Here is a 278,968-nt window from a genome sequence, read left to right as displayed (position 1 = left end):
AACAGGTTTCAAAGTAGGGTTTTGAGCCTTTGTCGGGATTTTCAAAGTAGGGATCAAGCAAGGGGTAGTTAGGGTTTCAAAAATGCCTGAATTTCCACTATTTTTATTTTTGAAATCACAACGTTGTTGAAATACAAATTACAGTTTCTCTTCTGTCTCCTTTCAGAGCAGTTGACCTCATGCCGCATCGAATTTTGATTGACACTTCACACATTGAAACTACGGTGGCTGAGGAGGTTTCAAATTATCATGGAAGCCATTTAGCCTGTTTTGTCATTCAGCCTGCCGTGGTTAATTGGGATGGAAGGATTTGTTTACTCGTGGTGCCCTCGGAGATCGGTTCACTTTTGGCTCCCTGGACGTACCTGTGATGTCCTTTCAAATGTCACCCGGCACATTTTATCATGTTGATCTTTTTATAGTCAGTAGGAAAAGGAGGCGAAGTGGGTCCGTGTACCCAAAAAGCCCCTCGACCTTTCCAATGCTTTTCCATAGAGCGGCCCATAACGTCACTCTTAATTAATGCATGGCTCGATAAAAGGCCAGTTTAAGTATCGAAACTTGAAATTCATGACCACTGAGATAGGCCACATGAAAAGGACTTCTGTGCAAGTGGGAAAAACTTTCTTTTTCTGTACAACCGTTACATCAACTTTTAACCAACCGGGATTTTAATGGCACATACACACCGGAGACTACTAACATCACTAATACTACACAGTAAATTCTGTAGAGTGAATTTGACTATTTAGAGTGGGACCAAATCGACTCAGTTTTAGAGTAATATTTACACTTGGAATAATGTAAAATATAGAATTAAGAAAAAATAAAAGTCACTCAAGGGTTGAGGAATGAACTCACAACCTTCAGCTTGGGAGACAGTCAATCTGCTCCTTGAGCCACGCAGCTCCTGCTGTGTGCTAGTATATTATTCATGTCAGCTGGAAACTTTGTAACTCCAAGACCAATTGTAGGAGGGGCATAGCTCAGGTGGTCGTGTGTCAGTCACCCAAGCTGAATGTCGTGAGTTTGTTCCTCAACCCTTGAGTGACTTTTATTTTTTTCCAATTCTTTATTTTACTCTCTTCCAAATGTAAATATTATTCTAAAATTTAGTCTATTTGGTCCCACTCTAAAGAGAGTCAAATTTACACTACAGAATTTACTGTGTAGTTAATTTTAGTTAGTTTTGTAAACATAAAATATGGTTTAAGTTCATTTGTTTTTTTAAAAAGCATTTTTGATTTGATTTTATTTCGTTCATGATATTGTTTTTTATTTTAGTTTTTGTTTTTTCGTTAGTTTTCGTTTACTAAAATAACCTTGCTCCAGAGCCCGCATAATGCTAGATGCTCTCTTTCATGCTTTTACGTCAAGCGGCAGGTTTACGAACAACTTTAGGTGCCCCCCAACCCCCCCCACCATATCCGTGCCTTTCTGTAATTCATGGACCCTTCGCCCATGACGCTTATTAAGCTCGAAGGTACATTAAGCGGTGAGACATTTAGTGCCTTTGCCCTCGTTCGTCATCGTCGCCGCCGAGTGTCGCTGTCACGCTTTTAGCAACACAATTTAGCACTTTTGCCACTTTGCGCACACGCTCACAATTTGTCACACAAATCTCGGCGCAGTTCATCACGGGAGGCGCGTTTTTAAACCTGCGTCTGCGTTAAGGGCTTTAATGAGAGTTCACAGGCACATCCGTCAATAAGATGCATGAGCATACGCATACACACACGTAAATGTACACTCATGCCATTGAGTCAACTCAGCTCAATTCAGTTGCTGAAATTGCGGCAAAAAAAAAAAAAAGAAAAAAAAAAGTATGCCATTCCCATTTTAGTTCCTGTAAATATGCTCAGAAGATGAACTAGTCTAAAATCTAACAGTTTGTAGCTGTCATTTTCCAGATGGTTTCGAACGCTGGGCTCCAGGTCAGGACGCTCTCTTGGAGGACTTCCTGTCTGGAAAGTGAAATCGGGGAGGATCGAAAGAGGAATAATAAATCTGGTGACGATGTCATACGTGTGTGGGGAGTGTGATCAGCATTTGGAATTGCGGGATGATTTGCAAGTGTGTTGTGCTTTAAGAGCGTTTTGGAAGAGTTGCTGCCATGATTGGTGGATCTGTTTTTTTTGGGCAGGTGTAGCAAGTGGGCCGGGACACAGACAACAGCTGTGGTGGGAGCGACGGAGGCAGTGGACAGGGATGGAGCAGGGATGAGGAGGGAGGCTTCGCGTGATTGGCTGCCATATTTTGCAGATCTTTCATAAGTCTGTCGACATCCCTGTACTACTAGCAACTACTTCTACTACCAATACACGACTATTACTACTACAAAAACAACTGCTCTCTCAACCAAAAATTCAACGACCACTACAACAGTACAGTACACAACTATTAATACTGTCAACATAGCAAAACTTTAACTGTCGTGTAACAATTCCATTTGAACGTTCTTCCCCAACTGTAATCCAAGTATAAAAATAAAGGGACCCACTGTTCTGTTGGTATTAAAATAAAGCTAAAAGAATAGAGCACGCTAACAAGCCCCTTTTGGAGGTTGGGCTCATAAACAGACTCCCGTTGAGAAGGTCTAAATAGAAGGGGAAAAAGCTAATAAACATTTATGGCGCGCTCGTAAATCGCCTGCAGTGACAATCAAGTTTTGTTATTCCCGCAATGTCATTTCAATGCCCTCTGCTGGAGACGCCATTATTCAATTGACAGCCCCACTGCACACCCACATGACCCCCCCTCCACCATAATGACATCATCACCACTGGCCATTAATAACATTCGGTGAAGCTTCAACGGGAGTGACAATGTTATTTGCAATTTTTTTGACCACTACTTTTGCGTCGCATGTTACAATGTGGAGCGAAGCATGCTGGGATGGTTGTGTGGTCTTGGGGGCAGTGATGGAGTGTGTTGTGTTTGAGAAGCTAATCAGCGTCACGGGCGATAGAAGGAGCCATCCGTCTCACGCCGCCTCAATAACCAAAATGGAGTAAATAACAAAGTTTGGCCACGTAGCCTTTTGTGGCTAATGGCCGTCATTAACCCACATGTGACTAAATAGGAGAAACCACATTCCTTTGCCTTTTCATTGGATTGATGTTACTGTTAAGAGGAAAATATGATGAAGTACAAGTACTTTGTTACTGTATTTGATTATTTATTTGAATGGTGTATTTTTACTTTTGCTCTCAACATATTAATTAAAAAAGATTTCTACGTTACTCGTATATTGCATATTTTCATAATTATACATTTTATGCTTGCAACTTGTTTTGGTGTTCTAAATACATTTCGAATGTGCCTAAACAGTGAGTTTAAAGGGGATGGGAACCTAAAAAAAAAATCTTATGTTCTATACAGCCCCACTAGTCTAAATACGGTATATTAATATTTTGCTTAATAATGTGTTAGTGGAATATGAGCTAAGCAGCAAAATCCATCTCCATCTTAGGGGGCCGCCATTTTGCCACTTGTTGTCGGCTGAAGATGACATCACAGTTACTCAGGACTCAGGCAACAACCAATCACAGCTCACCTGTTTTCTGAAGCTGAGCTGTGATTGGTTGTTACCTGAGACCTTAGCAATTGTGATGTCATTTACACTCGCCAGCAAGTGGCCACCTTTTAAAAAATTGATGGATTTTGCTGCAAAACATATCCCACAAATGTAATATTAATCAGAATGTCATGTTTAGACTAGTGAGGTCACATAAAACATATTATTGTTACAAAATGTTGAAGGTTGACTTCCCCTTTAAGTGTGTTTAATTAAGTTAAAGGTGATTGGATTGCATGAGAGAGGTACAAGTATTTTTTGTGGTCTCTATATTTTTCACCTATTTACTATGGATGTAATGATAATGGCAAGTACTAGTACTGGTACTAGTACGAGTGCACCTAATTATGTTGGTTGTGAAAATCTGGGAAATGGACACACATATTCTTAAGTCAAAACAACATTGAGAAAATAAAATGTTTTAGCCTTTCAATCATATCCCACAGATGTTTGGGTATTAATAACAATATTTGTAATCATGGGACAATGTTAACGGCATTGGGTTGGACAAACAGTCGAGCGAGTGACCGTCCAGAGCGGGCGAGCTATCAGGCCGCCCCTGGGGTCCTCGGAGGTGAGGGCCATCTGTTTGGGCCGCTCTTTAGCGGCGAGGACGTGTGGCCGTTTTCTGCTTAATTAGGTCCGGTAAACAGGAGGCCATCAGAAAGCAGCTGCTAACATCGCTATTAAAACGAAAGCACACATACACACACACACAGCGGGTCGTGAAAACAGAAGATAAAATAATAACGACACTGGGGGTGCGGTAAAGGTGATGACTCAAGCAAGGTTACGTTGGGGAAACCCGTATGACGAGATTCAAAGATGGCGCAGTTCCAAGGAAAAATACAAATATATTTAATTTGCGGGTCCAATGGCACAAAATTACATGAAAAGTTCAAAAAAAAATTTTTTTTAATTCATTAGCCAAGTTATACAAAAAGGTCAAAACATGTTTTCAGATTACGAAAAATTTTTGAACAGCAGTAGCAGATGACTTTTAGGTTGGCACAAGACGCAAACGCGTTTACCTCAAGTTATTCTTGGAACCAACAACAACAAACAATTATCTTAAGTACAGTAGCAAAGTATTTGTACTTGATTACTTCCCACCACTGGCTTTTCATACAGCAAAGTTGTAAACTTGCGGGGGGGAAATAAAGTGGATGGCGCTGGACCTTTGCCAAATTTCCACCGGGCATTAGCGAGCAGCCAACTGGCGCAGGCCTCATTAAAGAGCACAGAAACCTATAACCATTAAAAGCCCATTAGGCAGCATGTAATTTTGTGGAACTAAATGGCGGAGAGTAATCAAAAGCACATGAAGCCCAGCTGGGCGACTGGGCAAACTGTTTGGATTAGCGGGGAATCCATCATTGGCAATGGCAGCTTTTCGGGCGGTCAATTTTCCCCCGTGCGCTTGCTACTCTTTTTTTCGTCACTTGGTTTTGTTTTGTTTTTTTGTTTTTAACTGGGTCGACGCAACTGTTGGTAATCTGCTTGTATACGATTAGAAATAGCAGGGAAGTGGGAGGAATAACGATGCAATGGGCTGATTGGAATAACTGTCACGGTTGCAATTTGAGGTAGCTGACAGTCGAAGAAGAGCGAATTGAATCGTACTGCTACATAATTGGAGCGAATCGTATCATATCACATTGAATCCTATGATATTGAATCGTAATTGGAGAAAAACGCATCACATCATAATTTGAGTACGTCCAGTCGCATCGGAATTTGAGTGAGTTGAACCGTATCGTAATTGGAGTAAACAATATCATCGCATCACATCATAACTAGAATGAATCACATCAGGGAGTGAATTGTATCATTATTGGAGTCAATCTGTATCACATTGGAACTGGAGAGTATCATATCACATTGTATCTTACTAGAAGACGTGTGTTTGAATGAACCAATATCGTATTGCATGATAACTTTACACATATTGTAATTTTAGATTGGATCATATCATTCGGTGTTTTGAGTATGGTATGCTTCCATTGTAAGTTTCAAATTCCGATTTAGCACCTATGTAAGACCCTGATGACTATTACATCTACACACAAAAGTGTGAAAACACAAAAAGTAAAACAAGACGTTCAAGTTATGAAATTGAAATCATGCGAAGTGAGAGAGAGAGAGAGAGAGAGAGAGAGAGAGAGAGAGAGAGAGAGAGAGAGAGAGAGAGAGAGAGAGAGAGAGAGAGAGAGAGAGAGAGAGAGAGAGAGAGAGAGAGAGAGAGAGAGAAGTTGGGGGGGTGATGAGTAAAGCAGATGACCTCATCCATTTGGGATGGAGCGCGAGTGGGAGCAAAGGGAAATGGAGGGTTTCTTCTTTCAGCACCTCATTTTGCTGGCGCTCCACATGTGTCTATTTAGGCAGCAGCAGCACGTTAAGAAAACCTCAGGCCGTCACACGCAGGCCATTCCTCAAAAACCAGGCCGGATCGACACCACAAAGGGGGAGAGGAAGGGAATCCCAGATCCTGACAGGATGCAAATCGTGTTCTTTTCCCTTGCGCTGGAGACGGCTTTTAACTCCAATCTGTGTTCGGAACAATTTGTCCAAATGCTAATTTATTTTTACTAATGACAGATCTCGCAAATTCTGATTCAATTTTATTGATTTTGTTTATTTAACGACGACGTTTGACACGCGGCCCAAGAGTTTAAAGTGCTGTTAACGCCAGCCGTGTATTGTCACAAAACCATTTGCTATTCGTTAGCATGTTTACTATGTTTTGAATTGTCTCTAGTGGTATGATTCTCACTTGGGGTGCGAGAGGTCCTCGCTTCAAATCCCGGACGAGCCACCAAAACATGTTAAGCACCCATCTTAACATAAAAATGGAAAACCTCTCGGTCCCCAAGAGTGATATAAGCCAATAAACAAACCGTCAGAGCAACAATTTATTAGAACAAAAAAGTGGCCAAAGAAAACCAGCTAAATAAAAGGGTTAGCAAAAACGGGTTCAAAAACAAAAGGCAGCTAATGGCACACAAACTAAGGACTAACCCTAAAACTAATACAAAAAAAACCAAACAAGTAACTGCAAACTATGGCATCACAAAGAAGTAAGGTACACGAGCACGGCGCTATCTTAACAAAGGTGACGAGTTGCCAAGGGTCAGTGTCGTTTGATAACGACAATACTGTTCACAAACACAATACGGCCACAGCCATAGCAGTTAGCTTTAAGCTAGCAAAATGTAGCACCCGCAATAAAAGCGGATTCCGTATCTTAGTACCTCAATTCATGGATGCTGTCACTCATACACAGCTGATAAATTTTTAAATGCTTAGCCCATTTGGACTCAATTACGAGTAAAAAACAGCAGCAACTACCAACGCACAGTTCTCGGGTGTCTTAATAACGTCAGTGAAATTCTCTCGTCAAAATATCCCACGGATAAAGAATTACAGTGCACTTTAAAGCCACTTTCAACACGTTTGAAGTCACTTGGTTTTGAGGAGGAGATGCCGTATTGTACAAATAAGTCAGTCCTTACCCCGCCCCCTCTACATCAGGGCCAACAGCAATCCAAACGTTTCAAAAGTTAGTTTCAAGTACCTCGGTGAGACCTCAGACCTCACGGGCGTTTAAGTTTACCTGTCAGACATCTACTGGAATCTTCCATCATGCTGATATTTGTCATCAAGCTGGCTAGCTAGCAGCCAGCGGTCAATGCTAGCTACTCCTCTGCTAACGTGCCGGCATCTTAGGGCATGACAAACACCAAGAGTATCTGTTTTTTTTTTCTTATTTCTTTTCAGTAAATAAGTTCTACAGAAAAAAAATGCTAATGCTGAATTGTGAATGGTCATGGGTCCACCATACTCTTATGTTGTAACGTCAAACCAGTAGATTCTGACATGATTGTTCCACAGCATTGTAGAAAGTAGCCTATGCCTTACTTGGCAGTAAATTTATGTGGCGGCCATGTTCATTTGAACTCAAACTGAGGCAGAACACCAAATGGAGTCCTGTTTCCTCGCATTAACATTTGGTTTCATGAAAACGATCTTGTTTTTCCCTTTTGGAACACAGCCAGTTGTTCTTTCAATTACGACCTAAGCTAAGTGACTTGACGGGAAAGTGACATTGCTGCGCGGGGCAGGACCAACATGGCACTACTATACTTTCACTTGACAGTATTTATTTTTTAAATTCTTTCAAATGACCCCTCCCTCTACAAGCCTTTTGAGTTGGTATTTTACTTTCAAGCTAAAAATAAAACAATAAACAGGCTATTGAGCTCACATTAACACACAACTGGCTTTGAGTGATTATGTGCCGTCAAGAAGCATTTTTGTTGCTGTGCGCCTTATAAATCGCTGCCTTGTTCAAATAAACACTGAAAACGAGCTGAGGGTTTGAGAAATGACATGCAGATGATGTGGGCAGACACACACCCTCGGCTTATATATGTGTATGAGAATTGTGAAAGTATCGCTGGGGGAAGAAAATGCCCAATAACATAACAGGTTATGCCCTGCATTGCTGTACATACAACAGAGATGGCTCAAATTTGCCAGTCAGTTGTTGCTAGGCAGATTTCATGGGGCTCAATGGCAACTGCCCCATAGGCCAGTTAAGAAAAAAAAAAAAATAGACGTTACATATCAATCATACCTACTGTGCTTCTTCCACAGCCCGGATACTACCTTCAACAGCATGAAAAAAATAAATAAATCTTCAAAATGTATCGCTTCTACATACATCCTTAACATCAATTGCTACTCTCCTATGACCCAATGCATTGGCATTACTTTGTGGCATTTTAGAGCGTTACAGAGTTAGTTAAGTATTTACAAAAAAAAAAAAAACTGCTTCCAAAGATGACTTGAAATAATCAGATTCCTGGCGAACAAAGTGAAGAATGTTGACGTGAAGCTCACCACTTCCTGCTTTATTAAAACAAACTTTATTTACACCTCACATGTTTACAATGTAGGCTTATTATAAATAATGAGCTCCCAGGTGGCCTTTAGCGCGCAACTGAGCCACTCGGTTTCCCTCCTTGAAAATGTCCGCAGGAGCGTGTCGTGTAGTTTGTGCGTTTGTATGCGGGTGAGAGCGTGTGGTAGCGTTCGTGCCCGAGGGAGGCAGCGAGCACGCATGTGTAAGCAATGCACATATTTACATGTGTGTGGAAGGTGCCCAGCTGTGTGTGTGCGTGTGGCCAATTTTTGTGTTTACGTTTGTTAGCGCGCCGCAAGAGAGGCTTCAATTCCTGCATCAACATCAATATAATCACCCCAGTGTGTATGTGTGTATTAGTGTCTTTTCATACATATCCTGTATATACTAACTATATATACAGTACACACATATATGTATATATAGGTGATGGTGTAATTTGTGGAATGTTAAGTCTGTTAAGATAAACAGAAGTCTGTCTTCACTATGACACTCATTCACTGTACTGAGGTCCTACAAGGTACTTGAAAACCTAATCATGGTTTGCAACTATATCCCAGCTGTCTTTTTTTCACTTCAATCATTTATTTCATTTATTTGTAAAAGAAAAAAAGACAATATAAAACAATATTCTTTATTGTTGAGTGAAAAGGAGCAGAAAGGAGACAATTTTTATCGTATCTGCCCCGTTTCACACCAGAGTTCATTTACAAGGTAAAGTAATTAAAAAAAACAACAAACATCCATCCATTCATCCATTTTCTTAATCTTTCAAGATTTAATGCGCTCATCGTCTTCTTTTTCTAAAATGTTAATTATTTGCATAATTTAAAATTGGGAAAAAAAATGACCCCAATAGTTTAATATAAACAAATATTCTGAATGTCATACGTAAACCTTTATTAAATGCTTTACTTTAATGCATGTAGTTGTGTTTATTGCTCAAACACAACCAGTGCTACCTTTAATGTAACCATCCGCTGTCTGCTAAAGGATCATCTACTGTCAAAATTAAATACATGATTAATGCGATATTTTTTTGTGATTCATGTATTAGTTAACGCTTTAACTTTCACAGCACTAATGTAAACACAAATTGTAACTATTTTAAAACCCAATTTGTCACTAGAAACCCTAAAGCCCTAACGTGAAACATTAATTTTCACTTTAAACCTTAATCCAGACCTGAAATCCAAAATCAAAAACCTAATCCAGGTTTAAAATTCTAATTTGGCACATCAACATAATCTGTCTTGAAATCATATCACAGGGCACAGGCTAGAATCAGCCATAATTTGATATCCTAATTTTCACTTTAAACCTTAATCAAGACTAGAAACCCAAACTCAAAAACCTAACCCAGGTTTGAAATCCTAACCAGGCTTGATCTGATTTCAGCCTTCTGTGACTGTCAAAGCATTTGTCACTAAAGCATTAGTAATATTCTCTCTCTCTCTCTCTCTCTCTCTCTCTCTCTCTCTCTCTCTCTCTCTCTCTCTCTCTCTCTCTCTCTCTCTCTCTCTCTCTCTCTCTCTCTCTCTCTCTCTCTCTCTCTCTCTCTCTCTCTCTCGTTTTACAAACAACACACAGGATAAACACCCACCAATATGACAGCATATTAGCTGGCTCTCTAGGGGGTCGGTTCAGATGGTTACGACGTTCACCATTTGTCACGAGGGCATCACCAGTCTGTTACACATTAGCATGACACACACACGCACGCCAACACGTCAACTTGTGCTGTCAAACAACTCATATGTTTGACTGCCACTAAATGATAAAGTTGCAGAAAGATGCACACACACACACACTTTGTGTGTCTGTTTGACATTAAAGCCGCACCAGAAGGCCGTCGTTTATGTTGAATAAACAACTGCTGTAATTAGCCCATATGCAGCCCTCCAAAAAACCAATGACACTCAATGGTGACCATATAATGGCTCTGCGTGTGTGCACGCACACACACACACAATATAAAATGACTTTCTCCTCTAGTAATGACACATATTTCACCCTGATATGTGCAATAAATGAAATGTTCTAAACTATTTGCTATTGTGTTATGGTTGAGGCCAATCAACAGCGAGGAAAATAATGTATCTAATACGGTGCTACCTTTGCAACTGTTAACTGCCACCATCAAGCACGTTTTCTTTTAAGACATCGCACATTATTGATCCTTTATTTATCTTAAATCTTATTTTCATCATTTCCTGCCATTCAATACCACTAGTTAGCATCCCCTGCAGGTGTGCACTCCTGTTGGGCAGCTGTCAGCGTTTGGGGTGGTCTACTGCTGTTGTCTTTAAATACAAACTTAAATACATTCAAAATAGACAGCGCATAAATGTTCAATTATCTTGGGATTGTGAGTTAAAGGCAGACAAACGCGGTTTCTGTGAAAATACACGTGTGCTGCTTTTGCATATTTCTGCACCGTTCCCGTAAACATGAAAATGTCTGTTATTATATCATTATCAAAAATGGTTGCCATATTAGCGCACTGGCCCAAAATGTGTTCAAACATCTTCATTGGGTGTGTACACATGAAATTCACATGACTTGTGTGTAGTGAATACACATATGAATGAAATATTTCATGTGTGTGTTTATGTAGATATTATTGCGGATTATTTTAATCGCAGGGGGAAACAAATACTGACTATAAATAAAGTTTCTTTTTCTTGGCTTCTTTTTTTTTTGTAAATTCCGACTGAAAGAGTGAAACCTTACATCTAGCTTCAAACTTGAAACCCTAACCCTGTCTTGAAACCTACACTTGAAGCCTTAGTACTAATTTAAAACCCTAACCCTGGAGTGAAACTCTAATTTGAAAGTCTAACCCTTGACTTCCATCCATCAATTTCCGGAACTGCTTACTCCTCACAAGGGTCGTGGGGGGTGGGGTTACTGGAGCCTATCCCAGCTGGCAATGGGCAGTAGGCGGGGTGCACCCTGAACTAGTTGCCAGCCAATCGCAGGGCACACAGAGACGAACAACCATCCACACACACAAGCACATCTAGGGACAATTCGGAGCACCCAATTAACCTGCCATGCATGTCTTTGGAATGTGGGAGGAGACCGGAGTACCCGGAGAAGACCCACGCACGCACGGGGAGAACATGCAAACTCCACCCAGGAAGGCCGGAGCCTGGACTAGAACCCGAGTCCTCAGTACTGGGAAGCGGACGTGCTAACCAGTCAATCACCGTACCGAACCCTTGACTTGAAATCCAAATTTCAAAACCTAACCTAACTTGAAATCTTAACTTGAAACCTTACCCCAGACTTGGGACCCTGATTTAAAAATCCCTGCTCTAGTTTGAAACCCTAAACCAGGCTTGACGCCCAGACACGTGTAGCAAATTCACCAAAAATTATGTTACACTACCTGTGCCAATACTTAGACGTGCTTCCAACAAGTGTAAAGTTCAAATGACTTTGGGCCACCAAAAATCAGATACTGCCATTTTAATTTTTAAAGCTATGTTAGCAGTGCGACATATACCTTACCGTTACCCTGAAGGGACCGTGACAAGAATTTTACACCATAGTGCTCCGCCTTAACTCACAGGAACAGAGCTACTAGGCAAAGAAACAGCTTGAGAACATGGCTCCACACCAAACCAAGCTGGGTGTTGCTGGGGATTATCCAATTTCCAGCAGCATTTCCTTCCCGCGTGGCAAGATTGTTAAGTATAATACGCTCAGCGGCGTATCTCTCAGTAGGTCAGCGATCGCTTTGATAGCCGGAGCTGCGAAAGCACTCGGGGAACATGCAAAATGCAACAAAAAACGCCTGCAAGAGCCCACAAGTTAATCTTGCATGAAAGTGAGCAATTCACAAAACAGTCGGTGGCTCTTCAAACACACCGAGGGGGCCAGTTTGCGGCTTTCCTGTTCCGGGCCTCACAGGACGATGAGTTACTTTTCTGCACTTTTGCATTGTTCACGATCGGTACTTTAAAAAAAAACGGAGAACAACAAGCACCCGGATCAGACGGTGTCCCTAACGAAGTGTTCCCGGCAGCAGATGTTGGTTCTGAGCGGAGGAATAACAGCCAGTGTTTTCATCTCAAACATCTCACACGCAATTACACAGCCGACAGCAAATCACTTGCGGTTCTCTGGCTTTGTTTTCTCAACAATTAGCTTTGTGTTTTCACAGAGGGCTACTTCATCTCTTTCCAGACCTCACGCTTTGCTCTGCCACTTTGCAGTCAATTCATTTCACAGTCAATTCATTTTGATTATTTTGATTAGTCAATTTTCTGTTCTTTCATATTTTGATTTCATATAATTATTTGTTAATTTTACATAATTTATCTGTTGTGTTGATGACCATTATGCCATTTATTTATTAATAATGCCATTTTTCTTTTTACTGTTTATTTTTTGTGTATTTTTGTGGTTTAATGTGATTTATTTAACTATTTTTAATTTATTTAGAATTTAAATTACATGATTATTTTATTGTATTAATGGATGGATGGATAATTGTAATATTTTTTTTATGGATTCTCATTTTTTGTTTACAGTTCATTTTAGTTTATATTATTAGTGTTGTTGTTTTTTTTACTTTAATTTCCCCCTTTTGGCTGACGCTATTTATTTATTTGCTGCGTTGTTATTATCATGATATTTTGCTGTTCACTATAATTTAATTTCTACTGTATTCATATTTCTGTAATGTATCTATTAATTATTTTGTTACATTTAATTCAGCTTCATTTTAAAAATTCTGTTGAATGTGATTTGGTTACGGCTTACCTTTTTATTATTATTTAGATTTTAAATTACAGTATTATTTTATTTCATTTTAAATTTACTACTATATAGGACTATACTTTTTTTGGTTGATATTAGTAGTTATTTTTTTTATTTTTGCTGTTACATTATTTATTAATGCATTCCTGGATTTACATAATTTAATCAAGTTCATTTATATATTTTTTTAATATTTTTATATTTATTACGTATTCTGATTCAATTTCATATTTGTATTTTTTCTCCTTTTTTGGGGACTTTGAATGAAAATTAAACTTTAATCCAACAATCGTCACAATTTATTGCCTATAATAGTCCCAATTTGATCAAAATTTGACCACTTTAATCTAGATCTGCACTGAAAATATGAACTACGTTACACCCCCGCATAAATGGAAACATACCACAACTCCCTTTAGTGGAGGCAATTCCCATTAAAACACAGGAAGTGAGAGCATATCTCAGTTTCCTCATACTCGGCCCCCGTGATGATGGTTTGGCACCATGTGAATTGTTGACCACATTGACTGTAAACATTTGAGTCAATAGTGTTTGCGCGCCAGTTCGATGGATAGCGCTGGGAGTCTACCTCATCGATTTGTCACCGGCGCCTCGTTCACCTTGACCCAGAGTGGCCCCAAGCCAAGGTGTATGTTAATTAAACCAAAAATAAGATAACAAGTCCATTGGCAGATAAAGACGCTGTTACTTACACATTTTAGCTGTAGAAGCACAGTAAACTGTGGATTACTACTTTATTAGTCATTCATTAATCATTAACCGCCACTGACAAAGTGTCCTTGAGTAAAACACACGCATGTCGCCAGTTTAAATAGCAAAGTTTTCGTTTTTTTCTACGAATGTTCTGCTGTAATTGAACAACAGTTTTAGAAATTCAGGAGCTCCAGAGCAAAGTGCCGAAACCAGCTCGGATTGTTGCCCGAGCGAGAGTGGCCTTGGATTGAAAACAAATGCTGACGCATCCCCCAACAAAGTCTGGTTCCTAAAAGAAAAGAGATCAAGAGCAAAATGCCCAAGCCTACCGGTACTTGAAATATTGCCGGCTTATAAGGGTCTTCAGATCAGACACATATGCTGACTCTGGCTCTTCCAAACTGGTGCTTTTCTTATGTTTAGACTTTGAATGCCTGGAAGGGCCTTAGGTCGGGTTGATTTGCAGATCCCGACTCTACCAAATTCTGGTTTTACAATGACCCAAGGCAACAACCAAGTCCAAGTTCTGGACCTTTTTTTTCCTCAAAGGAAAGTGTTCGACAGCAATTACTAGGCCATCTTGTATTCTGTACTGAATACTCCACACGATTGTCCTCAGATCAGAAACTAAACTCACATAAGGTCTTCCAAAGTCTGGTTCTTTTTTTGTGAGTGATCCAGAGCAAAGTGCCCAGGTCTGCTTGACTTGTTGCCTGCCTGAGAGTGGCCTCCGATTGGATACTTATGCTGACCTAAACTCTTCCAAAGTGTAGTTGTAGGCACCAGGCTTTGGGAACTGGGTCACACCTTCAGTGCAGCCTGGCAGGGTGATGAATGATGTTGCTCTAAACTCTGGAGGCCATCGTCTTTTTGTGGCAGTCGCTGTTTACCCGCCTTCGAAGTCCATAATGGCCACCTTTGAAGAGTCGCCTTCTGTTACAATGTGACCTCATAGCAGTCCTTTGACATAAACGTCAGAAAAAGTCATTTTGCTTCTTCTTCGTAACTCCATGCAGGGGGAAAAAATTGTTGTCATCCATCATCCTTCACGCAGCCGCAGTGCGACAGGAAGCGTCCGCAAACATGACACAACATGCACGTCGTGGAAAGTGTTGTTCTTCTCTGCTGTAATAAGAGGGAACGCAGTCCAACTCCCAACTGCAGACCTCAAATGTGTCAATCAAAAGTCAGCAGCAAGTAGTCAGCTGTGTTGGACTGCCCCCCAAAGGCTGCTTGAGTTAACTGCAGGCCCAATGGCCAAGCTGAATGCTTTGGTGTGAATTGAAGGACATGTTAAATTATATTTTACACTGAATTATTTTTGCAGTATTTTACATAAAATTGGAGTATATTTGTAAATTGAAAACATTGACTAGAAAGAGTTTGTATTGCCACATACTGTTTGCAACTACTACAAAATTATAATGTATGTAATTAACTTTACAAAGTGATGATTATCTTACAGTTAATACAGGAAAACAAACAAATCCAATAACTATAATAAATTTTAAAAACTTTTTTTTATATATGTTTGTGTACTGGACTGCTAGTGTATTTGCAGGTATATTTCTGGTTATCTTTTTTTTAGAAAACATTACTGACTTAATGAAACAAGTTACTTGATTGCAAAATCCATATTATTTTTACTTTGAAAGAAATAATGAATAAATACTAATAAAGCAAATTTATACTTGATATATAACGTAATGTAAATGTCTAACTGGAGAATATAGCTTTATTTCTACTTTTAATTAATTTCTCATTTTTACAGTAATTTATTTTTCTTTTTTTTTTAATAATTTTTTTACTTTTTTAAATTAATACATGTAACTAATCAAAATTAATAATTTCCAAATGTTAAGTTTGATGTTTTCTCTTCATCTTGATCTAATTTATAATTTGTTTACTTTTTTGATTTTATATACTTTAGTAAAAAAAAAAAAAAAAAATACTACAGTTTTAGGATTTGGGCTCTATCAATTGTATAGTGGGGGAACAAAGGCTGATTTAAACATCAGGTTCTTATCCAGTGAACTGATGTGCTTTCCTGGCAGATATCTTCCAACGCTTCCTGGAAAGACTTGCCAAATTCCTGCACGTTTCGTCCTTTCGGTTGCCAAAAAGTGATTATTTTTGAAGCATAGTGAGTGCATTTCCTTAGAACTAGACACCAACAGACACATTGGAAATGTGGCTTGTATACCACTGAAATGTGATGTCAATACGCCGCTAATGTAAAAACCACCCCACAGGCAGTAAATCATAAATAATATGAGGATGTTCCTCCATATTGTATATTGTGGAGGATAAGAATGATCTTTTTACTCTCTCAGGCTCCATCATTCATAGCACGATCGTAAAAGCCGAGGCCCACTGCGGCTTTACGGTACCCAGCACTGCCGTTAGCTGCCTCCCGCATCATCGAGGCTTGCGAGCTGCCTGGAAAGAGGAAGGCGAACCAGGGACGAGAGGGCTTATTGATGCGCAATAAACACCTTATTTTGCTTTATTTTATTTGAGGGGAAACTATGTGTTTGCTTTCTGCTTTACTCGAAAGGAACTTAAAAAGCAACCAGCAGCAAACAAGAAGAATATTTGAATCTTCGCTGTGAAAGCTCAGTAAATTGCAAATGTGGATTTCCGAATTCAATAATAAAATTGTGATTGTGGTCGCCAAATTTTATGCAGTTGTAAAAATGTATAATTAAAAGAGTGTCTGTTTATTGAACTAATGAATAGTCAAATGTGCATTTATGTAACACTAACATTCATGATTACACGCTAGGAGCATGGTGTTGATGCTTTATGATCATCTCAGTTTTAGTCAGTTTTCAGTGTTGTCGCCATCTTGTGGCATTCTACCTACACACAATCCAATATTTTTCCCGATTTATTCCTATTTCCCAGCGTTTATTATTGTATGTAAATTTCAAAAGATGAGTTTCATGACACATTTCTATAAAGTGCTAATTTGCCCGGGTATGATGTGAGGTACTGTATGTGCTAGCATGTTATTTAGGCGAGTATACAGTCCAGGATAACCCCATTGATTAGCTTTATGTGACAGTGGTTTGTTTGTGTTGAACTATTGAATTACTTACACATTTGTTTATGCAAAATGGGTTCATAATTGTGTACTGTTGCGAACTTATTGATGCTTTATGAACCTTCTTTTTAAGTACTTTGCCACCATCTTGTGACATTATGCCTACACACGCAAAAGCCTTTTGTCTTTAAATCATGTAAGTTAAACAGATAAAGCTTTTTATTTTATTTTTTTAACTGACGTTTGTTTTCTCACATAGAGATGCTAAAATAAAAATAAATATTGTACATAAAGGAGACAGCATTTTTCTTCAGATATGAAACAAATATTTTGTTTTATTTTTTATTTTTATTTTTTTTGTTTATCTTGGCTAGCTTCACATGAGAGTACTGTTTCATTTACTTTCTTGGTGCGTTTTTGCGTGGTTTTAGCTTTAGATGACACTGTTAGCTCGCCAAACTCACGTGTTCACTATTTTCTAAAAATCTCATTTTTACCGGTGTTAGCATACACCATAATAAACAAGCACACAAGGAACTGAAAAGGGGGGGCATACAAAAACAAACAAAAAAAACAACACGGACCTACAACACTCGTCTTCTCACTTCGACCATCTTTTCACACACACAATACAGCCCCCCCAGGGCGGCCATTTGTCATATGTGGTCACGCTCTTTTAGCCTCCAACTCGAGGCATTCCTCAGCAAAATTTATGTCCAAACAGCTGCGCACTCATCCGCCGCCTTGCAGGCATGGACCTGGAAGACAACGCTGTCCCAGGGACGACCGGGGCGGATCGAATCCATTCCACACCTCCGCTCGGGAATGGTCGGCCTCTTCCACGCGTTATGGCAGCTGCTCAGTTTGTACACATGTGCTTTGTGTTGCCTGCTTTGACGTCCGGTGGTTTCACGCCTCGGAAGTTGACAATTTTAAAAAGGTGGAAGGTTCAGTTTTCCTAATTTTACTCACACAGACCACCACAACACAGTAAATCCATTCGCAAACTCACCTACTCGCAAATTTTTTGTAACTCACTCATCATGCCCCAAGATTGCGCCCAAAGTAGGCTACACCACCACCAAAGTAGCTAGTATTAGCCATGGGCTAACATTTGGCAAACAGCAGCATGATATATATATATATATATATATATATATATATATATATATATATATATATATATATATATATATATATATATATATATATATATATATATATATATATATATAATTCCAGGAGCGGTCCAAGAGGCAGACAAGGTGCCCGCGGAGAACGCAAGGTGGTAAACATCTCAAGATTTTGCTAACCACTAGTGCTATTCCAGCTACATGCTAGTAACGTTAGCATCCGCTCTTTAAAGAGGAAGTCAAGACAAAGAATTTCCCTTGCAGTTTTTTGTTCTTTGCAGTAATACGTTCTCTGAGTCCCAACTACTCTCAACATGGTAAACTGAATAATACTGTATTTGTGGAAAATGAATTAAACAGCAAAATCCACCTATTTTTATCCTTAGCAGGGGCAGCCATTTTGTTGAGCACTGTGATGTCATTTTCAGTTGACAGTCAGTAGCGAAATGGCGGCCTCTAAGAAAGATAAATCCACAAATTCAATATCAGATTGCCATATTTAAACTAGTGAGGGCACATAAAATGATTGTAAGGACAAAACATTGACTTACCTCCTGAACACGAGGCCAATCATTCAACTCAGAAAGCAAACGCAAAAGTATTTTCCACCAAGGTCACACACCAAATTCTGACACATCTTTGAGCAGCATGGAGAAAAACAACTATCATCATCTCTGGACACTGTTGCCGCAGGGATGTTTGGGAATGATGAAAAGAATGAAAAGATAAATTCCCCAGACTGAAAACCCACCGCCGCGTTGTTTCCCGGCCTTGATTAGAGGGACTCACAAGAGTGGCAGGCGTATTAAGATAAAGATCTGGACTCTCCGAGAGTGAATTACACAAAGGAAACAACATGCATGTGTCTTTATTAAACGTGACAGAGGTTATTATAAAGGGAAGTCTCATTATGGCCACACTGTATTGGGCTATTTTCTAATCACAAGTTTTTGACGCCCCTCCAGGGCACAACCTAATTGCTACCATGAGTGCCACTTTCAAGGAGCAATGTTCCGCTTGATTTACAAACGACACAGAAGTGCTCCATCAGGAACCAATAGATAATAGTCATGCTTGACGATATGATTCTGGTTGTTTCTAAGATTTTGACTTAATAGCTTGAGAGAAATGCATACTTCATATTAAATCTCAAAGGGAATTAATAAACATTTACACTACTGTATGTGTATAAACACACAAAATGAAACCTTACGTTGACTATGGTGTACACTGTTTACTATACTGTAGTGGAGTGCACAATGAATAGTCTTGGAGGAAAAAAAAAAAAATCATGCAGTTTTTCTCGAAGTATTTATTTATTTATTTATTTATAATTATATTTACCTGATAAGTAGTACTTATATTACTATAACATACAGTGTTTCTTTGTTTAAAAGGCAAACATTTACAAAAATAGTTATATAATATAGCTTAATAGTAAAAATTATAATTTTTAAACTTGATTAACATTATGCATTTACTTGACATAGTTTGTACAGTAAATGTTTAACACAAAACAAACATGTACTTATACTGTATACATACAGCATAAACCTATGTTTCTATGTGAGGTGTGTATTTTACATATATCTGTATTTTGTTCTGCAGCTTTTTATCAAATTATATCGGTAATATGAAGGTGGGGCAGGATCTAATTAGATGAGTTTGATTTCTTTCTAATCCTTGTCCGACAAACAGTTGTTTTCATTTGGAATATTTAGATTTTATTAGAGTATATTTTATGACTGCATGTTAAAAAAAAACTTCAAACATAATCATTAAAAATTAAATTTTAAAAATGCTTGCTAATGACTTGACTTGTTGATCTTATCTTGGGAATTTAAAGATAAAGACATAATTTAACATGTACTGCATCATACCGAAAGCTGATTTCTGCCTCTGAATATTAGGGAGAAACTCGACAAGATTAGTTTGAAGAAAAAACAACCACCTTTTTAATCCAGAAACTCACATCGTAACATGCAATTATTCAAGTGTCAACCCTAGAAGCAATCTATCGTATTCAACAGCCAAAAAAAATAAAATAAAAAACTACTAACTGGATTCAGAGAATCACTTTCAACAATTGTTACATAAATATTCAATTTTCATTATACTAAACTAGTCTTACTAAATATACAAAACATTTTCTCAGAGATCATGAGCACAAACTCACTGATGGAGGCCATTTTACAAAGTTATTACTTGTTACAGTTCTGTTCTGGATCAGCTCTTCCTTGAGGCATCCAAAAATGTCTTCCTCAGCTCTTCTTCGGCCTCTTTGCTGGCGCCGCGTCGGGGGTTTTGCTGGCCGCCGCTTTTTTCTTGGACGTCTTTTTCTCCGGATCAAAGAAAGCGTTCCTCAAGAAACGCCCAGCGGCCGCCTTATCCACACGAGCCGCCTTCTTCTTGTCCGTGATGTCTTTCACTCTGCTCATGTATGTCCTTATTCGCTCCTGATGGGCACACAAACAGACTCGGGAAGTGCATCGTTCAGAAACTCATCATTAAATTTCGATTCGACCTGTAAATTTAAATGTGGCAATATTGATAAAGTAGGAAGTAAATACACACAAATATTTTAATATTATGAAATATAAATACTGAACGTTTTTAGCAATAAATCATTTTTAAAAAATACACAATAAAATGTGTTTGTGGAGTGCAAAAATAAATACGTAAATAAATAAATACATACATACATACATACATAGATACATACAGAAGTGTTGAACCGATGGAGCAGTGGATGTAAATTTCATAATTCCTTACGCTCAATCAAATGAGAAATGATAGTTACGTAGGGGACAGTCGCTCTGGAAGTCCAACCCGTCACATGTAGAAGCACACTTTCTGCCGACTTCAACAAATCCAAAACTACCATCTTCAATCCTGTGTCAGGCTGTTATAGCGTGCTTTTGTTGTCATGATTTTCTATTGAAAGTGCCTTCCACTGGCCAGGTGGTGAATCAATTCAGAGGATTTGATGAATGAGCATGGAATTGTGGGGTGACGTTGCTAAATTGCAATTATATTATAATGCAATGATGAATCAATATTTTTACCCACCCCTAAAACAGACAGTGGATAAACATAACAATGTTGAAAGTCAAATGATGCCCCTACCAGTTCTTGTTTAATGCCATGTTCTCTCGGGTTGATGCCTTGTGTTACCAAATACACTGCAAAAGAGGTTTACAAAATATAAATAACATCTAACTCAAAGAACGTCATTTTTAAAGAGAAAAATGTTCACTTACTCCAGAATAAAGAATTGAGCGCGTAGGCAGACATCAGATCCAGTTTAGCCTGGTCTAGAGGATCCAGCTGTCAACACAACATTTTTAATCACACACGAGTACCTACTACCTGATTTTAATAATAAGCCATGAACAAATGTCTTACCTTTTGATCGAGGTCATTTCTGGGCATCGCCACGAGTGTGTTCAACATGTTTTTGACGGTTGACACCGACGATTCGAAGCCTTTCAGCTGTTCGTCTATCTCATGAGGATAATCGTCCAGCTTGTCGTCCGCTGCCATGATTCTGAACAACAATAAATACATTTATAAGTACAATTCAACAGCTTGAACAATTTAGCAACGGCAGCTAAGCAGTCAAGTGTAACGTCAAGCGAAAAATTAGTTTTATATGACACATTTACTGTCACGGCGCATCTGTGAAGTCTTTATAAATGTATCTAAAAGCCACACATGGTTCACTTGAAAAAGGAAAGAGAAAAATGGTTCATATTTACCTATTTTTTAGGATGCTAACGTTTGCTTTTCACCAATCGCCACGATGGAGCGCCCCCGGATATGACGTATATATGCTATTACTCTACACTGCTCCCTAGCGATTGGAGTCTGCAATGTTAGTAGTTTAACAAGTACTGTATGTAGTAGTAGAGAAACGGCTGTTTTGTTTGTTCGATCTTTTTTTTTTCTTAAACCAATAATTTACCTCGGCACTGAAAAATTTAATCATAATTACTTTAATTCCTTTGGTGTCGAATGTTGTGTATCCATTTTGTTGTCTGATAAATGGTGGCGTTCTTATAGTTCTTCTTATCTCCACAAGATGGCAGTACAACACCGGTTGAGAATGAAAGCAGTGCCTACTGTACTGGTGTTGGGTTATCATTAAAATTGAGCTTTCACATATGGATCATTTCATTCAGACCCTATAAGCCTCACAGAATTTGTTCCGTATCCAGTGAAGGATGTGTGTGTAGGGGACCACGGGATGACAGAGGAAGCAAAAGGTCAGAAAGAAAAAAGATCAAATTGCTTAGTGACCTTTCAGCTTCTTCATTTAAAGTCAACCCTTCCTTCAAAAGGACCACGCAAGGGTGTAACTTCCAAACTCATATTAATAATGAACAGGATGACTGTAGTGTTGTTTTACTTTTTTAGGGACTGTGCAATTTGTTCCCGGGCCTTTTATGGGATTTACCTGACTTCATCCAGACATATTGACCTTTTAACCTTCGTAATTTTTATTACACTTGGGCATTTAATTTATTTACAAACTATCTCAAAGACAGACTTGACAGTACTTTTTTGTGTTTGATTGTACATTCCAACCTTGTTTGGTAGTTGCCATGTATGTGACAATTCTCTTTATTAAAAGAACCAGCACACACAGATTAACACACACACAACAACAGCATGGCAATAGTGTGTTATGTTAGCATTAAGCTAGCAGACTTTCCTAATGCAATGTGGTTGTTTAAAACACCTGGTACCACTGTACAGGCAATCATGAAACTAATTGGGAGGAGTGTCAATTTAAAAAAAAACAGGGTCCCCCTAAGGATCAATTTAATTGTAGAAAGCAAAATTCTTCATACAGACAAAAAAAACAACAACAACAACAAAAACATACCATGTATGTATTCTTTTTTACATCCTAATTAGATGATTTTTTTCCCAGTGTTAAACATTATGGTTTATTTTCAACATGTAAAAAGCCACGTCCCATTCAAAAAGGTCCAGTTTGGCTTACAATTTCCCAATGAAATATCCCAGCTTTGGCTTTGTTTTCACACGGTGTTGAGTTTGGTGACGATGAGCACACGCACTGTCTGGTCGAAGCCGGCGCACACGCACAGGCCCAGCTTGTCGGGGCTCCAGTCCAGGCTGGCGACGGGCTGCGTGGACAACGTGACGTTCTGCAGCAGGCTGACCGAGCCGGCCACGCCCACGTTGGTGCCGTCCGAGTCCTTCTTGCTACGCTGGGTGGGATACTCACTAAAACAAAACAAAGAAAAAACAATAATAATAAATGCTTAATGAATGCGAAAATGTATATAAAGTGAAAGAACACACTTGTAAGGAGAGTGTATGGGATGAATACATAGGAAAATTCTGACTCACTATTTCCACAGATGAAGGCCGCCCGAGCCGCCAGCCGTTACGAAGATTTCTCGGTTCTGAGGCAAATGTCTCACCTGCCAGATGGTCGATTTATGAGCCTTAAAAAAAAACAAATAAGAAAATTTAAATCATCCAAAGAGAATCAACTTAAATTCAGGTAAAAAATAATAATAAAAAAGAAGAAAATGTGAGTAAGTTGAATTTGGAAAACGTTTTAGTTTAACGCTAGCAGACCTCGCCTGCTGTCAATCATGGGCAGCACCAAACCACAGAAAATGAGAGACAAAACACTTCCAGCTGTGAAAATGCTCTCCACATTTCCCTTGGACGCTCACAAACGTAGAAAAGAACATTAATACCCCTTTGCCATTTTCCTCACTCTGTAGCCAAACCCGCAGAGGCCAATGCTACCTTTTCGGAAATGGAAGCAAAACCATTGGTGGGGTGCTGGGTCCGCATGTCAAACACGTGGAATTTCCCCTCCAGCGAGGTGGCCACCATCTTGTTCATGTTGATGTCCTTCCTGTCGAACTCCACGCAACATACCTGGTGAGCAAAGCGGAAGGAAGCGTGAGGAAGACCAACAGCTATTTACGGTTGCCCTGCCGCGAATGGCGAAAATCCACAAATGATTCAAGGGGTTTGTAATTACATTTAAATGTCACAAGATGGCGCAAAATCTCCAAAACAAGAAGATTCCACAAGATGGCCCAATATTATTTTTTTTTAATATGCTAATGTAAATTTGTCAATTGATTTATTATTAGTAGAGTAAAAAAAAGAAGCTAAATTTACATACAGTTTATTTAACATTACTAAATGTATTTTACTATCTATTGTCATTAATAATTGAGTTTTAAATTATAATGTATTAATTTTTCATTAATTGAGAATGTCATTAATATTTTAAATATATTATTGTTAATTATAATTAAATTAATTAAATAACACTATTAATTAAAATTAACTATTTTAGATTCATATTGAAACTTTTTTTTTATTATTTTATTAATAATAAAAAATATGTTTATTTTCTACATGTATGTGGTTCTCACCCCATTCTTAATGTTGGTTTCCCAGCGTAGCGACATGTTGCGCAGGTCAAACAGTTTGATGTCACCGTTGTCATACCCGGCGCACACGCAGCGATCCTGATCGTTGAATGCGTGGCCTGTGGGCACAGGTGCCAGTTAAAGGTGGCATGTTCATCCTCAAGTTTGAAATTAAAGTAAGTCAATCTTGATGTGGGTGAGGTATGAAGGTATGAATCTGGTCAAAGGGTTTGATGCTATGGAGATGCAACAAACCGAAGGCGACCGTCCAGCAGTCCCTCTTGGTGTCTCCTTCCACGGGCTGCATGTTAGCCACGGGCGAGTCTCGCTGTCGAGGGTCCCACACTTTCACTGTACCTGCAAAGAACGATAATATATCATTAATAGAAGAAATATTGTTACTAATATCTGTTGCTTTTGTAACACCTAAACCTATAAAACAAAAACAAAAAAGAGCCTGAAACTGGGATTTTTCATTGCAAAATAACTTATTTACACATAAACACCTAAGAAACACACTGTGAGCGAGGCTGATTTACATGCTGTTCATTACTCACTCAGATATTTTCTCATTTCAGTGAAAAACAAAACTTGCACTCATATACCATCTCTGCTTCCGGTAACAATCTCAGGTGCGCCATCACCAATGCCAAGGCCACCAACGGCATCGATGCAGTTGACAATCTCCTTGTGAGCCTTCACGGAGTACACCGGTATGTTGGGCTCCTCCAGGTTCCTGCAGAATTACTGCATTAGCCACTGCAGAAAGCAAAATAAAAGGCCTTCGTTCGCACATAATTTGGGAGTACCATATGTTTAGATGTCCGTCAAAGTCCCCTGTTGCTATGTGTCTTTGGCGAAGAGATGAGGCCCCGAATGTGCCGCACTTTATGGGCTTGGCTTTCTCCACCTGAAATACAAAAGAAACAATGGATCTGATTTGTGGCATATTCAACTTTGTTGGGGGTGGAAAAAAAATAAACACTGTCCAATTAACACCACATAAAACAGCATTTGTATTTTTGCAAAAGTGGATTTAAAGAGCTTTATATTGGAATTTTCAGGCGTACCTCATTCCGTGACTCTCAGAACATTATTGAGTCAACTTACTACTACTGACAAGTTTCATGTGTGTCAACTAGTGTTATATTGGTCCACGTAGAAACAATATTTGGCTGCTGATGAATTTAAACGTCCCACTCGAAAACGACTGTTGCTATGGAGACGAGGCACTAACAAAAAAAACCTCAGATCCCCCCTTTATAAGCCAAAGCCCTCAATTAAATTTTTAACTCAGAGCTATCTCATGGATACGTTATAAAAAAAACAAAAACAAATGTGGCATCTAATGTTTACCTCTTTGATGAGCTGAGCCTCTCCATGTTGCATTTCGTATATTTGCATGACTCCGGTTCCCCTCGGAAAGTTCCCGAGACACACGAACTTGGAACTGCACGGGATCCATTTGCAGTCAAAAACCGTGTAATTTAAACTCTTCTGGACGTGCGCGATGATTTGGGGCTTCGAGAGTGGCGTCGACATCTCGTTTTGCCCCTAATAAACGCAAAAAATAATAATATTGAAACGTGTGTAAAAATGTACAGGCGTAAATACTTAAATGGAGCTAGTAGGTGCCAAACACATGACGCAGGACCCTCTTCTTCCTTACAGGAAGTCACGTTAAATGAAGCTACGTGCCCAAAACACAACACTGGTGCTAAATAACATGCCTGAAAAAATATATATTTCAAGTAAACATTTACCTCATTTGTGACAAATTAAACTATGCTTATATCTCTGATGGTGTATTGACAGATATCATTGTAATGGTTAGACATTCAACAATCCTCGTTTACGTATTTCTTTTTTATTCAGGCGAAGTCGAGGTTGCCTTTTAGGTCTTTCCTGTTACACGAGGACACCATCCGCCTCTTTGCCTACTTTATTTCCCTATTTTTACTTTACAATTCGACTTTTGAAACGTGAATTTCACCATGGATTCGGCGACAAATAATGAAATGGAAGCTGGCGTGGTTGAAAAGCAGGATGACAGTGACAGTTTTATAAAAGTCAAGTCTAAAAAGAGCCAAAAGAGGAAACTCGACGCAGCTGATATGGACACGGAGGGTCCAGTAGCACGCAAGAGGCCACAGTTTCCACCTATTTCTCTCGACAAATTAAAGGTAGTAATAATCGTATTGTCTTTAAAATTACTTAAAATATGTAGAAGGAGTGTGAATATAAATGTTTGCGTTTTTAGGGGGCGGATCAGATGCGTAAAGTGGCCGTCCCAGCTCATCGTTACACGCCACTGAAGGAGAACTGGCTTAAGATCTTCACTCCCATCGTGGAAAACCTACAACTTCAAGTCAGATTCAACCTTAAAACACGAAATGTAGAGATTAAAGTAAGTGTCTACTGAAAGTTTACGTGATGTGGTTACGTAATATTAAATGAACACCAGTAATGTAAGTGCCAATCAATGTTAAGTGATTAAAATCTGGACTTTGCCCCGAAACGGCTGCTTCAAGCCTAAATACTACTACTGATTTGAGTTGGGAGGTGATTTTGGGCATGTTGAGATGTTCAAAAGTTCTTAAAGTAATTCCAAGTGGACCTAGTTCTAAATGTTTTTATTTTTCCCCCGTTCCAGACTTGCAAAGACACGCAAGACATAGCCTCACTCACCAAAGCAGCCGATTTCGTGAAAGCCTTCATTCTGGGCTTCCAGGTTGAAGTAAGTGTGTTGGCACTTGTGCATTTTTACATTTACATACAATAAGCAAATGAATATTCTTGGAAGTTGTGCGCTCACATTTATTGGAAACAAAACAGTTTATTTATTAAATGACAGTCTACAATAGTCAAATTGTAATGACAACATATAAATAATAAAATTGAGTTTTACACAAGTTTGTCTTAAATCAAAATGGTTTTGTCCAAATTCACAATTCTAAAACCATGTACTTAGAAAGTAACACTTCATTAGACATATAAAATATGGCAAAAATCCAGAAATGCATATTACCTTTTTTTTTTTTTTTTTGTCACTTGCCAGGACGCGTTGGCCCTGGTCAGACTGGATGAGCTCTTTCTCGAATCCTTCGACGTCACAGATGGTAAAAATAGCCATTCACAAAGTCCATTTGACGAAAATGAAAAACTCAACTGTACTGTTTGTTTTTGTCTGTTTTCACAGTGAAGCCGCTGAAAGGCGACCACTTATCCCGAGCCATCGGCAGGATTGCAGGCAAAGGCGGAAAAACCAAATTCACCATCGAAAACGTCACCAAGACTCGCATCGTGCTGGCCGACACGTCAGTTGATGAAAAATAACACACAACTTTTACACTACTGCTGGGGAATAATTAAATGTATTTTTTTCTTCAAATAATAATGCAAGTGATATATAATATTGCTGAGTGAAACCTTGTACTTCCAAAATAGTCACTTAAACCACTAACATTGCATCCTCAAAAAGAGTAAGCCATTTTCAACACTTCAGAATGGTATAAAATTTTGTAAAAAATAACTCCCATGTGTGGCATGAGAAATAGTATAGATTTTACATGTGTATGTAAAATCTATGTCATTGTTGTGTTGTGTCCGCAGCAAAGTGCACATTTTGGGCTCCTTTCAAAACATTAGGATGGCCCGGACAGCCATATGCAACCTCATCTTAGGTAAGTCACAATTATTTCATATTGCAGACACTTACAATTAGAGTGGACTGGTTCATCATCCCATTTTCCTCAGAGTTGGGAATTTTGCCAAATATATTGAACTTTGAGCTCACCACTAATGGGAAGTTGTTGTGATTTGTTGAATGTCGTAGAAGTGTTCCTATGAAAATGTACACACACGCATGGATTTATAGAAATTGGACTATTTCTTAATTAGCACACTCACTCTCAGGGCTCGTTTGATACATGAATGAAATCTTTCTTATCCACAACAGGAAGTCCACCTTCCAAGGTATACGGAAACATCCGAGTGGTCGCCAGCAGATCTGCGGAAAGATTCTGATGCAGTCTTTTTGTGATCAGTTGATGGAGTTCATATGGACAAGGGAGTTAATTTGGATTAAATCATCATGGACTTGATGTCAGTTGAGGAATTTGTCACGCATATGATGAATGTTTTTGTGTGACTTGTGTGTGTGTGTATATAGATAAAAAAAATACAAATCATCAATGGAGTATATTTTTGTGCACCAGTTGAGCTAAATAACTGAAATGTTCAAAACTACAAGATCAGATTTGTCTTGACAGTGTCAGTAAACATATAAAGTACAAATGACCTTTCATTGTAGTTTTAATTTTGAAACAAACAAAAAAAATGCTAATATTAAAATGTTTGTGTTTTGGGGGGGGGGGGGGGGGGGGGGGGCAATAAATGCTCATATTAAATGTGGTTTTAAAAATCCAAATAAAACGCATTTGGCGTTAAAATTTCAAAAAATATTCACAAATACAAAAAACAATTGTGAAAAAAATTCACAAATACAAAAATACATCAGTTGTTCAAAACCTTGCAAATTGAATTTATAAAGTTGGTTTAAAAAAAAAAAAAAATCTAGTTTAAGTTGGCTACATATAAAAGCGTAAAAGACTTAAAGTTTAGCTTTTCCTATAATGGAACTTTTTATTTATTTAAGTGAATTTAAATGACTTGTGAATAAAATTGAAATGTTTTTGGGTAACAAATTTTAAATTTAAGTAATTTTAAAATCTTAAAGGGATACTCCACTTATTTTTCCACATATTTTTCACATACAAATTAGTACCTTTAAAAACACATTTTGCAACTTGCTGTCGACTGAAAATGACATCACAAGGGCTCAGGTAACCAATCACAGCTCACCTGTTTTCTAGATTTGGTTATGTGACATTCACAAGGTGAGCTTCCGATTGGTTACCTGAGCCCTTGTGATGTCATTTTTGGTCGATAGCAAGTTGCAAAATGTGTTGTTAAAGGTACTAATTGTACATGAAAATATGAAAATTATAGGCAAAATAGTTTGACTGCCAAAAATGGCTAAATAAGTAAAGTATCCCTTTAAAAGTACAGGAGAGTATTTCAAAGTTAATTTAAATGGTATTTTTTTAAACCATGTTAATTTTTGATTAAAAATGAAAATTGTATTTAAAAAATCCAGATGTAATCATTTACATTTGAAATAAGACAACTCATTTTAACAGTTCAGTTTATTTAAATGGCATTTCATTTTCATATAGTATCAAGTTTCCAACAGTCCCACAGCATAAACTGCAACATGCAGAAAAACGGAAGAACAAAAATGTTAAATACTGTACATCATAATATATACCGGTATAGCTATCTCCCACACACACAAACTCAGACAAAGCACTTCCAAACCAAAGCGTGAAGGTGTCCAAAATATACACAGGAGTGCATTTAACAAATATGTATGTACAAAATATTAAAAAATTAAAAAAAAGCTTGTGGCAGTTAATGACACAATTTACTGCAATTGAGTTCATGTGGAGACTAACAATTTGGCAACATACATTTTCTATAGATCTTTTATTAGTTTCTGTTCACTTCCGCATTCATGTGTAAACGAGACCATTGGTTCCGAATACGTTCGACATGCGCAAAACAAAATCAAAATCCACATCATGCAGGCTCCAGTTTTCGTATTACGCGCAACCTAACCTGCCCGTTTCCAGTTTATTTTCTCAGAAATATTTGGGAAATACGTTTGTCATTCCAGACTCGTTACACAACAACCGTATCCAAAATGGGGGTTGAGGGGATCATTCCAGCCCCATCAAGCAACAACAAAAACACCTTAAAAGTAAAGATTACCTGACAGATGCTAAAGTTTTTTCATAGTTATTTTAAAAATACATTTTCTGAAAAACCGTCACATATTTCTCATTTCATGCCTGTCTAGTCTCAACAAAAGCACCCTTAAATGACCTAACAGCTGCTCAAATTCATTTTCATTATTATTATTTTTGAAAGACATTTTCCCAAAACAAAAACTGCTTTTCCATTCCAGGTCGGTCTAGCAATACCAAACAGCAAAATACATTTCTTATTCTAGGCCTGTCTAGTGACTATAAAAACATCCACAACGAAGTTGATCTCACAGTTGCTCAAGTTTAATGTCTCGTCTAGTGACCAAAAAATAAATAAAATAAAATAAAATGTGCAGAATCCTCTTCAACTATTTTGAAAATACATTTTGGGTAATAAATAACGAGTGTGTGGATATGTTTGCTTGGCACTTCATACCCGACCAGTAAGTTGCACTCTAAATCAAGTGTGGATGAATATATACGTACTTCTCTCACATATAAAAGATGAGAAGAAAACAAATATTAAAAGAAGAAATTCCCTCCCTTTACCTTACAGTTACCTCCTCATCCTTCAGTCTTCTTTGTTTTTGACCGGGTAGGCAGCCCTCGCGCCTCACGTAACACTTGAACGAGGCTCTTCGCGGTGGAAAAGCGAGACGAAACGTTCCGCTGATGGAACACTGAGGCGGTTTTTCTTGATTTTGCCGAACAAATCGTCAGAGATGGTAAGGAAGCGAGCGTCGAGGAGAACTCGGGAGGGCGGGCAGACTCGAGTGAGCTGGAGGGAGGTCGAGAAGGGAGGTGGGGATGCGCTCACACGTCCACCACCATCTTTTTGTGTATGTCCAGACCGCCCACCACCTGCGAAGGAGACAGTAATGGAAATAGGTTCAATCTATGGGTTCTAGTCAGCATTCAAGCAGCAGCAGTCTGATCCAACTTAGGGGTCAATAGGGTCAATTAAATACTAAGAGATCCATTTGAAGTAGATTCTATTCATCAAGGTAGCAAAATTAGCACTGTGATCTCTTTCCTTGGTTCTCGTCAGCACTCGTAGCAGCTTTCTGGGCCAGCTTCAGGGCTGGTCTAGTTTTGGACTATTTATTCATCACACACACAAGAAAACTGGCACTAGAGGACTGATCTCTTCTCCTAGTTCCAGTCAGAACTCCAGCAGCAGCATCAAGGACAAGCTACATAGTGATTACAGAAATAATTCATAGATTTCACATTTAGGAATAATATTTAATCAAGGTAGGAAACTGCTACTAGAGAACTGATCTCTTCTCCTGGTTCGCATCAACACTCAAGCAGCAGCATTTTGGACCACTGGAGAGCCAACAGGATAATGAAAAATCTAAGAGGTCCGCGTTAAAGAAGATAAATTTCTTCAGCGTAGTTGAGCTACTACTGGACGACTGGGATCTCTTCTCCTGGTTCTAGTTGGCGCTTGAGCAGCCATTTCCTGGTGGAGCTGGAGTCAAGGACTACTTCAATTAAAATAGTTTTTAATTAAATGTCTATTTTCTTCTTCAGGTTAACATTGGAAACATCATGTGTAGCCCAGAAGCTTACATGCTCCCATAGATGATTTTGTTCATTGAACATATAAACCAGTAACAGGAATATTCCAAATAAAAAGGGTAGATGCTGTTGTTTTGGTTAGCAACAGACTTGACAGGGGCTCAGAGATAAACTTTACTCTTCAAAATGGTATCTGTGACACCATAAAATCTCTAGCAAGGGCCTCAACTCACCGCGCAGAATTCCTCAAAGGATATCCTGCCGTCGCCGTCCTTGTCGGCGTTGATGATGGTTTTGTCCACGATCTGCTGCAACTGCGTGTCTTTCAGGTTGTTGCCCACCATCATCTTTAGGACCTGGAACAGCTCGCCGTTGGAGATGTAGCCGTCCTTGTCCATGTCGTAGATCCGGAATGCGACTGCAAGTGTGTTGAAAGTTAGTCAGGCAGCACGTTGCCACTCAGAACGGAACATCTAAATATCTTTGACCCTCCCAGCAAGGTAGTTTATTGTGCATCGTTCGTAACCTTGCATGTCGGAACTGACACAATAAAAGTTGTAAACTTACATCGAAGTTTCTGCTCCTTGTCACCTTTGACGCTGAACTGTGATACCCCCTCGATGAACTCTGTGACAGCAAAACGTCAATGTCAATAATTGCTGATCTGACTTAGTATGGTATAACATCAGGGGCAGTGGTTCTCAAACCAGCGAGACCCCGAAAATATCTTGTTTGTTCAACCATTAACATTGCATGATCAGTGTAGGAATAATTGTAAATAAATAAGTTATCATACATGTGTTGCAATGAAGAATGCCTTGCTCTGTTCACATTCATATTCACATAGCATAGCTATATGAAGATGACTCAAGAACCAGAACATCTAACACAGCAGAACGGTTAGAGCCAGTCTGCTGAGGCCGCCTGTTTTCTGTTAAGAAATGATTGCAAACTTAACAACACATGTACTCAGCAATCCACTCACTTGCACAACACATAGACAAACAAGTACGCTGTGTACGTGGGACTATGGCCTGCATTTGCATTTTTAGGGTTGGAACAGCTTTGAGTCTGACTCTGATTCCTGAAAACGGAACAAACTCGTAGTCGTAGTAGTATCCAACCTTTGAAGTCCACTTCTCCATTGCCGTCCGTGTCAAAAATGTCGATGACGCGCTGCACGAGAGGATTCTGCTGCAACTCGGGCAGCGACATGAACTCCTCCACGCTGAGCGAGCCCGAGTTGTCGAGGTCCAGTTTCTTGAAGCGCTTCCCGAGACGCTTGATCTCGTCCGGGTCGACTGAGATGGGAAACGGGAGAGTTGAGACACTTTTGGTCAGACCATCTCCTGGAACTTTCAGTGTTTACATGAAGTTCATTCACATGGGTGGGGAGGAAAAAAAATGCTATAATCATGCTGGCAGTAAATTCACAAGTCCTTGATAGAAGCCAAGACGCTTGCCACTTCCAACTAGGTCAAGGACATGACTTGCGGCATGCAGATGGCACACTGTGTTCTAGTCTGATTGGATTATTTAGGGGTGTAATGGCACATGTATTCAGATTTTTATTATTATTATTATTATTTTAACAATGTTGTTCTAGCAACATTTGAGGATTTTGGAAATTGTATCGTAACTGAATCATAAATTGGGATTGTAGAAAACTAAAAGGTTTTGACAAAATTAAAGCATTAACTCATTGATTAATCACAAAAAAATTGTCACATTAATCATGTATTGATATGATTAATCCCAAGATTGATTAATTAATTAATAAATCTTGACAGCGGGGTTACGTTTAAGGTAGCGCAGGTTGTGTTTAAGCAATGAACATGGCTACTACATGTATTAAAGTAAAGCATTTAATAAATGTTTGGGTATGACATTCAAAATATTTGTTCATTTCAAAATATTGGGGTCATTTTTTTTTCCCATTTTAAATTATGCAAGTAATTAAATGATCAGAAAAATAGGAGAAATGAGAGCATGCAGTGGAACAAAAAAAAATAATGCATAAGACATCTTCATAATATTAAATGTAGAAAGAATTAACACATTAACTCTTCAAATTTGGCAGGCAAAAAATTTTTTGATAAAAAGCATAGTGTTTATATGAAAATATTCCTGTCGGAGATCCACCATGTATTGAGTTCTGGGTCATTCATGATACAATCACACGACTACCCCCTCGATTGTATCATTAAGCCTGCGGGGACAAATGCCAGCAAGGCCCACAGTCTGTGAACTAAGTCTGGACCATCTGTTAGTGTTAATATGTTGATATCATTAACGTTGCTATCCAATGAAACCTGTGTTAACTACAAATTTTGAAAGTTGTTTTGGTAAAGATAATTGTTTTGGTGCCAAACTTGCTGCTCAATGAAAAGCATGCATTTACAAGTATCTTTGAATGCAAATTTTGACTATTTTTGTCATCATTTAATAGTGCTTTTACAAAGTATGCTGTCCAGTGGGAAACATCTCCATACTGTGACAGTTATTTTTTCTTTCTCATCCTCATGTTTTGTTTTGTTTTCCATTGGTGAATTTGTTAGTTTGGGTACAATTAAAAAGCACACATATCCAATTTTGGGTCATTTTTGTTTTTCTCCCCCAAAGTGTTTCACTTTTGATGCTGAAACATGTATTTGTAAATGTTTTGGTGTCAACCTTGTCGAATGAAAATCAAGTATATACCATTTTTTTCTACTTTTTTTGCAAAGTTTTTGCCATCCTTGCTATCCAATTAAAGAATATTCTGCCCCCAAATTAGGTGTCAGACTCTTTAATAATGGAGGTCATCCTTTTAGTCCTTGAGCATCATCTTCACTGTAGCGCGACCTCGGCTGCACTAATTGAAAACCGCACGTGGTGGTGTGCCCGTTTTAGCGCCGCTGCAACCGCGTCCTCTGTGTTAAATGTGCCAGTGACATCGAAGCAAACCAGCAACACCGAGCTGCGATATTGTTGTGGTAATTGGATAACTGATGTGAACTGCAACCTGCAATTCTTCTATAAATAACTTCTTGTAAGTGTGCATAATACTTACAATGCGTGCACATTTCCAGGGGGTAGCTGGCTTCATTTCCCTGAGGAGAGAAGAAACAAGAGGCCATCGATAGTCATAGTACATACTCAAAGTAGTCCCTTTCACACTACCTACGAAAATCAACAAGCACAATAATCCTACACAAGGTCGCAATTCAAAAGTTCAACCATTTTTTGGGGTGGTAGTGGTGGTTGGAACTGATTAATATTTCAATTCATTTCAATGAGGAAAACTCTTAACTGTGCCTCTTCTGTTAGCACTGAGCTTAAACCCTGTTGCAAAACAGCTGCGAAACACGACACCTGATGATGCAATCACAGCAGACTAACCTACTCCCTTGTTCATTTGTCAGCTTCCAAGTAACGAGTGCCAAGACAACATTTACCTGAGGCCGGATTTACGCGACACGGTTCAAGTGACAAAAAATGTTTTGCTCTCACGTGTTACAAAACGATACGCATTATGGAAGCGTAAAAGGGTGTGAGAGGGAGCCACATGGAATTAAATTACGCATCTTCAGATCGGAAGCAGGCCTCTTCCAAATGTGGATGAAATGAAAATTTTATTTGTGTTGGATAATTGCCGCGCAACAACGCATTTAAATTGAAATGGCATGTGCTCAAACAACACAAATGTTGTGAAAATGTGTTGTAATGTAAATGTCAACAGCTAAAGCGTAGATCATCAAATATTGTTCAACTTTTAACTATGCTACATTTTAAATGTACTGGTGGTATAGTTAATAGGGCTGGGCAATTAATTGAAATTTTAGCATGATTTCTACACAAAACACTAAGAATTACACGTATTGTACAATATATTTAAATACAAAAAGACATACTTCATTTTATCAGCAGTGCTAAATGCTAGCAGTCAATGGAAGAAACAAAAAGAAAATCACTTTATCGAGCTAATTTTAAAAATTAGCATCGAATTCCAGGACTACTATTTCTTACAAAAACAAATATTCACACACAAAACGCTAGAGTAACACAGATATCAATATTCAGAGGCAAAATCGTCAAAAAACGAATTTTATTCAAGTTCAAGGACACATTTTTTTCTTCTACTCTTTTTTTTCTTCTTAATATATATGTATCTCCCTGAGTGCACTGCACTGCCCCCAAGAGGCCAAGGCAATCAGAGCAGGAACAGCAGTTGTGTTTTCTTCTCTTTTTTTCTCACATTTATTTGATCTTTACTAATGTAGTTTTTGTTTGTTTTTTTAATGTATATTTTAAGATGAGTTAGTAGCTGAATACTCGGTTTTGAAATCAATGAATGATCATATTTATTCATAGTTACTTCTATCAATCAAACTATTCTTCCTTGTTATATTTTCCAATAATCACCCAGCCCTAATAGAACATAAATATGATGGAAATATGATACAGCAGGAATATAGAACAAGGTACACAAATAGCTTATTGAGACATGAGAGCTGTAAAGAATTTGACATATGGCTACATGTCAAGGTTGCATGTGTTCTATAAATATACACACAATCATAATGATATTGAAACGTACCGAAAATGTTTTTTTAAAAATCAAGCAGGAGAGCCCTAAATCAGAATTGGCCACTTGGCCCTGTCATGTAAACCTGGCCTATTAGGAGAGGTTACGGTATTTTAAGCGCAGCAAAGTGACACAGGCAGAATTAGCCATGAGATTACAGTGCTAAACGACGATCGCAAGCCAACAACCTTATTGATCACTAAAGAGGGAGAATGAGCACAGATATCCTGAGGCTCAACACGAATGTCTTCACATCTACATCATCGAAATCAAAATCCAGTCTAATGACAATTGATTTAACGAGCCACCCGGGATATATCCACTTGCTAACTTTAATAATAGGCCGTAGAAACTCACTCCACTTCATATGCATTAAGCTCAAGATGGATGTAGAAGGAAAGGCGACATCGTGCAGACTTATCCATAAATGATGCATCATTCACAATCAATAAAAACGCTAACACAACACTAGTTTTGCATATATACGAGTCTGGCTGGCAACCCAAATAAGCATGGCTAATTATAGATCTGCAGATGGGGGTGGGTCGTGCATGAGGTTTGAATATTCTACTGGAACAAGTAAACCCACACCCACACATTATGATCATTGCTTAATGTAACGCATTAAAAGATAAGCCAGTATTTAGCCGCCTTTTTTCACACTTGCTATTCTGTATAAATGACACGGAACGGAGGGCACGGAGTCCCCCTGGTAGTTTTCTGCTTTCAAAGGTGGAGTTGAACACCACTCGTGTGAAAATGTATTTCGCAAAACCAAGACCAATGGTGTGAAGTTCAAGTTAGTCATTTCTTATTTGCAAGGAAATATTTGAGCGAGAGCTGCTTAGATGGTACCCGCGAACTTCCCGACAAGCAGCAGTTTTGGCAGCTAGTCAACAAATCTTCGAAAAGGAGGGCAAGGTCTTGCTTCAAGCTATTGCCACTCCTCGTTTCAGTTTAAACTAGTAAAACCAAACATAAAACAAAGAGAATTAGAGCTCTGGAAATTAATGAATTAATCGTCAAGTAATCGGTTATCTAAGTTAATCGACTATTAATAATCGAGTAATCATTTGGAGCCATTTTTTAATTTAAAATTGTCCAAATCCTCTGAAATTAGCATACCAACAGTAATTGTTCACCGGGTTCTGTAGTACTTGATGAAAGAAGACGGACTATCTTCTGTGTTTAATCAAAATAAGACATTTGCAAACATCTCTTATTACACTTATTACACTGACCGAACCAGTAACATTGTGCAACATCAACCCCCTACTCCGCTTTTTTTTTAATCACTAATGAATATGAAGTACAAAATAAACACCAATCGCTGTTTAATAAATAGTAAGCAGGGGAAAATGTTTTTTTTATTGCACTTGAACGCAAAATCAAAATGAATCTGATTAGTCGATTAGTCAATTGAATAATCAATAGATGAATTCATCCTAAAAATATTTGATAGTGACAGCACTAAAATCAATCGACAGCAGCTCAATTAATGAAGGGCAGAGCTATAGAAAACGAACAAAGGTGAATAAGAAGCCCACTGCCCACCACCACCACCGCTGCTGCTGAAGATTGGTGCCAACACAACTGCAGCGATGCACTGAAAAAGTGAGTGGGCTGCGTGGTTGTGCGAATCAAGCTCTTATCTCTTGTTCCATATTAGCTGCACCAGCAGCGCTTGATTGCTGTCTCCATAGTGTCATGCTGTAGGTTGAATAGAAGGATGTTGCCATGTTGACACAAGCTGTAAGTGTGGTTGTCATAATAGAAACACATTATACAAATAAATACATGGTGCCTGATTTTTTGTTTTGTTTTTTCCTGGCGGAATCTGATGCAGCTACTACAAGGATTCAATTCAATGGCATCGATCAACTGGGACGGGTTTTGAGGAGGATCCGCCTCACCAAAGGCATCTTCCGACAGCACTCCATGTTGCTTAATGACTCTCACATTGCTCTATATTGCACCACTTTATGTGCTGATTATTTCCACTTGGCATTCATTGCAGCCTGATGTTCCTGGAAGTGGATTCCCCTATTTGCGGTCCCTGATCAAGGTTTCTTGTTTTGTTTTGTTTTTCCCCATTCATTTATTATTTTTTTAAACAGAACCTGAAGGAAGGCTGGAGCCTGGACTCGAACCCGAGTCCTCAGCACTGGCAGGCAGACGTGCTAACCACTCAATCCACGTGCCGCCATCTCGTATAACATGAATTTAGTTAATTGGAAAACGATAACTTTACATGACCTAACATGATTCTTTCAACTGAGAATAATCCATCTTTGTTCGTTACATTTGCCCTGAACGCTTTGGGATCGGAAGTGGGACAATCAGAGTGGGATGATCCAACGTCCCACCTTCCTCGAATGCAGCATTAACTCGGTGATATCACGCTCTCCACTCATTGAAACAGTGTGGCCTTTGTATTGTTGTAAATTGATTGTGTAACTATAACAATCTTCCTGGTTTGTATTCTGGTCACAGGCAAAAGCAATACAAATACGAGACTTGTTTTCATCAAAATATCAGAAATTCGTTTTTGTCAATATCGTGTTGCTAAACTTCTTCCTTGCGAAATGACAATGTTGCAACTGTAAACACTAACAAAAGCACACATTCAAAACGAGACGTTTAGTAGTAGCACGAAAGGACACGACGTTCTCGCCTGTACAGGCGTGAATGTGTGTCACGAAAACGTGGCGAGGAATAACAACACGACCACTGACAGGGATCAAGAGACGAGAATGTGGGCCAAAAGGCTTCGGGCTGCTGACAAGACTAGCCCAACTCCATCGGCCTCCCCGGACAGGAGGCGGACGAGATGTCACAAAAGTGGGTGGGAAACGGAAGGTGGCGTCATCCTTCATGGCGTTGATTTTCAAAACCCAAATGTGTATTTATTTAAATGGCTCGTTAAATCGACGAATAAAAACGCTGTACACAACTGGAGCCGCTTACCATGGTGTTGCTCGGTTGAGGAAACCCAGGCGATGTGAAGAAGACCGTGAAGGGGAGCGCTCCAAACGCCGCCGCTGTATGTCCACTAAGCGGGGGGAAGAGCCGGTCGCGTCTCGGCGTTTTATACCCAGCCTCGCGGACTGTCTTTTCAGTCTCGCGCTCTCCCTTCGCCCAAGCGTCGACTTGCAGTTTGCGGTGGAGAACTAGCCAGGAACAATCCAGAAGGCGAGCCGCTGTGAGGGGAACGAATCGCGGTGAGGAAGAGTTGACGCTCAAGCAGGAGAGGGGACGGGGCGGGGGATGGTGCATTCAATGACTATAGAAAATTAGAGTAGCTCGATCAGATTGTCCAGGAACATGAAAACGCGACAGTCGATGTCTATCTTTTTCAACTGTGGGATTGTGTCGTCCTTTTAAAATGTGATTCACACAAGTAAAGTTGAACTTTCAAGTCTGTGTATTGTTTTTGTCTTTGGTGTTCAAAACAGTATTTTTAGATTAGGCTATTGTTTATTTACACTTGGAAGAGAATAAAATAAAGAATTGAAAAATAAATAAATAAATAAATAAATAATACAAGCCTGTCTCATGGGTTGAGGAATGAACTCACGATCTGCAGCTTCAGTTTTGGAGACTGCCAGTTTGCAGGAATTCAGATTCCGGCTGACCAGCGATATACTGTGCTGCATTCGAGGATGGTCGGAAGTGATGGTCGTTTGTTGTGGAATGATAAACTTGAGCAACTTGATTATTTTAGTTTAAAAAATAATCCAGAAATGATATTCAATGAAGGGGGAATTTTTCAATTAAATATGTTTATAGTAGATTCTGGGGAGAAAAAAAATATATACTTTTCCAGTAATCCCCTGTGCCTTTGTTTTTGTTTTGTTTTGTTTTTAAGAACACAAATCCAGACAATGACAGTGTATGGGGAAATAGGGATAATTTTCTATTTGCCTATAAAACTTATCCTGATTATATCCTGGCTTTTAACGCTTTAATAATCTAAATGGAAACATCATAAAAAACACGATGAAAATGATGATGATGAAAATGACTTGAGATTTAGCTATTTGGTGATGCATCTACCTTAATTATAATTTGTTCATTTATGTATGAGTATAGTGGATTTTAAAAAAGAATACTGTTATCAGTGGTCCCAGCTTATATGCAGTATCACACTCGCACTACAGTTATGTTACTGTTAAAGCATAATATTTCTAGAGTAATATTGATCTTGATAAAAAAAAAAATGTACAAACGCTTTTGTTGTGCTTTTTTGGGGATGATGTAATAAATTATTGGCATGTTATGTACAGTAGTAGTACACTAGTTTGGTTTCCCTACTAATCATGCATTGTCTTGAGCGCTCCCTGGTGGCGGTAAGACTTCCCTGCATGGTGTGTGGACGCTTCCCCAACCGGGATTTCCTTGAGCACCCTGCTGTGCATACAGGTGGCTTGCTTCTGTGTTGTCCGTTTAATCCCAAAACACTCCATCATTACACCAAAGGTTACCTCACGCACGCTCATTAAATCCTCGCTGGGCCTTATAAAGCCTGAGTCCAATTTTAAGTGGCTTTAAAGATGAAGCAAAGCTTCTATAAGAAACACACAATCTAATATGGACTCTAATGCATTTAGTTCTTCGTGTGTGTGTGTGTTTTTTTAATTTATTTTTTTTATTATTGCATAGGTCAATTCCAAATCATATACAGTACTGTATCACAAAAAATATAATACACATTTGAATGCATGTCACTTGTACAAAAGATGCATTTTGACAAAAACACAACCGGAATATAAAAAAATAGGATATAAAGACCTCACTTAATCACTAAATTTTCATTGGTAGAGGTAGAGAGAACACGGATAATGCAAACAGGAGCACGGCATCACCAAGTGTCAAATAATACTAATAATAATAAAAAAAAAAATAATAATAATAATACAAAACCTGTCCACTAAGCAAATATACAGGGTTCAAAACGGCGAAAACAACATTTTCGTTTCAATACCAACCCTTTCTTTCACAACCTCACTGGTGGAGTTTTTTTTTTTTTACATGAGCACCATTTATATGTATAACAAAATAACATAAACTCGCATGCTGTTGCCAAAGTCACCATTTCACATACATAAAACAACATACTGTACATCATTTAGTTCAATGAAAAGCATGTACTGTAGTGTACGTACAAATTATTTACAAAATATTCCTCATATTTAGAAATTAGGTTTATTTTTTATTTATTTATTTTTTAAGGAAATCTTATTTTAAAGTCATATGCCGATCTGAGCAGGCTTTCCATTGGACAGTGACAATACAGTAGTGTTAAAACTGATACACGCACACACAGTTCAAACATAACACATGCACAACATTCTCAAAGTGGTCCAATGAAAAGCATGTTATGTATCTAAAATAAAGCAAAGTTGTTCTTTTTTTTATTTAAAATTTTAATTTAAAAATACTTTAATAATCCCCAAAAATATTTCTGAAAATAATTACATTACAATATTTTAATGAAAATTATGCTTTTCTTAAACAATGAGATTACTGAAAATATTTGGATTAAAAAAACAACCTTATTTAGCACTAATAAAAAAAGAATAGAGATGCATCCTTTGCAATGTCAAGGTAAAATAAATAAATAAATAAATAAAAAAGTAGGCAACTGGAGCTCAGTTGGTCCAATGAAAAGCCTACAATGTGAGGATATAATTTTTTAACAAAATATTTCTGAAAAAAAAAATGTAGACTGTAAGAAAGAAAAGTTTTATATAAGAGAAAAATAATGCATCGATATATGCTTTGCATTGGACAAAGACAATGGGGAACGTGTATCTCCAAATACATTGAAGTTATTTTTATTAAAAAAATAAATAAATACAATAAAAAAAGAATAGTATTTTTTTTAACCTGCAAATATTTCAGAAAAAAAGATTATTATTATTATTATTATTTTAAATAGAGAAATGCTTTCCAATGGACATTAGTGAAACTCAGTCTATGGTTAAAACTGACACGCGTGTTGCCATGCCAACGCGTGTGTGCGTGTGCATCTCTTCGCATCAAATGAAGGTCTCCTTGTTGACCCACATGAGCGTGCGCGTGTCGTTGGGTTTGCACTCGTACTCGATGCTGTTGAAGCTGTTGCCCCACTGGCAGTGGTCCCGCTTGTTGTAGTTGTAGAACTTCACCTGCCACACCGTCTCAAATGCGCCCGCCTCTGTGAACTGCGACACAAATATAGTATTTGAAGACATTTTACATTCTCGCATAATCACAAGATTCTCCCAAAAGGAAATAATGTGACAACATGGTTGCCTATTGGTTAACACATCTGCCACACAGGTCGGTGATTTTAATATTTGATTTGACGTGAAGAATGTTTTTAAATTTTCTTTATAAGAAATTCTCAAGTACAATTTTTAACTCCCACACAATATGACAAAAAATAATTTTTAGTAAAAAAAAAAAAAAAAAACTACACCACAGCGCCTTTAAAGTTAAAGAGTACCTGTATGCTGATCTGAAGGGGCTGCCTCTCGCCGCTCTTGGTGTGCGCCACGCCCTCGGTGTCATACAGGCCCGTGTAGACCACCGACTGAGGGTCCTTGGACTGCCGCTCCAGAGCGAAGGTGACTCCGCCCAAGCTCATCGACCTGCCGAGCCAAGAAAATGATATCTTGAGGGATGGTTGTGATTAGCAGCATAGGAATGTTAACTTCCGTTTTACTCAGTTGGTGCCGTCACATTTTAGAGTGGCCTTTTATTGTGGGCAACGACACACTTAAGCAATAATCTTGATGTCTAATCAACGTACAGACATTTTGGATTGTCTTGACAAAGGAGAGGTGCTTTGGAACACATTTAAGACAAATGTGTGAACTTGTGAGTTTGGCTCATGAAAATTGGAAGTAAAGAGATAAGTGTTGCATTATTGTTTAGTACGATGAAATCATTTATACATTTACAGTATTTGCAGTCTAGTTTTTTTTCTTTTTCTTTTTTACATTCATAACGACCCGAGGTGGCATATACACACCAAAAGTTATTTTGAACAGAACATGATAACACTGTTAGCTAACGCTATTCTGTGCTACCAACGCAGATCTAATTAGCTTTTTGTTCTGACATAATAATGTTTTGGCCGCCCTCTAATTTCGACCAGCCCATCTGATCATAATATGCTCCTTTTTTCTATTTTATTTTTCTTTTTTTGCTGCTAGGTCAAGTGATTCATGCCACAGCTGTGCCCCAAATTCTGCCTGACATTTCCATCATGGCCTGTGCGCCGACCTATTTTCCCACAACCTGGTACATGATTCATTTAAATATCTGCGCTTTATCTGTATTTGGGCATAGTTGTTAAATTATTATTATTTTTTTAAATCAACAAAGACACTCAGCACGTCATCATGAAGACCACAGCGATAAAACCTTTAATTAAAGTTCCTAATCTGGGCTAGGTTGATGCCTTCAAGGGTGCCTCGTAAAATCAGGCTCAATTCGGTTTAAATTAGCAACACTGGCTCAGGTGTTTGACCTTTTTGCTAAATACATTAAACTAACACTTTTGTCATTTCCCACACTTGTGACATTCTATATGTTTATTTTAACAGATACGGTAATTGCTGAATAACAGAAATAACCGTTTTCCACTGAATGCATCTTTCGAAATAGTGGCGTCAACCTGATAACAGATCACCAATCAGACGGATTTTGACACCTGAACGCATCACACAGATTTATGTGCATTGTTCCTGCGATATTTATCATTTGGTGCTAAATTTGGCATAGTTTGATTCAGAAATCACAATTAAGTGACACAAAAATGAATACATCTCAAAATAAAAACAGAAATGCAAGTCTACCTACGTGGCCTCGACCGCTCCGGGTTTAACCACCACCTCGATTTTGTATTTGGAGCCGGTGAGCAGCTTTATGGTCCGGGTTTGTCCGAACCGGGCTCCGTCGGATTTGAAGTAGACGGCGGTGTTGTTGGGGAGCATCTTCAGCGAAATGCCGATTTTGACGAGCTGCGGAACGTCGGCCATGTCCACACACGGGTCCAAATCCGAGATGGATTGAGGTGTCGTCCCAGTGTCCCTATAAATGGGTTCACACGCAAAGGGGAAAGTGTTGCGCGCGCAGCCTGGACTGGTGTTTCTCTAATCCCAATCCAATGTGCAGAATGATAATCCCTACACTGCTCTCTTTCTCTCTCTCTCCCTCTCAAATAGATTCCCTCCTCAATTAAATGAAAAATCCTATTTTAAGGCACCATTTTCTAAAACATTAGTAATCATTGATACCGTCATCGAAGTGGAAATGAAAAACAACATTATCTATCGTCTGATCTTTATCTATGTAATAACAATGTTAAACCACAAGATGTCACTATTATATCATACCAGTCAACGCAATGCTCTCGTTTCAATGTATAGTAATGCTACCATTCTCTTCACAGTCAAAAATACATGCAGAAATGAAGTGAGGAATAAACAACTTCCATTGAAGAATACAGCAGGCAAAGGTGTCCCTGGCAAATGATAGGGGGCAATACATCCCCACCCCAAGCCCATACGACCAAATAAAATGTGCCATTTTGATTTAAATGAAGGTTAAAAAAAAAAAAAATCGTTAAAAAAATAACTGTTCCGTTTCAGACACGTTCGTAGCGTTTGGCTATCATGACACTTTTACTTTTACCGTGTATCGAAATAACACACTGTTATTACATGACACGTCCCCCCGCAATAAACTCCTTAAAAGGGGTGTGTCACGTAAACGCATCAGGTGGTCAATTTCCAACCCGGAAATAGGTGAGTTGTCCGGGAATGAAACATTATTGGGAAAAGCTCAAAATAATTAAGTCGTTTAACTTTCATTAAGACAAGTGGCTTCAAATTTTTACGTTATGTTTCATAAACGAACCCATACGTAGATACTTAATGGCCTTTTACAACAAAAATGAACACGCATGTTAACATTTGTGATACGTTCCATACATTAACATTTTAAATGTTCTAACGTTACCATTGTATTCTGCCATATGTTAGTGTTTGATGGAACATAACAAAATGTTATCACATTCTGTTGTTTTCAAATTTTCATCATAAAGTACAGATGAAATGTGTACAGATGAGATGAGCTAGATGTAGGTTTTCAAGGCATCTTTACTATAATAGTTTCCTGATGCCGTTTTACTACATTTCAAAACAGCAGTATTTTTGCGGGTGTTTCGCTTGCAGGGTCTTATGCTGCCGATACACCACAATCCACGAGTGAGATCAGCCGATTGATTCCGATAGTGACTGACTACTTTTGCCACTCAGGGGGCTGGTGAGAAAGAAGCCCGAGTGGGAGGGAGAGAGCCCCTCAACCAACCAACCCTCCACCCCCTTCCCCACAAATGTCTCCATGGATCTTCTTCTTCACAGCCACTTTCCCCCCGTCTTGCACACAAGTGTTTGGACCGGACAGCTACGGTACCAGACAAGATGACGAGTAGCAGGCCTATACATTACTCCATTTGAAATAAGTATCCAAACCCGCTCACCCCCAAGAACGAAGACCCCCCCCCCCCGGCTGCGTGTGAATGTCCGCCGGTCTCCCAGTGCCCTCCACGCCCGCGCCAGTGATGCCATGCCGCGGGGTCACGGCGGCGACGAGAGCGGCGGTGTTGTCGGCTCCGGAATCTGGCTCAAGACTTCCCCGGGACGCCTGGGGCGGGACTTCACCCCGAGGGATGTGGAGTTCGGCCAGAGGACGATGAACCACGCGGTTCGGACCGGAGCCGGGGACGGGCTGGGGCCGCCCGGCGCCGCCGACCGGCGGAAGCAGGGCGCCCGGCTCAGCTTGCTGGGCAAGCCGCTGGCGTACAGCGCGCAGGGCGGCAGGAGGAACGCGCGCTACCGCTGGCTCCAGAACTACCTGTACAACGTCCTGGAGAGACCCCGGGAGTGGGCGTTCGTCTACCACGCTTTTGTGTGAGTACACTTTTGTTATGTTAACTATTGCAGTCATGCAACGAATGAACTGTTGTTCGCTGAACGTCTTCAAGGGTTCTCAGTCAGCATGTTCGGTGTAATGATAATTCATACATTGAATAAATTGATTGTCTCCTTAAAAATTCCACACAAAATAATTTAAATAACAATTTCAAAAACAGTATTTAGAAATTTTGACTAATTTATAAAAAAAAAAGAAGAAGATGCATGTGCTCTCAATTGTGTGTGCACTTGATTTGCTCACCCAGCCTCATTAAAGAGCTTTACTGTATGACATTATATTTGGGGAGGTATAAAATTATATACAAACCTACCCCTAAGACAAACTAAAATGCATCATTCAGAAATTATGCCAGATAAGAAACATGAGAAGTAGTTAAAAAATGTTGATGTATAAGCTCCTATAGTTTTAATCCAAAATGGATTAAAATAATTTACCTTCATAAAAATTCTATACAAAATTCCCCGTAATGACCCAATTTATATGTATTGAAAAAAAAGTAAATATTAAGTCATTTTGATAATTGCTAAAAAAGATACATTACTACGTACTCGCCAAAATTTTACCCAAAATAGATCAAATTAGCACCCCAATATACTCGGATATTATATACAAAATGCTCAATAATTTCCAAGTGAAATGGCATATTTAGAAATTTTGGTTAATTTATTAAAAATAAAAGCAAAAAGTATTAACACCCTTTGGTGTGACACACAGAAGTGGGCAGGGCTTCGCAGAGTTGCCAATTAGCGTCATTAGAGCCTTATTCCAAAATGGAATAAATTCATTTCCTTTCCACAAATTTCTAAACACAATGCCCTGCAACCACTACATGAAAAAGCATATTTAAAAAATACTGGACAATTATTTAAAAACAAAACAAGTACTATACATTGTTATGATACTCAAAGGTGAGCACCGTTTTTTAATGGATTCTGAACTCTACATTTCTAGAGCTGTCGTCACATCTTGTAATTGATGAACTGACAAGTCAAGCGTTAACAGGTGACCCAACCACCTGTTTGGTTCTCCTGGGGTTAATTACCATTAATTTGTTGGCTGCACTACTCTCAAATGGACTGAAAGAAGCAATGAATGAAGCATTGGAACAACTGGATCACCTTGCAATTATATCTTCTCGTGGAGCATGTACAGGGATTTAAAGAAAGTTAGAGCAAAGTGATTGGACGCGTATGAACTTTTGGCCGTGCCAAGATATCATTTCTTTTCTGCTCATTTTTACTGGCTTTATGCCTTTCAAGCAGAGCCCAGCAAAGGTGGGATATTGCCGTGGCTGTTTACGCTTTCATACAGAAATATGGCATTCCACAATCAGATTCAGCATTTTCACATTTTCAAGACCCACAGAATATTGTGTTGAATGTACGAACACGGTCCAATGCACCTATAAATGTAAGAGTAGACTCTCCCCTTTCACCAGGGAGAAAGTTTGATTCTGTTTCTTTCCATTTTTTTTTTTTTTTTTTTTTTTTTTTTAAATAATCAGCAGTAGAACAAAGGCAGGTTTCATAAATGTAGCCATTTTTCCCAGCGGACTCAAGAACTGTGCTGATCTCATATCTAAAATGGGCCATTGATGCCATCTACTGGTGGCTATGCATCAGTAAAGTTGTTACCAAGTTTGGAATTTATAGCATCAGGCGCCCCCCCACTCATGCTCGTAGAAATACGCTAATCAGACACAGATAACCTTTGTTTATGATAACACGGATGTCATATGGCGGCATTTTGCACCGTTCCCCCGTTGAAGCTGCGCTTCAGTTGGACCACATCGCCGCCTCGGTGCACTTATGTAAGACTGGAAGCTCGCAGCACATGTGGAGGGGCTCTTAGAGAAGGTCAACAAGCTGTCAGCTGCTCAGGCTGAATGAAACATTAGCTCGGGCCTCCTCGCGTGACCATCCCAGTGATCTGGAGAGACACAGAGAGAGTTGCTGTGTGGGAAAAAAAAAAGTTCCGCCTCCGCTTTGGTGTGAAAGTGGCTGATTTTCATTGTGTGCGTGTCTGGAAAAACAACATGCACTTTCAATTATACAATTAGTCAAGTCACGGCTGAAGAAGATGCGTCTGCTTGTAAACATGTCACACATATTAACCGATCGCTGCAGTGTTACAGCCTTATTTCAAAGTGGATTAAATTCATTTTTGCCTAAGAATTTTATGCAAAATACTCCCAAAGAACCAAGTAAAAATCCCTATTTAGAAAGTTTGGCTCATTTATTAAAAAAAAATAAAAATAAAACTTATTACCTACCTCCCTTTGCTAGCTCAGCCTTGTCATTGATTGCTGTCTTATTTCAGAATGATTTAACTTTATTTTTTGCCTAAAAATTCCACACAAAAGGCTCTGTATGGACCATATGAAAATACATATTTAGAAATGTTGGCCAAAAAAAATCTATATTTTTTGTGTCCTTGGATTTGGCCCCATTTCGAATTGTACCTCCTAATTCCAAAATTGATTAATTTAATATTGGTTATTAAAAAGTCAAAACAGAATATCCCATAATGAATCAGTGATGAGCCTTATTTAGAACTGTTGGATAATTTATTTAAAAACAAAAAAAAAACAGTTAGTATTAACTCACTTGGCTAACAACACTCAAGTGACCTCATGCACATCTTTCCATCTTTTTTACAGCCTTATTCCGAAATAAATTACTTTTATTTAACCTCTTCAAAATTCTACACAAAATACCCCAATACACCAAGTGAATTTTCTTGGGGGGGTATTTTTTGTATTTTTGTATTTTATTTTTTATGTTTGTGCACATTTATTATGATGAATGTTAACTCCTTTTGCTATATGACATGTAAAATGAATTCACGCACATCCTTGATTATAGTCTTATTCCAAAATCTATTAAATAGTTTTTTCCCCGTCAAAATTCTGCAGTAGCCAGGTGAAAAGACATATTTAGAATTTTTTTTAATTTTTATTAAAAATAAAAACAAGAAATATTAACGCCATTTGCTATAGGACAGTTAGAAGTGCCCTCAGGTGCATCGATCCACACTTTATTTACTGCATTACCGAAAAATCATAAGGATCAAGTGAAAAAGCGAATTAAGAAGTTTTGACTAATTTATCAAAAATAAAACCAAGGCTGATTAACTTTCTTGCCATATGCACGTTGCCATATTGACTTTCACTATATGCACTTGATTTATACCTGTTGGGCAAAAGTGAACTTAGTCATCCTCGATTATGGCCTATTTCCAAAATGCATTTAAAAAAAATATATCTTAAAAATCTACACAAAATAAAATATCCCATGATAGCCATTTGAGAAGCCTTATTATGAAACCTTTGGCTATTAAGATATAAAAAATAATACAAGCAGTATTAACTCGTGCTGCAGTACGATCTAACTTGTCCACATGAATACAAGTGACTATATGCACTCTATGTGCGGGCGGCAGGATGTGGACGTTTTTATTTGCTCAGGCGGGACAGTTGAGGTCAACGGGTTAAGTTGTTACATCTGCTCAGCGCCTCCTCTTCCTCTTCCATCTCCTCCTCTTCCCCCTCCCCCTTGTCTTCCTTACCCCACATGTTATAGTGTGCATCAGCTGGTTGTTGAAGATTTCCATCCTTCTGACCTATATTTGATTGCAAAATAGTAAACATATGTTGACGACATGGAGACAAAAATCACGTTATACATTTCAAGTGCACCTGCACAATCTAATGAGATCAGACTCAGTTGATTTATAGTAGGCATCATGATAGAGTCATGGTTAGCAACCCAAGTTCTACAACAGCTTATTATTATTATTATTATTATTATTCATTTTTTTCATGACAACATTTTAACCTGAGTGTTTTTTTTGTACTTTTATTTTTATTGGTATTATTGCAAAGCATAATTTCTTTACAGCTATTTTGAATTGTATTAATTTTTAAATTATTAGATTGGTTTTATATAAATAAAAAAAGTCAAAAATAATACATATTACATTAATATAATACTCTCTTATATAGAGTATTATACTTGTGCTATAAGTTGTATTTCTTTTATTTATACATAATTATTCAAATTGATATACTGTATGTCGTAAATAAATAAAGCTGTAAAAGTTAAACTTGCTATTCTATATTTGAATATAGTTTACAAAAAATTATTTTAAAAAAATCATATGAAAAAAATTAAATAGTATGAAATTGAAAAAACAAAACAAATATATTTATTATTTGTCTACGTATGTTTTATTTTATTATTATTTTTAATTATGTGCACGACCGCTAAACTATGTTTTAGCACTATAGTCATTAATAATTAGACTTTGCATGATCAAGATTTTGCTGATCGCAGATCAGAGAGTAAATAAACAAAACGAAAAACAAACGATAACCGATCAGAAGATGGACCACTTTATCCAATCTATTTAAACACTTATTAACTGTACAGTCAACCTTCACAATTTGTGGGGAATTGAGATCACAACACTTGAAAAAAAAAAACTCCCAAATTATTAATAATATTGGAAAATAATTGAAAAAATATCTTGTCCCAATGTCCGCCTCCCAGCACTGAGGACTCGGGTTCGAGTCCAAGCTCCGGCCTTCCTGGGTGGAGTTTGCATGTTCTCCCCATGCCTGCGTGGGTCTTCTCCGGGTACTCCGGGCTCCTCCCACATTCCAAAAAACATGCATGGTAGGTTAATTGGGCACTAGGAATTGTCTGTAGGTGTGCTTGTGAGTGTGGATGGTTGTTCGTCTTTGTGTGCCCTGCGATTGGCTGGCAACCACTCCAGGGTGTACCTCGCCTACTGCCTGAAGCCGTCTGGGATAGGCCCCAGCACCCCCGCGACCCTTATGAGGAGCAAGCGGCTAAGAAAATGGATGGATGGATCTTGTCCCAATATGGTGAGAAACCTTGGATTATTAACGGCAGCACAGAACTACCTTGGAGTGAATGAGATTTTATTTGCTGTAATGTCTTATTATACAGATCCCATCAATTACGTCATTGGTCACCAGGCAAATTATGACGTTACATCTGTTCACCCATTTGGTATAAAATGCAAAATATCTATGTATCGTCTACCGTCAGTCAGGGCAACGTACAGCATAATGTTGCAAAAATACATCTATCATCTGGATCACTTTGAGTTGTTTTACATAGCTGGAGAGTTGCTGCAGGTGCGTGCCGACTTGCCGGGACATTTCAGCTGTTCAGGGGGAAAAAAAAAAAAAAGTTTCCAGTAACAATCAAAACTTTCTTTTCTTTTTTTTTTGTCTTAAAAAAACTTAAAACCGCCCAGAGTCAGATGCTACACACATGTGTCACCCTCTCACGGAGACGCACACAAACACAAGAAAGTATGTGATTTATGAAAGAAATATTCACTTTGATCATTCCGTTGTGTTGAAACAGATGCGGCCGCGTGTGTGTGGCTTATGTATGTGCGTGTGTGTTCTTAATCCATGTAAACACGTGGCGTCTTCAATGCGTAGCTGGATCGACGGGCTCCTCGCCATAATGTGAGTACAGACATGAGCCATCAGGCTGGCTTCTTCTTCTCGTTCTTCTTCTTTGCCAAATAGTGCTCCCATTGGGAAATATGCAACATTAACATCCGGCCGCTTAATGAGATGCTGTGAAAAAAAAAAAAAAGTGTGTGGGACAAATCACGCATGCAGAAATGACTTCCAGCCACAGTCGCACGCTCAAGATGATGCACTGTTTCCAGGCAATTTACTTTGTATTATTAATTAAATGTTGTACTATACTGGGCGGCACGGTGGCTGACTGGTTAGCACGTCGCCTCCCAGTTCTGAGGACTCCGGTTCGAGTCCAGGCTTCGGCCATTCCTGGGTGGAGTTTGCATGTTCTCCCCGTGCCCGCGTGGGTCTTCTCCGGGTACTCCGGTCTCCTCCCACATTCCAAAGACATGCATGGCAGGTTAATTGGGCGCTCCGAATTGTCCCTAGGTGTGCTTGTGAGTGTGGATGGTTGTTCGTCTCTGTGTGCCCTGCGATTGGTTGGCAACCAGTCCAGGGTGTCCCCCGCCTACTGCCCAGAGCCAGCTGAGATAGGCGCCAGCACCCCCCGCGACCCTTGTGAGGAAGAAGCGGTCAAGAAAATGGATGGATGGATGTACTATACTGTACTTTACTATTACTTTAAATTTGATTTAAAACTACATTTAATTTCTGCAGAACTTGCGTTTGAATAATGAAAAGGTGAAGTGAAATGCTGTGGAATTGATGTTGAAATGTGGAATGTGAGACTTGAAGGGCTCAGAGAGTATTTTGAATGGTTATTCTCATTTGTGGAATGAGAATATGAGGAATAATGTCATGACTCGGCGGGTCATGCAGGGTGTGTCTGGGGTCACACCAGGGTTAAGTTTGAGTTCATGACCTGTTAAGTTTGGGTTCATGACCGTGAGGTCAAGTGCCTGTTATGTACTTTTGAACTGATGTAACCAGCATCTAGTTTCAACTGGTTTTAGGCTATCTGATGTCTTGTGATGTCAAGAATCTTTAATCACTTTACCTGGTCAACAGCCAATCAGATAATTCCATGTCAGTCCTGTTACCCACATGTCTAGCCACAACCAAATCAGATCGATTCCTTCTCTATAAAATCCTTCTGAGAAGTCTGTGTCTTTGTCGGATTATTACCTATCACTGTCTCTCTGTGCAACTCTCTTTGTTTCTTGTCTAGTCAAGTTTGTTCCACGCCTCTCGATGTGAATAAATAGTTAAAATCTTATTTGTGCCTGCGCTCTTGGGATCCAACCTCCAGCACATAACAAATAAGCGGTTAAGAGGATGGATGGATGGATGAATGGATGGATGGATCTGAATGAGAATAGCTTGTAGGTGTCCTGAATGAGTTGTATTGAAGTTTTAATAGTTTAAGACAAAAAATATGTAGGTAGGAAGGAATGTTGTTAATTTCACTTCAGTGGGAATTAATTTTTCTCTTTTTTTTTTCTCTGTCTTTTCTGCTTCCTTAAATGCGGGAAAAGGAATAGGAAATTTAATTTCTTCTTTATTTCCTTTTTCCGCAACAGTCTTAATCGGAAGCGTCTCACCTCCCACACTCCACGTATGCTATGCATCACCGAAGGCAAAATAGTTTGCTTTAGTTTATTTTTTTTTTATAACACCGGGGTTAAGTTCTTGCATTCATGTGTTAAAAATGCTAAAATTCTCTTTCAAACATTGCCTCAATGGTTCATCATCATAAGGTCAAGCACGACTGGCATCCTGCGAGGTCGGACTGTATTTCTCGTTTTCTTTGGTTTCTTTGTGCGCACTGTTTGGCCTTGGATCGCTCAGCGATATCAACAGAATTACACCACCTGAGGTTCTGACCCGAGGCGTGAAAATACAAAAAAACCAAAAAACGTTCTTGTTGTCAATGGCCTTGGTGCTGCGTTCAGTGGTCCGTGCGAAGAGAATTGCAATTGAGGTCCTGTGCGCAACAAAACCACCCACCTTCTTTTCACATGTGCTTATTTTGGTGTGGATGTAAAAAGCTCTTCCTCCCAATGTTTGTCATATGAGTAATAATCATCTCCAATGGGTGTAAATCATGTTTGCCACGAAAGCTTTTAGTAGGAAAGCTCCACAGATACGTGGAAGACATGGAATAAAAGTATAGAACTTTGCAGCTTTTTCAATGTATGTTTATCCGAGACCCTTTTCTTATCTCATTTTTCCCAATGCTATGATATGCTAATAACTTACACTTGACCTTTGACTTTTTCACTTCTTTGCTATTCTATGCTAATCGTTACACTTTTCTGACAAGTTAAAAATGCAAAGTTCCTTTTACATCTATATTCAGTGCCACACTTCTCTTGCAGAAAAAAAAGAAAAAGCCATAAACCTTCAGAGACACATTGTACCTTTGTATCACTATGCTATGCTACGCTATACTATGTTAGGCTAATAAGTTCAATGTAGAATTCTATGGTCATCGTCAAACTTTTCCCACCAAAAACCCAAAGGTTTTCTAGTACACTTTCCACACCACTCATTGCTAACCTATGTTATGCGAAGCTATGATACACGATGTTAATACCTTCCATTTACGCTTCTGCGGTGATAGTCTACCCCCCCTCAAAAAAAAATACAAAAGGTCATCAGAAGCGCATTCAACACTTTCGTTGCTATGCTGTGCTAATAATAAGTTTAATTTGCGGTTCTGTAGTAGTCATCATCATTCTTTTCTGAGTTGGAAACACAAAAGATGTTCAGAGATGCTGTTGACCTTTTTGTCACTATGCTCTGGCATGCTACGCTAATGAGCTCCATTTATGTTTCTATGGTCACTGTCATACCTTTTCCACAAAAAAACACAAAATCTGGAGATGCCTTTGACCTTTTCGGCACTATGCTGTGCTACACTAATTAGTTTCATTTATGTTTCTACACGTATACCCAACACACACAAAAAATAATGAATCTGAAGGAAAAACAAGAAAGTGTTGGAAAACATTTTTCCTTCTGAAACGGAACAAAGAAAAATGCTGTTAATGTTTTAGTTGTAAATAGTTGTTTTGCATATCTAGAAAAGTCCTATAGAAAACCAATTTATTATTATAAGTAGTAGTAATCGTAATAGTGGTCAGGTGATTCTAACCCACAGGAGATGGAGCAGAGAAAATTAGTGGCTACATGGCTGTAGTTTGGCCACACCTAGTGTCTTCTCTTATGAGCGTGCACTAGTAGCGCATTCCAGCAACCATATCCATTCTTGCTGCGCTCGACTCCATTGCGGTTTCACGCAACGCTTCTTTTTAATGTGGCGCTAAACCTCGTGCGAACCGCAGATTCTTTCCATGGCTGCATTCCGCATGCGTGCTTGATGAAGGTGCAGCTCCTCCGCGGTCTTGAATGTTATTTGGAGGAGCCTTTCTCGTTCATCTCCAAAGCATCAGCAGTGCTATGAGGCGGATGCTGCGGCCAGTCGGTGTCAAAAAGTGATTATTATTACATGATGGTGTGATCTCATCCGTAAAAAAAAACCTTTCGCATTTGTTTATCTGCAGACCTCACGTCTCAGTTCAATTTCATTCGGGGTTATTTTTACAATACAACAAAAAATTATATCTAAAGGAGTAGCTTAAATGCGACAACACTATGATTTTAGTGGCTTCACTCGGACACACCCCTTAAAGGCACACATCCGAAAATCCAGTTCATCAACAGTGGTACCTAAACACAAAGTTCTGTTCAGCATAGTTTTATTTCACAACAAATGTTCTGTCGCGAACCATCCGTGCGAGCGTCGGATTGCGTCTGGTTGCGTGTCGTCCGTCCATTAAGCGGGTTCGCCGTAAGGTGTCAAAGAGGCAGGCGGCGGCGACATCAGTCACAAGTCGATGGTGAGAATGTGCGACATCGGGAGGGACGATGAGGACGATGATGACGGATGTGCTGTGACATGCGAGCAGGTCACGCAATAAGTGTGCACTCAGTGTGTGTCTGAGGAGGAAGTTGGCAAACTTCAAACATGTTTTTGACATATTTCAATTGCGTCACTTTTTGACGAGTTTTCCCTTTTTGGGTGCAACTAGTACAACTATTCTCTCTCTCTCTCACTTTCTCTCTCTCTATCTCTCTCTCTATCTCTCTCTCTCTCTCTCTCTCTCTATCTCTCTCTATCTCTATCTCTCTCTATCTCTCTCTCTCACTTTCTCTCTCTCTCTCTATCTCTCTCTCTCACTTTCTCTCGCTCTCTCTCTATCTCTATCTCTATCTCTCTCTCTATCTCTATCTCTCTCTCTCACTTTCTCTCTCTCTCGCTCTCTCTATCTCTCTCTATATCTCTCTCTCTCTCTCTCTTTCTCGCTCTCTCGCTCTCTCTATCTCTCTCTCTATCTCTTTCTCTCTTTCGCTCTCTCTCGCTCTCTCTCTATCTCTCTCTCTATCTCTCTCTATCTCTCTCTCTCACTTTCTCTCTCTCTCGCTCTCTCTCTATCTCTCTCTCTATCTCTCTCTCTATCTCTCACTTTCTCTCTCGCTCTCTCTCTATCTCTCTCTATCTCTCTCTCTATCTCTATCTCTCTCTATCTCTCTCTCTCACTTTCTCTCTCTCTCTCTCTCTATCTCTCTCTATCTCTCTCTCTCTCTCTCTCTCTCTCGCTCTTTCTCTCTTTTTCTCTTTTTTATTCTCTCGCTCTCCCTCTCCACAAAAGAAAATGTTTTTCAGAACAGCAGAACTGCACATATATAATAAACATAAATAAATAAATAAATAAATAAATAAAATGTATTTATAATTTAAGATAATAATTAAGAAAAAATATTTTATGTGTTTTTAATAATAAATTAACTGAGCTAGGTAGGGTAAAATCCTTATCTTACCTTACCTTAATTTATTGCAAATGTGATTTATTTTTTTAACTTAAATTCTCTATCGCTGCGTGACTATTCTGCCTTTTGTCAGAAATAAATGAAAGGTCTTCCTTTGTAATTTTCTGTCATAGGCTTAATAGGAATTTGATGTATCAAAAGTGGTGTCAGTTACCTGGTATCGGTGAGTACTCAAGATATAGTGGTATTGGTCTGGAGAAAAAAAAAAAAAGTTTAATTCCCTCACTTTTTGCTGGTGGAAGGTTCCGAACCACCAACATGAATTTATGAGTTTGGTCAAGGTACGAACCAATCTGCCAGCATACTCAGTGTTGCCCCTAGCAACCAGAGTTTTGACAGTCATTGGCTTCTCATGTTTGACACTGGAAGCCTGGCATTTTTGCATGTGTGTGTGTGCGTGTGTCGGCATCCTCGGGTGACGGCGAACAAGCCACAAGGAGAGAGAATGTCCCTGTGAATGAAAGTGCGGGAGACACTTTCTCTGGCTGTGTGTGTGTGTGTGTGCGTGCGCGTGCATATGTGTGTGTTTGTAGGCGTGGGGCCCAGTCCATTGACGGGAGTCGCGTCTAATGCGGAGTGAGGCTCTGTTTTGTCAAAGTAAGCCTTCTCCCAGGACTGCAGCCAACACAGCGAGCATCCTGACACAACAGGACAGCTGGCTGTTTGGATAGCATCGCACCTCCCTGCTCTCTATGTGTGTGTGTGAACCATGTCAACTTGGATTCAACCGAAATAGAAGCAGGTCACCATCGAGGGGTTTAATGTTATATGTCTTCGGATTAGGATTTTGCAGCGCAGTAACCACATGGAACATATTAGGTAATGGTCAGGTCACGCCGTAAACAAACACAGTTCAGTTCAGCTTCTGCCACTTGTATTTTTATAGCTTAATTAACTCATTTGCGCCCAATGTGTAAATGTTTTTTTCTAAAGTTTTAAGTGTCCCAAAGACGTATTTATACGTTTTTTTTGTTTTTTATGCTAGAGCGAACATAAGGCTTTGATGCAGCCTCTCAACTGCAAAGAATGGTTGCGGAAATGGTAGTTATTACACAAACGGCCAACAGGTGGCAGCAGAGCAAAGGAGATCAACCAGGGCCATCTAGAAAAAAAGCTCAATTACTCACAATTTTGAATAGATTTGTGAAAACTGATTAAATTGAGCTCTCTTCTAATGCTAATTGCTGCAAAACGGAAACGGATAGAAACATACTTTTTTTTTTTTCCTGATGAAGGAAGAGACTTTAATCTTTCTTTTGATAGATTCCATGCTTTTATACCAATAGAACACAATATTCTGTGGGCCTTGCAAAATCTAGTAAAACAGCCGGGAGCAAACGGGATTGCTTCTGTGAAAATGGCTGGGAGTGAATGAGTTAATAATTCTCTCTTTTGTAACTGTTATACTTGTCTGCCTGAATACATGTTTACATCCCGTAAACTGCATGGTGTGACGCACTCTTTGGATGACATGAGATGGATGGTCACCAGTGCGCACGTCCTGTTCGTGGAGCTCGCGTTGCACACTTCCTAAACGTCCCTCCCGACGTCACATGGTGTGATGAACCTCCCGCTACAATTGCTCCAAATGTCGTCTTTCTTTTTTTTTTTTCTCCCCCCCTCCCTCGGCATGTTCGCCGAGAACGCAAGCAGCTGTGCAACGACGGCGACCACCTCAGTGCTGGAAGCCCGCATTAAATAGACATTAGCCTTGTGTGCTGCTTATCTTCAGCTGTGTCTGAGTCAGCATCGAATTTAATATAATCACACTTTGATTTGTTGGGAAAAAGTTCTCATTGATATCAATTAGAACTGGAATTGTTGCTTTCAGAGTCCAAACTGTTACCATGGTAATACTTGAAAAATAGCCCAAGGATAAAGAATTATAGTTAAAGCACCACATTTTGCACCTCTGTACCTGTATACTACCTGGCTGAGGTGACTATCTTGTCCGAGCTACCATCTGACACTGTGCTCACCTCTACTGGCCACCTCATCTTAAATACCTCCCATAATGTGTCGTAGTTTCAACTGAGGTGTTCCACAAGGATCCTTGTGTAGCCCTTACCAGTTTTCCACAAACATCACAATCTGAGTGGCTGTTTGTAAATGTGTGACTAGGATTACACATTTATCTAGTTGGAGAAAAAAAAATATATATATAAGGGTTCATCATTAGGCCGATATTTCATGGTATCAATTCTCGCGACAGCAGCCGTTTTACAATCGGGAACTAGAAGTGAGAAATTAGAAGAATAGAAAATCGCTATTAGTTATTTAATGCCATTTTCAGGAAAAAAAAATCTATATTGGGATATATAGGGCTTTCTTTGGGACATTTTATGTATCAAAAGTAATAGTGGTATCGGTAGTTGGTATTCGTATCGGTGACTACAGTTGTGTACTCGTACTGGTTTGTAAATGGTTTCTTTTTCTTCCTGTAAATGAGGGGTGTCAAACTCATATTAGCTCAGGGGCCACATGGAGGAAAATATATTACTAAGTGGGATGAATCGGTAAAATAATGGTATATAACTTAAAAACAATTTCCATCAATTATTCGCAGATATGAGGACGTTAATCCTTGTCATATGTATTTGTGTTACCAGTAATTGAATTTGTGTTGTATTTAACACGTGTATGTTGGTCTATAATTAAAAAAAAACAAAAACTTTTTTTTTTTTTTAAGCAAACCATAACTTTAAGATGTGTGTAAAATAATGACTTCCATGGCGATTCCGTGTACAAGTTACATTACTCATCTGAGGACTGTTGTAAAATTACAAATTTATATCTTTGATTGTGGCTGACTGATTAATTGGTCGGACATGAATTTATTTGTATTTATTTTTATTTTTTTTACTTTACAAAGTCGTCTCGCGGGCCGGATATAAACCCCTTTGTGGGCCTGATCCGGCCCGCGGGCCGTATGTTTGACACCACTGCTGTAAATGATATACGAGTACTGTACATTTCTTCAAATTACTGAAGAATCAATAGTAACAATATTTTGATTTGAGACTCGGTTTTGAACAAAAGATTTAGTATCGATACTTTAGTGTCAATCAACACATCGCAAGCTAGCGTATTCTGGCCCCAGTTTGAAAGTGGCTAAGGACTTTCTTAGCCCCACTATTTAAGTAATGCAAAAGTACTGAAGGTTTCACATTTGATGGGCGGGCATACACCACTATTTGTTTGCAAACAATATAAAAAGTACATTTTCCATTGTATGTCTCCATAAGTGTCATACAAATACAGTCCACTTGACTTCAAAGACAAATGAGGAGAAGTAATAATTTGTGGCTCTCAATTGTTTTTATATGAAATCAAATAACAACAACAACTACTGGAATGCAAACGTTAAAATATAGCACATTAGCTAAAGCAAAGCTAACTTAGCAGTCTCCATTTTTACTCCAATCTTCCTCTTGCCGGAAATGGATGCCGTGAGAAATTTGCCATCAAAGTACGTTTAGTCACAAATAGATGCAGCAGCGGGAATAGCAGGAAGTAGAAAATGTAATTATATACAGTGACAACCAGCGCCATCATCTCAGACGATCGTGACTCTTTCTTCATCTTTTTCTCTCATCACCATCATCCTGTCCTTTCAGAATAAATGTCACAAGAAAAAAACAAAGGCCAAAATAAAAAGGCCAAAATACAAAGCCCAAAACACTGAGGTAAATGTTTGATGGTTAGGCGGACTACAAGGAACGCTTAACTATCCTGATAGTTCCCTTGACATCCATTGTTCAGTGATATAAGAGCAAGCTTCAGCAGACTCATATACTGCAATCATTTATTATTCATTTATTTCGACCCGGCTCTGCTTTTAAAGACGACTTTAATACAGTGGCTGGCACAATACTGATTTCATATAACAGTCCTCATTCTTCAGTGTTGCCTAATGCAATCCCAGTGCAGCCAAATCGAGGCAATATAATATTGTGCATGCAGAGAATAGCAACGGTAGACAGGTGCACTGTTTTATTAACTTTCCATGGAAAGTTTAACTGGGAATGAATGGGACTGGATAAGAAGTGGCAGTAAATGTGAGGGGCCATTTATACAAAGTTTAGCTACTAATAAATGCATTTAATGAAACTTTAACCATATTCGACTGTGTTCCACTTCACCCACATTTAACACTCTGTGGAAAATATTCATTTTGTTCAGTATTATTTTTCCATCTGTATGTCCTTTTGGGGGCCTCAACATACCCAAAAACTCACCATTGTTGTACCTAGCTGAATATGTATTTTAGAGGTCCCCAAGACGATCCCCCAAAACTCACTCAGTATTTCCCCCCAAAGCTTAAGATAAAAATACATTAATAAATATAAATAAGTCCAGGTTACCAGTTTCACTGATTGATACAAATTGGTTGGTCATGTACCATAACAGGATGCACAAAAAAGTCTCAAGGACCCAATTCCAGAATTCAAGCATGCAGACAGTCTCCATTTTGGTTTGAAGCGGCCATTTTAGGTAACTTCTCGGGCTTATACTTTGATAAACTCCTGCTAGACTTCGCCCAAAAGAGCCCCAATCTGAAGCAGGTATCCTAGACGGATGGGCAGTCCTAAATTGTCAAGCTTTTTTGCTCACATTAATTTGGAAAATGAACACCATCCCGAATCGGCAGCCAGCGGAAATGTGACGGGTCCAAAAATGAGCTGAAGCTCATTGATTTTCCATAATCACTCACACACGGCAACTCAAATAGGCGAGGAGCGACGGCCGCGTGATGAATGTTTCCAACCATCTTGCCGTCTCCTGACCTTGTTAAGTAAAGCCAGGAGGAGGCGACGTTCCTGGGATGAGTTACGGCGGTGTCGCCGATGCGTTCAGCCCGGCCGCATTAAAAGAGGAACATGAGATTTGCTCCTCCAAACCTGGCTTCCTCCCAAAACGGACAGTAATGGATGGACCTCCACACTTTTCATGTGGAGCCTTTTTATGGCTGTATGTTATGTTCTGAAGGTTGGATCCCAAAGCGCAGACGCAAATAAGGTTTTAACTCTTTATTTACACAAATTGACTAAACGAAAAACAACGAGAAAGCATCGAGAATCACGAGACGCCAAGCTCCCTTGGGCTGTGGAGCTGCACCGAGGAACAGTGGTAATAATCCGACAAACACACACACTTCTCCGACAGCTACTACAGACAGTGAATCGATCTGATTGGTTGTGACTAAGTAAAGGATTAAAGATTTACATCACAAAGCTCCTGATATCACATAGCTGTCACATAACTTAAAACCAGTTGAAACTAGATGCTGTTACATCAATTCCAAACAGACACTTGACCTGACGGTCACAAACCCAAACTTAACAGGTCATGAACTCAAACCTAACCCTGGCGTGACCCAGACATGACACTGTACAGTGGTGATGATATTATACCAATTCAAGAGGGAGCCAGTATCACCAATACCAATATGGGAACTGATACGTTTTAATATTTTGAGTTGAAGTTTCAGGAATTTGGCAGAATTTGGGTAAATATTATAGATTGTGTCCAGAAACTGAAAAATAAAAATTTGATATATTTTTTCCCTACAACTGTGCAAGTCCAACTGTAGAGTATATTGTAATGATTTTTTTTAAATTAATTAATTACTTAATTGAGTGTTTTTTGATACATGGAGTTGGTGGACACTTTATGGCCAGGCAGCTTTCTCTGCCCTTTACGTTAGCATGCATTATTGATCGTAATGATAGCAAAAGGACACGCCTTCTTCCCGGTGATTAGGGCCATGGCTAATTGTTGAGCTCTCACACAAACTCTCTCACAAACACACACACAAATGTTTCTCTTGCAATGATGTGCAAACCCATCACGGCCTGTCTTGAATCTCCTCCCGGTTGCCACGACAACAAGTAACACTTTGGCTAACCTCCTCATCGGAGAGGTTGCTGTGGATTGATTAGCGTCTGCTGTGTGTGTTTGAATGTGTGTGCGTCAAGCAGAGCAAACAGCACGGCAGATCGATGCGCAGGCCGACACACACGACACAAAACATCCTCCAACTTTGTTTGCTCGGCTTTTCACGACTTTCACTCATTAATTGGCCGACACGGTCTTCCTTCTGCTGCGCTCGCTTCATTATGAATTTATTCATTCTTCACGCGTATATATTCATCTGCATCAATTTGACAAGCTGAATTTTTTTTTTTTTAGACACTTCATCAACTTGTTCGAGACTGTGACGGGATCACATTTTCTTCCAAGTGTGGTGAACCCTTGATTATCTCAGAGATCCGTTGAGCATCTGTAATATAAAGTACAGACACCATACTGTAAAAAATAAAAACGTTTTTAGTGTAAATGCAACACTTGTAACCTTATTAACACACTTTCAAGCGAAGAGATATTTGCATAATATTACGGCAATCAAAAACATACAAACAGAGCAACTCTAAATTTGGACTTGCTTGTACACAAGAACATTAAATACGATGTCCAAAGTCACTAAAAATTAAATACAAGTGATGTATACAATGCAATTTCTGACTTTCTTTTTTTGTACTGTTCCTGTCTCCAACGTCTAATATGAAACACTAATGCCACCCAGTGGTAGAAAATTGTTTCATAACTGTTTAGTAAATATTTTTAACTTCGAATAGCTTTTTGAATTACTTACGTTAAATTACTGAGCCAATGAACTGAAAGATACAAGCACATTTGTATTTGCCACATTTGTTGTAAGAGTATGAAAACAACATTTTATTGTACATTTAGAACAGATATACGGTTAATTCCAACGTGTGCATTAAATTACTTTTAAGTTGCATTAAAAATTGTATTAAAAGCATTAAATTGGTTTTTGGTGATACCTGGATAAACCCTGTGTTTGTTTTACACAAGATGTGATTTGTTTCTAAGCATGTGTTGCTTATTAGCACTTTAATGAGTGTTTATTCATTTGTTAACAGGTGAGCGTCCCATTTCACATAAAATCCTAGCATGAAAACTGGATAATAATAGAGTATATTCGTTTGTTAGCGCCTGACCTTGCTAATTAGCATCTATTTGTTTGTTAGCGTGTGTGCTAGTTTGTTTACATGGGAGCTGGTTAATTAGCACACACTTGTTTGTTAGCTCATTAACTCATCTAATAACCTTCGAGTTCTGAAATGTTTTATAGTTTGAATTAAAAAGTGGACATTAAAGAAACTGGGAAAAAAAAAAAAAATCATACAAGGGAGTTGTAGTATGCCGCCGGCATGATTCAATACCGCAGCTCGGGCGCACTTTGTCACCATTAAACGGAGTCTGCTAACCTTCACAGTTCGCCGTGTAAATGTTAATTATATATTGGACATCTGCTATTGCGCCAATGCCTTGCGGCCCACATTAACATGTACCTTTGAAGAGGTGTTATTAACTGTGCTGGCAGAGGCTAACCCTGCTGAGCCTTTTTTTCAATTGTATCCATGAAAATTAAACACATTTTTCTTGATGGCACATTACAAGCGTATAAATGTTGCTTCATCACTATTAGTTTAATTACAAAATTAAGCATATATCCCTTGTGCTTGTGAGAGGAGCTGCACAGAAGAGAGGCAGGATACACCTTAGACTGGATATGCTGGATTAATAATTCATATATTTATCTCTATTGGGTTAATTACAAAAACTGTTTTAATTTAATCGTGATTACATTTTTGGTGTCTCACATAAAAACATTATAATTGAAGAGAAATGATTAATGTGCTAAATGGCACCGCATGTTTGCAAGTTCCCGACTTTCCAGGTACTTGTGGAGCAAGCTTGTGATGTCTATGATTCCGTCCTCCCTGAGCGTGCTTTAAGTTGTTTCATGACACTCCAGCTGGATTTTACTGTAAAACTAAACACACAGAAGCAAAAAAGAACTTACTTCACACATTGTATATTTTAATACAAGACATGCTTCAAAAAATTGCCATTGCTAATGCTAAAGTAAATGTAAAATCCCATTGACAGGCTAACAGAAAATTAGCATCGACTTCTGGGAGTGATATTCCTTCAAGTAACGTAAATATAACAATACTCAAAGGTAGGGCTGGGCAATAAATCAATCTGGAGACTACAGTGAATATAAACAAAGGCTTACTGTAAATGCTGTGTATTTGTCATAATTCTTTGTGTATCAAAAACAAGTGAGGATGCAAGTAACTGGTGGGATTTTTACAAGGACTAGTTGTACCACCAAGTTAAAAATGATACCTTGCAAAAAATGCACATTGGATCCCTACGAAATTGTGTGTGCCAGATATTTGCTTACCTTGTGTGTGGTGCGAGCACCGACACAAAACATCGTTTTATTTAAGTCATATATTAGAGAGTAATGGATGTCAAATGTGGATAAACATCTTTTCCGTGTCGTGTGACGCCAACTGGACTAACAATCGTCTTGTCACGAAGGAGCGAGTCGTTAGCGCTTTGATTGCTCTTGCAGCATCATCATCACCGTCCAATCAAATCAAGTCGTGCGCCTAGTGGATAAGACAGGAGCCATGTAGCAGACCAGCAGTTTCCAGGCCTCCTCTTGTACTTATTGGGAATTTCCATGGCGGCACCTTTCTACTTAGTGTCTGGCCGACATAGCGGCTGGCCGGTACTTGATGTGCTTTTAGGAATATGAAGGCCGCCCCAACGTCCCCTCTCTGGGAATACGACGTGTTCCCTCGAAGCATCTCAACAATGCATCACATCATTGACTTCTTTTTAGAGACAGTACTTTATTACCGTTTTGTGCTTGGATAGTTTTTTTTTTTTTTTTTTTTTTTTTTTTTTTTTTGACTGGCTGGTATGTTCGTTAAGTTGGTGGACTAGTAAGATTGTGGGTTAGTTGATTATTAGAAATTGGTTGGTTTCATTAGTAGGTTGGTTGGTTAAATATACAAAGTAAACCAGAAAAAACAGAAAAAAATCCCTCATTTTGTCAATTAATCACACTTTGTGTCCTTTAAGTACAGTGATTCTTTGACTTCTGCGATTGGCTGGCAACCAGTCCAGGGTGTACCCCGCCCACTGCCCAAAGCCAGCTGTGATAGGCTCCAGCACCCCCCATGACCCTCGTGAGGAATAAGCGATCAAGAGAATGGATGGATGATGGATGGGTTCTTTGACTTATAAGTGTCCCAATGTACGAGTTTTCGAGGCATTAAAGGTCAGCAATATATTATTATAAATTTTTTTAAATTTAGTCGGAATAAAATTGAATAAAGTGTCTAATTTGGGAGAACTGGCTATGATTTTGTAAATTGATTAATTGTTTACAGTATATCAAACATTAGCCCATGTAAGATTCCTGAATTATTTAATGAGCAATTTGTGGAAAATGTCCATAAAATTATCTACACCATGTTAAAGCAACACTAAGGAACTTTGCGTTAATGTTATGGCGGCGCCATATAGACCAAAGTGGTAATGTTTTTCCTGAATGAAGACCACATTTCCCATGAGGACAAGCGCATTGCATCGTTTTTTTAGCTCACGCCAGCGAGTGAAAGCTGGGCCAGTGTCGATCATTGACTGTCCTTCGTGCCAGTAAAAATGATGCAGACCCCCTCAGGCTATGGCAAAGCTATCATTCAGCTAGTTTTTAAGTCAATGTTTCATTTTGTGAAAATATTTTATTAAGGTTGAAAAGTTCCTTAGTGCTACTTTAACGGAATAGCAAAAACAGAATGTGCACCCTCACCAAATGTGAATAAATTCTGAGCTTAGGTTTCACAGGAATCCGCTGAGGAGTTTTTGCTCCACTGTGCCAAACAAACAACAATAAAAAAAGCAAGATTCTTTAAAATGAACTATTATTGCCGTGACGTTACCATCCTGCCGCATTCCTGCTGTGTCTGCAGGCCCATTGATTTACATTGAACTGCTCTCCCACACGGTGTAAGTCAATCACATTTACTCTCACAGCGCGTGCCAACATCTGACTCACGAGCACGGCTGAACTGGAGTAAATTCACCCAAGAGCAAATCGAGTCAATACTGCAAATTAATCGCATAGTTGCGTGTTTGTTCACCACAAGGAATAGGTTGCGCACAATCCATTTTTTTTCTTCAACGTGATGGAATGTGGAGCCAAAATGGATGAAAAACGCGACTACCAAAAAAAAACAAAAAAAAAACAGCTTCTACGGCAGCTAATCTAATTTAAAAGATGTACTGGCTATGAGTTAGGCATCTTGTTCCGCTCTTCAGCCAATGATGCACAAATCAAACCATCAATGATCATAATGGCCCTGATGGAGGCTTTCATCTTCTTCCTGCTCTAATCGGCATCTCCATCTCACACATAGACATGCACATGCACACAAATACATCATGTTTGTGTACTGTAAGTCTGTTTAGCAGACACACATTTTGTCTAAAAGAGGCAAATTGTCCTGTCCCCACAATAAAGCTCGCGTGTCAAGATTAGTGCCTCGCAAATATAGAATGACAAGAACACACAGTTTATTACAGTGGACCAGTTCAAATGTCCGCACAAAGACAAAAATGTCCTCACAAAAAAGAGGTTGGGTGTCATGGATGGAGCCATGTAGAGATAGAAAGACAAGCACATACACACACATACTCCGAATGATACAGTAAAATGGGATCCGGCTGCACGGAGCCAAAGACTGATAGTGAAATTCATCAAGAAGTTCTTCCGTTACCCTGCGGCAAGTTTCTTTCGAAAGTCATTCATCACCGTGATAAAAATATCACTTTGATAAACGAGCCCAACTATTACGGAAACGAGACCGCAAAAGTCTCAGCGGCCATCTTGACTCTGACTCCGATGATTGTTTTTTCCAACTCGTTTACAGTGTCAGGTGAGGAAAGGCGGATGGATCCGTTTTCCCATCCCATGCCCGGGATGTATATTTAGAGGCAAGTGGGTCCAAAAAGACCCGGGTCAGATTGGGTTACTCGCAACGGCCTCAAGGTGACATGTGCACATTGAGATTGTTGTTCAAGGGGAAAAGGCAACACCACCAACATGCCCCTATAATCGGCTTTTGACAAAAAAAAAACCATTAAACCCACAGGTCTGTCCAGTGACGGAATTAATTTTAGCTAATAATATTCTACAAGGTGTGAATAGATGGCTTTTGTTGTGGAAGCAAGGGAATTACCATTTATTTCCATTCATACACATACCGGATGATAGGGGGGCAATTTTATTCAACAGAGTTGTGAGTTCGATAGGTTGACAATTTTGTGGGATTGACTGAGGTCAGAAATCCGAGGGCCGGATGTGTTAAAATGTTTAAAAAAGAAAAAGCCAAACACAATGACATTATTTTTATAAGAAAAAATGTACTGTAGCAGTAGTTTATTAATATTGTACCTTGTAAAACCTTTTTTTTTTTTTTGCTTCAATACAATAGACTTGGTCCTTGGCCACCAGGGGCCAGTATAATACGTACATAGATTTGATGATAAAACATGAAGAAGATGTCATTACTAATCTGTGGAAATAATAGACATTTGTCCTGGAGGCTGCTTTGTATTGAGACATTTACTTAGTTGAATGCATTTTCTTGTCTCATCAATGAATCTTCATGACAAAATTCACACATGCACCATTCCCAAAAAGATATTGAGTTTTCAGGTGAAACTTAAGGATGAACCTGAAATTCCCTATGACATTTACAGGCGAACTTAATTTAACCTTCCGTACTTTTTGAGCATATTGATAATCGCCAACAAAGAGCGGTTCATCCTGAAATTTCACCCAAAAAGCCTATAGTATCCCTAACTTTTTTTAGGAGTGGTGTTTTATGCAGTAGTTGTGTCTTCATGAAAATACACAATTCAGTGCTGATTTGCATTAGGCGGCGACGGTGAGGCATTCGTAACCGTGGCAGCATCCTCTAATGACTCAGGCTTTTATTTGGCCCGGTGACGCATGACTTGTTACTGAAGTCCCAACCTAATTAGCCTTACGCGCCAGAATAATTCATTTTAGCATCTGTTAGCCCATCCCTGTGGTTTTGCAGTCTGACACCAGTCGTGTATCGCATTTTTGTGTCCCTGATGTGCTTTTCGGGCTGAAAGGAGACATATTTTTTCTGAAATAGTTCCCAGGTCTCTTAATAGTATATTTGTGACATTCGTTCATCAAAATACCCCAAGGATAGAGAATTATAGTTTGACGTCCAAATTTTTGTCTTGCTGAAAATAGCTTGTTGTGTGTGGGCAGACCTATCTTGTTCTCATAATGACATTATGGTGAGCAAGTGCATTGCAACAATGTGAGTGGCAAGCACTCCTAAACACGATAAAAAACAACAAAAACAAAACAAAACAAAACATCATAAATGTTTATAGTTAAGATCAAAGTTATTAATATTTTGGTGAGTGAATGGTCATTTATGTGCCCTACTATTGGCTGGCGACTAGTCAGGGTGTCACATCTCTTTCACCCAAATTCAGCTAGGCTCGAGTGTAATGAGGCCAAAAAAAAAATGAGGCAAACACCGCCCTCCATGTAAAGGACCTCGTTGACAAGACAAATCATCTCATTTTAGCGCTGCGCTAGCTCGCTTGGGGCTTATGTTAAGTGCAGCGGTCACCATGGCGGGACCACCCAAAATAGATGTCAAATACAGACCTGGTGCGAAGTGCATTTTCCGCTTACGACATGCTTGGAAGTTTCCTTGAATTTCTACCAGAATCTAGTGCTAAAAGCTTGGGCAGTACCACGTAGCATGCTAACAAACTATTTGAACCCATAATCCGGAACATCTTGTGCCTCAGTGATGTGCTCTAGTGCTAACTTAAGTTAGTATTATATGGTTATATACTAAAATATAGCTAGATAGCATCGTAGAGAAAGAGTTGAGATAAATTGATGTAAACAAACTTGAGTTCCTTTCCCTGTTTTTCATTTATATTACAAATAAAGCTTTGGCACCCTGACTAATGAAAATTGATCAAACGCTAACAGTGGGTGGCCACTGCTAACAAGCCCGCACACTGGATAGAGAACAAGCTGATTTTCCATCTTGCCCTGTTGTTGGTACTATTAAAAATTAATCTTTGGCACTATTACAAACGAGAATTAATCTAATGCTAACACTTGCTATGCTAACATATAGCAACATAGCAACCTGGGTAAAGAAATTGATGTAGCAGCTCAGCTGGATATTTTTGAGGCTTAAGCAGAATGCAGTCGTGTTAGCATGTAAAACTTCAACCGCTGTACTGTACAGGATACGTCAACACGGCTGTTAAAAGCCTTGTATGTGGTTAGTTTGTGTTAGCGTGTTTACGAGTGTCTTGCCGTTGGCCAACACATTTTGTGGCAAACTGTGTGGCACTACTTTGTTTTTGTTTTTTACTGGGTGCATTTTGCCAGCATTGACTGCTCAATGGTGTTTAAGAAGAAAGTAACCCAAAAACTCAAACAAAACACAAGGGCAAACAGTCGTCACTTGGATGACGTCGGTAAAATTACATCTCAAAATGGTGTTTTGCTTTTATGCAAGTTATACAACATAATGCAGTATGAACAAATTAATAATAATAATAATAATAATAATAAATGCATTATATTAGACTGTTTTATTACTTTGTTAAAATAATCCATTTAACATAAAATACAAAATAATGGTAAATAGTATTTTTTTAAACTCATGCTATTATATAATTATATTAATTATGATGAAGCATAAGTATTGACTATTTTCTTTTTAATATTATAGAAAATTCCTATCATATTCATTCTAAATAATAAAATACAAAACTAACATGTTTAGCATAAAATAATGTAAACATTCTTAGTAAATAATTGGTTGACTAATTCTAATTAATTATTCATTTTTAATGCTTATTACGTTGTTATTAATAACATTAAAATATGAATATTTTGTTATTTAAAATTATTTGTATTTTTTATTTTTTATTTGTAAAATTATAAATAAATAATTATTTGAAAATTAGTTTTAAATATTTTTACCATTAAAATTTACTATTATTACAACAGTCGCCACTTTTTGCTGCCAGTTTTACAACAACAAAATATTATTCAAATAAATTTCATTATTAAAAAATAAACTACAATAGTAGAAATTCAAAATCTTACTAAAAATAAACTTGTAAATATTTTAGTTTATTAAATAATTGGTTAATATATATGACACGAAGCGAGGAGGTAGGACTCAGACGCAGAGTGTAAGTTGGCCAACAAGGCTGCAGCTTTAATCCAATGAAACTCAAATCGCCTCGCAAGGAGGGAAAAAAGGCTGAACAAAAAGAGCTCCAAACGGGAGATACAAAAAAGGGCACTCAAAAACAGGGACAACAAAAGGTGCTCCACAAGGGAGGAAAAACAGGGCAAACTAAAGGCGCAAGACAAGGCAAGGCTAGACATCAAACAAGGACGGTGGTACGAGGACTGAGAGGACGCTTCCATGCACTGAGATATGTGACACTTCGGCAACGAGGAGAGAATTCAGGTGGCTTTTATGTCCGGGTTGATTAGGAACAGGTGGTAGTGATCATAGGCGTGGACCGGTAATCAGTGAGGCTGCAGGAAGGGTAAGTGACCTGGGGTGAGAGTGGAGTCAGGACTATCAAAATAAAACAGGAACATGATTGTAAAAACAAAAGCATGAACCGCCACTCTGGTGGCGGCGTGACAGTACCCCCCCCTCAATGGCCGGCCCTTGACGGCCTTTCAGCAAGGAGTCCAAAAACAAGGGCGGGCGGAAGGGGGCACGGAGGAGGGAACACGACCCACCCATCCGTCCCAGACAAAAAGGCAGTTCAGGAGGGCGTCCATGACGCCAGACGAGAGTCCCGTCGGGACCGTTCCGAAGGCCCTTTCCTAGCGCCGGATCAGGTTTGGAAAGTACCAAGGGGATCCCGTGGATAGTTTCGACTTGGTAGACCTGGCAGACTTGGCGAGGCGTGGTAGACGTGGCAGACTTGGCGTGGCAGATTTGACGAGGCGCGGCAGGCTTGGCAAACGTGGCAGAATTGGCGTGACAGGCTTGGCAGACCTGGCGAAACGTGGCAGAATTGGCGTGACAGGCTTGGCAAAACGTGGTGGGCTTGGCAGGTGTGGCAGGCTTGGCGTGGACGGCCCTGGCGTGGACGGCCCTGGCGTGGACGGCCCTGGCGTGGACGGCCCTGGCGTGGACGGCCCTGGCGTGGACGGCCCTGGCGTGGACGGCTTTGGCGTGGACGGCTTTGGCGTGGACGGCTTTGGCTTGGACGGCTTTGGCTTGGACGGCTTTGGCTTGGACGGCTTTGGCTTGGACGGCTTTGGCTTGGACGGCTTTGGCTTGGTCGGCTTTGGCTTGGTCGGCTTTGGCTTGGTCGGCTTTGGCTTGGTCGGCTTTGGCTTGGTCGGCTTTGGCTTGGTCGGCTTTGGCTTGGTCGGCTTTGGCTTGGTCGGCTTTGGCTTGGTCGGCTTTGGCTTGGTCGGCTTTGGCTTGGTCGGCGTGATGCAGGGACTTGGCGGGACCTGATGCAGAGACTTGGCGTGACATGATGCAGAGACTTGGTGTGGCTCAGGGTCTTGGAGATGCGCCCGGCGAGATTCGGGGGCTTGAGACGGTGACTGGCGAGGTTCAGGAGCGAGAGGCTCAAGCGTCACCTGGTTGACCGTGGCTGAGGATGCACTGGTTGATGACTGTTCCAAAACGTGATCCATACAGTCCATTCCCCATTCCAGTACGTTTCCGGAGTTCCAGTCGATTCGGGGGTTGTGTTGACGTAGCCAAGGGTGTCCCAGAACCAAAGTGGGTGTCGAAGCTTGGATTACATGGAAACGGAGGTTTTCGATGTGTTGTCCAATTCGTACTTCTAGGGGTTCGGTGATATGGGTGATGCAAAAGAGTTCCTTGCCATTAAGCGCTCTGGCCTGGACGGTTAGGGGAAGGGGTTCGGTGGTGGCCCGTAGCCGTTTCACGAGGCCCCAGTCCATGAGGCTCTCGTCGGAACCGGAGTCGATGAGGGCTGGCAGGTCTATGGTCATAGCATGGTGGCTTATCCGGACATGCGTGATTCTTTGAGTCTTAGCAGGACGGGGTGACGGGAAACTCACCGGTGGACCTCTCTTCACGGTGCAAGATCCCACCAGATGACCAAGTTCACCACAGTAGTAGCAGCGGCCTTCTTGGCGGCGCCGCTGTCGCTCCTCGATGGTTAGCTGGGTCCGACCAAGCTGCATGGGTTCCTCGTCATTTCCACTGACCTCCCTTGCGGTGGATGACTGGGGAAATGCATATCTTGAAGTCTCACTTGCCAGTGGATGCTGGAGGGGTCCCGAACCAGGTATCTTTTGGAGTCCGCTGCTCTGCTTGAGCTCCCGCCTCCGATGATCAGTGCGGATGGCAAGCGAAATCAATGAGTCCAGGTCGCTGGGTAAGTCACTTGGAAGCAAGAGTTCCTGCATGGAGGTTGTGAGCCCCTTCAAAAAGTGGTCAAAGAGAGCTGTGTCGTTCCAGCCACTCTTGGCTGCTAGTGTACGGAATCGGATGGCGTAATCATTAACCGATTCTCTCCCTTGTCTGAGATGGCTGAGTTCTCGCGTCTTCTCTCGATCCATGTTGGTTGGATCGAAAACGAGGCGGAGAGCCCTGCTAAACCCGGCTGCGGTTGAGCAAGTCGGGGAGTGCCGTGCCCATTCCGTGGTGGCCCAGTCTCTGGCTCGTCCCGTCAGGTGGGAAATCAAGAAGGCCACGCGGGAACGGTCTGTGGGAAATGCCTGTGGTGAGAGTTCGAAGTGAATGTCACATTCGGTCAGGAATGCCTGACAATGTCCTGGTTCTCCCGAGTATCGCTCCGGGGAGGCCAGTCTCATTCCAGCCCCGGTCAAGGCTGGAGTCGGGATCGGGTATTCAGCTGCTTCCGGTTTCGTGACGGTTGGCGAGGAGTGTTGCAGGTGGTTCACCAGCTCCTGCACCCGTCCAGCAAGTTCATCTATCTGGATGACCATGGCTTGCTGGCCCTCCTCCAGGTGCGACAGGCGGACAGCCTGTTGCCGAAGTGCAGCCACCAACTTCTCCGCTGGGTCCATGCTGGCCGAAGTGTACTGACACGAAGCGAGGAGGTAGGACTCAGACGCAGAGTGTAAGTTGGCCAACAAGGCTGCAGCTTTAATCCAATGAAACTCAAATCGCCTCGCAAGGAGGGAAAAAAGGCTGAACAAAAAGAGCTCCAAACGGGAGATACAAAAAAGGGCACTCAAAAACAGGGACAACAAAAGGTGCTCCACAAGGGAGGAAAAACAGGGCAAACTAAAGGCGCAAGACAAGGCAAGGCAAGGCTAGACATCAAACAAGGACGGTGGTACGAGGACTGAGAGGACGCTTCCATGCACTGAGATATGTGACACTTCGGCAACGAGGAGAGAATTCAGGTGGCTTTTATGTCCGGGTTGATTAGGAACAGGTGGTAGTGATCATGGGCGTGGACCGGTAATCAGTGAGGCTGCAGGAAGGGTAAGTGACCTGGGGTGAGAGTGGAGTCAGGACTATCAAAATAAAACAGGAACATGACTGTAAAAACAAAAGCATGAACCGCCACTCTGGTGGCGGCGTGACAATATACATGTGAAAAATGAGAATGAATTAATCTCACAAAAATAAATATCACCATATCAAGTAATTGGGGGGGTGTGGAGAGAGTAAAGATCTGCAGTAATTTCTGTATTTGTAGTGCATCACCCGGCTAAGCGATAAGTCAGTGGAGGTTCAAGGTTCAAACCATGATCAGGCCATTGAATTTTGAGACAAGAACAACTTCAAAATCAACCAGCCGAATGCCCCCTCTTTGACCCCTTTGCTAACGGGAGCCATGACCTGTTAATGTGTGCGTCTGCGGGGATAACCACCCGCACCACCACTGATACCCCCATCTCCTCCTCGGGGGTCTCTTAAACATGGCCAGCCTTGGTGGGGGTGGGGGGGACGCACCATAGATGTCCATGCATCCTGCTGGTGATGGCTCTACCATAAACGGTGGTGAAGTGGGAATAAGTTCCAGATGCTGTTATGGGGACCAACACACACACGAACATTAAAACCTTAACGGAAAAAAGAGCCTCACTATGATTGTAGGCCCCCGGGAAGAGGAGCTCTTAGCAAAGAGATGGAAGTTTAAAGGTGATTGTGTGGTCATCACTCATCTCCAGACAGCATTATGTATGTGTATGTGTTTGTGTGTGTAACGGGAATGTAGGGCAGTTAAAAAGGGAAGGTGTATCCTTGACCAGCACCACTCCTAACAGCAGAGGCCGATACTGGGAAGCAGCTGCCAAGATGTCACATGAGATGGTCCAGCAGCGGCTTATTGTTATTATTATTAATCATCGTAAAAATGATAATGACATCTTCCTGAAAAGCATGGGGCTAAACTTGAGGAGCATCCCGCCGCTACTGTTTTCTCTAGATATCCAGGTTAAAAGAAAGTTAGAAGGCATTATTTACTCCCCGCTCATGCATGTAATTGATAGTGTCCCCCTAAAAGTTATCTGTCATACTATATGCTCACTATGTATAGACTTCATTTTGATTGCTCCTGTTTGTCTACTGGGGCTAGTTAGAGGATACACGAGAACTGGGGTGGTGAAAACGTTTGTGCTCAAGGGGCCACATTTGTTTTTTTGTTTTTTTAAAGGGACGGGATTAGCCAGGTCAACTATCTATCTATCTATCTATCTATCTATCTATCTATCTATCTATCTATCTATCTATCTATCTATCTATCCAGTGATGTGCTAGCTAGCTATCTAGCTAGCTAGCTAGCTAGAATTCTGCCACCTTCCACTAGAGGGAGCCGCTAGTGGTCTTGTGTACCACACTTTTAAAATCACTGTACAGTATTAGACTGCTTTGAATATTTATTTGTCTTTCCCAAGACAGTTTGGGAACTTTGTAGAAAGTCATCACAGAAGCGCGGAAGCTGTTGTAGTCAACTTCCTGCATAGTCGGGATACACACTTCCTCTTTTGTCCCCTGTGTGCATGCGTGTGGTGCGTGTATCCCGTTGAACTGGATGCAATCACGGAAAATGTTCTTGAATGACTCTGAACTTGTGGCGTAAAACAAGCTGGCTTACACGCTCCCTTTTGCCGTGCTTGTGTGTCTTGCCAAGGGAACTTTAAACTGTGTATAACCCAGACACCGCCGCGTTGACCGCGGTTGCTGATGCTGTCCAGACCGCCGTCCTCAGACTGTGTGTGTCTGTGCGTGCGTTTGAGTGTGTGCGTGTGAGATGAAACACAGCCGCAACAGTAGTAGTAAGCCAGACACGAGAGACACTAATATTCCATTACGTAGTGCTGTTTCTTTTTTTCTTTCTTTTTTTGTTTTTTTTTTTCCCTAAAGCGCTCACAACATCAACTCTGCAGATTAGCTCCAGAGAGAAATGCTCATGATTACAATTGGCTTTATATTTCAGGAATGAAAAGCATTCCTTGTTGGTGTTGTTCACATTAGAGGCAAGTAGAGAGTTGTTTATGTTTAATTTAGGGGAATCACCACACGCCCAAACAAAAGTGTGAATATTAATCACAACCTCATCAGTGCGGCCGATGATCGTTTTCTGATCGGAATTGGGATTTCAGACATGATTACGCCATTGCTTTTTGTTTTACTTGTTTGCTTTTTTTGTAGTTCTCCCAACTGACCTAGAACATCGTCGCTGCTATGTGAAAAACACTTACCGGTATGGCCATTTTTGTATTTTTGTATTTTTTTTTTTCACATTTTAGGATTTGGGGATGAAACTGAATGCAGACATCCCCAAAACGTAAAATTGTAAAATAAATAAATAAATAAATTAATTAATTAATAAATTAATTAATAAATTAATTAATTAATTTAAAAAAATGGACATCAGTGTTTTCAAAAAGTTCCAAGCTATTATCATTTAAAAAAAAAAAAAAAAAACATGCATCCATATCAAAGTCACCAATCCTTTACCAGCAACTCAGGAACTAGGTGGAATGCTAAGCTAGTTTGCGCCACACCATGTGTGCAACAGCTAAACACTTACCTCTACTCTAAGTAACTAATCCTCGCCTCTGTGGCGGCAAATAAGTTACACTTCTGACAATTATGGTGATCATTATCATTAACGGTGGATTAGGAGGAGCTACGGAAGATGGCGCAAGCAGACAATGCTAATCGCTAAGCTAATATATGAAATGTAGTCACAAAAGACCAGATGACGTGCTTCGGTGCGCAGTTCTCTTTACAGTTACAAGTCTGGCTACAACCGTGGTACAGCGGAGAGAAAACAACTTGGAACAACTTTGTTAAATTTATTTGGGAGTTCAGTTCATTTGCATAACAGTTTTGAGGTTTGATTCCCTGCTCCTGCTTTTCTGTGTGACGTTTTCCTGTTGCATATTAGAAAGCCAAAGAAAAAGCAATCCATGCCGTTGATGCTTGCTGGAAAAAAATGTTAAGTATGAATCATCTGTTCTCAATTATTTGGACGTGAGAGTGTCAAGATGGAGTTAATAAAAGCAGTTGATGTGCGAGCGGAGCATCTAGCTTGCACACACAATCTTTGTAACAGATGTAGTGGGGGTGTGTGTGGCGTGTGTGTGTGTTAGGTGTGTGCATGTGTTGTGACGGTTTCCATCATAAAGCCATATGTCACACGCACTCTCAAGACACGCAACCGTTTGAGCGGATGTCACATTTCTATCATGCCATCATCGGCCGACCAGGACAGGTGGCTTAACACCACTCGTCAGAACCTTCCCACAACTCCATATTTTTCCATACTTTTAGAAAGTCTCTCATCTCACTTTTATGTTCTGTATTATTAATATTTTTTTTAATGTAAATGTATATTTTTAAGACTTTGTGAGTGGCTCAATGAAGAAAATACACTACAAAAAAATTACATAAGGAGAAAAAAGTGCAGCTGGTTTAGTGGGTCCAAAGTTAGCAAAAAGATTACAAAGAAATAATAATGTGAACAAAGATAACATAAAGTAAGCAAAATGATATCAGTAAGGAAACCAAAATAGCAAAAACAAAGATAAAAAGTAAACAAAGATTGAAGAAAATATAAACAAATGGCAGCAAAAAGTGGCAGCAAAAAAATTAACAATGATGGGCTAAAAGTAAACAAAGATGAAAGAGTGAAAATGACCATGAAAGTTAACAAAGATGATGGAAATATGAACAAAGATAAAAAAAAACTAAACATAGAGGAAGAAAACTGAACAATGATAACAAAAAGTAAACAAATGTGAAAATGATAAAGAAAACATACTAAAATAAGAAAACATGGACAATAGACAAAACAGTAAATGAAGCTGGAGAAAAAAAATAACAAATATAAACTAATATAATGAGTACACGAACCAAAACAACAAAAAGTAAACAGATGAAGAAAACATTGACAACAAAAAGTAAACAACAAAGAAGAAAATGTGATTTAAGATAAAAATAAACAAACAAAATGAAACAAACAAACGTACATGGACATCTTCCTCAAAAAGTTTGTTTTCTCATCAAACATGACGGCTGTTCATATTTGGTGTGTTTTGCTGATTGTTATCAAAATCCAAGTTATGATACAGTACATGTGAGCATTGATGATGATGATGATGAATCGTGCCTCGTTGTGTTTTGTGGTTGCTTGGAAATAAAAGGCGCTAGTTTATCGCCACCATCATCACTGCTCCTCTTCAGTGCATAAACAGGATTGGTCGTGATGGAAAGGCTTAGCGACCGCTCCGTTTTGCTTTTTGTTATCTTCAACTCATGTTTTTTCATCTTTATTTGCTTTTTGTTAGCTTTCTTCATGTCCCATTTATTGGGTATATATATTTTTTGTACATTCACCTTTCTGCTACGTACTTCCATTCAGTCCAAACTGATGATCTCACCACAAAATAAAGTCACATTTTGTCTTTAAGATATAAAAAAAAAAATTAGCCTTTTGATATTTGACCACATCTCCAAGTGCTTCTTTTTTTGCTTCAAGTAAAACTTGTTACGGTTCAAAGCAAGTGGCTCATCTGGCACTGTTTTGTCTTCCTCTTCCATCCTTCCATCTTTTTTTTTTTTAATTCTTTCTTTCCATTCACTCGCTCTCGGGCCGCCTTGATTGAAAAGCTCTGCTCGCTTGGCACGCTCGCGCGGCGGCACATACGTACACATACGCTACATCGTGATGGTATTGTGTGGAAAACGGTGACCTCTTGCATACCACATTCTCTCGCACCCGCACGCACGCACCCGCGGATGATTTATTGACTGTGTAGGGAAGCTCTTTACACCTTTACAAAGTGTTTCGCCTGCAGCCAAAGACGATGTGCGGGTTGTCTCATCTAAATGAGATAAATGTGTGTAAAGTTGATATGGCCTTCAACTTTTTTTTTTTTTTTTTTAATAGTAATTTTGTTGCACATGTCGAATAACAAAATCTGTCCCTAGTGATAAAATAGAATTGTCAAGTCCCTTAATGTTGTGTTTGTCTCCCTAGGTTCATTCTGGTGTTTGGATGTTTGGTCCTGTCCGTTTTTTCCACCATTCCTGCTCACCAGGAATTCTCCTCGCACTGTCTTCTCATTCTGGTAGGGGACCCACACACAAACATATGAAACTATCTATAATTTAGATGTATGTGTCTATGTTCTTGACTGATGAACTATGTGTAATTGAAAGGGTGAACATCATTAGCAAGAGTAGCATTTTCACCTAACTGCCCTAACAACTAGTATTGATTTCCTACAAATAATGTAGCTTTGTTCATCTTGTATATACCGGAACAATTAAATGCTCTTCCACTAGATGGCAGAAGGTGCAATCAAACCCTTGTGTCCACCTGTTGCCATTCATACAACACAAATACATAACAGCTTTTTGTTCAATTAAAAAACCCAGAAGTAAATTTGTGAGTAAATATTGAGACAATATTGTCATTATTTCAGTATACAATGTAACCTTGATTTACGAGTGACTCGATTTGGGAGTTTTTCCTGATATGATTACTTGTTTGTGATTATTTTGTGACTATTTGTTATGGCCAAGTTTTTGATTCAGTCTGTTTTTGGGAACTCTCAGTTGAGGTTTACTCTGAAAATAATCATAAAGTAAAGAGATTTACACCATACGTCTATAACAAATAACAAGACCACATAGTTTTGCTTTACGAAAGTCCACAAGCTTGATGCTAACACAATGGAAAACGTCATACACGGGCTAATAAAATTAGCATCGATGAGGCTGCTATTACTTCTTCGTTTGTTTCTGTGGAGTACAATGCTGTATATAGTGTTGTTTTTTTACGATTAGAAAGCAAGTCACACAAAAAAAAATGTTTTTCGTGCAGCTGGAACAGCAAAATTTTAATTTGAAAGTCCCCTGAATATACCTTTTGTGATATTTTTGTTTGGTGGGTGAAATGAGATTTTTCAAATATCATACACCAATTGGCTCAATGAAAAGATTGAAAAACACTGCTTTATTGTATTGATGGATCAGCCAGGATAGCCCTGATTTGATGAAGTAACGCTCAGAAGTGTTGTTGGTGCGTGCGTGCGTGTTCCTTTGTAGGAGTTTGTGATGATCGTTGTGTTTGGTCTGGAGTACATCATCCGGATATGGAGCGCCGGTTGCTGCTGTCGCTACCGAGGCTGGCAAGGACGCCTCCGCTTTGCCCGGAAGCCATTTTGTATCATCGGTAAGATGCAATGTGTGTGTACCATTGTCACCTTGTGTGTACCACGAATGCTACTTTGCATGTACCTAGATGCATTTGTGTATGTGTACCTTTATGTTTACCAGTGCATGTACCTCTGTCACATTGTGTATGTACCTGTGTGTGAATCTACATGTGTCTCTGTTTTTTTCTTCTATAATCTAATGTGTGTACCCATGTGTGTATTTTGAATGTTCTTGTGCATGTGTATACCATTTGTTTATGAGCTAATGTGTTTTTCTTTGCCTCTGTCTATTCTCATGTGGATTAATTTAGCCCTGGTGGACCTGCATGTGTCTGTGTGAACTTTGAAAATGTTTTTGTGTGTGTACCTTTATCGGTGTTTGTGTGTATGTGCCTGTATATGCAGCTATGCAATTGTGTGTGTATACCTGCATGCCATGTGCCTGTCAGCTCTCGTGATGTTCTTGTGTGTGTAGTGCGTACCTATATATGCACCTATATTTCCTTGAGTGTATATACCTTCATGTGGGTGTGTACTGTGTATACTGTGTGTATACCCCTAATCCCATGCGTGTGCAATTGCATATTTGTTTGTGTACTTTCTGCTTATCACATGCTTTTTTAACTCATTCACTGCCAGTCATTATAGAAAATTTTTACATTTCCAATACTCACGTGATATTACATTCAATAATTATATATAAACCGAATCTACCAAATAACAGAATAGACTCCCTACTTGTTGTCCCGTCCCGTTCTTTTATAATTGACAGCAGAAAAATGTAGGTTTGCCAAAATACAGCCATTTCTCCCATGGACTCTGAAACTGTGTTTATTTCCTATAAAATGGGGCAATGATGTCATCTACCGGTGGTTGGGCATCAGTAAAGTTGTTTCCAAGTTTGATATTTACAGTGGAGCATGCTCAGATTCGCCCCCATTTAGCACCGCTCTAAAAAATACAATTGACAAGTATACTTGTCAAAGGCAGTGAATGAGTTTAAGTGCAGTACCTTTTTTTCTGCACTTGTGTGTGTATACCACATTTGTGTGCATCTCAGTTGAATGGAACAGAAAATCAGTCGAGCCGTACGCACACTCAGAGACCTTTCTGTAAAGCAATCAAAAAAAGACAAAGACGAACATGATTGAACACCTCCAAAGGTGACATATTGTGTGAGGCTAACTCATGTGCATTGTGAAGCCACTGACCCTTCACCCCCCCTCCCCAGACATCATCGTACTGATCGCCTCCGTCGCCGTGGTTTCCGCCGGCAGCCAGGGCAACATCTTCGCCGCCTCGGCCCTGCGCAGCCTCCGCTTCCTGCAGATCGTGCGCATGGTGCGCATGGACCGGCGAGGAGGAACCTGGAAGCTGCTGGGGTCTGTCGTCTATGCACACAGTAAGGTATGAGCCGTATCGCATCATTACAGGAAGCAGACAAGAACCAGATTTTGAACCCTCTGTAGAGATATATTTCCATATGATGGTAAAAAGTGGGTGAAGTGGAGTCTTCACAATTCATCAACCAATGCAGCATTGGTCTATTGATTTCCTCTCCTGGTTTTAAGAGGTCCATTATTTAAAAAATATGCTCTTTTATTATTTGTTTAATGTATTTAAAACTGTTCCCATTAAATTGGAAGTGTAAAATTGTCTTGATAATTTGAAGACTTTAATCAGCGCGGTAAGACTGTCATGACGAGCGTCATGCAAGGGTTATGTTTACTCAACTCAACTCAACTTTATTTATAAACCGCTTTAAGAACAGGCATTGCTGTATACAAAGTGCTGTACATAAATGTAAATGTCATGACTAGGGTCATGCAAGGGTTATGTTTACTGTCATGACTAAGGCCATACAACTGTATCAAGTTGTTAAGTGTGTATTTTGACTGTGTTGTGTGTCTTACTTGTTAGGAACTAGTGACGGCGTGGTACATCGGCTTCCTGGTGCTCATCTTCTCCTCCTTCCTGGTTTACCTGGTGGAGAAGGAGGAAAACAAGGACTTTGCCACCTACGCCGACGCACTCTGGTGGGGCACGGTGAGACACATACAAACCTTCAAAACACCTTTCAGATCTCATTTATCATAACATAGTGTGCATTTTTCTCTTTCAGCCTGAGTTAATGATAGTTTTACACAAAACTCATTATATTATTTGTACAAAAATTGGTTGGGTAGGTGGTTAGATTAATGATTGATATTGAGTTAGTTCATGAATAGGCAAGTTAATTAGTTGAGGGAAATAGGCAGCATCCATATAAAATTCCACCCCAAAAAAATCCCCAACAATCAATAATGGACACACTTTGTGTCTGTAAAATGGATGACCTTTGAACTTACCCCCTGTTGAACATTCAGATCACTCTAACCACCATTGGATACGGTGACAAGACGCCGCAGACTTGGACTGGGAGATTATTGTCTGCCGGCTTCGCTCTCCTAGGAATCTCCTTCTTTGCCTTGCCTGCTGTGAGACACATACACGCACACGCACGCACACAATAGACATTTTGTGTACATGGTTAGTTCGGCTCACTGTGTGTTGTTTGTTTCAGGGCATCCTGGGTTCAGGTTTTGCCCTGAAGGTACAGGAGCAACATCGGCAGAAGCACTTTGAAAAGAGACGGAATCCTGCAGCCAGCCTCATCCAGGTAGCGCACATGCACACGCACGGGCACGCGCCCACACGCACACACACAGACTGCGCCGCCTTCTCTTGCAGCACCTGAAGATGAGAAAAAAACCTTTTTGTGTATTCCCTACTGTGTGTTTAATGTCACGCTGTTGCATGTTTTTACCTCTGCTCATCCTATCGGTGTAGTTTTGTGCGTTAATGTGTCTGCGTGTACGCGTGCAGCTGGTAATTAATGGTGTGAGCCGTTACCATGGCGATCACGGCCCGGACAGATGTACCTCCAGCCTTCAATGATGTTTCACATCACACCATATGCTTCTTTTACTTCTTCTTCTACTTCGTCTACTTCATCATCTCCTCCTCCACTTCCAGTATTCCAGTAACCTGACAACATTTACCCTTGCAGGTGAAGGCAACCTTGGGAGCAGATTTAATTGAGTTGATTCAAATGTGATGACGCCACTCGTCTACGAATTACGCCTCCATTACACACCCACATCACACGTCTCATCTTGACACTGTGTTTTGGCTGGCAGGTAGCAGGGAAAATTACCGCCACTGTAGCTGGTCCCGCTCCAGCTGTTGCTTTGAAAGGGGAGATGTTCAGTCCAATTGAGTGGCATTCAAATGAAAGACCCGACTGCCATGTGATTGGCGGTAGTTTTCCCTCCCTGTGCGTTAGCGTTTGTGTGAGTGTTGTTGTCGTGAAGGCTTTCTGAGCACGTCGCAAGCGATGCTGTCGCATCACAGAGCAATTCAACAAAAAAAGGCAAAAAGAATGCACTTGGTTAGTCAGTCTGTCGGTCGGTTCATTCATTCGTTTCATCTAGTCACTTGACTGGTGAGTTGGTTTGTCCTGTCCAGTTAGTCAGTCAGCGGTTGGTTGGTTGGTTGGTTGGCTGGTCGGTTGGTTGGTTGGTAAGGTTCAGTTATTTGTTTGGTCCATCTGTTCATCTGTCCCTCCAGTTGCTTGGTTGGCTGGTTAGACAGGTTATTAGTTAGTTGCTTTATAGTTAATTTAGTTAGTTAATTAGTTAGTCAGTTTTTCACCTAGTTGGTTGGTTGGTTGGTTAGTGGGGGGTTTGGTTTAGGTATGTAATAAGTCTGTCTGTCCGTTGGTTGGTCAATTAGTCAGTTTGTGGGTTGGTTGGTTGGTTGGTTGGTTGGTTCGTTGAAGTGTCGGTTGGTTTGTTTGCTACTAAGGTGGTGGCTTGCTATGCCAGTCAGTCAGTTTAGCGGTTAGCTAGATAGAAAGTTGATCTGTCTTAATGTTTGTTTGTTGATTGGTTAGTTTTTTTAGTAGTTAGTTGGCTGCTTGGTATGTTATCTGAGACAGTCGGTTGGTTAGTTAGTTAGTTAGTTAGTTAGTTAAACTATGAAGAGTGTTTCACAAACCACTCAAAATGCCTCATTCTAAAAAAAAACAATCCATCCTTAATTGAACGTAACAGAACTCCAAAATGGCTGCCAGTCCACCCGCTGTCGATGCGCTCAGGAAGCTATTCTAATGTCACATGATCACATCATTCACATTGGCTGTGTATGGAATCACTCACTATACTAGTAATGTATACAGTGTATTTAGCATTAATGCGTAGTGTATTACAGGTTATCCATCTCTAAATAGTGACCTCAATGTATTTTGCAATGCATCTTGAAAAGAATTGATTTATGTCATAGTACAAATTCATCAGTTGTGGTGCAATTATACAGCAGTGACAGACTTGATTGATTTTTTTTTTAGTTTTGATCCATACTTGTACCTCAAAAGAATTGTATCTTAAACCGTCTTTCCCCATTAACATGAATGGAAAACCTACACAATTTTTGTAACTTGTTTTTTAGTAAGAATAGTAGCACTCTCCAATATAATACTTGTGAATGATTCCTGACACAGCCATTCTCTTTTGCCTCACCACGTTTGTACCCCCTCTGTGTCATGTGTTTGTGTGTATATGTGTATACATGTCCCCCCCCCACCCACCCCCCCCCACCACCACCACCACCACCAGGCAGCTTGGCGTCTGTACTCCACTGACGGTGCCCGTCCCTACCTCCACGCCACCTGGCATCACTACCAAAGCGCCCTCCCCCCCTTCAGGCATGTATCCCACACCCCCCACCCTCCACCACCACCACCACCACTACCGCCTCTTTCCAACCACACACACGCACACACTGCATCAACATTGCCCCGCTCTTGAAAAAACCCTAATAAGCTTCTTTTTTTTTTTTTCTTTGTTCCTCCTCACTACTCCTCCATGACCCCCCTCCCCTTGTTTACATTTGACCTGTCAATCATAACTCATCCCCTCCTCTGCACGTAGTGTGTCTGGCGTAGTTACGCTGCCGATGAGAACTCGGTTTCCGTTGCAACCTGGAAGCCTCATTTGAAGGCGTTGCATACCTGCAGCCCCGCCAAGTAGGTGGACCCAACCCCAAAAACCCTCAACCCCCTCCTCGCTTGTGGACTCAAACGTGGCCTCCACTTCTTCCTGTTTCTCCTCCATCATCTTTGTGGCACACATCTATCTCTTCACCCTTTGCACTCTGGCATGTGCCATTCTCGCACCCTGACACCAGACACATTAGGTACGCCCAGAAGTGGAAAAGGACTCACAGTCTGTATTTAAATAGAAGTACCAATACATTGAACCCCCTGCTAAGCCCTGCCGCAAATAGTTTGCAAATGTGTATACCTGCCACAAGATGGCAAAGCACTGAAAACAAACAGGATCACAACGCCGTGCGTCTAGAATGTACACAATCATGAACCCATGTCACAGAAACAAGTATATTTTAATAATTTTTCAACGCAAACGAACAAGCTTCATTTGAGGCTCATCAATAGTATTACTTGTAGCCCGCAAGGAAACACATGAGTCACCCTTGGGCTTGTTCTAAAAATAGCTCATGAGTGATTGGACCTGATTATTTCCTAGGTGTTGAGGCCCAAACTAATCTTGTTTTTATTTTCATTCTAATCATTTATGTACTTGTTGGAACTTTATGTGAAAATAGGTGTTCATATTTGATTGACAGTAAAATTTTGTTTGTAATGAAGTCTATGTAATTTGATGATCTCGTTTTTTGTTGCCCCTCATTTTCTGGTTCAGACACCTGCCTCCAATGATTTCATAATTCATTTAGGAAAGTAAAAAAAAAAAAAAAAAAAAAAAAAAAAAAAAAATATATATATATATATATATAGACTGAAAAAAAAATATATGTGTGTGTGTATATATATATATATATATATATATATATATATATATATAAAATAATAATATAGCAATAAAAAAGTTAATAGTTAATATTTTGTCTGTAATTAATTTGATAGTTTCATTGTTTTTCACATACAATTAGTACCTTTAAAAACACATTTTGCAACTTGCTGTGAACTGAAAATGACATCAACAAGGGCTCAGGTGACCAATCACAGCTCACCTGTTTTCTAGGTTTGGTCATGTGACATTCACAAGCTGAGCTGTGATTGGTTACCTGAGCCCTTGTGATGTCATTTTCAGTCGACAGCAAGTTGCAAAATGTGTTTTTAAAGGTACTAATTGTCCATGAAAAATAATGAAAATATCAAATTTATTATAGGCAAAATATTCCTATTTGACTGACTGCCAAAAATGGCTAAAAAAAAAAGTAAAGTAACCCTTTAAGTTAAAAAAAAAAAATTACTTAGGACTTTCTTTGCTTCAGGGTTCACTGTGCTTCACAAATATGATGATTTAGCCTCCACACTTTAATACATTAAATGAAATGTGTGCTTTTGACAAAGCCAAGCACAGAACACTTCATGCCAGATGTTCTTTACATTGTTTGGTTGTCATATTATCCAGCAAATATTCCACATTCAGCTCCTTGTACCTCACATTATCTTCTTCTTGTGCATGGCTACAGCTTGCATGCGTTAACTTTCTTGGCTTCCCGAGCGCGCCTTGAACGTTCTCCTGTATTAATCCTCTGGAATACTGACCTCTCTCCTCCTTTGTCTCCTCTTTCTCATCTTGATCGTTGCACTAACCTTTGAAGGAAAGAGCAGGGCGAGACCGCATACAGGTTTGTACCACACACATACACTACATACTTCTCTAGTCAACAGTTCTATCTGGCATGTTCGCTTGTTTAGACTCCAACGGTTGATTGATTAGTGTATTGATGTCGAGCAGGCGGAACATGAGTGTGAATGATAAGGGCGGACATGAACGTGGGGGAAAAAAAGTCAGCAAGAACAGTCAGCAGTATGTGTGGTAATTGAGTCGAATGCAAATGTAAATATAATCAAAAGGCAGCAAGAGTAGTCATCAGCGTACGCTATACAGTCTATTTCATTTAGGTTGGCATTGAATTCTATACTGTAACTCATGAGATTTAAAAAAAAAAAAAAAAAAAAAAAAAAAAAAAAAAGTTCAAATGGGGTGAAAGTTGCTTTCCAACAGAAAGTTTAATAAGCTTGATTGACTTTTTACGCTCCGGCAACATTTGGCAGCCTCCTGCCGAGCCAGCAGCTTCCGAAGGCATTTAATTTTTTTATTTTCTTTTTTTACGCTCAGTTAAGCGACACAAGCAAAAGTGCTTGTCATCCTCAAACCAAACGTTTAATTAGGGCTGCCCACATCCGCATCCAGCATTGCGAGCGCTCATAAATCCCTGGCTTTAATTTGGCCTTCCCTTCTGAGCGCAAAGCCCAATTTGCACTTGTGGCACAGCGGGATTTTTTTAATTTATTTATTTATTTTCCTACATTGTTGTTTCAGATGATCTTAAACACTGTCATTGGGGTTTTTATTTGAGCATTTTTAAAGACAAATGAATCATCTTTTTGGCACAAAACCTTTTATTATTATTTTTTTTTTTTTTCGGGCTAACCAGCTTTTTACGACAACAGTGTTTTGTTTGCCTGCATCATCATCTGTCGGTTGATTTTTGCCATCTTCTTTGATTGGTTTTGTGTGATAGCCTTTTAATTTTAATATGACCGGTTTTAACTTCAAAAGCTTTCAGCACTGAACATCCTTATGAAATGTACGTTACACCAAAAAAAAAAAAAAAAAAAAAAACTAATAAAAATGTAGAAATCTTGAATTATTAGCATTCTTGGAAATTGCTGTGTTTTCAGAAATCTACTGTTGGGCCTCAACAGAAAAAAAAAAAAAAAAAGATAACTTTTTGCAAGCTATTGCAATGTTTAGGGGTCCCCATCATGAATCGCTTAATATTTTATTGAGTATTGAGTTTTAATTTAAAAAAAAAACAAAAAAAAAAACACTTGACGCCAGTTTAACCAATCAATATGAAATGGATTCATAATAGATTCTTGATAGATGATAGACAAGATGCACGAAAAAAAAATCTCAAGGACCCATCCTGGAATTAAACAGGAAGTCGTCCATTTTGAGTCTTAACGGCCGTTTTGGTCAAATTTTCTAGAGCGAATAATTTGACTAAATCCTAATAAGACATTTGTCCAAATGAGCACCAATCAGAAGCAGGTATAACCAGTCAACCATTTGATTGGCTGAGTGTCACGTGGTAGGAGGTACATTGCACCCAATTTGACTTTGTCATAAATGATGGAGTAGCCATGTGGGTATCATTAGCCTAATAGCATGGTTGAGTAATATTTGAACATTATTGGAAAACAAGAAAAACAAAACATTTCTAACAAGCACAATGGCATTTATTTATTATTATTTATTGACTTGGCAACAATAAGTTAGAAATTACTGAGGCAATTATGCTAGTAGACTATGCAAATCATATTACTGTCTTCCCTGTTTTTTGTTTGTTTGTCTGTTTTGTTTGTTTGCTTTTTGCTAGGTTTCTGCTACTACCTGTATCTGTTATTGTTCCATTGCTGTTGGCATTGGAGCCGGTATTGACCTAGCTTTTTTCCTGGACAACCTCTCACTCTTTTGGAAGCACTCTACTAGAAAGACAGGTGTTTATTACAGTAAAACATTAAATACTACATTCGGAGTGAGTGTAATGAGGTGGCGCGCCCGTGGAGGCCGCTGTATGAATTACCTAGTAGCTCGCCAACCGGGGGCCACGTTTATTAAAACAGAGTCCCGTGTCGTCACTGTCGTGCGTTGAAAAAGAAATGATTTCCCTCACGGCCACGAAAGCCAACATAGAGAATCTCAGCGACAACATAAGACGGCGACACTTTGTTCCTTTACTGTGTTTGCAACAATATTGTTTATGTGTGTGTACAAATGTGTGTTTGGACGAGGTTTTTCTATTCCCATCTACACCTCTTTTAATATCCTCTTCCTCTTCCTATGCGCTCTAGTGCGAGTCACGGGAAGTTCTTCCGAAGGTATACTAGGAAATACAGGAGGTACTTCCCAGCATCCTGGCTGCACCGTCCCTAAACTAATCTAAGCGAAGCTCATCATAGTGACTGACTAATAGCATGGACTATAGACATATTTGTTAAGCACTATATACTTTACATTTATTGAACATGAGGTTCACGGTCAAGGTTGTCCATCCTCACTTGCTTTATTAAAGCAAAGTAGCATAATGGTTGTGACAAAAGAGAAGTAGTGGTTATATAATGTTCAACCCCTGTTACATTCGACATCAAGCTAAAGATGTTTTACCTTTATAGGATGAGAACATATTTGCATTTTTCTTCTTTTTCCTTGGCCCTGCTCCATCGCATGCTGGTCCTTTTTGATTCTATTGCATTTAGCACTCGTCTGCATCTCAGCTAAGGACTCTAATGTGCATCATGTGCATTTTCCAAGTCTTTTGAAACTGTTTTCTGTAGTCCTTCTCTGTTTTGTGTAACACTTCAACTGGAAGGTGGAAAGTAAGGCCGGTTTGCGGGTAAGGTTTGTCTCTGTAGCGCTCCAGAGAATACTATGAAATTTCAGGCCCTGAAGTCATAAGTCACTCCCATAAAAGGTGTAAAAATGCCATGGCTGAAAAGATGCAAAAAGTCGGCCATTTTGGTTTGAATCTGCCATTTTTGAGCAGCCTTAGCCACTTCACAGGATCCTTCTAAGTCAAACGTCTTCTACTGGAACTTTTTGAAAATTCAACCTCTGAAGCCAGTTTCATTTAGCAACATGGAATTTGATAGGCATGTCTATCATGACTGAGTAAACTTACAAAAAGTCTCGAGAAGCCATGCATGATAAGACACATTTTTGGCTAATGCTAGCCATTTCATTTGATCTTTCAGAGACTGAGTATTTTTATTTTAAATAATTCAGCCCCTCAGGCTAAATTACTTTAGCAAAATTAAATTTGGTAGGCATGAATAAATTCACCAAAACGTCTATAAAGCCATGCCTGAAAAGATACAGAAAGTCATTATGGTTAGAAGTGGCCATTTTAGGGTCAAATGTGGTCTTGTGTGTGATCAAGGACTCTGTAATTGATTGTTTTTTATTGCTGCAAGTAGATTTATGGAGTAGGTTATTGTGTTGTTGGCCTGATGGGCAAGCTGGCTTTGTATCTTTGGTTTTGGGCATGTCAGCTGGATGACGTTCGGTATGAAAGACACACTTGAGCACTTCATAACCTTATGCTTTTCCATCTCTCCACCTTAAATCCCCTCATACCATCTTCAACTTCAACCCACGCAGTCAAAAGCTGAGCTTTAAGGAGCGAGTCCGCATGGCCAGCCCACGGGGGCAGAGCGTGAAGAGCCGCCAGGCGTCTATTAACGACCGTCAGCGCTGTTCCCCCGGCAACGAGGCGGCAAGTGGCGAGCTGATGGGCCAAAGCCCCGCCAAGGTGCAAAAGAGTTGGAGCTTCAACGACCGCACGCGCTTCAGACCTTCGCTCAGGCTCAAGAGCCAGACTCGAAACATAACTTCAGACGGTGAGCGTCCACTCGATACGTTTGTTGGGAGGGGCCCACATTGGTTGCCACAACAAAACATGACATCGTGGGGCTGCTCGATTATGGAAAAAATAATAATCACAATTACTTTGGTAATAATAGTCTCCTCCCACATTCCAAAGACATGCATGGCAGGTTAATTGGGCGCTCTGAATTGTCCCGAGGTGTGCGTGTGAGTGTGGATGGTTGTTCGTCTCTGTGTGCCCTGCGATTGGTTGGCAACCAGTCCAGGGTGTACCCCGCCTACTGCCCAGAGCCAGCTGAGATAGGCGCCAGCAGCCCCCGCGACCCTTGTGAGGAATAAGTGGTCAAGAAAATGGATGGATGGATGGTAATAATAATTATTTTTTATTTTTTTTGGTACAAAATAAGCAAACGTTTAAACATTGAAAAATATTAAGACAAAAATAAAATTATTTGAAACACTATAATAATATAAGTTCCTTTTGGAACAAACAAGATTTATTAAATCAGTCATTTTAAAATAAAAAAGGTGCAAATATATAAATGTAAACAACTCAAAATTAGTATTGATAATTTTATTTTTGTTTACAATATACCAATTTTGTAATTGTGGAGTGTAATTATTGAAACATTCAAAAATATTAAGACAAATAAAAATATTTGAAACATTATAATTATATATGTTGCTTTTAGACCAAACATGATTTATTAAATTAGTCATTTTTAAATAAAAAAAGAAGGTACAAGCATACAAATTTAAACAACTCAAAATTAGTATTAATAATATTTCATTTTTGTTTACAATATACGAATTTTGTAATTGTGGAGTGTAATAATTGAAACATTTAAAAAATATTAAGAGAAAAAATTATTTGAAATACTAAAATTATATAAGTTCCTTTTGGACCAAGCAAGATTTATTAAATTAGTCATTTTAAAATAAATAAATAAAAAAGGTGCGAATATATAAATGTAAACAACTCAAAGCATTAGCATTAATAATGCTTTATTTTTTGTTTACGATTATGCCAATTTTGTAATTGTGGAGTGTAACAATTACACAATAACGTTTAACAATATTAAGAGACTTTTTTTTTTTTTTTTTTTAAACACTATAATTACTTAAGTTCCTTTTTGACAAATCAAAAAATGTAGCAATGACAGTAATGAGAGATGACTAAATGCGACAGGGTTCTTACTAAATTGGATACCAGGATACTGAAGAAAATGTTTTAAAAAAAAAACGACTTTGCAAACATTCTGCTCAAACTTTGACAAATATTTCTTTTGTCTTCCAGTGGACGCAGGTATGACCACGGAGGATTCACAGGATGAGCGAGGCTGCCACTGCGACATCACGGCCGAGGACCTGTCCGCTCCCCTCAAGGCGGTCATCAGAGCCGTCAGGTGAGACCTTTCAAAATCCCTGGACAATTAAACATCAAGCAGAGTGGAATTACTATTTTACTTTGAAAATAGTCAACAAGTACAACTGCACTGCTTTTAATGTAATTGCCATTCAATTAGCTTCATTGAAGAGTATAAATTGGCCATAGGAGTGAATGGGGTGGCATGGCTCAGTGGTAGAGTGGTTGTCTCACCGTTTACAGAGTGTGATTGTATAAATACGTTCTATTTTAAATATTAATATGCTCCCAAAGACGTATTTATACATTTTTTTTGTTGAATTTTTTTATGCTAGAGCATACAGAAGACTTTGATGCAGCCTCAGAACTGAAGAGAATGATTGAATAAATAGTAGTTATTACAAAAACAGCCAACACGTGGCAGCAGAGTATAAGAGATCAGGGTCATGTTGCAAAAGGCTCTTTTCCCCACAGTTTTAAAAAGATTTGTGAATAATTGTGAAACTTAGCTATTTTCTAATTCACATTGCTGTAAAACGGGGACAGACAGAAATATACTTTTATTTCTGATGAAAGAAAAGACTCTAATCTTTCTTTTGGTAGGTTCCATGTTTTTATAGCAATAGAACATTTGCAAATTCAGTCAAAATCCAGTAAAACAGCCGAGAACAAAGGGGGTTGATTCAGTGAAAAGGGCTCGGAGTGAATGTGTTAATTGGCCTGCGATTTGCTAGCGACCAGTGTGTACCCCACCTCTTGCCAAAAGTCACCTGACACGCTGAGTTTTAGCGTTATTTAAATTTAAAAAAAGGATGGCTAGGTGAGACCAATTCAGCTTCTGATTGGTTAATTGATCAAGTAGTGTATTCCAATAATTTTTTGCAAAAATCACAGATTTTTTTTTTTTCCCCCCGCTTGATAGTTAGTTATAGTAAAGAATTTGAGAGAAAGTCTGAGTGCTGAGGTGCCACCACCTGCCCCCACCACGAGGCCTCATCCTCCTGCAAGCTTTTCCCAGGGTGTCGGGTTGAGGATCCGAGGTAGCTTCTCCCCGGTGGGTACTTTTGTAACACAGGCTCATCTGTCACCTCTCAGCGGGGAAGGCGGGCAACTGCGGAGCCCACCAGGAAGGAAGCGGGGGTCAACGAAGCAAACGCGCAGATCGGCTTACCCGCGTCAATATTATTCGGCCGGTAAACACGTCACACACTCGAGTACCAGGGTTCTTCGGTTTCCTCTGGCGAAGTTGATTTTCACACACTGTTTGCTTTGTTGACCTCAAGAAGGAACAATGAACTGTGCAAATCCGCTATGAAACTGCTGCCCTCTGCTGGTTTTTGTAGCTGCTACAGCTGCAGGCTCGATGTATTGGTCAGGAGCTTTATGCAGTGCTGTCACTATCAAATATTATTAGCATCTATTAATGTATCGATTCTTCAAACGATTAGTTAGTTAGTTGGTTAGTTGGTTAGATGGTTGGTCCCTCTTTTAGTTGGTTAGATGGTTGGTCCCTCCTTTAGTTGGTTAGATGGTTGGTCCCCCGATTAGTTGGTTAGTTGGTTGGTCCCCCGATTAGTTGGTTGGTCCCCCGATTAGTTGATTAGTTGGTTGGTTGGTCCCTTGTTTAGTTGGTTGGTTGGTCTCTTGTTTAGTTGGTTGGTTGGACCCTTGTTTAGTTGGTTGGTTAGTTGGTCCCTCCTTTAGTTGGTTAGTTGGTTGGTCCCTTCTTTAGTTGGTTAGTTGGTTGGTCCTCCGATTAGTTGGTTGGTCCCTTTAGTTGGTTAGTTGATTGGTCCCTTGTTTAGTTGGTTGGTTGGTCCCTTGTTTAGTCGGTTGGTCCCATGTTTAGTGGGTTAGTTGGTTGGTCCCTCCTTTAGTTGGTTAGTTGATTGGTCCCTTGTTTACTTGGTTGGTCCCTTGTTTAGTTAGTTAGTTAGTTAGTTAGTTAGTTAGTCGGTCTTGTTTCATGAAGGACTACAGAAATCAGCGAACAACTGTTGATCTGCTGAAATCAGAGAATTTGGACAATTTTAAATTAAAAATTGGCTCCAGTCCAAACGGTTACTTGATTATGAAAATAGTTGTCGGATAATTTGATTATCAATTACTTCTCGATTAATCGATTAATTTTGACAGCACTAGCTGTCTGTCCTATGAGTGTAGAAAGTCGTAAACCACAATACAAGTAAACAAAAACTACTCACCCTATGATAGACATAAAAATATATCACTGTTATCGTGACAAAAACGGCTACAATTATTGATGTTATCACTAATATTGATAGTATTCTATTACAACATTAATCTTATTTATGAATCATTCTGGTTTTAATCATTTAACTGAATTAGATTTTGGTTGATAAATAGACATAAACCTGAATGTAAATTTCTAAATTCAATCAAAACTGGTTTTTGACTGAAAAACTGGTTTCAATTTTAAAGAAGTTATTGACCTTTATTAAATTTGACATCCGTTATAAATAAGTACAAAAAAAAATAAACCTACACTATAATTTGGTACGATTCAGTGTACATTTGTCGATGTATTTGTGTGTGTTGGTCAGGATCATGAGTTTCCACGTGGCCAAGAAGAAGTTCAAGGAGACGCTACGTCCGTACGATGTGAAGGACGTGATCGAGCAGTACTCTGCGGGACACCTGGACATGCTGTGTCGCATCAAGAGCCTTCAGACCAGGTTGGAAAATAAACCCACCACCCCCCGCTGCTTTCATTTTGCCTCTTGCTCAAGCCTCATCAAGATGGTGGGCTCTCTCTTTCCTTCTACACGGATATAAAAAGTTTACACACCCCTGTTCATATGCCATGTTTTTTGTGATAGAAAAAAATGGGACCAAGATAATGATTTTTTTTTTCTATACCCTGTACAATTCATTTGAGAAAAAAATTGAGAATGGAAGTAGAAATAAACAACTAATAAGTAGTTACAGAAATGACTTGTTGTTCCAATGGACTTGCACAGGTGGTGATTTTTTTATTATTTTTTTAATTCTAATCGTTGATATCGCTAAAACTTGACATTCAAACAGTGGCATGTTGTCTTTTCTCTATCCACTGCACTATGCGGCATCTCTTTTGTCTCCCTCAGACTAGATACAGTTGTAGGTCCTGCTCCGAGGCCCCTCAGCAGGCACGCCAAGACCTTTTCCTCACCGTCCCTGCATTTGTATTACAGTCAGGCCCGGAGGAAGTCATCTGCACCGGGGTTAGACCCGTTCAACTTGTCCCATGCGTCTTCAACTAACACAACACTAATTTTCTGTATTTTCAAGACCCTTAAACACACACTTTCACACAGGGAGCGAAGGCAGGATTTTGAACTTTCACGCAGAGATGCCTTCGACAGATGATTAAGTGACGTCAGTATGTTATCTTGCGTGACAGATGGGGCAGGAGAAGTGAGTGTGAGTGAAAGGGGCTTCAGATATTAACTTAATTCCCCTCACTTTCTTCAACCTCTTATTCTGTCATAGTACCTTTCACACAGGACGACACTGGAAATATAAGTAAGTACTGGGTAAAAAAAAAAAAAAAAAAAAAAAAAAAAAAGCTATGAAAGGGGGTTCCGAAACTACCTCCAAAGCGGGGAAGTAGCTGGCTCGCTTTGGTCCCGTTTTCCATGGTGGTACCTTTCACACAAAACAACAACAGAGAAATAACGAGTGTAAAAGGGGCCTCTGATAATTCCAAAGCCATTAACACCCCATTCTACATTGGTAACTTGGTAGCGGGAAAATCCGATAATGAAAGTCAGCGTGAAAGAGGCTGAATCCAGGAAATTAATTCATCCCCCTTTTTCATGTCGGTACCTTTCACACAAACATAAAAAATAAACTTTGGTAATCAGGCAGTGTGAAAGGGGCTTTTGGTTCTACTTCCAAAGCCAGGAAATTACCTTTCTACCTTCATTGGGTGTTATACACTCACAGGCCATATCATTAGGTACACCTGTACAATCGAGAGTTTGTTGGACAAACTACAGTGTATGATAACAGCACTAACATAAATTAGTGTCTGATTTCTCTGTGTGTATGGAATGGCCAGTTATGCAGTGCTTAATATCGTAGAGCTTGTAGATGGCACATTATCATAATTAGAAAAAACATACTGGTAATATATTTTAATGTCAGGTGTGTGCGTGTGTGTGACGCTGGTGTTTCTGCTGTCTCCAGGCAGGCCAATTTGAGTAGTCGACTCAGGAACATGTCATCTCCCGCCCTGCATTACAATTACGGCAACAGGAAGAAGAGCTCAGCCTCAGGGTTGCCTTTCTTTTATTTTATTTTTATTTTTTTAGTTCATTAGTTTTTTTGCCATTTGTCTTGACCATTTTTTTTTTCCTTGCTGTAACGAGTGCATTTCATTGATTAACTGCCTTGCCGGATGGTTGCCGTTTGCATGATGGGAAAATAGTAGAGATAGATGGGAATGGAGTGTTTGAAAATGTGAAAGTGTAATGGAGTTGATAACACTTGGGGATCATTAAAAATGCCATGGGTCAAATTGACCCAAGTACTTTTTTTTTGGGGGGGGGGGTTGTGTTTAAAAAGAATGAAATGCTTCTTGTAACATTTGTTTGATGTGTGCAAATGTACGTTCATGGGTGAAAATGAGGACTTTATGTTGTTTCAAGAAGAAATAACATCATATCTCCATGTTTTTGTGAACGTTCCTATAACCTCAATGATGCAATGTAGTGTGCTCCCCCAACACCTCCAACTTGTTTTATACTAACCCTAGCAACTAGGTTTGCTCTTCAACCTGAAAATCCAACGTCGCCTGGACTTCTAAGCCACCGGTTTTCATTGTGTTAACGCCAAATGTTTGCGTGTTTGTATCTGTGTGTGTCAGGGTGGATCAAATCCTGGGAAAAGGCCAAATTGCTGTGGATAAGAAGATGAGGGACAAACTGAACCCAGATGGAGATGCTCATGATGGTGTTAGCATGCTGGGACGTGTATGTAAAGTGGAGAGGCAGGTGAGCGGGGAAAAACTTGAAAACATTGCACATGGAACACAACATTCGCAATCTGATGGTTTGTGCGATCGATGCTTGGTTGGTTGGTTGGTTGCTTGGTTGGTTGGTTAGTCAGACTTATTATGGTCCCTTGTGTAGTTAGTTAGTTAGTTAGTTAGTTAGTTAGTTAGTTAGATGGTTGGTTGGTCCCTCATTTAGTTGGTTGGTTGGTCCCTCATTTGGTTAATTAGTTAGTTAGTTGGTTGGTTGGTCCCTCATTTGGTTAGTTGGTTGGTTGGTCCCTCATTTGGTTAGTTAGTTGGTTGGTCCCTCATTTGGTTAGTTAGTTAGTTAGTTAGTTAGTTAGTCCCTCATTTTATTAGTTAGTTACTTAGTTGGTTGGTCCCTCATTTAGTTAGTTAGTTGGTTGGTCCCTCATTTGGTTAGTTAGTCCCTCATTTTATTAGTTAGTTGGTTGGTCCCTCATTTGGTTAGTTAGTTGGTTGGGCCCTCATTTGGTTAGTTAGTTAGTTAGTTAGTTAGCTAGTCGATTGGTTGATGAGTTGGTTGGTCAATTGGTGCTTTGGGGTTAGTTAGATGGTTGCTTGTTTGGGTAGTTAGTTGGATTGATGGTCCCTCGTTTAATTAGTAGTATTTAGTCGTACTGTTGGCTCTTTGTTTGTTTGGAATTCATTGGTGAGTTTGATGGTTGGTCTGTTGGTTCGTTGGTTGGTTCTCCATCTATGTAAAAGTGTTCTTCCCTCTTGCGTCCAGGTTTCCTCCATTGAGTCCAAGTTGGACTCTCTTCTGGACGTGTACCGTCAAGTCCTGCAGAGAGGTCCATCTGCTTTGGCCTTGTCTTCCCTGCCACTCTTCGAGCTGGACCGGCACCGCGACTCCGACTACCCCAACTCCATCCTGGACCGAGACCCGCCCTCCCCACAGGGAAGCGACAGCAACGCCCACGGGAGGGGATTGCGGCTCATCCTGGCCCCAGCAGACAGCGACGAGGGCCCCCCGGACTCTGCGCCTCCATCCTACCCACCGTCCACCGCCTCGCTGTCCCCGTCGCCCCTTCTGCCACCCGACAGTCCTTACCCCACACTAGTCACCCCCAACGGCACCAGGCGGGCGCACTTCCCCGACCTCCCTCCCCCACCTCCTTCCGCGGGGGGCTTCACCCTCCAATTACCTACTGTCATGCACCCCTCACACCTGCGCTGCCTCATGCCGGATGGCGTGGGGACACACAGGGGCGGCACGGGCCCCTCTGTCGTGGTGGGAACCGGCGAAGAGACCGGCTTTGTGCAGCTACGGGACAAGCCTGGCTCCAAGTCCGACTCCACCTGGAGGCGACACGTGAGCCTGGAGGTGGACCCTCTGCTCATGTTGTCGCCGGGTGACGTCCCGTCGGTGCCCGACTGGGGGGCCGCCCTCGGGAAGTCCCTCTCCATGCACGATCTTAATCGACACGGGGGTGACGACTGGAGCGGCAGCGGACTCTTCATTTGTGAGCGCAAACTGGGGACCGGCGGCGGCCATTCGGACTCTGACAGGAGCCCAGCTGCGGAGCAAGATGTGCTCGCTTCAGACTTCCTCGGTCAGGCGACGCATATACAGCTGGCCTGACCACACCCACACACACATACATAGTCACTGTATGCCACTCTTGGGGAGGCCACTTTAAAGCCTATCTACAGAAAATGACTTTTTGTCCTTGCTTGTGAATGTACAATTTCTTGCTCTAATTTGTTCATTTTCATCAACTTTGTTGCACGTCATGTACTTAGTAGGAAAACAAATATCTAAATACGGTACTTGCAAAAGAAAGAAAAAAAAGAATTTTCTAATTTCCTATAGACTCCACAAGATGACGTCAACATATTTAATTCTCTACATATTTGAAAAAAGTTATTCTTGTGCGAAAAGTATGAAATCACTCAACAGCTCAGAGAATCGCAAATGTAGTTGCTTTTTAAAGCTAATAGTGTGTTTCAAGTTCATCCTGAAATTTTACCGGAAATCCTTTTAATGTGTACCGGTAGTTTATGTGTGAAAGTGGCCAAATGTATGGCAGGCAAATGCAGGCAAATTATAGCAGTAATCTGAAGTAATCCACATCTTGAGAAATAATCTAATTTAAAAAGAATACAGGGAGGGAAGAAACCTTTCAAATGATGTAACATTAAAAGCAGATACGGTTATGGTTATGTCAGCCAGAAGTAACATAATTAACAAAACAACAAAAGTGGGAATAACATGGTTTAATGAGAATATTGAAAATTTAAATCAGATGTAATAAATGGGGTTGAGGGTGAAAATCATTTAACGTCAACATACAATGATCAATACAAGTGGCAAACTGGCAAATGCAGAAATAATATGACATGTACCAAAAGTATGGGGGTGTGAATGTGCTTTATTGGTATATTTAAAATTGAGGGCAGATTATTTTTTTTTCCAATTAAAAAAAAAGTTACTAAATTAACATTTGAATGAAAGTAGCCATATTTACAGTACATGCGTATCAGGCAAATGTTGGAAGTTTATTAAAGTAGTCTAAAATAAAAAATCCAAATATTGAGGAAAAAATGTGTGTGGAATGGGGATTATGAGCCTAATTACTTAATTAAAAAAAATAATTTTAAATTTGGGAATATTTTCTTTTCTTTTACATTTTTTAATATAAAAAACAGAGTTGACTAAATTTCCTTAATGCATTTATTTGGACAACTAACCATCGATTCTATTTTTATTATTATTAATTTGTATATGTTAGTGGTGATCAGAAGGTATCTGTGCGATTATAGCTCATCTTTACATATTGTATTTGAGAGCGACTCAATGGAGCCTCTGCTGGTTGAAGCTGAGTATTGCACAGCATTATGACTCATGACTTTCTGTCTTGAGTCATTATGGTATTGGTAAAAGTGATCAATTACAAAAAATTGACTATTGTGCCCCGTGCCACCTTTTCACACATGAGACTGACTCAACGATGTGAAGATTAATTCTGACTTCTGCCATTGTTCTCACACTTTTTGTCTGTCTTTTACCAAATGTCTTTAATCATTCTGTTACGGAAAGGTGAATGAAGGCATGCTAAACTAAAATATGCACGGCACAATAATAACTGTTCATTCATAATATAGGCCTAAAACAAATTGTGAGTGAGCTTTTCAGTGAACACCAGAGAACTTAAATGACTGGTTACTTGATTTGGATGCCAAAAATAAATAAATAAATCACACATGAACGAAGAGCCGCTCGTAGACTAGCAGATACGTGATGTATGCTACATGTCGCAATGCTACAAGAAAGATAAACGGCTCTGCACTGCATGTTGTCTCCAAAGAATACTAAAAAACGACAAAAAAATGAATTTTAAATATCTGTAATCGATGTTCTTATTTTGCCATTTGGTTATTAGATACCTTTTTATAGATTTTTATTGAATTTTATGAACATTTTTGACAACCCCTGTATTTGGGTGCTGGTGGGCACAACATAAAGAGATTGACCATTTGCTAAGCCACACCCCTTAAATGCAGAATGGCCAATCAGAGCGTGGAACACATTTTTGGGTGTATTTTGTTTGGGTTTGCCTTCTTAAAAGGTTATTGGTGAATATAGTGAACTCCTGTTTATAAATCACACTTTTCAAACAACTGCTACTTAGCACACATAGAGCAACAACACACAAGGAGTATATATAACACAATATTCTCTCTGCTTTTTGGGAGCGGCGACTGTTACTGGAGCTGAATTGGAAAACTTCTCTGCCACTTCTTCTTGCTTTAAATTACATTCCACTAGACCTCAATGTTGCTTGGCATGTTCTGGCACAACATGGTACTACATCGAAGGAGTGCAATGGAAATTTGGCATGCCTGTATAGTATACTATAAACCCCTAAAAAAAAAAAAAAAAAAAAAAAATGCTTAAAAATCATTGAAGTAGTGGGGCACGAATGCATGATGATATCCATCAAAAATCAAGTCTCGTCTGTTGCTGTCTGTGATGTAGTTGTATGTAAAGTAGCGGTATGCTGTCAACTCAGTAACACATACGCTGACATCTTGCTACCAGCTAACGAGGCTAGCTACATACTCCAGGTTATAACTTGTATTGATTTTTTTTCTTTTCAAATTATGATAAAAGGGAATATTAGCTATTAACGCCGCATGTGCTCGATGCCAAGCTGTAAAACATGTTTAAAAGCGACAATTCAAATAATCAAGTCATGAGAAAAATACACAGGAAGATCATTCTGTGAATAATTTTACAATATGCTCAAGAAAACATACTGGAAAAGTCACATTTCAGGTGGCGCCTTTTATGTTTTAACACTGGTTAGTGCTACAATCTATGAGTGTGAGGCCAATTTGAACCCTTCTTGTGACAAAAAAAATAAAAAATTGTGATGCTTGTTTTTCAAAAATTTTAGATCGTGCTCCCATTTCAACCGTGAACAACTTCTTATATTGCTCTAGTCTCAGAATGCGGAATGATTCACAGTAGTCTTAATTCAAATTCAGCTTGTCAAGAATTACCCTTAATCCTCAATCATATTGTCTCGTTTGCCTAGTAACAAGACTGTAGTATTTCCTAACAAACCAGTGTGTTTAATTTTATTGCTAGTATGATAATACAAAAAGCATGGTGGCGTCTGTAGCAGCTGAAAATTTGACACTACCCTATATGAATGGGTCTTAATGGGGAGAATATTGATTAAAGACTTTGAATAATAAATTATGAAATAATTAATGTTTAAGAATCTGCTAGTCGATTAAAGGTGCCTTTTTGTTTGTTTAGTTTACCAATGACTGTCATGTTGTTTGCATATCAGTCTACTAAGGGGATCATTTGCCAATCTGGTTCGTTTAACTCACGTAGCTCTCGCCACTGATTTTTGTATTGTATTTTAAATAATGCATTTTCTCAATACTGCTTGAAGTAATTTATTGTTTACTATTACACAATGGGCCTTAAGAAGCTTGATGTTAACACAATGTTTACTTTGAAATTAATTTATTACAAGTGCACATTAATTCTCTGGATGAGAAAAAGGTAAAACGATTTTATTATTCTATCTTTAATAAAAATTAAAAGTGAAAATATTTGCTGTGGTTGTCTTTTATTTTAAAGGTGGAGGACTTAAAATCTTTCGCCAAAGCTTCCTACGTCTATACTGCCTTTGTCCTAGGTGGTCAATTTTATTAAAGCCATCTTAAGGTAAAATAAGATAATAGGTATTAATTAAATTCTCGATTTAATGACAATCGAAGCGGAAAGGTGACATTCCGAGGTGTCAGTGAAGGTGTCATCTTGATTGACAGCTCCTAGTTTTGCCGCTCCCAAAAAAGAAGACGACGAAGAAGAATGGTTTGGAGCTCAATTTGAAAATGTCTGACTGGGAAGAGGATGAAAACGAGCCTGTGCAGAAACAGGCAGCGACCAAATGGGCACCGAGTGAAAATATTGGATATTTTAAGGAGAATAAAGACGGTGGGAGACGTGAGTACAGAAGTGCGGGAAATGATGGCCGCTCTTTTCCCCGGAGTAACGAACGAGAAGCTCTTGGAATCAATGTCAAAGGCGGCTATGGTGGAAGAGGAAGAGCACGAGGAGGGCAGAATAGAGGAAGTGGCTCAGTGTGGTCCAACACACAGTTAGAGGCATCTCAGGTAGCTCCGGCCCGAGTGCCCATAGACTGGAACAACATTCGGGAGAACATGCACAAGTATGAAGAGATGAAGTGGAAAGGTGAGGAAGCTAATTCACCTCAAGTTCAAGATGTAGGCTCATAGTCACCCCTGTTAGTAGAAAATAAATTAAAAAGCAGCTCACAAGTCTTATTTGATTGAAATTGTGTTTGTAAGAGTCACTGACTGGATGGCTGGTAGCCCATTCACGCGTCGCCTATGCAGGCCTTTGAGGTCACAGGGCGGCCATCTTGTGACTCCGACCTCGCGAGTATCCATCCATCCATTTTCTTAACCGCTTAGTCCTCACAAGGGTCGCGGGGGTTCTGGAGCCTATCCCAGCTGGCTTTCGGGCCGTAGGCGGGGTACACCCTTAACTGGTTGCCAGCCAATTACAGGACACACAGAGATGAACAACCACTCATACTCGCACTCACAAGCACACACACCAAGGGACAATTAGCGTGCCCAATTAACCTGCCAAGCATGTCTTTGGAATGTGGGAGTACCCAGAAAAGACCCACGCAGGCACGGGGAGAACATACAAACTCCACCCAGATCTTGCATCCTCAGTAGGCTACTGGGGGGTGGATGTGCTAACCACTCAACCCAGCATGCTGCCACCTCGCGAGCAGACTACTGTATATTCTATAGCAGGGGTTGCCAAGTTTGGTCCTCGAGAGCTCCTTTCCAGCCTGTTTTCCATGTTTCTGTCCAATAACACAACTGATTCATGATCAGGATTGTTATCAGGCTTCTGCAAAGCTTGCTGATTAGCTGATCATAACAGACAAAAAGATTCCCTTCATGTGGTATAATTTTGGTAAATACCACAGTTCGAGTAAAAAAACTGCATGTGAATGCCCCCTCATGTCGTATTTTCTACTGCACAACTGGAAATATATTTTGATACCCGAGTGTCCGAGTTGAGAGAACGTTTCAAGTTTCACCATGGCAAAGAGTGCCAAAGGATTTGTGAATGGCAAGAAATATTAACACGTATTAGGGCGTTAGTGTCCGCTAGCAGGTTGTTTTATAATCTACACTACACAATTACGTAGCATACACAATTCAATGTCCTGTCCTTTACATCTAATTTTTTGCCGTAATTGTTCGGTTTTACGAGCAAAGAGTACATCAGCTGCTCTGTGTAGATTTAGCTACAACAACAAAAGCACATGAACAGAACTCTTGGAATAACTACAATCAACAATGTTGGAAAAAATGTTTATTTCACCTCTTGACTTAATTTAAACACTATTTATTCTCACTTAACTCTAACTAGAGGCACGAAACAGGCAATAATGTACTTGTAGCAAACTAGCAATCATTCATCCAACACAAAATGCAATATGTGGGCACATACAATTTGTTAGTGTATCGGAACAACACTACATACATAATGGCAAAAATAATCCATATAATATATGTATATATACAATATAAATCTACTCTTTCCGTTTCAATCACACTTGTCCACAGCCACGGTACTGGCGATTTCCACAGTGTATCGCTACACGCGATTAGATAGATTCAATGTCATTTTGAGACAACAGTTTAATTTAATCTGATTGTATTTTCTTTTTAAATAAATTTGAATGAAAACTGTTTTTTTAACTGCAATATTTTTTAATACATTCTAATTAAAAAGCAGTTTATTAATTTTTAATTACAAAAAATACCAGTTTTATTTGAGTTGACTTGTTTAAAAAAAAATATTTGTTTCAATAAATAAAATGAGCATTTTAGCTTGAGATGACAATATACTGACATTTCGTTATTTTTGTAACATTAAGACGTTCTGTAAAAAATGACAAGCAGTATTATTTGAGCTGGACATATTTTTTTCATTTTTTTTCATATTAAGATCTTTTTTTGTTGTTGTTGTTGTTTTTTTACTGGTTTTATGATAAAGTAAAAATCAAGTTTCAGCTTCACTTAGACAATCTGGGGACTGGTTTGGTTAGTTTTCTTCCTCTCTGTAACCTTGCAGACCTGCCACCCCTGAAGAAGAATTTCTACACTGAGGCTGAAAGTGTGTCCCTCCTCACCACTGATGAAGTCTGTGATTGGAGGTAAATGTTACACCAAATTTGTACTTTCATTTATTTATTTATCTATTTATTTATTTATTTATTTTGCTCACGTACAGTCTCTGAATATATTTTTCACATTTTATGCACAGGAAGGAGAACAACAACATCTTTGTGGACGACCTCGTAGACGGCGGGAAGAAACGCGCCATCCCCAATCCCTGCCGGAGCTTTATGGAGGCCTTTGAGTTTTACCCAGAAATCATGGACAACATCCATCGGGTCGGCTTCGTGAAACCGACCCCCATCCAGGTATCGACCGGTCTCCATCCATGGTCTCTAGTGTTCTGCTCTGTTGTGTAAAACTACTGACCCTTTTGAAGCCTCTTGAAAGTCAGGTAAAGGGCCAATTGTGTGCATCATGTAATTATTACAACAGACCACCACTGGAGGGCAATGAAAATAGTGTTATTACTTAAAAGGTCTTTCATCCATCCATTTTCTTAGCCACTTTTCCTGACAAGGGTCGTGGGGGTGCTGGAGCCTATCCCAGCTGGCTTCGGGCAGTATGCCTTACATTCGTGCTGCATGTTTTGCCTTTTTTCTTTCTGGTATATTTCCTGTCTATGCTGTTTTCATCAGTCGCAGGCATGGCCTGTGCTCCTAAGCGGGGAGGACCTGATTGCTATCGCTCAGACGGGAACAGGCAAAACTTTGGCTTACCTGCTGCCTGGATTTGTCCACATGGACGGACAGCCCATGTGAGGACCGCATCAGTTTGGCACATGAAGGGACATGAAGGATGATTTGACGCGAAATTTTCATAGACCTCGATCGGAGCGCGGAGGCCCCGGCATGCTGGTGCTGACTCCCACCAGAGAGCTGGCCTTGCAGATTGAAGAGGAGTGTGGCAAGTATCGCTACAAAGGCTATAAAAGGTTAGAACATTGGCATGTAATACAGATCTAATTGGAAAGCATTATGTACACACTAGGCTGAATTGTGTTTTCTCTGTCATCTCTCAGCATCTGCATCTATGGCGGTGGAGACAGAAGGGGTCAGATCAAGCTGGTGAAGAGCGGCGTGGACATCGTCATAGCCACACCAGGACGACTAAACGATCTGCAAATGAATGAGCACATCAGTCTGAGCTCCATCACTTACTTGGTTCGCCGTCTCTTTATGGTTTTAGGTCTTTTCCTTTATGATTGTTGTGTATTTGCATGTCTCAACTCCAATAAAGGTGCTGGATGAAGCAGACCGGATGCTGGACATGGGCTTTGAACCTCAGATCATGAAGATTCTGTTGGACATCCGGCCTGACAGACAGACGGTCATGACAAGGTATAAAAAATTTGACAAAATGTCTCATATTCTTAAAAACGAGGGTAAAATTAACTCATTCACTTTCGTGGGCATTCATATTGGTCAACTTTTTTTCGTTCAATTATTTTTATGAAATACTTTTCAAGGAGTATTCACCAGATGATGTTACTTTACCCATTGAAGTCACCCACATATGTTGAATATTTTATGATAGAGTGCAACATGTGACCTGTTTCAGTGCCACCTGGCCCTCAGGCGTAAGACGTCTGGCCAAATCATATCTCAAGAATCCCATGATGGTCTATGTGGGGACCTTGGACTTGGCAGTAAGTGAGCATGACATCTCATTTTATCATGATAAGGGATAGCACTTTATATATATATCGAATTATAACCAGATCATTAGAATGAGAATTAACTGCTCACGTGTGTCAGGCTGTCGATACAGTGCAGCAGACTGTGCTGGTCCTCCATGAGGAAGACAAGAAGTCCTACCTGTTCCGCTTCATCGGGAACTTGCTGCCTGAGGATAAAGTCATCATCTTTGTTGGCAAGAAGATCATGTAAGGTTGCAGCGGTTACAATGTAGGCTTTTAAGTCTGGGTTAGGAGTTTGAAGCCAGGATCAGGGTTTATGGTTACAAAGTCGGCTGTCAGCTTAGCCAGAAATAGGGTTTCAAATTACCGGTAGGCTTTTCCGTACATGTAGCTATTTTGGATGTACCGTACTTAAATCTTTACGCCAAGTCTCAAATAATCTTGATAATGTGTCTGCGCAGATGCTTATCTAAAAAAAATGATCCAGACTGGTAGAGTAAACAGGCCGTCTCTCCGCAGATGCGATGACCTGTCCAGTGACATGTGTCTTCATGGTCTGGCCGTGCAAAGTCTCCATGGCGATCGAGAGCAGTTTGACCGGGAGGAGGCGCTCAAGGACTTTAAAGCAGGTGAATCACAGAAGAGGAAGTCTTGCTTCAAATGGGACCTCCAGCTTCTTTACTGCATTAGACATTACACCTTCTGATAATAATCTTTGGCTATGTTGTCGACCTATGGGACCTTTCGTGATTTGCGCCACACACAATAACAGTAGGAAGTTTATTTTGGTGGACTGATGATGAAATGCTGCCTTCAAAATAATGCTCTTGAATCTCAATGCATTTCAAATATGGTTAAATTATTCAGTTGACGGATTAGCATTAGATGGTAGCGGTTGCTTATGAAAGATCCAGCCCACTGGTTGTCAATTTAACAAAAAGCCAGCATCATAATTGACCTATCAGTAAGTAGAGCGGGACATTAAATAAAACTATTTTATTTTGATATCTTTTGTCACCTTGTAGGTCGTGTTCGTATCCTTGTGGCCACGGACTTGGCGTCACGTGGGTTGGACGTCCATGACATCACGCACGTTATAAACTACGACTTCCCTCGAAACATCGAGGAGTACGTGCACCGCGTGGGCCGCACTGGACGAGCGGGGTGAGGGGAAATGCTTACGTTGACAACAATAAAATGTCTTTTTAATTAACAAACAAAAAAATGTATGCAACATTTCTTTGATTCAGACGCTCCGGAGCTGCTCTTACGCTGGTAACAAGAGAAAACTGGAGGATGGCACCAGAACTGATTCCTATCTTGGAGCGATCGGGGCAGGTTAGCCCACATTGATGCTTTAATCATGTCCAACAAACAGGTCACAATGTAAATGGGCCTTGCAGGATGTCCCTGTGGAGTTGGTGCAAATGGCGGAAAGATATGAAAAGCACAAGAGGGAGAAGGAGATGTTCCCGGCTCCCAGAGGTCGAGGTGGAGGACGTGATGGAGGACGTGATGGAGGACGTGATGGACGACGTGGGGGCAGAGATCGCAGCCAAAATTGGGGATTCTAATCAGGCGTCCTCTTCCAAGCGACTCTGTTCATCGAAGACAGGTATAGAGAAGTTTATATACATCTGGGGTGGGCACCCACCCCTTTGTGCTTAAGGGCCACATTTGATTTTGAAAACAGACATGGTCATCCTTGTAGAGTTTACACAGACCCTTACAACATTAGCCTGAAGACTAAATGGCTTACAGATTTTGGCAAGAAAACAAACTAGAAGTGAGCTAAATTCATTCTTTTAAGGCTTTGGCAGCATCTTGTGGCATAAATTGTTACACAAAGTACAAAATAAACTAACCAAGGGGCAAATGACTTAATTTGTGATAATATCAATGCTCAGTGGGTCTTACTAAAGAACAGAGCATGATGAGGCCTTTGCCATCCTTGATGTACAGTTTAATTGTGGCATGCAAAGTTTTGATTTATCAGAGAAAACCCGGATTTGTGGAAAATCAATAAGTCTTTTACGTTTTGGTTTTCTCAACAGTGTGGGACGGAAGTTGAAGCCTGATGTTCTAATTTGTCATTGGATTTTCAAGTTTATATTTTCATTCTTTATTTCTTTCCAAGTTTCCATTTTGTCATTTAGCAGCTACAATATGTGATTGTAAACGTCCTGCATAAGATATTTTCATTGGGCTTTTGTGTTGTCTGTAACTTGACCAGTTCACATTCTGTAGTATTCTGTTTAATAAAGATGTTTACGTACGTACATACGTGGTGTTTAATGAAATGAGAAGTTGGGGTTTTGTCATTTGATTCAGAAAACGTCTTGTGACGTGCGCAATGCCTTGATGCCTCAAAATCTTGGTCTCTACCTGGTTTTGATTCTTAACTGTTTGGTCTCCACTTGGCCTCAAGTGGTTGGTCTTGACTTGGCCTTGACCCCTCTCGACTTTTCTATTAAAGTCTTGCCCTTTAATTGGTCTCAACTCCTCAAAATATTGGTGTAAAATAGACTTTGATTACGCACAGTCTTGTCTTGGTCTTGGCTTTGTCCTAACTCTTGGAATCAATATCTTGCTCTACACTTGGCCTCAAGGTCCTGGTCTTGACTTTCCACGAGACTCCTACAAGTCTTGGTCTTTGCGCGGCTTCAAAGTTTTGTTCTTTTGACTGGCGTTGATTACTCAGTCTTGACAAGGAGCTCTTGGTCTGATTATGATCATTTTTTTTGGCATTGTATATCTCTAAGGTTTTCAGTGTTGAAAACCAACAGGCTTTTTGTTTTGTGAGGATATAACCCCAATTTCAGTTGCAGCTTAGTCTTTATACTGTGTTGTTGCGATCTTCACATATTGAAAACTTTTAATGCCTTGTTTTATTGAGTCTTCTGATTTACACAGAAAACATACAAAATGACAGGACCACAGCCAACATGCTGAGTGGAATCTTGTTTAATGTTGCAAAGCATCTTGTGTCATCCTACAGTAAGGTGCAATAGCTTAGTCAATTTTGAAATATATCTCCAGTGCATGTGCAAAGTTAGCAAAGTGCCAATGAAAGTGCTTCAAGAATTAGGAGGCTTACTCGGAGCCCCTTGGAAAGGACACACAATGCCATTTGTTTTAAATGTCAGTTAAAGCCAAACCACAACATAACGTTACGTTCTATCTACTTTAATATTCAGAAGAACATACAGTCGTTTTAACTGCTATACCTGGGCTCATACATAGCGCAGTGTAACGTAAAACAGACACGAAGAAAGGACAACATTCACCACGTAAACAAGTACCTGTACTCGAGAGCTATAGGTAGGCGATAGATTGGAATACCCCTAATTGAACACTATCACAGAATGGTATTGCCATGAATCGAATGATTAGTGCACACTTAAAACTGTGTTCTTACATTGTATATCATGGTAATCCAACTACGATAGGAGACAGCAGATCTACTTGTTTTTCTTTCCTTCGGATGGTTTTGCGATGCATTGTGATGATTAACCAGTCTTTGGTTATTAGGTTGAAGCAGCCAATTATGGGATGGAGCTGGATGACTGATTTCCTGCCCTGGGAGACCCTGGGGTCGGCAGTGTAGCACAACATTCATTTGTTCCTCTGGGCCTTCTGGGCAGACTTAGTGATTTTGCCAGTGGTGGAGGCCTTCTTCTCCACGCCTTTAATGACTCCCACGGCCACCGTCTGGCGCATGTCTCGGACTGCGAAGCGACCTGTAAGTCAAGTTAGTAAAGTGCTAATTTGACTGAGTAGAAATGCTATGGAACACCTCGTAATCAGCAGCCAACAGGAAATTTTAGTTCCCATAGAATCTCATGTCTTAGTTGGCCAAAGCAGTGCTGGTCTCCTCAGACTTACCCAGTGGAGGATACTCAGAGAAGCTCTCAACACACATGGGCTTGCCCGGAGTCATGTCCACGATGGCCGCATCTCCAGATTTGAGGGATTTGGGATTGTCCTCCAGCTTCTTGCCCGAGCGGCGGTCAATCTTTTCCTTGAGCTCGGCGAACTTGCAGGCAATGTGAGCCGTGTGACAATCCAGCACAGGGGCATAGCCGGCACTGATCTGGCCTGGGTGGTTAAGGATGATTACCTGCAGACACAATGGACAACAAAGCATGTGGTCAAACTGAATTTTTAGGAACCAAAATGTCTGCAAATTGGAAAACCAAAACCTCAATGTGGAGGTTGGGGCTCTGCAAATTGAAGCATAGTCCCTGAACTAAAGAAAGATTCCCCGATTTGCCCCCCGATTTTTTTTTTTTTCCCTAAATGTAAACAACACGGCCATCTGACTACTTTAATGTCCGGTGCAATAACAGTACTACTAAAAAAAAATCACCTGAGCAGTGAAGCTGGCAGCCTCCTGCGGCGGATCTGTCTTACTGTCACCGGCTACGTTGCCGCGGCGGATGTCCTTCACTGACACATTTTTGACATTGAATCCAACATTGTCACCCGGCAGCGCCTCAGAGAGCGCCTCGTGGTGCATCTCCACCGACTTCACCTCAGTGGTTATGTTGACGGGGGCAAACGTTACCACCATGCCAGGCTTTAAGATCCCCGTTTCCACACGACCTACAGGAACGGTGCCAATACCTACGCATAGAGAAGACTGCATCAAATATGCAATATGTCTGGAAGTGATTGTAAAAGTTTTCAAGCTGCACACCAGTGTTTCCCAACTTTTAACGGTACCTTCTACCAACAAGTGGAAGGCTGCCTGTCGCTGGCATAGCTGGATGAACAAAACGTACCTTCTACCCGTAAACAAAGGAGGAGTTCAGTGAGGCTGTAGGGAATGACTTCTAGATGGCTTCAAGGAGAATTTGGTCCACCATCCAGCGTCTCACAAAGGGGAAGGAGTGTACCATCAGCACGGTGTGGATGGGGCGAGGCTGACCTGAACCTGACTTTAAAATGTGGGAGAATGCCTCAAAGACCTAAATTCAACCAACACGCCTCCTTATGTGGAAGCAAAGTCTGGAAATTTGCAAGTCAATCTACGTTTCCAAGTTTACCTATGACGAGCTGTTGGTTGTGATCTAAAGAACAAGATGGTTCCTCCATCAAATCAAAAGGGGCTAAATGGGGTGATTCGGGCATCTGGTTTGGATGTCTCCTAGATTCCTCCTTGGTGAGGTGCTCTAAATACATCTCGCAGGGAGGAGGCCCCAGGGAAGAACCCATGCTGGAGAGACCGTTTCTCTGCTGGCTTGGGAATGCCTCTGGATTGGGATCTCCCCAGTAGATGTTAAAGAAGTGGCTGAGAAGTGCCGGTTTTAGCTGCTGACCTGACCCCCGTACGTGCGGGGGAAAAAAAAAAGGATGGACACCTTGTGATCTGTCGTGGCCCATTACTGTGGTTGGGAATCACAAGTCTACACCATTTGGACATGAGTACATGTACACCCAAGGAACTTTTAGCCAACGGAGTTTTTAATCGCTAGTTTAAAGGAAATTGAGTCCTTACCTCCAATCTTGTAAACATCCTGAAGGGGCAGACGGAGAGGTTTGTCCGTTGGACGAGTGGGTGGTTGAATGGCATCAAGGGCTTCAAGCAGTGTGGTCCCCGATGCATTGCCATCCTTCCTGTTGATCTTCCACCCCTTAAACCATTGCATCTACAACACAGAAAACTGTCAGTAAACATCAGTGGATGGAGATGTCAGTAAAAAATGATTTTACATACATTGGGGCTGGCATCTAGCATGTTGTCTCCATTCCAGCCCGAGATGGGTACGAAAGGCACAGTGTCCGGATTGTAGCCTATCTTCTTGATGTAGGTGCTGACTTCCTTGACAATTTCCTCATAGCGCTTCTGGCTGTAGTTGGGCTCGGTGGAGTCCATCTTGTTGATGCCCACAATGAGCTGCTTCACGCCCAGCGTGTAGGCTAGCAGGGCATGCTCGCGGGTCTGCCCGTTCTTGGAGATGCCGGCCTCAAACTCCCCTACACCAGCAGCCACAATCAGTACAGCGCAGTCAGCCTAGAAGACGGGAGAGCTTTTGGAATATTGACACAAAGCTGATAAACGTGTTGACTTGGTCCTCAAGTGGCCTACCTGCGAGGTCCCGGTGATCATGTTCTTGATGAAGTCTCTGTGTCCTGGAGCATCGATGATGGTCACATAGTACTTGGTTGTCTCAAACTTCCACAGCGAGATGTCGATGGTGATCCCACGCTCCCGCTCGGCTTTCAACTTGTCCAGAACCCAGGCGTACTTGAACGAGCCCTTCCCCATCTGGAAGACATCGAAGGAAACTTCCTTTGATGTTAAGACTCATGTTGAATTCCTAAAACAATGTCCAACATTTTCTGTGCCACGGACCAGTTTCAAATAAAGCTTTTTTTTTCTTTGACAGACTGGTATAATCACAAATAAACTACTTTAATCCAGGCTTGTCTTGGGCTCCATGTGTCGAACCAATTTTGAAGGCTTTGGTTGTGAGTGGCCTCAGTGAATGAGAATCACCCATCACTGGAAACAATGTATTATAAGTAGGACTGATTTATTTTTCTAGTGAGTTCATCCTTACCTCTGCAGCCTCCTTCTCAAACTTCTCGATGGTCCGTTTGTCAATGCCGCCGCACTTGTAGATGAGGTGGCCCGTGGTGGTGGACTTTCCCGAGTCCACGTGGCCGATCACCACAATGTTGATGTGGACCTTCTCCTTGCCCATGGTGACTGACGACACCGGCTCAAGTCAAGAAAGGCTCAATCAGGCTTTCTGTAAAACTGGCACGGAGACTCGGTGAGTTGCACTGTCCTTTTTTATTTTTGATGAAACATAACATAGTTAAGTAACTTCCCATGATCCTAAAATTGTACAATTTGCAATTCAACCAACAGTTCACCCAAAGGTACACAAATCTTTGGAGTTTGAGGCATGATTGTGCATTGTTGGTTCGACACAGGACGCTGATGCGGGTTCAAGTCCTGCCATCTAGTAACTGCATAACGTCAGCCACTAACTGATATTGTCCTGCTACAAGGATCCAATGTGAATTGATGGTGGCTGGATATTTCCTGGCACCATTTTGTGATAGTAAATAACTCATTTACTGCCAGCCTAGTTAAAATGGAACGTTGACGTCTATAACTGTCAATGGCAGTGAATGAGTTAAACACACTCACATCTGAAATTTTTGCTAGTATCTCAAGAGAAAACCAATCGGCCCAGCAACGGCTCATATTTTGAAAAACTTGTAAGTCAACGCACTCGTATCTAAAAGCATCACTACAGTATAGGCAACACAGTCTTGCTTTCTGCTATCCTCCCATCCAGCCAACTCTCCCAGATATTTTTCTCTGCCATATTGTCCGTGTGCTGACACACCCTGGCAACACTGTTTACTACCCCACCCCCAATATAAAAAGCACCATTTTATCATCCATCTCTCTTTACATGGCACTGCAGGCCACGTTCTTTATTTTAATTAAAGAAGCATTCGGAATGCAGAGCAGGCTGTAAACATCCTCATCCTTCTTGTCCAGCAGCGTCACTGGTGCAGTTGCCGCAGTGCACCCCCCGCCCCCCCTTCCACCCCCCCAAAAAAAATGCGCCAACTTAACGTCAGATGGCTCAGGTCATGTGAACAGCGGATGGGCAACACAAGAGCCTCGGCCGTGTTGTCAGTTTATCTCCTACCCCCATAAAAACCTTACCCCTTGCTTGCCCCGTCGTAGCATCACGTTCCCGGGATACTAGCTGTGGGTAACTCTACTTATGACGTAATGTTTTGCTTACCTTAGTAGGGAGCTGCTCGTTTTGTTTCTACTGCTGTTGATGGTCAAGTGCAGGTCGTCTGAGGGAGCGCGCGCGCACACTTGAGGACAGACGACGCTGATCTGCTTGCAGGCTCGCGCACGACATGCAGTCAGGGAGGGGATGAGGGGCGATTGCGTAATTGCGCGTGCACGCACCCAGTCGTTTGGAGTCGGCTGTCTGTGTCAAATAATCATCTTCTATAGGCTATAACGCATATTTTATATTTTACTGTTGTGTAGTTTATTTCATGTCAGTCTTTTTTTTTTTAAAGAATTTATTTCCATTTTCATAACAGTAGAGGGCGCCCTCTGTCTTGATTTAACTTTTCAGACTTGCCGCCGGCCACTTTATTAGGCACAATTTTTGTAGAAATGGAATGCGTGTAAATACTAAAGTTCAACTGAAAGTCTCTGGAATTCATTTAATTGGTTGAATGTATAATGTGAGAAATTTATGAGAGGAATTGAAATGGCATTAAGTCATTCCAATTCCAACCCCCAAAAGTCATTCCAAAAGAGAAAAAACAACACATTTTTAGATTGTTTTAAAAGCATTTTGACACATTACATGATCCTGTTGATTTTTTTTTTTTTTTTTGAAACATGACATCATTGACTTTGTTTTATAGCAATGACTCACTTACCCTTGTTGTTACTCATCTACTTCCCCCCATAATCATGTTTGGTTTTCAAAGCAGCAGAAATAAGACAGCAGGCACAACTCTGCTGTAATAAATGTTTATCACACATGATGATTTAAGAACTCTTTACATATAGTTTACATAAACAGGGTTTCCAAAGAATCTAATAACCTGCTGTTTTTTTTGTTTTTTTTTCAGGTTTCGTTAAACAAAACGTGAATAAGAAACATTTGCACAACCTTCCGTTACAATGATTCAATTTTTCATACATTAAGATATTAATTATCACAAAGAAATATGACATGATTTGTTGTTTTTTTTGTTTGTTTTTTTAATGCCGTTGGGAGTGTGACCGGGGTTAATGCTTCATTAAGGCACAAGTACAAGACTGATCAAGAAGTGACATCTGGAAAATGTGCAAAGTGGAACTTCTTGTCATTTGCAGTAACTTCTACTACCAAGTATTTCAAAGCTAGCTTCTGATTTTGCATACTTTTAAAAACGCAAAGTAAATAATTAAACAGTAAAACTATGTGATCCCTTTCAATGCCATTATGACACACCTGAGAACTTTAAAACACTAAAGTTGCAGCTTAGTGTCCACTCTGAAATCAAAATCAAGAAGCTCCCTTTGAGCAGGAAACAGTAGATTTTGCCACTACAACATTAACAACAACAAAATCACCAGAACACAAAAAGAAACTTTTAGGCGTTTGCGTGAAAGGCACAAGCTGATAAAGCCCAACTATTCTTGTGAAAGGGACTAAGAAAACAAGCTGCCGATTGTCGACCCCATTACGAGTGACCCATTTGGACCCCGGACCATAATTTTGGGGAAACCCTACTCTATGAATTAATTTGCAAGAGTTGACTCGCACCTTTCACGCAACCCTTCAAAAGCCGGCTTTATCTTTAAAATTGTGTGAAAGGGACACACACCAATTTGAGGGGTGACGATAAACTACATTTCCCAGCTCATTACGTAGTAGTCTACCCTCACTATATTGCAGTCATTCAAGTGTGCTCCGGTATGTATATGCATATATATGATTTTTTATGCAATGTGGGTTTTAAAAATAAAATAAAATACTGTAAATGTTTACAGTAAAATGCAAAGTCCTGAATTTAGAGTGAGACACATTCAGTGCTCATTGTGTGTTAAAGTAGCAGTTGTTTGAAGGTTTGTACGTACCATGACATCAATGCTAATCTCCATTAGCACGTGTTTGGCATTTCATATTACTGAATCTGGTAGCGTGAAGCTAGTGTTGATTTTCAACTATAGCAGGAATGTCTGGAACTAATCTCCATGATAAACGGGGTTCACTATTAAACACAAAACTTTCTACTGTAAATTCTCTACTGTTAAATCTCTGGAAATAATAGTAATTAAAAAATAAAATAAAAATAAAAATCCCTCAGTAATTTGTCCTTAGTCTTGGGGGGTGTAGGAGACGGCCCAGGCCTGCACGTTGCCTCGCCCTAAGATGCTGTAGAAGGTGGCGCCAAAAATGTTGATGGCTGCAGCGATGTAGAAGACCGTCTGCCATTCTTCAATGGTGTTCTAACACAACACAAACAACGTGGATTTTTGTGATTGCATTTGCATTTTTACAGTCAAAACATTTGTCTAACATCTTATTTAGGCATTCAAAGCATTCAAAGATATTTTTTTTGTCTTTTTTTGATAGTTATAAGAATTTCAAAAAATGCTAAATGTACATCCAATATCTTCCTGTGACATTTAAAATTAAATGTGCTTAACGGGCATCTGACGCCTTATTTTGAAAGTCTTTTAACAGTCAAAAGTGAAAATTACAACACAAAGTCTTATTTTGGCAGTCAAAACAAACAAAAAAAAAAGAGCGAGACAAAAAATAATAATTGCACACGTGCGAGATTGCATCCAACAATTTAAAAGAAATTCTTAACACATACATCAATTATTTTCAAACTATTTTCTCTGTCAAAACTCAATGATGTCTTTAAAATGATTTTGAGTCAAATGCACGTCCCAACAATTTTAATTTTCATATTATTTTGAGTTAATCAAATCTTAATCTTATTGAAATTATTCTGACAGTTAAAACTGAATGACACTTTCCTGCGTCAGATAGTTTTCATTTATAAATTATTTTTTTAGTCAGAACTCTTAATTTTAAGAATTCTTCATGCACATGCAATGTCTTATTTACAAACTATTTTAACAGTCAAACATCAATAAGAGAACACTTTCACATAATCAGACATCTCAAAATTAATTATTATAAGAATGCAATTGGACCTTTTATTTTAAAACTATGCTGACTGTCAAAACTAAGAATACTTAACATAAATACAATGCCTTTCGGTTATTGTGACATTCAGTTTGAATTTTCATTTTTAGTATTTAACAGTTGAAATATTATTCAATATGAATACTTATTGTAACACAAATCCGAAATCTTATTTCAACATTATTTCCTTAAAAAAAAAAAAGTCTTACTTGAAAAATGTTTGAAAAATTTTGTCAACTTCCCAAAACAAAATGAAGAACAAGTCTTACGTTTACAGTCAGGCTTCTGGCAATGACTGGTCCCACCATGCCAGGAATGGTCGCGAAGGTGTTGGTGATGCCCAGCAGGATGCCCGCGTACCTGCCAGGACGGACGACGCCATCGGCGGGTGAATGGTACGTTACGGTCCGCTTGCACAGGGGACACGATAAACGTTACTTACGAAGGAGCGATGTCCAGGTGGTTGATGTTGAAGCCTGACGCTGACACTCCGCCCAGCGACGAGGAGATGGTGAGGAAAGTCAACGCCAGGGTGTAGTTGCAGCCCGTGTAACCGGCCGCCACCAAGAAGACAGCCGGCCCGATCATACCCACGAGGGTGAAGGACTTGCGGACCATAACGGTGGGGTAGCGGCACGTTTCTCGCAGGTAGTCGGCCAGCTGACCGCTCACCACGGCCAACAGAGCACAGCCCAGGTAAGGCACAGCTGACAGCAAGCCGTTCTGATTTGAAAAGATGTTTTCAAGTTGGGGAAAAAAAAACATCATCATATGAGAATATATTGACAAAGATCTTGATCCAGAGCTATAAAGCCGTCATCAATTTGATATACAACTCAATGTGGTTTGTTATCAATTGACTTTTGATAAGAGAAAGGGAAAGGTCACAAAACCTTTTTTATTTATTTATTTATTTTTTATTTTTTTTTAAGCATAAGCTCACCATACGAAGGCACATTTTCAAACTAATTACAAATCCAGAAAGCCCACTTTGAGATATGACTCAGTGTGGTTGTCTGACAATTGATGTTTAACTTGTTCTTGAGCTTTTCACTACGAAGGTTCGTTTCAGGGAGCACCAGCGTTTGGATAATGTTCTTACCTGTTGTATGCTGAAGCCAAGTATGTCGTTCAGGTAGGTGGGCAGCAAGGTGAGGAGGGTGTAGAAGGTCCAGTTGTACGAGAAGTGAGCCACCACGATGGCCAGCAGGGGGCACGACGTCACGATGGCTCGCCAGGGGATGTGTCTGCCCAATGGCGACAGCTGGTACCGATCACAGAACGTACAAAGAAAACAGAAACTGTGTTTATTTACATATTTAACAGTTTGTGACACATAAATTAACGCTTCAGTTAGATTCATCCATTATTTGAGCCGCTTATCCTCATAAGATTGACCTGCTTTAATGTTTTTAAAATTACAAATTTAAAAATATTGTACTTTTTTTTTTTTTTTTTTTTTTTTTTTGTGGACATAAAATTAAATACAAATATTCTATATAACATTTGTTTTTATTTTATTTGGTAAATTAGAATAAAAATGTCACTGGGCAAAAAATTATGCTACGCTCTTTAAATACCGTAATTTCATTCCAAACACTGATTTATTTATTTATTTTTTTAATTTCACTCAAAATATTTTTTCATAGATGTCATCTTAAATAATAGGAAGAATTTATACTTTTTTTTTTTTTTTGTTTTGACTGAAAATAAGACGCCAGATGTGTTTTGACTGTAAAACATTTCAAAACAAAACGTCATACTAACTAGATGTTTTTTTTTTCTCATAACCTTCAAAACAAGACTGAAGTTTTTCCAGTATTTTGAGTTTTGACTGCCAATATAATTTCACAATAAGATGTTTTTTTAATGTAAACGTCAAAATGATTTCAATCTAAGACATTGAAATTGAATAATGATAAGCATTGACCGATTATTGTTCATCTTCAAAATAAGACATTGTATGCATTTTAAATATATTTTATTGAATGTTGACTGTAAATAGATTGAAAATAAAACATGCATTTTTTTTTTATTTACTTTTGACGATCAAAATGAAGCATGTTTTTATATTTGATTTAATTATTTTAGTTTTGACTATCAAAATAAGACAAAGGATATGCTACATATTTTAAATTAAGTTTTGGATGCCAAAAGCATTTTTAAAGATGACGTCAGACATAACTGGTAATTTTATTTACTTTGTTTTGACTGCGATAACTGCCTGTTAGCTGTTTTGTGTTAAAAATTGTCCTTTTGCATTTTGAGACGTGTGGTAACGCCGCCATCAAAATTGACTTTACAGACATAGAACTGCGCATCACCTCCTTCTTCAGTGAGCCCATGATGTAGACTCTCTCCTGCTCCGAGATCCACGGATGAGTGTTTGGACTGTCGAAGGCCAGGAATGCCCACAGCACGAACCAAAACAGACCCACCGCACCTTCACAAAATTAACAAAAGGGTTCCGTGTGAAACGTACAAACACGGAACCGGGTATGGCGACTTGCACATTTTCAAGCTTGGCAGGTGTTATGAGAAGCCCATTTCACCCTGTCAAGCTGGCTTTGTGTGCTTAATGTGTCGAATCTGAGTGAGCGCGACTGAGTCAGTGCTGTCACCAAAGATGTAGAAGACGTAGGTCCAGTCCAGGTAGAAGCAGATTTCAGCTGACAGTGGGAGCGACACCACCGTCCCAATCTGGGATCCTATCATACACAGACACGCATGTGGAGGTTTCATGACGATATGCTGACACGCCAGCAGATATGCTTGTTGGTCTCACCGATGTAGGAGATGGTGAGAAGTCGGCTCCTCTCCAGGGGCGGGGCCCACGCTGCCCACATGCTGTACATGGCAGGGTAGGTCACGCCCTAAAAAAGGTACACAAACACGCTGTTATACACTAAAATCAGATTCAAAATCAGATTCGTACTGTTGGGGATGAAAATTACACGGATAACTCGAGGCAAAAAAATTTGTCTTAGAAAATACCTCCCCGATGCCTTCCAGGATCCTAACGGCGATGAGGTAGCCGGCGCCCAGTTCTGCCGCCAAGGGGGTAAGCAACGTGAATATCACCGTTCCCAGGATGCCCAAACCCATCAGCCACTTCGGCCCAAAGCGGCCCGCCAGGTACCCTCCGGGGATCTGGGTCAAAATGTAACCGTAGAAGAACGAGCCCAGGATCCAACCTTGTGTTCTTGAGTCCCAGTTGTACACACTGGCCTGTGATGACAAGGATTTTTTTTTTTAAATAAAAAAAAAAAAAAGTGGGCATCTTAAGACAGGAGGTAAAATGATATTTTCTTAAATATTTTTTATTTGAAATATGAAATGTATATTCTTTTGAAATGTTTTATTTTTTCAAGTGTCAAAAAGTGAATTGGGACAATAAAAAAAAAAATCTTCAGTGTTTTTTTTTTTTTTTTTTTTTACAAGTACTATTTTCATGACAATATTCTTGCTTGAATATAATTTTACTTTAACATAATTTTAAAAAGAGAAATTGTGCAAGCAGTTGATTGGAACAGGTGCGTCTTGTTAGGAGAAATTCTGAAGAACTTGTGCAGACTAGTTTTGTATAATTCATGAAAGTAATTTTCTCTCATTACTATTTTAGATTTGACAACATAACTCAAGCCTGAACGCAGCAAATGGAGTCATGGGAAAAAGAGACATGAAACCGGAAGCCGTCTAAAAAGTAAGTCAAATCTTTTGTGTCTGTGGGAATGTGTTGGCATATTGTTGTTCAATGTGGAATGTCTTGTTGGCTTTTGTGGCTCGAAAAGCAAAGGCTGGCATTTGTTTTTGACTTGATCAAGTTGTGGTTTTAGGCTTTTTACAGTACTTTACAGGAAAAACATTTTAGTTTATGAATAATTACAACTTGTTTTTAGAGGGCGGTATTTATGATAGAAAAAGTAGTATGATGATTAATCTAACAAGAATGTTATTTTTCAAATACCGGTATATGAAATGGTGTTTTTAAATTATGAATTCAGTTTATTACAGTTTATTTTTTGCTAGAAAAAGGTAGCAAGCCTACGTGGATGAAATGTTTTTTTTTTTTACAGAATAGTCGTAATTTGGGCTTTTTTTTTTTTAATGAAATCGATTTAAGACAAGAATTGGGTTGCATTTTTTGATGGGGAAAAATTGTGGGATTTATGGAAATATTTTTTTTTTCTTCCAATAAATTATCTTGAGACCTTTTCCTGATTAAAAAGTAGTTCTCTTAAGAGAATAAAATGTTTGTTTTTCTGAGAATAATGTTGCATATGTTAATAGGAAAAAAATTGACAACTTCGACATTATTATTTTTTTTTGCTAAAGTAGTAACATTGCTGGAACAAAATCATACTTTAAAAACATAGTAAACGCATCAGTCTTTGGATGAGTCATATTTTTTATTTTTAAAAAAATGAAATAGAAGAGATCAGTTTGGAATAAAATACTAAGAATATATCTTTTTTTTTTTTAATGTAGCACTTTTTAGTAGCTTTTTTTTAAGCAAAAAAATTTGTGCTAATCTTAAAGATTTTTATACAAAGTAAAAATCTCACAAACATAAAATAATTTTTTTAAATATTCATATGATACTTTTTCTAGGATAAGGTTCCAGATCTTTCACAGAGAGAAAAGCACTCACAGTGTGATTGTGTTTGGGCCGGGCGGGGCTGGGGTGGGCTGGACACAGGGAGCTACTGTGGTTGACTTGTACTTGGTGGGTGGTGTTGAGCATGTCCACCATGGCCACGCTCAGGTTGACCCTTAGAGCGTAGACCACGATGAAGCCTAATGAAGACAGCAGGGCCAGGCTGTAGCGCGCCGAGCAGCATGCTGGAGCTGCGGGACCAAAAATAATAAGAATGGATGCTCACAAAAAATTTCCATGGGAAGTTTAAACTGGGAGATTTTGTAAATACAGTGGTGCCTTGACCTATGACCACACTTAGAACTTAAATCATCTTTCACCATTGGGATGAACAGAAATGCCATTGATCCGTTCTAGCCTCCCAAAAAAATTAACAGATTTTTGTGATATGAACATGAAAAGCACTCTATTGTACAACCCTAACCCTATGCCAAATATATCATTATGTTCTAAGCATCTTAGAGCATGGCTATTTGCAAAGCAGATTTGTCAACATAACATTGAATGAAAGCAGTTTTCCAGCTGCCTGTAATATAATCCTTAGTGTGTGATTGGCTCTTTTTGTTATAGAAATATAATACAGTATTATATGGTGATGACAATAGTATTTTATATATTTTATGCATTATTCTTTTACCTTTTTTTTTTAATAAATTGCTTTTACTCTATCCTCTCCCCACTTTGGGCACCTTCCTGCCGATGGGACAAGGGATACAAATTAATCACACGGCTATAATCCTACCCATATTTACATTTGTAAATGTTCATTTAATGTTCTGTCCCATTTAAAAAAATAAATAAATGAAAATGCTTACTTTATACATCCATACATACATACTTGAACTGGGTGTGGCAATAAATAGCTTGAAGCCTTTATTTTAAATGCTGTATTTTTCCACTGATTCCATCTGCCAAACTGCTGCTTGTTGACAAGTGAACCGAGTCACCGGAAGCATTCAGCATGCGTATCTCAAATTTGTGCTGCCAAAAAAAACCTCAAATTATCTGAATGAAAGCTCATCTTGAAAAAGTTGTCATTTGAGTCACTCATCAGGGCAGCGAAGGCACCAAGGTATTTAGAAAAAAAAAAATTATCAATGTATCAATTGTCTTGTCAGCGTCTCCTCTACTATCAAGTTGCCTTTAGTGCAACCTCTTTCAAGCAGAGATTAAAGATACATAGTAATCTTACCACAAAATACACTTTAAACGATCAGAAATAATCTTTCAAGAACATTTTGTTGTTGGAAATATCTATTCTTTTTACAATAATACCCCTCAAGGCAGAGATCCTACCGAATTGCTGCATCTGAACTGGAACACAAGACGCCAGCAAGTAAGGCATGTGTTTCTCCTCTTCTCTTGTGCCTTGGGTTTCTGTTTAAGTCCTGGTTACCATTGATGTGTCATTAGATGAAGTAGACTTCACATTAGCAGGATCCCTGAATAGTCAAAAAATGTTAAGTTTTTGTTTATTTTTGGGCTAAATGCTAACTAGACAAAATTAGGCCTTGCGATTTATAACCACTAAAAGGTCCAATTGTTTTAAAAGGGGAAATAAGTGGCAATTTTAGTGCTATATTTAAATAAAAAAGTAATAACCTTCCAAGAAAAACTTTGAGAAATAATACATCAACTAAAACAAATCAAAAGTTGTAAGCTTTCCCACTCGTTTTTTTTTCAGTAAAAAGTAATAACTTTAGGAGAATAGGTTTTTCTCCTTTTTCTTAAAAAATAAAATGGTGAGTGCAGCACTGAGTAGTCAGTCAGTTGTGCATTTATTACTCCGCCGTCCACCATATGTTTCCGTCCAAATGTGCAGAGTCAACTTAACAGACGCCGTAAAAAAGGGAATACAAAAAAAATAAAAATCCAACTCGTGACTAGGTCGCCGACTGTAAGAACGAAGTTAAGACTAAATAAGGAAAAATTCAACCAAACAAAAAGTGTTATTAGAGACGTGTAATAACATTCTTATTAGGAGGAAATGCCAGTCGACAGGCTCCGAGCTTCGGTGTCTCGTCGCCAGCCGGGCGGCCCGTGGTTCTCTTACCCCGCTGGATGTTGTCCTTGGGTCCGCGGTGAAGAAGCGGTTTCTGCTGCTGCTCCTCGCACTCCGTGTCCGAGCCGTGCGACTCCATTTCGATCACTTTGCCGAAGACATGACGACCGACGCGCGAACGAAGCTAACTACAAGCAATAAGTCGATGTGGACAAATGACAAATAGGGACGAAGGCCCCACCCATGTGTGTGACGTCACATGTGGCGTTCAAGAGCACAATGAATTCGGTATATTAAAAAAAAAAAAAGTAATTTCATCGGTTTTCTTGCGTTGCATTGATGTTCTAGTAATGTGAATGTTCATGAGTCAAGTTTCAATAAACAAGGCAAAAAAAGAAAATGAATTTGGTCATTTTAATTGGAGGAAGGTGTGGCTTGTTCCTTTTTAAAAATTTTCAATAAAGAAATCAGACAATAACATTAAATGCTACACAATAAAAATCCAACTGTTTCACGATTTTTTTATGTTAAAATGTTCCTTTTGTAAAACAAACTGCGGTTTACTTATTTGATGGCTGCCCCAAATTTTTGGGTGGAAAAGTAATCATTTTACATTAATAATCATATTGATGGGAAAGAACATAAGTGAAACTAACAATAAGGGTTTGTTTGTTTGTTACAGTATTTAAAACATTTTTTTTCAATAAGTCATCATTGGGGGGGAATCATACAAGGCAAAAAGAGTAAAATATTTTTGTACAGAAAGCAAAAATTCCACAGATGCTCAAGAAAGAAAGAAAAATGCGGTATCATAAATATCATCAGTTAAAACGTCAGCCAATAATAATGCTCTTTTTCCTGAGATTTGTTGTTGTTGCTCATCAAGTGGGTACACAAATGGCTCCAATGCGACTGCAGTCGGTGGCGGGCAAAAGGGCGCAGGGAGGCGGGGATTTTCAAACTTTATTCGTAACAAGGCAGTAACCGATATTTAGGTGGCGGGTCTGTAGATGCCCAAGGCCCGCGCCCCGTTGGCGCCACCCTTTGCACACCCCGAACTGCAGTTGCTAAAAGGCACAGCAACATAGCACTGGGTTTTATGGCAATAAACATTCAATATCCCTTTCATTATTCACAATATCCAAATCCTGTTTTCGTGTTCATCTTTTTCTCACAGGAAAACGACAACATATGAATAACCATTCAGTCTGGTACCTGTTGCACAAAAAAAGGCCAAAGGTGGACAATAACATGAGCAAAAAATTTCACATGCTTGGTTCCGTTCGAACACGTTTTGATTCAAGTAGCTTTTAAGCGTTCAAAGACAACCCTCAACTCATCAGTTTAGAAAACTTTAAAACACACAACCACAACTCTAAATACAATTTGAACATAACACTGAGTTTATAAAATGGACAATAAGGGGACTTTCCTGATGCGCACAAGCAAGTTGATTCCATGGTTTGAGAGTAACAGAAAACGCTAAATCCCTTCTGAGCTTCTGCTTCAACAGTCACAGGAGTGTTATCAATGTTAAGTGTATAAATATGAAAATATTCTGAGACTTAAAATGAGGCAGTGGATGAAGGGCAGAATATCAGTTATGTGCTCCAGTTAAGATACGGACAGTAGCATTTTGATTCATCTGGAGATGTTGGAGGGAGGAGTGGCTGGTTCCAGAGTAAAGTGCATGACATCTTCGATGTGACATAGGCTTACAGTTTCAAAGTGATGTGAAAGAAAAGGCTGGTCTGAGGTTAGAAAAGATGGACTTGAAAACTGCATAGATTTTCTTGAGCAAATTAGAATCACTGTCCAATTTAAAACACGTTCAACGCGATACTGCATGGTTGTCACAGTTGCTTGTCAGTGCAATATTGGTGTAGCTTGCCTCATACTACAAGTCAAGTCAAAAGAGACACATTCCTTGTGTGTTTTGCATACTTGGCCACTAAAGATGATTATGACTCGGATTCTGATTCAGGTTGAAGAATATTGGGCTTGTGGTACCTGTAAGAGCAAGCAAAACCCAGCAGGAACAACGAAGCCAACGAGAACAGCAGTAAGGGGATGTAAAATACATATCTTCTTCCTGTCAGGAGAGCACAGGGTTCAACACTTCATTCCTTGATTGGTAAGTTTTGAAAAACATGAAACACAACAACACTTGCAACTTGATACACCCAATCTGCTGCAATAACTTTAAGATAACGTTGTAGAAAATAAGAATTTAAATGTATCTGGTGGAAACTGAAAAAATAAGGATAGATACTGTTATGTTCCCTTCAAAGTATTTCGTGAGAGAGACTTCCGGGTGTGTAAAACTCAATTAAAAAAAAAATATATATATATATATATATATATATATATATATATATATGTGTATATATATGTGTATATATATATATGTGTATATATATATGTATGTATATACAAAAAAAAAAAAAGTGTTTACAAAACACGTGTTTGGTTTTAGTAAGACTCAAAATTATGTGTTTACAAAAACGTGTACATTATCTTTTTCGAAAGCCTGAAATTTCTTTATTTACAAAAAGACACGGTATGTGTTGTGCGTACTGTGCAGATGTTTGTAGTGTGCACTTACGTGTTGGGCTGATATCGTGACTTCGAGAACAGTTAACTGTGGAGGAGGGAAAAAAAAAAAAGACTGAGCATGTCCAATTATTTAACATTCTAATACAATATTTCCTAAAATAGTGGCCCTACTCCAAAAAAATCCCTTTGATCCACTTAATACGCAAGCTCCAGGTGGTCACTCTGCAATGTTTTGCATGTATTTAAGAATGAAAATGAGGCTTACCTGGGCAATGGACAACTTGTGGAAAATTCTAGGCGGAGAGAACAACAGGAGGAAGCTTAGCAATTTTGTCATCAGCAAAAAGACAGATGCCATCGCTGATGAAGTTGTGACATTTCTCACCTCTCTGGGGCAGTCTCGGATGCGATGGACATTTTCCACACAAACATTGAGATGAAGATATTTGTCGTTCCAATCCTGGACCACGTTGCTGCGTGGGGAATTGTTTGTTTGTTTGGGATTCGCTAGCGGGGCATCCTAAAAGGCATGGACACACGATCATCAGCAATCTGCCTGAGCGCACACTCTACTTGGACTAACTCCCAGCATACATTTCATCAATTGTCATTTGAAGTAGGACCTGACTACAGAGTATGATGCATTATTATTCATCAGCCAGATTGCTATATTTTGGCATACTAACTGATAGCATTTTAGCATAGGATCAACTCTCATTTGAAATGGTGTCATTTTTTCCTTGTTGGACAGTATTAGCGCAGTGAAAGGAGGGGGGGAAAAGTAACTAAGAAGACAACACCATGTAACCTACCGTTCCGTTGGTCCACTGATAACGATGGCAAGGCGGATTATCATCTCCGATGAATTTGTATTGACATTCTTTGGAATCACAAGTGACTGTGCAGGTGGGGTGGGTGGGATTCCCACTGCACAACTGTGCAAAGAACACTGGCAGGCAAGAGAATGTGGAAATGAGACTTGATTGGAAGTCACACAATGATAAAAATGCATGAAATACACAGCATTCCATTTCATTAAAATTGTTATGCACAGCAGTGTTTCAAGATATTTTAGCGGATAAAAATAACCGAAGTCACTTGTTGAACTTGCAGCAGTAGAACAAGGTTGTAATAGCTGAAATGAAAAGCTATTTCAATAAAGCGTACACAACCGTCGTGTTGGAGCTTTGCAATGGTAAAAACTCCATTAAGAGTTAAAAATGACAAAGTGCACCTGCCGTTTTAAGGTTTAAATAAAGGTTTAAATGTTTTCAAGTTTCACACTTTCAGCACTCTAATCTCCGCCATTCAAATGACGTCTACTTTGTCTCCACAAAAAAAACAACTTGATTTTCATACAAAAAAAAAAGTGATGCATTTTAAAGTAACGAAGTAATTTTTACTCCTGTAAGACAAACAATTTACTGTTTACCTTATCACATTATAATGAGTCTGCATTGTTACACTTTACAGTGTCTGGTTGGGTGTGTGTTTTAAATTATCCCCCACCCCGCCTCACCCTCTCTCATAACTTATCCTATGAGATTGGCCACACAGTTCTAAAGATAATAAAAATGCTGCAGATTAAACGTAAATATAAAAATGAAGGGTGGCACGGTGATCGAGTGGTTGGCACATCCGCCTCCCAGTTCTGAGGACTCCGGTTCGAGTCCAGGCTCCGGCCTTCCTGGGTGGAGTTTGCATGTTCTCCCCGTGCCCGCGTGGGTCTTCTCCAGGTACTCCGGTCTCCTCCCACATTCCAAAGACATGCATGGCAGGTTAATTGGGCGCTCTGAATTGTCCCTAGGTGTGCTTATGAGTGTGGATGGCTGTTCGTCTCTGTGTGCCCTGCGATTGGCTAGCAACCAGTCCAGGGTGTCCCCCGCCTACTGCCCAGAGCCAGCAGAGATAGGCGCCAGCACCCCCCGCGACCCTTGTGAGGAATAAGTGGTCAAGAAAATGGATGGATGGATTAAGACTCACTAGGAATGGGTCAAAAGTAAAACGTTCATCTTTAAAGCCTGTACAATTAAAACAGGTTCTTTATAATGGATCAAGAATTTACGATTTATTTAATTTTTGACTGTGTCACGTTTTCACGAATGCGCACTATCGCGCAGGCATATATGTATTTTGTTCTAGTGACGTTGGCATAGTTGGCGGGATCTTCTGCGCACGCGCGTCACCGATCGTGCAGGGTCACCGATAGCGTCTTGACAGGGTGACGTCATCCCAACCCAGCGTTTGCTGGTGGCGTCTTGCAAGACGTTACATCAGTACATCCGTTAAGAATTCAGCGAGTAAGGAGTATTTAAGTGGGTAAACTATCCACCTTACCCGATCGTCCAGTGAAAAGACGCAGCGGTGCGGAAATGACTACATAACTTCATATGCTTAAAAAAAAGAAAAGAAAAGAAAAGAAAAACAACGCTTTTGTCATGCTGTTGTGAATACAGTACTCACAGAGCAGAATCCACAGGATCATCATGGGCATTGAAAGCAAGCTGAGTAAAAAATGAATGCGCGTTGATGTTGTCCGCTGTCGAGTCAAGCCGAGCCGGTGTCTGCCTTTCCTTATATATAGTCGGCCGGGGAAAAAAAAAAAAAAAAGGCGTAGATGGAATCCCAGGAGTGCCAAAATTAATAGGAAATAAAAACACAATCCATAAAAGAACATCAATCAATAAAACAGAACATTTACAAAAGCTGTTCTATAAAGACATTCAATAAAAGGGAATATTTACTAATACAGACATACAACGGCATTCAAAAAAAAAAAAAAAAAAACATTTACAAATACAGACATACAAAAGCATTCAATAAAACCGAACATTTATTTATATTAATTTTGGCACTCCTGTGACTCTACAACGCACAAGCACACAAGTTTGTTTTACTATCTTTGTGGGGCCATCTCATTGACATTATATGCATTTCCTAGCCCCTTCCCCTCACCCCAACCATCAAAAATGATTGCCTACCCCATTCCTTACCCTAACCTCGACCATAACCCAATGGGTTATGCCGCGGAAAGAGGCGGTACTGTTTTTTGCACAACAGTTTGTTTCCGGTTCGGTTTGCGACTTGTGGGCTGAGTCAAAATTACTTGTGCGTCCGACTTTGTGCCCCCTGGGTTGCGCGTTCGCAACCCGGACTGGAAATAAACTGATGTGCAAAATCACGTCCCGCCTCTTCCGTGGCATATACCCCATAGAAAGCTAAACTGTAAAATCAAGGCTTGACCCTCAAAAAGAGGTCTAAACTTGTGGGCCCAGCAAAATGACCCCACAAGGACAGGTGGGCCCCACAACTCTGTGAAATCCCGAAAAATTGGCCCCACCATGTAATAAAAACAAAACCACACACGCGCGCGCACACACTTTTGCTTGAAAACCATTTCTCCTCCCCTAGCCAATATGGGAATGAGGTGACAGCCGGATGAGGCCTTATTAACATATAACATCCCTCTGCAAGAGCAACTATTCAGTAGGTTTACTGTTACATAAATCAATGTTTATTCAGCTTTGAGGCGTTTTGACTTGGCCAGGAACTTCTACTATTTAAACATGAAACAAAACAAAAAAATCACTAATTTGTATCCTGGTGAAAATCATAACCATGTTCATTCCATGACTCAGGATTAGACCTTCCTCAAAGAAGAATGAAGGGGGCTACTTTGATCTTCCTCATTGTTTTTGAATATTATTAAAGGTAGAATTTGCAGTGATTTAAAAAAAAAAAAAAAAAAAAACTAGGTGCCTTTCCATTACCCTTTTTCGCTAAAATAAAAGCGATATTGTACTATTTCGATAAAGTACAATTTCGAATTGTCGGTGTTTCCATTGAAGAGAATTTCGCTTCTAAGGCGCAATTCTCGGAATGTCCCGTCTCGCGAGACCTCGCTGTTCTGTAGGAGGTGCTCATGATGTTTACGGTAGACTGACGCCCAGTGTAGTTATATTACTTAAAAAACACTCACCCCTCATCGGGCGGTTTCGGGCATTTAGTGTTGGTGTTGTTGTGTATGTCACTGTCACATTTTAGCCTGTTAGACAGAATATTATTTAAATGATCATTTGGAAAATTATCCCTCTTTGGCTCCATTTTATGCCTCTGAATGAACTTTTATTGACTTGTCATACCTAAAAACACACACAGGCTCTTCCAAAGGACGGTATTATTGTTTCTTGACTGATCATACAGTCAATAACAGCAACAAACCGCTAAATTTCGTTTTTGACAATACTCCATCATAAGTCATCGCGTTTTGTGTCCTGTTCGTGATCTGGGAGTGTTTCTCTGAGGGTGGTGGGAGTGAAGTGGGGTACATTTAAATCTTGCAAGCTTCAACATTGCATACTCCACCTTTTAAAAGGTGCTAAAAGTAAATCAATGTACAGTACTTTAGGTCAGCATAATGCTAAGGCTGGGACAAGGTTGTTAGTTCCTGTTGCTCGCGACATCCATGTGTGAGCACTCGGTCGCTTTGACCAGCTCGATGGACACCTCCAGCTTCTTCTTCACTCCCTTTGATGACAGATTTCTTGGAGTGCTCGAGGCGTCCAAGTTGCCTGGGGTGGCGGACGACTGCTTAATCGATGTTCTCAGCCCACCGTCGATGGCCAGCTCCGCCGCCATCTTCGACTCCCTCTTCTTCCTCTCTCTTTCCAGGAAGCAGAAGGGCTGCGGGGCGGAGGCGCTCGGGTTGGCCCGTCGAGGCGGACGCCGGCTGATGATGTCATAGAGGGGCTGGCGTACGTGAGCCGGCGCAGGCGAAGCCCGGAACTTTTTCTGGCACTCCCTCAGCTCGTCCAGCTCGCGTCGGAGCAGCGCGTTCTCAAGCTCCACCTCGGAGCGAGTGCGCACCTTTCGCACCTCTCGCAGCATCATCTGGAAAGGTTTGGGCACCGTGGCTTTGGAGTTGCCGGGCCGCACCTTGAAGACCCGTTGACGCGGTACACCTCCCTGGGTGATGGGATCCGACGACTTGGGCTGGAACCTGAAGTGCTTCTGGATCATCATCATGTCCTCTGGGCTGAGGACGCTTTCCCTGGTGGGGAGAGAAGAGTGGTAATCACATAATTTATTAAATTATAATTTTATATTGATATCACAACCCTTGGGGAAAAAAATACATTTATCTTACAAAATTGCTACTTTTTTCTTAAAATATGACAAACCCAAAAAAGCTAGTTTTCACTGAAACAACTGTCTTTAAAATGAGGGCGGATCAATTTAATACTTGGAAAATTAGATCTATCACCATGATTACTACTACTTACTACTACTAATACTACTACTAATAAAAATAAAATCTGCTTCTGATTACTGCAATAAAATGTGTTCCCCTGCTTTTTCCTTGCAACATTATTTAAAAAAAAAGTTTTTGGAAGAGTAGCCTACGCTATTTTTTTTTTTTTATATAAATATACAATTTTATTCTCAAATTAATATTTTCAAGTATAAAGTACAGTATGAATTACTGTGCTTTGTTCTCAAAGCATACTTTTTTTCAGCTAAAACTACTTTTTCTTGTTTTTTTTTTTATTCATAAAAAAAATATTAACATACAATTTAATCCTGTAAGATGAGTTTGAGTTTTTTTGGAATTGATTATTTTTTTATTTTTTAAATAAAAATGTATTTGTTTTTCGTTTGAAATTAAACTTGAAAACATTTTTTTCCCCATAGCATTACTACTTTATTCACAAAATTGACTATTTTTCCGCCTTGTTAGATTTTTCTGCTGCTTTATTTTCAAAACGATGACTTAATTTTTCTAAAAAATTACTTTTTTTTTCATACATAAGATTGCTAAACCCCCCTGCTTTCTCTGAAAAATATTTTTCATGAAAAAAAAAATCTTCCTCGTAAAAAAAAAAAAAAAATCACATTTAACCCTGGAAGATTCATGAAGATTCATTTTTGTTTACATAAAACTTTTTTTTTTTGTACAAACATGACTTTTTCGCCATAAGGGAAGTCTCTTTTTCTATTAAAAAAAAAGGGCATTTTTTTGTGTGTTTGTTCGTGAGATTACCCCCGTTTTCCTGGAAAATCCAACTTTGTTCTTATCAGATGACATGCAGATCGCTTTGTAACGCGCAGTGGCTGATCAGCCATGGCTGGATAGTTTAAAAAAAAAATTAAAAAAAGGAGAGAAAGCAAAGCGACTGGAAGTCCACAGGATTACAGTACAGAACTTGGTATTGTAACGAAAGTACAGTAAAGAAAAAGTAGGCTTCTTGACGCGCTAAATAGGCATAACAAAAACGAGGTGCCACCTTGTGGCGTAGTGCCATATACTGCAGGTTGTTACAGTGTGCAGGTCGAGAAACTGAAACTGGCTCTTCATTTTGTCCTTTCACCGACCTGTTGAAAGTTTGTCCCCGGGTCTGAGTCATCCTCGGAGCATCCGGCGTCACTTCACTCACGTTGTAGTCCGCAGACAATTCCGATTGGTCGGAACCGCTCGACGTCTCGTTGAAGTCCAACTCCTCCTGTGAATTGATTCTCTGGAGCTTCCTGCATGCGGACGAAGCCCTGTGAGTGTGAGCAGACAAACTCATTTTGCTCACTGGAATATTTTGGAAATCCCCCTGAACCTTTTGCAACATGAAAGTCGGTGAACATGTCTTCATGAGGAAACCCTCCAAAAAGTCTCAAGAAGCCAAGCCTGAAAAGACACATTGTATGCCTCTGTTACGTCCGCTTCTCCTGCTCAGAGACCTCCTAACCGTAGTATGAAGACTGAGCAGGCAGACTCGTTCTCTTGCTTCACAACAACTTCTTATTGTGCACTTTTTCCAAAAACAACAACCGTCCGCACACACACCAGCTCTTTCGCGCTGCTTTCCTTTTTCTAAAGCAACATCGCCCTCCTGCGCCAAAGAGCGGCACTACATCAGTTAAAGGGCCAAGCTTGGCCTGTAACACCTCTTTGAAGAGATCAAAAAAGGTAATTGCCCACAGTTGCCACAAGATGGCGGAAAATAGCAGTAACTGCTGCTCAATGACTCAGTACGGTGCTATAGTATTGGCTTCTTTTTTTTTCGTGCTAAAGAATATATCCATTCCCTGTGTGTTATATCTGATTCTTAACCTGACAGATCTGTTTTCTCCATCCCTCTGCAGATGTCCGTCCTCGTCTTGCTCCCAGCGACGGATGTACATCCTCTCCAGCTGGGCCATGTTGTTCAGGTGAGTTGCCTTCAACTCCTCCAGTCTGTGGTCGTACTCAACGTCGTCACACTTCCTTTGCATGCCATAGATGTGCATGGAGAGAGAGCTGCGGATGCCTCTGCCACTCCTGCCAGGGACACTGCCGCACATTGCGGCCATGTTACCCTCCTGTCACGTGCACAACGGCAAAAGGTTGTCAAAAATACACATTTACTTTTCAATTTGTACGTTGTTTTTCAACAACAAAAACTATGACTTTCTTGTAAAATATCACTCTTTATCAAAATTTTACTTTATCCCCAGCTTGTAGAAATCTAACTTTTTATCAAAATGATTTATTTCCCATGTCAGTTTTTTAAGTGTTTTTCCATCAGATATGACTTTCTCAAAAATATTACTATTCTTACAAAAATGTCAAAATATTTAATATAACAAAAAATAAATATTAAGAAAAATGATTACTTTTTTGAATGCACAAAAATATACAGATATGATTTAACTATAAAAATATAACTTTATTTAGGAAAAAAATGTGCGTAACAAAGGAAGATGCGCAAAAAAAAAATTCTCACAAAAATGTTAACTCGAAGATTGACTACTTATATTAAGATACCTTTTTTATCTGAAAAAAAAAAAGATTTTCTTCTAAACAAATACAAGTTTATCTGGAAAACCTGTTCATTTTCATAAATGCATCTTTTTTTTTTTTCTTAAAAAAATATTTTATAAAAAACATGACTAAACATGTTTCCTCTGTATAAAAATAGATGAAAATAAGTCAAACTTGTTCTCAAAATCCGACTTAAAAAACATTTAGAAGCATTCCTAAAACAAGTTTGAAAAACACGCCCACCCCCTTTCTCTCTCCACATGTTATATGTCAGGAAAGGAAAGCCATTCCTTGCAATAATGTTCTCGCCGCATTTGTGAGTCGTCACCTGGTGGCCGAAGTCCACACGTCGATCCTCCAGAGAGTTGGCGCGCCACCTCAACGCCATCCTGATGCTTCCTCGGTGCCGAAAACCCAAAAGTGCCACTTGTCCGGCTGCGCCGAGGGTCCGATCTTGGTCTGATACTGGATGAGTGGCTAAAGTGTAATGGTTCTTGACTGGAGGGCCCATTAGACAGATGCTCGTTATGGGATTGACCAGATTAACCTGTTGACCCACAATATTACCCACCTGCCGCTCAGAGAGACTTCTACAATCCGACAACATTGACCTACTTTTTAACGAATTCTTTTGCTTTTTAAATGTTTTAAAAGAAAAATAACACTTGGCAGTTCCAAAAATTACTTAACTGAATGTAAAGATGTAACCTTTTGTGTCTTGTTGGAAAGTTCAGCTCCTTTCAGTGTGCTCGTCTTGGCCACCAGTGGGCAGTATAATGCAGGCAAATACGTAGCATAGGCCTACACAAGATGGTCACAGCTTTGTAAGCATTAGTATAATTACACTTTTTTTTTTTTTTAAGTAGCTAAAGAAATATGTCAGTATTATTATACTGTCTGCATATTTTTTTTACACCACTTGTGGTTAATATATCCGTTGCATAAAGGGTTGTTCCCGTTTGTGGCGTTTTTTATTATTGCATTAAGATGACGTAAGAATCTGACTTTCTTTTTTTTTTTTCTTGCGGAACAACAGGCTTTGATTCTTGGAATATTGACACTTTTGCATACACTTAGTTCTGATTTTATTCATGTAATGTTAAGTTTTGCACCCCAAAAAGGCCAATTCCTTTCTTTCCCCTCTAGCGAAAATGAGACTTGGCCAAATATAAGACTTGGTTCTCATATTGTTTTGTTATTGTTGTTGTTGAACAAATGTTTATACTTCGAAAAGTTTTCATTTTTGCTTTGTTTGTGTTGTATTATTTATGGGGATTTTTTTAAAAATGCTTTTTGCACCAAAACTTCTTTATTTTTTTTCCACGTTCCAGTATATTACATCATTTTCTCCTGAAGAAAATTTGGCAGTATCATGAATGTGTAGTAATGAATACAGTGGTTGTGTTTGTTGCAGTGGCGCACTTGGAGCCAAACTTTTTGTCATGCGATATAGCTTCAGTCCAAAGTCTTGACTCTTTAATCCTTTCACCTAAACCACCTCCTCACGTTTTCCATCTGTCTCCTGTCTCACCCCATTGCCGTCAGGGGTGACTCAGGATTCCTGTTCACACATTACACATGCTGGGACCGGGCTGGCCTACGAATGGTGAAAATCCATGTATAATTGACACCCATTGAAATGAATTGGAGGAGATAAATTAAACCCACTTAAATAACAAAAAATGGGGCGAGGCAGCGGTTGAATCTGCCAATATGCCAATCTGAGTGTGCCGCGAGTATAGGCGGGGGTGGACTGTATTCCTTTGCAACTTGCGAACATGAGTTTCCAAAGCGCCCCCCACCCCCCCGCCAAAAAGTTTACACTTGCTTACACGGACCACACGATGGCAGCAAAGCACTTGGGTATACCACAAATTGTATTTTTATATTTGTCCACCGAGTGGAGCTGTTGTACCATTTTTGTGTCGTTGAAGTTTGTTGTCGGGCTCAATTTTTCCACGAAAAGCGTGCGTGTATGAGTGTGCCTTTTGTCTTTGCTACATTGTGGGGCTCATACACGCATGTTTAACTACCATTGAGGGGACATTTACCACAAGTTCCCCACAAGCTCAGACCTCTTTTTGAGGGTCAAAACTTGGTTTTAGAGTTTCGGTTTGAATTGGCTTATGGTTGAGGTTGGGGTTAGGGATGGGGCAATCATTTTTGATGGTTGGGGTGAGGGAAAGGCATTATGGTAATCGATAAGTCCCCACAATGACACAGAGACAAATGTGGGCGTGCGTGAAAGGCAAAGGCCTCTCTGATTCTGTTGCGGTTCTGGTGTGTTAACTTCCTTAGGATCTCAGTTTGAGAGAAGCTATTGACTGAAAAACAAACAAACGGTCATTTCATCACCTTTGTAAAAGGAAGTAAAGGAATGGCACGAGGGCTTGTGACGCTACAGTAGTACGCATGGCTTATCGGCATGGCAGTAATCGTTTGAGCTGGCTCCCATGTTTGCTGTTTGTGCTCTATCGTTGCCGGCCGCCATGTTTGCATTGTAACTGCGTTACCCACACTTCCATTTGACGACGGGTTTGCAGCTATGGAAAGTGCAAGTTCAGTTTGGAAACGCATCTACTGTCATGATGGTGTCATGAAGGGGTGATGTTTGAGTGATGTTTTGTCTCATGGCGTGTTTTTGTTTTGAGATGTTTTTGTTGTATCATCAAGTTTCAACTGAAGTGACGTTTGAGTTCATGTCCTGTTAGTTTGGGTTCATGACCGTGAGGTCAAGTGTCAGGTACTGATGTAACAATGTCTATTAGGTATTGATGTAATGTAACAAGTGTCTGTTTACAAAACGTGATGTTTCGTGATGTCAACCTTTAATCCTTTAGGTGATGTCTGGAGCTATGTGATGTCGTTCTTTAGTCCTTTACGATTCACTGTCTGTCGGTGCACTCTGAGAATTGTGTGTGGTTTGCCGTATTATTGTCCACCTGTCCTGTGTACAGCGTCTGTTTCTCCCTCTCATTGTGAATAAATAGATAAAATCTTATTTGTGTCTGCGCCTTTGGGATCCAAACCTCTCAGTACGCAACATCTACAATAGTCCATCATTGGTCATAACAAAATGGATCAAATTTCATTCGTTTACAAATTCACTGTTAGTTGGCTTGTAGGCTGTAGTAAGACGTAAAACCTCCTCTCTGGTGCGCATGGATTTTTTTTTTCTTTGAATTTTTCTTTGAATTTTTGGGGGGATTGAAAATTAAAATGAGCAGCAAATAAACTCACCAAAATTTCAAAACCTCTTAAATTTTGGTGCAGCATTTATATTTGGTGTTAGAGCGCTGAGTGCGGCACAGTGGAAGACTGGTTAGCATGTCCTCCTCCCAGTACTGAGGACTCCGGTTCGAGTCCAGGCTCCGGCCTTCCTGGGTGGAGTTGGCATGTTCTACCCATGCATGTGTGGGTCTTCTCCGGGTTCTCTGGTCTCCTCCCACATTCCGAAAGACATGCATGGCAGCTTAATTGGGCGCTCCGAATTGTCCCTAGGCGTGCTTGTGCATGTGGGTGGTTGTTTGTCTCTGTGTACCCTGTGATTGGCTGGCGACCAGTTCAGGGTGTACCCCGCTTACTGCCCATTGCCAGCTGAGATAGGCTCCAGCACCCGCCGCGACCCTTGTGAGGAGCAAGCGGTTCAGAAAATTGATGGATGGTTACAGGCTGATCGCATCGGGCAACAGGTGGGGCAGTGATGCACCATGTCCAGAAGGGGGAGCTATTGTTACTAGAGGTGTGTGGCAGTTGGCAACTTTTCAATGGGGGTTATTAATAAAAATGACACTAATCACAGTTAATTAGTTTGTTAGTTGGTTAGTGGTTACTCAGACGCCCTGTTTATAGAGAAGTAGTGCTTTGGAGCCATCTAGTGCCATCTTTAAGCCATTATAAACCTTTTTGTGGGAGGGCGTTAACTTCTCATAGTTTTCCGCTCTTAAAGGCAGGGCTTGGCGCCCATTGAGATCATTAGCTGAAATTAGCGCCTTGCTCAGTTTTTCAGGCTGAGTGGCGTCAATCACTCACGAGTGTGCATGACTCATCAACACGCTCTCTGCCTGAACATATCCGCTGCTTTCAACAGGCGTGCAGCAATGTAGAGGAACACACACTCGCACACGTGCTTTGTTGCAAAACCTGCTGTGGGTCAAGTGGAATAAAGACATACTCAGCATTGTTTGTGAGCAGTCAAGCGGCGACACTCCTGAAAGTCTCTGATAGTGTCAAAGATGGCTACTAGTTGTAATGCACAGATATAGTACAGTGACATAACAGTGTTATCTTTGAAAGGGGAGTAATGTATACTAAGGCCTGTAAATGTTAGAGGAACCCAATAAAAAGTTGGACAAACATTTGGGCTTGACAAATCTAATTAATAGGATTTAAAGTAAACAGCTTTTACTTTAGTGGTATGGCTCTAACTCTTTGTAAAACCAAACAACAGAACTATTTAATCTACCAACCCAACTATTTACTACATGCGTACATAACTAACTACCCACCTGTGAAGTGAAGGGCAGCACAACCCGCACAAGTTGGAATAAGATGGCAGGGATAATGTAATGATTGACACACGTGGGAATGAACAACCAGATCACTGAGTGGCTTAGATTGTTTGAAGGTCGCCATTGGAAATAAACACACTCAAATAGCTTCAAACTAGGGTGCCCGGTGACCCTAACGGCTAATCATTAGCCACAGCAAAACATCTGACACTGATGATAGGAAGGCAGCAACAATTAAAGCAAAGACCACTGTTGTTACTTTTTTTATGAACCAGTTGTGTTGTACCTAGCAAGCTAGCTACCTAGCTAGCTCGCTACCTACCTGCACCAACTGTATTGTATGAGTTATCTAACAACAATGACTTAATCTCCTTTTGATTTGATTCATCTGCTTGGTGATTATTTTGTAATCATAATCCTATGGTCAGACAGCCTTCTGAGAGCGCGTGGATTGTTGTCGCAGAAGCGAGGAGTCACAGGACCCGAAGACGTCGCTGCCAGGGTCCGGGGCGGCGTGGTGACAAACGCCTCCATTGTTGCCGCCGCGAGGAGGAAGCTCCACACACGAATCACACAAAGAGTTTTTGCATCCAAGTTGGATGTGCTGTAGACGGAGCAGGGACAACTGCTATTTTTGGGCCGGCTTACAAATATTTCAAGCATATTTTGTTTGATGGTGACTATATCAACTACGTGGCAAACTACCGATTAACGTCACTGTGCAAAAACCTTTGGGTCTAACGCTCAACTACTGTCCTGCCGACCAAACTACCAAACTACCCATCCACGTACCCACCAAACCTATCTAAAGACCTTCTACTGGACTTGCCACCTGCTGATGTACCGCACAGTGTATATGTCACTCAATCACATAATCGTATGGACATATTTTGCTGGTCACAGTCGTCACTTGACTGCTTTCCCAGGCTTCTGTTGCGACCGCACAATCCTTTGTCATGCTTGGTCACATTGGAACTTGACCATGACTGTGACCTGCATGTGTGTCTTTCACAAGCCTGTGCCGCACTCCCTCTTATGTTGCTGTAATGCTACGTTTTCTTGTCCTTAATGTTCTATTGATTACACAATCTCAGCATTATTGTATCATATGGAGATACATGGCTAAAAATGACAACAAGCAAACATGATAAGTTAGTTCCCCTGTTGCTGCGGTATTGGACTCCATAGTCTGCCTTTTACCGCAGTGGTTTTACTGCCACATTCTTCTCTTGAATTTAGGATTGTGCGCATTGAGGATATACATCAAGAAATGACAAAATGCAACATTTGCAGTATTACATCCCGTCAACACTTTGCCACAGTTGCGCTTAATTTCCTCTTGAAAATGAGGGAAGTTGGTTGTAAATTTGAATGCTCCAAATTTCCTGCAGTTCGTTGTAGTTGAAGTCTGTGGCTGTGTAATTTTTTTGGCTTGGGAGACTAAAAGGCTTTCAGACAATGAAATGTGTTCTTCTTGAATACTAACAAAGTTGATTCATTCTGCTAGACATTAATATTTGTAATCCAGGCCGGGGACAGGTATAAACTAAGACATAAGACCTTTCTTCCTCTTTGACAAAGTGGAAGTGCTCCCATACACAACTACAAGTACTTGCCAAGCTACCTACATGAATACAGTACCGGCAGTAGATGTCCCTCATCTCAATGAGGTCAGGTGAGACATTTTCACATGGGAGCTTGGATTTATTTGCAGCTTGGTTGGTGCCATCAAACACCTGCATAGGAAACTTATCTACAGTACAGACCTACCTACATACCATTTTAGAACTATACATTCAGTTGTTGTCATAATAGTCTGCGGGATTGTTGTATAAATAAAGCCGCGGGTGTGCACTCAAACCTAGAGTTATGACGTGTGTGCTCTTTCAACTGGTTTTCCTGTCTGGATGAAATCGATGGTATCAAAGCATTGCAATAACATTGTACTGGTATTGTATGGATTTGTCCATACATTAGTAATAGTAAAAGCGGGATTTTTCGTGTGTGTGTGTGTGTGTGTGTGTGTTTCAGGTCAACACCTTTTTGGGAAGTATACATCGCTGTAGTAATGTATATTGTATCATGTTCCCAGTAGTAAGAAAAACAAGAGAGTGTGAGCAAGTGTTCATCATTCTTTCTTTAACCTTCTGGTGTATGTATTATGAAAGTCGGAGTGACTTTTTTTTTTTTTTTTCCTCATGAGTTTTTATGTTTCTTAGGCCATGAAAAATCATTTTTTCCAAAAGAATCCCCCCAGGAAGTTGCAGACATGTCTACATGTGTACTTTATGCACTACCAATCCAAACCCAATATAAGAATGGACAAAATTGAGTTTTATGATAAACCCAGGACCAATTAGTTATTTTTATTCTTTGTAGCATGCTATCAAACATTGTAATACTGTAAAACAAGACAATAAAATAAGCAGCGCTGTGTAAATAAAAAATGACCTAGTACTAAAAAAAAAAAATCACTTTATTTTACATAAGGTAAATAGAAACTGAACTTAAATATTTGAAAAGTATTTCTTAAAGATTACATGCAAAACTAATGAAACTAAACAAAAGTGAAGCAATTAAAACAAAAACTAAAACGAGCTGTGGATAAATAATTACAGTTATATGAAATTTTCTGTAAAATCGAATTATAGATCCGCAACACAAATCCAGTCTAGGGGTAAAATGTTAACAGGATGTTCCATTTCCATTCAAAGTCACAAAACTCGAATGAGTCTGTGAGACCTGGCCCCGCCCTCGGCCACGCCTATCTGGCGTCACCCATTTCAAAGCCGCCGTGCTGGAGTGGAGTCAAATGGTCTGTTGAAGCAAGTAAGCAGCAGTAGGCTCCTTCGGCGTCACACCACCGTAGACTTGATTCAACTTTCACGGCTCTTTTACCCCCCACTGTTTTATTGTACCTTTTTGGGTGGTTTTCTAAGGAGGCGAGGAGCCCGAAGCGAGCGAGTGAGTGCTGACGCTTCCGACGCCGAGGAGTCTGAGGAGTTTGTGTGGGGCACCGGGAGAAAGCAGCAACGTGAGGCGGCGCCCACGAAAAGCTAACCGAACCTACTGGTAAGGTAACTCGTTACACCGTCAACTACACTCCCTTTTACGCACTTTTGCTTCAAAACAAATGGCCGGCGAAACCAGGAGGAGAAAGTAAAAGCAGCGAGAAGCATTGGGAATGGGTTAAGAGAAATCACAAGTCTAGCGGACTTGTTATTAATAAAAAGGTGAACTGGAAGTCTTAATGTCCCAGAAAAAAACGTCCACAAGGACTCGATGGAGTCACGGGGTAAACAACGTGACCTCATGGATAATGTTTTCATATCGGAACAACAGTATTCTTGTCGATACATGACAAAACAACACTCACTTTTCACCTGGAGATAGCGAGATTTAATGTTGATCAACGTTCGATACCATATAAATGTATACAAACCAAAGTAGAAAGATGGGTAAACTTTAGTTCAAGGTCACTATAAGCCATTTATCAACAGTAAGCATTAATATCTTTATGTGATACATGTGAATCCATCTTGACAAAATATTAATATAACAACGTGACAAAAGTTCCCATGAATGACAAACATTCAAAAAAAAGTGCAAAGTTTGGATGGAATCACACCTGTGTACCAAGAATTTGGGAACCCAAATGATGGGTGCCACCGTGCCAGAGAGATATTGATATCGTCTATAAAATCTGGCTGAAAAATGTCTTCAAATTAGAGTATTTCTCAATATAGCTCCTTGACCTTTTTCACTTGTATGCTACTAGAGGAACCACTTCACTTATTGGCTGACAAGTTTCAGTTAAAAATTATCCACTAGTAACTTACACAGGTTGAAATTCTAAGGGGTTCTCCAAATCGACACGCCAAAATGACTGCAAGCTACAAACAGCGCTACTTGCCCTAAAAATTCTACTAAATAGTGCAAATGGAAAATTATTTGTGAGTCATATTTTTATCTCTTATGATGTGATGTTATGATATTATTAATACAACTGAAAACAAAGATCTTATTCTAGTTCACAGATAGAGCTGGATTGTGATGCTAAATTTAGTGATGCAACTGAAAGTGTGAAAATAGCATTACCTTGATTAATTTTCCATAAAACTGGACGAGACAAAATATTGATATGGGTAGCTATTGCATAACTAGGCATACACCTGATCAAAATATCAACATCATTAGAATACATTATCAATAAATCTGGGCAGCAGATTTCTATCGCACTTAAATTAAGAGCGTTATCTAATCTTTTACGAGTTGATTACTTTATTGACTATTACATCAAATAATCGAGTAATGTACCCATGTGTTGAGGCTAGTCCTCCAAATGTATAATAAATACTGAGCTGCTGATTATTGGTTGCATTCTTAAATCACGCCGCACCCCTTCAAAACATGCGGACGATGACGAAACGTCGGCTGAATAACTACGTTCAAGTTTTTCTTTTTAATCTAATCTTAAAATGTTCAGGTTTCAGATGGTAATGTGAAAATCCGCAATTGTGAATCTGCAATAACCGAACCCAGAAGTAGTGAGGGAACACTGTAACTGACCTTTGTCAATATAGATTTGATGTTTGTTTTTTTTTTGTTTTTTTTCCCTGTATTTCTCCCTTCTCTATAGCATTGATACAAATGTTTCGTATGATACAATGTGGGAGTGTAGTACAGTGTGAGATACGTGACATGCTGATATTATTTCTTGTTGACTGATACATTTTACGCCTGTTGTCATTCGTAATTACCATTGGCTATTTTTAGCCTTCCTGCTGCAGTCTATTGCCTCATATGACTCCACCATAACATTTTTATCACATGAACAGCACGACACACTCACTGTTCAGCAACGCCGCATTTGGACAGGGAATGTGGAAAAATCTTATCAACTTAAAAGCTGCGCTGATCTCAAATTAAAGCGATGCTCTGCTCCCATCAGCAGGAATCTGTCAGTCATTACTGTGGTTTACAAATTAGAATTTCACAGACAAGCTGGGCGAGACCCACTTCCACCCACGTCTTTTCATTGGAAAACCGTGCTTGATGAATATTGGTGGCCGTAAAGTAGATCTCGGTTGATGAATGTAAACATCTACAACAAATCGATTATCAAATTAATTGACAACTATTTCAATAACTTATTACTCGTTTTGAGCAATTTTTGTTAGCTCGCATAAATGTCAAAATCCTCCTGTTGAGCCTCTCAACAGTAAATAGTCAGATTTCTGTAGTTCTCCATCAACGCAGACTGATTATCTTACACGGCAAAATAAGGCATTTGCAAACATCTGCTTTTACTTTGGCGGACGGGGGTAGTGATCAACATTTTCCCCTATTTTCTGACATGGTACAGACCAAACAAGTAACGGAATCATAATCACTTTATGGAAAATGTGACAGTTATCACGGAAATAATGAAAAAAGGTTGGCGAGTACAACGTCACTCACTGTCGTATTATATTGCTGAGTTTAATCATTAATAAAACGATTTGTTAAACAGGCTAACAATTAAATAGTTTCAGCCATATAGCCTTTCAAGCAGTGGATATTTGAACAGAATCTGTGGAGCAACACATATAGACAGACAAAATAATAAAGCCATGCTGCTGATTACATTTTTCCCCACGCACATCTAATGCATGTGTTCTCATAAAGTATTCATCAACATAACTCCAGACACTGAGAATTAGGCCCACTTCCAGGAAGGCCCAGACCAACACCAGCCAATGATACATAATCTTCAACAGGCCGCAGCATTGTGGTTTCAACTAGTTTCAACAGATCTCACGTTAGGTTATGTTAGTTGTTTGTCTGATGTTGATATCTTGGGTAGTCTCGTTCGTGTTTTAAGGTCACTGGGACTGAGACTCCCATAGGGAGCTGCTAATAATAGTGACGTCCCAACACGACTGTACTATAAACTATTCCTGACGACACAGAAACATGCACTCTTGTTCTTTTTTTTTTTTTTTTTTTTTTTTCTTTGCACATAAAATTGTGAATTAATATGATACAGTGAAACCCCGCAATCAGAAAATCTGCGAGCAATTTTAGAATGATTTTGGAAAACAATCTTAATTGTGATTCCCAACAATACTGCAGGTGAGATTCAATATGAGACAGTTTTCAAGGTCCTTTACATGTATTTTTTCGAAATGGCCCTAAAAAAAATTCTTGACATTAGTATGTTTTATGCAGCCCCACTCGTCTAAATATGCTATTGTGGTTAATATTGCGTTAGTGTAATGAATATAAGTTGAGCAGTAAAATCCAGCTGGTTTATCAATATCAGAAGGCAGCCACCTTGCCACTTACTGTCAAGGGAAAATGACATCACAGTTGCTTAGTTCTCAGGAACAACCAATCACAGCTCAGCTTCGGAAAACAGGTGAGCCGTGATTGGTCGGTGCCTGAGTCTTGAGCAAATGTGATGTCATCTTCAGTCGACAGCACCATAACAAAAGTTCGCCTTATAGGATAGACTTGTGATAAAATAAAGGCAGATGAACTATGAATTAATATGAAAGACAGTTACTTTAGCTACTTCAATTAGTTGTTGACTTAGTCAACACTTTGACTTGCCGTCTTCTAAACATTCACTACGACAATGTCACAAAAATCAACCAAACAGTTGTGGCGTAAACGTAAGTCAGTAATGAGAATGCAATACAATAAAACGTTTGTAATGTAACGATTGCTTCCTGCATTGTCATATTATCCTCCCAAAACATGGCAAATCAAAAAGCAGGTAATGGCATTCCGAATGTGCATTAGCTGCCATTCTGCTGACAAAACGGTGAACTCCTGGCGGCGGTGAACACAAACTAAGTGCATCCCAATTCTCTAATGCAATAAAATGAAAAGCTGCCCCACTCATCTTTTGTCCCTGCAAAGGAAAGCAAATAGATTTGTGTACACGATGTAACTTTCCATGTGATGTGACACAGTAGCTCAGGCAGGTTGTGCGTCATGAAAATGCCGGTTGTAACGCACTTAACTTAATGAGGGATTTCTCATTAGGAGCAAAAGGAATTAGTTCCACGAGGTGTATTGAAACTTTCCTCGGGATTGATTTGATTTTTCTTTTTCTTTTTTGTTCCACGAATGGCAAGGAAAGCCCACAGTCAGCCTTCTTTTTCTTGAAAAACAGGATATGACTCCTGTGGTCTGTATTTAGCCCAAGGTATTGACAGTGGATGACGCTCAAACTCCAAACGGCAACAGATGGATACGTTGGAAACCAAGAGACCGGGCTGCTTTCTTGAGAGATTCAGTAAATGTAAATGGGATTGCAAATGTATGGAAATTGTTTTTAATTCATTATTTTAGCACACATTTGACTAAAACTACCGGATTTCACACAAGTATAATAAGGCTTTATTACTCCTGCAAAGGGAAATTCTGTTTCTGCAAAATGAAATTCCACAAAGAGGACAGTAGCAGCATACAAGAAAATAATAAACATTAAACTATCTAATCATCTGTGTACATAATTTACCACTTCAGGCAATGGCAACAGTACACGAATAAGAAATGTTGTCTATGTCGATGTAAATGGCAAACTGTAGATGAACATAAACCTTATATACAGAAGTCACTGTGAAACGTAACGCAAATAGTCATCAGCAATAGTATGTAGCAAAACTAGTTGATTGTCCCTTTCTCCCCCTTCAAAATCCCCTTCAACATGCCAATCCAGCTTGCACTCCCACTTTGTTCCCCCTAAAATGTGAAAACAAGAAGTTTATAGCATCTTTCCCAGAAGTTTTTGCCACATACCCCCGTTGACAAATATCTAGCCCCTTGTTGGAATTGTACCCCTTTTATTACATTTCATCAGGCACAGACATCACTTTGGATGTTCTTATAATACTTACAATCTATGTGAAACATGTCAGTCCGCTAAGATTTTGTCGTATTTGAGGAATAATGAAGTAGTGGTGTGTATTTTTGGCCACGCACAGCCCAGCCCCCACGCCAAGGCGCACACCAAGCACACAAGTGCGCAAGACTAAAATGGAGTCCCGCCCAGTAAATTGACAAAGTGGACAAGTGTCCGTATCCTGGCAGCGCTTCCTGTCGTCGACTCATAGATCCACAGATAAAACGAGATTGATCTCATCCGCCATTTCTACTTGAGATGTAAATCTATTAAAGGCTTCTGCAGCAATGTTTCTCCGGTCTTCCGCACTCCTTCCTGTTGCCGCTCTCTGAGGATGTGACTTGTTTAGCTGCTCCCGAGTTCCTAAGAAGTCAGCGGGGACCGGATATTGCATGATATTTGCTCACAAACCCATCAGACTAGTTCCCCAGTGGTTACTGGAGGAAAAAAAAAATATGCATCATAAGGCCAAGAAAATGACATACACAAACCAAATAAGGGGGGAAACAACCCCCCCAAATATTAGACAAAAATACAGAAGTTAAAAATGTTAGGAGAAAAAAAAAGGATGACGACTGGAGAACTAAAATCCTGAATTAATTTAAAAAATACTCAAATATTTGGGTAAAATAAAAACCACCCAAGAAGATTTATGAAGAAAAAAAAAATACAGAAAAATTACAAGCAAATTTTTTTTTTACTTAAAATACAAAATATTTTGAAAGAAATTTGACAAAAAAAGTATTCGGGTAAAAATAGATGAATAAAAAGAATAAAAATGCCCCTTTTAAAAAATGCTGAAATATTCAGAAAACACAAGTACTAGAAAACGTACTTGGGGACATGTAAAAAGACAAATGCAGCTGTCACAGGGGAAAACTAAATACTGTATTGGGGGAAAAAAATGAAACGTTTAAAAATATTAGAAAACAACAAATATTCAACTAAAATACAAAAATATAACCAAATAACATGGAAAAATACAGAAATAAGAGGAAAAAAATACACAAATATTAGAAAAATATTTGACAATTATTAGGAAAAAATTCACATTCCATGAAAAATACACCTTTTTAGAAAAATGAAAATCATCAGCAAAGACGCAATGTGAAACACAGCTATCTGATGCACTCTGCGATGTTCGTGAGCCGTGTTTCAGGATCCCACCGTGAATGTTTGTGCAACAATGTTACTCCAGTGTGCGTGCAGGCGCATCTTCTCGCTGAGATTCCAGCCAGTGCCTCGCACCATACATAGAGATGACCTCTGCCAAGGGGAGTTACTCCAACAAGTATTTGTTGATAATGAGAAATTCCGTTCTATTTAAAAGCGCGCCGGGCAGACGTGTCAGCAGCTCACGCAACGTTCTTGGACTGGCTTTAGCTGAGTGCCTGAGGATTGATGTTTCTATTGGATGATCCTGCACATTAAAATTCACGCCAAGTGGAAATGTATCACAGAGGACAGAGTACAAGTACTCTGTCGGGTGGCAAAGATCACTTGGGCCCATAAACTCCACCTCAGTTTAAATTGGAGACACTGAATAGGAAAAGCAGATTGTAGGTGGGCTCTTAAAATGTATATATATATATATATATTTTTAATCATGTTGCCCACTCCTAGTAGGCATATTTATTGAGACTGCTAAATTTGATCAGAATGGTAAAAACAAAACAAAAAAACTGTCTGAATAAATGTGTGCGCGCGTGAGAGACATCATAAGTGTGAATAGTGTCGTGGACTGCTGGTATTTGGTGCTCCAGCGACACTCGTCTATTTATGGCGCTGATGGGCCCACGTTCAGGCCAGAGCATCCTATTAGGCAGCTTTGATCACACTTAAGAACAGTTAATTGCTAGTTATTTGTGTGGGCGCGTGCGTGCTTGTGTGTGTGATTTGACACGAAAGGCATGTATGTGGAGCAGGTTTCTTCCACGTTGACATTCTTGGGAATAGGTGAAAATGCTGTCAAAACTACTGTACAGTTGTATCTTGATGTACTAGTGCCACAAATTAGGAGTTTTTTTGTATTTATTTTTATTTATTTAATGGGACAAAATGCATAAATGGAACAGATATGAGTTTTGTCTGACGGAAGTGAAGGGGGTGGAGTTTGCCACTCACAGATGCACACCCAGTCATTTAAAGTGAAAAGTAGTCAAACACGCTAATACAAAATGAAAGCACTCACAAGGAGCGTGGAAAAGATATTCACTCTATGACTGAAGTGTTGCGGAAACAACAATAGGAGAGCCATCCTCACCAATGCACTTTCAGCCATTTATTCGGAGGGACAAGCAGCCAAAAATACCAATGCAAAATGAAAATACTCACAAGGAGCATGGAGCAGATGTAGAAGGTGGCGTCAGAGTGCCCGATGTCACTGACTTGAGGCCACGCCCCACTAAAGACACACCATCCAACGTATGAATGTTATGCAGTGAGTGACATTTGGCTTGATTATTTCTTAAAAAAATATTCTAACTTATTTTCTCTTAAGTTCTGGTCATATTTTCCATCAAACAATGGTGCCACTTGTTTCCATCGTCTTAGTTTACAGACTAAACAAAAATGGGTGTTAAAAATAATACATTTTAATTTTTTTTTTTAAAAAGAATTATGCACAAGTGTGAGAGAAAAATGTTAAGTTAAAATGACATGAAAAGTAAAAAAAAAAAAAAAAAAAAAAGTTACATTATAAAAATATTGTACTACATATTTAAAAAACGAAACCAAAATAAAAAAAATTAACTGAAAAGACAAATTAAAAAAAAAATGTTCACTATAATTCATATTTGTTTATAAATGATAAATGCTGTTTTCACACATACCTTAAATTCCAGTGTAAGTTTATTGTGTGATAAATAACAATGGACCTTGTCCCAAAAAGATACCATTATTTCTTTTAAAGTGCATCGGTGCTGGTGTCCCGGCGACTGTTCATGTTGGTGACCCACTAGTGTAGCCAAAAAATAGTCCAGTTTTAGATGTGGTGTCTGGTGTCAAGAAAATGTGTTGTTGGAGTGGATTCAGTTCTCGCGTATTGGTTCTCCCTTTAACTCTCTGGTTAATCAACAACCTTGTTTCCAATCACTAGGATTGGATTGGATTTGAGAAAGCTGAATTCCAAGCGGTATAAGCTTCCTACCATCGAGAAGACCACATCAGCAAATAGTTAATTATTGACCAATTCACAGACTAATGATTACGTCACCTTGCTTGACAAGTAGAAGTAAACACGACATTGAATAAGAATCTGTCAGTGAAGTGACGAGAACAATTAAATTTGCTGTAATGCAGTAGTATATCATCATGTGACAAGTTAAGAAAACCATCTTAATCTAATCCTTGCACAATATACTGTAAATAAACAGAACATCTTGTACTAGCTGCAAAATCAGAAAACCTGCAGTTAATGCAGTGTTGTAATAATGTGATTCATGAATAACCGTTGCCTACCTTGCACAGTAGCAAAGTCAGTCATTACAATGTTCTATTGTATAATGTCTTAAAATTGGAGTGTGCACTGTTTAAATTGATGGAGGCATGCTGTGTTGAAGCCATTATCGTCACTGTAATCACATCAAGGGGAAGATAGTGAAAGTCGTTTAAGCCTTCCAGTTCAACCACTTCCTGTGTATTCTTTGGGCCCACATGCTGCCGTTGACTCTGTGGTGGTGTTTTATTTAAAATTGTTTTCCAGGTTCAAGCTCACTTGGCATCCCCCTGCTTCCCCTTCTCTCCCCCATTGGCTGCTCAGGTCCCACAGGGCGGTGCTAAGTATGGGGTAAGTGAGCTGAGAGGCGACGTTGCATCGAGACGAGGGCCCGCTCCGCAGCACAGGTAAGCGCTAGCTTGACGGCACACACTAGCATGTTACTGCAACAACGACATTGTTGACTCATCACTTCTTATTTTCGTACACTTTGACTACAATTTCAGCTTTCGACCACTCAGATCTATTTTTAGCCAGAGCTAGCCACGACTAGCGGAGCACATATATCACGATTGCATTAGGGTAAAAAGCATTTAAACCATCTTACAATGACACTTTAATCAAAATGGCTAGAACACACTTTGACTTTGTCAGTTGGAAATCTTTTTGATTCATCCTTGCAATTCTCCACAGATATACCTTGTGTCAGTTCACGTTCGGCATTCCGTGCACCCGTGACGTCACACGAGATCATCTGTACAGTCAGTTTTGGTTTGATCAGACCAGATGTGATCCGTGGGCCATTGTTTGCCCGCCCCAATCTACAACCATTAAATTGTGAAATAAAAAAAAACAAACAAACACCCCACCCGTCTCCAAACTGTCTACAAACATGAAATCCAAAGCAACGGTTTTGACGCCACTTTTGTTTTCCACAAGTTGCGCTTAAACCACAAAACGGGAAGTGTACAGGTCTGTTGCTACGATGTGTTAATCAAAAGATGGCAAGTAGGCAACATGAGGGGGACGTTGCATGGCACCATTTACACATTCTTGGAGCAATTTCACACAAAACGTGTCGTAGGGGAAGTGAAACAATTTGAGCAGTTCCATCGACCGCTAAAGCAAGTTTCACTTGAAAAGCATTTAGAAGGGAAAAGTCGAACAAAGATGCATTTTTTTTTAATGCCTGAAAAAATGTTTTTTTTTGTTTTTTAGTAATATTTACAATAGATTAATTACCCAATTATTTAATAAAACTGCTAAAACATTGGTCTCCATAATTATTAGGACCCCTGGTTAAGATATGCTCACTAGGTTATAATATTTATTTATTTTATTTTTTTCCTAAAAGATATAGAACCAGGTGGCACTGTGGGTGACTGGTTAGCATGTCCGCCTCCCAGTACTGACGACTTGGGTTCGAGTCCAGGTTCTGACCTTCCTGCGTGGAGTTTGCATGTTCTCCCCATGCCTGCGTGGGTCTTCTCCGGGTACTCCGGTCTCCTCCCACATTCCAAAGACATGCATGGCAGGTTAATTGGGCGCTCTGAATTGTTCCTAGGTGTGCTAGTGCGTGTGGATGGTTGTTCGTCTCTGTGTGCCCTGCGATTGGCTGGCAACCAGTTCAGGGTGTACCCAGCCTACTGCCTAAAGCCAGCTGAAATAGGCTCCAGCACCCCCCGTGACACTTGTGAGGAATAAGCGGTCAAGAAAATGGATGGATGGATAGAGAACCAAAATAAAAAAAAAAAAGGAAAATCCAACCTATCAGTGCATTTATTCAGTGGAATTGAAAGGCTAGTAGACTACATTAAGAAACAATTATTTCATATCAAATTATGTGCGCCACAATTATTAGCACCCCTGATGTTAATACTTTGTACAACCAGAGTTGGCCACTTGTGCGTCTCTTCGTTAGCACCGTCATTGACAAATTCCTACATATTCGCTGTGTGCTTATGATACATTGCAAACTCTCGAAAAAATACACGGACTGCGCACTGGCTGAAGCAGGTTTTTGTCCGTGTATACGGGTCAGTACAGATGGGGTCCTTCCTAAATAATAAATCCTTGATTTACTGATAATAAAGTGGGGGAAAAAAAGTGTTAAATTATTTTTTTGTTTATTTACAATAAATCAGCCACTCTTTATCTTATTGTATCCGTAAATTGTATATTGTTTATTTGTTTATTTGTTTGTTGAACATATAAACATAACATATACACATATAAACATAAACCAGTAGCAAATACAAATTTAAAGAAAGAAGAAACTCATAGCAATCATTCGTTATGGTTTACATGTCCAAAGAGAGTAGGAAGAAGTAAAATAAATGATCTAGTCCTACCCCTTATTCTTGGTATCTAACTTATTTCATTATTAACACAGTAAATTAATACATTACAATAAAAGAAAATGTGTAATCCTGCTCATGTAAACAGTTACACTTTAAAATATGTACATTTGTCAGTAGCGTATGTACATGAATCTCCTCGGCATACACAATAATAATACATCCTCATACTCACATATACACTTTTCATTACACTCATAATGGGCGATCGTTCCTGCCTTCATAAGCTTTTTTTATCTTTCAAAAAAGGTTTTGCAGGGTTGCTAGTTAAAGTAATTTTGCTGTTCATTCAGCAATCTCTGCAAACAGCTTCGTCTGCTATCAACAATCAGCAACAGTGATGTTCATAACCTCAATACAAGATAAGCTAATCGGCTGGCTACATCTCACAGGATGTCTCATGCAGCTATGTCAGTTATCCGTTCTGTATCTGGGTCCCAGCTATGCAACAAAAATATTCATATCTCAGAATAGTCAGCCTCCATAAATAATTATAAATCTAAGATCAGATCATACTAATAAACTTCACAGACCCCCTGCCATTCACATACATGTGCACAGTTTATCTGTCTGCGTGAAATGTTTTCTTTGTTCACCCTGACGTTGGTTTTTGTTTTAGTCAGTATTTACCTGAAAACGTGAGAACGATCTTATAAAACCATTCTGGGTTTTCTGATCTGACTTGCATGATCTCTTCCTAAAACACTGATTGTCATTAATGAATTATAGGTTGCTGTGAGAGCTTAATGTGCTAAGATATTGGAAAAAGGTTACTTATTCAATATGTGCACGTTTACATACATTTTTATTTTTTTTTAATAGATGAGGATTTAGATTGTAAGGAGGAAGCAGGACAAGACAAGCTTTTGCTTCCTTATGCCCCTTACCTTTGTATACAGTCTCTTTGTTTACTATTACTCATCCACCCATTTTCGTGACCGCTTATTCCCCACAAGGTTCGCCGGCTTTGGGCAGTATGCAGGGTACATCCTGAAATGGTTGTCTGCCAATCACAGTTCTTGTATTATTTATTCATTTTTTGATCGTTCGAGATAAAGATCAAATCATAACAAGTCTGTTTTAAATGTATTGCCCAACTGTTTATTTTATTAATATTTTAATGTTTACAAGAAATCAACTCACCTGTTATTTAATAAAATAAACATGTTGAAGCTCTATGCATCTTTTTCACCTATGAATGCGCTAACCCATTTGTGTGTTTTAAAAATCAATTGTGGAGCAAAAGTCTGGCCACCCCAGCTATACGTATGTGCTTTATTTATCAAACTAAACAAACTAATACCTTCCTTTTTGCTCCTTTCCCTCACCTTTCTATGTAAAAGTACCCTCGCAAGTTCGCAACCCACCCCCTCGCCACACCACAACTTCCTGTCTTCACGGTTTGGTTAGTATCAGTTCTTCGCAAAGGCGTGTCGAGCCCTGCGTCAAAATGATAAACCAAATGAAGTGCTTGTCAGCGACCAATCTGACTAAACTGGAAGGTGAAGTCTGAGGAGTAACCTCTTGCGTCTATATTGTCAACATGTTGGGCTGTCGTTTTTGGACTACCTCCCTACTCCCAGTTCCTTGTTCTCTCCATTCCCAGGAGTCATCTTGTTTTTTGTGCGTGTGTGTATGCAGGGAACAGGAAGGTAATTATCCCACAGGGAGGAGGAGCCGGTCTGTAAAGAAAAAGACACATCTTGTGTTTGTTTTAGCAAAGCCGGCTTATGCTTTGCCAGTTAAGCATTTCAAGATCCATACCCAGTCAGCCAAAACGAGGAACATTAGTCGTGTAGTGTGTTTTGGAAATGACGAACACAAGTCGTGTAGTTTGTAGGGGGAAATGAGGAATGTAAGTCATGCCGTGTAGGGAGAAATGAGGAACAGAGTCATGCTGCAGTTTGCGTTGAAACTTTTTACTGGCACTCTGAATAACCAAACAACACTTTTTGAAAAATTGTTTTGAGATTCTCAACGGTCGGAGTGGAGCAGAGTGTGATCTGAGCGTATTTGCAAACGCAGATAAGGAGATGGCGCTGTCTCTTTGCAACCGGAGTACGCAGAAAGAGGAGACTGGCTAAAGTAGTGACAAAGACTTGAGTGACTTTTAACCACATTTTATACAGATTGCAGAGGGAGCATTATTCAAACATGCACTACAGCAACCAGATGACATTTTTACCAGCACACACTGAAAAGTTGTCCGCATTTGTGAGCAAATTGGTCGCAGTCCTGGTTTGTTTGGTTCTATAAATAGTCAGACTGCTTTTGTACCACTTTACTTCACTATTTACTTGACTTTGATGTTTTAGGTTTCTGCTCTGCTGTGTTTATATGTAAAGGGACGAGGCGGGAAAAGGAAAGTAAACAAGGATTTGACAGAGTGCATACTTGTTGCTAGGAGTCCACTGGAGAGGAAGCAGCCTGTTATCCACTTTGATCAATCAGGTGGAGTTTCCTTATTCCCCTCACTGCACAGGTTGATGCTGAGTTATCAACATGTACAAACTTGAACATCTCAGAGCAGCTGGCAGGGTACTATTGATTTCACTTTCTCGCAAAACTCCAGGGAAAAGAAGAAATGACTACCAATCTACAGATACCTAAGGCCAGATACACACAAAGACACTGATTTTTTTTGATTTTTTTTTTTTTTGCGTGAGCGTTCTGGAAAATTACTACTTTTACCCGGGAAAAATGCTCACTTTTCAGACTATGTGAAAGGGGCTAATGTTGTCTTTGGTTCGTCATTAAACATCAGTCAGTATTTGGACTCTCATTTGTTCTGATTGATGACCCAATGGCTGCATTCTATTAGACAGGATGTGCTGGTTACACATTAACCTCAACGACGTTGCGAGTGAATCTTTAAAGGTGCTTCAATTGTTTTATTGTGTGTAGTTTGGCCTACGTCCAAAGCACGCAGGTGACTCGTGCGTCCAGTTTGACGTGCACTAGCACAGTGTTTCCCAATCCAGGTCCTCGGGGAACACTATCCAGCCTGTTTTCCATGTCTCCCGATTCCAACGCAGGTGAGCATCGTTATCAGGCTTCTCCAGAGCTTGCTAATGAGCTGTCCATTGGAATCACCTGCGTTGCAAATAGAGAGACAGGGAAAACAGGCTGGATAGTGTGCCCTGAGGACCAGGGTTGGAAAACACTGCACTAGCACGTTACAAGACATCGCAGTCCGTCTGCCCCCAATGACATCTGGTTATTTATTGATTTGCAGTAGATTTTGCTCAGACTTTGAGCAGACACAATCTTGAGACAAAAGCAGACATGTTGAATGTGACTTGCATACTCAAAAACAAAAAAAAAAAACAAACAAACAAACAAACAATTGGCTTTCCTGATTATTTGTATGTCTAGTAAGAGTTGCAAGTGTCACCTTAAAATTAGCTCAGTAAAGCCACCCAGAATTTTTGCACTCATATTTGGTCATGAAGAAGCCATTCCTGAAAGGACTCAGGAAGTCCACTTCTTTTTTTTTTTTGGCAATTAGTCCTTCAAATATGGACTTCTATTTGAATATTTAGACAGCCCTCTAAGCCAGATTCATTTAGCAACATAATATTTGGATGGCATGTCTATAATTGGTAAGGGGTTAGGATTATTTTTGGCAATTATCAACACATCTTCAGGCAAAACAGTCTACTGTCTAGAATATTTGGGGGGGGGGAATAGAAATTGGTTTCCCTTTACATGTCGAAACATGAAATTTTGTAGATCTGCCACCAAAAGTATTAGCAAGCCAGGCCTGAAAAGACATGAACCCATTTTAAAGTCTTTTCCCCAATGTGAACATGTGAACGTTTGTGTGTGTTCAGGTGCGCAACGGCGTCATGGCGCTGCTGCGGATGAGACTGAAGGTTCTGTTGACTGTGACGATGGTCAACGTCTTCATCTTCATCCTGATCTCCTGCCACGGCGGGCGGGGAAAGGGCTTCCAGGACAAGGTGCTGGTCCCCTCCAAGTCCTTCTGGAACAAGATAACGCCCAGTTCGGGCTACTGGAATCGCCAGCAGCAGGTTCTGGACTTCCGGAACAACCCCATCCTTGCCAATCACAGCGCCACCGACTTGCCCGATTGGCTCAACGAAACCCACGTGTCTTTTGACGCCTGCCAGCCGGACACCAGGGTCACCACTCAGGTAAAAGACTACAACTCCCTACCTTTGCGATTCAAGGACTTTCTGCTCTACATGCACTGCCGCTATTACCCAATCCTGGTCGACCAGCCGGAAATCTGCCGGGAGCCGCCCTTCCTGCTGCTAGCCATCAAGTCTTTGGCGCCCCATTTCGACAGGCGCCAGGCCATACGCCAGTCGTGGGGCAGGGCAGGCGTGGTCGCCAACCGGACCGTGGTGACGGTTTTCCTCCTGGGCCAGACCACGGTGGGGGACCACCACCCGGACCTGTCACCGATGCTGAGCTACGAGAGTGACAGACATCGGGACATCATCCAATGGGACTACCGGGACTCCTTCTTCAACCTGACCATCAAGGAGGTCCTCTTCTTAGACTGGATCCAGACGAGGTGCCCCGGTGCCAGCTTCGTCTTCAAGGGCGACGACGACGTCTTCGTCAACACATACGCCATCCTGAGCTACCTGGGTGGGCTGCCTGCATCCAAAGCCACTGACCTCTTCATGGGCGACGTCATCACCAATGCGGGGCCGCACCGGGACAAGAAGGTGAAGTACTTCATCCCGGAGAGCATGTACGTCGGCTCGTATCCACCTTACGCCGGCGGCGGCGGCTACCTGTACTCAGCCAGCGTCGCTGCCCGCCTGCACGCCACCTCCCGCCGGGTGGCCCTTTACCCCATCGACGATGTCTACACGGGCATGTGCCTAATGAAGGCGGGGCTGGCCCCCGAGAAGCACAAGGGTTTCAGAACATTCAACATTGAGGAGAAGTATCGCGCCAACCCGTGCGCCTACAAGGGCCTGATGCTGGTCCACCCGCGCACGCCGCAGGAGATGATCCAGATCTGGTTCTGGCTCAACCAGCCAGACCTCAACTGCCAGTAGAGAGGCGGGCCCAACCCCCCTCTCACGTCACACCCACCTGGAAGTTCAGACCATCATTTTGAGCAAAAGTGGGTGATGAATTTGAAAAGTTGGCAACTTATCATGCTCGCTCAGAACTTCAGCCTCAAAAGGTTTGCGCCATTGGGAGCGTCAGAGTATTTTTTGGCAGCCATTTTACAGTCAAGGTACTGCTGCAAATGGTAGATTCTGATATGAACAGTAATGAGGTTACCCGTACCCTCTTGCCACAATCTCAAGTTTGACCTGCTTCTGAACAGGGTTCAGGGTTATCAAACATGTCTAAATCTTACCACATGACTTTAATCAACCTATTTGGTTGTCCTAAGCCATTATTAGACAAAAGCCCATTTGAGGGTCCCCTAATTGTAAAGTGGCAGCATTTTTTTAAACTTGATCTTCTCGCTTTGCTGTACAAAGAGCTTGAACCAAAAGTGTGTCTATTTGTTTGGCGCACATATTTATACCGCTGTAACTATTTATAACGCTTTGACACTGTGTCCACTCTCCACCGGGGGGGTGTCCAAAATGCTGTATTATATAGAAATGTATGTGACAAAGAAAGCAAGAATCTGTATATCAGATATGGAATTAGTAGTTTTGTGACATGTGCCTTTCATATGGAGTCCAGCCAATCAACACAGCAGTCGGTGTATATAATTTCACACCACAAACGGATTACGTTAGATTAGAAAAGTGGTAGATGCTGCTCTCAGAAGCTGGAAAATTCTCGATTCATTCTTTATCCTTTCACACAGAAGTTCCGTTTCAATGAATTTGGTGTTTCAGAGACAAAATAAATTTAGCAACTTGTGCCTTTTACACTGAGACAGACGCAGCATCCTGAAAATTGGATGTCTGGTGTTAACTTCACACACTAGTCCCGGCTTTTCCGCTGTTCCCTTCTCACAGCTGCCGTCCTGTTGCTGACACTACCTCGGAAGCTGAAAAATCTGCGGGATTTCCATTCCGTATCTGTTCTTACAGGCCCTGACAGGTGTGTAAAAATTAGCCTAATACCTAGGGATGTAACAATAACGGCAATGTTGGGATCTTGCGATGTTAAAACTGCCACAATATCGTCGTCGTCATGTCACAATATTAAAAGGAGAACATCTGTTTAAAAAAAAAAAAAAAAAAAAAAAAAAAAAAGTCAGTTTGATTTCCATTTGCGCAGTTCTAGCACCTTCTGGTGTCTAGTTTTTTTGTTTTTTTTGGGTTTTTTTTTTGTGTTGTGCAGTTTAATTTTCACAAGGTACGTTTTGGCCCTTCTATGTTTAAAATTCACACTAATGGTCAGATGAAGGGGAATGTAATATGCTTGTGAAGTGAGTCAAAATGTGGAGGAACTCAATGTGTGCGTACATTAGCAAATAAGTGCCTCAATATTAAGTGTTATTAGAGATTGTAGGTTGTTTCTATACATTGCTGTTATGTACAAAAGCACAATATTGTGCTTTTTTTTTAAATTTGTATTTGTATTTTTTTTTTTATTTTGATTTTTACAATATTGTGACCTTTTCTTAATATCGCCAAGCTCCCCACAATATCGTGGTAATTATTGTATCGTGGGCTTCACATCATGATATTGTATCGTGATGTTTGGATAGTTGCATCCCTATTAATGACACAGTTGCCTTAGTCATATTTTATAGTTTGCGGGAAACAAAAAGTTTTAGGAAGCACATTTATTGGTATCGTTTGCCTGATAACATAATTGCCAAAGTCATTCTTGACTTACTGTCACAATGTCCAAAATAATAATAATAATAAAAAAGCCACTTGTTGATAATCGTTTTCTTGTTTTCCGAAAAAGTCCAAATATGGCTTAGGCAACTGCTACCAGGCTAATGAAATGTATGACACTTTTGCACACTAGTAGGACAACTTTAGCATAAAGTACGTTACTAGTAAGGCAAAACTACACTAGTTGACGTGTGCTAATTGTACTAATAGTCAAGTGTTAGATGTTAGCTAGTGTAATTTTTATAATGCCACTAGTAATACAATTAAGGACAGCTTTCTGTCAATCTGTTCTAGCAATTTATTCAATATTCTTGATATCAGTCATGAGGTCCAATTACTAGAACGCTATTTTGATAAGGGTCGACTAGTGGAGCCAGTGGATGCTTAGTTTCAGCTGCTAGTCGTCCCGGTGTTTTATGTGGGGTGAACATTAGTCCACAATGCATTAGCCAAATAGTTGGTTACTTGTAGATGTCAACTTTGTTAGCCTGCATATGTGAAATGTTTGTGAAATGTTCGTGATGCCAAGATCTGTAAAAATTTGAATCTCCCCCCCCCCCTCAAATTTCACATACAAAGACATTTGTGTATACAAAGACACATTGTTAATTTCGGGAAATACAAAATTTTCATTGTGCAAATTACTAACTTCACATACTATGTAACCCTGTAAAAAATAGGAAGGGGGGAAAAAAAAGCCCAAATCAAATTTTCCACATTTCTGACATAAAGAAAAGGCTGTGCGAATATATATATACAAATCTATACCTTCACACTGGTTGTCGGTGCTCACACCACACAACTTAAAAAAACAACAACAACAGTGTTGCTAATGTGTACACTAGGTATAGGTATATCTTAATCTAAAGGACCAGCTGAATATTTTCGCATGGGTCCACTTATAGCACACAGTTTATTTTATTTTATTTTATTTTTTATTTTTTTTTACCTGGAATCGGAAAGGATTGATTCAAAATACAAATTGTCAGGATTTGTGCTGATTTCAGATAAAACTACCAAGCGAGTTATCGCCTACTTGTCAGAGACGCTAGGTGTCGATTAGCTTTGCTCATCGTTGTCTTCAGTATTACCAATATGAAAAATGAGTAACATTTTATAAAGCGGATTAGGACTCCCCCTGCTGGTCAGGTTGGTCATCTGAGCTGCTGTAAAATTAAGCAGTTGGCGTGTTTTTGTCGTTAAATACTTATGTTCTCGCTCGCATAGGACAATCACGAAAAAACTTGTTGGATGCTTATACAGAATATAAATGAATTAAGGACTCCGTTTTGGTTGTTTTTGCGCATTGATCATCTTATTCCGTCACGATTACTTGAAGTGTTTACGTTCAAAGTCATCGCTGCTTTTGTCAAACTTTTTTTTTTTTTTTTTTTAAGACTATGTTTCTTGGCTTGCCTTTTTTGCCTTGTTTTGTGGCATAACACTGGTATTAACAATTTATTGTGTGAGGTTGAGGAATAAGGAATGAATATTCATTTTACTGGATGTACACTATTTGCATACATTTCAGGATATTGGGCTTTTATGGTGAAATTACATCTCTTAACTTTTTGAGAGTAGTGTACAGAACTATTTTTAAAAGAAAGCTTCACTCAGGGTAATGACAAATGAATTTCTTCGCCAAACGACGGTTGTGCTTGTATGAACTAGAAGTGGGAAACGATATAATATTGCGATACCGACCAACGATTGTGTGTTACTGGACAAAAATTAATAAATAAATCAATCTTTTAGTGGGGAAACAAAAGGCAAATGAGACCGTAACTATTCGACTGTTTGCTGTATCGAGATAACAAAGTCGATATGATACGGACTGATGTTGGTAATTTGCCCTGCCTCGAGTTCCAAAATCATTGCAGACCTAATCTATGCCTGATGTTTGTGGTTTGGATGTGTCAAAGATGAAATGCAAGTGTGTTTGCTTATTGTTTCTCATTTGGATTCTTCCGGTTATTATGTATTCCGTTTTTTTTTGTTTGTTTGTTTGTTTTTTAAAGTACCATATGCTGTTCTGTTTTCATTGCAATGCCAATAAATTGAAGAAACGTGGAAGTTACTGCCCTCTTTTGTTGTTGGTCATTTTATTATTTACTGTATGAAATAGCCTAAAGATAAAACCTCATATTTTGTTGTCAGTTTTACATTTGTCTTCCTGCGAGTCGTCAAATCCGTGGCGCCGCATTTCGACAGGCCCTCATGTTTGTGATTTGTGCTGTGCTCGCCGACAGAGGGCAGCAACATATAATCCACCATAGACGTTTCATTGCACATTTTAGGCTGCTAAAAACTGAGGTTAAAATGATTAGTTTTAACAAATGTCATCTTGTGTACTAAACGTGTTCATTCCGTGGAATTCTGTGAGTTAACCTGCAGACGAAATGGAAAGAAAAGAAACATGTGCTGCAGCATGTGGAAGAAGTGACTCAGAAGATCCCAATCTCGATTTTCCAAACACATCAGCGGCATACAGGAAGTCTTTCATGATGCCATGCCCCAAATAGCCCAAAAAGGCCATCTCATTGTGGCTCAAAACTATAATTTCGCAGTGTGATGGTAGTGAGAGGTGGATTAAGGTCCCACTGAAGGCCTCCATCCCAAATGCACAGCTTCCCACTGAAACACACAGTAGGTCCCAATTGACCTGTCGCCATTTTGGTGTTCTAAAAAAAACAAAAAGCAAAAAATTCTTACCTTTTTTTTTTCTGGTATAACAAAAGAGGTATCATTTGCATATTTTCAATCTATGCTGTCAGCACAAAATCTAACATAAGACCCAACAGGAAAAGTGGCACGCCTGCCACCCATCCCGGGAAATCCAGTCATCCGGACAGAAATGTGGAGACTTCCTGTCAGGCACCTGGCATCACCAGATGAGTCAGCACAAGATGATGATGGTTCTTTAACAGCCTGACCGCTCAAGCAGCATTAGGGCAGTGCTGGACTGGCGCATAGAATCCACCCTGCGCACTGGCATTTGTGTGCGTGTGTGTTGAAAATGGGTGAATGGTCCCTCTAAATTGTGGGCCGGTTCAGTTACCAGTGTGGTCTGAAAATGAATGAAAGCTCAAGTATTGTGACTTAAAATTCATTGTTCATTTACAGCTAGCGTAATAGGGGCAAAGACAAATCAATTGTCCTTCCTGCTGCTCAGGGGTGGACGAGACAGACATTTTGCATTTGAGAAAGAATACCATTTCTACTCAAGAAATAAATTAATATAATTTCATGGAAGTTGTAAAAGTAGGACAGTACTTTTGATATTTCGGCCAGCCAAGAAGACCTTGAACGCCCTGACTGCTCATAACTGGCTTAATGTTTTTAAATATGGTCTCTTTATTTCACGGATTTCGTGGTTCGGTCTGTGACGCTGTAGCTAATGTGTCAAGTGAGCGTATTCTCAGTTTAGTGAAGTGGGGTAAGCATCGGTCTTTGTAGGCCTGAAGTGTTGTTTTTATCTGGAGGACTGTCCAGCTTGTTAACAGCTCACTTCAAGAGTGCCAACACCAAACACTTGAAGAGTTGGCCTGCTTATAGGAGGGTGAGTTACTGGAGGCGCATGTAGAGGGAGATGTGGTGGTGAAAAAGGTTGAAAGGTTTGGTAATTTTGTGAGAGAGAGAGAGAGAGAGAGAGAGAGAGAGAGAGAGGCTGTTTTCATCTTTTCTTCTGCACTCCACTGGCATAAGCCCTCCTCATAACACCCCAAAAACGTTCGTTTGCTTATTGCTCCGGTCATATCTAAGTCTTCACTTGGTGTAAAAAGTTCATGTATTTTTCAGCACATGGATTAAGACAAAAACTGTAACACTTGCTTTAAATAATATAAAACTTTATTGCTCAATTTGATATCTTTAAGACTTCTCAGGGCCCGAGGTAACTGTTTTCCTAATTGTAGGTCCACAAATGCTTTGTGTAAAACAGGCTATTGACAGTGTAAGATGTCATTTTCCTACTTGTCTGGGTTCTGCATAAAAGGCATTAAGCAGAGTATGTTGATCTAGTTACGGCCGTGAGTCAGCTACTTGGAGCAGTCTCTCTGCAAAAGAAGCTTCGGATAGCAGTAAATCACCAGGATGACTGTGTTGGTGGCATTTATACAGAACAGTGGAAAAAGACAGAAAAAAAATCGTTCCTACAAAAATACACTACACTGTGTTATGTATTGTACGAAACGGGGCGTTCACTGACTTGTGAGCAGCCACACAAAAGCGACATTTAGCAGTTTGTCTCATCAAAGCATTCTTTGACATGTGGGAGGGTGGATGCCTTGGGTGGGACATCCACAGTATTTCCAAATAAATTGAAATCTAATGGAGCTTATGGGGCAATTTTGAAGCATTTATTACATTGGAGCATGGCCACGCTGAACTGAATCTGTCATTTTTTATTTTTATTTTTCTTACGGTGAGGATAATATCTCCATTTCCTGTTATTCAGTTCATCTGTTGGCGTACTTCCCGCCACCTGCCCTCCACTTACAACAAGGATGTGTGTCGACTTGTGCGCTATCGATTCCTGTGCTCACTAACTTATTAATGCAGATGGAGCAGGAAATGAAAGGCTCATTAGCACAAAACTTTGATACCACAATGCCCAGGGAGACCTTCTTGTGTCTAGGTTCAACCCGAGTACTTCTACCAGTCGGTATGTTTAATTTAAGTCGCCCAACTGATCACTTTACAAGAGAGGCAGCTATCTCACCTCTATCTGTGAATAAATGATGCTCCGTATAATTGCCACAATGCGGGTTTCCACGAAAATGTGAAATCACTATAGATTGGCTAATGGAAATTAGCAAAAATGTTACTTCTAATAACAGCTACCATAATATTCAGGGAGCAGCAGCCTATACCAACAGAGCATCCAACAATACATTTCCTCTCCTCCGGGAAGGACAATTATTGAAGCTTATAGTTGTGCAACATCTCTGCCTCTTCTTCTCTCGCTGCCTCTCTTCTTGTAGATTTCAGTGCTGCTACCCGGCATGTTGTGGCGCAAACGCAGTACTACACCGATTGCGAGCAAGTTGGGACTCGCCTGTACACTGTAAAAAATCCAAAACAAAATTATATAGTATTTTAAACATTTTTTTTCATATAAATATTTAATATGATGCAAAATATGTGTTCAAATTCCTACGGAGCTCAACCATAACCCGAGTACCCCATGCAGTATACTGTACTCATTTGTTTTGTTTGTATCAGAAAGTGGAGTAAAAATAAACAGTCCCACGCACATTTTTGTCCTTTTTTTTCCTTTTTTAACCATACGTTCTGCTTCTTATTGAAATAGCAAGTCCCTGAGTGCCTGGTGGAGCGTCAACACGCTGTAAATGGTAGAAAAATGCCACCAACGAGAGATTCCCGGAGGCGTTTCTTCGTCTTTCAGTTATCCATCAAGGCGGTGGCATAGATGATGAAAAACAAGCGTGATGGAGAAACACAAGTTGCGCCAGAAAACTTGTTGCGTTCCCTTCACAATAAAATCTTTATTGCCATATAAATGTAGAAACTTCGAGCTTAGCAATGATAAAGTTATTAATATGGATTTTAATAGAATTTTATACAATTAAAAAATATATATAAGAGTATTTAAAAGCCGAGTGTTCGCGTTAATTGACCGGATGTAATCCCATTGATTTTATTTTGTAAAACAAATCCGTGTAAATGTTGGGTACCTTTGCAGAAAGCGGGTGGTCAAAGTACTTCCAACTATCTCCACTTACTTTACCGTGGGAGTAGCTGCCGGTTTTCATGGGGCTTTAACTCCATTTTATTTAACTACCTCAGGGTTACAAGTTCCTGAAAATGTCACCTGCGAGGTCTTGTGACTCCGCTGGAGCCCTTCGGAGCTAATGTGTCAAGGCGGCCGAGCAACGGTTTCCATTCGCGCTCTGTTATGATGGCTACAAGCTAACAGGCTAGCTGGCTAGTAGTAGTAGTACAAGTAGAAGAAGAAGGGGCTCGATGCTACTAGAACGAAAAGCGACCATTACGCCGATAATTCTTCCCAGACCCCGTTAAGGCCATCCGACAGCCGTGGCGTGGGCTATCACGACAAGGTGAGTGTCATCCGGGCTCAGTGGTTACGAAAGTAACGTTAGCCTCGCGGAGTTAGCGAGGCACAGACTGGATTTATTACCAGCACCAAAAAATAAATATATCCATCGCGACACCGACTACTCACTGAATTAACCAGCATCATTCACCCTAAACTACCCCATCTGACAAAATGTCTGCGGTTATTTTTGGTTTTGTAGATGGTGTCTTCTAAGCGAGACAGAATTTTCAATTCAATTTTATTTATATGTACAGGGCGACACAACCCTTTAATTGAACAACAACTTGGGACTCGGGAGGTCCTCCGTTTACGACGGCGTTTTGTGTTTTTCTACAGTACTGTAGTGACGTAAGCAGAATGTGAACGTAAGTCGGAACGTGACGTGAACTTCTGCCATAAATCCAGTAAATTTTGTATGGCGGGGAAAAAACGTTAGAAGTCATAAAAAGTCGAAGTCATAATAACTACAGTAAATTTGCAGGTGATAGGGATCAAGTACTCCTAGAGACACTCCTTTTTAAGCTGTAGCACAATGTTGTGGCATATTAGAATGTTATAGAAAGAGCAACAAAAAACAAAAAACAAACTGAGCCGTTGATCAGCTGCTAACTTCCACCACTGTCAAGAGTGATCCATAATTTTCTCTGCATCACCTTGAGAAAGTTACCTTCTTACCACAATACTTTCTCTGGAATCAACCATACACCTCCGGAGCCTCCTTGCCCGCTCACCCGACGATTATTTGAATTTTCCATCACACTGCTATTTGCTATCTAGCTGATAATACTAAAAAATACCTTTTTGTGGGTGTAATACGGTTTCATCCTTAACTCTACTGACTTTTCCCTCTGTTTTGCAGGAGCTTCCTGGGATGTCACAATAGCATCAACACCCAGCGGATTACTCATCATGCCGCTAGAAATTTTGGAATGTTTTCCTTCGCAAGATAATGCACGTCTCACTGCGCTTGTGCCGTCGAGATCCTGAGTCCTGACATCGGGATTTCTCCCGCCTCCGCCGTTCTTGGATGTCTTATCTCGTGTTTGTCTTCCGCTAAGACGTTAAATATGTGTCTGGTGGCCGCCTCGCCGCGGTAAACATTGGCGTGAAGTGGTGCGAACAGGGGAAAAAAAAAAAGAATCCAAAGAAGGAGCCCTCCCCGGGGGACGGGATATCTACAACATGGCTTCGGTTTGGAAGCGACTGCAACGTGTTGGGAAGCACGCCTCCAAATTCCAGTTTGTGGCGTCCTACCAGGAGCTGATGGTGGAATGCACCAAGAAATGGTGAGTGGCGGGGGTGTACACTGTGGCCACAATGCTGTCATTAAGCCCCTTGAAAACGGTTTGTGTGTATGTGTGTGGGTTGGAATGCAGAGTTCATTTATTGTGGTCATGTTTGACACAGATATATTTTTCATCCTCAGAGGTCTCAATATGACATATAGAATACACACACTGAGATGTCTGCAACTGTATAGGCTAGAGATACTTTCTATACATATACTGATAAGTGTCTATAGTAAGTGTTCCATCCTGCCAGGAGAAACTCAGCTGTTACAGGAAGCGGTGCAAAAAGTGTGTAGAGATTGCAGAGGTCCTTGGCCCCGCAGGCACGTATTGTGAAGCGGCTCGGCCGTAGGCGGGATCGGCACAGGCCCCGGCACACCGCCTGGACCCGGGACAGATGTGTCAGGGAATGGAATGAGGAGAATGTATGTCATCCCAGAGCAGAGTGAAGGTTGGGCGGGCTCAGCTTATACAGCCAGTGGTACACTGTTTTGTTTTGTTTTTTCCCCCTCCAACGTGAGCTTGGCATTTTGCTGCCATTTCAGTTCCATCTATCCATTATCCGAACTACTTATCCTCACTCTTTTCACTTAATACATTTGGTAAAGGGGAAAGTTGCTCGCATATGGTATTGCTTAAGATGTGGCTCCATTTGTGTGTTTGTGGTAGTTTGCTAGATTTAAAGTGTGTTTATTGGAGTGTTACTTTCATGGCGTTATAACAGCACAGTGAATTATTGTAGCGGTGGTAACCTGCCATCGATTTATTCTGACAGGACAAAATATATGATCATCTGTTTTTTTATTTTTATTTTTTTTGTAATACACTTTAAAGTGGTACAATTTGGTGTAAAAACATGACTCTTCCTTTCCCGCATGTCATCTGACTCCTTTAGATTGGAATCAGGCCTCTTCCAGGATCAAAACTGGATGCGTATCGGATATCTGCCAATGTGAGTGGCGCATAAATGGCACAGATGGGATATACCCCATTAGTGACCAGTGGACGTTAACAAAATACACCCGCCTGGACCCACTCATCGGGTGGAAATTTTGTGAGGTTCTGGAACCTTTATAGCAGGGTTCGGGTGTTTAAAATATCAGATCAGAACATGTATATATTTTTTTTAGTTTCTAGAAACTACCAGTTCCTGTAAATTTTAGGATTTAAGATATGAGCTAGTCTTCACAATGTCTCTGGTTCTTGAGTCCCCAATAATCTGTCAGGTCATGTAGCCTGAATCGATGACCTCAGTCAGTTCCTTTAAAGAGGTGTCATCTTACTTTCCTTGTCAACATGCCCTCTTAAATGTCCTTCTGCTTACTCTTTGGGTCTTTATTAATTGAATAATCCGATTATGTCATGTCCTGGATGCTGGCAGGTCAAAAATGGGCAGGACTGGGTGCTAAAAAAAAATCAATTCAGACAGAGTAAATCATTAATGAGTCTAGGTTGGCCATACCATGATTTATTTTTAAATATAAGAGACTACTTCATTGTGGACTCTTTTATTGCTATTTAAAAAAATATATATTTTAGATAGGTAATGCACATAGTAACAAACAACATCATTGAATGTAAAATCTCCTTAAAGTGATGACAGCATCTGAGAGTTGAGTCAGTGTTTTGAGTGTCAGCGAGCAGCGCGTGTCAGGCTGTGACACGTTTCTTGTGTTCAGCATGTGTTCATCATGGCGGGCCGCCATCGTGCTGCTGCCAGACCGACCGTTTCCTGCCAGCTCGTCTAACGTCACTCCCCCTGACACATTCCCACTTAGGAAGTTTGGCTACAACTGCTACCTGTTGTGATAGAAAACTGAATGCTACTTTTACTGTCGATTTTTACTTCATTTGATGATTATGTTTATAACCTGGCATCCTTGTAATATAATGAAAATTCAAACCATTTACTATTAACCACTAGAAATTACTTTAGTCCTCCATTACAGCAGTATTTTTACAATTGTCCCGCTAGTGTTTTATTCTCTTCTGCCAACATTATAATTGGTGTGAATTAACCTTCATCAGTGTGCGCAGGTGGACCTGTACATGCGTCAGGTCTTCTACAACCTCGTCATGTCTCGCACACAAACGCTCCCTTTTCGCCATAAGATTGTTTGCCAGGATGCAGACTTGGCCGCTCATGCTAAAATAAATGCAACGTGTCAAAAGAGTCATTACGTAGGAAGAAAAATACAAACTAAAGTAAATATATTTTCTTAAAACCACACGTTGAGTTGATACAAGCTCTCTCCCTGTATTATTTTGTAGGGGAAAAATCTATACTTATAAATGTGTGCATGTAATTATTTTACCAGGTCACCGCCACACCCTATGGGGGTGGATTGTGTACCCTTTTTTCTTTAAGACCTTCAGATTTCCAGTGCTTTCAATATGGAAGTGGTGACTGAGCAGTGTCTCGTCACTGTGCCGCTGACCTCCAATGAACTCGTTAGCAAGTGAAGTACTTCCTTGCTCCTGCTGCACAGGAAATTTTGGGCCGCCACAACATCCTCACGCACACCACCAAGCATTAATAACACTTCATACTTGTTTTATTGACATGTCGAATCATAATGGAACAAGTATTAAATGTTTCACAATTTCTGCATGTATCAGCAAGTGTATGCTACTTTGCTGCTGTGCAACAACACAAAGGCAGCCTCTCTTCATTTATTTATGCAAGGAATGATGTGTGTGTGCTTAAAGTGTTTCCTTCTTGCCTTGGCAGGAAAGAAAATATACAAATTTCAAATTATGATGTTTCATATTTGATGTTGTAGAGTTTTGCTGGTTCCTCCATGTTAAATAAGCTAAGTTAACACCGTGTCTCTTTTTTTTTTTTTTTTTTTTCACTCAAATCTATCCTGTCATGTGTTTTAGGCAACCAGACAAACTGGTGGTGGTTTGGACGCGAAGGAGTCGTCGGAAATCCTCCAAGGTTTGCACTTTCCACTATTTAAACAAATTTAAATCTTGTAACGCCATTGGATATTACTTCTGTCCTCTAGAGGCATTCCACCATTGCTCGTAGACTTGGACTGGATTGGGACAATCATGTCATGTTATTCTTTGATGATGTGTATTTGTCAGTCCCTGTAAATAAATGCTGATTACGGTATGTTTGTCCTGACTTTCAGTCTCACAGCTGGCAGCCTGGCATCAAAAACCCCTATCGAGGGGTTGTGGTGTGGCCCGTACCAGAGAACATTGAAATCACAGTTACTCTTTTTAAGGTACCTTTTTTTGTTGTTGCTTGTCAATTTGCTTGTGACTAATTCAACAATGTCCTCCACTTAAATTAACTGTAGTAGGAAAATACCAGCAACTAAAAAGTGTGTCTGTCCACATATAGATCAACAAGCATTCACACTTGCATTACTGTAGATAATATGCTGGATGAATAAATCAAATATTTGCCATATGAGCTTAATTCCAAACACTGTTGTGATGTTTATGGTTAATTTGGGATTTGTATCATCACATCATCCATTTAACGTGACTTGAACATGTATTCAATGTGCTTTTGAGAGCTACACGGCTGAGAGGTGGGTTACACCCCGGACGATGTGCTTCCTGTGTTTACAGACAGAAATAAACTGTATTCATATACAGTAGTTATATTGTGAGAAGCTTAACACATTTTGCTATTGTGAATAACAAAGCACGCCTGAGTTATAATTGTAGTATTTTTAGGTAAATGTGTGTTTTTTTTTGTTTTTTTTTTGTTTTTTAAATAAAAATTCTCTGTGCCATTGCAGGACCCTCACGCTGAGGAGTTTGAAGACAAAGAATGGACGTTTGTCATTGAAAACGTGAGTCATTTCCATGTACATATTAGCTGAATTGCCACTGTCTTATTTATTTATTTTTTTTAATTTAATTTTTATTTTTTTTTACTTCATGTCTAACGAAGCTTCATCATAGACTTTTTAAGGCAGGTCTTCTTTCCATCACGTTCTGCCATCGTGTGGTTACAAAGTGCTATTACAAATCAGTTGCTGATGTAAGATCTGGTTGCTGCCTAGCAACCTGGTAGCCTTTTTTTTTCTTTTTTTTTTTACAGTGCCCAACAATCTGTAGAAGCTTTTCCGACTTTTTCCTTTTTGTCCCTTTATTTTCCCACACCCTGAGGTATCTTGGCCTTAAAATACAATCGCGATTCGCCAATATTTTTTTTACAGAAATGAGATTTTTATTTATTTATTTATTTTTTCATTTGAGTAAATAGGAAAAGCAAATGACAAAATGATCATTTAAATAAATAATCCATCCATCCATCCATTTTCTTGACCGCTTATTCCTCACAAGGGTCGCGGGGGCTGCTGGCGCCTATCTCAGCTGGCTCTGGGCAGTAGGCGGGGGACACCCTGGACTGGTTGCCAGCCAATCGCAGGGCACACAGAGACGAACAACCATCCACACTCACACGCACACCTAGGGACAATTCAGAGCGCCCAATTAACCTGCCATGCATGTTTTTGGAATGTGGGAGGAGACCGGAGTACCCGGAGAAGACCCACGCGGGCACGGGGAGAACATGCAAACTCCACCCAGGAAGGTCCGAGCCTGGACTCGAACCGGAGACTTAAATAAATAATTCAAAATAAAATATGATTTTGTGTTTTTCCCCATTTGGGGTTAATAATGTCAATATGAAATGTTCAACAATTCACCATAAAATAAAAAGTCAAACTACATGGCTCAGCTAGTTCCTATGTCTTGTCGAAGAGTAATTGCAGCAAACCTTCCAGCTTTCTTATGGTAATTTTTTCACATGTATAAAAGTGACGCAAGGTGACGTTGACAAAAAATATTTGTTTGGTGTGTGTGAAAGAAGCGTCTGAATTCTGATAGCGCTCACTCAGACGTGTTTCCAAGAATGTCTGTGGCAGATGAAGAATGCTAGGTGAGCTGACGCGTTGACCCTTATGCCCCCCCCCCGTCACTTTCTTTGTGCACATCAAACAGACAACATAAGAAAGTGCTTGGGGGGTTTGGGGGGGGGTTCTCGTGTTTGATAGAAGGCCGACATGACAAGCAGGTCAGCCGCTATTCTGCGATCAGAGCGTGGGAGATGTGTATGTAAGAGGACGAGAGCAAAGAGAGGCGGCGACTGGGCTGGTCTCTCTGCATACCTGACTAATGACCACTTTCATGACGGCACAAAAATTACTCGTACACCTTCACAGTGATGGAATTCTGCCACATGTTCATCGTCCTTGTTGCGTTTTAAAAATTTATCGCCCAAAGAAATTGTAAAGCATTTGTTTCTTCTTCCAAAGAGGTTTCGTTAAAATTCTGCGCTACAGTGACGTAAGAGTTTAATTTGTTCAGGAAGCACACTCACAACTTAAAACATTTGTATCGCAGAACATTTTTCCCCATTGAATTGAATGGAATTGCCATTAAACCGTTTCAGCTCCCCCCAAAATACCCTTAAAACAAAATAAAAAAACAAAACTGTATAATACAATGTTTTATGATTGCAAAAATTTCATGCTTCTCTATTATACTTTAAAAAATACAGAAATAACATTGAATAATATCAGCACATTTATTTATAAAGTGCTTTCAGTCAAAGTAAAAAGTAACAATTTTGCAATTCAATAGAATGCAAAGTATTAAACAGTTTGAACGTCATTATTTTATGACTGTTCAATTCAATGGGCATTTTTGTTCCTCCCTCTGGTGTGTGCATATTGGCCACAAGAGGGCAATATAGTGCTTGCATAATAAGTACACGAGAAGATTGACTAAGTTCAGTAAGATGCAGTAGTTAGTCGTTTTTCACAGAGGATAAAGAATATTTGCCTCTGAGTAATGTTTTGTGTGTACGTGTTGTGGCATGATTGCTTTTTTTTCATTTTAAGCTCACCCATGGCGTTTTGCATTGCGCTTCATCTCGAGCTAGTAGACCTCTATAATGTTGGTTTGGTGTGAATGTTATCGTGCCCTGTGATTGGCTGGCAACCAGTCCAGGATTTACTGCACTTTGTTCATCCAAAGTCAGATGGACTCCTGCTCACTGTGAATCCAATTAGGACAAAGATTCTCGAATATGGATGGCTTAAATAATTATTATAATAATGCATGAACTAATGAATGAGAAACCTAATGGAGATTGTTTTCAATAAAATCGGACTGGGCTAAGTTGTTTTACAACATTGATATATTGTAATATCCATCACGTAATATCAATAACATGTAAGTGGAGATGGAAAATCACTTTAAAAAAAAAATACCAACGATCAAAGTCATGAAACGTAACAATAAATGTTTTTTTTTTTTGACAACAGTGATGTGTACAATAAAAAAAATGTTCAAAAATGATGAAAACTGATTTGTATCAAAATGAGTTATAAATACAAATGCACCTTATCAGAGTACTCTCTGTACAGTACAGCAACAGTATTGAGTTTGCCCCCACCTACTATACAGTAAGTCAGTTAAGACCCCATTAAAAGAGTCAGAAGTCAGTGCTGTGTACAATTTGACCACCAGGGTGTAGTCTACTCTTATAATTAGGCTAAATGTGGCCTGCTTTCAGTTAGTTCATACTACTTGACTGTCGACTTTCTTGTACAGTATGTATGTGCTAAAGTACTTTAACACACACACGTTTGATGTACTGTTTTTTTTTTTTTTTTCATTTATGTATTTTATTCCCCATGTACTTGGGTATTTTAAAGACAGCTGTGTTTGACGCCCAGTCAGGTACCTGAATGTTGTGCCATCTGTAAAAGAATATGGCTGCAGGAGAGGTGAGCTCTCCTCAACCCCTCATCAGACGACTGAGGGGAAAAGCAAAGAATACGCCATTGTGCCCCAATGCCGGAGATGATGAAATTTAAGATCCCCACGCTCTGGCTTCATCTTAATCTGGCGGTGGGGGAGGCCCAACCTCGCGCGAGGCTAATCCCTCCCCGTTGAATTATCGGCACCGCTAAGATTGTATTTTGTCATTGAAAATGGCAGTGTCAAACACTGCCCCCCCGCCCCCCTTGACTATTTGTTCCTCTGCCAAGGCCAATCGCATAATCAAGTGAGGGCAAGCCGTAGGACGACAAGTCAGAGAGGTGGCGGCCCGTATAAGTGGCGGCGCGGCAGTATCTCTAAATTGCACGCTACCCTTGCCTTTCACCCCTTTTCAAATAGGTGCACATTATCAAAAAGGTGGGCAAATTGCGAACCCGCAAAGATTGGACGGCTCTATTTGAAGGCATTGTGCTGATGGACGTGTTCAGGCATCTGCATATCAACCAGGAAAAAAAAAGATTGCAATCTAACTTCACTTTTGTGGTTGGGGATTTTTGCTGTCTATATTGAACCTGTGTCTTTTAAGAGTTGAATATACATTGAAACACTCTTTTCTCCTCCCCACCGAGTCATACAAACCGTTTTGACGTACATAAATTGACCCCTAAGACACAGACATGGGGCAAAAATTGAGTTGAGTTAAAAAGATTGATTTCTCAAAATGAAGTCCCCAATTACCCTTGCGCGTTATGTTGTTAGTTACTTATACATTGATAGACATTATTCTTCTCTCTTCTTGATAGTATAAACATGGACCTCTTACATACAAAAACATCATATATTAAGTCATTAACACACTGTCTCCCGATGCCGTAAATGTTTCAAAAAGCCTTAAATTTAACTTCCTAAAATGAAGGCCTTGATTTTTCCATCAAAGAAGTAATTAAGAGTGGGACAACATATTGATGTCCAATATATCATTGTTATGATATGGTATTGATATTTTGTCACCATTTACAGTACTTGATCGGGATCGAGAATTGATGCAATTAGTGAAATGCTACGAGTAATTCACACCCATCAAACAGATTTACAAATACCTATAAATGCCAAAGGATGGCACCAAAGCACTACTTTTCTATCAGACAGGGCTCTGGTCTGTCTAATAGAAACAGCTTCTCTCACTTCAACATGGTCACCAGGATACCACAAATGGCACCAAAGCATTACTTTGCTTTATCAAATTGTGTGGTGATTTGGGACCAATGCCTTATAGTTATTTTTTTGTATTGAATGAATTAATTATGTCCCTCCGCAATACATAATCATTATCGTCAACAGAATTATGCAGTATTGTATGTATTGCTGTTATTGGTTATTGACACAAGTGCACCATTATAGCTACGATAACGGCCATTTTCTGTCCGCTTCTACACTCTAGGCTCCCATCTCGCGTCCTGCTTCTGACTCCATTTAAGCCATTTTCAAATCACACAGTCGCACACTGTTGGTGCCCACTTGGTAACGACACAAACACCCATCCGCAAACCATCCTCATACCTACACAGTACACACATACACACCCTGCATTGTATCCCCCTCTCCTCCGTGCCAGGGGGAGCACATTACGTAGGCCAGTGGCTTGTGAGCGCCGAGCGGGCCTCTGGGAGTGGAAAACACAATTATTTCAGCCCTCCGCTATTCACGCAAAGGTGACAAAAGCTGGTATGAAGTATGAAATCCCAAAAGTTTCCTCCTTTTTGCGCTGCGCCCGACAAATTGGGATTAATTTGCACTCGAGTGCCTCGCGCACACGCCGTCTCCAAAGTTTTCACCTTTTGCTTATTTTGCCCATTTCTTAAGTAGTTTGGGGGGCTCAAAAGGCCTCGTTTATTTGTTTGTTTTTTTTGTTTTTTCTCGCTGCGCATGTGTGCTAATTTTAAATAATACATGTGCTGTACTTCAAAGCGTGTAAATAACTGTGTGTGGGTTTGTGTGTGTGCTTTGAAAATTAATTTAATTAATCACCCTGAGGAGAGGCAACAGATGCTGCTGATTACCCCCCTCCTGGTGGACCCTCCCCATGTGTGCAACACACAGTTTTGTCGCACAATCATTCAAATGTCTGCTTGTTGTTGGGCGTCTCATTGGCTATCATGAGGACCGTGTGGTCGGGTTTGTGTGTGTGTGTGTGTGTGTGAGAGTGTGGGTGTGTGTGTGTGTGTGGGGGACGGGGGGGACATACGTGGATTGTAGTAGGTGGTGGCTGTAGATGCCGAGTGGTCCTTCCCGTCGCCCTAATAGGCTTACCGCACCCCTAATCCACGCCGCACCACCTCTGTCACATGGCCGGTCTGCTGACTCGCCGGGCCACCACGAGGTGTGTGGATTTGTGTGTCACTAGCTATGTGTGTTACTTAGTCTGCATTTTGTTAGCATTTGTGTTAATAGTCACCTCCTTTTTACTACCATGAAAAAAACAGGTGGTAGGTGTACCTGTCTCTGTTCACCCATTGACATGGAACTCTGAGGCCTTTTGAATGCTCACCAAAACAGCAGCACCTAAAAAGGAGATTAGAGTGGTGACAATCTTTGCGTAACTGTACACTTTAAAGCTTGCAAGTCACCTTCCCCGATGTCAGTAAACCACATGCTATGCATGTTAATAAAAAAACAGCAACTTTCCAGCGGTTGAAACATTTCTATCAGAGCCGATTCCTTTGGATCCAATTCATTTTCAATGACCGTTTGGTAGTTTCGCCTACCCACAATGCACCACGCCGCTACCCATAATGTACCTTGAATTCGAGATGTGCACTTGGGACATTCATCCTTGTCATATCTATTTGTGTTACCAGTAATTGAATTTGTGTCGTATTTAACACGTTTATGTAGATCTATGATTTAAAATAAATAAATAAATAAACAAACCGTAACTTTAGGTTGTGTGTAAAACTGACATCCAGGACGATTCTATGTACAAGTTGCATTGCTCATTTGAGGACTGCTTGTGAAATTATAAATTTATTTAGTTTTGATTGTGACTGGCTGATTAATTGGTCCAACATTACGTGTTTTTTTTAATTTTTTTTTTTAAACATTACAAAATTGTCACGCGGGCCCAATTAAACGCCTTTGCGGGCCTAATTAAACGTCTTTGCGAGCCGTATGTTTGCCACCCCTGCTGCACATGCTTGTGTGTTGGTATATTTGCAAATTAAGCTACCGGAAGCTTGCTCATGACAATGAGGCAAAAAAAAAAGTTGTTTTCTTCCTAGTGTTGCCCCCGCCACTCCACATTTTGTTTCTTTGTTTTGCCTGCTTTACTCTTGTAAAGCATCCTTTGTGTCTGTGCGTGTGCGTGCATGCATGTGTGTGTGGCCTCATGTCCTTGTCTTGCCGTAAGCCTTTAGCATGCTGTGAGTGTGTTCGTTGTGTGTCGCTCCTTACGTTGTTGCTTTCTTTTTTGTGCGTGTTTTGTGTTTTTCGAGTGTACCTCCCCATCCCACCAGTCCAGGTTGTGACCTCGGCTTTCATCTTCTTAGTCTGAGGCTCCTGCAGCCCGCTGCGCTCCGACTCCCGGCCAACACCGCGGCAGATGTCACCAGACACGGCTAAACACACACACACACAATATCCCGCACACACGCACTGTCTGATTTGTCTAATAAGCACGCGTTTCTCTTTCTTTGATATGCTCTCATGCAGGCTCCCAGCACAAATAACGTTCAATCTTAAACACCAACAAACCTGTGGAAGTATCCCACAGCAGTGGCGCTATTATAAACAGGTCTGTTGTCTACGTCGCAGATTTGTCCCAAAAGCAGCGGCGCAACCCAAATTTGTTAATATTGGTAATATTGTAATTACAGACTTTTTAATGTAGTCAGCCACAACACACTTGTTGACCTCAAGCCCTCAAGGTTATGAGTGTGGAAATTTTGTGTATGTTGTATGTGTCCTCTCTGTTATCGGTCACCTCTGTCACCTTGTGGCTGTTTTTTTTTACTCCAACGTCGACTTGTTTATGGTGCCCAGTAAGTATTGCATTATGATCGCTGTCGTCGTCCGCCTGGCGCCTGATTGGACGACGGCAGCGGAGTAGTTATTATCGCCATCTCTGTGATTTATTTTGCCTCTGCACGTCTTAAGATGGCTTCCCGCGATGGAGACAAGCCCATGTCGCCCGTAAAACATCGCAGCCGGCAAATCCCCGTGTTTATCCACAAGCTTGACCCGCTTGGCTGGTGCGTGGGTGGTGATGGTTACCGGCGAAAGCAGCAGAACAGATTCGTTAGTTATTTGGAATGTGCATGTGCCATTATATGCTGTGTAGAAAACTGATACATACGCCTGATTGGTGCTATTGGTTGTAATTGGCCAAACAAACGAGTTAGCAAATTGTTAGCCACACATGCCTTAGCATCAAAAGTTATTCTCAACTTGTTTGACATTACCTCCCTGTGTGCGTCTGCTCAAGCGCCACAGAGAACTCTGATGCAGCCACTGTGAGACAGAGGCGATTGTTCTGCCGAGTGGCAATGAATGGGGTCTTGTGACGTGCTCCGATGCCAGCGCTAAGCCGGCCACTGACAGTCGGCCTGCCCACCCCCTTCTTGGAAAAAAACCTGTGGGGATAGAAATCTGTACACCCAGAGGTGACTGGGTCAGGAATTTGAGGTGACTCGAAGGCCTTTGGGTGTTGGAGTGGGGGGAGGGGTGGGGGGTGGGGGGTGGGGGGGAACGTGGCGAAGGAAGGGCACATTCCAGTCGTAAAAGAAATGCTTGTATTAGGCGTGCCACAAGTCATATAATTCTGGATTGTAGCATCAACAACACAAATACAAACAACATACTATTTAAGGACAATAGCGAAACCATATTACAAACAAACGTGGAAAACGTGAACACGGACGCTGAACTCAAGGCCCAGGCAACAGATCCAGCCCGCCTCATCACATTTCGGTGGGGTCTAAAAATGACTTACATGCTATCCAGCATACTTGGTGTTAAAAAAACAAGAAAAACTTTTTTTGTGTAAAAATTGTACGCAAGTTGGGATGGTCTTTTACTATTCTATGCTGACACAGTCATAAAGTTACAATTATAGTAAACATTTGTATGAAAATGGATTTAGGCCATAAATTTAAAACAATTCACTGAAAGAACAGTAAATAACCACCAGTTGAGAATCCCTGAGCTAAAGAAACACATTTGCATTGATGTCAGTTTGGAGTCGACATGGAAGTGAGTTATTACAATTTGTAAATCTGAACACAAGACGGTTGAAACGTGTAATGGCTCTTCTTTTATGCACCACAAGCACGTTAAGCTTTTGTCTGTACATAAACAAAACTGGCGGAGCTCTTTTGTTCTTTTGGAACAGAAAAAAAAAAAAGTCAAAGAACAACCCCATATACACACACGCACACACTTTCACACTGAGGTAGACCGGCTCCTTATCCAATCCCTGGGCTAATTCCCCCTCGTTGGAAGGTGTTCATTGTTTCTCTTTCATTCTAATCTCTGCCTCTCCTTTTCTTAAAATCCATATTAGATTCTCTTTGACTGGGCCACTATCGGAGTCAGTGGAGCAGAGCATGGCCTCCGCTAATGCTCTTTGTCTCCGCAGATTTGTCACTTAGCATGGAGAGTACACCTTTGTCACAGAGCAGGGCCGCCAGAGAGGCAGACTCGCACTCGGGGCAATTGTTTCTTGTCACAGGCCATCTCCAAACCAGCGCATTCCCTCCCCACACATACACACACTTTAACACAAATCAGCTTTGCTCTGGATTAGGGCCCTATCATAGCGCCGCCACATCTCAAAAACGCTTTAAACAAACACACCCTTAAAGTGAGAAGCCAGTGGATATGGAGAGGCTTATTGCAGATTTAGCAGGAAGTTGTCATTAACATTGCTGGCATACATTAGCAAAAATCAGTGCTTGAAAATGAAACAACACGCTTAAACCACCCATTTCAAAAATAAGTTCTTAACTCATTCACTGCCTTTGACAAGTATACTTGTCAATTGTATTTTTTAGAGCGGTGCTAAATGGGGGCGAATCTGAGCATGCTCCACTGTAAATATCAAACTTGGAAACAACTTTACTGATGCCCAACCACCGGTAGATGACATCATTGCCCCATTTTATAGGAAATAAACACAGTTTCAGAGTCCATGGGAGAAATGGCTGTATTTTGGCAAACCTACATTTTTCTGCTGTCAATTATAAAAGAACGGGACGGGACAAAAAGTAGGGAGTCTATTCTGTTATTTGGTAGATTCGGCTTATATATAATTATTGAATGTAATATCACGTGAGTATTGGAAATGTAAAAATTTTCTATAATGACTGGCAGTGAATTAAAAGTGACTTATTGCTGTGAGTTTATTTACCCAGCTGCAGATTGAATAGAAACATCTATCGAGAGAGACCTATTTTTGTTTCAGTTTATGTTGTCAAGTGAAAATAAAGGTTTGGAGGACCACGAAGGCATGCAATCTCGCAAAGTTTCACACATTGGTGTCAATTTTGAATGCTATGAACGCTAAAAAGTGTTTAAGTGCCTCTATAGGAGGCTACTGCTTGGTTAGCAACAGAGTTCCAGTTACTCTTTGCACACTAGAATTTGATGGACTAATATTATTAGTTAGGGAATATTAAGGTTATATCGGTGGTTGGAAATATAAGGAAAACACACCTACCAACTCTTCTGGTAGGGTTGGGGTTTGTATTGGTGTCTACCAGGGAAAGCCTCTCTTCTTCACTGGTAAACTGTGGCGGAAGTGAAGCAAATTCACGTTCGCCGTGTAAACAATTTCCATGATCAAACTCACGAATGTCGCATCACGGATTATACCAGCATCCCTGCAACGGCAGGAAAACCATTGGCGGACGTTCTGCCACTCATAAAAACTAGTTGCCGAACCCCTCACTCTGTGCGACAATTCAATCAGTTTTGGCCATTATTTGACGAAATATGGTACGAGTGTTTTCCACCTTTGGTAATCTGCTGGTGTGATATCTGAGCTTCAGCTTCATGCAGGGGAAATAATCAATCCCAGATACAGGAGCTGGGGTGGCTACATATTCTGTGTGTGTGTTTGTGTGTGTGGTGATGTTATTGGCATTTTGTGCCTTGATGATGGCGAGAGATGGTGAAATGGTGGGAAAATGATGAGCAGGCACTTCATAGAGCGAGGATGAACTCCCAGCTATAATCCCGTCGACCTTTCTCTCCCGTCCCCGTTTGCCACATCTCTCCATTCTCGTTTTTTTCCCCTCATCTTTTTCTCCTTTCCGCTCGCCTTGATATCCACCTCTCTGTCTTTTAGCCCTCTCTCCTTCCCATTTCCTGACCACTCCTCTCCTGAAGCCCCCCCCAACGTACTCCGCACTCTCCGCCCAGCAGAAGTGCAGACCCAGGGCTTTTTGCCGGCTGGTAATTTATTTTCCCATTAGCCCCCCATCTGAAGTGCGCGCTCCGGGTCTGAGCATGTGTTGGGGGGGGGGGCGCACTGGGGGCCACCCAAAAAGAAAGACCCGGAGAGCGGGAGAGAGGAGGGCACTCTGGACACGCCGATAAGACGAGGCAGGGGTGCGACGTTCAGAGATGATGGGGTGGGGTGGCGGGATAGCAGATTGCAACTCTGTAAGCATTTTTTTGCAGTCTTGAAATATGATGCACTCATTTTTTTAACAAACATTGTGTCGGATGATTACAAGTTTACTCAGCCACAGTAACAAAAATAATGATTTGTAAAATAACCCCTTCCTACTGCCACTCAAAGTTTTTCTTAGTGTGAAAGGGACAGTCAACATTTGCAGGTTGAAGCCCACCTGTGCATCTCCTGGGTTCCTAAAATTGATGGATAATTAAAAATTAGGATTGCTCACTTAAGAAACAAAAGTGCACAGAGTGTAAAACAAACAAACAAAAGAAACACACAAAAAACAAAACTGCCCCTTTCACACTGCCACAGGCGACCGACAAATACCCTGGTTTCTAAATATACCAGATCATCGCAAACTAGAAGTAAGTACCTCCACTGTTTTAAAAAAAATAAATAAAGAAAGGAAAAAAAAAGTGCAATTTCCCCACTTTTCTTTTGGGGGGGATGCTGAAAGCTGAATGCTCAGGGAGAATAAAATGTGCCTGAAATAATAAAGAATCCGAATAACATATGTGGGAATGTTTTTCTGCATTCCCACAAAAACTCCAGCCACTTTCATATTGTCGTTCAAAGTTTTTTTTTTTTTTTTTTTTTTTTTTAAATAACCAGCTCTTTTTACGTGATGCCGTTCTGTGTGAAATGTTCCAACACGAAATGGGCGGTCTAAATCAAGACAAGAATTTCCGGATTCTAAAGTCTGAGATGATCTGTGTAAAATTCTGTCCAAATATAGCGTTAGTAGTGATGCTCGATCTTTCTGGCATTGAGCGGTGTATGAAACAAGCTGGTGTCTTGTAGCTTGGTGTTTAGAGAAACAAGGATGTGTGAGAGCTCAGTGTCACTCATGTTTGGAACCCCCCCCCCTCATAAAAACACAGCTGCTGTAATCTGCCGTTTTTAAAGGAAGCCTAATCCCGCTCTTGTGGAGACTAATCGGTCCTCCCGTGTGTCGTCCTCTCACCTTTCTTCGCTGTTTGTTTTAGCTTCTCACTTTTCTGTTGACTGCTAGTCTGAGGGAATGATGAGGGTTTGGATTTTTTGGTGGAGAAAATTCAGCCCCCGAAGCCAGTTTGTCTTAGTAAATCAAAATTTTGCAGTGATGTTTATCATTGGTAGACTCAGAAAAATATCTCCACAAGCCAAGTTTACCCCTTCTGTTTGAAAAGTCATTTTAGGGCCATTTTCAGGGGTCCTTCAAAAGCAAATTTACTAGAATATTTTGACAATATAATCCCCAAAGACTTTCCCTAAAGAGCATGAGTTGGTGCGTCTTTATGAGCAGATGTAAAAAAAAATAATGACTCATGCCTGAAAAGACACAGGAAGGCTGCCTTTTTGTTTTGATGCAGCCATTTAAGGGCCCTTTTGGCCATTTCACGGGGACCTTCAAAGACAAAGTTAACCTACTGCAATAAGTAGATCATTCAGACCCTGAAGACAATTAATTTCCTTTAGGAATCTGAAATTTGGATGGCATGTCTGAAAAAACACAAAGTCTGCCATTTCGGTTTGATGAAACAGTTTTAGAGCCCTTTTGTCCATTTCCAGTAGACCTTCAAAGGCAATGCTGTTCCCCTGGAATATTTTAACAATTCAACATCTTGAGCCCAGTTTCCATTCACATGAAATTTGGTAGTCATGTCTATGTTGAGTAGACCCACAAAAAAATACTTAAAAAAAAAAAAAAAAAACCCCGCCTGAACACAAGTAGGGATGTTGACATTTGGAGAAAATTCCAGGGCTTGTACTTCGACAAAAACGCAAAAAGAGAAATATACTAAATCAGCACCAATTGCAGCCAGGTATACTAAACAGATGGTATTATTACGCTAAAATACCAATCTTTTATTTTGCTTACTCAGGACAGAGCAGTAAGGCATTCAAATTAAGGATCTTTTTTTTTCTTTTTTTTTTTTAAAGGCATCGCTATTGTTATTGTAATTTACGAATGCCTTTTTATGGCTATTGTTACCTTTAATACACACACACACACACGCATCCATCCATCTTTGGAAAAAAAAAATCCTTGCTTATAATAATAGCGGATATAAATTGGTCTTAATCTGTGTGTGTATGTGGTCTATAGTTCCGTATTCATAGGTGTATGTAAAGCTGACTCTATCAGTTATCAGGGAAGTTGCAGAGGAATCCACTCCATTGTGCCTGCGTTCAAAGAGAGATGTGAGTACGTCGGACGTCTCTATTTCCAATAACTATGACCTTGAAGGGGAGCGCAATAGCACAGTGCCCCCACCCCAATCCACACCTGCCCCAGCACACCATCACCAACACAAGCAATTCCAATCTGCTGACTGCTGACTCCAGCCACAGGCAGCTGATTTGGGGTGTTGGGGTGTGGGGGGCTAATCGTCACTCCCTTGGGGTTATCCCAAAGGCCAAATTGAGTATATTGTTTGTTATATCTAAATATCTCAATGGCGTGAATGCAAATGAAAGACATGTTACATCGTTATGTCTCAGTGGACATTTCAAGCTGCTTTCAAGTTTTGGAGGGGGTGTTTAATCCCACTACCACCTTAACAAATGAGACATTCTTCCTAGCTTTCATGTATAAATGTTCATGTTAAACGGAGCATATACTGTTCTTCAATTTGTTGGAAGTGGCCTTAAAAGGTCTTGTACTGTCCTGGTTTTTAGATGCAACAGAATTGCTTGATCGTCACTGCATAGTATAATCATTAATAAGAATAAAAAGAATCTAGAATGCACTCGCAACTCGTTTTTCATAATATCTTTTTTTTTTTTTTTTTTTTTTTTTTTTTTTTTTTTTAAACTTTACAATACTTTAAATTGAGCTAGTACGACTCACAGTTTATTACGGCAGGACACCTTAAACTTGGCTATAACAATCCTTTCCAGAAGAAACATTTTCCTGCGCTTCTATCAGCGTCTGGAAAGTGGCGACCTCAGTTTGTCCTTTGCCAGTCGGCGCCCCGCTCAGGATTGTTTTTGTTTCCACAGCAGCGTCGAGGCTTAAGTCCGATAATCATCAGCTGGATGCGATTCATCACTTCCGGACAACGTTGTGGCGTATCGCTTCGGCATCTTCGTCCTCAGCGATCTACCTGGCTGTAAAGCACTTTTGACAAAACAAAGTGTTTTTGCAGTTGTCTCCAATAAGAGACCCTCAACTTGGGTGATTTGTTTTTACAGCAGGAAGTGTAAAATTGTACCCAAAGGATCAATGTGGGGCCATGTTTGTCCGTATTAGAAACAAATTGACTTTTGACGGTGTGTTAAAAAGCCATTAGATGATTGGTCTTCACAAAGAAGCTAGCTCCCGTTTAGCACTCAGTCTAATTAATCCATGGCTCCAGTCACAATGGGATCCGCAGCCCCTCCTTTTTCCACCCCCGGCCGGTCCCATTGGCATTTTGGGGGCAGAGGGGGTTCAGCGGGACCTCCCGGGCACCCCCGCTGCCCTGACCCCTGCCCCCCCACCAGGGGAGCATCTGTGGATCGATCCCGAGCCAGCTGGCATAAACCAGTCCTGCACCCCACCCCACTTCCACCCCCTTGCTAAGACGAAAATGAAAGATGAAAGTCATTAATTAAGGGAAAATAAAATATCATTGACGCTCTAAGATATGGCGGCTAATGCCTCGCTCCAAGTTGGCAAAGGAGTAGCCACTGTTGGTTTCTAGTCAGCTTGGCAGTGAATACAGTGGATCTCGCTTACTCGTGATTCGGCACACGCAGATTCACCTGTTTTTATTTTTTTATTTTTAAATAAAGATTTGGGTACAAATAATCCCATTTGTATAAATGTCATAGCATCTGTTTAAGAGATATTTTATTTTCAAGAACCCCTTGCAATTACATCACGGATCACTCGGTGTCCACAGACCCCCGGTTGAGAAACCAGTGATAAGGATTTTTTTTTTTTTTTTTTTGTTAAGTGGGTTGTGCTGAGTTAGTTTGTAAAGCATGTGAGAGGGGTAAATGTATTTAAAATAAGTAATAATATAATAATGATGAGTGTTTTTATTTTTTTTCTATCATGGATATTCACCGTACTGCATATAGGTCAGGAACTGCTTTCCTTACTCTGTTCTTTTGTTTTGCATGTACAAGGAGATGCAACCAGGGGGCAGCATACAGCCACCACCCCTCACTCCTTCCCTCCCTCCCTGGTTTTTCATCATCACCTGGTTGCACACTACAAGTATTAATAATTGCTTATTCTCCGAAAGCGTATTGATAGTCTTATCCTCTGGCATAAATGAAACTTCCGCATTGTCCCCTTCCTTTCGTCTTACACATTGTCGCTCTAATCCACCTCCCGCCCCTTCTCCCCTGTTCACCATTTTATGTTTGATTGACAAGCAGCATCCGAGGGCATTTCCATTGTTTTGACGCTACGGTGCAAATCTCTCAAAAATGTTTGTCATTCATTTTGCCATCTCATTTGCACATCCTTAAGTATTTCCCATTAGAGCCCCTCCCTCATTCCCCCAGCTCTATTCGTCGCCATTGTCATCTTTAGCAAATCCTCTTCGTCTTAAGTGTTTGCCGCATTTAGCAAATTCATTCATAAAGTATCTACACGCGCTATTAGCTTAGTATAATAGCTTGGGTGTAATCTGCGGAGAGATAAGTTTTTTTTTTTTTTTTTTCCCTTCCCCTCCCACTCAGCCCTCATGTTCATCTCCCGACGGGCTGTTCTTTGGACAAGTCGCTACGTCTCGAGTGACGAGGCTCAAATGTCACCATCAAAATGTCAAGTGGACGATTTTCCTCTGTACTTTTTTTTTTATATTTCATTATTTTCCGCTGCAGGTGGGAAATGGAAGGCATGATGACTTTGGATAGAGATGAAAAGATTGGCAGGAGATGTATGAACTAAAATTGAGGGGAAATGGTTACTACTAATCTGGGATACTGATCGAAGAACTCGGAATTGATTGTTAAAGCGGACGTACAGTGCAACTTTTTCCACGTTTTGTTATGTTCCAACCTCATCCCAAAATGGAATAAATTAATTTTGTCCCTGAAAATATTAAATAAATCTGATGGCACAACACCCCAATCTGAGAAAGTTTTTAAAAGAGAAGGAAAGAATCTAAGACATCACCTGTACATAAGTATTCACGTTTATTCATTACTTGATTAATTCACCTATGGCAATTCTCATCTTTTTGGTTCTATGAATTCTTCAATGTGTTTAAAGGAAACAAAAAAAGATGTGCTCTAACTGTACACTTTCAGCTTTAATTTGAGGGTGTATACATCCAAAACAGGTGAACGGTGTAGGAATTAGAACAGCTGGTACATACACAGACCACCAGGGCTGTCCCATATGGTCAATATGCCCATTAGATCTGAAAGCTTTCTTCACGATCACTCGCAGGGAGGCGACTTTCCTTCATGTCATTGTCCTCCAAAAGTAAAAAAAATAATAATAATTATACCATGAATGTCTGGAAGTTCCGAAACGGCTTTTACAAAACGGCCCTTCCTTGAGAGAGGCCGGTTTTTACATAATCCTTTTGAGTGAGCGGGAAGTCTGGGAGCGTCGATCCCTGCCAAATGCAATGGCAGGAAAAGAAAAAAAGGAAAAAAAGAATGTGACTCTTTACTATGTTAAACAGATCTGGCCCAAGATGTAATGCTCTCGTCCTCGGCTCACGTTAAAGCCCTTTGGCTGGTTGCTAACAATTTGCTATGATGCCATCTAAACAATAATTCATGTATAAAGCTAAATGTTTTGGTTAGTTTCTACTTTGTGCTTTTAACACCCTTTGAGTTTGGTTGCAATCCTCTTAATGTGACATGCACAGTTTATCAGTTTACATATGCACTAGGTGGGGATGAGTGTTGAATCGATTCCACTAGTCGCCTACCCATTGTGAACAGCTAAGGTGTTAATCTACCTTTAGAAGGTTTCAGTCATAAATGCTCAATTAAAATGTCTATTGTAAGCATATTTATCAGCTTTTATTTTAAGGCCATATCTAGCAGCCCCTAGCTTCAGTGTTACAAATACAATGGTTTGGTATTGACCTTGGTTTTAAAATCATAGTTCTGTTCAGATTAGTTATAGAAGTAAACAAAACCATGAACAACCTTGACGTCCGCTAGACTGGCTGAGCTGCACTGTTTGTTTTCGGAGTGTGGCCAGAGTGCGAAGCCGTTCCATTTCTTGCTCCCTTACCAGCACCACATAATATGCACCTTACATTTCTTGTCTTTTGCCTCTTTTCACCAGCATGACCAGCATCTTTACCACTGAATCCCTCACTCTGTGTATGTGTATGAATAAATCCCCTGAGGACCATGGCGATAAGGCGCTAGATTGAGTTTTCTTCACAGAGCTAGATCTTCCTGAGATTTGCGTGTGTGAAGACGTCTGGGAAAATGTTACGGGATGCTATCATCGTGTTATCGAACTCCCGCGTTTGTGTATATGTATATGGGCTCTCCAATTCACGTTGTGCCTAACCGGCGCTTTAGTTTTTTTTGTGCTTTGAGCTGACGAGAGAGGGGTCCTCCTACAGCTGAATTCACACTGAATACAAGATGGTGTCTGGTGAGCTCCTACTGACAACTGTGTGCTGCCTTTAGGTAGACAAGTGCAAGCATTTTTTTTCTTTTGACTTAATGTTGATGTCACAGCACTGTATAAGGGTATTCTGCGAAACGGAGTTAAGCGGTGTGAATTTTAACACCCGACTTTTGTTGAAAGCATTTGTCGCTGTCCGTCTTGACGTTATCACCAATTTTAAAGGTTGTCTTTGTAAAATAGGCTGTTATAGAGTTGTATTGTAATTCATCATCAGGTCTGTATTTTTCATTCAATGGACTCATCGCTACCGTTTTTCTCCATCTCGTCCCTCGTATAGGAGTCTCCGTCTGGCCGACGTAAAGCCCTGGCCACCAGCAGCATCAACATGAAGCAGTACGCCAGCCCCATGCCCACACAGACGGATGTCAAGCTCAAGTTCAAGCCACTTTCCAAGAAGGTTGTGTCAGCCACGCTGCAGTTCTCCCTCTCCTGCATCTTCCTGCGGGAGGGCAAAGCCACGTGAGTCAACACCGTAGATTAGGGCTGGGCGATTCGTTTAGTTTAATAAATTTAGTGTATTTCAGGATAGTATGTATGTGTAGGTTCTCAGTCATGCAGGTTGAATGGATGCACCTGGACTCTAATGATTTGTTGCCGTACCATCTTTAAAGGGGAAGTCAACCTTAAACATATCTTGACAATAATATGTTATATGTGACCTCATCCATCTCAGGGGGCGGCCATTTTGCTACTGTTTTCTGCTGATATCATAGTTGCTCATGGCTCAGGCAACAACCAATCACAGCTCACCTGTTTTCTGAAGCTGAGCTGTGATTGGTTGTTACTTGAGCAACTGTGATGTCATTTTCACTTGACAGCAAGTGGCAAAATGACATTGATAGAAATTGCTGGATTTTGCTGCTTAACTCATATTCCACTAACGCAATATTAACCAGAATACCGTATTTAGATTAGTGGGGCTGCATAGAACATATTGTCAAGAATTTTTTGGGTGGTTGACTTCCCCTTTTAATCCAAAATTGTTGCTGTAAACGTGGAGTCTCCCTACTAATGTCTCTGGTGGTTGTTTCCCCAGCGGGTGGTCACAATTCGTTGTTATTGTAATTTACTTTCTCTATAAGCAAAAGGGAAAACTTATGGTTTAAAAAAACATTTGAATACTATAATGCTCAGTGGTACAGCTCCCACTGGATATATGTTTGAAATTATTATTTTCAAGTTTGGTCCACACTGTCAATCACTCGCAAGCCTGGCCTCTCTTCTTCACTCTCTCATATTTGTCTTTGATGTGACCAACTTTATTTTTTGGCCACACTCTCTCTCTCTCTCTCTCTCTCTCTCTCTCTCTCTCTCTCTCTCTCTCTCTCTCTCGTTTGTGCATTCTAATTTGGTAACTTTCATTTAAAGGCACACACACACACACGCACACACATTGGCGGGGGTCTTTGTTGTGTTGCGGACGGCGGGTCGATGGCGCGTAACCCTTGTTAACCCTTGGGGGAATGATGTCGACCACACACAAACAAACTCCATCACGGCGCTTCAAATGAAGCTCGGCACCCGGGAAGCGGCAAACACAAAGAACACAGACTCACAGAGAGTGAGAGAAGATTATGATGGCGCTTTCGAGAGGGACGACGTGAAATAATGTGTGGCAGGGGAACGGGGACATGAAGGGCAAGATGAGACAAAAGGTTTGAAAACGTCAAAGTTAGGAAGTGACAGAGGTGGAGGCGGCGTTACATTAATCCTTTGAAACGGACGCCGTCTTTCCGTCACATAAAAATTCAACACTGCACTATTTCCATTTATTCATTGGTACGTCGGTGCATAATCCCCCCCCCACCCCCCCCCCCCCCCCCACACACACACACACAGCGTGTTAATCTCTCAAGGTTATGTATAGCCTTGTTTTTTTAAAAAACACATTACAAGCATAATATGCATTTGCATTGATGTGATTTTTCCTCCCCCCAAAATGCAGCGATGAGGACATGCAGAGCTTGGCCAGCCTGATGAGCATGAAGCAGGCCGACATTGGCAACCTGGACGACTTCGAGGAGGAGAACGAGGAGGATGAGGAGAACAGGGTCAACCAGGAAGAGAAGGCAGCCAAGATCACAGGTACTAACTAATATACGCAGGATGACATAAGTTCAGTGCATGCCATTTATATAGAACAGTGACTTGGTAAAAAGGTGGCAAATTCTGTTTTTAATAGGCAGTGAGAATGAGGAAAAGGAGAATATATTTGAAAAATCTTCGTTTACAGATGTGTATAAAACATAATCTATTCAAATTCACACAGTGTACATCCATGTTGTGGTGTAATGTATGTCCGCCCCTCCCTTCTACATAGCCTAATCCAACTTTTCTTCCGCCACCAGTTTAGCTTTATGCTTTCTCTCTACGCTCTTTTGTCTCATTTGTATGTGTGCGCATCGAGCGCCTACAGCCATGCTTCGCTTAGCGTGCGTCTCGCTGAGCAAAAGTCAAAACTCCCACCAACATGTTCCTACAGGCTTCCCCAGTGATGCTCTCATGAATGCATGGGTTCTCAGACATTTTGGGTCCAGGGGAGAAATGTTTACAAGGACCTCTTTCATAATCGTAACCCCAAAAGAAACATGACTGACTGCCATGTGTACACCAAAATGCCATATGCATTACAGTGGTTTCCAAACTTTGTACAAGTACCACATCAAAAAATAGGTTTCATTCTAAAACAATGTTTTTAATATTATCAAAAACTACTCTAACAATATGCATGGGTTGCATTTATAAGAGGAAAATAACCTGCATTTAAATAATGACTCAATAAAAATGGGTTGTCCATAACAATAATACTTCAAATGTTTAAAAATATTTAAATTGACTGTATTGTACTTATAAGTTAAACACAACTGAACTGTACTGACAATTGCTACCATCTAGGTATTGCACAAATATTTTTCTGACCCCCAGTCTCTGACTTCAGACACCAATTTGGGAATCATTGTATTAAACTCATCTCCCTCAAAACGTGTTGCATTTGCTGTTTTTTTGTGTGCTCTCCACAACGTCTTTACTGCTCTTCTTCGTCCTTCCTTGTCGTGCGGCCCTGTGGTCTGCAGAGATAGTTAACCAGCTGAACGCCCTCAGCTGCTTACATGGCGACGATGACGATGATGACAATGGCATCGGCGCTCCTAAGCGAGCGTTCAAGGCGGCCGCTAAGCCTGTCGCTTCCTCGCAAGGTCTTTTTTCTTCCAAAATTTCTCCCAAATTGTCTTGTCTCGTTTTGTGAAACATCCAATTTATTTTAATTTGGTGTATCATTATTTCTTTAACCTGTTCCTCTTTTTTTTTTTTTTTTTTTTTTTTTTTTTTTTTTTTTCCATGTAGTGTTGAATTTGGTGTTGTGAACATGTCAACTGATTTATAACTGTTACCTTTGTTATTTTATGTGTTTGTGTTCAACTGCAGTTGGTAGTGAACCAAACCCGGAAAGCTGTGTCCAAACAAGACTCACCATTCTTCCAAATTTAATAATTTCCCCTCTCCTGCGATTAAAGTCAGGAAAGGATGATCATCGTGAGCAATTATTTTGTGGTGTGGGGTGTGTTAGTGTTTTGTTTTTGTTTTTTTTTCCCCTCCATCATCTACTCAGAATTGAAAATCATTATCCACGGAGTAATTGCGACGTGAAATGGAACAATAGCAATTATGAAGCAATGTGAAGCTCAAACCAGACACAACTTTGTATAACGTTTCTCACAAGTCATTCACCACCATAAACATGACTCGAGTTTGCAACTGCCGAATATTTAACAGATAAGATAACAGCCTAGCTTCTTTGATTTCTTTTTCAACTATAACTCTTTTTGTTGTCTTTGTGTTTTTTTTTGTCAGTTTGGATGCCCCATGGCACCAAGCTTCCTCCTTTTCTTTCTTTGTACCACAACAGATATTCCTATACTAGCTTCTACAACTGACGTCCACTTACTCAACACGTAGATTGGCTGACAACGAGCCAGTTAATTTCCAGCCGTGAACGTGAGCCAACAACAGTCAACTACAATCTCATTCGCTGATGCAGACACAGGTCAGGCATATCCTTTGAAAGCCACACACACTTGAAGTCACGAATACTACAATGTAGAATGTGAGTATGGTCACCCCAAGTGGACAAATATAACACCCGCATTACACATGTACTTTCTTGTATTGTCCGATGGTATCATAATTTTTATTTGATCACCGGGGGAAAAAAATCATTACCTGTACAGAAAATGTTTAAATTAGAAAGACTTGTAAAGATTTAACATTATTAGCATTCATACAACTATATAAAGTAAAACTACTCACCCAGAGAAGATACATGACTGTCACATACAGTACATGGGCGTACAGTCAGTTTCCTTTGTTTTCAAATACATGCTACTTTCTTCCTTGGTAAAATAACTTTAAAACAAGCTAACGTGCTAAATACGTGCACACATAACTCTACACACAAATGCACAACAAATGCCACCTCTCTTATCAGCGAAGTCCACTTCACATAGTGACACTGTAAATAGACTTAAGACACGCCCCTCTTTCGACACCAGTCTCGGCATCTCCTTTTCGCACCCCTTTACTCGCCCCTTGTCTCCATGCAAATGAGCCACAGTGGTGAGGACGACGAAGATAAAGCGGTCAAGATTCAGCTTCTTCGGCCTGCGTTTCCGTAGCAACTCCACGCCGCTTGTCTCCCACAGTAACCCACCCACTAATTGTACGAATGTTCCCAGAAAAGAGCTCAGTCAAGTTTAGCTGGTCTTTACTTGTGGTTCACTCCCAAGTGCAGCACTTTTTTTTATTCTACATCTAAAAATATTTTTGATGCCTCATGACTCATTTTCTCAATTTTCTCACTTGTCTTGATTGACTTTTTTGTTTTGACCACCTAAGAGCTGATCAATAAGCTGAATTTCTTGGAAGACGAGGACCGCGAGACGACCCCCGCCATGCTCACGAATCCTTTTGACGAGCCAGAGGATCACCTGCCGGAGGCCAACCATCTCAATCCGTTCGGCGAGCCTGATGAGGATGGTATGTGGTCCGATTGTACACACTGTCATGGTTTCAGCATTCCATTAGGGGTGTCGTACAGTGAACCTTTTGCTATTCACAGTATTTAGGAATGAAGCCCCAATGTCAGTAGCAAATATTTGTAAATAATGAACACTACTTCCAAAATTATGTAATGACCTATAGTAGTACCTTGAAATAAGAATAGAATTTCAGACTCATTGTACCCTACCCAAAAAAACGTCAAAAATATTGCTTACCATTACCTGGGACAACAAATTAAAATTTAATGGTGGCACATGAATCACATGCTGCTTCACTAAGACATTATTGGCAATAAATGACACAATCCTTATCAAACAGAACCTCCTGAGCAGCCATCTGCTTCACGGGTCAACGATTCCTTCAACGCCTCCAATCCATTTGACGACCCCACAGATGAGCCATGTGATGGGACGCCGGGAAACCCCTTCGAAGAACAAGACGAAGCCAACTCTCAGCCGGAGCCCCCAAAGGCTAGGCCCAGAAAAGGGGTGCGACCGGTCGACATGAGCAAGTACTTGTACGCCCACGTCGGACAAAACGACGAGGAAGAGCTTGATGAGTAAGTTATTATCTGATAGATTTGTGGTTTGAAATAGTAGACCGAGACACGGACTGCCGTTAAACGTTGCGTAACCTTTGAGTGTTTTCTATTGATGTCCTATGTATCTCCATCTGTGTTAGTGTGAGCACCTGATACTTTTTTTTTCTCATCTGACAAATTTGTGTAAAATATCCCATAACACACATGAAATCAAGCGGTTAGCATTGTTTCTGAAAGTTCAAGTTGTCATTAATTAACTAATACATTTCCAAGAATGACCACTTCTACACCCATTTTTTTTTTTTTTTTTTTTAGTTCTGGTCTCAGCGGGTTTCAGAGGCTTGTGGTTGAGTGATGCTGTCAAAAAGCTTGACGTGTTATTGATTGGCATGACTGTCCCCTTAAGTCTGAGGTCGTTCTTTGCAGAAAGGAAAGTTCAAGGGAGCAGTGTTATGTTTTGACTGGAGCTCCTTCAGACGCGTGTGTTGCTCCACTGAGGCTTTTCTTTGCTTTGGCTTCCGCTGTCACCTCGACCACTCCCAACTCTCTTTTGAGTCGACCCCTTCCAATTCTCCTGTTTATTTAGCGCCGCTTTGTCGCATGCTGAGTGAGTATTTCGGGGGCTTTCACTGCCACAAGTGTGCCTCTATATTGATAACATTCTGTGCTATGCGTGTGTGTGTGTGCGTCCTGTCAGTCTGTCAGTAGTGTATCTTGAGAAGCCAAGATATGAGCTGGCCTGAGTGCAGACCGATTCTTCTGTTGGCTCACCTGTGTTGCTCATTGTGTTGCAACCAGTGCACAACTTACACAAGAAGTATAGCTCTTAGATTCATAAAGGTTGGTGACCACTGACCACTGGTGTAGTGGATCCTGTATACCGTGGGTTCAGCGGACGCATAGAAATGGTTACTGGGAATGGGTATAGTAATTGATGCTCAAGAATACAATATATGCAAATCAACGTAAAGGCAAAGTAGTTGATGATGTCTTTCTAATGGTCAACCAGGTCCAACCCATTCTACGAGCCCAGAACGAGCCCAACGCAAAGCCCCGCTCTCCTGGACGCAGGCAGCAACCAGAAGAGGACAGCTCCTGCACCCCCAGGCTCGTCGGGCCCTGGCCTCAGCCCCAGTGTGCCTACTCCAAAGGTCTGCTCCGGCCAGGACGGGGAGAAAAAAACCTTGCCAGTTGGACCCAGTCCTGTAGCGGCGGTCATGGGGAGAGAACTGGCTTCCTCGTCCCCCAAGGTAAACACTTTCTCGTAACGATACAATGGCTGTAATATTATGTTATTAAAGTCAAAGTTTGACAGGGTATGAAAGTCAAGTTGTAACAAATGAATTTCAAAAACGGCAGCGCGGTGGATGACTGGGTAGCACATCCGCTTCAGTGCAGGTTCAAATCCAGGCTCCAGCCTGCGTGGGTTTTCTCTGGGTGCTTTGGTTTTATGCCGACATTCCAAAAAACATGCATGGTAGTTTAATTGAGCACTATAAATTGTCCATAGATGTGAGTGTGAATGGTTTTGTTGTCTTTGTGTGCCCTGCAATTGGCTGGTGACCAGTTCAGGCCAACCGCCCGAAGACCCCCTAATGAAGAGACACGGTATGGATTTTCAAATATGTTTATTCTAATATCAAGCTTTATTCAGGAAGAGACACATAATTTAAATTTAACTAATTTAAAAATTCTACCAATGACCTGGCCCTGAAAATATACCTAGTGTAATTAGTTATCTTCAATGAGTGTTATGGAAATGAGCAACACAAAAAAAAAAAAAAATCAATTGTTTGTGTGTATGCTTGTGTGTCCACATGCATTTTCTTCCCGCCTACACACACACACACACACACGCCCACACACGCACAATCACTCAGCACCTCATTGAATGTTTGTTTATCGGGTTTGGGGGTGGGTTTCTGATCCGGTGTTTATTTATTTACTTATTTATTGAAATTAGGCAAATGGCGGCTGCCTCTAATTAAATGGCTGATGGTCACACACACTCACGGCAGGAGTCAGACCACTGGTGGGGAATGATTGGCTGGGGGCTGGGTGGGGGTTCACTCTGCATGTGTAGGTGTGTGTGTGTGTGTGTGTGTGTGTGTGTGTGTGTGTGTGTGTGTGTGTGTGTATATAAGGGGTTGAATGGGCCTATGTGGAGGCTTAAACACAGAGGGCTTAACTACAGCAGAGCGATCACAAGGGGGTGTTGACCTCCTACGTGCACTCACTCACACATGCGATTGTACAGTTGCTTATATATCCATGCGTACACACACACACACACGCACACACACGCACGCACAGAGCACCCCACCGCCACTGTGCACCTGGCTAGCTGACTGTTTTAGTGGCTGTCCATGTAATTATGGCACAGTGCCTTTATCACCCAACCGCACTTGCCTGTGACCATGGGTGGGGGCTGAGCCACTTTAATTACCCAAAGCCAGTGGCCTGTGGTGGGCCACACTTGGCCAAGAGATGCCCCTGCCTCTAGAGGGAGGGATGATGGGAGGTGGGAATGCACAGGCTCGATTTAGGAGATGGAGAGTGGTTGTAAGGTTAGTGGCAGGAGTGTACATTTTTATTACTTCCCGTTCCCACTAGGTGGCGCTGTCACTTGGAATGGCATGAAATGCTAGCGTCATTCCCTGCATAATTTTGCAATACTACCATTACTGTATTGGAATACAGTACTACTATTGCTGTCCAAGATGTCAGAATGTCATCATTACACCATAATGTTGTAACACTAGCATCATTCTGTTTAAATTTTGGATTTCTTTATCTTACCCTTCACAATATTGAAATACTACCATCATTCCGTCCAAAATGTTGGAATACTACCATGATTCTGTCAGTAATGTCGGAATATAGGCAACCCCTGCTTACTCGTTTTTCAATATCAATATTTTGTAATATTTGTTCATATTTTTAGGATGGGGATTGCCCCTATTTTACCTGTAAAATGTATTTTTAGCATCTGTTTTTTGACACATTTAGGTGGAATTTGAAAACATAAAAAAAAAAAAAATTGAAGGCATTTCATTGGGCATCAATGATATGGAGATTTTCAATATTTGCAGGCCAGCCTGGTCCCTATCCATCATAATTCCATCCCTAATATCAGAATACTAGCATAATTCTCTGTACAAGGGGCGGCGTGGCTCAATAGTAGAGTGGTCGTCTCCGAACTCAGAGGCTGTGGGTTCGATCCCATGCAATTGTGATTACATCGAAGTATCCTTGAGTAAAATATTGAACCCCCAGTTGCCTCTAATCCTGCGTCATCAGTAGGTGAATGAGTAGTTGAATGTAAATTGCTTTGAGGACCTTGCAAGGTGGAAATCGCTATATAAATGAAGTACCATTTACCATGTACAATTTTGGAATACTACCATCATTCTATCCTGAATGTCAGAATACTATGATATATTGGAATACAAAGATCATTCCACAATGTTGGAATTTCTACCATCCTATAATTATGTCCTGAATGTTGGTAGAATACTGTTTCATATTGTAAAATGCTTATGTCTCTTTTAAATACAAGCCTCGGCCAAAAATGTTCAAAGAAAAAGATGCACGGAATGGATTGCAGGAGATGGAGGGAAGTCGTCAGGATGGTGAAAAGTGAGAGAGAGGGTGTTCTTCTGGGCCAGTGTGAATGGGTTTCTATTTCTTATTCTCGCTCTGTACGCACAAACACGGCGCAGCCATGTGTTGGCGGCGAGATGACCTTTTTGAATGTATGAAGTCAGAGGGGATTAAGAGGAGACATTCTCGCTATGAGAGGCCCGAGACGAAGGCGACACATCGCACTGCGGACGTGTATGGCCTGCTGATGTATGGGTCTCCTGAATGCACCCTACATATATGTGTATGTATATATCTATATACACTTTCTAGAAATATTCAGGGGCAGTGGTGACATGCCCACCAACCTCACTCCTCACCCTCCGAAATCTGGTCACCTTTATTGCCCATATACTACGATAGGTTTGGAGGTGTGCACCCTTGATTTATTTATATTTGTTTGCGCCAACTGTTCTCATGGCAGTCTGGCGTGTAAGAACGAGATAAACGCGAACCGCTAGACAGCCGGGTCTAATCTGGCAATGTGTATGAAAGGGAAAAAAAAGGATTCTTCCATTCAAAGGCAGGGGTGATGCATTTACAACTCGCCCCAAGGCTGCGAAATGTATTATGTGTGATTGCATGAATGAAATCATATCCGAAGCAAAAGGAGATTAGCAGGTCTTGTGTAAAACTCAGGTTTTACATAGTATCATTGCTGTCTGATGACATATGTGTATTTTGTCACGTTGGTGTTGTTGTTTTTTTTGTTGTTTTTTCTCAGATCCAATAGTCATCATTTTTCAAAAAAACGCACCAGCATCGACATAGATCTTGGTAGTTTTTGATTTTGCAGCCGTTTCAGTGTATGTTTTAAAAAAATTGTTATGATAGACATGTCCACTCAATTGAACATTGACAATTTTCTGGCATGCTGTGCCGAGGTAATTCATTAATCGGAATAATAATAAACATCAATTCTAAGAGGGCCTGATTTTGGACTGTAAAAGTTATTTTAAAACATCCAAAAGCATGAATGAGGAGCATTAAACATCATCTTAGGTGATTCTATCCACCATATCAGTGCATTGGAAGCTCCCTCTTCAATGGCAGCTTGTGAAGAATCGCGGCATCTTCCCAACATATGGCGTGCGCCCACTTTCACTGTGCACAGCTATTACACATACAGCCATGATTTACCATGATGATTTCACAATACTGAACCACTGTAATGTATTTACTTGAACATATGTTGCACCAGTTGTTGGCTTCATTCACGTTGAGGCCATGTAATTGACATTTGCAATGCGGGAATTCAATTTAGTGTGTTCTTTTTTACCTATTGCCGATCTGATGATTGTTAATATTAACATATTGACAGCGCTGATTGTCTAAACTCAATATGCTTGCATGACGTATTCCATCTGGCGTACCTCACAACTTTGGATGCACTTTCATGTTGTAATGGAGTTGACATTTCGTAGTACAAGGCAGTGTCAGCAAATTTCACATCTTTGAGTTGGAGGGAAGTAGTTGCAGGATTAATTCAAATGCACATTGAGGGTTCCTGTTGGGTGGCTTGCGATCTGTGTCTGGTTCGATTCAGTCCATCTCTTTTCCCTGGAGCTGATCCCCCGACACCCCCCGCCCCCTTCTTCTCCTCCTCCTTCCCAGTAATTCAGTGATCTCTTCCTCATTCTTCTTCTTCTCCATCTCCATTCCGTAGTCAAAGCACTCTACACTTAGATGCGCTGATCTTGAGATTTTCATCCTGTTTCCGCTTGACAAATTTATTTGCCATATTTTCATATATGGAAAAAGTTTGGAGCTTATATCTACGGGCCAAAAGTTTGAGCAAATACGTTCAAGTTCATATTAAAAGTACAAATCTTGTCAAGAATAAAGCCTCTTCAATTTTGAGTAGCTGACATTGAGGGGCAGTAGAACTTTTGAAGTTTATGAAAATGAGCAATAGCATACAGGGGTTCTTTGGTGTACAAAGTAGTTCAGATTCAGAATAATCTTGGTTGGCCAAGTATGTTAAAACACACAAGGAATTTGTCTCTTATTGTTGGAGTCACTCCACTTGGTACGATCGCAAAAAGAGACACGAGAACAAAATATACATATGTCTAGATGTACTGTACAAGGCAGTGGAGGAATGTGAGAGTCTTTGGTCATTCACGCAAATTTTGGGCAACGTCTGATCTTGACATATTAGTTTCCTTTTTTATGACGCATCATTAATCGTGGCTGCCACGCTCTGCCCACATTTTATACCATATGCTAAAATGCTTCACAATTTAGCATCGACCTTATTTCTCGTATCCCTTCTTCGGACTTGGACCATTTGAATTCACTAGTCAGAGAGGAAGTGGAAGTATGAGCAATGGAATTTGCCTAAAATTGATGCTTCAAAGCAAAATACACAACTTCCTTTTCATGTGTCCTGTAAAAATAGATATGCCCATTAAAGCTTTTGTTAATTGGTGGTCAACTGTGGTCAGGGCTATTTTTTTTCCCAGCTTCTCAAATTTGGGTTGTGATGAAGCTGTTGTTCAGAACCCCCCAAAATGTGTAAATCGTAACGCTTAGCCTCCATATTTTTTGTACCTTTTTGCAAAGGTGAGTTATTTGATCGTGATGTGCAGTTGAAGGGATTCTTTGATTACGTATGTTAATAAAAGGGCTGAAATTAAATGCTTTTTGTTCCTGTGCTGCGATGGGGGGTGACGGGGGCACAGGCCGGAGCTCTCTTCACAGCCCCTCCTTAACTTGCCCGCTACCTCCAAATTGAAATTAGAATAAATTAACATGATTTAATTGAGTTCGCGCAAGGCTGCGATATTTCTTAATTAGCTTTCGCCAGGCCAAGCGGCAAGCGAGGACCGCCGAGCCTCGCCGAGGTGGGCGCGACGAATGAGAGAGTTTGCTGAGGACAAAGGGGGAGCCTGGGAGGCAAGGACAGTCGTCGCTTGTCTTGCCGTCTCTGCCCTTGGAAAGGCCAATGTGTGTGTGTGTGTTTTTTTTTAAAAGCATTATATAAAGTTATTTCATCTTTTCTGATAAGTTTGACTTGTCATTTTAGTCTTATGTGACTAAGACAGTTTTAACTTGACTATATGAAGAAATATAATGGGAGAAGACCAATTTTTAATAACCGATTATACAGTATATCATTTAATGTTCATGGTGCAAACTTTTATAGACAAATATGTAATTCAGCAATTATCTCTATCTTACAATAGTAATGAACTTGGCAAATGACGGTCTATCAATACAACAAATAAGCGGTGCTGGGAAATGACATGATCGCATTCGTTTTTTGTAATTTATATTTTTCAATATACATATTGTTTAAGCTTGTATTTCATAAATTATCTTTACATTTTGTTGAACTAGCAAATGAACAAAAAATGGAAAGACAAAAATGTAATCTCATTTCATTAATTTCAGCAGCCACTGTTCTACCAGTAGTTCTGCTCATTTATATTTATGCTCATAATTTACAAATATTTGAAATGATGTATGGATCTCGCTGGCTACCACACAGCAAAAGTTTGTCCTCCATGGCAAATGAACCACACTTATTACAAGTGTCTCTGTATCACATGCTAACTGCTAAAGCTAATTTAAATGTACAGCAACGAGTCTAAGTAGCCTCCTTACTCTCCTCCGGGCCTTTCCCCCCATGAGCTGTGTAATTTTAGCAGAATAATCCTCAACTGGAGCAAAGGCCTCTCGATGTCGTCCCTCTACCTATGTGGACCCCTCCCCACCAGCGTTCATTTGCGGCCCCTGAGTGGTCTGACATTGGATCTTGTGGGAGAGGAGGTTTCTTCCCCGGGTCAGATCACTGAGCTTCCTGTGTGTCCTTGCATGCTGGAGGGCAGCACTGTCATCGCGTCGGACAATACTGGCCACTCAACTGTCGTCAGTCACATTAACATAGATAATTTCCTCAAATAGTGGTCGTCTCACTAATTGACGCTGTGCTCCAATTAGTCGTCGGGTATGTTAGCCATTTAAGATAAATAAAAAGCCTCCCTTAAATAGACGTCGTCAGGAATTTACATGGACATAATTACGAACAGGCAAACTTAATTTTATCTTCTTTAAATCTTTGACGGCACATACTGTATATAATTGTTTATATTACTGTATTTAAGTGCTTTTTGCACAACGGCACAGTTGTTTATGAATTCAACAGTTATATGTCATAGTTGAATTAGAATTGTCAATTAAGCAATCATCTTCATCATGTTGTTTACATTTTAAAATTGTATGACCAAGACGACACGTAATAATTGATCAACACTACCTCGCCATTACAAGTGTCCACTGAGCTTAGAGGGTCATAGACGAGTGTGTCGCAACAGGCTATGCTCACAGTGCAGCTCAATTGTTTTGTTTTTTTACCAATATGTGATATGTACCTGTTTTTTTTTTTTCCTTTTCTCCATATAGTTGTGTGTGAGAGTAGTTGTGTATATATTTATTTGAAACGATTGTAATGAATTTGGAAAAGATACCAGGAAGGTTAACTCCTGAGATGTGTCCGGAGCTAATGCGGCTCTCAATAAATAAAAACGAAAATAGTACAATTCCTCTCCCCCCCAGTAGTTGACATGTATCATATATTTTTTTCATATAGTAGAACAGTACAATTCCATTCTTTCCCCAAAAAATATTTCTGCCTCCTCCTGCCTTGCTCCTCTGTCGATACGAGATAATAAGATGTGCCCTTACACATGGGACAATATTTACTTCAGTATACATTTTGCCATTCGATGTTGTGTTTTGTGCGTGTCACATCACGGAAGCGTTCCATTGATACTAAAAGTTGTGTTTGTTCTTTGTATTGCGAATGAGTACATAAAAAGTTCAAATTTAACAAAAAATCCGAATGGGCATCAATTAGGCGCTGGAGTGACTGGAAGTTCACAGATAGGCAAAGAAGTAGGCGTCCTTGTGCAAAAAGTACAGTTGAGTGAGTCATGTGAATATGAATCCAGCGACTTTGAGAACTTTGCGCATTGGTCAAGCCACACGCATTAATACGATTAAGCCATTGTAATTCCCCAAATAGAAAATAACATTTTTCGATGGCTTTCAGGCTCCGATCACTACTCAATTTTATACATGCTCGCCTTGAAAGGTAGCAGCCTGTATGTGTGTGTTGTGACTTTTTTTTTTTTTTTTTTTTTAATATCCAGTTACTGTAATGTGGGTATCGTTTTTTTCCCACCTTGCTGCCTCCTTCTCCTTTGCCGGGTGCATGTTGGGTTCACAAGTTAAGCACTGCGCAAGAGCTCACTCTCAATACCCGCGTCGACTGCTGTATATAAAAAAATAAAATAGGGCCTTCCGCAAAGCGCCTCTTGTAATCTGCCTGGGGTAAGTCCTCTTTAGTTTTATCTGCCAGGGATTACCTCACAAGCTGCGAGCGGGACCAGCGTACAGAGAAAACGATGAAGATGGAACCAAATGAAAACAAATCGCTGTGTAATCTCCGTCAGGGAGCGAGCGAGCCAGCCAGAGAGAGCGACTGGCTTTGGTCTTGAAGGGAAGTTTCCCGTGCCACTCATTTAAAGAGGGAATTTACTAATCCCTCCGTGATTGATGTCTGCTATGAGAGGCTCTGTAGCAGACTAATAGGGCTTATGAGGATGGCCACAAAGTCCTTTGTGTGTGTTTCAGAATGAAGCAAACCTGCGTTGCTCCGTCCAGTGGGGTTTGAATGACACGGAGAAGGGGTAACATTATCTTAATCTGGATTTAACTCAGCCCAGTCCTCCAGGTGTGTGGGTCTAAGGACCCCCTGGCTGAAAAAAAAAAGCTGGGGGATAAGTCTCAAAAACTCTTCAGACCCCCAAAAGGTCCAAGGTGCACCCCCTTCCACAATGACTCCCAGTTAAGCAGCGCTCACATATAGTGATTTTTAACATTTTATGCCAACAACCATCATATTTCTTCCCTTTCAACTCACGTAATAAAAGGCCTGAATGTCACATGTCTCTTTAAGATGATACTGCGCGACTTTCCTCTCACATGCTACATTTTTAATTCAATTAATGCAAAGCAACATTTAAAAGGAACCTTGGAAGTACTTCATGAATTCTGTTCCATCTTACATAAATGTGCGCTCTTGCGTATGAAGAAAAGAGGAATGATAAGACTCTCTAATTTCCTCTTTAGAATAATTAAAAAAAAAAAAAAAAAGGCCTCCTTTTGTCAGTCATGGTATTCAGACACTGTCATAGGACGTACAGAGTGCTGACTTTTAGGGCCATCACCCACTTTTGATTTGGCTTTGAGCACTATTGTATGATTTCATTCACTATATGGAAAAATAAATAATCAAAGGATGGACTGGATATTGGAAGCTGAAAGAAGCAATTACATAATTAAAACCCTATTTAGAATCAGCACAGGTGTCATAAATTGAAAATATCTAGGAAACGAGTAATATTCCATGACCTGTCGTGCGACAATTTGATTTTTTTGTCTTGGTGTGTCAGGAATATTGCAACTAGGATGTCCTCAGATTCTTAAAAAGTTCTATGTTAATAAAATATGACTTGTATAATACTATTCTTAAATTCACCATTCAGAGGTCTTAAAAATTCCGCCGACACAAACAATGTTGCTATATTTTCTCAGGAAATCTTGAGATTTTTAGTATTATATAATTGGTAGTAAGTTGCAGCATAATGAAACATTACGGTACCGTACTGAACATTCATTACGTTACAGGGGTATCGAGTTGCCAGATGTTAGAACTGAACTTAAGTAAGAGACAGGAAGTGTCTCCATCTATGCTGCAACCCCATAAATAAATAGAGTGCAACTCAGGCTCTGAAAGTGTTAACATTTGGAGTCCATGATATTATTTATTTTTTAGTTTTGTCAGTCTACATCCATTGGACTTGAGTGAACTAACTAATGAAGATAGACAGAAGAGCTTGTTTTTAGCGTGATTTTAAGTATGAACATTTCAAGTTAATAGACTGATTAATTTTGACATTCAAAAGATGAAACATACAATGTGAGCATTCACGTCTCGATAAATGAAGATACACGATCAAGTTAAAATATTGGTGCAATAAGGGAGTTAAAATTTGCAAAGGTATAAGCAGCAGTCCATAGAGCGAGTCTTGATTATTTTTCATCTAGTATTAAAGGGTTACATATCAGCATTACTATAAATGTTGTGCTATTTATAACGCCCTACTAGGTCAGTAATACAATTAATTTAATTGTGTAAAGTGCTTTGTTAAAGCTGCAGCTGATGTTAAAGCACTATATGAACAACTCAACGTTACTTATAGAGAGCACTTTTTAAAAACAACCATCGCATACAAAGTTGAGTTGAGTTAGTCAACAAATCTTTTTAAATGTGAGGTCTCTGTTCCTAACTTCCTATGATGGCTTGCGTGTGTGTGCATGTGCATGTGCATGAATGTTTGTGTGTATTCTGATCAGTAGTCAAAGAGGTGACTTTGTAATTATGTTCATTATAATTGGGCTCACTATCGGACTCTCTCATCGTTGTGAAGCCCACTCCGCACTGGACAATGGTCACCCTGTGTGTGCATGTGCGTGCGTGTGTTCTTGAGGAGGGGTTGCACACGCACACTTACTTTAGCGTGTCTTACCTGTGCAACGTAATTCCTAAAGTGGCCTCATTAATGAGTTTTGCCCACCCGTGCTCAGATTAATTGATAAACACAGTTATCGGCATGGCCGATCTTTGAATCCATCCCAGGTCTTAATTTGTTTGTTGAAGACGTCAGTTAAAGGAGATTAATGGCTCTGTATAGATTTATGAGAGATCACTTCTCCTTCTCCAAAGCTGCTTTGGTGAAGCTTCTGTACGTGCACACGCTCGCCAAGCCCCCTTCCTTATTCCATGCGTCACGCGATATTACCTTTTGTATGTTCATGTGTTATTTTTCACGCTACATTCTCTCTCCTCTCTTGTTCCAGTCTTGCTTTTGTTCCATCCACTCCACACTGCCATTTACATAATTGAACTTTTGATTTGAGTCTATCGTTTGAAATGTAAGGCGTGATAAGATGATGCGGGGCGATCCTTCTTCTTCTTTTTTTTTTTTCTTTTTTTTTTTCTACTGGCTTTGTTTTCTAATGAAAAGACGTCAGGAGCATAGCGATTCCCAATTAGACAAATGCAGTTTTTAGACAGTGTACAATTATATAATAGCTCAATCGGTGGTTGGAGTGCAGCCAGTAAAATTGCTGGGCACACCACCGAAGTGCAGCCACCTTGTCTGCTTTAATAAATATGGTTATCAAGTATATGGTGGCACATGTTGGAGGAAGACAGAGTGGAACCCTACATACAGTACTTGCGTTTCGACCACCTGTGGATTACCTATTTGTGGATTTTTATTTTTAATTGAAAACGTATATAAACGTTTTTATGGGATATTAGCCAACACCTGTTTTCCATGGAAACATTTATTGGAGTTTTATCAAACTTTATTTTTTCCCCACCAAGTTTTTTGGGACATTAAATAAATAAATATGTGTCATATACGCAGACAGGTCGGCCTTAGTGAATAGCGGGGTTCCATCCTACTTCCAAAATATAATATAATACAGTGGTACCTTCACTTTAGAGTTTAATATGTTTGTGACAACGCTCGTAACTCAATTTACCCATACAGTGGACCCCTGCTATTCGTAGGGGATAGGGACCGGATAGGCCCGTGAATAGTGGGAAAAAACACGTATAATTGACGCCCATTTTAAATGCATTGAAGGGCCAACATTTTTTTTGAAAAAATGGGAATAGATCTCTAAATACAATGTGTTTTCTATTGGAAAAAAAACAAAAACAAAAAAGCAGAGGCTTGGCTCCCCCCCCAAAAAACTAACCAAAAAACAAAAACTAAAATGTTTTTAATATTAAAAAGATGTATAGATAAAATCATCATAAACTGAGACCAAGTAAAGTATATTCAGTCCTTAAACATTTTAACACAAATCACGATTGCTTGAGTGACCTCAAGACAATCAGCAGTGCTGCTATAATGATTCATATCTATCTCATCCATTGATGCATCAACAGAAAAGACAGCCAACACTTGTACAGTCAGACCCTGCCGTAAAGTGGCGGTTATGTAGAAACTGAAGTCACAGAGAGAGTAGTAATACATTCCAATGGAGTGAGTAACTTGATGTGTTGTAGACGATAGATACAATCATTGCATTGTTTCGGTATTGTGTGTTTGCCGCATATCTTATGCACGTCGTATAGATTGACAGTGCGTGTATGTACAGTACATGTTGTCATCTAGAGCAAATGTGTGTGCGCTGGGCAATTGTGTGCGTTGTGTTGCCGTAGGCTCCCTTTTGAGCGGATTACAAGTTTTAAAGAGTCGCAGATTCGACACCTCCTCAAATCTGACACACTGATGCCGCTTTCAAGCCAGTGAGATTGGAAAGACACGTGGATGTGGTGGCAGCGTCTCTTCTCCTACTCTCCTCACTGCCATCATATTCACTGAGAAAACAAACAAACAAACAAATAGCAAAATATTGCCTTCCTTTGATAGTCGCTGAATCTGAGGTCTTACAGTGTTGGTCCAATGTTAGTTTTTTTGTTTTTTTGTTTTTGGTCACATAAAGCCAAAGAAAAAGTCAAACTTTTCCTTCCTTCAGTGCTGTCTGGGCTAAAGTCTTTGCAGAGGAAACGGCATTCCCAGGTTTCCTACTATCTTGTCGTTCAGGTATTGTTGGGAGCTTAACCCTCCTTTTCCCCCCACCGTCTCTCGGCTTCCATTTTCTTCTCTCTTTGCCCCGTTTGGTGTATGTTGTTGACACGACAACGCGGAGCATAATGGATTCGCTTGTCGGCCGCCTTGTATTTTCCCGCCCAGCCTGTTAGGCTGACGTTTAATAGCGGCAGAGGGGAGGTTATGTGGCGCTGATAGTAATGAAGCTTTTTCTTCTTTTTTTCTTTTTTAATGCGGAATGTTTGCGGGCCGAGGCAATGTTGCCGCTAATCCTACCCTGCAGCCCAGCTAGCTACGTTGTGTGTGTGTTAAAGCAACACACATACGCACACGCGCGCACACACAAAAGACACGTGCACACCTTCCTTCAGGCAAACTGTAAGTCAACATGCATTTTGACTCGTGCACGCTTAATGAAATGCGGGCTGTTCCTGTCCAAGCAGATATGCTATTTCTTCCAACATTTGATGCATTTGTAAACACTTTATCAGGGCCACATGTAATGGAACCATTCGGAATTGCCATTTGAAAGAATCACAGCGGTGTTGCCGGCCGCTTTGACACAGAGATCCAGTCTTCACAGCCGTGCAGCAAGTGCAAACCACTCAAAAGGCGCTAAAAGTATCTCTCAAATACCGTTTGTTCATTTATTTATTTATTTATTAAGCGCTTGTTTGCAAAGGAACAAATGCCCTCATTCCTAAAATGTACAATAAACTGGTTTGGTCTTAAAGCCGTATAGGCTTTCACCTTTTAGATAATTTGCGATTATGTGATCAGTATTTGTGTGTCTGCCATGTTGAGGGTTGAGATCGGAAGGCTTCTTTATTCAAGCACTTATGAAGCACCAGAATCAAACAATGCGTCAATCACCATGGCAGTGCGTGAAAACTGTTGTGGGTGATTCTGGAGCCTATCCCTCTAGTAAATGGGGGTTCACTGACAAAAAAATATTGCATTTAAATGGACACATTGTTCTTGAAATTTATGTTAATTTGGTGACTGAGCCTGTCTTGCTGGCTACTGTTTTTATTTCACGTTTCCCACCAGCTGTTGTGTGTTTTAAGTGCGTGTGTAAGTGTTTTCTGCTGGCATGGGTTTGGGGTGTGCGTCTAATTGCTTTAATAGCACCTGGTGTCTAATCCCAGGTAATTAGAGTGCTCCAATTAGACGGCTACTTTTTCACTGTCACTTGAAAGAGCGGGAGGGGGAAGGCCTGGAGGTAGACCGTTACACACGCCTACCTACCTACTAATGACATACATATACACACCTAATGACACACACACACACACACAGTGCAGTTCACTCAACCAACCACCTATGTGCTTTTGTGTCATTACTGTGTGCTGTTCCTCAGTGATGCATTTTCTATAACTACATCCCTCTTACCTCTATGGACTTGATATCCATGTTGTTCTCTGATTGTTGTTTTGTTATTATTTATTTGTGATGACTTTGTGTTGAAGGTACTAAGGGAAAAGGTTAAGGCCCTCTTTTAAAGATGAGCCGGAAAATGTCAAGTGTCTGCCCCTCAGGCTGCTACAACTGTCTCTCCTTGCACCAAGATACCCAAAGGGGCCTTTACTACTCACACACTAATACACACACGCACACACTATGGTACAAAATTCAGGAATTGCTAGTACTGACTGCATCCAGGCATGTCATCCAGGTAGTGTTTGCAATTTCAACTCTGAAATGGAGGAATTCCATTCAAGCTGCCATTTCTGTGTGCAAAGTGAGTTTTCTATTATAGACAATATTTTTCTTTATGATATGTTTTAATGATAATGGTACATTTGTGTACAGTAATGCAAATAACAGCATCTACTTGAACTCCTAAATAAGCCTCTTGGCTTACTAGGGAGTGTGTCATGTTTGCACTAAACTTTGAAATGGAGGACTTCTTTTCAAGAAGCCGTTTGGGCGTGTTTTTGGCAAAGCCAAACCTATATAAACTCCCAAATAATATATTTATGTCTTCTGCACACACTGCACTTGCAGTTGCAGGCACAGGCCAACAGAGGGAGTCAGGTGGCCATCACTTGTCTTTTTCCAGCTGCCATTGCACTGTCCATCTAAACTCAGTGTAAACCTGAAATTCAATTTGTGCATCTTTAGCTAACATCACATCCTGAAACCATCCCTGAGTGATGTCTTCCATATATTTATGTGTAATCAATTATGTCTTTAGAAATTCATAACACAAACGCTCCAAAATGTTGGAATTAAGTTGTTCTAAGTTCACTGCAGTTATCTTTTAATAGAATATAACCAAACTGTTGATGTCATAAAACCCCCTATGCAATGTTTTAAGTAACATTTTGACACCTAACCACCTTATGTATGTCAAATTTAAATTAACCGCTATCTACAAAAACAAGCTTTTTCCCCCCGATAAGACTTAAGAGGAGGAGCTAATTAATATGATGTTTACATTATCCACGCTTGCATGCCTCTCTGAACAAACGTCTATGACGCTCGGCTCATTGCAACTAATTGGAGGGGAGGAGCTACAAAGTCACATTTTGTGCAGTGTGTTCAGATAATTACTCAAATGCAGGTGGTGACGGAATCTACTAAAGAGGAGGTCATGGGTCCATCATACATGCAATATTTTACTAAGTAAAACTTGCTAACTCATAAACATGTGAAATAACATCAGGAGCTGTGAAATTCCACTAAAATAAATTAAAATTACTCACCCTTTGCGTTTGGATGGCGAACAGTCCAGGGTGTAGCCTGTCTCTCTCCCAACGTGAGCAAGGATAGGTGCGTTCTCAGCTGCTGTTGAGGACAAGCACTATTGAAAATGTACGGATGATGAAGACGTCTATTTTAGGGAGGTATTCATTTGTTTGTCTTGTGTCTCGTTTTCAGCCTAGCCCGATCCCGAGCCCAGTCCTGGGTGGGAAGCCCAACGCCAGCCAATCGCTGCTGGCCTGGTGCCGTGAGGTGACGCGCAACTACCGCGGCGTGAAGATCACCAATTTCACCACGTCCTGGAGGAACGGCCTGGCCTTCTGTGCACTGCTGCATCACTTCAGGCCCGACGCCATGTAGGGACATACACACAAAACTACACTTTATACACTTAGCTCAGCTTTCATTGTCTGTTGTACCCTTTTAATGTTTTGAAAGCAAATCGGTTACTAATAGAGTTAAGACTTTGCGCAAGCACCATTCATTTGCAGTCTGGATGTGAAAGGCTGTACATTTAATACATTCGGCAAACCTTTTCCATAAGTGCGTTACCCTCGCTTGTCTACTATTTTTACATATTTTCCACTCCATTATATACTGTGTATATTATATCCTACTCAAACACAGTCATTCTCCCTCTTTGCTCTTTTTCCAGAGACTACAAGTCGCTCAATCCTCAGGACATTAAAGAAAACAACAAAAAGGTAAGGGGCGACCACCCACTGCCGCCTTTCACGTCGCTTAGCTCCCTGATTGCCACATCCCCGATGTCATATTTCCGCATCAGCCATTAATCCCTCAATACAATGTGCGTGTTACGGTAGTTTTCATTAGAGCCACCACCCCCCTGCTGTTGTAAATTGATGTGAGAAAACAGTCATCTGATGCAGGCGGGATGGTGTCTTAAGACCACTGCCCATTGAGAGGAAGCCGATGGGTCATAAGGGGAGTGTGTTGATGGGGAAAAAAGGCACCACAAAATGGTGTACAAAGCATGACCACGTGCGATTCAATCAAAATAAATGTAAATAAATATATGAGAATAGTTCTAAAACATTAAATTCAAATGATTCAGATTCAACTTTTTTAATTTAAATATATTTTTTTTTTAAATTGAATGCTCTACTGTACTTTAAAAGGTACAAAAAAATGTTAGTTTGCCCCAGAGAGAATGTCTCCTCAGCTAGTTAGCTTAGCTTTAGGATGCTGATGATGTCCACAGGTGCAGAGGATTCATTTTGTATGACACAAATAGACTTTGATTGTACCACAATGGCCACTGTGTATGTCGGGATTCTGGTTAAAGTAAGCCATTTTAAACCCAAAAGTAGAAGAACTTTTTGCTTTGTTTTCAAATAAGGGAATGTGAGGCTTTGTAAAGAACACTCAACATTGAACGTATTGGTGGGGGGGGGGGACATTTTGTGTTGATATTCGAACAAGTTTTCACCTGTGCTTGACTTTCGTAGATTCTGCTGGACCCTTTTCCTTCTCTTGCAACACTACACACACCTGCACAATGTTTTCCTCCACACCGTATCTTTGCCTTCACATTTTGAGTTGCAGACTCACTGGCATCACCATGTTCCCCTTGGCTCTTTTTTTCTGCGTACATTCACTTTCTTTTTCCATACACACAAATGCACACTTGCTCTGTGCTACTACAACTGCACACACGCTCACAGACACGCACCCGTCCCCTCTCCGGCCCCGAGGGCTACAGCGAGCGATACGCGTTGCCTTCCCGCAGCTTGATTTCCTTCTCCTCATACACACTCTGGCTGGGCGATAACCTCTGGTGGCCCTGTTAGGCATGAATGCTAGCCTGTTGACAATAACCACAGCCAGAGAGCCAATCCCATATCTGCACACTACCCCTCACCCTCCCCTTCTCCCCGCCGCAGGTGCCTCCTCGAGTAGCCCCCAAGAAAATTGGCTAGATATAAGTAATGTGGGAATATGCCGTTGAAGGCGATAGCCGGAGAATAGCCGCACCGGTGATGCTGTTGTGGCGTGGTGTCCAAGTGCTTAGATGTCACCGAAGTGGCCATCCTATACCGGCCTTCATTACATGTTTACTTGTGGGCGTATACTGTAAGATAGTGATGAGAGGAGCCACTTCCCAACTTCCTTCTGGTCGACAAGTATCCTATTCCTTCTCACTGGGTGTTTTGACCCATGCTATGCCTTTTTTATTCATCATCCCGTTTACTACAAACATCTACCTTGAGCATCATCCATTTCAATCTTGCATTGACCAATCCACCTGGCCTTTTGCAGTGGAAAATTCCACCAATAAAAACACAGTTTTTACCTTTCTTTGACGCATTGGACATCTTTTTAGCGATGAACGTTCAGCATCATCCAAGTCAATTTTGCATCAGACAGATCAGTCTCATTTGGCGAGGGGGAAAAAGGAAGGAACAAAGAAGAAAAGGAATGTAATGAAATGTTTTAAAAGTCGCCAAATGCACCACAGAAGAGTTGTTGTTGTTATTATTCGGGACGTATTGAATGCAAGCACACCTATCTGCTCCTTTTCACAGCTCGTTGATAGACGTGCCCCCCTTACCCGCCTCCTTTCAGCATCCATCTGTGTGCAGTGATTGCAATGAGCTCAGACTGTGCTGAATTATGACAGATAAGGCCAATCAATATCAGGGGCTAGTTAGTCAGTGGGGGAAAAAACACAGAAGTAAATATTTAAGAAGAAAAGATGCGTTATCTGTGCATATGGCTCAATGATTGTCATGTCAGTTTTTTTAGGGGGCTTCTATGTATTGAATCTTTTTGAGTGTGTGGAGAGAAGGCAACCGGGCCAAGGAGAAGTCATTTGGCGCGCCATCTGATAGCGTAGTACCAAGCGCTGTGAGGGGGGGAAGAGAAAAAGAGGAGGGGAGGAAGGGGTGTTGATGATTGACAGCGATAGATAGCTGTCAGTCACCAAAGGGGGAGGGTGTAGGGAACCGCGGCCCGGGGCAGGCAACGCTGACATTTAGTCCCAAAGCATTGTCGGTGAGTTAATGGAAAGGGAGCAAGCTGAGATAGTTGTCCTTTTTGCCCTCATTGTCATATGGAAAAGATTCACAATATGCTGGTTTCAGTATGGTAGAGGAGCATCCATAAAGTAGACGCCCTGCTTGTGTACACTCATGGTCTGAAACTCTCCGAGATGCCATGAAACGCTGCTCAAGCCCTGTATAAATTGGAACGTAGTACAGTACAGTAATTGGCGGCAGGTATGTTAAAATCTCGACTGAAAGATGAGCTATTTTGGGCTGATCTAAATTTAGCCCAGGCTGTTAGTGATATGTACGCTGTACGCTGCACGTGCATGTACATGTGCATTTCCGGAGCGTTTTTTTTTTCCGCAATCAAATTTTCAGTAAACCAGAACTATTCTAAATAAGAATTTCATCGAGAATGTCACGTGACCAAACCCAGAAAACCATTTCAGCATTTTTATTATTTATTAGACATATCATTCCCTTGTCATTGATTGGCAAAATTGCCACCTGACAAGGTTTTTTTTTTTTGTCCCTAACTGCAGTTCAGTTTTTTTTTTTTTGTCCCTAACTGCAGTTCAGCACTAGTTTGAGAAGCTCTAAAACTGTCACATCACTCCGATGCATAGTACAGTTTATGCTAAATCCTAAAGTTTCTGGAAAGACGCAGCAGAAACTCATATAGCAGGTGTTAGTGCAAAGGCCAGAAAAGTCTATCCATAGGGTCACAGTGGAAAGATTGATTCAGCGCTTGATTCAGTTTACAACTCTTCCTCTTGATGTCTTTGAACTACCTGAAGTACGGCTTTATCATTCGCCAAAGCATCCGCCGAATCGAACTTTTGTTATATGTCCCGATCAGGAATATGCATAACACCCCTGCCGTAAAAACAGGTTGAGGTCCACTGCTAAACAGAACTTGGACATTTACACAGTTGATGCAGCTTCTCTCATTAAGATAATTGCATGTGCGGTGATGCAGCGAGCCAGCAAAAAGGCTTAGATGGCCAGCCAGTGTGTGTAAGGGGCTATAGAGTGAAAATGAAGTAGGTTTTTTTTTTCACAAATGGTCCTCAGTGCCTGATACGAGAGAAGCGCTGCAAAGAATAAAGCCTGACACAGAGGTCAAAAAGACCGTGGTGTTCGTCAGAGGCTGAAACAAAACCCCCTTCGTCCTCGTGCACCTCTCACATTCTCACTTTCCCCTCACTTGCCGTCTCTCCTCCATTCTTTTTCAAAGTTGTCGCTCCTTTTCAGTGCCAGTGGGAACAATGGCAGCACGCTTTGCTGCCTTCAATGCGTGTTAGAAACCCAATCAGGGCCACCGGTTCCCCCATATTCATTTTCCTTCTTTTCACCCTCTCCTTTCACACCTTTCACACTCACACAAACTAGTCTCTCTGTTCTCTCTTCACACACTTTTGAGTTTAGATGTTCGACGGCCATTGTTCGCCTCAACATCAGCGATGGCGCAATAGGACGGGAAAAAAAGACTGCTGACAAAAGATGTTATAATTGCTCGTAAATGGAGAAACGTCCGTGTTAAATGCACTTTAAGGCTCATTTATGACCTATGAACATGCATGATCCAAAGCTAAGGTAGATTTCTAATGAAATTTGATTAGTTGGTAACATGGTAATAGTTTCTCTGCTATCATATAACAGAATTTTGACCACCCTGGCATGAAATGAGGTTATGTACTACAGCTGTTTTTGACTGTAGGAACTTTTTACCCTATGCTTGTACCTTTTGAGACAAGCACTTGAAATATATTAAAGCTCATTTCTTGGGTAATTTATTGAGGCCGATCTGCTAGTGGAGTAGTACTTTTGAGAGGTCCGTGAATGGTGGGGTGGGTTATACCTAGCTGAAAATATCTGGAATGTTTCAGTTCCATGATGTTACCAAGATCTTAAAGCTTCTTGATCTTTCAACTGCACAATGTGAAGTAATTAACCAGGGCTGAAAGAAGACCACGCTAGATACTAGGGGTGTGAATTGCCTAGTACCTGACGATTCGATTCGTATCACGATTCACAGGTCACGATTCGATTCGATACCGATTAATCCCGATACGAATTTATAAGTCGATTATTGCGATTTTTTTCCATTCAAATTTAGAAAATACTAATCAGTAAGCTTGTAGAGTGTAAGATTTATATGAAAATGTATTATTTATTTATCTGAAATTTCAGTCTTATAGAGGTTGTAATCTGTTTCATGTTTGAACAGCATTAAAATAAAATATTAAGGCTTAATGTTCCGTTCATATAACATTCGTCCATGCTCAAGGTGTGAATCCTAACCCGAAGTCAGACGTTTTGTTGAATATTTTTCCATTAAAATCAATCAATCAATCAATCAACTTTATTTGTATAGCACATTTAAAAATCCACAATGGAACCAAAGTGCTGCACATAAAATAAGATAATAAAACCAGATAAAATATAAAAACATACTTAGAAATCACAAAACACATAAAATAATATAAACAAATTCATGCCAGTCTACTGCTTGTAAATATCAGTAATACTATGTGCTGAAGGCCAGGGAAAAATAATATGCTTTTAAACGTGATTTAAAAACCAGGAGTGAAGTGGCCTGTCTAACATACAGTGGTAATTGATTCCACAACCTGGGAGCAGCAGTCGCGAACGCTCTGTCACCCCTAAGCTTCCGCCTTGTTTTCGGGAAAAAAATTAAATTAATTAATTAATTAAAAATGGAAGCTTAAAAATCGATTCACACACAAAAAAAAAAAAAAAAACAATGATAAGACGTTGAATCGGTAAGACTACCGAATGAACAATTCTGAGCTCTTAAAAAAAAAAATAAAAAAATAAAAAATCGATTTTTTTTTTTTTTATTGAATCGATTCGAGAATCGCGCGATGTAGTATCGCAATAGATCGCCGAATCGATTTTTTTTAACACCCCTACTAGATACATAGTACTTTCAGGAGATCCAGAAACCTTTGGGACAGGTTTTGCGCAACTCAACATGGACTGCTTTAGTTCCCGGAAGCACGGATAGCAAGAATTTAAATCTCCTGGATCCTTTGGCTCCATTTTTCAACCAATCTGAAGTGATTGACATGGGCCGAATGGAAAATGATCACTGTACACTTTCGGGAGGTCCAGACATCTTTAGGATATGGTCTTACCCGCTGAACATACCTGACTGGAACCTTTTAGTTCCAGGAAGTACAAGTTATCAGTCGGATCTTTAGGTTACATTTAAACATTGGATTGGAACCGATCTGAAGTAATTTACCTTGCCTCAAAGTAGTACTTTCTAAGGGACCAAGAACTAAACATTCCTGTAACTGTGCGGCTGTAGCGAACAGAAGTATATTTTCAATGAGATGTGAAGACAGAGAAAAAGCTTTGATAGGTTAGGCGATGAGACAAAGCAGGCCTGTAACAGGTTGGAATGAGATCAACACTATCAAACAGGCCAGATACAAGCCGAGATACGTGTGCAGCTGTGTTGGAATGGAGATGGTGTGTGTGTACGTGTGTGTGTGCGCGCTACTAATCTATTTATTTACCTGTCATTGGCTGCGATAATGGTTTTCATCCCGTCTCTCTGTGTCTCCGTCTATCTGCTAATGTGAGGGCAGGTGATTGGCTCCTCAATGTGTGCGTATGTGTGTGTTGTGCTTGATAATCAAACCTGTATTTCTCATCACACTCTAATCAGACCAATTACACGCGTGACGGCGAGCGTGGGCAGGCTGATGTGGTGGATTGATAAAGACACACGCCAACACACACACAGTGGGATTAAGCGCTCTGTCTCGAGGTATCTCGGTCTCTTATCTGGGACAACCATCCCTGACGTGACCTGTCAGCAGTCCTGCGAAAAGGTGTCTCTCTTGCACAACCCCAGCGTGGGCATAAAATGCAACGCTGAACCCCCACTTTCCATTTCTCACACGATAGTAGACACTTTTCCATCAAGCAGTGCAGTTTGGTTTTTGAATTACTCCTGATGGTTGGATGGTTGGTTTTCGTAGTCTGGGAGTGTGCCATGAAAAGGGTAGTCAATACTAAAAAAATGTCCTGAAAATGGTACTGAAACGGGTATTAGAAATGGTCTTATAAGAGGTAATGAAATGGTTACTGTAAATTGTCCTGATCATGTACTAAAAACGGTATTGAAATGGGTAGTAGAAAGTCATGGATAGGATTTCTGAAAATTCCTTCAGTGACAAACCTCATTGTCTCTCAATCAACAATTTTCCAATATGTCTTTTGGTCACCAGGCATATGACGGGTTTGCCAGCCTGGGCATCTCGCGCCTTCTGGAGCCGTCGGACATGGTGCTACTGGCCATCCCAGACAAGCTGACGGTGATGACCTACCTCTATCAAATCCGGGCGCACTTTTCGGGCGAAGAGCTCAATGTGGTGCAGATCGAGGCCAATAGCAGTCGCAGCACCTACAAGGTGGGCGATTTTGAGACAGACACCAACGCCTCCATTGGCCAGGACAAATTCTATGCCGAGCTCAATGATGTGCAGCCGCAGCCCATCGACGACACCAAATCCAACGGCTCCAACACCACAGAAGTCCTGGTGAAGGTTGACATCGTAGCGCCGTCGGCTGGCTTGCAAACAGCGGCACCTCCACCGTCCTCGCCTCCTGTCCCGGCGGCCAACCTGACATCGTCAGGTTCCAATCTCCTCAAAGCTAAAACCTTGGACCTTTCGGACCTTCCGCAGAAGTCGGACACCGAAAGACCGCAGCTAAGGAGCCAGGCCGTGGGAGAACAGGGTTCTTCCTCCATCCCAACAACGGGCCATCCCTCCTCCCTCTCGCCCACTCATCAGAAACTGGGCTTCTCGTACAACAGGGACGCCGACCTCATTAAGAAGAAGAGGGCCAGCTTGCGTCACTCCGAATCAGAGCCCATGTCAGACACCGGCACACCTATCAATCACACAGAGGCACTAACCAAACGGGTAAGCACAGTCGCAGAAGAGACTCGTCCCACAGAGTTTGTTAGATTTGACTGCTACCAACTTGCTAGCGATGTATAATAAGCACGTGCATACACTCGCTGAAGGGACTCAACGCACAGGCCGGTTAACAGTTAGCCGCTAACCTGTGCTCAAAACGGTCATCTCGACACTCTCATTCACTGACTCCCACGTAGGGGAGAAAAGTTTACCACACATCATGATGGTGGGATTCAGTGTGTTTCTTCAACGAAGTTTTTATGTTCTACAGGAAAAAAAAAAGAGGAAGGTTGGTGATAGTTCACTGTATTCATTTTCAGTGAACTGTAAGAATTTCACTGTTGCCTTCAGGTACCTCAAACATTTGTCTTTTTATCCCGTCGCCCTTCTTTTTCGGCTTGATTGAAACTGTGATCGTCCTGTCTTGTCACAAGACATTGCGAGGGTGCGAGCATTCATTTCTCTCTCGCTAAGCTTCTCGTCGACGGCATTCTCCGAGATGACCCCCGTACCGAAATTGTCCCGCCCTGCATTAGTCGTCATATTCGTCGTCGCCTGTCTCCTCCAAGACGCCGCAGGGTCGGCCTGTTATAACCCCCCCTGCTTTGACATGTAATCATATTTTTCATTACATTTCTCATCCTCTGGCTTGATGGCAGCCGGTGCCGTGACCAGTCAGGCGTGGTGATGCTGTGCTTTTTTTTTTTTCACCTTTTCCCTTTTTTTTTTCCCCCTTTTGCTTTTTTTTGCCGCAAGCACACCTCATCTCTCAATACTTTACCACCCCCTCCCCTCACAGATTAATGCTTACTGTTTACAAGTGGAAAGGTCACAGGACAGGCGGGGGTGAAGCACACGTTGGCAGCTATGACACCCCCATTTTATATCTGGGCTTATCTTCTTGCGAGGGAGGTACAGCCAGGCGCCGTTTGACTTATACAGTAAACATGTTGGGCAATGCCAATTCTATACAATTACAGTACATACAGTAAATTAAATACTGCAGTTTTTTTCCAATAGCTTGGATAAGTTTATTTCAGTGATTTTTTTTTCTTCCTCCTCCTCCAACATTTCTTGCAGTGTTTGTGGTTCTTGTACCACCCTTTATAATCACTGCAATTTATGAAAATGCACCTATGCAGTGGGTCAAACTGCATACACACCCTGTGCAGATAAACCAACCAGACTGATCACAAAAGATTTGGTTTTAACTAGGGCTGTCAAAGTTAAAGCGTTAATAGATTAATTAATCACAGAAAATTGTCACATTAATCACGTATTAACGCAGATTAATCTCACTATTTGTTTTTACCGCACTTGAGCCTTGAACGTAACCGCGGATGGTTCCATTGAAGGCTGCGCAAGTCCGTGATGAGGTCAAAGCACAGCAATTCCTACGCCTGTTGTTCCAAAATGAGCGGGGTGACTCCAGTTGGTGTGCTCGGTGGTAAATTTCGCTTTTTAAACACCCCAACGGGACTTTAGATAAAACAAAAGTAATTTGTGTTTAATTAATAATTGCTGAATTGCATCCAATTAATATGATGCTGTTACGTTTTGAGCAATACACGCATGCATGCAATTGCGTACATGCATTTAATCAGTGTTTGCAAATGACATTCATATCATAAAATGCGTTGTCAAAATATTACGGTATTTTGTATTTATTTTATATTACGCAAATACGCAAGTATTTAGCTGATTAATCAAAATGAAAAAGTGTGATAATCAGATTAAAAATTTTAATCGTTTGACAGCACAAGTTTTAACAGAACCAAGTGTAAACAGAGCCTTACACATTTTTATCTTTTACAGGAACCGGCACCTGCCCCTGTCTCAAGTCCTCCTGTTGAGAAGGTAATCAGGCTGCAACATAGCACTAGTTGGCTCAGTCCATTTGCACATGTTCTTTATTTACATGCGCAGTGCGTCAAGAAGTACCTAATGTAAGGTAAATGCCCCCACATGAACCTAACAAGTTACCTAACTCTTTCACTCTGGGTTAATACAATGGTATGTAAAAACTCTTTAACCCAAATTTTATTCTGAAATATTGTTGTTCAAGATGTCTCACATGTGGAAAAAAACTTCATTAGATGACAAATTTACTTGCATTCCTCAACTAAAATTGAATATTTTTAAGTTTGAGTCTTTAAAAAAAAACAAAAAAAAAAAACAATTATTATTATTTTTTTTTTTACTTTTATCGGGTCAAATCTCCACATCTCATTTACATCAAAAGTGTCTTCATTAATGCACATCATAATACTGGATAATCTCTTAAACTATTAGTATTAATAGACTAATACATTTGGCTTTTAGTTATTTTAGCAATTTGAACCCCCCCAACCCGGGTTAGGGGGTTGTCTTTAACCCTAACCCTAAAAAAAAAAAATTTAAATAAATAAATAAATAGATAGATAGATAGATAGATAGATAGATAAATAAAAAATTACAAAGACTGGGAAATAATGCCAGTGACTGAAAATCAAAAATGGTATTACAAAGTTGTCCAAAAAATATGTACACATAAATTGTTGCTTGCAATACTCTTATGTGGAGGTTCGCAATGAACCAACATAACATGGACAATTCATACGTACTTTGGCTAAGTAATACGACAGTCAGCACAATATTAAATGTATCTAGCGAACATTTGGTATATTTAGCAAAATCGAGTAATTTAGTATAATCTTGTGGTACATTGTGTCTTGTTCCTTTGCGCAGAAAGCATTATCCCGCCAGGAGGAGTTGAAGGAGCGAGCCCGGCTGCTCCTGGAGCAGGCCCGCCGTGACGCTGCCATGAAAGCCGGCAACAAAAGTGTCCCCAACACAGGTGTCGCTGTCACACCGGGTAGAGGCACCAATGTATGCGACGTAAGTTTGATTTAAATTATTTATTTATTTATTTATTTATTCATACTTTATTTTATTTGTTGCGCTTCAGTTCTCTGTATAGTGCATTCAAACCAAACTTCCCAACACTTCCTTTCAAATTGTGGCCATGGGTTCTTGAGACTTATTTGTTCACCCCGTTATGACGGACATGCCGGCCCAATTTCGTGTATGTTAGGGTCTCAGGGGCTCATTTTTCCCCCCCGAAATTTGAGAATTAATAGACTTGAAATGTGTCTCACTTTCATCTTGTAAGACAGCAAAAATGGTCTACTGTAGTGTAGTGTAGCACAGGTGGTTGTAAAGCGCTCTCTTCACTGCTCCCTCTTGTCCAAAAATGTCCTCTTGAGCAAAGAGGGAGACCTCCTGCTCATTAACTTGTGCTCACACTCTCTTGACCGTGTCAAAAGCTGTCATGTCAACTCCCTCCCCCCTTAAACAGTCCTCTTGCTCTTTGGTCATTTTTTACCCACAGAATCATCATGACACACCAGCCAAATTTGCGTCCACTTTTCCCACAGCAACAACACCTGTCGGGGGTGGAGGAGAGTACATTTGAAGGCAAAATTGCCAGCACGCGCCACTGAGCGTAATGTACTCTTGCAGGAGTTAGCAGTTTGGAGTAAGTCATGTATGTGTAAGTCATAAGTATATCTAAGTCTTAACTTTCAAGTTTCAATTAAGTCCCAAGTTCCTAATGGGAAAAAAAAATCAAGATAAGTCCCCCTCTAGCTTTCAAGAGAATTGAGTTTAAGAATGTCATAAATCAGGTTATACAATCTTATTCAGTCACAACATATATTCATACATTAGCCACGTTGCATTCACTATCGGCAGCTACTAGTTTAGTTTAGTTTATTTTAGTTTAGTTAAGCTGCACTATCACATTCACAATCACATTGTCCATTACAATATTGTCTTCTCCATTAAAGACATAACAGACATGAAACTTAAGATGATTAACCAGTAGCTAAATTGTGAAATTTACCTTTTACCTCTTTTCTGATAAATTTGTGAACAAACAAGACTAGTTAAGACATTTAATTCAAGTCTAAGTCAAGTCGAATTTGAGAAATATCAAGCCAAAGTCAAGTCAAATCTTTTACAAGTTTTAGCTAAGCAAGTCCTGAAATTGGTGAGCTTAAATTCCCACTCCACCTCTGGGAGTTACTCTGGCAAAAGCACAGTGGTCAAACACTGAAGAGAGAACAATAAAGGCAATGGCATTCATATAAATGCTGGCTTTGGTAATGAAATATCTGAAAGGCGGCAGCTGCGAATCCGTAAAGAGAAATGCGTGCCCTTGAATTTCCTCAACTGTAGGCATGCAAATACATGCACGTAATCCAGAGGAAACAAACAAGCAGCCTTTTCCAAGGACCTTCCAAGGTCTGCAGCGGGAGGAAAGCTAATTAATTCAAAGCCGCCTTTGCCGCACATCTTTGAGGAGGAGGAGGAGGAAGAAGAAGAAGGTGCGGCGCCGTCCCACCTCGTCTTTCGAGATGGCCGACTGGCCGTCTGACTTTCAAAGGACGGCCACTCTGCACTAACCCCCCACCCACCACCCATATGCCTATTGAATTGTTTACACTTTTTTTTAATAGAAAGCATTGATCAAAGGAAGGCGACGGGCCCCCGAGGCCAATGTGCTGATAATTGCCAGTGATTCAGATTAGATTACTCGATGTCTTCTTTTGATTAGCGTGTGTGTGTATGTGCATGCATGTGCATGTGTGTTATCAGCCCAATTTGCCATCTTTCTCGCTGCCCGTCTAAGTAGCTGTTGTGCTGTTTAGCATGCATAAGGTAAGACTTAATTCAATTAAACCAGCCCGAGAAGTGGCTAAGGAGAAAAAGGGGTGGGAAGGAAGTGTCGTCTTGCGTTGTTTGCCGATGTAGCATTCAGGGCTCAATTTTTAATTATTAACACGTGGTTTTGTCGATATTATCAGTTTTAATTCAATATTTTATTTTTACTTTTTTATTTTTTATTTATTTATTTTTTTAAATATATGTGTAAATGTCTCCCATTGTTGAAACTGCCATGCTTGATGTCCTATTTTCAAAATGTTATTCAGGATGCAAAATTTTAGGCCATAATGGTAAGACGATCAACATTAGAAAAGTTGTGTGACAGTTGCACCGGCCCTTACTTAAAAAATAAATAAATAAATAAAATAAAATTAAAATAAATAAATAAATAAGACCTCCCTGTGGTACGCCTTTATACCATGTTTAAAAAAAAAAAAAAAAAAAATGGTGTTCCACTGCTAACTTTAGTTCGTTGGTTATGTTTTTCTGGAAACATTTAGGATCGTGTCAGACCTTTTAAGGTCCGCAGTCTTTTAAATTGGCTTCATGATTCGAGGAGGAGCTGAAAGGTGAACATAAAACATTTGACGTTTTCCCTCTTGAAGTGCTGCAAGCGATTGTGTCAAACATGAACACAAGGCATGCGAGAGTCTATGTGTGCGCGCGCGCGAGTTCCTGCTTTCTTCTCTTGACGGCTTGATCAGCTCTTGTGATGCAACGAGGTTGCATTACTCTTGCTCATTAAGACACACTGGCACTCGGGCGCGCGCACGCATACACACACGTTCGCCTTTGATCTCTCCTCCGGCCGATTCAGCCACGACACATCTCCCCGCACACTCCAACACACATGGTGCAAAGGAACTCCCAGGCCAACTATTTAGTTTCATTAGGGGCAGATGCTTCAAAAAGAAGAGACCGAGGGAAGGAGGAGGGTGAAGGAGGGGGGGAAATGAGGGAAGAAAGAGGGCGCTTGAAGAAGAAAGGGATGACAGAGTTAAAAAGTGCAGGCAATGTTGTACCGAAATGCCAAGTGTTCACATTTCTTCGTGTTTTGTTAAAGGCAGTTGCCGTATGCTCTGTTGTTAGGGATAAGCCAAATGTTCTAAAGAGGAAATTTTGTTAAGAAAGGTGAATTGGGCTGACAGAAAAAAAATACCACTCAATATAAAAACATACAGTATTGACGTAATTAAATAGAAAGGTAAGTTTTAGAACATTTTGTGAAACTTCTTGCTTCAGTTTAATAGACATTATGTTGCTTCTTCTGCTGCACACACCCCAGTAAAACGCATAGGTACGGTTATAGATGAAAACAGAAGACATCATTCTACGCAGAGGATAAAGACATATCAGTCCCTGAAAAGAAATATGCCACTTAAACGCAAACAGCACAGCCTCCATCTTTGGGAGCTGGTGAGGAAAAAGCGGAGGCAGCCATGTCGGGAGGGAGGAGGGAAGGTTCTTGTTTTGGTCACAAAAGGAATGACAGGAAAAGCAGCAGAGTCGAGTTCAGAGTGCAGCCGATGGCGGGGGAGCCGCCAGGGTCAGCGCAGCGGAGACCCCCGGTGTCCCCTCCGCGGCGTGTAGGTGGAGGGGGGGGGGGGCGGTCTCACGTCGGCAAAAATCAAACGGGACCCAATTATAGGAATCTCAACGAGTCAGTGAGCAGGGAAGTCTCTTACCTGGAAAACACGGAGGAATGTGTGTGTGTGTGTGTGTGTCCTCAACACACGCACATTGAGTGAACAGGTACACACACATCGTCATCATCACAGTGACAATTAACATGACTATGCCGCTGTGAAATTACTACTCTCGTCTGCTAATGAACAAGACGAGCTCAAGCGAGACAAGACGCCACGGACAAAAAATAACTGGACATGACACAATTAGCATAACATGAGTTCTCAAACGGTGGAACGTAAAAAAAGAAAAAAAAGTATTAAATTAATTTTGAGTTTAACTCAATTTTGGGGGAGAAATGTTGCTCAGCATGCGTTTGTCCTCGCCTGACAAGAAGCGCTACCACCAAAGGTGGATGAGAAGCCGCTAAGCATGCAACACCTAGCAAGATGCTAATGCTAGTTGCTAATGTGAAATGCAAAGTAGGGAAAGACTACAGTAAATGCTTACGTGTGCAGTACACTTTTCGCAGAAGTCAGGCTCGAACCACGTTATGGCAGAGAGCAACTACGTATGAACCCCAAATTAGTATTGATAACTATCTAGAGAGAAAACCAGATAACAATAGTAAGATAGTAAGCTGTCAGTCACAGGTTCAAATATTTTTTTAGGGCAGTGTAGACAAAGGGAGGAAATGGAGGTAGAGTGAAAGAAAGTGTTTGCGAGCACAGGGGATGCAAAGCGAGAGGAGTGGACCTGTGTGACCTTACATGAAAGCAACAGTCACCGTGGGCTACAATTAAGGATGGCAGGAGGGAGAGCATAGGTCAAAAGAACAGGCACACACACCAGCAGGTACGCACACACATTTTGTTTTGGAATGTCAACCACTGTATCTTTGAACGAAACTGTTTTACTGATTCTTCCTTATTCAGAATGAATGTGTCATACTTTATCCTTGTACAAAAAAATGTTCGGATACCACAGCGCCAATATTTACCAGCCAGACATGAACTATTCAGCCTTTAAACTTTACTTAAAAACTACCACAAGATAAAGACAATACACATTGCGTAAAGGTCCCAGTGGTCTGACCATTAGTACTCGGATTTTTTTAACATTTTTTATTATAAATCCACCTCCATTAAATTCTAGTCATATAAATGATAATAAAAGTTCTGTATTTGTGTTAGCTCAAGGTGCACGTGTGTTGACCTTTGCAACCCACAAAGTTCAACTGGTGTTTTCCTCTATTTATTTCCCCCCCGCTCAAGAGCAATTATCCCGGCTGTTTAAAGGCCAAAACCTTCACATCTTACTCGCCCGTCACTGACGTATTTGTGTTTATGTGCGCATCCTGTTCTACCTGTCCAACTGCACAAATATTCTTTGTTAAACACTGACACGCAACACCATAGTTACATACGTCTGTTTATTTAAAAAAAACAAAAAAACGGCAAATTCTAGCATTGAATTGTCCAATATATTCTCAAACAAAAAAAAAATTTTTACAATGAAAATAGTAGTCTATAGTTTGTCTACAGCTGCCTAAATAATCAGAGACAAATCTACATCACAACACCAAAATCAAATGGACTCATTTTTTTTTTCCAATATTTTGTCTTTAGGAAATGAAGTGCCACAGTAACATTTTGAACAGTCTGTGTCATAAATAAACAGTAAAAAGAGCAACATTTGCCTACCGTCAGTGTTGTACCCATTCATTTTCAAAACTGATGTAACATTTACAAACTCTCAAATGTCCAAAAATTTCCTGACTCCATTTTGGCCAAAGGGGTGAGAAGAAAAGTGGGTGACGGGGAGACAGAAAGGGGGAGCTTATCGTCCGCCTCCAGACGGAGTGCGCGGATCAATGGGCGCGCAAGGCGGAGCCCACGGCGATCAATGCATTTGATAAAGAATTAAAGAAGAGCCACTGTACTGTGTGCCTATCAAAAGAGCCAACACATGCCTTCATTTAGATGATAGGGAATTTTTACATTAAATATACAGCATGACATAAAAACAAATAACCAATAAAGTGCTTGGCAAATGTATTACATCAGCTGTCTTTAACAGCTAGAAAACATCAGTAACATCATAATTTTTTTACACAGATTATCATTGAGGTTCTGAGCAGTCCTTGGTGGGGTTTTTTTCTTTCAACATTCTTGACCTTTGTAAAGTGAAAATTCACCAATGTACAGAAGATGCTTGAAGAGCAATTTTGTCGATAAACCAATGAAAGAGTACCCACTCAGCACCTAATTACATCATTGGGCGGGAAAAATGAATGTCAGGTGTCAAACTTTACACCCCAGTCCCAGAATGGTGGAATACGTTATCACACAAAATGTTGTCCCACCTCTACACCTCTGATATAACCTCGGAAGGAGGAAATTTTCCGGTTCATCTTTGTCCTACCCCATTGTGTTTCTGCAGAACAGTGTTACAAGAAAAAAACTTTATATGTTGTCTTAACTTAATATTCGGCCAAATTAACATTTTAACATTCCATTTTGTCATAGAAATTGAAGTTAACATTATTGTTGTTGGCTAAAACTGAAGGTAACTATATTTCTATATCAGAAGGTGCTGACGCCCGTCGTCCATGTTAGCCGATTATTACTCCAGCATTCAGAATTCAGATTGCATGCACGACTTCCAGTGACATATCACATCTTGTATGAGTGAGGCACAAATGGCTCACGTTCATTAACCTTCAACATCCAGCTCAAAAACAGATGCTCCAACCTTACCTTTTAAAATCAGGTAAAACCAACTCAATTGAATATTAATTTATCAATATGTGTGACCATCAAGAGCTTGTATAATTCAATCAAGCAATCATATATTGTGCTCTTTATGTATGAGTAACTAAATGTAGTCAGACCTGCATTTTATTTAACAGCAACCTACAACAGTAAAACTTTATTCACCTGAAGAGTGTAAATGCTCTATTTTGCAGCACGGCTTTAGTGTAGGAGGCTAATTTTGGGCCAAAAGCACATTTTTAGGAAGGAAAGGCAGCCCGTATCTGTGGATTTTCTTCTTTCTGTGGCAGTTTTTGGAATCTAACCCCCCTAAAAAGTCGGGGGGATTACTGTATCTTTGAAGGTGGGAAAAGTACCGGGTCACATTTGTACCGTGTCTGTGCCATTTATACAGAACTTTGACACGAAAATGCTGGCTTTCAGAGGCAGTGAAAAATGAACCAACCGATGAATGAAGAGAAGCATGCATCTCATGATTTGCTCATCATTATGTTGTTGTAAACGGTGTGTAGCGTCAGCTTCTATTTGTGTGTGTGCCGTTTTAGTGCGTGTGGCTGGGCAAGATAGAGACCTAAAGCACCTCTCGACCGTGAATTAGCCTGTCATGACAAATGTCTGGACCTGCATGACTGGCTGCCAGACTGGCTGGCTATCTGGGAGGTTGGCAACCCCCTTTTCCAGATAGTGATTGTGTGTGTATGTGTGGTATCGCCGTGTGCCCACGCCAGCTCTCTGTACGAGGCCAGCGGTGCATGCCCTCCTCGCACAGAAAAAGAGCAAGCAAGGCGACAAACCTGCTGCTGTAAAAAAAGAAAAAACCTGCAGAGCAGAGAGGGGCCCTCGTCCAGACGCCAAGCCCACCGAGGAGCCTTCTGTCTCAGTCTCGCACTCAAGCGTTTAGCCCCTCTTCCCCCTGGAGGTGCCCAGCGGTCAACGACAAACATGATTGTTCTCGCTGTTGCCATTTACAAAAAGTCTCCTTTCTCCCTGTGTTTGCTTTCTTGTAGCAGCGCTTCCCACCGACCACCGGGTTTTCTCATCCTCTTTTCCGCTTTTTTCTATGTTCTTGATCACATCAGTCGGAGATTGGGTTTTTTCTTCGGGAGGTTTTCTTGTTCAAGTTGTTTCAGTGCCTAAACGCCAAATAAAATGGCATCGTTTTCTATTTTCCATAATATTAAGCAATTCTCGAGTTGAAATAAGCTAACTTCAACAGCATACTGACCACAAGGTGGAGTTACATCACTTCTTGATTGGCTTTCCGTCAGTCAGTTATCTGTTCAACAGAACAATACGTCGTCACTACTTAGTGATAGTTGATTAATATCCACCAATAAGCATTTTAAAAAATTCAGAAATGTTTTTCCTGGTTTCCTGGTAAACAGTTTCACACTAGTTGGCACGCCATTTTAAAACATGATTATCGTCACGATTACATTTAGTGTCCGAGAGTCTGATGTGCAGTCAAAATTTGTGTATTTTGGTGTGAATTCCAAGGCTCATACTTTCACAAGCTTTTATGAGGGTATTTGCCCCAGCAAGCCCTAATCAAATGCTATTATCCCACACAAATTAAACATTTAATATTGGTGGAGCATGGCATCAAAGCTTGATACTATTGAGAATTCCCCATGAAAAAGAAGGTTGCAGATGCAGCTTATTTTTCTTTTCTTTTTTTCTCTCCTTTCATATGAATACAAAATGTTTATGTGGCTACCAGTTTAACCTTTGGAATAGCTGATACTGATTGTGTGATTTTATTTTATTTATGTATTTATTTATTTTAAACCCAATTTGAACAATCATCCATCGGGGCAATTGGATTCAACCCTGGGAAATGCCAAGAGTAGTCGTTTTAGTTCATAATGCTTACATAATCGTTTAGTTACATGGAACATAGTGTACAAGAATAATCATATATTACCTAACCATATGTAGCCAGCTCTGGTAAATTTCCATTACATCATGATGATCGTTTCAATCACAGTAACACTTCTACCATCATTGTTCCAACTGACATTGTAGTGCTCGCCTCCCTTTAGATATGTGTTTGTATGAGAAACACGTGTTAACTGCGGCATTGTCTTCATTGAATCAGTGTTTTCCCGGAGACGTCTTATCTGAGATAACATGTTGTCCTTTACAATATAACGTCCCGATATGTTTTCTCTTATTTTCTAATCAGTGTCTTTATAGCTGACTGAGCTCGGCTGGTGCTAGTCACATGCATTTTCCCATAGTATTAATCCTAGCCCCTGGATAGACACAGTCAATTTCCCCATCTTGTGTCCCCCGGAATTGCCGACCAAAATATAGAACGTGGTGTTTTTCCCATATTTGGGGCACGCTAGCTATATGCTTATTGCTACACTTAAACCTGCTGGTTGTGTCCATATCTGCAATCAGTCCATTGCCAGGAGGCCTGCCGCCTGTGACATTGCCGTTTCTCATATTACACTCATAAAAGCCGCACGAAAAACATAGTCAAATGCAAGATAATTACAACAAGCGGAAGAGGGAAAGTCATTTTTGCAAGGGAATGCAAAAATGAGAAATAGAAAGATGAGTCATGTTTATTCATGAACCGGCTGTACCACTCTTGCTTGGCTTTTGTCTCTGCTTAGGAAAGCTTTTTGCATACTAAAAGTTCAGACTACTTTGTCTTCAATGAAAGCAACAAAAAGTACAATAATACGACAAGTAACAGTGAAAATGTGTTATTCACTTAAACAGAAGCAAAAGCTTGCTTTTAAGAAATAGACGACCTAACATTCAGCCTTGTGAAATGCCACTTGGTAATTTTCAGAATAATTTTGTCACAGCCACTCGCCTACCTTAACAAATGTTTATGTTTCCTTCAACTGAAGTTAAAACAAATTAAATTAGATTAAATTAAAAAAGACATTTTTCTTTTATCGTTGGCAGAAAAAAAAAATAATTATTAAATACCTAACCTACAGGCTTTTGGAATATCACCTTGCTCTAATTTTCACTGAACATATGTCACTTTAATGTTGAAAAATTCTAAAACTTGTGTCAACATCAAGTTAACATACTTTTATATAATTTAGGCTTGCAGAAAAATGTAAATATATATATATATATATATATTTATATTATAGTATTGCAGTTGTAGTATTGCAGTTGTATTAGCTGTCTTAGGCTTTTCTTTGTTTTAAAGTTGATCTTGTATCCAGAAAAACACTTGAAAGATGCCAAGCAATGCAATATACTTCTTTTTTTTATTTTATTTTTTTTATTGAAAAACATATTGAAATCAGCATTTAAACATAATATTTTTAACTCAGTGGAGCTTTTACAGGTATGTTGCAAAAAAAAAAAAGTCAGAATTATTTAGATTGATTAGCTTGTATTTGGACATAGGATATTTCACATTATATTATGTTATTATTCTGTTATGTTATTGCTATTATGTTATTATTCGATACTTTATTGGACTATTACATTTATTTATTTTTGTTGTGGCAGCCACACTCCTCCATACTGTAAACTTTTTTTTACACTAGTGATTATCTTCTCTCACATTTAATTCTTGTGCCCCCCCCCCACCCCCCACCCCCAAACTTCTCCTAGTGTGTGCGTGTGCGTGTATGTGCGTATCATTATCTCTTTAAAGGTCTGTTCCCATCTCCCCTTGGGCATCCCCTTGGGCACACTCACATACACACACTCACAGAGTGCATTAAAGTTGCCTGCCTTGACAATACAGCCCTATTGTCCTAGCACCGACAATGGCTACAAACAAACAATTGACATGGAAATGGAGAGATGTAGCTCATTAGCGGGGCGCTGCTTGTTTTGTTAATGGATAAATAGGAGCCCCGCTTGAATGGGCGGGCACCTTAAAAAAATGTGAGAGGAAAAAAAGCCCTGCTTCAATATGGAGAAGCCTGATTAACAGGAAACCACAGGGAGGGAGAAGAAGTTACTAGAGAGAGTAAGTAACTTCTGGAGGGCTGTCCATGCAGTGTGTGCACGAGATGCGTCAAATGTATTGTGGTAAATGTGTCGTTTTTACCTACACGCCACATTACTGCCATTTAAAAACACAAACCATGATGTGAGCACTGATGTGTGCTTGTCGGAATGGTCATTATTTACCTGACATTTAAGTGTTTGCTCGTGGGTGGGTGGGTGTGCGTGCGCGTGTATGTGTGTTATCAGTTAAAAAATCAGATTGAATTGCTGCCGAGGATGGCATTTCTGACATAAGGCATCCGATGACAGTGGCTCAATACTGTATGTTTATTGTGTGTTTGTGTACGCTACATGAGTTCATTTTGATTAGGCCTTCCATTAATACATGTTAAACGTTGTCCATGTTATCTGTTCCATTGAAATCAATGATATTTGTAATGACTTGTCCAAACCATTGCCTTTGTGAATAAGTATCTTTAAAAAAAAAAAAAAAAAAGATTTTCTTAAAACTCAGAAATATGAAATCTTGAGGCTGTTTACTGAGCTCAAATCTCTCAAAGCTGAAATAATATGAGATTTGTTGAAGTGTCATGTGAATGGCAATATATTTTCATTCTATGGGAGAATTAATCTTTGAAGGAACATGCAAAAGGATGAAATGAGTATAAAATGGCCACCTCAAACCAAAATAACGGATTTCTTCTCTGTTTTTTTTTGTCATGGCTTATTGAGGCTTTTTTGTGGGTCATGTTTACTAAGTTTGTTAACAGAGTTAAAAGTGCAGGCAATGTTGTACCGAAATGCCGTGTTCCCATTTCTTCGTGTTTTGTCATAGGCAGTTGCCTTCCTAATTAATATCCGCCAATAAACATTTAAAACAAATTCTGAAATCTTTTTGGTCAAAAAATGGTCAAAAGCTTGCTTTTAAGAAATGCAGGACAAAACATTCAGTCTTGTGAAATGCCACTTTGTGGTGATTTTCAGAATGATTTTGTCAAACATCTGACACTAAACACTAAAAAAAAAAAAAAAAAAAAGTGTTAATTAACCCTACTTTGTTATCTGGCTATCTATCTATATCTAATGCAGCAATTCAATCCTTAATAAAGCGACCTGAGACGTTGTTGTGGGTCTCCTACTGATAGACATGCCCACCAATTTTCAGGTTGCTAAAAGAGTATTTTTTCCATGGGATAAATTTTCAAATTCTAGTCAGAAAGGTTTTTGTTTGATGGGACGCTTGGAAATGGCTTCAAATTCAAATGACAGACTTCCTGTGTCTTTTCATTATAGATATGCCTACCAAATGTCATTTTGCCTAAATAAACTGCCTTCAAGGGCTGACTTTTCAAATACATTCCACCACACAAAAATATAGTTGATTTTCAGATATAGAGATAAGAATTTAATTCATTTTAATTAATTAATTCATTAATTCATTTTGATTAAAATACTTTGCCAATGTTTTTGTGCAGGAGCGGGATGCCGAGCGGCGGCGTCAGCTGCGTGAGCGGGCCCGGCAGCTGATTGCAGAGGCTCGATCCGGAGTCAAGATGTCCGACATGAGCTTAGACGTGTCGTCCGGCAGCACTTTGAAGGGCGGCAAGGCGCCTGGCCTGGCTGGAGGTTCGGACACATGCACACACATAAGCACACTACTTGCTATGCTAACACTGTAAGCACAACGACGTTGCCATTATGCTCTCTCAAGGGGTTCCACTAATCCTCAGAGAAAAACAAAATGTCATTTTGCCCTGACCATGGGTCTGGATCACTCGGTAACTGTTAATCAACACAACAGACTGCGACAACAATTTAGCCTCCCAATAGCCAACCCGTCTAATAGCCGACCAGTTGGGTCTGTGAAACTCTACTATTCACGCTCCCCGCTGTTTTCCATTTTTCTACAAATGATGGGGTATTATGAAAATTAGCGTTATCAAAGCCTTTTTGTTAAAATGCGTTAACGATAAGCCCTCCGTTGTTTGGGCATGTTAATACATGATGATGGACAGATGCGTGTTTTATCAAAAGTATCATTAGGATCAAGGACGACAGCGTAGGTTTTCACAGGTTCAAAAGTATTTAGATGTGTTACACCAGTGTTTCCCAACCAGGGTTGGAGTACGTGAGCACAATTCAGTGGATATGTGGAAATGCCTATGAAACTTCTTTCTGACTTCTTTCTGAACTTGTGAATGTTTTTTTGCATTATATGATTGTCACGTTCTTGCCACGTCCGGAAAAAGCAAAATAGGTGACGCAAATTAGACGCAAGCCGTGATTGATTTATTTGCTCCTTCAGCGTCTCTGAATTGCACTAATTGTTGATCTCATTAAAAATGGAGCTGGGGAAGGAGAAGAAAATGATGGAGGACGAGGAAGAAGAGAAGTGCTGTGGGCTGCGTTACACAAGGCCTGCCGAGCAGAACGCCTAATCCTAGCCTCTCTCTCGCTCTCTCACTCTCCTTCAATATAACTCAGCCTAACCCCCTCCACCCTCCATGTTTCTGCCCGCAAAGAAACTTTCCGACTCCAGCGCCTTTAATTAAACCCCAGCCACTTGCAAGCACGCTCCACATCGCAGCTAGAAAATTAAGAAGAGGAAAAAACGAATGAAAAATGCTGTTATTGTTTGTCGCTTTTCATTGTCCAGAAGAGTTTGTTTTATGGCGAGTCATCAAACTTTGCTGTCATGCTCCACCCACACTCAATGGCAAAAACTCAAGATTTTTACAGTTGAATGTTTGCCTATTTAACATCTCTTCTATGAATTTGTGTGTAAAGGAACCCTGGAAATGGGCTGAAATGAGCCTAAAATGGTGGCTCCATAACCAATGGCACACACCTTGTGTCTTTACAGAAATGGCATCCTGAGACATTGTTGTGGGTCTCCTACTGATAGACATGCCCACCAATTTTCAGGTTGCTAAAAGAGTATTTTTTTCATGGGATGAATTTTCAAATTCTAGTCAGAAAGGCTTTTGTTTGAGGGACGCCTGGAAATGGCTTCAAATTCAAATGACAGACTTCCTTTGTCTTTTCAGGCTTGGCATCATGAGAATTTTTTTGCAGGCCTACTCATGAGAGACAGTCCTACCAAATTTCATTTTGCTATAGGAAACTGGCTTCAGGGGATGAATTTTCTAAAACTAACAGACTTTCCTTCATTGCTCTTTAACTATTTTTTCCATTTCTTATCATGTCCTGTGTTACTAACAACCCACAGACATGTTAGGTGATGGAGAAGAGGGTTGCCATAGCGATGATGGCCTTGATAGTAAAAAGGGTGAGGACTTCAATGTGGAAGGTGACTCTGTTGACAACACAGCCTCTACATCTGCCCTGGCTGCTGACCCACTGGATGCGCCTCTCCCGGCGGCTTCATCCAGCTGCAGCCAGGGGCCCCTGGAGCTTACTAACCCCACCTCTGAGCTAACAGCCTCTGGTAAAGTTGCTGGATGTGGTGCTTGCGACATGGTTGACTGTCTAGTGCTTGTCTTTGTAACACACTTACTTTCCACTCATATCAACTTTTCTTTCATATATGTACGTTTATTTTTTTAAAAGTGCTTTCCAGACAGAAAAGAAAACCACCAAATCTGCTGACTTTTTCATGTTTTGTGTGAGTGTATTTGTCTTCTCCTGTTGTGTGAAATGTGCGAGGAGGCTCCAAAAGGAAAACATGAAAACCAGACAGTCTTTTAAGTACACTATCTCCAACAGCTTTGTTGTTGTGCTGCTTCCTCATTGATGTCAGACACTTTAGTCGTCTTCATGAAAGAAGCCTAATAATTAAAAGTAGCACAGTGATGATCAGGCTAAGTAAAGAAAAAAACATATTTATCCATAAATGTGTTGAAAAGCTTAACTTTTAACTTGCATGCTTGCAGAAATGAGAAAACGTTGCTTTTCATTTATCACTCATGTAAAAGTGACACCTAATAAACCAGTTAAAAAAAAACCCAACTAATTATTAACTAATGATTAAACATATTTTCAAAATTCTCCCGAAATACTATGAAAATATTACAATAATAAAAAGGAATAAAAAGGAATATTAGACTAGTATAAAATACATTTTAAATACTAGATAATGATATATATGTTTTTTAAAAATATGTGTTAATAGTAATACAGGATTTATATATATATATATATATATATATATATATATATATATATATATATATATGAAAAATGTTTGTACTGTAAATATATATTTAAAAATACAACAAAAAACTGTTTATTTCTCTTGTCTTATATTATAGAATTACTTTTAATTTATTCTGCTCCGATTCCAAAAGTCTTAGCTACCGATTAATACTATCTCTTACTCCATTTATACATGTCTATTCAGGAGGCTATAGTCTCAAAAAGATTGAAAATTCATCATCACAATATTTGAGTCTGGCTGTCTAGGTGTCTGTCACACAAAGCACCGTTATGAGTAATCCTCCATCAAATGTAAAGAAATAGCTTAAGAATGTCAATATGGTGAAATGTAGTCTGGTGTCATGCATGCATCATGTCGCGCATTACACGCAAAAAGGTCTTCCTGCTCCTCTTTCATGTCCCTCCATGCAGCGCTGCAGCCTCGCAGGAGTGCTTTGCCCGCCACTCCTTCCCTGCAAGCTGCCTCTGGAAGGTGCCACAACTGTGGAGAAAATCACATGTTCAGAAACAATCAATGAAAATGGATATAGTGTAAGGGAAAGTGCCTTTACTCAAATGCAGATGGTGAAGGCAGGAGCTATTGTTTAAATTTAGTCCCAGGGTAATTGAGCCAATGAGAACTACAGTGAGCTAATTCACCCCCCACACCCCCATCGTATGTGTGTCATATTGCGGAAGGCTGATTTGATGAAGCTCTGTAACACCTAATGGAAGCCACTAAAAGTTTAGTGTAAAAAAAACTTTAAATCTATCTCACCCTGTAGCTTTGGAATCTGGTTGGGAGTACCAAGAACGCAAAGATCCTGTATCTTATGGTGGAAAAAGTGTCTTCTTTATGTGTGAAGTTGTAGTTTATGTACATTTAAAGTTTCAATCATGTATTTTCTCTATATTTGTTCCAGGAGCAAATAGCAAGCACATAGACCTGAAACTCAAGAAGCTGAGTGAGATCAGACCGAGCGCCCTCACCACCGCCGCCGGCCCTTCATCCCCGTCCTCTTCTTCCTCTTCTACACCCACTGCCACCTCATCTTCCTCCGCATCCCCCCTCAGTCCTGCAGATGGAGTGGAAGTACGTACTATCGGACATGTCACATCACGGGACACTATGGGACAAAATAGGACAGCCATTGCAAACTGCCTGTCATTGGTCGAGTGAGCAGCTCGGCGAACAAGGAAGTCTTGCCGGTTTACAATGGAGAGTTCCAGCAATGGAAGACGATCATGTCCACTGTCACCTCAACTTGCGACTTCAGTTATTATACAACAAGTGAGAGCAGACAGTGGACAAAATAGTCGTCTGTTGCTGGAGCTCTCCATTGCAAGCCGGCGAGACTTCCTTGTTCGCCGAGCTGCTCACTCGACCAATGACAGGCAGTGAGCAACGGCGGAGTCCAACCCAAGACACGCTTAGGACCGCCCCCTCATTTGAACAACATTTCGTCTTGGCGGTACGGCCCAAAACTGCCAAAATTCTAAGCAAATAAATGAATAAATAAATAAATAAATAACTAAATAGATAAATAAATGACTAAAAGTTAAAATAAAAACTGATTTATTTCCATTTATATTTTATTTTTTTAGATATAATTTTCGAGTTATATTTTCACTTTTAGTAATTTATTCATTTATTTAGTCATTTATTTATTTCGAATTTTGGCAGTTTTGGTCCTCCATACCTGATGGGATCATTGGTGGACAGTATTTGACAGAATGGGGACTCATGAGACAATAGAGGTTACTATGGAACATACTAAGACAGTATGGGACACTGTGGGCCATAATGGCAATGTAACGCACCTGTAAGCTTCTTCCAAGAGTGCCATCGATCAAATCCATTGACCCCAGCTGTCACTCCGCTGACAGTGTACGGCAGTTTGTGTGTGTGCACTGTGCACGCACAAATGCATCTAGTGTGTGGATGCTCACCTGCGCCGTAACATTAGTAGCAGTAGTCGCTATTGACTGTGACCTTCTCCAGTGTAGGTGTGTGTATCTTCTGATGTGAATATTGAGTCGCACGCAGTCTTAACATCACTTTAATTGATTGATGGGAATGTCAAGTGGAATAAGGTGACTGACTGTGTATGTGTGTGTCGGTGGGCGCTTATATGGGGAACACTTTGATCATCGATTCACATAAACACCCTCTTGTGTTCAAAGCCAAAAAGGGGCTTAGTCCTTTACGGCCACTGGAGTGGCACTGTGTGTGCCTGTGTGTGTGTGTGTGTGTGTGTGTGTGTGTGTGTGTGGGGGGGGGGGGGGGGGGGGGGGGGGGGGGGGTGTACGTGTCCCCACTTGAACCGTGCAGTCGTAGCACATTTTAGATGTGGTGCAGGATTGCACATGCATTTGTGTAGTGGGTTGATACAAGGTCCAAGGAGAAAGTCATAATGTTGTGGGTGTGCGTTTCATATCGATGGGCCACGACATCTTGACATAAAAGTTTCATTTTATCCTTGCAGGTTTTACACAATCAGGATTTTAGAGGTAATCAAGTTTTTATTAAAAAAAATTATAATAATCAGACACTGATACTGTACAATCAGAAGATGGAACAATATATCAGTTTAAACAAATTATTATATTGGCCAATTGACTGCCACAATTTGCAGGGGATAGGCACTGGCCCACCTCACGAATAGCGCAAATATGTGTAAACTTGATACCCAATGGAAAGTATTACGGGGAATATGCAAAAAAATATATTCAAAAAATGCTGAAAAATACTGAAAAAGTAAAAGGATTTAAAGTGTGGACATTGGTTGTTCACAATAAAATTGTGTTTCACCAACATGGGTATTTTGTGATAATATTTGTTTTGGTGAAACATGGTTTTAATGTCTGCACCCAATGTCCATGCTTAGTTAATCCAACAGATTTTTTTTGTCAGCGTCATAAGTAAATTTACAATCATTGCATCTTTTCCAGAAACAACTTTCTTTAAGCTCCCACAAAACGCAAGCATAGATTTTTCCAACATGCTACCAATTGAAACAGAGAAGCAGAGATACTTGAGTATAACTGTTATATCCTCCAAAATGTTAAATTGGCAAGTCTTACATTGTATTTCATCACAATTTGCCTGGGCGTGACTGGACGTGAGCTTTTTTAGTCGCTTATCCAAGCAAACAGAAGAAGAAGAAGAGACTTAATTGCTGGCATTGTGAGCCAACAGTCGGAAGTGAAGTTAACGAGTCCTGCTTCTGTGCGCGCGCCGTTTGCCTATCTGCTGTCGTCTCAAGCGGCGGAACATGTTTGCCCCTAATTGTCGACTTTATTACACTTTTGGCTGTCCTATTAGCGTTAGCAGTCGCCTCCGTCGCTTTCTTTTTCCACTCGGCTTGGCTCATTTGGAGACGCGCTAATAAAGCGTTTTTACTTTGTGCTGTTTTTTTTAGGGCGTTGATAGCAGGAGAAGCAAGCGTGCAGCTTTTTAACACGTGTTCACTTTGAAAACAATAGCCTTTCTACCCTTTTTGCATAATTTGAATATATTTTCTGGCTCAGGGTTTTGTTGAAAGTCAAGTTAATTGCCTCCTTTTTGCTTCTCCCCTGAGTGTGTGGAGGGTGTGTTTGTGTGTTTGTCAGTGCGTGTTTGTCAACGTGGACGCAAACAAACAAAGCAGGCGTGTTGCTAAGGTATCACGTTCTAGCAGACGTTGCACAGAGCTCTGGCAGCAGGTGTGTTTGCGCACACGTGTTTACATGTACACAAATGTTGTGCGTGTTTCGAGTATGTACTTTTGCTCACAGTTGTGAGATCGGGCCTGGTTGGTTACTTGCTTGCTAGATCTGTTTTTTTTTTTTTTGTTTTTGTTTTTTTTTGTGGTTGGTCGGTTGATTCCGGTGGTTGCTTGGTTTACTTTATTTGCTCAGTTGGTTGGTTTGTTTTATTTTTTATTTATTTTTTTTTTTTTTCCTTGTTTGGTTGGGATTTTTGTAGTTAGTAGGATGGTTTATGTGGTTTGTTGGTTTATTTTGTTTGGTTGTTATTTGGGGTTGGTTGGTTGTTTGAGTTCATTTATTGTTTTTTGTTTGATCGGTTCGTTAGTGTATTTTGTTGGTTGCATGGTTTATTTTATTGTAAATATATTAAGTATCATAAGCAAACCACCAAGTACATCCTGTCATTTGTATTTTTGTTGGTTGGCACTTTACAGCTTGAGCAGACTGTATTCTCATCTTAACTTGCGATCAATCGATTTTCTGTGTTATACAGAATAACGCGGAGCAGTTGCGTGCAGAGAGACTGCGTCGCGCCACCGAGAGGCTGCGAAGCCCCGTGGTCTTCAACAAGGACTCTGCAGTCAGGAAGACACAGCTCAAGTCCTTCAGTCAGTACGTGGACAACAGACCAGGTATGTCCATCCCCTCCATTACGAGCCATTACAAGGACATATTAACAATGTCGCTTCCTCCCCGCAGAGGTGAAAAGACAGAGGTCAGCTCCCGAAGACCTGAAAAAGGCTGAAGAGGACGACTGGTCACAGTCGGAGATTGACATCTTTAGACCGTTTGAGGAAGAGGTTTGTCTGTCAAATGATCGTCTGATTTCCATCTGTCCGTTTCATTCTGAAATTCCAATTTGACACTTGATATTTAATCTTACTTAACTCCTCATTTCCTTAATGGTGTGCTCTAAAATGATAATAATTATGTGTATTTTTTTATGTAAATATAAAATAATAGAAGCAGCTATAACCCCAACATAAACATAAAGTTAAACACCTTTCTACTGTTTGTCTTTTTCCTTCTATTGGATGTCATTAGAATGGTTCAATGATCTATGAACAATATGACAAGGTGAAATTGAGTCGTTTTTGGTGAAAATAAGCTAAAAATCAGCAGTTCATAGCTTGCACTTTTATGGTTTCTTGTTTCACTTGCAACCCCTCCTGATGGAGATTTTTTTCAGTGGGGTGCTGGTGACCACAGTGTGCCTGAGAGTGCACAGCAAATGATTGATGCCTTGTCTGTCACTCTTTCTGTCTCTGATAGGTTGTTCTTCCTGGGATGTGGTGGTTTCTCAAAAATAATAATAAGAAGAATAATTAATATCACCTTTAAAATGACAAATGAAATGACAGAAAAAAACGTTTGTTAATATCTGACAGGTAAACAATAACAAATAAACAAAACTTTGTCTTGATTAAAATCTGAAATAGATATTTAATGATATAAAATTGATTAAATATTTACTCCCAGTAAAGTGCAACATGAGTGGTTTGTTTTGTTTTTATGAAAGAGACAATGCAGAAAAATTATTATATAACAGATTAAATATTTCTTCTTTTAGTAAAGTGCAACACAACAAAATTTTAGGAAATAACAGATGCATGTTATACCCCTAATCAAATTTTTATATTGTCTTTTTATGAAAGAAGGACACACACACACCCACACACACACACATCCCCAGGAATTGACTTTTGAGTATATACACATTCCACACACTCGCAGTCCTCTCAGCCTGTGTTTAAACTTGAGTGAGTGTCCGTCAGAATGCTATAATTTCAATGCGTGTCTCTTCCCAAGCAGCCCTCTCTCCTCTATCGGCGACCCCACATCCTCTGCACACACACACACGCACCTCGCCGCCCGGGCTCCAGGGTTAATGGGTGTTGAACCTTTCCATTATCCCGATCAGCCAAGAATTACCTGCTGAATGATGTTTGCATTAATATAATATATATGGTAATTTCCCTGCTCTTAATTACGGCCGGGCCGAGCGCGGCAAGGGGAGTGGGCTGATCATGTGTAAAATTGATTTGCCAAGGAGAAAAATATGGCGATAGAGCGAGAGGAAAGGGGAGGCTGCACAAGGAGGAGGAGGAGGAGGAGGAGGAGGAGGGCTACTGGGAATTGACACACAGGCGGGGAGGGAAAAGTGCTTGCCTGGGTGGAACAAGTGCAGAAAAAAAAAAAACTTTCACACTACTTCTTCCCATTAAGCAGAAAAAGAGCATCAACAGTAAAATGTAGATTTTATTTTTTATTTTTTTTATTATATGAATGAACATTGTCATCACTATCTGCGGAATAGCAAGCACAAACACATCTGGAATTGAGGCTGAGTTAAGTGTAACAGATTCATCGCTATTCTGTGTTTGTAGCTATAGATTGTATGTAAGGAGAATTTCATATCTAATTGACCTTTTGAAAAAAAACCACCTTAAATGCAGATGGTCCAATCACAGAGTTGAAAATAAATAAAAAGAATTTATTTGTGATGAAATAACTACTAGTAAAATATTTTAAAATGTCATTAAATGTTTTTTAAACCTGATTAAAGTCAATTACATTTTCATTTTTACACTCATTTACATTACATTTTTAAATGCAATAGAAAATAAAATAAGTAAATAAAATGTAAAATAATTACATTAAGTTTGATTAAATAGACAAAACATTTATCAAAGAATGACTTGAGAAAGTTTATAATTCAGTGCATTCAAAAAAAATCTATGAAAATGACTGTGTTGGGGGAAAGCGAACGCACCTTAAGACTATAAAAAAACGCATTTTCACTGGTGGGGGCAGCACTTCATACACTATATACAACATACCCCTGTCAATTAGTGCAGAGCAGAGGTTTGCAGACAATTTAGGTCCAAAGTACAGGACAGAGATTTCCCCAATAGTTCTAAAAGTTCAAATTCCTTTGTCTGCGAACGTGACGTCATCTGTGCATTGTGTTCGTGAAGAATGCAGTGTTCAGTTTCATTTTTCGGCCACAGGTGGCAGTAACGATTCGAATTTTCTGCATTCAGCAGCTTTAATGATCTCCAGTTGGAGACCCCCTAGTGCCCCAGTTTGACAACCACTGTGTAAGACAACTAAAAGAATGAGTAGCTGAAAGCTATCAGAGAGAAACACAAAACAAGAAGGAGCCATACTTGTGTTCAAGTTTTTTTGTTTTTTTTTGGTGAACTAACAACTCCTTTTGTGTTGTTGTTTCGCGAGGACGTCTCGATGATGAGCGTCACCCTCTGTCACTCATTCTCACTCTGTCGCTCTCGCTCTGTCTTTCGGTCTCTCAGAAAGCGTTCAAAGACACCAGTCAGTATGTGGTGGGCGAGCTGTCGGCGCTGGAGAGCGAGCAGCGGCACATCGACGCCCGGGCAGCTCGCGTGGAGAAGAGGCTGCGCTATCTCATGGACACAGGTACCCCGAGCCCAATTACGCTGGGGAAAAAAATAAAAAAATGTTTTGCCAAATTGAACACACATACACACATATGCTGAGAGAGAAGGGAGTTTGCGCGAGAGGGAATCTTTGAAGCCCCCCTCTCCCTGTGAGAAAGGGGAGTGGGGGAGACCTCTCTGGGCTGGGGTGATAAGGGAGCTCTTCATGGGGGAAACGATAACTGGGTGTGATAGCGGCCCAAAGTCTGCGCCGCCGCCGTTTGGTTGGGTTTGCCAGCCGGCCGGCCCCGTGCTCGCTCACTATTGAACAGTGCGCTCAACCGTGCACACACACACCCTCCTCGCCCTAGTACATATCTGGCCTCGCTTGATATGCTGTGTAAGGGAAGACGGGGGTGAGTTAAAGGGAAGCAAAAGGGATGGGGGGGGAGGAAGGAAGGGGGGGGGGGACACACAACATGAGCGCCGACACACTTCACAAATCCACGCGTACACACCCACGCATACACAAAATGTGGTCCCGCTTTTTTGGGGGGAGCAGATGGAGTTTGTAAGATTTGTCCATAGGGTAAAGCCTTGTTAGGACGCAAGCCAGAAAAATGAAGCAAAATGTGAGCGGCCTTGCTTGCTTGTCTTGGATTATTTGACTACAGAGAATATGGACCCAAGCCCTTTAGTGAATAGTGAAAATCTATGTAGACTTGTCACCCGTTCTAAAAAGTTTAGACTGTTCTGGAATTACTTACAGATGCCTCAAGATGGCAGCAAAGTTGTACTTTACTTTGGCCTGAGCACTAAAATAGCAAATAGGTGAGTTTTTCAGCAAATAACAACGAATATGTTCCCAAAACAACAGGCGAATGTCGAAATATATAAGCGTTCATGTCGGGCGAAAACCCTCCATGACCACATGTGACAATTTTTTATTTTTTTTCCCCAACTCTATTGTATTGCTCTGTCTGTTATTTTTATTCATTACACATTACCTTGACACCAAATCTGTTAACTCTCTTGGACAATTCAACTGTCTGTTTTGTAAAACTCCACCTAAAGAAATTGAGGAATGAAATAGACTCTTTAGAGGTGTTCCGGGCATGTCCTACCAGCGGGAGGCCCCGGGGACGACCCAGGTCACGCTGGAGAGACTGTCTCACGGCTCGCCTTGGGATCCTGCCGAAGGAGCTGGTTGAAGTGGCTGGGGAGAGGGAAGTCTAGATTTCCCACCTAAAGCTGCTGCCCCTGCGACCCGACCTCAAATAAGCAGTAGAAGATGGATGGATGGATGGATGGATGGATGGATGGATGGATGGAATTTAAAACAAACTAAATAATAATAAATAAAAACAATAAAATTGTGTTGTGAAAGGAAATAAAAACAAAATAAATGTTTCCTGAAAATACTACATACTAAATTTGTTTAAAAAAAATAATCCAGTTAAAAGTAGTAGTTTTGCTAGAATTCTTTATTCCCATTTTGTTTTTGTGAATATTAAAGACTTCGGTGCAGACCAGCATTGTATTTATTTTTTTTAATACCATCCTTTGTGGCACTTGTTTATATTTATTGAAGCAAATTAGATATATATTCATTATGATGATACTCATGAATAACTCCATCTCCCATTTCCTCTTTTATATACCGTTGTTTTTGTAATATATACACACATTCCGACCTGCTAATCGTCTAAAATGGTTGTCATTCAAAAAGTCACCTGTTACTACACTTAAGCAAGTAGCAGGAATTTAACCCATCTTGTAGACTTCAAGGCGTCTTTAATGAGATGTCCACCCGCCTGTTTAGAAAGACAATAGAAGCCATTAGTGCTGTGAATGAATACACGTGTGGCGCTAAAACACACAAATATTCTTGACGTATGACAATAGGCCTCATCCATATTCGCCAGGTGTAGGCTTAGCAACGTGCTAATACCGCTGCTAATGTGTGAAGGACAGCGCTCCCAGTGGTGCAAGAATAACAAGTTCATTAGTGCACAGGCGGCGCCGTCGTAGGAATTCAAATTCCCCCACCTCGACCCGCGCCCCTGCCTCCTGATTGGCCGGTGGCCGACGCTCATTAGAGCCCGCAGTAATTAAGAGTTGTTAGAAAGTGAATTCTCCAACCGCAGATTAGGAAATTAAACTATTTACTGATTACATATTAATAGAAGACAACAATGGCGCTCGCCATAAGCTTGGAAGGCAACCAAGGAATAAATCTGTGTACTTAATTACCACAAACAATGGGCGCATGGAAATGGGAGTTTGACGCGCGCACACTCCCCCGCTGTAATGTGTGTGATATCAGAAGACACTTGACAATTCTTGTTCAATTATCTCTATTATTTAATGTGCTGTGAACTGCCGCTGAGTAAATAAATTAACCACCCCAATTACTTTGGAGGCATCTGGGGAGGCCCGATGCCTAATAGAAAATGCCGCCCAACGCCACATTGTGCCCCAACCGGGGGGCGGTTGAAGGAGGGAAGTGGGGGTTGTGTGTGTGGGTAGAGGAGGTATGGGAATGGTGTAACAGTGCGCCAGAAATCAGTATTCGGTGTGTACCTTGGTTTGAATTCATAGCAATAATGGCAAAAAAAAAAAAAGAATCTGCAACAATGTGGGGGGACACTGTTTAATGACTGATACAGGGTTAAATATACTAACATAAACTCAATTGAAAACAAGATTCTAATCTAATGAAAGAGCCAAATTTCCATTCATCCAAGTAGATGAATAAAATTGGGTTTTTAACTCACTTTAACATCAGTTGCAATAGAAGAATTCTCAATTTACGACAAAAAATGCGAGTCAGGCTAGGAACACAAACTAGCCCGAGGGTGGACAAACTTTTGTGCTCATGGGTCACATAGAGCAGAATAATTTTTTAAAAATCTAAATAAATTAATAAAGGATGAATTTTAACATTTGACATCTTTCACCACATCATTCATAAACACAACTATTACTTTTGTGATTGAATAATCAAGGATATTGAGGTGGACTTTCACCTACATGCAATTACTTTCGGCTTTATGCCGCGGAGGGATATATTTTCAGTTTACAGCTATTTGTAATGCACGTTGCCAATGATGGTTACGCAGTGCAGGAAGAAACAACATAGATCCATCCACTCATCCATGCCAAGACCGTTTGTATATTGAAAATTATAAGTAAATAAAGGCCATTTTTCTCCCCAAAAATTGTACGTAACCTGAATTGTTTGTGAAAAATGGACATTCATAATGCTAGGTTCCAATGAATGTGCTTTTAGTCATTGTAACATGTATCCACCTAGCATTTCAGCGCAATTGGACCCACAGAAGTATATATCATGGCAGAGGCGTTTACGCAATTTAAAACGTGTGCTGTAAACTTAAAGGTACACAAATGTACATCCATCTTGAGAAGTCCTTTTTTCTTCCATTGACAGTCTGATCAGCAAAGTGTAGGCGGTTAGGCTGCACGTGTAAAGTACAGGAAGCTCTTCATGCCGGATCCATTCTGCTCTTGTCTCCTAGCAGACACAAAAGCAGATTAAAGAAAGAAGAAGAAAAAGAACGCCGTCTATCTTATCGGCTTCCGAGTGTGATTTTTAAACATATGTTAATCTCCTCTCCTCCTTGCCGCTTGTTTATCTCTTATCAAACATGGCGCTAGGTGACGGCCAGCTTTGTGGCCACGCTATAAGTGCCATTATTGGGATAATTGCGGCCATTGTGGCAGGTGATACCGCCATTTTCAAAACGGGACTTGTGGGTAAATAGGAGACATATTAAAAAAGGGGATTTTGTGCGCAAAAGGCTACATGACGCATTTGAATGCTTCTCCATCCCAGCAGCTTAACCTTCAGTACCCCCACAAAAGCAAGGCAGAGGAACAATGCCGAGGTCACAAGCACACATGAATGACTAAAACCACCATATTCATGTAAATGTTAAATTTGTCCGGCCAGGAGTGCACTGCACTCCCAGTAGTCTCATCTCATGTGTGAGTGACCAAAAAAAAAATGTGCCTTTCATCTATTTATTTATCCTTTTTATTTTTTGTGGCATGGCAGGAATGTTCACTCATATTATTTGTCTTGTATGAATAAGTAAAACCATGGTATTCATGTACATGTTAAGTTTGTCAGGGCAGGAGTGCTGGCTCTTGTGAGGTGTTCACTCCTATTTGCGTAGCATTTAGCTGAAACTCACATATGAACTCCTATAACCGAAGAATTTGCATAAATGTCAAGTTTGTGAGGGAGGAAGTGGCTTTTGGCATTTAGCTCTTAGATGTAATGTAAATCTACGTTTTGTCAGAGCAGCAGTGCACTCTTATTTATGTAACATTTAGTTTCATATTTTGATGCCTAGAACGTATATTAGTGCAGGAGGTCTTAGTACGAGCTCCTCTCCTCTTTGTGTGGCACTTAGCTTCATTTTTCAAATTAATGACTAAAACATGGTATTCGTGTAAATGATATGTTGGCCGGAGAAGAGAACTGCATCTTGGCAGGAAAGCACATTTTATATCGCTTGCGTCGGGTTGAATCCTCTGACCTCCAAAATTATCACTTTTTAGGAGACCCCAAAAAACGGCATGTATGTTCACCAATTAGTTAGCATAGCATCATCAAAAACAGCAAGCCATGTTCAACACTTCATATTAATACATGTAGCATGATCTCCATCCCATGTTTGAATTTAATTTCTTCAGGACTAATGCTGGGTCTGCTGCTCTATTTGTGACACATCTCATGTACACTATGACTCAAACAATAATAATACAGCTGTTTTAATTTGTCATGCCAATGCTTCACTCCTATTCCTCATCTCACGTGACTCACATAAGCATGGTCTAACTTTTCAGGGCAACCCCTGTTGCATAGTTTTTAGTTTCATCTTATTTGTCAGTGACTAATACGATGGTTTTACTATTTGTACATGTTATATTTGTCAGGACAGGAGCGCACTCCAGTTCCTTCTGTAGCATTTAACTTGATCTCATGTATGATAAATTGAGGAAGTGATATGTTACCAGCAGATTAGTAGAGATTATCCCTCACATGGATATCGAATGACTGTGTGTTTATATTTCTGATGACTCAAACTTGTTGATCGTCCTAATCCGCTATCGGTGTTAAGTTTGACTAAAGATTTTTGCCTGGCGTTGTGCACTCTTTGTCACATGCACGTCTCCGCAAAAAAAAAAAAAAAAAAAAAAAAAAAGCACCAAACAGCTTTAAGTATATTAGCATGGCTTGCTTCTTTTCTGCTGATGAAGCTTAGCCGTAATCATTGTAACTTTGGGCAGATTACCGACGCGGCCGCCTTGTAAGCGCCGGCGGACTCGTCTTGACCTCCCCAGCGCAGGGCTTAAAGACACAAGAATGGCATTTTAGCAACTTTAATGGGATAACCGCTCTAATCTTCCGCCGGCCGCACGAGGAAATGTGCGAAGGCTATAATACTCTGGTTGCTTGGCACGCTGCGGGATTTGCACAACGCTCGTTGCAGCTTTTTAGTCAAGACTTTGCCTCTTTTGACGCCGTTTCGTGTTTTTACTGTGACTTTGCTTTACAAAAAAAATCTGCTAGTATCCTTTAGATGCATGATATTTGGCAGGTCTATCTATCCCGAGTAGAAACACAAAGTCTGAAGAAACCTTCATGGGAAAAGACACAGGAAATTTGCCATTTTGCTTTGAAAGAACCTTTTAGAGCACTTAACAGAGGTCCTTAAAAGACGATTCTGTTGAAATGTTTTGAACATTCGTCCCCTGAATCCAGCATCTTTTAGAAACCTGAAAATCTGTAGAGGTGTTAATTGGCCCACAAAAAGTCTCAAGAAACCATACCTGGAAAGACACAGAAGGTCTGCCATTTTGCTATCAAAAAGTCATTTTAGGGCATTTATCAGGACCAACATATCCTATTGGAATATTTTGAAAATGAATCTCCTAAAGACAGTCAACGTCCCTTATAGCCAGACAAAATGGGGTTGATGTATCTATTGTGATTAAACCCACAAAATTCTCAAGAGACCATCCTGGAAAGACAGGGAATTCTGCCATTTTGGTTTGAAGCAGGCCTTTTGGTTCATTTTGATCACTTTCAGGGGTCCTTCAAAGGCAAACTCAACATATTTTGGAAATTCAGCCTCTGAAGCCAGTTTATCTGTAGCAACATGACATTTGGTGCTAATCTCTGTCATGAATAGATTCACAAAAAACAAAATAAAATGTCTGAAAAGACAAAGTCTTCACATTTTGTTTTGAAGCCATCATTTTAGAGTCATTTTGGCAATTTTTCAGGTGTCCTTCAAAGATAAACTTTTTACATTTGAAAATTCAGTCCCTGAATCAGGATTTCCATATGTACACTAAATGTGGTAGGCATGTCTGTCATGAGTGGACCAACAAAAAACTCTTAAGAAGTCATGTCTGAAAAGATGCTCTTTTAAACCAATCTAGTTTAAAATTGGCCATTTCAAGACATTCTTCAAAGACAAACTCTTTTTAATATTGCAATTGCTCCAAAATTCTAATAACATTACTAGACAGATGGACGACACTCCAATTGGGAAGAATTTCAGTTTTTACCATGACACTTTTAATCTGGCACACCCCCTGCAGTATGGGAATCCCTGGCATATAGGATTGGAGAAGAAAAGACCGCTCAGGATCAGTGCCTTAAAAACCCATTGCCTTTTGCTTGCCTTTGAGGGCGCAAAACAAAGCCTTCTTTTTTTTTCTTTTTTCTTTTTTGCTTTGTTTTGTGTGAAAAATGTGTGTTTGTGTGTGACTCTGAGGTTCAGTCGGGTCAGAACACAGATTAACCCCCCCCCCCGGACGCCCAATCCTCCCCTCCCTTTTTCCTTTACTCCCGCTCATTCCGTTAATCCCGGCGGCCATTTGAATGTTTGAGCGGCACAACAATTTAATTAAGAATCGGCGCAGGCAAACGCAGCAGTCCACCCAGTGCGGTGACACTAGCCTCCCAGATGTGCACAGCCCCCACCCCCACCCCCAACATATCGCCACCCCCCCCCTTTCTTGTGTTCTCCAGCTCCATGTCAACCTTTCATACATTCTTTAACAGTGGGGATGAAAGGGGGATTTTTAGGAAGATTAGGGAACGGGATCCTCTAGGCATTGTCTGACAATCCTCAGATAAAACGAGCCGGGTGGACGGAGTCAACGGGGGGTGGGGTGGGGGGTTTTGTGGAGAGAGGGACGCTCGAGGAGGTCGAAGGGGGGTGCATGGAGCCACTTGCCTAGGGACGTGTAAGTTACATTTTGTTGCGCTCGCTTTGTTTTCTCGCCGCTTTCTTCAATCTCTTTCCGTTGCGCGGCCTTGGCGTGCCAGCGAAAAGGGACGATTAACATTTTCAGTGGGAGAGTGTGGGGGGGGTGGTAAAGTGGGGGAGGTTGGTGGCTAGCCTAGTAGAGAGAATTGAGAGGTGGACAATGGCCGCTTATGATAATCTGCTCTTTATTGGAGCATCCCGCCAATGCTTTCATCAGCCGCCTGTGTGCCCCAGAACCCTTTGCAACACACACACACACACACACGCGCGCGCACACGCACAAACATAACGTCCAAGTCCTACGCTTGCCCGTCTTGTTCTCAAGCTCCCATAGACGCCATCTTACCTAGTGAAACACTTTTTGATTGTAAATTCCAGTTTATTTTAGTATACTACATTTATATACTGTATTAGGGTGTACTTGATCTATTCAAAACCACCTGTTTGCTTCAGAAAAATAACTTCAACCATGCCCTGTATTTTATTGTTATTGGAGAGGAAATTACATACATTTCATTTTTTATTATTTGTCAGACATATTTTATTTTTTTTTTTACAATTTCATCTTATTTTATTACTGTTACAGATATACAAAAAAGTTTTCTTTTTTTTTTTGAACATTTTATTAATGTCATTATAGACAACATAGACATTCTATTTTATTTATTATTTGTATTTGTGTTTTCTGCTATTGGCTGGTGACCAGCTGGGATAGGCTGCAGCACATCCGCGGACCGAGTGAAGATAATCGGTTCAAAGGATGAATAAATGAGTGAATATTTGTGTTTTACAGTATTTTTTTTTTATAATTAACAAAAATGTATTATTATTTATTTCTGTTGCATACAGAAGACCAAATCATTTTAGTTTTGGTTCATTTTATTTCAATTTGTGTTTCATTTAAAGCTGCGATATTTTGAACCACCTGTTTGCTTTAGAATGTGTTTGAAGCTTTTTTGGGGCCCTCTATATAATAGTTGGAAAATTTACCAGTCCAATGCATGACTTTCAAAAGAGTATTAAAACTTTTTTTTTAAATTATATTTGTTGTCTTTAATCACTTAATTATTTTGTGTGTTTATTAGACGGGTAAAGGAATGCAGTCCTACTATAGTGGGACTGACAGGCTCAATTTAGTACCAAAGTACAAAATACAGTAAAAAAAAATAAATAAATAACAGTCATTAGATAGATCTGGTTGTTTTTGCATCTAAAGAGTGTTCTTTCTTATTCTGTACTTTTGTTTATTTCTACTGTAGAGTGTGTGTATGACGCTTTGCAAAATGTCGCAGAATCCGCTCAATTAACAGCGTCTTTCTCATGGTAACGGTGGTGGTGACGTTGGACAATGCAGGTTAATGACGGAGGTTTGGCTCTGGTAATTACGCCATTCACTTGCTAACACAGCTGCTGGCCAGCTCCCACCCCCACCCCTTCACCCCGCAATAGCCCCCCACCAGATCCCCGTACACAATCCTCCCCATTTCCCCATTGTAATCAGCACTCCGGGCTACAAATACCAACAGCTGTCTTTCCCAATACATTTCCATTTAAATATCTATTTCAACGTGTGTGCGTGCGCGCGCACGTTTGTGTGCCTTTGTGTTTGCTACATTGTGGGGTCCGTGTGCGTGCGCGCATGAATGTGGGTTGAGCCTATGTGGTGACACTAGCATTAGTCACTTTTAACGCTAAAACCTGAAAGTTGTTCACGACCTAGTTTAATGATCGGCGGAATGTTGGCATCATCATTGCTGCAAGCCAACCCCAGACATATTTTGCTTTCTTTTATTTTATGTAAAGTTGACATTCATTGTCATCATTTTTGTTTTTTATTTTTTTAATTCCAGTTGGTTTGACAATGTGCAGGTTGTAAAAATAAGAATATTGTGTGAAAATGCTCCTTTGTCCAATAATTGATGCATTATGTAGTTTAGTAGAAAACAAGGGGGAACGGGGGGGGGGGGGGGGGGGCGTCTACGGGAGACTGCATTTTTAAGAGTTGAGCCTAGAATGAAACCCATTTTACACAAATCGTATGAGTCAATCCAGTATGTAGCAAGGAATTAAAAAAAAACATACTGTTTTCATGGGTTTGAATTGGCCATAAGTAGCCATCATTGAACCAAAAGATACACCTTATGTAAACAATAAGCTCTGTAGAGGGAAATTACAAAATCAGACAAGAGTCACCGACTCTCCGCCCTTGGGTAATTTCCTTACATTTGCATTAACACAACTAAATGGTTTAAAAAAAAAAAAAAAAAAAGCAATGTGCAAACAAATGGGCTGCATAAAGCCCAGAGGGTTTTTTCCTGGAATGTATTCTTTACTTGAGTATTTATTTTTCAGACGACTTTTTACTTTTGCGCCCAACATTTGAAAACAGATACTTGTACTTCGTACTGCGCTACATACTTTGTCAAAATAATGTCGTTTTTTTAACCTCTGCCGATGACAACGTAAAAAAAAAAAGACTTAATCGAGATCAGGGGGAGGAGAAAAAAAATAGTGACAGTAGTGTCACGGAGAAACGTGAATCAGGGAGCAGAGAAGTTTTTTTCCCCACCACCATTGTTAAAATGGCTTAAGAATCTGTACATCCACCAAAGTACAGAGTATGAGTACTTTTACCACCTCTGCTTATTCACCAACAGAGGAAGTAAAAAGAGGTTGACTAATGTTGTTAGCCCACTGTCACAGATTAATTCATTAAGCATTTCATCATCGTCCCCCCCCCCACCCCATGTCACCAGGCGTGTAATATGACACCCCTCAAATTTGTTCTAACATCTACCCAAGGGGAAGGGGGGGGTCAAGCTTGCACCCCCCCACTCCCCTCTCGCACGCACGCACACGCACGCACACAAACAGTGGCTAATGGAGCAGGCGGAGCTACTTATGCTAAAAAGATTGTCGCTGTCCGTCAGCGCGTGGTGGGGGGTAGGAGTCCTCCTCAGGGTGTTATCACTGCATACACTCACTCGCTCCCTCATTCACAAAATTGGGCTCGGCTGAAAGTGGAGTAATGGTGCTAAGCTAAAGTAACAACAAGCTCAATTTAAAGCTGTGAGGAATGATGAATAGGCCCTTGCACCCTCTTTTTCGTGTCAAATCAAAATTTCCAACTTTCTGTTCAGTTCCCGGCATGAATCCTCTTCTGGTTGACATGGCCATCGAATTTCGTCTTGATCAGTGAAACTGGTGTCAAGGGATTTTTTTTTCTAACTTTCCAGGGGGTACTTGCACACAGATGCCCCACCTCCAAAGATTGACTCAGTCGCCCCACGTCAACACATCAACACAAACAAAAAAGACCTGCAGTGTGTGGTGAAAGAGTCTTAATAAAATCCACATGTGCTGCCCCAGTCCGAAACACGACACTGCGGGCCCGACACGTTTAGCCCACCGCTAAAACGTTTGCGCTAAGCTTCCGCCAATTAACGCCGCAGCCCGAGCAGCTAAAAGTTGACAGTAGGGTAAGTCAACTCTCCGTCAACCTAAACACCCACTCCCCCCGTCTAAGCTCCCCCGGCGAGCTTCACACCTCATCGTGTGTGTAAATACACACACTCGGGGGAGCTGAAGTACCTGGCTTAGCCTTTGCTTAGCCCTACCGAGCCACTGCTTATCAACAGGCGTCCCGTAACACCAGCATTAAGCCAGGTTGCGGGCAGGGATGTTTAAACATGTTTTTAAGGCTAAACTGTGTCCGATACTTTGGGGAAAATGACAGCAATTTGGGTTAAGGAGACACCCTTGTGCCCCGCCCAGTTTGAACACAGTCAGCCTAACAAACGCAGTAAAGCCCCGTTTGTCGATGGGGATACGTTCAAACTAATCTCTGAATTCACTTCATAGCATTCCTTAGCATCTCATCATTGTCTTTCTCTCTGTCAAAAACGTTGTAGGCTATTGTATAGTATCACTTAAGGGGACTCACTTACACAGTTCTCCAAATAATGTCAGTTGTGCTTTCTTCAATGCTGTTTGTCGCTTGTCAGTTGAAATTTACTTCAAAACTGACACATAAGCCAAAGTAGAATTAAATACCGAAGCATTTTGTCTCCTGAAATTCGCTAGCTTAATGCTACCATAAAAAGAGAAGTGCCATAGTAGGGCTAACAGAAATTAGCATGGATGTTATGTTCACTATATGTGGTATTACACGGAAAGCATGCAAATCTAAAATTTGCCTTATACCTTAAAAACCCGCAACAAGCAGTCACCTAAAAATGTGTGATATATCGGAGATTCACTGTACATGAACTAAATCCCACGGTTAATGGCGGCTACTGTGTGAGAGTTAGTGGTGGGTGAGGGGGGATTACTGCGCTGTTTTGCATCAGTTGCCTTCTGCTGGGTGGCCCCTGCTTGACAGGAAAAAGAAAAAAAACGAGGGAAAGAAGAGAGGAAAACCATTTAAGGCGGCACATTGAGGACGAGAGGAGGGCTCTTAATGCCTTCAAAGCCTAGGAGAGGAGAGATCTGCCATTCAGCAATTCAACTGTTGATGTTTTCTGGTCCGCAACAATCGAGGAGGCTCTGGAGAATGACGCCATTGCACACCCTCCCCTTCCTTGATTTTTTTTTCTCTCCCCTTGTGTGTGCTTTAAAATGATGTGAGTGTATGTATGTTATATTACGGGCCTGGGAAAAGAAAAAGATGAAGACTGGCCTGGAAAAAAAAAAGCATTGACGTTAGGGAAGAAGATGAGGATGAGGAGGGCCAGATGACGGTGCTATTCATTGGCTGATAAGAGCTGATGGAGGGGTTAATAAGCTACACCGCCGGGTCATCGCCGCCTTTTTTGACGCGGTAGAGGAGCAGAATGGAGGATGGCTGAGATGTGTGTGTGTGTGTGTGTGTGCGTGTGTGTGTGTGTGTGTGTGTGTGTCAAGTATCCCCGCTTTTGAAAGAGTGTTGGTGTCCCTCAAAGTTGTCTTTCACCCCTCACGGTGTGTAGGCTTGGTGTCGGTTGCTACTGGAGCTGTAACAGTCCGACAAAGTTCAGATACGATTCAAAATCAGCAAATATAATAAAGAATATTTTCATTGTTTATTATTTCAGTTATTTTGATGTGACTTTTGAAGCACTTAGGGCAATTTCCATCTCTTATTTTCAACCAGGTAACTGAAATGCTTCCATATTGTTAATCTAAAGGCGCTTTTAGGGCCCGCGATTTCAGGGTTATTAGTTGTGCAGTGTTCCCTCACTATAACGCAATTCACTTTTTAGTGTGCAATTTTGCATGCATTTTTTTTTTTTTTTTACAGTATTGTACCTATTTTATAAAATGTATAAAGTTTTAAAGATAGACATATTTATATAACATAAAGCTAACTTCACTGATTTTATTTACTGCTGGTATTTATTGTAACCTAACCCCAGCGGAAAACAAGGGAACACTGTACCGCACTAGCAGCATTAGCAATTAGCATTAGAGGTAGCCACAGTTTTGCTCACTCTGGCCAAAAAAAAGTTGTCTCATAATATTCAGTTGAAGGAGGGTTGCTAAAAAATGTCATCAATCTTGGCAACTTGGGTCGCACTGTGAGTTTATCTGTCTGCATGTGGCAGAAACACTGGGAATTGAAAGCCATTTCAAATGCAACTCTGGTTTGTGTCTTGGAGCAGTTTTGTTCAAACAACTTATCTCTGGGGGGGGGGGGAAATATTTTGGGGAAAAATTTTCTCCACATTTGTATCATCCCAGACCCCATTTATTCTTCACACAAAAGCTGCTCCGAATTTGATTTGCCAGTTACAATGCACGCTTGTATTTCCTCTACAGTCGTAATAAACACGAAAAGTTAAATGACAATAAGCATTGGTGAAAATAATCTTATAATGGTACAGGGTCCCATCAAGGCCTCTTGGGGGTGTGCATCATCTCAACATGCTCTCTCTCAGGTGAATGTTATTCCCAGCGAGCGTTCCCGCTGTTGTCCCGTGTTTGTTTGAGGAATCACTCTTGTCGAGTCATTGAATCCAAATAGAAAGTGTCCCCCAAAGGGCCAAGCGAACTGATGAATAGCGTGGGGTCTCTTCTTCTCCTCCTCCATACCTGCCCTTGTCCCGGAGCTAATAACCCAGACTCCCTATATCAGCCACTCACCTTCATAATAAAAGCCAGCCCCCCGTGTAGCACCAGATCACGTCGTTAATAGGATGATGCCTTTTGTGCTGAGATTATGAGCGGGGATAGCCTCTCCTCGCTTCTCTTTACACTCGCACACCGAGCCACGGGCATCCTGCGGGGGGCTCCCCATCGAGCCGAGGCGGCCATAAACGAGGCCTTTGTTCCCGGGGCTTGTACGCTAACAGGCCGGCTAATGAAATAGCTTTTAGAGTGGGGGCTGTCGGCAGGTGAGCGAAGCCTTCTTCGCCGCGATATTAATTACCTGAAGTGTGGCCTAGCTCTTCATCTGCCTAATGTGGAGGTGCACATTGATAATGGTGCTAGTGACAATAATAATGAGACAGGTAATTGAAGGGGGGGGGGAAAACACCCCTGAGCAAAGTGGAGGCAGGTTGTAAATCAACTCGTTCGGCTCACTCGAGCGCTTCTGACGGATGCTAACACTAATGTTAACGAACAAGCGTCATAAAAATGCTGAAGGAGGCTGTTGAATGAGATTTTTATGTCCTTTCTTGCTATGCATACTTATAACTACAGCGTATGTGCACTTGTTTGTTTACAGTGCTAGCATTTATGCTTGTACTTTATGTTAAGACACATTGCAAAGTGGAAATTAAAGTTCGTACAGTATAAAATGAAAATTAATGTCTTGTACATTTGCACTTTGGGCCCCTTTTGTTTATGTTGTTAGCATGATGATGCGTTGAATTTGGTGTTTTTTTTCCAGTTCCTAATTTGGCATGACATCATTCAGCCAAATCATTAAACCACCTCAGGCTGTCTTCTCTCTTTTTTTTCCAATATGTTTATCATAATAACATTTTAGTGTTGCAGGCTCTTTTTCTTTCTGTTGAGTTCGCCAAGCAGCTAGCGAGAGCTGCTAAGCTAACCGGCTAGGACAGCCTCCCTAACCGAGGGCGCTTGTTCCTGTCACTGAATCCACTCGCCAAACAACGAGGCAATCAGATAGGCGCCGTGTTGCCTTGCGTGTATCGCTTATATCTTGTGTGTATATGTGTGTGAGACTGCATGTGATGGTATCTTTGTGCGCTTCTTGCCATCGCAACCACCATGTTAGCAGTGTTAACTGGCCATCAGTCGTCCATTTTCTTGATCAAACATGGCACTAAATTTCCTTGAGCTGAGAAATAAGGCTGAAAACACAACAAAATGGCCCCATGGGAGCTGCTATGAATGCACAGGATAGTCAGACACTTTAAAATCTCCTATGTTTACTTCCTTTCTTGAAAATATTTTTTTTCAATTGAATTGTACAAGTTATAGATCACATTAATGGTAAACATGTTGTAAGGTAAAACATGTAATGATTAATCTTGGACAAATTTTTCTGTCACCAAAACTTGGCATTTGAACAGGGGTGTGTAGACTTTTTATATCCACTCTGTTTTGTGTGTGTTGCATATGGAAGTAAATTATAATTAGCTTATAGTACACTATAATAACATGGTTAATCAATAAAAACACTAAGTCACTGTTTTGGGTTTCATCTGAGGTCTCCAGCCAACATCCTCAAATTGACCGTTTGTCTCGCTCCGCCTCCTCCTTTCCTCACCTCCTCCCTCAAATAAAAAGCAGCTTCTGCTTGGCAGGCGTTGTGTGGGAGAAATATATTTCTAATCCCCCGTGGTGGTCCTCTCGGAGGCCGCCACAATGTCACAGGAGCTTAATATTTGCCGTGATTATTTGCTTGTTTTATTGGACTCGCAGGCGGCACACTGACCCGCCTTTATCCCGCTGCCGGCGTCCGTTTGAAAGTTGACTACAGTAATCCACCACAGCGCTAAGTCCCGACGCTGCGTCGCTTTCATTGCCTGCCGTCCGTAATGGAATGACATCAGACCAGTGCCAAAGTACACACACGGCTTTTGTGTCACCCCTGAAAAGCCAGCGTCTTTATTATTTGTGACAAAGTATGACAAATATTGATATCTATAATAAAATGGCCTCTCTCATATTGTTTGTCAGCTTCATACACGCTGTTTAAATCACTGGGTATGCAACCTGCGGCTTGTGGGCCACATGCGGACTACAAGTGTGGTAGAATTTGCTGACCTAAAATTAAATAAAACTCTGCAGGTGGGTACTGTTACTAAAAAAAAAATAAAAAAAAATAAAAAGACCCTGAAGCTCATAATATTTAACGAAAATGGATCATATCTCTTCATGAATGTGGTATAGATAAGTATTGTTGTAAGAAGTCTATAAAACTGACAGCCAGGTAACAAATATTATCTTGAAACAAATATGTCTTAAGTAACTGTGACAGCAACATACAATATTTAATCTTGTTTGTTATTTTATTTTTTGGTTTGATTCTATTTTGTTTGATTTTGTCAGTGTATAAACAGAAATCCTTAGTTAAAAGTTAAATTATTTTTACACATTTTGACACTAATACTATTTTGACTTTTTTTTTTTAAAGCAATAAACGCTAAACCATTATAATCACATTTAATTGAATACCTGGTAAAGTTTGACTTTACCTTTCACTGCTTTTTAATGGCACTTTTTTCTCAAAAATTTAATGGCCTTATTTGCTTAATTTTAACCTAATATATGCAGTGTAAAATATGCATAAATTAAAATTATTTTTAAACACATTGGTTTTTATGGGCCTATAAGCAAAGGTGAAGATTTTCAAAAAAGCATTTGCATATTTTATGCATATTGCAACAACACCCCAAAAATATATATTATATATATGTATATATATATATATATATATATATATATATATATATATATATATATATATCTTGAAATGATGATGTGCTATGATGATAGCCTTGTTTAAAAATTGGTTTGTGTTTTTTATTTTATGTATTTGTATTAGCTATCAAACTATTAATCTTTAAAATGAATTACTTACGAAAGCACAATTATTAGATGACAAGCTTGGATGTCTGTCCTACCCCCCCACAATTAAACCAGTTTGGTAACTCTATCTACTTGTACATACATGCAAGTTGTACTGTAAGTGAACTATAAACTGAGACGGATGTGATTATTTGCACATCTTACTGTTTTTCATCTGTATGGAATAAATAAAAGGTTGTTTTTTTTTTAATTCCTAACAAAATATAATAGTATTGTTGCTTAGCATTAGGTGAAAAAAAAATGTAGCATGCACTGAAACCTTACACCATGATTTTGTATTTCTAACGTGTGTTTTTTGTGTGCGTGTCTTGTATTCAATTGCAGGCAACAACAAGGAGGAGGAGGAGGCCATGATGCAGGAGTGGTTCATGCTGGTCAACAAGAAGAACGCCCTCATCCGGAGACAGAACCAACTCTCTCTGCTGTACGTTCACGTCGCGTACTTACGCTCTCATTGATTGACATGACATCAATAGAAATGTGCACATTATATTGCTGCTGCTGTCTGTGTATGTATACTGTAGATGTGTGTGTGTGTGAGTGCTCAGCTGGTCCCCACACACATTTACGAGGATGTGGAAGCGTGCGAGCGGCGAGATTGAAGTATTCCTAATCACATTATATCACGACCAAAGAGGGGGGTGCGTTTAAAGTGGCCAATTGACAGAAGGGCTTATTATGAGGCCTTTGTGGTCCCTCTTTGTGCGGGAAAGACGAGCGTCAAGGACAAATTCTATTAGGGCTCATTTTTTAATATGGCTGAAAGAGGAAAGAATTGAATTTGTGCCTCACACACACACACACCTGCCGTGATGTCATTCCACACACACAGACACACTGAATGGTGCGTGCATGTGTGTGCGGCACTAGATTAAAAATGTGAGAAGGTTCCGGCGAGTGTGGCAATCGATGTTTATTTATGTGGGTGTCCTGCCTTAATGATTTAGTCATTAACATATTGATGAACTTTGCTCCTCCCTCCCGCCTGCAGGGAGAAGGAGCACGACCTGGAGAGACGCTTCGAACTGCTCAACAGAGAGCTCCGAGCCATGCTGGCCATCGAAGGTAACACGCACACACGCGCAGATGGAAAGCTGGGTTGGCGCGCTAAGTTCAGGTGCCTCTCGGAACGCACAGTGATGCAAAGATGGTTCAGGATAGATGTTGTCAAACATGAATAAGTTCTACACCCGCCTGCACTCAGTAAAAAGCAGAAATGTAGAAAGACCATATACATTTTTATGTAGGTTTGCCCTTCCCACACACACACGTTTACATTCATTCAAACAAAACTCTAAAAGACACTTTTTTTTTTATATATATTCCTTTAGTGCTTGTTCTCGCTATTGCTCACAGTTCTCCAAATAAGAGGCAAAGCGTGAGTGTTTTTCTGCCAGTTGAAGTTTACTGTAAAAGAGAATTAAACATTTTATATTTGAACAACAAAATGTTCAATTTTGTCTATAACAGAAATCCGCTAGCTTATTTGGTAAATATTAACGACAGGCTAATTGAAATTAGTGTTAGTTTTATACTACGGTGGTGCATTGCATTACAAGTGCACACAGTTTTATTTTTTTGGTTTGACTCGCGAGCAGAAATTTGAGATATGAGCACTGTGTGGTGGCAGTGAACTCAATTCACTTCACAATAAGCCTAACCTTTTAAATAATGAAAAAAAAATGTTGAAAAAATACACTTGAGCTGTTTGTTGCCGCTCCCAAATTTTGCTGTCTAACAAAAGATAAAACAAAGACCTTTATTTTAATTTAAAATAAGTGCATAACTTTACTTTAGTCTCTTATCTCTTATCTATGCTAACATATAATGGCAAACGCAATAGACTGATAGTGTTAAAACTTTTTAAGCAGTGGCATATATTCTTTATCCTCTTCAAAGAACAATGAATATTATTTCAGTTTATGAAGAGCACAGACTTATGCATTTATATGTGTATTACATGACCCACAAGTGGCCAACACATACACATCAAAAGGAGCAGCAGCAAAATGTCCAGTGAGTTCAAGCATGATATTTACATTCTGTTTAATTATTCCATTACTGAATGTTTTTATAAAGTACAGTAATATAGAGTGCAAGTTTTCATATTTAAAAAAAAAAAAAAAAAAACTTTTTCCCCCCTTTTTTTTTCCCCTGAAGGGTTAAACCCATTAGATGACTTGAGATATTTTGGTAAAGGAACAAATTAAACTTGCATCTCAAGCCACTGCTGTAACGCCAAAGTTTCAAATAACTGCGACTGAAACATACCCAGAACAGTAATACATACAAACCGTGCACACAACAGATTCTATCAGTACTGTTTGTATGGAGAAATTGAACGCTTTTTTTGTGTGTGCGTGAAAATGTGCACTTGGCCATTCTGTTTTGTTTGTGTTTGATGTGCTTGATGTTAATTGTGTGGATGAGGATTAGACTGCAGTCCTGCCAGGGAATTTCACTTGCTGATACTTGATCAATGCTATCTGTTTCTTCCGCCGCCGAGACTAGACTAGCCGATGCCTGATTGCAGATCCGCACTGCACTTTTTGTTATCCAAAGCGAGTTAAGCGTCCCGGCCGCCATTGTGTCGCATCAAAGTTGTCGGGAGGCAAGTGGAGGGTCCGGGGGAAAGTTTAATCCCCTTCGACGGCGTCCTCTTTGGCAAAATGAACCTTTGGCCAATCAATGCTAATTGATTTTGCTATTCGACATTGACCACCACTCCCCTCGCCAGCCTCCACGCGACCATTGTCATTTCACTGATAAGCTACCTGCGCCATCTTAAATCAATTGTAATTAGCACGAGAGCAAGAGGGGGAGGGGCGACAACGGAGGGGAGGGGGGGCAGACATGCATAGTCGAGCAGGAGCGAGAGAGAGAGAGAGAGAGAGAGAGCACACCACACTGGCTTCCGTTTTAGTTATTTATCGATATCGCGCCGCTTTGTCCAAAGCGTCACTCAAGTGCGTTTGCGTGCGCGTGTGTGTGCGTGCCCGCGCGCGCGCATGTTTGGTGCATCAGTGACTCTTATTTGGTGCTTGGTCAGGCCCATTGAGCGACGGCCAGGCGTGAGAGTGATTGTCGATTTGGTTGGCCAGTCCATCACACACACACACGCACCCACACACCGCTGAGATACACCTGCACGAACACCCCCCACGCACGCACGCACACCTGTCAAAGATAAACAGTGTATTCCATCAAATAGTGGCCGACACTGTTTATTTACTCAACTGCAGACAGTGGAGGCCTTTGAATGCACGCTTTTATAATATAGTTGTGACCTGACTTAAGAGTTTAATTTATTCTGTGACCGCGCTCATAACTAAAAACACTTGTATATTTAATCTATTTGTAACAAAATCAGGTTTGATGCATGGAAATTGGTAAAACACAGAACATCAACACTGACGGACACAACATTGTGGAGTGACCACAGCAGGATCTATTTAATGTGCTACTTTTTTGGTTAGCAACAAAGCAGAAGTTGACCCTTTAATATTAATATTGTTGTATAATAGTGTTTGTGGAGCTGAGTTGATTGCACATACTGTTACATACTTTCATACATACTGTTACATACTTTCATACATACTGTTACATACTTTCGTAATGGGAAAAAGGAAGGCGTCTATTTGTATTAATTGGGGCTTGCCTTCTATTTGTGCTGGGGCCATTATTTGAGGAAATATGATAAAAAGCAGGCAAATGCTCATGTAGTGAGCCGGGTGACATATTTGAGGAGGTGTGCAAGTGCACATTTTGTTGATGTTGATAACTGTGTGCGCGTGTGTGATGTGTGTGTGTTGGTGCAATGCCAGACGGGGAAATGCCATCTGTATGCCACGCTCTCATCTCACCGCCACAAAATTGATCCACTATGGCCTCTTTATCTGCTTACACATTCACACCTATGCTTGTGTATGTGTGTGTCTCGCCGAAGTGCGTGCGTGTGTGCGTGTGTTGCAAAGCGGGCGCCCTCTCAGCATCTAAAAGGGATTTATGCATAGTCGGGTCCCAGAGTTTTTCCTGTTACGCTTTGATATGATAAGCTTTTTTTTTTTTTATATATGTTTAAAATCAATATGTAATCCTATGCAGGAGCTTATCCTGCGTACACACACACTCACACAACAGTTTGTAAATCTATTTGGGCTTTTGTAAGGCAACGGGGGTGGCGCCTTGGCCTCCATTGATTAGCTTCACTGTGGAATGCGATCACATCGGCGACTTTTCATGATGTCGCCGACTCTTTCAGGGCGGATGGTGCTACGTTTTCATTTTATGTGTGTTCAGGTGATGCAATGAGATTGTTTTCATGCTACGCAGCTAACGTTTAGCCAACGACAACTGTTGTGTTTTGTTCGTAGACTAAAATGATTTACCGCCTTCTCGTCTTCTTTCGTTGTCTTTTTGCACTGATTTGTGTTGCTGGTACAGAATCAAGTGCACGACAGCTCTTGAAAAAAAAAAAAAAAAGAGCTAAAGATTAGATAAAGATAACAAAATTTGTTTTCGTGTAACCCTCAGAATTTTGGCCTGTATGAACTTGGAGGATAAGAAACTGAAACTTGTCAGCCAATCGAAGAATGGATTTCCCAAGTAGCAAACAAAACGAAAGGTTCAAGAAGATATATTGAGAAATAATGAAGTTATACTGTTTTACTGTAAAGGTGTGTTTTTTTTTACCAGATTTCTATAGACTGTCAGAATTTGGAAATATTGTCAGAGTTCTACATTTTTATTTATTTAGTTTAACTTGGTAAATAAACACCACAAAAAAAAAAAAAGTAAGTCGCTGGCTTTTTTTTAAAAATTAAAATTATTATTATTATTATTATTATTATTATTATTATTATTTTAAGTATTTATAATTCTCCAAATTTTGAGTTATCTAACTTTCACCTAAATTATCCTGGAATTTTTGGATACAGTTATTGTTGTTGGGGGGGGGATATTTTTATGCATGTCCCGAGATTCTGGGAGGTTTTTTTTTTTTTTTTTGTTTGTTTGTTTATACACAAGATATTTTTTTCAGATTATATAAAAATACATAAATTACAAAATTAAATAAAACCAAAAAAATGGCACATTAAAAAGTTTTTTTGTTTTTGTTTTTCTCTTCATTTTGTTGACTTTCCCAGGTCTTGGAAAAAACTTAGCATGCGACCTGTTGCCATGCCATGTACATTTCATCTTCAAGCAGCAGTACTGTGTTAAATCAAAACCTAAAACTTTTGCATCTACTCCTTCACCACTGACATTTTTTTTTCCCCCCGTAATTGTCTTCCACCTGGACTTGGGCCAACATCTGCCAGGCGGAGAGACGCCAAAACGGCAGAAGAAAAAAGCAAGTTATGCCGCTTCTTATGAAGCAAAGATCAACGTCTCCTCACTTGTTTGGAGCGCCCTTCTCTCTGCTGAATGCATTAAGTGTTTTGGGGGGGCTGGGAGGGTGGGGTTGTACATACAGGCCCTGGGGGGGTTCACGGGGATTGGACCAGCGCATTCTTGTGTGCCTTGTGCCGACTCACATGGTTACCAGCGGCGTGCACGGCCAGACTTAATCTGAATATGCTGCCACCGTGCCAGCAGTGTGCGAGGTTTTCCCCTACGTGGAAGCTCTGCATGGGGGGTTGATGTGTAGGAGGGGTCGCATAGTGTCTGCGGGTGCTGTGTTGGTTGGCGGGTGTCTGCTTACCCAGCCTGCCTCGCTCTGCTCACGTCTCTCATCTCCTCTCTTTATTGTTTACCTTCCTAATGAGGGGGGCGGGACCTGGAGATGTGTGATTGACAGCACCATGCCCCCACCCCAATCGCCCCCTCACAAACACGCACACTGGCTTTTGGGCTGAGAGGAGTTCTGAAGATGATTTTTTTTTTTCCTCTCCCAACATTCCTCGGTGTGCTTGTGGGAAGATTTTTGTTTTTGTTGTTGTTTTTTCTCAACTTCCTGTGCCACCATGTTGTGGGGGCGACTATATTACTGAGAATTTTTGTGAGATCAAACACTAAACGCCACAAAACTTTTTTCTTTTTATACGACTGTTTTTATATACACAGAAAACTTTGAGAATTTACAGAAAACATGCTGTGGGACGTGCTTTTGTCATCATGTTGTGGGATGGCCTAGTTGCTTTGGATTGTGGGATAGAAGACACATTTAGCGGATGAGAACTACACACAACTTCACTTTTTCTACGCAGCTTACTCTCGTCATTGTTTCTTAAACATAAAATGTAAGCTGTGGGACGTACGCTTGTTATTTTAACTAGATGGTGCAGTCACTGTGGATTGTGGGAGATAGCAGACACATCTACCTGGAGTTCATTACTGAATACTCCTCCACTTTTCTTCTTAAGTGGCTGGTTTTCAGCTACACAAAAAACTCCTCAAATACATAAAAAATGTGCTGCGCACAGAACGTGTGACAGTAAACACTGTGGGATGTACGTTTGTCACTTGCGTTGTTGGGGCAGTTTTGTCGCTGAACAACGTGCGATTCGTTTACCTCAGGATAAGCACCTGTTTTTGTAAAATAAATTTGTAAAAACTGTGGGATGTACATTTGTGACGGTGTTTTGGGATGGCCACATTTTCCAGAGGGTGACCCCTCACTAGAGTCAACATCAAATAAACATATACTCATATGACATGAAATCGGGGTGGACATGGGTCACCATGTTGTGGGACGGCCTAGTCGCTGAGGATTGTGGGAGATAATGTTTACTTGAGGATGACCACTCACACAAGTAATTTTCATCTCTTGCTACACGACTGCCGCTGTGCAAAATCAATACAAACATTTGTACAACACCGCTGTGGGATTTACATTTCTCCCTCCAGAGTATTTATTTTTTAAACGGAGGTGAGCAAGAGGAGGAAAGAGATTGTGGGTTGTACAAATATTGGAAGTGAATTCATTTTGCTCAGTGCTCCGCTTCAAAGAGACGACGATGACCAATAAGGAGAGAGTTCAGACCTTTCTGGACACACGCACATACGTATAAACATTAACCAAAAACATGTTTATTTTTAATAGTGTTGGATTCATTTATTGGCAAATTAATATGTCATCAAATATTAATGGCATTGGGGTTCAAGTTGTCTGTCAATGGGAATTTTTGTGAGCCAATCAAATGTTTTAATTAGAGACTCTAATGATGAGAATGGCAAGGTGGGGCGCGCGCGGTCTTTTCTGTGTGCCGCCCGAGGCGGATGTGCGCCCATGTGCCCCCCACCCCTCCCCCTCCCATATCGAACTCCGCCCCCTCCTGGGGCAGGCGGATGGGGATTTGGGTGGGGGTCCTACCTGAACCCCTGTGGGACCCTGTTGGGGGCCCCTTCCTGTTCAGGCTCTGGAGACCGGAGCCTGGAGGGATGGGGTGGGGGTGGGCACCCTCCGCCCCTTCCCCACACAGTTTTGTTTGTTTGGTTGTTGACAAAAGTGCCACAGAATCAACATGTTATTACTGATGGCTCAATTACATGACATCAATAATATAAACAGTTTCCTTGCACCCGCCTAACACTTTTTGATACTTGAAGAAGCAAAAAATATTTTTTTTAAAAGTAGTGACTTTAGTGACTTCTTTTGTCATTTTAAGCTTCCGTATTTCCTCAAAAAATGTCCGTCCCTAAATTAACAGCAGCTAGATGCAGTTTGTGCCAAAAATAATTTGACAAAAGTGAATGCCTCCCTTCAAAAAATGATTCCCTTTTTCAATTAGGATATATAAAAAATATACATATATATATGTTACACATTGAAAGAAAATACACAACACGTAGTTTGTTTGTTTTGTTTTGTTTTATTTTAGAAAAAAAATAAAATTTGGTTTAAAAAAAAATGATAAAATGCAAAAATAATACAAAAAAAATCAAAACATTATCAAATGTATTTTAAAAAATACTAGGAAAAAAAAAGGTGAAAAAAATTAAATTCTAAACTATTCGACAAAATGATGACGGTCCCTAAAATGAGCATCATCTAAGTACAATTGGTCCGCAAATAAATTGACCAAAATAACGCCTTTCTTTAAATAAATGCCCCCATTTTCCACATCGGGAAGAAAACATAACAAAGAAGAATTCCAAAAGAAAAATTTCACTATTAGATAATACATAAAATTAGATTAGATTAATGTTCCACATTAAGCAGGAAAATTAAAATAGTGAAAAAATTGTGGAAAAAAAAAACATTGCATTGAAAAATTAATTAAATTATTAATCAATGAAACAATACATTGAATTATTACTTATTAGACAATATAAATAAAAGTTGAAATGTAGCCAGTAGTTCAGTAACTTCCTTGACATTTGAAAATTTCAGCTTGCTAGTTTTCCTTTAGCCAAACGTCCTCATGCAGCCAAATCCGAACGAATCCACTTTTTGATGATGTCAGAGCTTTTTCAGCCGCCTGCAACTGTGAAATTTGGGCAAACTGGTGTCGCATGTCAACGGTTGGTCACTGTTGTTGTCGTTGCTTTTGATGCCCTCAGATTGGCAGAAGACGGAAGCCCAGAAGCGTCGCGAGCAGCTGCTTCTGGACGAGCTGGTTCTTCTGGTCAACAAACGGGACGCGCTGGTCCGGGATCTGGACGCCCAGGAGAAGGAGTAAGTGGCATCATCATCATCATCATCATCATCATCATCATCATCATCTCCTAAGACATGACTCTGTCACATGGAAAAAAGCAAGGAGGCAATTTGGGTTACCTGGTCCCCGTGGTTGACCCCTAAAAAAAAAAAATTCCAAAAATAAACACCTCTTTCAAATAATGCCACCCTATTAAGCAACACCCAACGGCCCATGTAGAAATGGTAATTATTCCTGTGTTTAGATGCTAACATTGACACATGAACTTCAACCTTTTCGACTCTTTTGCTAACCAAAACTGCAGCACCGTAAACATATAGTCTCGCATGGAAGTCTGCTTGGGCATTCTAAATAAACAATTCCCAGAAGCCATGATTTCATCAAACATGGTTGCTTGTCTCATGTCCGCAGTGGACATTACTTCCTCAAATGTGGCCTTAGAAATTAGTTGCAGGCAACTTAATAAAGATAAACAAAAATAAATGCCCACCTTAAATATATACGTCTCTCTAACTCACATCTTCTAAATCAAAGCCAATTTTCCGATTTGAATACATATATATATATATATATATATATATATATATATATATATATATATATATATATAGTTCTAGTTTTTTTTTGTTTTTTGTTGCTAATATGTCATTTTGATGTAGTTTTTAGATGTTTCTTCAGTTTTTTTGTTCCCTGTTGTTTTGATGCTGCCTACCTTAGTTTTTGCTGCTGTTTTGCACATTTTTATATGTTTGTTTGGGGTTTTTTTGTCTCCACCACAGGGCTGAGGAGGAGGACGAGCACCTGGAGAGGACGCTGGAGCAGAACAAAGGCAAGATGGCCAAGAAAGAGGAGAAGTGCGTCCTTCAGTGACAACACATCATCAAGAGCAACAAGAACAAAAACGATTGTACACGTGTGGCGCCATGTCACGGTTTTTGACGGTTTTACAATTTCATGCTTTAAAAGCGGTACTTTTAGGGGATTTTTATTGGTGTCGTGATGTGAACGGGAACGTTCCAGGTACAAAAAAAAAAAATGTCTTTAATTTCTGACTATGGACAGTGAGGAGGTGGACTTTTTAAGAAGAAGAAAAGGTGGAAAAAACAGTTTGTATCTTTTATTTCATTCACTTAACAACTTCTTACTGTAAAATATCTTAAATTTGTCCATAACTGCTATTATTTCTATTTTTATTTTGTTTTTATCTTTGCCTGAAAGCAGTTTACCAAAAAAATACATTTTCCCACAAAACATTCTTGTATATTTTCATCATAAAAGCTTGCAAGTCTTTTTACCCTCTAAAAGAGTCATGCAGTCAAAGTGGGGGGGAGGTGGGGTGTTATTTATTGTCCTATAAGCTGCTTGTATGAGAAACTGCCCTCACTTTTTATTCATGTTTGAATAGTATTTATTGAGATTTGCTTCCACATGCACCTTCTTCTGAGCTCTCATATATTCAGTTTTATTTATTCCACTGGCTTCAAGACCAACCTTCAATAAAGTCCTTGTACATTTCATACTCTACTATCCAGAATATTTTTTCGCCTCATTGTAATAATTTTACTATTAGTTTTTACTCATTTTGTAAGAAATAAAAGGTGGCTTACTTTAAATGCAACTTTTTTTTGGTGAAATGGTGGTTGAGACATTTAATAAATCCTTGCTAAAAATAATAATAATAATAATAATTAGAACACCACTTTATTCTTTTGAATTGAGATTTTTTTTAAATTGCTGTTCATTTGTCAAAATTGAGTCTTTGCGCACGAGGATCAATTGGTTAGTTTTTTTCCTTGCTGTTCAATTCCCCACGGATTTAACGCGATTAATTTACTTCCACTGAGCATGCGTGGAATCATGAATCGCGCCATTTCATATTAAAACCACTTAAAAAATAAGTAAAATCTTTTGTCTTCCCGACTTCCAAAGCCCCGGTGCTCCACAGCGGCATACAGGAGAAAGCGTAGCCGGCAAGGAGGAGCTGCGCGGCGGCCTCGTCCCTCTCCGGCTCTCCCCCTCCCTCCGTGTCTCTCGAAAGGAAGGCGAGCAAATGAGGAGTGACAGCACGCCTCTCTTCTCTTCATCATCCTCCTCCTCTTCTTCTTCCTCTAACTTTCACATTATTAATCAGCCCCACTTGACTTTGTTTTATTGCACTTGTCACATCAGGGATTAAAATTAATCGAACAGATGAATTAAAATGGGATGGTGTAATGGGAGGCGGCACTTTTTGATGGTCGATTTGGATGACGTATAAATGTTTCCTATTAGTCATCATAACTTATTACACAATGACAATTATTTTTTAAATATTTTTGTTCATTAACATGCAGTTTTGTCTGAATTAATATCCACGCATGCTTTTCTTTTTTAAAAGTATGAACAACCCTTACCTCCCATATTGAAATATCCAAAAATCCTATGAGTAAAAAGCATCCGCGCACATCCACGACAGGCGAGGCCCCATGCATGCACGTCCAAGACCAGGTCCACTTGCACTGCACTGCTTCTGCTCCATCCTGGGGATGGATTTATGGAAGTATAAGATGGATGAAGGAGGGATGGAGGGAGCAACTTTTCCCTCCTCCTCCACCTCCTCCTGGCCGCCTTAATCCTGGCATTAGCTGCTCAGAAAGGAATTCAAGCACAATTTGGGATTAGACAAATAATCTTTGGGACAAAAAAAAAAAAAAAAAAAAAGATGCCTGGTCACTTGATACTTGTAGTATAGATGACAAGAAAAAAAACAAGCAAGTTTAGTTTCTTTCAAGTTTCTTTTGCATCATTTACACAAATAAAGAAGGGGTCTTCATGCTGCTTGCGTTTCTTTTACAAACAGACAATTTTTTTTTGGCCTTCAACATAATTCCTAACTCATTTCAAAAACATTTCCTACTCTTCTTGTACTATGAAATAGCCCATTTCTGTTTACCATCAAGTGTGCGCGCGTGTGATTTGCGGCGAAGGTGCTCCCTTATTATTCAACTTTACGTCCTCAAATGTAATTCTAAATGGGGATTAGAGCTCATTAATATTCATGAAGCTGGCCCGAGTGTATTGATGTGCATGTGTGTGTTAACGTTGTGTGCTCGTCGTTCTCTCTGTTGTGTGTTTGCGTGAAATACACCAAAAATGATTAATTTAATGTTTATTTTTAGACGTGAAACCCTACGACAAAAAAGTCAGGCATATGTTAGAGTTTAAGTATCCTATACTGTATAAGCTTTATACTTCCAAAGCAAGCAAAAAAAAAACAATAAGTGTAGACACATTTTAGTCAACAAACAATCAAACAATCTTAGTACATTTTTAACACTTTTTTTCCTTTTTAACATTTTTTTAAATAAACAGATTTGCTACTTTAAAACAAAAGATAAAACTGAATTACTACACAAGCATTTGGAAGTTAAATCCTTCCAAAAATGTAAAAAAAATAAATAAAAAAAAATAATGCTGTAGAAAGAGACTTGAAAATAAACATAAAACTGTCTTATTTAAACTCGTTTTAAAGTCAAATAAACATAAAAAATACGACGGAAAATCTCATACTTTAACAAAAAAAAATTAGACCATTTGATGTTTTTACGTTTTAAGCAATCCTATATTTTATTATATTTTTAAACGAAAACAAGCAAAGGAGGCCCTTCGAAGAGAGCGAGAACTAAAGAGAGAGAGAGAGAGAGAGGGAGGAAGTGGGCGTGGTCCCTGCATCGTTCCGCTCTTTTATTGGCCGCTACGCTCATCCCTCATCCGGAAGTGCCCCTCCCATTGGCTGTCTGAGGCGGGCCGGCAGGTGTCAGCGTTCTCTTAGAGCAGCGGGGCGGGCGCAAGGCCTCCATTAGCTTCACCAAATCACCTGCACACATCACAACCGCAACCCGCACACGCGACACTCTTCTCGGCCCTCGGACGACGGACAACCCGCCGACGCCGGAGACCCAACCGGAGCCTCTTCCGTTGCTTTTGTCAGCCGACATGTCGAACGCTTTTCTGGCCGAAGGAGAGCGACTTTAGGCGGCTTCTGTGCTTCCTCGTTCCCGTTGCTGCTTCTGGATACTTTGAATTCATTTCATTTGCTGGGAAGGAGAAAGATAGAAAGGAGACACGCAAACAAGGTGACGTCAAGTTTGATGACTTTTCGCTAACTTCAGGACAAAACTACGCTTATAAAAGCTCTTGCTAAAAATAATTGAACTGTTTTCGTTCAGCATTATCAGTCAAGCTGTGTTACGGGCCTTAAGATAATGGTTATTTGTGGGTTGGGGGGGGGGGTTGGGCAACCCAAATATATTTTAAATAAAGCTTCTTAATGTTTTTTAAGTAGGCATACATTTCAAAATAATTAACAAAACGGTATTTTTTTTGTCTTTAGAAGTGTATATCGTAAGTAAGTCACAAAAGGACTTTTTCTGCTCATTCAATCAAATTGTGGTCTTGTCCATCGTTTGTTTTTGCAACTTTGCCCTTACATTATTATTATCATCGTTCGCCATTTACCTTAATTTTATTGTTACTTGGCTAACATGTTTACGTTCTTGTATTCAACATTATAGTTTAAATCTATATCGTGGTGTGTTTTTAAAAAGCTGTAAAACAAAAAAAAGTACCAACTTTATTGTGTGCCCATGTTACACAAAATGGGGGCCCTATAACTCACTTATAAAAAAAAAAAAAAAAAAAAGTTTAATCTTATCTTTAATCTCCTTTAATCATAAAAAGCAAACCGAGAAAGGGTTTTGGCTTTTCAATTCAATTTTTAATTAGAATTATTATTATTTTCTTTACTCCCGACATTAATTTATATGTATGCCTTGCCCCGGGGGCCTTGAGCCAAAAAATAAAAATAAAATCCATTACAAAAATAGTCATACAAAAATGTGAATATGTTAATTTCATCACCAAAAAAACCCGAAAACGTACATGTAAAAAAAAAAAAAAAGGAGACCTTTTATGGGCCATGCACAATTTATTTTTTATTTTTTTTAAGTGGTCTGTTAAATTGTGGAAGCTGAGTTGCTGCTAATGATAATCATCGGTTAATTGTTGTTGAAATAGTTTCCAATTGTTTGCTGGCTGATAAGAGTGCTGCTAAATTGTAATGGGAGGTCTACAGGGGGGGTCTTCATTTGCACGCAGATGTTTTCTTGTCTGCTTTTGAGCGCAATACACGTCCTCGTTCGTCAAGACAACTCAACACAAATTGAAGGTAAACGCTCCCAAGCAAGCAACAGGAAAATTCGTCATTTGATGCCCAAAATAGTCCAAAACAAATACTTTGACTCTTTTTCTGAGCAAATAATGGAAAAACTATTGCGTGATTTTTCAAATGACATCTTTGATGATCAAATATTTATTTAGCGTTTACTTCCCCCTGAGGACTTCATAAAATTCGACAACAAACAAGCGTGAACACGCATCGAATAGATTCATGTGGCTCACTTGTTGACCGAATTACAATTGAATTTCTTTTCAGAAAAAAAGAAAATAATCAGATGTGAAAAACAAAACAAAAACAATGATTTGTTTACACACACACTTAAAACGTATTAAATAGAATGAATCACTTTCTATCCCATAGTTTGATGACATGATTAAAATGAATGTTTTTACGTTTTGGGAGCTGCAATTGCACGTTTTTGTTTGCGAGTTTGCCAGGGGAAAAATAAGGTGCACGTTTACATTTAACTATAATTAAAATTAAGTGCAGGATCTTAATTAGAATTTAGATTCCCATGACGAATTTCCAGGTCGATGTGATGTGACTTAGATGTGAAGTGCACTAAACTGACGCCCAGGGGCCAGAGTCGACCCACCATAACTTTTTAGGTGGCACACCTTACTATTATTATTATTATTATTATTATTATTATTATTATTATTATTTTTGCAAAATGGATTTGTTCTTTTTTTATGGGAGAAAATGTGCATCATTTGCTAATTTTAGTCACTTTTAATATCCCATCCACAACACATACAAAACACCTTAATATCAATTGAACGACAGCTAAATATTGTTTGACTTCTGATTTAAAATTTCTTCAAATTTGATCTTCCCGAATTTCAATATAAAATTCCCCAATTGAAGAGCTATCCATTTCACATTATAGCCTCCATTCTCCATTTCTCAAACCATTCCAACCTTAAACTATTCAGCTCACTCGGGACATCGTGGTCATAAAATAAATAAATAAATAAATAAAAAATCCACAACTCAACACATATTTAATTTTTTTTTTAATTTATGAGGCATCTTGGCATTATTCTTATAACATGGTTTCGTATAATTTACAAAATACCATCCCCAAATTAAGAGTGCCCCCCCATTTGTTGACTTATTCACATCTTCATTTAGGACACATTTCCCACTGCAAAAAGTCCCGAATGCTCAACATCAGAGGGACTTGACATGATTCTGCATTTGTTGAGATTCCAACTTTTAAACCGACATCTTCCAAACCGATCGTGCGATCTGACGATTTATTTGATGTTCAGTAATGGCCGTCTGCGTGGATGAATGTTTGTGAACATGTTTTTTTCTTTTCTCTCTCTCTCTCTCTCCTCTTCTTCTGACGGGCCCGCAGCGAGCCGCCTCGGGCCCTCGCGTCCCGCCAAGCTGCAGCATCCCCGGGGCCGAGCGGCGAGCCAGTGGGCCGAGCTGGGCGGCGCCGCAGTGAGCGCCTGTAGCATGATGTCCTACCTCAAGCAGCCTCCCTACGCCGTCAACGGCCTGGGGCTGAGCGGAGCCGCCATGGACCTGCTGCACCCCTCCGTGGGCTACCCGGGTACGCGTGCGCGCGCGCGCTCCTCGGGTTCCACTTGCTCAGTGACGTCACGCGCTGACTATTAATATTAATTGGCTTTGGACTCGTGCACAATTCAAACGTGTGCAAACACTTTTCCGCTCGTGTGGTGTTACTTTCATGCAACCAGGAAGTACAACAACTGAGCCTCACTTATTTTTATTGAGTTCTCAATTGATAGTGTTAAAACCTCTTCCCCATTTATTTGTATTTGTAACATGACGTGTTTATTTGTCATGCAAATGAAAACACTTTCATGCTGGACCTTTGTTACTGAAGGCCCGAGGGCAGCCAATAAATAGAAAAATAGTCAAATATATAGTGCAGTCTTAAAAAAAAAAAAAAAAAAAAAAAAAAAAGTATAATTCCTGATCTACTTAAGAAACAAAGCCTTAACGTACTTTATTTTTCTTGGGTCTTCAATTATCAGTCTATTTGTTAAGTGATAATTAAGCCAAAAGAACTTTTTTTTTTTTTTTTTTTTTTTACTGTAATAATTTATTTTTCAACACTAGTTTAATTTAAATGTAGACTTGTGATTGTCTATAAAAAGTTTAGAAAATAAGTCCCTATTAAAAAGAAAAAAAGATTCTAAAGTGTATACTCAAGCAAAAATCACACTTTTGAGATATTTATAATGTAATATTTTCACCATTAGTTTATGGTAGATTTCAGGCTGTGTCCCGGGCCTTTATTTGAAGGAGAAAAAAAAAAGTTCACGTATATACAGTCCTGCATTTATATCACGCCAATTTTAAAAAGTTACTTTCACAAACAATAATACAATTGCATGAATTGTTCGAACAAATAATGCCAACAACTTTATTGAATTGCTTGATTTATATTAAAAAAAAAAAAAAAAAAAAGGAAACTACCTTTTTACATGGAGTATTAGTATTATTCGTATTTAGTGCTTAGAAAAAAAAGAAAAAAAAACTTCAATATTTGTAGTTTCACTAGTTTGTAAAATTTGGTCTACTCGTAACGTCGACCTCAGCACATGCCTGTATTTAAATAAAGTAAATAAAAAAACAAGTGTTAATAATGAAAAAATACAAAAACAGACAAAGACATACATAGGCCGACATTTTAGTTTGAAATTCGTGTTCTCCTTCTGTAAGGATATTGACTTGCTTTGTGTTGTGTCTTTAGCGACGCCCAGGAAGCAGCGTCGCGAGCGGACGACATTCACCCGATCTCAGCTGGACGTCCTGGAGGCTCTGTTCGCAAAGACCCGCTACCCGGACATCTTCATGCGGGAGGAGGTGGCTCTCAAAATCAACCTGCCAGAGTCCCGCGTACAGGTCGGCGCCAACACCTGACAACCACTCACATTATTAGCCCCATGATGACATTTTTTTCTTTTTTTTTTTCTTTTTTGTAAAGCCAAATTTCCGCCCCAAATTACCGCCGGTTAAATAATGACCAGATGCTATCAAGGTGCTTGGAGCTAATAGGCTAATTCATTAGCCCGACAGACGTGATCTTTGTGTTGATTTACGAGCTCGTTTAATAACGTGCAGTTGTCACTTCAAATCACTTTGGCCCAAATCGGAAGTGTTGTTAATGACTTTAGTTAAAGTGTCGACACTTGACTTTTACGACTTAATTAGCGACGTGTGAACTTGTGAGAACCTATTTGAGCGTCGCCATTTTCAATCCGAAAAAAAGGTGCCCGTCTACCTTAATAGAAAATGGCGTCACTTGGCGCCCCCCCCTTCTATTATCAATGAACTAATATTGTTATTCACATTATATGTAAACCCATTATTGACTCGCCAGAGATAATCTGCAGTCAAATGGAGGGATTTGATACTCGTATCAGGAGTGGACCACCTACAAGGTTGCATGGCCATTTAACGTAATAAAATTAATTTGGGGTTCATATAGACTGCCCCACCTGTAAAATAAATAAATAAAAGATTCAAGGTATAATTTGGACGGAATAAAACAATGTATGTTAATTAAAATTCAAATGCTCAATGAATAGATGCAGCCGCGTTGAAGTGTTGTGGTTATTTCAGATATATTTCCAGAGTTCCACCCTACTCGCCACCTATATATAAAAAAAAAACCCCGCACAATTTGACTTTTAAAATGTACATGTGATTTAAAAAAAAAAAAAAAAAAAAAAAAAAGTAGATTGCCAACAAAGAGGTGTAAAATCTAAACAATCTAATTGATGTAAATTCTGATAGATTTTGTGAGGTGAATTATGACTTCTTTCCAGTGACATATTAACACAAGATGCCTTGGGCTGCACTTATGCTATACAGGATCCTAATATGTGTAAAACAACCCTCAACTCTGCCCCCAATGAAAATGTGATGCAGGAAAAGTAAAATGGCCAACCAAAATGTTTACATAAACGCTCACTAGATGACAAATTTTGTTGCATTCAAGTGTTGTGGTTATTTCTGACTTTTCTCCAGCGTGTCGTCTCGTACTCTCGCTCTTAGGCAGGGATTAACACACAAACTGAAGCGGGGACTCACGGTCCATAACACCTATAAGAAAATAAGCAAAAGGGGGTGTAGCACATAGTCGACAAAACTATTTAACACTCAATGGATAGATGAAAAAGTTGCGTTGAAATGATATGGATACAGTATTTATCATTTCTGTCCAGAAGAGCAAGTTGTTGAGTCATGTATACGCTACTGGAGCGTCCTCACAATTTGATTAAAACGTGCATTGCAGAAAAATTAATCAGCCAACAAAAATGATATATATATATATATATATATATATATATATATGTCGATTAGTCATTTCAGCAGCAGAGGACAATGGGTGAATTTTTTTTTTTTTAGAGCTCTGAGGGAGATGAGATCGGTGGAACAGATCAGTAATTATTTCGAAAGGATCGGCCAATCATCGATCCCCAAAATTAAGGTAATTGGGCTGATAAATCGGCTGGCTGATCAATCAGTGCACCTCTATTATAAATTATTTTGTGGCCCTCTAGTAACCTGAGGCTCTCAGTTAAGAACAACTGTCAATTATTTGTGGATCCCTGTAAGTCCTGGGACCCCATTTTGAGAACCACTGTACCAGTATCTCAATGTAGACAGTACATTCTGTTGTGTCAAATTGACTATTTAAATAGGGACCAAAGAGACTCAGTTTTAGAGTAAACTAATATTTACACTAGGAAGAGTGTAAAATTAAATAAATAAATACAACTCACTCAAGGGTTGAGGTTCGAACTCACTACCACCTGAGCTATGCCCCTCCTACTGTTTGCTTTTCTCCAAGAGACCAAAGACATCGTTTTTGGTCTCTTGGATTTAGGAAGATTCCATGATTACATGGAATCGTGCAGGAAGTACGTTAAGATGGTGTCCTCTGTCTGTTTCCAGGTGTGGTTCAAGAACCGGCGGGCCAAGTGTCGTCAGCAGCAGCAGAGCGGCGGGGGCACCAAGGCGCGGCCCCCCAAGAAGAAGTCGTCGCCAGCCCGAGAGAGCACGGGCTCGGAGAGCAGCGGCCAGTTCACGCCGCCCGCCGTCTCCAGCACGGGTTCGTCCTCGTCCTCCTCGGTGGCGTCCAATCACGCGGCAGCGGCGGCGGCGGCGGCGCTGAGCAGCAGCACGGCTCCGTCCATCAGCACTGTGTCATCCATCTGGAGTCCCGCCATCTCCCCGGGTAATGCCCCTGCCCCGGCCGCCGCCCCCTCGGCCGCCCCGCTCCCCGAGCCCGGCCCGCCCTCCAACGCCTCCTGCATGCAGCGCTCCATGTCGGGGTCGGCCGCCGCCACCTCGTACCCGATCTCCTACAACCAGACGGCGGGCTACGGCCAGGGCTACCCGGCCCCTTCCAGCTCCTACTTTGGAGGCGTGGACTGCGGCTCCTACCTGACACCCATGCACTCCGCCCACCACCACCAGCTCAGCCCCATGGCCGCCTCCTCCATGTCGGCGCACCCGCACCACCATATCGGCCAGTCCTCGGGACACCCGCACCACCACCACCCGCACCACCACCACCACCCGCATCAGGCCTACGGCGGATCCGGACTGGCCTTCAACTCGTCTGACTGCTTGGATTACAAAGAGCAGACGGCCGCCTCGTCCTGGAAACTCAACTTCAATGCCTCGGACTGCTTGGACTATAAAGACCAGACCTCCTGGAGGTTCCAAGTCTTGTGATTGCAGACTTTTTTTTTTTGTTCCCCCCCAGACAAAAGCAGGTTGGAGATGGAGCATCCAGGAGCTGGAACACTGACGCTGAGAATTCTGGGTCCGGAGCATGTTTGGCTATGTCCGTTCAGGAGATGGAGCGCTTGGGAACCGGAGTGTAGGAACCAGAAGCCGGAGAGCGAAACTCCTCGAACCAGAATTCTCCGGCTCTTGAATGTTCTTGATCCAGAGCACTCAGGAGTCGTAACACTCCGAGTTCAAGAATTCTGAGTCTGGAGCATTTTACACTCTGGACGCGGAATTCTCGGAGACGGACGTGCTCTGGCTCCTGAATGTTCTCGAGCTGGAACACTTGGTTGAAGAATTTCTGGTCCCGAGCATGTTCTGCGCCGGACATCGAATTATGAAAGACGGAGTGTTGCGACTCTCGAATGCTCCGCCTCCCGAACAATCGATCGTAAGATGGAATTCAAGAAGCCGTTTGAGCACTCCTGCTTCTGAACGTTCGTGAGCCGGAGCGTTTGGGAGCTGGAACGCTGGGAGCCATTCAAGAATTGGGACTTGAGGAAAAAAATATGAGAACAAGGCAGTTTTTCTTTTTTGACAACCAGAGCAACCGTGTGGAATATCTATCAAAATCCCTTAAACCCCCCCCCCCCCCCCCCCCCCCCCCACTTTTTTTTTTTTTTAAATGAAATTTTTATTTGTTTACTTTTTAGAGGAGTTTTTTAGTCAGCGTCTGAGCTGAAAGCGTGTAAATATGTATTTGGGTCAGTTCCAGTGACCTCCTTTAGATGGTGTTTTTTGCAACTCTTTACTACACACAGTGGGAAGGAAGACAATTACGGAGGAAAAAAATGTAAATGTTTCCAAAGAGATCAAATTGACCCCTGAGCAAGTCCAAGTTTTATATACATACGTTTCTTTTGATTTATTCTGAACAAAAAAAAAAAAAATGTTTTAGCAGGAATTTAAAGTAAAGACGCAGGAAGGATTCTGCTCACTTGATCCTCGTCATCTTTCTTTGCTTTGTGGTGATGTTTGATGCAGCACTTGGCAGCAAAAAAAAAACATTTTAATTCTCCTTCTGATCATTTTGGAGAGCAAACTGCGCCCATGTTTCACTTCCTCAAAATGACTTCTCTTGAGATGATGTTGAATGTATTTCCACCACCCCCAAAAAATGCGAGAGCACCCTCACATCCATGTTCATCCAATAAAGATCCCTTCAAGTCATATTAATTTCTTCTCCAATCTATGAATGAATACACTG

The 278,968-nt window shown here is 40.3% G+C and overlaps 14 protein-coding genes and 1 long non-coding RNA gene across 25 annotated transcripts; 7 read left to right on the top strand and 8 right to left on the bottom strand.

The window, feature by feature from the left end:
• Positions 1 to 20,091: 20,091 nt before the first annotated feature.
• c1d (C1D nuclear receptor corepressor) lies at positions 20,092 to 22,035 on the bottom strand. The gene is made up of 5 exons (XM_077495120.1): positions 21,923 to 22,035; positions 21,570 to 21,711; positions 21,425 to 21,491; positions 21,291 to 21,346; positions 20,092 to 20,620 (listed from the first exon to the last, which is right to left on the bottom strand). The coding sequence occupies exons 2-5, from the start codon at positions 21,705 to 21,707 to the stop codon at positions 20,426 to 20,428; spliced, it is 456 nt and encodes a 151-aa protein (XP_077351246.1). The 5' UTR covers positions 21,708 to 21,711; positions 21,923 to 22,035; the 3' UTR covers positions 20,092 to 20,425.
• Positions 22,036 to 22,639: 604 nt separating this feature from the next.
• On the bottom strand, positions 22,640 to 26,477 carry dnaaf10 (dynein axonemal assembly factor 10). Its single transcript, XM_077495906.1, has 8 exons — positions 25,952 to 26,477; positions 25,405 to 25,505; positions 25,201 to 25,331; positions 24,851 to 24,952; positions 24,599 to 24,714; positions 23,955 to 24,089; positions 23,544 to 23,641; positions 22,640 to 23,417 (listed from the first exon to the last, which is right to left on the bottom strand). The coding sequence occupies exons 1-8, from the start codon at positions 26,135 to 26,137 to the stop codon at positions 23,210 to 23,212; spliced, it is 1,077 nt and encodes a 358-aa protein (XP_077352032.1). The 5' UTR covers positions 26,138 to 26,477; the 3' UTR covers positions 22,640 to 23,209.
• Positions 26,477 to 28,894, top strand: pno1 (partner of NOB1 homolog). Its single transcript, XM_077495907.1, has 7 exons — positions 26,477 to 26,778; positions 26,856 to 27,002; positions 27,249 to 27,332; positions 27,654 to 27,714; positions 27,795 to 27,912; positions 28,208 to 28,278; positions 28,554 to 28,894. Exons 1-7 carry the CDS (start codon positions 26,590 to 26,592, stop codon positions 28,619 to 28,621), a joined length of 738 nt encoding a protein of 245 aa, XP_077352033.1. The 5' UTR covers positions 26,477 to 26,589; the 3' UTR covers positions 28,622 to 28,894.
• Positions 28,895 to 29,784: 890 nt separating this feature from the next.
• Positions 29,785 to 39,817, bottom strand: LOC144001281 (calcineurin subunit B type 1-like). 2 transcript variants are annotated; one of them, XM_077495467.1, is made up of 6 exons: positions 39,482 to 39,817; positions 35,000 to 35,039; positions 33,072 to 33,248; positions 32,515 to 32,574; positions 32,181 to 32,365; positions 29,785 to 31,284 (listed from the first exon to the last, which is right to left on the bottom strand). In XM_077495467.1, the coding sequence occupies exons 1-6, from the start codon at positions 39,788 to 39,790 to the stop codon at positions 31,237 to 31,239; spliced, it is 819 nt and encodes a 272-aa protein (XP_077351593.1). In that variant the 5' UTR covers positions 39,791 to 39,817; the 3' UTR covers positions 29,785 to 31,236. The 2 variants fall into 2 exon arrangements, with proteins under 2 accessions (XP_077351593.1, XP_077351592.1); XM_077495466.1 differs by lacking the exon at positions 29,785 to 31,284 and adding an exon at positions 31,303 to 31,891 and having other exon boundaries at positions 32,205 to 32,365.
• Positions 39,818 to 42,357: 2,540 nt separating this feature from the next.
• On the bottom strand, positions 42,358 to 44,683 carry cnrip1b (cannabinoid receptor interacting protein 1b). The gene is made up of 3 exons (XM_077495354.1): positions 44,366 to 44,683; positions 43,005 to 43,149; positions 42,358 to 42,720 (listed from the first exon to the last, which is right to left on the bottom strand). Exons 1-3 carry the CDS (start codon positions 44,542 to 44,544, stop codon positions 42,556 to 42,558), a joined length of 489 nt encoding a protein of 162 aa, XP_077351480.1. The 5' UTR covers positions 44,545 to 44,683; the 3' UTR covers positions 42,358 to 42,555.
• A 605-nt stretch (positions 44,684 to 45,288) lies between these two features.
• Positions 45,289 to 100,584, top strand: kcnq5a (potassium voltage-gated channel, KQT-like subfamily, member 5a). 3 transcript variants are annotated; one of them, XM_077495353.1, is made up of 15 exons: positions 45,289 to 45,312; positions 45,826 to 46,479; positions 79,329 to 79,419; positions 80,402 to 80,528; positions 81,743 to 81,918; positions 82,432 to 82,557; positions 82,878 to 82,988; positions 83,075 to 83,170; positions 85,482 to 85,576; positions 87,199 to 87,225; positions 90,768 to 91,006; positions 92,290 to 92,398; positions 94,923 to 95,054; positions 97,229 to 97,355; positions 98,109 to 100,584. In XM_077495353.1, the coding sequence occupies exons 2-15, from the start codon at positions 46,136 to 46,138 to the stop codon at positions 98,961 to 98,963; spliced, it is 2,655 nt and encodes an 884-aa protein (XP_077351479.1). In that variant the 5' UTR covers positions 45,289 to 45,312; positions 45,826 to 46,135; the 3' UTR covers positions 98,964 to 100,584. The 3 variants fall into 3 exon arrangements, with proteins under 3 accessions (XP_077351479.1, XP_077351477.1, XP_077351478.1); XM_077495351.1 differs by having other exon boundaries at positions 45,294 to 45,312; positions 45,742 to 46,479; XM_077495352.1 differs by lacking the exon at positions 45,289 to 45,312 and having other exon boundaries at positions 45,721 to 46,479.
• A 2,066-nt stretch (positions 100,585 to 102,650) lies between these two features.
• ddx43 (DEAD (Asp-Glu-Ala-Asp) box polypeptide 43) lies at positions 102,651 to 108,994 on the top strand. Its single transcript, XM_077496286.1, has 14 exons — positions 102,651 to 103,100; positions 105,033 to 105,114; positions 105,225 to 105,384; positions 105,715 to 105,833; positions 105,900 to 106,010; positions 106,098 to 106,239; positions 106,316 to 106,416; positions 106,637 to 106,724; positions 106,834 to 106,961; positions 107,235 to 107,344; positions 107,741 to 107,879; positions 107,966 to 108,053; positions 108,119 to 108,330; positions 108,770 to 108,994. Exons 1-13 carry the CDS (start codon positions 102,740 to 102,742, stop codon positions 108,287 to 108,289), a joined length of 1,800 nt encoding a protein of 599 aa, XP_077352412.1. The 5' UTR covers positions 102,651 to 102,739; the 3' UTR covers positions 108,290 to 108,330; positions 108,770 to 108,994.
• A 669-nt stretch (positions 108,995 to 109,663) lies between these two features.
• Positions 109,664 to 114,658, bottom strand: LOC144000992 (elongation factor 1-alpha 1). Of its 2 annotated transcripts, none has more exons than XM_077494854.1 (8): positions 114,494 to 114,658; positions 113,282 to 113,481; positions 112,807 to 112,986; positions 112,435 to 112,731; positions 112,216 to 112,366; positions 111,085 to 111,341; positions 110,601 to 110,835; positions 109,664 to 110,455 (listed from the first exon to the last, which is right to left on the bottom strand). In XM_077494854.1, exons 2-8 carry the CDS (start codon positions 113,423 to 113,425, stop codon positions 110,331 to 110,333), a joined length of 1,389 nt encoding a protein of 462 aa, XP_077350980.1. In that variant the 5' UTR covers positions 113,426 to 113,481; positions 114,494 to 114,658; the 3' UTR covers positions 109,664 to 110,330. The 2 variants fall into 2 exon arrangements, with proteins under 2 accessions (XP_077350980.1, XP_077350981.1); XM_077494855.1 differs by having other exon boundaries at positions 113,282 to 113,473; positions 114,494 to 114,640.
• An 802-nt stretch (positions 114,659 to 115,460) lies between these two features.
• Positions 115,461 to 124,324, bottom strand: slc17a5 (solute carrier family 17 member 5). 2 transcript variants are annotated; one of them, XM_077495070.1, is made up of 11 exons: positions 124,141 to 124,285; positions 123,384 to 123,529; positions 122,082 to 122,278; positions 120,425 to 120,658; positions 120,216 to 120,303; positions 120,052 to 120,138; positions 119,755 to 119,873; positions 118,533 to 118,694; positions 117,873 to 118,153; positions 117,700 to 117,790; positions 115,461 to 116,718 (listed from the first exon to the last, which is right to left on the bottom strand). In XM_077495070.1, the coding sequence occupies exons 2-11, from the start codon at positions 123,430 to 123,432 to the stop codon at positions 116,587 to 116,589; spliced, it is 1,440 nt and encodes a 479-aa protein (XP_077351196.1). In that variant the 5' UTR covers positions 123,433 to 123,529; positions 124,141 to 124,285; the 3' UTR covers positions 115,461 to 116,586. The 2 variants fall into 2 exon arrangements, with proteins under 2 accessions (XP_077351196.1, XP_077351195.1); XM_077495069.1 differs by lacking the exon at positions 123,384 to 123,529 and having other exon boundaries at positions 124,141 to 124,324.
• LOC144001087 (uncharacterized) lies at positions 120,807 to 135,741 on the top strand. The gene is made up of 6 exons (XR_013278369.1): positions 120,807 to 121,133; positions 126,074 to 126,223; positions 131,317 to 131,715; positions 133,780 to 133,845; positions 133,916 to 134,019; positions 134,712 to 135,741. It is a non-coding gene; the product is annotated as an uncharacterized LOC144001087 (long non-coding RNA).
• On the bottom strand, positions 125,429 to 129,243 carry LOC144001086 (uncharacterized). The gene is made up of 6 exons (XM_077495072.1): positions 129,109 to 129,243; positions 127,458 to 127,594; positions 127,031 to 127,165; positions 126,911 to 126,938; positions 126,695 to 126,730; positions 125,429 to 126,181 (listed from the first exon to the last, which is right to left on the bottom strand). Exons 1-6 carry the CDS (start codon positions 129,137 to 129,139, stop codon positions 126,051 to 126,053), a joined length of 498 nt encoding a protein of 165 aa, XP_077351198.1. The 5' UTR covers positions 129,140 to 129,243; the 3' UTR covers positions 125,429 to 126,050.
• On the bottom strand, positions 130,749 to 135,031 carry LOC144001085 (protein FAM161A). The gene is made up of 4 exons (XM_077495071.1): positions 134,766 to 135,031; positions 133,748 to 133,995; positions 133,018 to 133,188; positions 130,749 to 131,695 (listed from the first exon to the last, which is right to left on the bottom strand). The coding sequence occupies exons 1-4, from the start codon at positions 134,946 to 134,948 to the stop codon at positions 131,086 to 131,088; spliced, it is 1,212 nt and encodes a 403-aa protein (XP_077351197.1). The 5' UTR covers positions 134,949 to 135,031; the 3' UTR covers positions 130,749 to 131,085.
• A 5,975-nt stretch (positions 135,742 to 141,716) lies between the features above and the next one.
• b3gnt2b (UDP-GlcNAc:betaGal beta-1,3-N-acetylglucosaminyltransferase 2b) lies at positions 141,717 to 161,511 on the top strand. Its single transcript, XM_077495770.1, has 4 exons — positions 141,717 to 141,777; positions 141,888 to 142,020; positions 150,546 to 150,685; positions 156,469 to 161,511. The coding sequence occupies exon 4, from the start codon at positions 156,484 to 156,486 to the stop codon at positions 157,672 to 157,674; it is 1,191 nt and encodes a 396-aa protein (XP_077351896.1). The 5' UTR covers positions 141,717 to 141,777; positions 141,888 to 142,020; positions 150,546 to 150,685; positions 156,469 to 156,483; the 3' UTR covers positions 157,675 to 161,511.
• A 3,623-nt stretch (positions 161,512 to 165,134) lies between these two features.
• On the top strand, positions 165,135 to 268,280 carry ehbp1 (EH domain binding protein 1). 6 transcript variants are annotated; one of them, XM_077495088.1, is made up of 27 exons: positions 165,135 to 165,518; positions 166,377 to 166,803; positions 169,690 to 169,747; positions 169,947 to 170,042; positions 170,568 to 170,621; positions 188,110 to 188,291; positions 189,778 to 189,917; positions 190,907 to 191,029; positions 192,726 to 192,866; positions 193,209 to 193,449; positions 194,441 to 194,681; positions 209,658 to 209,836; positions 210,136 to 210,184; positions 216,754 to 216,936; positions 217,012 to 217,452; positions 219,265 to 219,306; positions 220,177 to 220,326; positions 231,971 to 232,121; positions 233,725 to 233,943; positions 235,574 to 235,743; positions 238,894 to 239,032; positions 239,100 to 239,200; positions 241,715 to 241,838; positions 258,478 to 258,577; positions 259,145 to 259,218; positions 266,659 to 266,773; positions 267,536 to 268,280. In XM_077495088.1, exons 2-27 carry the CDS (start codon positions 166,700 to 166,702, stop codon positions 267,624 to 267,626), a joined length of 3,708 nt encoding a protein of 1,235 aa, XP_077351214.1. In that variant the 5' UTR covers positions 165,135 to 165,518; positions 166,377 to 166,699; the 3' UTR covers positions 267,627 to 268,280. The 6 variants fall into 6 exon arrangements, with proteins under 6 accessions (XP_077351214.1, XP_077351215.1, XP_077351213.1 ...); XM_077495089.1 differs by having other exon boundaries at positions 193,284 to 193,449; positions 216,754 to 217,452; XM_077495087.1 differs by having other exon boundaries at positions 216,754 to 217,452.
• A 2,245-nt stretch (positions 268,281 to 270,525) lies between these two features.
• On the top strand, positions 270,526 to 278,353 carry otx1 (orthodenticle homeobox 1). The gene is made up of 4 exons (XM_077495587.1): positions 270,526 to 270,871; positions 273,338 to 273,538; positions 274,709 to 274,860; positions 276,919 to 278,353. Exons 2-4 carry the CDS (start codon positions 273,442 to 273,444, stop codon positions 277,702 to 277,704), a joined length of 1,035 nt encoding a protein of 344 aa, XP_077351713.1. The 5' UTR covers positions 270,526 to 270,871; positions 273,338 to 273,441; the 3' UTR covers positions 277,705 to 278,353.
• The last annotated feature ends 615 nt before the right edge of the window (positions 278,354 to 278,968 follow it).

Source organism: Festucalex cinctus, chromosome 14 (assembly GCF_051991245.1).
Source record: "Festucalex cinctus isolate MCC-2025b chromosome 14, RoL_Fcin_1.0, whole genome shotgun sequence".
NCBI classification, from domain to species: Eukaryota; Metazoa; Chordata; class Actinopteri; order Syngnathiformes; family Syngnathidae; genus Festucalex; species Festucalex cinctus.
This window is presented reverse-complemented; position numbering and strand designations above follow the sequence as displayed.

Bases quoted from the DNA above. Each gene is read 5' to 3' on its own strand.
- slc17a5 (XM_077495069.1), bottom strand. From the start codon at position 124,228: ATGGAGTCGCACGGCTCGGACACGGAGTGCGAGGAGCAGCAGCAGAAA. The intron at 119,874-120,051 runs GTGACAGCACTG...AATTTTGTGAAG, and splicing joins CTACGTCTTCTACATCTTTG to GTGCGGTGGGTCTGTTTTGG. The intron at 118,154-118,532 runs GTAAGAACATTA...TTTTCAAATCAG, and splicing joins TTGGCTTCAGCATACAACAG to AACGGCTTGCTGTCAGCTGT.
- pno1 (XM_077495907.1), top strand. From the start codon at position 26,590: ATGGATTCGGCGACAAATAATGAAATGGAAGCTGGCGTGGTTGAAAAG. The intron at 27,003-27,248 runs GTAAGTGTCTAC...CCCCCGTTCCAG, and splicing joins CACGAAATGTAGAGATTAAA to ACTTGCAAAGACACGCAAGA. The intron at 28,279-28,553 runs GTAAGTCACAAT...TATCCACAACAG, and splicing joins CATATGCAACCTCATCTTAG to GAAGTCCACCTTCCAAGGTA.
- LOC144001086 (XM_077495072.1), bottom strand. From the start codon at position 129,139: ATGCCCATGATGATCCTGTGGATTCTGCTCT. The intron at 127,166-127,457 runs GTAGGTTACATG...CATGCCTTTTAG, and splicing joins ATCAGTGGACCAACGGAACG to GATGCCCCGCTAGCGAATCC. The intron at 126,939-127,030 runs GTGAGAAATGTC...CTCTCCGCCTAG, and splicing joins TCCGAGACTGCCCCAGAGAG to AATTTTCCACAAGTTGTCCA.
- cnrip1b (XM_077495354.1), bottom strand. From the start codon at position 44,544: ATGGCCGACGTTCCGCAGCTCGTCAAAATCGGCATTTCGCTGAAGATG. The intron at 43,150-44,365 runs GTAGGTAGACTT...TTGGCTCGGCAG, and splicing joins CCCGGAGCGGTCGAGGCCAC to GTCGATGAGCTTGGGCGGAG. The intron at 42,721-43,004 runs GTACTCTTTAAC...TTTGTGTCGCAG, and splicing joins CCCTTCAGATCAGCATACAG to TTCACAGAGGCGGGCGCATT.
- otx1 (XM_077495587.1), top strand. From the start codon at position 273,442: ATGATGTCCTACCTCAAGCAGCCTCCCTACGCCGTCAACGGCCTGGGG. The intron at 273,539-274,708 runs GTACGCGTGCGC...TTGTGTCTTTAG, and splicing joins CCCCTCCGTGGGCTACCCGG to CGACGCCCAGGAAGCAGCGT. The intron at 274,861-276,918 runs GTCGGCGCCAAC...GTCTGTTTCCAG, and splicing joins TGCCAGAGTCCCGCGTACAG to GTGTGGTTCAAGAACCGGCG.
- LOC144001281 (XM_077495466.1), bottom strand. From the start codon at position 39,790: ATGCACCATCCCCCGCCCCGTCCCCTCTCCTGCTTGAGCGTCAACTCT. The intron at 35,040-39,481 runs GTAAGCGGCTCC...TTCTCTCCTCAG, and splicing joins CTCAACCGAGCAACACCATG to GGAAATGAAGCCAGCTACCC. The intron at 32,366-32,514 runs GTAAGTTTACAA...ACACACTTGCAG, and splicing joins CAAGGAGCAGAAACTTCGAT to TCGCATTCCGGATCTACGAC.
- LOC144001085 (XM_077495071.1), bottom strand. From the start codon at position 134,948: ATGGGCCCTCCAGTCAAGAACCATTACACTTTAGCCACTCATCCAGTA. The intron at 133,189-133,747 runs GTTAAGAATCAG...TCACACTCACAG, and splicing joins GGAGAAAACAGATCTGTCAG to GGCTTCGTCCGCATGCAGGA. The intron at 131,696-133,017 runs GTCGGTGAAAGG...TCTCCCCACCAG, and splicing joins CGGGGACAAACTTTCAACAG to GGAAAGCGTCCTCAGCCCAG.
- kcnq5a (XM_077495353.1), top strand. From the start codon at position 46,136: ATGCCGCGGGGTCACGGCGGCGACGAGAGCGGCGGTGTTGTCGGCTCC. The intron at 92,399-94,922 runs GTGAGACCTTTC...TGTGTTGGTCAG, and splicing joins GCGGTCATCAGAGCCGTCAG to GATCATGAGTTTCCACGTGG. The intron at 97,356-98,108 runs GTGAGCGGGGAA...TCTTGCGTCCAG, and splicing joins TATGTAAAGTGGAGAGGCAG to GTTTCCTCCATTGAGTCCAA.
- b3gnt2b (XM_077495770.1), top strand. From the start codon at position 156,484: ATGGCGCTGCTGCGGATGAGACTGAAGGTTCTGTTGACTGTGACGATG.
- ehbp1 (XM_077495087.1), top strand. From the start codon at position 166,700: ATGGCTTCGGTTTGGAAGCGACTGCAACGTGTTGGGAAGCACGCCTCC. The intron at 166,804-169,689 runs GTGAGTGGCGGG...CATGTGTTTTAG, and splicing joins GTGGAATGCACCAAGAAATG to GCAACCAGACAAACTGGTGG. The intron at 191,030-192,725 runs GTCTTTTTTCTT...TGACCACCTAAG, and splicing joins GCCTGTCGCTTCCTCGCAAG to AGCTGATCAATAAGCTGAAT.
- c1d (XM_077495120.1), bottom strand. From the start codon at position 21,707: ATGGCAGCGGACGACAAGCTGGACGATTATCCTCATGAGATAGACGAA. The intron at 21,492-21,569 runs GTAAGACATTTG...TTGTGTTGACAG, and splicing joins GAAATGACCTCGATCAAAAG to CTGGATCCTCTAGACCAGGC. The intron at 20,621-21,290 runs GTAGGGGCATCA...TGTGCCCATCAG, and splicing joins ATGGCATTAAACAAGAACTG to GAGCGAATAAGGACATACAT.
- dnaaf10 (XM_077495906.1), bottom strand. From the start codon at position 26,137: ATGTCGACGCCACTCTCGAAGCCCCAAATCATCGCGCACGTCCAGAAG. The intron at 24,715-24,850 runs GTTTGTTGCATC...CTGTGCCCACAG, and splicing joins CTGCTGGACGGTCGCCTTCG to GCCACGCATTCAACGATCAG. The intron at 24,090-24,598 runs GTGAGAACCACA...TTTGCTCACCAG, and splicing joins AAACCAACATTAAGAATGGG to GTATGTTGCGTGGAGTTCGA.
- ddx43 (XM_077496286.1), top strand. From the start codon at position 102,740: ATGTCTGACTGGGAAGAGGATGAAAACGAGCCTGTGCAGAAACAGGCA. The intron at 105,385-105,714 runs GTATCGACCGGT...TGTTTTCATCAG, and splicing joins TGAAACCGACCCCCATCCAG to TCGCAGGCATGGCCTGTGCT. The intron at 105,834-105,899 runs GTGAGGACCGCA...AAATTTTCATAG, and splicing joins CACATGGACGGACAGCCCAT to ACCTCGATCGGAGCGCGGAG.
- LOC144000992 (XM_077494854.1), bottom strand. From the start codon at position 113,425: ATGGGCAAGGAGAAGGTCCACATCAACATTGTGGTGATCGGCCACGTG. The intron at 111,342-112,215 runs GTAAGGACTCAA...CTCTATGCGTAG, and splicing joins GGATGTTTACAAGATTGGAG to GTATTGGCACCGTTCCTGTA. The intron at 110,836-111,084 runs GTGATTTTTTTT...TTGTGTCTGCAG, and splicing joins CTGCCAGCTTCACTGCTCAG to GTAATCATCCTTAACCACCC.